The 225919-nt window shown below is 47.7% G+C and overlaps 1 protein-coding gene across 3 annotated transcripts; it reads left to right on the top strand.

Moving 5' to 3' along the window:
• The first annotated feature begins 70678 nt into the window (after positions 1–70678).
• CLMN (calmin) lies at positions 70679–195594 on the top strand. Of its 3 annotated transcripts, XM_036842163.1 has the most exons (15): positions 70679–70821; positions 150319–150380; positions 153824–153919; positions 156631–156714; positions 162543–162635; positions 164384–164574; positions 166390–166583; positions 168867–168949; positions 174074–175696; positions 178851–179047; positions 183288–183348; positions 183960–184030; positions 184443–184539; positions 186041–186208; positions 190595–195594. In XM_036842163.1, the coding sequence occupies exons 1-14, from the start codon at positions 70740–70742 to the stop codon at positions 186203–186205; spliced, it is 3099 nt and encodes a 1032-aa protein (XP_036698058.1). In that variant the 5' UTR covers positions 70679–70739; the 3' UTR covers positions 186206–186208; positions 190595–195594. The 3 variants fall into 3 exon arrangements, with proteins under 3 accessions (XP_036698058.1, XP_036698057.1, XP_036698059.1); XM_036842162.1 differs by lacking the exon at positions 190595–195594 and having other exon boundaries at positions 186041–186273; XM_036842164.1 differs by lacking the exons at positions 184443–184539; positions 190595–195594 and having other exon boundaries at positions 186037–186273.
• The last annotated feature ends 30325 nt before the right edge of the window (positions 195595–225919 follow it).

Below are 225919 nucleotides of genomic sequence, written 5' to 3'. Positions count from 1 at the left end.
ACAATGGCATTGGGGTCAGACATTGTGTGACGGATACGTGGGACAAGCAGCTGGCGGGCTCATGACCACCTGAGCACCGCCTCGCCATGGCATTTCTCTCCATTGACTCATCCTGTGCTGCTGAGATGCAGCCCCTCCTCTGAAAACACTCCATGATAGAGTTTCCTACACCAGGGGCCTGACCTCCCAATTCCAAAAGCCAATTTGTGACCGTTGTTTTTGCACCTTCTCACGCAACGCCCACCATTGTTCTTTGTTCCCTGTTCCCATCTCTCTTCCACTGGCTCTGACCCTGTTGTCTTTGGTCCAGTTCTGGTTCCATAAATTCAGATTCATCTGTCTATTTTTTCTGACGCTTATGTCCTCCAAAACAGGGGCTAGCCTGCGAGTCAATTTCGGTTAATGATTTTTAAATTTTTAAATGGTTATCTGTTTAAATGGTTATGTAAGTACCTACATAGTATCTTCAAGTTTGTCTCTTAGCCTGTTAAATTCTAAAATATTTCCCATTTGGCAATTTAGAGAAGCATTTGTCAACTCACGCTTATGGTATTCCTTGCACAATTTCCCGCCCAGCCCCTCCTTGTATCTGAGCTGTTCACCCCCGCCATTCCCACCCAGGTCCTTCTGTAAGACCAGCTCCCTGGCAGGCTGGCCCTGACCCCCCTGAAGGGGATCAGGGAGAAAGCACATTGGATCGGGCATCGGGAGAAATTGCTTCCAGCCCCAGCGATGGCCACCAACTTGCTTTGTGACTCTTGGCAACTCAAGTTGCCTCTCTGCTCCTCGGATTCCCTCACTGTCAAGTGGGGATTTGGGTGTGAATGATTCTGGAGATCGCCCATGGCAATCTCTTCAAACCATCCTTCACATCATCACGAGGAACACGCGGAGAGAACAACGCACCAGGCAGGGTCCAGAACCTCCGGATGGAACCCACGATTCATCCTTCATGCCGGGGCCGTGGACGATGAGCCACGCAGGCGCACATGTACACACACACACACACACACACACGCTACACACCCTTGATACATGCACACACTTGCACATATACGCCACACACACCTGCAGGCAGCATACACATACCACACACGCACCAAACACATGCCTAGATGCACACATACACTCACACCACAAACAGACACATACAGATGCAGACACACACCACGCACAGAGGCACACACCACACCAACAGATGCACAGACCCACATGGACACACGTGGCTTTTCATGGGTCGTTAAAGTGGGAACCCCACTGCAGTTCTGGGGCACATCCCTGGGGGGAGCCCTCCTTGACTCTCAGCCCAATTAAGTCAGCTCTTCAAGAAACCAGAAAATTAAATTTGGGGCCATTTCTCTGTTCCAGATATTGTGCATAATTTGAGGATGACTCTGGGCAAGGAAAAGAGAATGAATGGATTTCTGTCTCTTTTTTTAAAACTGGGCTTGAAAAGAAAAACACTGCTGTGTGGACTAAGGAGTGTTTTGCTGGGCGAGGTCCGGAGGGCTGGGTCCCGGAGCCATCAGAGCCGTGAGCACCCGCCAGCTTGCCTGCTGGGGTCGGGGAGGGGGTCAGAAGCGCAAGGGCTATAAAGAAAGAGATTGCATTTAATTAAAGAAACATCTTACAATCATGATTTTGCTGAAAGCTATGTCCAACCCCGACCAAAGGCTCAAGGGGCCAAACACAAAACGTGTAGTCAGATTGCTAGAAAACCTCCCACAAGTTATATTTTAACCCGTGTCAAAACCCCAATTGACGCAGGAGTTGGGGAAGTGAGGGAGGGAGGCCTTTATTTGATGGGTCATGCATACCAGGCTTAATAAAATGAAAATGAAAGAGTCACATTTTGCTTGACACTTTTACACACATTATTTGGTTCTTCCAAAAGACGTCAAAGGTATTATTGTGTTTAACCCCGAAGACTGTTTATTGGGTATAAAAGAAAGAACAAGACCTTAAGGTTAATAGGGCAGAACTGGAGAATCTTGGACAAAATCTCTTAGCCCAGAGGTATCTGATAGGTTACTTGAATGACTGCCCAAAGCACTGTGTTAAGAAGGGCTCTGAGGGTGTAATTAAGCAAAGAGCTCCAAGATCTCATGGAGAGGTCTACCATGGCGGGGGTGAGGGGGGTTAGTTATGGGAGGGGATGGGGGGACTCATATTTGCATTCTTTTCTTAAGCCTTAGTTTCTTTACCTGTAAAAGTGAAGGGATTGCCCTCAATCTGGCCTCATAAACTCACGTGCATGCAGAATCCAGAGAGGAAGCCCAAGTGAGAGACTAAACAAAGTGTAAAAGAGGTCGTGAAGGAAGGTGTTGGGGACTCTGTCCGGTTGTTGTCATGTGGGTATGCAAGCTTTGGGTCCCTGAGTCTGACAGTTTCGAGATCATTCAAGATTTCAGATTTTAATGTTTAAAAAGAAATACAATTTTTAAGTGGCAATTAATCTGAATACTTAAAAAGTACCTGTGCAAACTCTGTGTGTGTGTGTGTGTGTGTGTGTGTGTGTGTGTGTGTGTGTCTTTCATCTGGATGTGGCCCCAAGACTTCACTTCGCATCCTTTGGTCTAAATAGTCCCAACGATTCCTTTTAGTTCAAAACTTCTAAAAGTCTGTGGAATGCAGATCCACAGACCATGTGCATGTGGTAAGTTTCTCAGTGGACCCATTGTTCTAAACCTGGTCCCTCATCCACTTGGTCTGAGATCAATTTGAGCACCTACTACGTGCCCATCACCAAGCTTTTACATACATTATTTCACTCCAGCTTTACAATGGCTCTTCCAGCTAGCTCCTCTCTCGTTTTTTGTGACAGAAGGCACAGGCTCAGAGAGGTTACAAATTTGCCTAAGGTTGCACAACACATAACAAAATTAAAATTTACTCCTTGGTGATTTTTCAAGCTTTTGGGTTTTTTGGGTGGAAATTCCCTGACATAGTCAGCACTAGTGGAAAAACACTCTTTGATAACTAGCACAAAGCTAGCAAGGACTTGAACGCAATGTGCATCGCATCCGGATGCACTGTGCGTTTCCAGTGCTCAGAGGATTGTAACTTGAGCCTCTTCAGTGAATATCCCTGTAGGCGTTATCAGGGCTGGGCGGGTACCAGAGGCCCCTGGGCAAGCAATCCCTTGGCTGCCTTCCAGCCCATAAATTGTCCTAAATGGCCTCCTGGTTTTGGCTGTTGGTGGAAGGTGGGAGACATAGGGAGGCCCTGAAAGGCAGTATCTTTCCCATCTGTTCCACATTACGATGCTGTGAAATATTTCACGCTCTCCATTGTCCCAACAAATAAAAGCAGAACTAATCTTTTTAAGGTTCCTTGACTGACATCACTGGTGATTAAGCAATGTAGTTATTTTCCCATAACTGAAGAGGACCGGTTCTTCAGGAGGTTTGGAAAGAGAATAGGCTCTCACCCACAAAGCTGAGTGGGAAGCCTCTCGATGCTGACAAGGTAGAATAAAATGACATCTGTAGAGATGGGGGTGGGGATGAGAGAAGCTTTGCAATTGTTTCAGCCTTGGAGATGAGACTTCGAGGAGACGAAAGACTTTCTGGATGTCCATCCATCCGTCCATCCATCCATCCAGCCAGCCAGCCAGCCTTTTATCCCCATTGCTGGAAGGGGCCCACAAGCCAAGGGATGCACATGGCCTCTAGAAGCTAGAAGAGGAAAGGAGTTGATTCTCCTCTAGAGCCTTCAGAAGGAACACAGCCCTGCTGACACCTTGATTTTAGCCCAATTTTCAAACTTACTTTTAATTTTAGTAAGATTATTAAGTTAACTATTACGATTAAAAAAATCTGTCTTATTTTAAGCCACCAAGTATGTGGTAGTTTGTTACAGCAGCCATAGGAAAGTAAATCACAACCTCACAGGAGCATTAAGTGACCTAATATATAAAAAGCACAGTGCGGGCTTCCCTGGTGGCGCAGTGGTTGAGACTCTGCCTGCTAATGCAGGGGACACGGGTTCGAGCACTGGTCTGGGAGGATCCCACATGCCGCGGAGCAGCTGGGCCCGTGAGCCACAATTACTGAGCCTGCGCGTCTGGAGCCTGTGCTCCCAACAAGAGAGGCCGCGATAGTGAGAGGCCCGCGCACCGCGATGAAGAGAGGCCCCCGCTTGCCACAACTAGAGAAAGCCCTCGCACAGAAACGAAGACCCAACACAGCCAAAAATAAATAAATAAATTAATTAATTAAATCCATGAAAAAAAACAAAAAACAAAGTGTACCCTGCTGATAAATAATAGATCAGAAGTTTAAATCCTTGTCTACCGATGTTCAAACACAATGTCATTAAAAAAAAAAAAAAGCACGGTGCCTGACACATAGCAAGTGCTCAAAAAATAGTTTCTCTTGTTTTTATTGTTACCACTTTTAGGACGTGCTGTCCTCCAAGGAGCACTCAGCCTAGTGGGGGACAAGAGCACATGCATAACTTGATAAGACCTGGATAAACGGAAGATAAAGAGAAGCCCTGAGGGTAAGCGTTGCTGCCTGAGACTAGCCATGGGAGCTCCGGGGCTACAGAAGGGTGAGGGGGCGCCTTATCCTCTTATCCTAATGTCATGGGTGATGCCTGAGTATCTTAGCCTGATCCAGAGCAGCTCGCAGGCCTGATGGAGAAAAGAACTCTTCATACCCTGCGGGGGAGCTTCTTTCTGGGCAAAGCATCCTTCCACACTCCCTGCAGTTTACAATGCATTCCCTCATGCGCTGACATATTTAAATCACCTTTAATCCTCAAAATAATCCTCTCTTGTTTCCTAAGCACTATTTTTATTTCAAAGTGGAAATAATACGTTTTCTTTCTGATTAAAAATGTAATGCATGATCATGGAAACAAATCTGGTAGACAAAGAAGGTGCAGTTCTGTTATTTTCTAAAACAATACTCGCTATAGATGGATTGAGTGTCCCGAACCATCACTCTCCCTCTATCCTCTCCCTCGGGCATGTCACTTATCAGGACCCTCCCACTCCCACGCTGGCTGGGTTGCCGTCCATGCCTTGGTTCTCAGCTTGGCCAGGTGACTTGTTTTGACCACTGGGATGGTAGCAGACGCGATGGTAAGCAGAGGCCTGAAGTACTTGAACCTCTGCCATCTCCGCGGGAACGTGCCTAGGCTAGCCAGCTGGAGGATGAGAGTCTTGCGGCCAGGGTCCCGCGTGGTTCCAGCTGACAGTCAGCTGACATTGGGCCTGCGAGTGAGCCTAGCCAAAACCAGAAGGACCACCCAGCTGAGCCCAGTCTAAGGCACTGACCCCACATATGCACCGACTATATAAATGCTTATTGTTCTGAGCAGTTGGAGTTGGGGGATAGTTTGTCACATTCCATTATTGTTGTAATAGATGATACAGAATAATAATTACAACAACTACCAATGACGTGTACTGAGGACTTATTATATGCTGGGCTCGGTACTAAATCCTTTTTAAACATCAGTGTTTCTTACTGACACACCTGGGTGATAATCACCTAGAAGCTTGTCAGAATGTCCCAGAGCCCCAGTTTAGTCTTACTTAATGAGAAAACAAACAAACAAACAAACAAAACCTAAGGGGCCTGGGAACCTGCATTTTAACCATCTCTCCCTTTGATTCTTGTGCACCCTGATGTCTGGGAACCATTAACACTCATCATTATCTCATTTCAGCTTCACAGCCTCCCCACAAGGCAGAGATTCTCATGCCCATTTTACAGACGAGGGAAGTGAGGCTCAGAGAAGTTACTTTTGCGAGTTTGAGGTGGAGCCAGAACTTGAACCCAAGTGTCATGACAGTCAAAGGTAGGCTCTCCATCAGTCAGCACACACCACCATGGGGTGGTTCCGTGCAGCCCCGCCCTCTGCCTGACACTCTGGGGGCCGCCCCTGGGGACCAGGGATCAATGTTGTTCTGGGTCCCCCTGAAGCTGGGCCTGCTCTGGGCAGAGGTAAGAAGTGTCAGGGGATTGATGAAGTTGGCTTTCTTTACTGAACTGGAAATTGCTGTTAAATAAAAGCATAAATGTTTAATTACCTACTGTGACTACTCTTTGCATAACAATTTGGGGTCCAGATTCAATATAAAGTGGGCTTAACACAGACACAGCACTTGGGTTCACGTCCAGTGCCTCCCTAACTGAAGGCAGCTGTGCCCGCCATCCAAGACTGGCTTCCCAATCCGCCCTGAAGAGAAGACGCCGTTTACTGTTTTATCCTCACCTGCGGTGCTTCCAGGTGATGAGAAGTGCCAGGTACCTGTCTACAGCCTTCTGACACCACTCATGGCTCCGAGGTTAAAACTCTCACCTCTTTGCTATGAAAGACCCTTCGAGAAAACAGCCCCCACTGCCAGAGGTGAGAGGTGTTGGTGACACGGTCCCTCCTGCCGTTGGTTGCTCCTCATCGCTCCCCGCACAGCAAGTTTCCGGGAATACTCTGAACTGTTCTCTCCATCACTCAGGACCCTCTGCCTAGATTTTCCCTCTTCTAAGTTCAGGGCAGAAGAGACACAGCCACCTTGCACGACACCCATCTCTGCCTGGCACAGGAGGGCTGCGTCTTGCCCACCTGGGATGCTTTTCCTGACCTGCCCATGAAATGGTTGTAGGCGACAGATCATTTCTCGGGAGAGCTCTCTAGCGTTTAACACTCAACCCCTCCTCTGAGAACTATTTCTGGGGAACCTGCTATTTCAAGGGGCCTGTCTCCTCCATCTAAACACTTGAAAGACAGCAACAGAACCGTGAAACAAATTCCACGGGAGTTTCTTCAGCTGCGTGGAAATATGAAATGGTTTAGCCTTTGAGAGACGGGAAGTTGCCTTGGGGTGGCTGGCGTTTTGGGGGCAAGACGATGACAAGACACAGAAATGGAAAGAAAGACAATGGCCAGGTCACGAATAGGGAAGTGACAAACAGAAACCAACAGCAGTAATAGAAGAGCTAATTCTTTCACTGTGCTCACCATATGTCAGGTATGTGTATTAACTCAGTCAATCCCCGCAGTGCCTCTGGGAGGCAGGCACTGTTGCTATTCCCATTATACAGATCACAAAACTGAGGCTGCCTTGGTTCCTGCTCATTTCTAAGCTAGATCTTCTAGCCTTTTCTTATTTTTAAGGAATGTTCCTCCACCTCTACTCTATCCCTCCTATATGTTGCCTTTTTGGGGGAATGTTAGCCAGAATTGACTTCCGTCGTTTGCCACCAGAGGTCCTAACCAGTGTGGGGCAAGCGGAGGAGCTGCCACTTGTTCCAATAATTGGATCTGTGTTGACTCTGCAGCATCTGGGTCTGCCCCCCAGATCCCAGACCTGTTCAGTCTCCAGGTCCCCCGAGCCTCAACCATGGACAATTTTGCCCCTCCCGGCCCTGGGAGCATTTGGCAATATCTGTCTGGAGACATTTTTAGTTGTCACAACTGGGGCCACTGTATTATGGACTATTAAGGACATCTAGTGCGTGGAGGGCAGGGACTCTGCTAAACGCTCTGCCGCGCGCAGGACAGCGGCCCACAACAAAGAATGCTCCAGCCTTGAATGTTAACAGTGCCAAGGGCGTGGAACTCTGCTCCTGCCTGACTTGTCTCGGTCCCTAGTGTGACAGTCTGACTTCCGAGTCCCCCCTTTGATTAGACCCCTGAGAGCTCTTTCCTGCCTCCACTTATGGCTCCCTGTCACCCTCATCGCACGCCATGGATCACGTGGATATCCTCTCACCACCCACAGTGGGTCCCCTCCCAGCCCACCTGCCCTCCCCCAGTGCCAGCCTTGCCACACGGGCCCGACTGCGCCCAGGTCTTGGCAAGACCAGCTGCAGTCACCAGGCTCTGCCCAGATGCAAAAAAGACCCCCCACCAGGACGGGGTCTTCTCCCTCCAGGACACAGTGTCTGGCTCAAGACAGAGTGACCACCCACCCTGCACGCTGCTGCCGCCACTCGCTTCCCAGGCATCCGGGGGCCCAGTTCCCTGGAGTTCTGGTGCGGGGGTGAGGCCGGCAGTAGAATGAAAAGACTCGGTGACCCATGCCTAAAAATAAAAATATTATTCAGTTGTCATGTCTGACAGACAGAGCGCCTGACGCAGAAGGCAAACCCATGGTAACGGGATAAACACACTGGAAACCTTTTCTCTCGGGGGAATTAGAATAGATCTCAGCTCGGCCTTCTGGAGATGGAGCCCGAACTGGCTGCTCCACAGCTCTCTGGTTTCTGGGCTTGGGTGGGGTTATGGTGGGTACGGGGGAAGGAGAGGGCAATGGGCCCCCTCGGCTGGCCCCATTTGTTGGGGATTCCACTGCTTTTGGGTGGAAAGCAGCTTCGGAAGTGGATTTCCATTAGAACAGGGAGGACCTGGATGGTAAACACGGACATTCCATTCTCATCCCCATTAAAGATACCCTCTTCCCTTTTATACTCATGGGAATATTTGGGCTCTGGACTAACCAGACAGAGGTCCCCCTTTGTTCCCCCCAAATACTCTCCTGCCTTTAGGTCTTGCTTCTGTTCATTGCCTTGTCCAAAACATCCTTCTCTGCCATCTCTGCACAGTAGAATCTGACCCATTCTCTGGACCCAGTTAAAATGTCACTTCCTCCAGGAAGGATTTCAAGATATTTTCCCTCTGCCAGCCCCACCGCAACCATCTGCAGATGGCCGGGGCCTTTATCCACCCAGGCTTCCCAGGGCACTTTACAAATCTTTATATTGTGCCCCTTATCTCAGCAGGGTGGAGACAAGCCAATCAGCTCAAATCGCAACTCTGCTCCTAAGAAGTTGTGTGACCTGGGACATTTAGCCTCTCCATGCCTTAACTTCCTCACCTGGAAAATGGACCCATGCCTACCTGGTAGGGCTGTTGTGATTTTTAAAATGGCAAAAGGTAAGGAATCACCTACACAGAGAAGCACCCTGAAAATGCCAGCTGTCATTATTAGCACCTTCAGGCCGAAAGAGCATGTGCTCTGCAGTCAGACCTGGGTTTGAGGCTGGTTTCACTACTCAGTGGGTTCTAGGAGTTAAATCATGCCACCCCCTAAAATACATGTTGAAGTCCTAACCCTCCGTACCTCAGAATGTGACCTTTTTTTGGAAATAGGGTCGTGGCAGATGTAATTAGTTAAGATGCATTCACGATGGGGTAGGATGTGTTCTTAACCCAGTGGGCCTGGTGTCTATAAGAAGACGATGTGAGAACACACAAGAAGATGGCCATTGATGATGGAGTCAGAGGTTGGAGTTGGGCATCTACAAGCTGAAGGACGCCAAGGGATGCTGGAAACTCCCAGAAGCTTGGAGAGAGGCAGAGAACGGATTCTGCCTCACAGCCCTCCACAGAAACCAGCCCTGCCAGCACCCTGATTCTCAACTTCTGGCCTTCTGAACTCTACGAGAATATATTTCTGTTCTTTTAATCCACCCCAATGTGTGGTACTTTGTGACAGCAGCCCCAAGACACTAAGACAATGGCATTCACCTCTCAGCCTTGTTCCCTCTGCTATAACCAGGGCTTAGATGTGAAAGCTCCGGGCATCTAGTAGGTGCTGAATTAATATTTACGGAATCTGGCCTCAACCACCTTCAGCAAAAGGAAAACAGAGGTGGGGAGATATGTGTATTCCCAGCCCAGACTAAAGGGAGGCCATGTGGACCCCAAGTGAGAAATCCAATCAGCAGTGTCTGCTCTTGCACTTCTGCGTGTATTTATACTCTGGCACCTTTCATGGCGGTACCAGAACACTCACCGGGCAATAAGATAGAAAAAGAACCTGCCAGATAAAGTACAGCTAAACTAGAAAGATGAGGAGGGAGAATAAATACCTCTGAAAACCCAGGAGTCCTGCCAACCTCCACCCACAGAAGAGGTGGCGAGGAGGTCAGCTGCTATTTTTATTCGCCCAGCATCCCTTCCCACGTTTTCTTTTTTAAAAACTTTATTTATTTAATTTATTTTTGGCTGCATTGGGTCTTCATTGCTGCACGCGGGCTTTCTCTAGTTGCGGTGAGCAGGGGCTCTTTGTTGCGGTGCATGGGCTTCTCATTGCCGTGGCTTCTCTTGTTGCGGAGCATGGGCTCTAGGCGTGCGGGCTTCAGTAGTTGTGGCGCACGGGCTTAGCTGCTCCTCAGCATGTGGGATCTTCCGGACCAGGGCTCGAACCCGTGTCTCCTGCATTGGCAGGCGGATTCCTAACCACTGCGCCACCAGGGAAGTCCCCCCACCCCACGTCTTCTTAAAATAGGATCATCCTTCTTTGAACTGCTCTGTCCTCCAGGCACGTGATTCTAGTACAGCTGCCAACCAGTTCCTGGTGGGCACGTGACCCAGGCCTGGGCAATCTGTGCCTCCCATCTCTCTGGCCATCCTGGGGTAATGCTACAAGAAATGCAGGAGACCCAGTTTGACCGGTCCCCAGCTGGGATTCTCTATACAAAGGCTGGGAGGGAAAAGGCCTCCTGTACCTCGAGATGGCCGAGCTGGGATGGCTCTCACCTGGAGCTTTCTGCAACCACGACCCGTTCCTCCGACTGCGCGGAGCAGCTCACCTGGAGTGGAAAAACTAGGTTCCATACAAGGAGAAGCACACGGGTGTGTGTGTGTGTGTGTGTGTGTGCGTGTGTGTGCGTGTCCCACAGAGAGAGACAGAGGGAAATGGAGGTCCGATGAAGGGACATTATTTTAGTCCCTAGGCCAGCCCCGTTCATGGGCTCTGTTACACAAGCCAACACATCTTCATTTTTACTTTAAGCAGTTTGAGTTGAGGTTCTGCCATCCACCATGAGAAAGTGGGGTTGGTAGACAGGAAGCATATCCATCAGGGAGGTCTCTAGGCCCAGGGCCGCCCCCACCCCCGGAGGTCTAAGGAAGAAGGGTTGGGCGCCCCAGGGGGACTGCGGGGTTGGGCTTGCCCGGGGGTGTTTGGTGTAAATCTCAGGAAGAGGAGCTTTTCAAAAACACCTGCTGGTCATCCAGTGAGGCCTCCCCTTCTACGTGCCCTTCCCAGAGCCGCTGCCTCCCCTCCCATGCTGGGCTTTTGCCCGCACTGCCATCTTAGGTACCGTGGAGCAGAGATGCTGGCTGATTTGCTTTCTGGGGACAGATCCAGAGCACAGAGGGCGAGATTGGCCCCAGAATAGAAGAGGGATGTCTCTTCTGCTAAGACAGGTGAGTGGGCAGGTGGGGGTCGAGTGACCACTGCTAGACTAGGCGTGGGCTGTAGGTGTGCAGAGGCCCGGGCGGGATGGAGCGGGAAGGGATCGTAGCTTAGCAGACGTGAGGAAGGGCAGAAAGGCTGGGACTTGGGCCCTGGGTCCCCAGCCCACCAGGCGCATGCCCTCTCCTCCCTCAGGCCTCTGCCCAACTGTCCCCTTGTCCTAGCAGCCTTTCTGCCACCCCTTCTCAAATAGCCCCCCCACCCTCACACAGCAGACCCCCGACATGCTGGGTTTTTCTTTATTGCTTACGTCACCCCCTGCCCTACAGGCTCGTCTGATGCTACTTTTATCTTCCCGCTACACTGTAAGCCCCGGGAAGCCAGGGACTGGGTTCTGTTCAGTGGTGAGAGCTCAGAGCCTTGCACAGCGCCTGTCACGTGACGGGCCTCCAGGATTTGTTCTTGGCAAGGCTGGCGGGAGGTGGCGCAGGGCCTCGTAGGCTGCAGGGAGCGGCCTGGGTGGATTCCACATGCCAGGCCTGAGCCAGTTCAGGGATTTGACAAGGCCCCCCCGGCTGCTGTTGGGGAGGGAGTGTTGGAGGAGCAGGATGGGAAACAGCGGGTGGGGAGGCGGGCCCTGTTAGGAGGTTATTCCCACAACCCAAGCGAGAGAGGAGTGGGCTGAGTTCGGACTCCAAAGGCACAGAGCCAGACTTGCAGTCCGGCTGGAGGGGACACTGGCGCTCCTGGCCTACACACTCCTCCCTCCTGGCACACACACCGGCCCAGGGCAGGGCTGGACTTACTGTGGGAGGGGCGCAGGATGGAGACACAGAGCCTGGCTCTGAAACGCCCAGGCCTGGGGATGGAGGTGGGTGGAGGCAGAGGAGGGAAACTGAGTCCTGCTCCCTGATGCTTTAAAAACAGCAGATTGCCCGCTGCCTTTTGCTACAGAGCAATCCATGCTTGCTGCCAGGTCAAGACTCTTTCTTGTGCCTCCCCAGCCTTCAATCCGTTCAATCATATGAAAACTATGGGATGGTTCAGACTCCTTAAAGCAGCAGATGATCTGCTGTGAGATGTTGCCTTCCCCCAGCACTTTCACATGCAACTAGGACTGAACGTGAGGCTTCCACTACCCCTGCCTGCCTCTTTTCTATGTAGGAGCCATGGACACAGGCAGAACTGGCCCGGTCCTATCTTGACCACGTTTGACCTTGCACAACCCCTTGGGGCTCCCAATCCCTCACCTGTGATCCCCCTTGGGGTTGCTGTAAAGACAAACTGAAGCCCTGGGCCAGGTCCAGAGAAAGTGACCAGTAAATGTTAGTTTACTCTTCCCCCTCGGCCTGCTTTTAAAAGCTGGGACTGTCTTGGCTCAAGAGAATGCAGCCTGGTCCCCAGTCCAGGGATGGAGCTGAATGATACTGGGTGAATTGAATTGACTCAGGACACAAACCACCCAGAGAACACAATTTGATAAATTAATCCTATTTTGGAGTCTTCTGCTTCCCTAATTGTAGGGAAACCAAGATATTGAACTTTGATGACCCTCTCCTCTTCCCCAAGAGTTGTAAATCCTGCCAGCAAGTGCTCAGATAATAAATGTTTTCCTTGTGAAGTTTTAGCCTTCCCTTGAACAATAAAGGTGACCCTTTGGCCTCACTTATCACATTTCATGATAGAGTCAGCCCTCACTGATGGGCCGGTTTGGAGATCATAGAAACATCTGTTCAAAAGCAGAAGATGATACCCACTCATAACAAGGGCTTCAAACGGGAGAGTTCCATGCAATATAAAATCCCCACTTCACTTCCACCACTGATAAAACTTCCTTAGAAACTCAAATCTGATTTGGGCCCCAAAGGAGAAAATTAAAACCAGAAACTGAGACATGAGTACCATATTCTGTTCTGTTGGTTTGCGTTTTGTATGTGCATTTTAGAAGAAAGAAATGCAAATATCCTCCTGTTAGGATTCTACTTTCAACAAGGTTAAACTCATGAGTCATTCTTCCCAATAGCAAAAATGTGAGTTTAGAGGCTTGGAAATATTTTACAGAGGTACATAAAGTTTTAATTTTATGAATAGGAGAATAGGACAGTGTTCACTTGAACAGACACCATCTGTCTTGTTTGTCCCTGTATTCCCCAGCTCCCAAAACAAGGCTCGCCCACAGTAGAGGCTCACCCAGTATTTGCCTACTAAATGAATTAAGCCACAATCATAAATATCATAACCAGTTTGGCCACCATTTTAGACTCACAGTGCTCTTCGCTCGCTACGTCAATGGAAAGCCCTAAACAGTTCAAGTCCAGTACGTCTGGGCTTCAGAACAGACATTCACCCAAAGGAAAGTACTTGGAGTTGTTCATTTCCTATGAGAGCCCAAGTCAAACTCTGGCTCTCCCATATCTAGGCTAAACTTGCCGCCCTACTGTGGGTTAGTTGTCTTTTCATTTTTCATTTGAGGACCATCACACACACAGGGAAGCCGCTGCCTTCAGTTTGTTCTTTGTCAGTTACATGTAGGCATCTCACCTTCAGAAACACTCTGTGAAATTCCTTGGAAAAGTTCAAAGTCAGGGATCTATTCATTTCTAGTTGTGTATTAGAAAAAGCATAGGATTGGGATCTGCACTGAGAAGAAATTGCCAGAAGGGGAATCAAAACAGTAATATTGGAACAATCAGAGTGATGGAAAGAGAAAGACAGATAAACGTTGGGGGAGGAACAGTCAGAAAATTCAGACAGCTGGGTACCACATTTTTTTTTTTAGTTAATTTATTTTTTTTGGCCGTGTTGAGTCTTTGTTGATGCACATGGGCTTTCTCTAGTTGTGGCGAGCGGGGGCTACTCTTTGTTGTGGTGCGCAGGCTTCTCATTGTGGTGGCTTCTCTTGTTGTGGAACACAGGCTCTAGGCGCGTGGGCTTCAGTAGTTGTGGCACACGGGCTCAGTAGTTGTGGCTTGCGGGCTGTAGAGTGCAGGCTCAGTAGTTGTGGCGCACGGGCTTAGTTGCTCCGCGACATGTGGAATCTTCCCGGACCAGGGCTTGAACCCGTGTCCCCTAGCATTGGCAGGCAGATTCTTAACCACTGAGCCACCAGGGAAGCCCTGGATACCACATTTTTAAATATTACATGAAAACAACAGAAGAAGAAGGTCTGAAAATTGAGAAGGGTTATCTGAACCATAGCCCCTAGAAAAAGTTCATGGAAACCAAATTAACATAAAAATGAGCAATCAAAAATTATCTTGGAAAATCCTATATCAAGTTAATATAAGAAGAAAGAGCATAAGGAGAACAATATACCTACAAACAATGAAGCATACAAGAAAGACATGCTCAGAAAATAGGTCAAAACTGAAACCTACTGTTATTTTTTAAAAAGCTAAAAGTCATTAATAATATGATACAAGACACAAAAATATATAAATTATATTTCAAAAACCAAAAAAAAAAAAAAGAAACAGAACTCAAGAATTGGAAATAGAAGGAAAAATCATTTTAGAAATGAAGACAAAAATGGAAGAAACCACAGCAAACAACATAACAGAACATGCCTTAAGAGAAATAGAAGATAAAATGCAGATAAATTTTTAAAATATGAAAAAGAAGAAAGAGGCAAAGAAGATCTGATAGGAGGTGAAATACTGGAAATAGGCAAAGAAAATACAATATACGGATAATGGGAGACCCTACAAAAGAAAACCAAAGCAAGAAAATAGAAGAAATACTAAAAACCATAATTCAAGACCACTTTCCTGAAAGAAAAAGATTGAAAGCTTCATATTGAAAGAGCACACTGTGTACCTAAGAACATTGACCAAGAACAACCAACACCAAGACATAGTCTATTAAAACCACTTTAAGGAAAAAGAAAAAGTCTTTTGGGAGCTGAGATACAAAGAGCATGTGACTTATAAGGTAAGGAAAACTGGATTACTGTCAATTTTTTTTTAATATCAAACAATGTATGCCAGAAAATGTAATAACTCAGCTAAGACCAGCAAGAGGAGAAAATGTGTCAAAGATTTTATATGCAAGAAAACCAATTTCTAAATGTAGCGTGTATAAAGATGACACAAACTGTCATCAACATGCAGGAATCAGAAAATGTTTTCCTCATGATTCCTTCCTAAGAAATCTGCTAGAGAATGAGCTCAGCTGACCAAAATCATAGAGAGACATCAGCAGATGGTCAGCGGTGAGCATTAAATACATACTTATTTGTAGATGTGTTGGTCGTATGTTCTCCATGCGTACAATGAAGATACAGTACAACAACAACAAAACAATGCGAAGAGCAAAGCGAAGCATATGTAGAAAGATTTGCAACTGTTTTCAATAATCATAATTGGTGGTGGTTGTATGAACATGATTATCATGACTATTGAGTGTATGACATAATGCAAATGAGTAATTATGGGATATTTTTATTCTAACATCCCCTGTGTCCTTGATAAGTAAGGTGTTCATTTTGGAAGAAAGAAGATAGGGATGTGATAGAAAAGTTAAGTCGAGTAAAACAAAACAAATCCCTGTAGTCCTGATTCAATTTGGAAACATCAATGTGAACTGATGGAGCATTTTTTGCATATTATAGATATTCTAGCTCTGTCCACTGAAAAGGTCAAGAAGCAATACCCATCTCCACATGCAAGCATTAACTCAGGTATATCATAGCCCTAAATGTAAGAGCTAAAACCATGAAACTCCTAAAAAAAAAAAATAGAAGAAAATATTTTTGACCTTGGGGTGAGAAAGGATTTCTTAGGATACAGTATAAAAAGTGTGAACCATCAAAGAAAAAAACTGATCAATCAGATTTTACTAAGTTTAAATCTTCTGCTTTTAAAAAGACACTCCTGGGGCAGGTTGTTTAAGGGAAATTTCTGTACCACATTCCCAATTTAGCTGTGAACCTAAAACTGCTCTAAAAAATAAAGTCTATTTAAAAAATCTTTTCAGCCAAAGAGGAGGCCAAAGCCATGCATAATCTTCTATAAAAACTTTATTGTTACAAGTTTCTATTAAAACTATAGTGACATTTGAAGTGCTGACAGAAACAGTTGATGGGAAGCATCAGTTAATGAGATGTTTGTGGTCCCTCTACTGAGGGGTCCCATCTCACTGAAGAGATGTTTGCATTCAACCAAGGTAGGTTTTATAATACTTTGGCTCACAAAACTGGTAGAAGGATATAGTGTTTTTCCTAAAGTTGTCTAGCTAACATAGTCTCTCCTACCACTCACACTGTCAGCTACTCTCCTATTTATTTTACTATTTGAAAGTTCAGAATAAGTTTTGTGCCTAAAATTAACAACTTTCACCCTCATAGTTATTGGAGCACATTTATACAATAATACACGTTTTTTACTTCAACTGATTGATAGAATTTCAACATATTAAGCACAACAGAGATTCTCACACCAAGTTGCACCAAGAAGTCTTGTTTATGTTTCAAGATGGATGTTTAGTGATGAATAAATCTGAATGTCATGCCTTGTTCATATCCCTGCTGTTGTTATGATGATTAGATGCGATGCAATCACATGATTGTTGGCCACACACAAGTTCAGGGATGCCAGAAATGATACTGAAGTTGGCATCAACTACTTGATTTTCCAAAGGCCAAGCCAAAGCTGAAGACAAATATCATATTTTGGCCACTACCAAAAGGCTGAAGGTGAACTTGGGTGCATCTCTAACTTATTTTTGTCTACGCCATTTGTGTTTAAGAAGCATATATTTCTTATATGATTTTGAACAAATATTTCTATTAAAATCACACATTAAAAAAAACTACCAATCCTCCACTCCCCTGGAAAAAAAAAGTATGGGTAAAAACATTGGATTGAACCTCTAAATAGTTTCCATCCTTTTTGAATAGTGAAAGGAAAAAAAAACACCATACACCATTTATGTGCACCAAAACCAAGTGAATTTTATGGTATGTAAATTATACCTCAATAAAGCTGTTAAAAACTTTAAAACATGCTCAATATTCTGTAATAACCTATATGGGTAAAGAATCTGAAAAAGAATGAATATATATATATATGGATAACTGAATCACTTTGTTGTACATCTGAAACTAACAGAATGTTATAAATCAACTATACTCCAATAAAATTTGATAAATTTAAAAACAAAAGGCAAAAAAAAGAAAATAGAGCTTTTTCAACATTTATTTATTTATTTTTTGGCTGTGCTGGGTCTTCATTGCTGCACGTGGGCTTTGTCTAGTTGCGGTGAGCCAGGGCTACTCTTCGTTGCGGTGCGCGGGCTTCTCATTGCGGTGGCTTCTCTTGTTGCGGAGCACGGGCTCTAGGCACGCGGGCTCAGTAGTTGTGGCTCATGGGCTCTAGAGCGCAGGCTCAGTAGTTGTGGCGCACGGGCTTAGTTGCTCCGCGGCATGTGGGATCTTCCCAGACCAGGGATCGAATCCGTGTCCCCTGCATTGGCAGGCGGATTCTTAACCACTGTGCCACCAGGGAAGCCCTTTTTCTCTTAATTGTAAAACAACAACAGCAATGAAGACTCCATGAAAGAATTGAAAAGGCAAAGCACAGACTGGGAGAAAATATTTGCAATCCATCCGCTTGATAAAGGACTTGTATCCAAAAAATATAGAGAACTCTTACAACATAAAGAAACAAACAACCTAATTTTAAAAACAGGCAAAAGATCTGAACAGCCATTTCACAAAAGAAGATACAAATGTACAGTAGAGATGAGATACCACTACATGTCCACCAGAGCAGCTAAAATTTTAAATTCTGAAAACACCAAGGGCTGGAGATGACAAGGAGGAACCGGAACGCCCATGGGGGGCTGGGAGTGTAAAATTGACCAACCCTTTTGGAAAACAGTTTGGGGAATTTCTTGTAAAGTTAAACATAAACCTACCATATGTCTCATCAGTTCTACTCCTAGGTATTTACCCAAGAGAAATGAAACATGACTTAATAAAGTCCTCTACAGTAGAATACAACTCGGTGGTAAAAAGGAAAGGACACTTGTGAAAGAAGAGGGCACTCTATATGCTTCCACGCACATGAGCCTGCAATGTAGGCAAAACTATTCTAGAGAGATCGAAATCGATCAGAAGTTGCCTGGCTGTGGTGGGTGTGAATGTTTGACTGAGATAAGGTAGAGGGGAACTTTCTAGGATGATGGAACTATTCTCCATCGTGAGTGGGGTCATGGTCACTCAGGTACCTACTTTGTCAAAACTCATCAAACTGTATATTTGATTGCATGAAAAGGATATTTCAGTAAAATTGATTTAAAGTAACAGAGTAAAGGCAAAGGAAGGATTGGGAGTTTGGGATTAGCAAATACAAACTATTATATATAGGATAGATAAACAGCAAGGTCCTACTGTATAGCACAGGGAACTATATTCAATATCTTGTGATAAACCATAATGGAAAAGAATATGAGAAAGAATATATATGTGTATAACTGAGTCACTTTGCTGTACAGCAGAAATTAACATAACACTGTAAATCAACTATATGTCAATAAAATTTAAAAAAACAAAGTAAAAAGATAGTCATATTCGTATAAATATTGGGGTTTGGGGAAATGCCAATTAATCATACCTCTTTTCTCTTTGTGTTCAGAAACAATTGAGAAATAGATCCAGGAACCAGACAGACGGAGTTCTTTAAAATACCAGGTTTATTACTGAAATGGCCAGATTAAAGAAGGCAGCTAAGCCATGTGACCACAGCTGGGGTCCCTAATCCCCTGCCTAAGCTGGCAAAGCAGATACACTCGAATCATACCATACATCCATCACACTCCAGCACTGGGCACAGAGAGATGGGGTCTTAATTTGGAATCTCTGATGGCAGATCTTGAGACACGGACTTAGGTGAAGGCAGTTTATTTGGGAGGTGATCTAGGGAAGCAGGGATGAGGAGACGGTGGGGAGAGTGAGGCAGGACGGAGGAGGAGCCCCCGTGTCGGCAGGGTTGGTTTCCTCTGAGGCCTCTCACCTGGGATTGCAGACGGCCGTCTTCCCCCTGTGTGTTCACATGGTCTCCCCGTGTGTGTCTGTGTCCTAATCTCCTCTCCTTATAAAGGGCACCTGCCAGACTAGATTAGGGTACATCCTTGGGACCTCATTTTAACTCCATCACCTCTTTAAAGGCCCTATCTCCAAATACAGTCACGTTGTGAGGTCCTGGCAGATGGGATTTCAACATATGAATTTAGGGGAATGCAGTCTGGTCCCTAATACCAACTTTGAATCTGTTATGAAGAGTGGGCTGGTTGTTCATTTGGTTTGGGGGTTCACCAGATGGAGAAAGGCCTACATGGGAGCCTCTGGGACGGGCAGTCTCTCCCACAGCACTTCCTTCACTCCGCTGCTCTGAGCTGAGAGTGACCTGAACTCACAGTGGGGTTTTAAAATTTAAATCCCCTTGCAGAATATTAATCCCGCCCACCTCTTTTTCCTATTTGGGATCCCAAAGGGCTTGACAGTCATTGAGACCCGGCCATTCAATCTCCTCACAGGCGAGCTTGGGTTCCCAAGGTGTAGATGGTTTGGAGGGGCTTTTATTTGTGTTTTAATGTGTTCAAACTCCAGAGCATTGCCCCGGAGCACTGGCGGGGCCTGAGCTCTTTCTGTTCCACCTGCCCTTGTCCCTGGGCTGTGGGGAGGGGTCACCCCGCGCCACTTCATCCCGCCGCAGCCACAAAAGGCCCAACACGAGGTGGGGATCAAAACAAGCTAGGCCCAGCACTGCCAAGCCAAACACAGAGGAAACAGGGTGTGAGCCCAGCAGAGAAGCCAGATTCCCCCTGGAAATCGCTGCTCCCCTGCGTGTCTGGAAGGCCAACTCCCATAAAGTGGCTCAGGAAGGCCTGAAGGACCCTCATGGCCCTCGTCTTGATGGAGATGCCAATAAAAATCTCAGAACATCCAGTCTGCAGGCCCCGAGGCTCTTCCCTGAGGCCGTAAACCAGGATATGAGCAGCTGGGGAGCTGGGAGGGAAGAGGCCCGTCCCGAGAAGGCCCACCAGCCAGCCGCCCACAGGCCAGAAAGTAATGGAGACACCGTTAGGGAAAGAGGCCAAGGTCAGCGAGCAGGAGGGGAAGCCGCCTGCCCTGCCCAGGCCCCGCTCCAAAACCAGGCCAGAGCCGTAAAATCCAGGGGAACTTCAGGAAGGAGTAAAGACCGCCCAGCAACTGCAGGTTCTTGGAGAAACTTGGGAGGAACTGGCCTCAGGAAGCAACCAGAGACCCCATGGTTGTAAACTCAACTCTGAGGACACCCTGGGGACCCAAATGCGCTCAGCGACAGAGGAGGATGAAATGTGTGTGTGTGTGTGTGTGTATGCACATCTGAATCCACCGGCACTGGACCTACCAGTCTTATGTGTACGTGAGCACATATTTGTGTACACAGAGTGGGTGTTTTTGTGTGCAGAGTCACAAGCACAAATGTGTGTATTTATGTGTACATAGCGTTACCAGAGTTAGCAAATAAATATATAGAATGCCCACTTACATTTGAAATTTAGACAGTAAATGAAGACTTTTGTGGTATAAGTATTCCCAAGTGTTGCATGGGACATGCTTAGACTAAAATTATTCATTGTTTACCTGCAATTCAAATGTAAGTAGGTGTCCTGTATTTTGTCTGGCAGCCCTACGTGTCCATGAGTGTTCAAATTTAGGGTAGCACAAGACATTTGAGACTACAGAAGGGGGTCTTTGGTAATGAGACCAAAAATATACATTAAATTATATTATATTATATTATATTATATTATGCTGTTATGCTATGTTATGTTATGTTATATTACATTACTAGCATGATCGTCCTCATAAGTTCTCCTAACAGGCAGTTGGTTACTCTTTGTAAGAGGAAGATTGTTTGCCTTGTATGGTGCAGCTGTAACCTAATACATTTAACTTGCAAATTAATCTACAGGGCCTTGCAGAGAGAGAAGTAACACGTGTAAATGGCATGTTTGTGTTTCCTGCAATTCCACCCAGTGAACCGGGCCTCGCATAAGTGAGTTCTGGTTGGGAGACATAAATCTGTGCTCCCTCCACCATCTCAGCCCTGCCACCCCTCCTGGTGGGAGCGCTGGTCACCCTGGGGTCCTCTAGGGTTTAAATACATCCATTTTTCTGCCCTATGATGCTGAAATGTAAGCCAGCTCCTTTATTCTCGGCTTACCAGGGATACAGACACTTGTTTGAAGGGAAATGGGGAAAAGCTGATTTGTACCCTCTGGAGTCCAGAGACACTGACTGTCTAATTCAAAGACTTTTTTTTCCCCTTTGAAAATGGTCTCAGCTGGCAAACTCCCAATCACTGAGCGTATCCCCAGATAATGTATTTAGTGCCATGGCTACACCCCTGCAAACATTTCCTGAGCCCTTCCGTAGCCTGGTCCTGGGTGTGGGTAGGAACGGTGGGCTTCATACCCACACCCAGGCCTGGGCACGCGGGAGAAGGGTGAGGCTTCACCTGGCGGTGGGTGTCAACCCAGACTGGCCCTACGAATCTAGTTGAGGGGTCTCACGCTGGCAGCCTACGGACCAAGTCTGGCAGGTCAGCAGCTCACAGTAGTTTTTAGATGTTTGAATTTGAATGCTCGTAGGCAGGGCATGTGCCCTCCTGATTTTCATCCCATGCCCTCTACCCCCTAAGACCTTAGGATCAGCGGATTCTCTTACGTAGGTTACCTGCCTGCTCCTACTCAAGACTGACTCCCTGGAGAGGGCACTGGGTCCCAGAGAGACGGGGGCCCACAGCAAGGTCAAGGCTGGGACCCGGGTCTCCCGACTCCCAGGCCAGGGCGGGACTCTGTTTCCCTCTCCACTCCACAGCCCCTGGGCTACGCAGGAGTGGGTCCCACTGGCTCAGGGGTGCCCAGGTGGGACACGATCCACCCGGCCGTGTCACCTTGGGAAGCCTCCCCAGCAGGTAAAGACCTGGGATGACACTACCCTAGGCTCTGATTAGGTGGAAATCAAAGAATTATCCAGCTGTTTATAGATCTTTACCTAGTTCCTTCACTTAAATTCACCGCTTGGAATTTTTGCTTTGCAAAACAAACTCCTTTTTTGGTATATAGGGATCTCATGAGAGGTCATTGTTAGATTTTAGGAATTTTGAGATTGTTGATACAATCTCAAAATACAATAAAAATTAAGTTTATAAGCTTATAATTATATTAAAATATTGGTAACAGATACTGAAAACATCATTTTCTGATTATTTTACTACATTTTACTATGCTCTTGGGGTTACTTTATTGTAGGTGTCTGGTGGTGATATTATGTAATCGTGTGCTACTCACATCACTTCCAACTTCAGGTTCAATCAAGTCACTCACGTTCTGAGCTTGAGATCATCACCGTAGGAGCATTTACACCATGGAAATCAGTAAGTGCTAAAAATGAGAGTCTGAATTATTGCTTTATTCATGGTCTAGACATAAGAAAGTGGTGGAGAGACTGTTAATAATATTGTTACAAGGTGATTTTCCAAAAAAAATAAAATCATGACTCTCATCTAGATATAAAATAAATACAAGTGAAATATTTTACCTAACTCATTAATTAGTGAAGAAATAGTAAGAAGTTACTATTACTGGTTCACATGAAGATTTGCATTACAGTGATTTATATTTTCTACCTAACAAAATTTATTTGCATAGCCATGGACATAAAACATTTGCATTACTCTCCATTTTCTACAGGTTAATGTATCTGCCAAGTCGTAAAATACAAAGACAAACAAAGGCACATACCTCTGTATGATGAGACAATCCCTGGAGGGTCCAGAGTTCCTTTAAAAGAATATCAAATCATCTCTTTTACCCATTTTAAAATCTCCCACAATTTTTCCTGACAAGATTAAAAGTGCATTTCATCTCTGGCTGTTACATTGTGAACAGCACAAAACAACTGAGAAAATGCCTTTCTAAAATTCGAAAACTATTATCCATTTCCGCAAAGGAGAGGCTTACATCATTGATGAATGAGTTAAGTTCTGACACGGCCTCGTTGTTTTATTTTTGTTTTACTAATTAAGGTAAATGAAAACATCAACCAACATTCATGTCGGAACTATACTACTTCATTAGTGATGTGAGCCACTTCTTCGCTGAACTGCATAACACTCAAACATTTACCTGTGATCTGTTTCGTCAAATTATGATTGAAATGTAACCATAGATTGGTTACAGGTACAAAAGTTCAGCCAACATTAACAGAAATATTCTGTGGGAATCCAGTGGCTATACAGAATTTACAATAAGGATTATTATATACTTTCTTATTTGTAAATTGTGTGCTACACATCCTTTGTATCAGTAAAATGTAAAATAAACATGTATATATAAATGTATGCATACTTTTTTTTCCTAGAGAGCCAGTTGTTAAAAATTTACCAGCACGCCATTGATGGAGGACATCCAGACTTCCATCTAGATCATAGGGTTTTAATTTATGTAAGTAAGAATATTTTATAACAGGAAGTAGTGCATACACACACACACACACACACACACACAAACAATCACACCTAAAACAGCGTATTCTATTCTATTCTATTCCATTCCATTCTTTAAAATATCTACCATTTTATCATGACCTATTACTGATTTCAGGAAGATCCCAACCTGCAGTTTGAAAACTTCTTACTAAACTCACCTTTAGCCCCACCCCTTCCCAATCCTCTTCTTGTTCGCGCATCACACTCACTCCTATTTGAATTTTAAGACCCAGCTCAGGGGGGAATTCCCTGGTGGCGCAGTGGTTAAGAATCCACCTGCTAATGCAGGGGACACGGATTCGATCCCTGGTCGGGGAAGATCCCACATGCCGCGGAGCAACTAAGCCCACGCGCCACAACTACTGAGCCCGCAAGTCACAACTACTGTAAGCCCACGTGCCTAGAGCCTGTGCTCCGCAACAAGAGAAGCCACCGCAGTGAGAAGCCTGCGCACCGCAACGAAGAGTAGCCCCCGCTCGCCACAACTAGAGAAAGCCTGCGCGCAGCAACAAAGACCCAACGCAGCCAAAAATAAAAGACCCAGCTCCAATGCCTTCTTCCCCACCACTATTCAGCCTGACCTTGAAGAGATTAGTTCTCTCTCCACAGGGTTCCATCATTTTCTACACAACTGACTATCACAGTATTTCTCACACTGCTGCAATTTTATGGTCACTTGTGTCTGGCCCTCCCGACTTCAACTACACAAAGATGGGAATGCTCTGGTACTCACCTTTGCAGCTTCAGCACTTGGCCCAGATGAGGAACCTAAAAAGTGTAAGATGAATGAGCCATTGAATGAATGAAAATGACAGTGCACTGACTCTGATGGAAAGACAGTCTTCAGTCATGTGATCACTTGTGATCGGCCCCACAGAAACTTGTGGAAACCAGCCAGAATTATGACACCCATTTTACTAGACAAAAAAACTGAGGCACCAAGGAGGAGGAGAGTGACTCAGAGCGGCAAATACAGGCAGCCTCATCCTTTGGCAATCCTGTCAGCAGAAAAGGAAGGGGAAACAGTGGTTATGATTATTTTGCAGAAGAAACCAGCAAATTCCTTCCACGCTGGCTGAAACAGGAAATAAAGCGGACTGCTGATTGGTATAGCTGTTGGAAATAAAGATGCATCACTTGGAACTCTAGAAATTAGTAGGGTCAAAAGACAAACAAACAAAATAACCAAACACACACACACACACGCATTTAGTTTCTTAGGTGATGGTACCAATAAAACAGATGCTAATCCGAATCACATCTATTATTTTAGCTTTTAATTATCCTGATGAAAAATTCCAGCCAACAACTTTCCACACTGTTGATTAAGCTGACATGGCTCTGGTTTTGGTGTGAGCTGTGTTAGCTATGGTTACTTGCATTTTATTTTTAATTAATTGCACTTGCATTTTATTTTATTATTAATAAAATGCTATTACTTATGGAGGATCAACTATTATATGTCAACTCTATAGTCTCTGGTAAATCTCACATCAACTATATGAGACAGTTACTATCGTTAAGTCCATTTTACAGAGAGGAGACTGGATCCAAAGAGGTCCTTCAGCCAGAAACTGGAAAGCTGGGATTTGAGCTCAGCATTCCAAAACCAGGGTTTCTTCCAGAACACGAATGCCTAGAGCAACAACACGTGTGCTGAACTTAGCAGTAAATATTAAAGGGGTGTGTAGGAAAGAGGCTACACTGTCTGCTCCGCCCCACGTGTGTGTACAGAGGTCAAGGGGAGGTACAGGCATAGAGGGAGCTCCAGGTGACGTTCTAAGTAGCCATCCTGACCTGTGGCCTGGCTGGTGACTCTGACCGTGACCCCCTGCTCACTCTCTGCTCACTGTGATCGCAGGTGGTTGGGGTCAAGGGCAGCCTATCCAATGGGGGGTGTGATGGGAAAAGCACAGGCTTTGAAGACAAACAGAGCTGGGTCTGAATCCTGACTTTATTATATATTCACCAACGCAGCCTTCGAGCTGGGACTACCTCTCCCTAAACCACTGAATCCTTGTTATAAAGTGTGGGTACATAAGACCTTCCTGCCAGATGTACTGTGAGATTAAATGAGATGGGGTGGGGTGGGGCACGTGGGCGATGCTAGTTCCCTTCTGAGCCCCAGCCCTGAGGAGGGCGTAAGCACACGAGTGCAGCCCTCCTCCCTGAGACAGGGGACCGACTGCACAGAGGTTGTCACAGGTATGCGGGGACGAGGGACCAGGGCTGTCACCTGCCCCACGCTGCGGGATTGTTACCCATCCTCATGGCCCAGGAGGGAACTGGTCGTTATTTCCCTTTTCATAAGAGGCAGCTGAGGCTGCAGCTGCGGGATGGAGCACAGCGCCTTCTCCTCTGATGGCTCCAAACCCCAGGCCTTCCTGGACGCTTGGCATGAACTCGCCACTTCTGTCTATCAGCCAGGCTGCTATTTACTAAATATTTTCCTTTAAGTCTACCTGGCGACTTTACTAAAATTCACCTTCGGAGGAAATTTTACTACTGTGAAAAGACTGCAGCCCTAACAAAGTATCGGATGACAGGAAGCTGAGGTTATTAAATTCCAACCTGACGAGCCATCACCTGCCCATGGCTCTGAACTTGGGCCTGCCCGCTCCCAGAGGGAGATAAGTGAAGGTCAAAGAAGTGTTCGGGACAGAGCATCACCCAGCAGAGACTCTCTCCTTGACTTAACCAGAGGTTTGAAAGCAAACTCAAAGGGGAAAAATTATTTCGTGTTGTGGTCTGGTGCCAGTTGTGGACAGTTCCTGTGCCACCAAAGTCACCTCTGGGCTTCCAGAGTCAGCCCACTCTTTGGGAACCGCTGACAGACACGTTCATATTTAGGACCTGGGACGCTGAGTGGCCTGCCCAGTGGCACACAGCTGGAGGGCAGAGAAGCAGCATTTGTGGCTGGCCTCTGATGCTAAGCCCAGCTAACCCTGATGCCCACAGGGTCTGCAAATGCTCAGGGAAAGATGCAGAGGGCTTCGATTGCCCAGGAATTCTGTTTCCGGATGTGGCAGATACAAATTTTCTCCCACGGATCATCCCGGAAGTGGGGAGATCCGGAGCCCTGGTGGTTTAGCAGTGACCATCGCCTACAGCGGAGATGCTTCAGCCCTCATGGCTGCTAATTTAGACCAGGGTTTCTCAACCTCGGCACTACTGGCATTTGAGACCAGATAATCCTTTGTTGTTGGGAGGCTGTCCTGTGCATTGTAGGATGTTTAACAGCATCCCGGCCTCTACCCACCAGATGACCTCTACCCACCAGATGACCTCTACCCATCCATCCAATGGTGACAACAGTAAATGCCTCCTGGTGGGGCAAACACTCCCCACCCCTTTTGAGAATACTGCTTTTGATTGAATGAACATAGTTTTTAGTTCCTGGGGGAAATTCTAATATTAGTGAGGTTTTTAAAACCTTTTAAGAAAAAAGATGAGAAATTTGCAAGTAATATTTATCATTCTTACCACCTGAAAGTAATCTGCCTAAAGACTGATAAGCACAGGGTGGGGGAGGGAGTCATTTATTATTTATGTCACTTGAGGCAAACTAAAAGTTAAGAGAATGGACCAGAGGCAGAAGAGAGGGGGAGGGGAAATAAGGAGGGAGGGAGGGAGGGAAAGGAGTGGACACTTATGGAACATCCACTGTGTGCCGGAGGCTGGACACACCTGGTCTCCTTTAACCGTCGTGAAGATCCCCAGGGGAAGGATGAGGAAGGGAGACTGGAAAGGTGGAGCAGGCGAGGGCCAGAGCTGGGATCCTCTGGTGCTGGGACACCCACGCTCGCTGCCCCGAGTGGAGAGAAGAGGAGAGTGTCAGTCCCAGGACTTGGAGGGACTTGATGTCTGGTTAGTCCAAGCTCCCCAAGCTCAGAGCAGTGATGGGACGTCCTGGCAGCCATCAGCTGATGTGACTAGAACTGAGTCTGTCATCAAGAGAGCAGAGAGGTCCACTTAGTGAATGCTCTATGCCTCCCTGAAGCTTCGCACACCCCATGAGACAGACACTCTCTTTACTCAATTAAGGGAAGAGGAAGTCATTACATACACTGAGCTAGTCACAGCGCCGGGAGGGGGCAAAGCAGGCTGCAACCCACATGGTCCATCTCTTTGTCCTCTGCTCCAGACTGCGGCTCAACAAGATAGTCCTTCCCTGAAGTTATGCACAGATGGGGATGGACCTGGAATGAGGGCATCTGAAACCACTGGATCCCTCATCTTCTCTCCCCATCTCCTTTCAACTTAGCAACTCACTGACTGATCGCAGACAGAAGCTGATGTCTGATGGAGCAGCCCTTTGGACCTGGAAAACCATAGACCACATGCAAGTCACTCCTCGGGTCAGGAGAGCCCATAGTGTTTCTAGCCATGTTGGGTGATAGAATCTGGCTGCCAGAGTGAGGACGACATTTGCTTGTTTCATTAAACAGCAGGAGAGGAGTCAAGGCTCCTTCCTGACTGACTGTCCTAACATCAGAGCAAGTGGACCAGGCGTCCCATTACTGCCCTCGCCTTCTGTGGAAATGCTCAGAGGACTAGAGAAGGTCACCATTTCTAGTGAAAGTTCTACCTGGGTGGACACCTGCCCTTCTCGAGGCTTCTCTGAGTCCTGGATGCCTAGGCTCAGGTCTGCTCCATGACAAGCTTATTAAATATTGGCTGAAGGGGACTTGAAGAAAGACGAACACTACCCCTTTCTGTGATGGAAGAACTTCTCAGCAGACGAGTCTGTGCCCAGACCCCTGCCCGGTGCCCGTGGAGGCCATTGCTCTGCCTACTACATAGAGCCAATGGGTCAGATGATAGCAGATTTCTCTACTTTTGTTCTCAAGAGGAGAGATGCTGGCATTAAGTTAGAGAAACGGGAGAATGAACCGGGTTGAACCAAGAAAGGCAGTCCTTGGCAGGATGTGGCTCCTCCGGCCGACACGAAAGGATTCACCTGGGAAAGGGGCCAGCTCAGGAAGACCTTTTTGAGCGGCTCCTTGGCTGGAAGGATCTGCCAAGCCAGCCAGTGGAGGTGCCAGCCAGGCCCGGGTCACTCCTGCAGCGGCACCAGCCATGCCAAGGTGGCTGGGCGCCCCCTCCAACTCTGCAGACTGTCCAGGAGGGGGCACTGTGGCCGCCACACTGGCAGAGCTCAAACACCTGCCTCAAACCCTGCACTCCCCAGGGGTGGGGCCCTGTCTCTAGCCCTGCAGCAGGCTCAGGGAGCTGGTACTTGCAGGCTGCCCAGCCCAGGCCTCCCTAGCAGCCCTGCACCCTTAGGGCTGATAACAGTAATCATCATTACAGCAGCTGTTTACTGAGCACCTATTGTGTGCCAGGCGCTTTAACTGTGTTACTTCACCAAAACTTCACAGGAAGCCTCTGGGTTAGGTATAATTACGCCCATTTTACAGATGTGAAAGGCAAGGCTCAGAGGCCACACAGTACAATGAGCATCAGAGCTGGGGTTCTGTATCCCAGGTCCCGGCTCCTTCCACTGACCCGCACAGCCTCATATCCTGTCATTCCAGCTGGGCTGTCTCTCCTCTAGGATCCACGGTTTCCTTGACCAGCTGGCCCAGCCTTCAACAGCACCCCCAAATACAGTCATGTAGATTCTGGGCCCTACTGGGGAGAGGCCAGGTTCTAAGTGGCAGCATGACCTTGGGCAAGTCATGCCCCATCTCTGACGGAGCTTCAAATCCCCCATCTGCAAAAATCATCTCCAAGGATTGTTGGGAGGCCAGGGAGATGATGTCTGGAAGCACAGAGGAAGGACTTTAACTTCGCCTAAAGAATCCAGGTGGCTTCCTGGAGGGGGTGATGCCTCACCTTGGACCTCAGGACCCACTAGGGTCTGGCCTGGAGAAGTCACTTGGTGAATACCTGCAGAATTTGGTTCTTGTGTGAATGCTTATTGAGTGTTTCCAATCTGAAGGTGAGGTCCCTGTGATCATGCCACCTACAGTTCCCAGCAGAGCCTTGGGTGCAGGTAGGCACGGCCTTCTCCTCACTTGCTCTGATAGGCAGAGGAGAGAACATCATCTTCTGCTCCGGGAAACATATGGCAATGTCTGGGCACATTTTTGATTGTCACAAATGGCAGGGGTAGAGGGTACTACTGGCATCTAGTGGGTAGAGGCCAGGGATGCTGTTCAACATCCTACAATGCACAGCACAGTACCCACCACAAAGAATGACCTGGCCTTTGTACTTGAACTAAGATGCCCATCTTGCTGAGGGTGAGAAGCCCATGCTAGTCCAGCACTTCTGCCTCCTAATATTTTACTGATGGGGAAACTGAAGCTTAGAGGGGGAGATGCCTGACCTGGCTATGTTGAGGCCCACATGTGTCACAGTTCTGAGAGTCCCCATATAACCTGGGCAACGAAGCCGTGACCAGGATCCCATGTTCCTGGCCCTGCGTGCAGGCTGGGCATGTGTTATCTCATTTAATCCTCACAGGCAGCTTGTGAAGTAGGTACTAATATAAACCAAGCACAGAGAGGTTAGACAACCAGCCCAGGGTCACACAGCTATAGCAAACAGAGCAGGGAGTTGAATCTAGGACTTTGGATTCAAAGCCCACATTCTCTGCATTACCTGGCCTGCCTCAGGCAGAGCTCCCATCAGAAACACAGCAGCCTTGTTTTCTAAAACAAGGGAAAGTATCCTTCCGGGATCTTCATCACCATTGCTCTTAGGGTCATTGCGCTCCCGTCGTTTGGGGACTTTCCAGTCCTTCTTAGAATCAGCCACCCTCATTTGGCCTTGGCCAAGAGCTCTGGCGTCTCTGAGCCTCAATTTCCCCACCTAAAAACCGACTACAAGGCCAGTGCCTGCAGGACCGCTCTAAGGAATGAGATCACACGTGCGTGGTCCCGCCCCCCGCCGAGGACTAACCCGGCTCTGCCCCCTCTTCCCAGCCCTCCTTGGTGGCGGCAGTTCTGGTTCTGGTTCTGGGGTGAGCGGGTGGGTTTTATCCACAGCCAGGGTGAGGGAGTCTTTGCATATTTGTGTGGGCGGCTGAGTAGCTGCCCTGCGTTTGCTCCTGAACAAAGAATCCTCATAGCTCCTCGCTCTCCACCCGCCTCCAGGGCGCTCGGAGCCGGCTCAATGGAGCGCCTGTGGCCCTGCGAGCGCGCATTGTGCATTGTCCGAGGCCAGACGCAGCCGCTGTGGGTCCGCGATCAAGGTCGTGCCTGGGGCGCGCGTTTGTCTCAGGCCCTGGGCAGTGGGGACTTCCACAAAGAAAGCCTTCCCGGGCCCCTCGCCGGCCCTCATTAAGGCACCCATGGCTGGCTGACTGCTCTCAAACAGAGAGGGCAACCCTGCCCAGCACAGGCAAAACCCCACATTCCTTAACGGAGCCCTGAACTGAAATGACCCAGGAACCCAAGGCGGAAGGAACCCCCCGCTGAGGCCAAATGTTTGCTTTTCACTGAACCGGAACAGCACTTGCGAGCTTTCCAAAGTCATTCACTCGGAATGTTTGTGCATTTGTTTATCCGTCGAATAAATACTGGCCACTGTCCTGTGGCTCAGACCCAGTTCAAGGCATGGGGGTTACCTAAGCAGGGAGTAAGACATGACGTCTGCGTCAAGTTATCACGGCAGTGTAAACAGATATGATGACATATTGAAAGACACGGAGGCCACGTCCACACTTCTAAGTGCAAGGGCAGCGCCTGGTTCAGTGTGTTCAGTGGAGAAAGACAGGTGGAGGAAGCTTCGAGAAAAGGAGAGAGGGAGGGAGGCGGGCACCCTAATAGAGTGTGACCAAGTGCTAGAGGAACAGAAGGGGGAGGCCTGTTCACTCTCCTGGCAATCTCAACCTGAAGCAAACACGCATTTCATCTCCTTGAACTGCAGGGAAGTACATAATATGAGAATGGTAAGAGAAGCTGTTGAGTTTTCAAAGGTCCGGAAGCTATCCTGAGCAGAGTGCCTGGTGGTGGTTCATTAGTTCATCCGCTAATTCATCCACCATTCTTCCATTCAGCCAGCATTTATGGAGCGCTCTAAGCCAAAATCTGTTGACTCTTAACCCCAAGCCCTTCCAGTGTCCATAGCAATGCAAAAACAACTCCTAGGGAAGCAATTCAGGCCTTGAGCCTCAAAGAGCTGGGTTCAAATCTCACAGCAAGTGACTGGAATAAGAAATTTATTTGAGGGCTTCCCTGGTGGCGCAGTGGTTGAGAATCTGCCTGCCAATGCAGGGGATACGGGTTCGAGCCCTGGTCTGGGAAGATCCCACATGCCGCGGAGCAACTAGGCCCGTGAGCCACAACTACTGAGCCTGCGCGTCTGGAGCCTGTGCTCCGCAACAAGAGAGGCCGCGATAGTGAGAGGCCCGCGCACCGCGATGAAGAGTGGCCACGGCTTGCCGCAACTAGAGAAAGCCCTTGCACAGAAACGAAGACCCAACACAGCCATAAATAAATAAATAAATAAATAAATAAATAAATAAAGGCGTTCCTTTAAAAAAATAAAAAGAAATTTATTTGAGCTTGTTTCCTCACTTGTAATGCTACCTGCCTTACGACAATATCGGCAGAGTGAAGTATAGAAAGAGCATGGATTTATTATTTTAGACATTATTTATTTACTTATTTATTTATTTATTTATTTATTTATTTATTTATGGCTTCGTTGGGTCTTTGTTGCTGCGCCTGGGCTTTCTCTCGTTGAGGTGAGCAGGGGCTACTCTTCAATGTGGTGCGTGGGCTTCTCATTGCGGTGGCTTCTCTTGTTGCGGATCACGGGCTCTAGGCTCGCGAGCTTCAGCAGTTGTGGCACGTGGGCTCAGTAGTTGTGGCTCATGGGCTCTAGAGCGCAGGCTCAGTAGTTGTGGCGCACGGGCTTAGTTGCTCTGCAGCATGTGGGATCTTCCCAGACCAGGGCTCGAACCTGTGTCCCCTGCACTGGCAGGCGGATTCTTAACCACTGCGCCACCAGGGAAGTCCCCAAGAGTATGGATTTCAAACTTTGAAGTTTGGCCTGACACTGTTACCAAGCTTCACGATGATGCCAGGAGACTCTGAGGACTGGTATTTCCGAAGTGATGAGTCACATCTGCCATCTGGGAGAGACTCGAGATCAAACACCAAGCATCCACCACCTATTTGGGTCATGTCAGTGGCCCAGGGAATGTTCTAGGACGACTGCCTGGTGAGACAGATCTTATTTTCCAAAGGTGGTCACAACAGTATCTCCCATTCCACATGCTTTGCTATAGTGTGACTTTTCCACTCTCCCATCAGGACGTGGAGTCTAGTTCCCCTCTCTCTGAATCTGGCCTGGCCTTTTTGACTTGCTTGATCGATAGCATGTGTCTGGGATCTAGAGCTAGGTCATAAGAAACCATGTGGCATCCACTGGGGTCTCTTGGACTGATCTGGGAGTGATCTCTCTCAGGACACAGCCACCACACTGTAAGAAGTCCCCGCACGGAGAGTCCATTTTGGGGTGCCCTAACTGCTCTCCCAGGTGACAGCCAGCATGTCATCACGCTGTGTAAGCCACCTTGGACATCTGCAAGGTAAAGCCTGCGGATGATTGCAACCCAAGCCGAATTCTGACATGCAAACAGCATGAAAGACCCTAAGCAAGAACCCACCAGCTGAGCCCAGTCAAATCATGAGAGATGCATCGGTATTTTAAGCCACAAGCTTTGGATGGTTTGTTATGTACAGCAATGGATAACCAGAACACCTGGGAGTGGCTTGCAGGGCTCTTTGGTTAAAGAGAACTAAGGATGAGAAATTAATCAGGGCCCCTCCTCTGGGCACCCAGAGCCTCCAATATGATCACGATCAGAGTACCCTGAACCCAAATCATTTGTTTACTTGTCTCTCTCACTAGACTGTGAGCTCCTGGAGGGCAGGGAGGATGTTAGGATTCTGGGGTTGCTAACAACAGAGAAACACTGGTTTACTTATGTAAAAACAGAGTTGATCAGGAGAATTTGGGAGAGCTTGAAGAATCGCAATAAAAATCTAAAACTGGATTCAGAAAGGAGTGAGGGAGCTCTAGGCTGCAGGGACACATGGAGAGTCTTTTTAGGTGCCAAGGCCATAGATAAACAATAGCCCTTTGTCAGCTTCATGTCACTCTGCTCCATATGCAAATTCCAGGGGAAAACTCTTGGGTCACAGAAGGACAGTCCCACCTGGATGACAGCCCCACCAAGGCTGTATCCATTAGCTGGGCCTGTTCCCTAAACAAAAGAATGGGGAGTGGGTACTGAGCAGGCAAAGCTGGGTCACCTCATTTACCTTAGCAATCCCAGTACCTGGCTCGATGACTGGCATATAATAGGTGCTCAAGGAATATCTGTTTGATGAGTGAACAAACAATTGAATGAATAAACATGCATGAATGAATGAATGAATGAAAAAATAAATGAGTGGACACCTGGATGTGAATGGGCAGTGTGCTGGCCTTTGAAGACAACCTGCCAGATATTACAGCAGGCTTTTCTCTTCCACCAGACAGGCTTTTCTCTTCTCAGGAGAGTTCCCAAGCCTGGATTCTAGAAGGTATAGAATTTTAATCCCTTTATCCTCTCAGTTTAAGAACATTATATACTTTGAAAAGAGTCTGTGATAATTCCTGAAACCACTCCAAGAGCAGCAACTCCCTAGCCCTGCTCGATTTTGAATTAAGTTTTCAAGGGAAGGGCAGTGAAGCAGACAGATGTGAGGAAGAGTCAGCTCTGAGGCCAGAAGCTGGGAAGTCCGATGTTTCTTTTGTGGAATCAACCACCTATTTAGCAGAAGGCAGCTGCATGATGCTTGGTCTGCTGGAGGCCATACTTCACTGAAGGCAGGTGAATCATCCACACATCTGCCCCAGCGCTGCCCATAAAGGATGTCAGATGGTGCCTCAGCCTTTACACGGTCTCCTGAGAGTAAATGGATGGACTTCATTAACCTGTAAACAAGATCCTGCTACTTCTGTCATTTGGTACACTCCCAGACACTCATCCTGAGTGTATAATACAAAGTGGACATACGAGAGAAGTGTTTGCAGTATTAAACAGAATCTCTGATGCCTTCATAATTTGTTAGAGCATATGCAATGGAAGAAAAATTAAGAAGCAAATTGGCTCAGTATGTATTAATACCTAGAAACATCCTAATTTGTTATCTAGAGGTACCTTAAGTTGACAGCTGTTCTCCACACAGGAGGAAAAGAAAAAGGGGAGGGAAAGTCATTTGTGGTGAGCACCTACCATGTGCCAGAAGCTGTGCAGGGCACTTTCATCCCTACAGTAATCTGGAGATTCATGTCAGCCCCATTCTACAGGTGAGGAAATTGAGTCCAGAGAGGTAAGGTACATTGCCAAGGTCATGAAACTTCCAGGTGGCAGAGTCAGGATTTTTACCTAGATCAAATCAGACTCTGTGGTCTGTCTCCATTTCATTACATCACACTGCCTCCAAGGAGTAAGCAAAAGAGGCTTTTCAGCTGGAACTCAGCTTATTCATGAGGGACCTTATTGTAGTTGTGGCTCGGGGGCTTAGTTGCTCTGCAGCATGTGGGATCTTCCCGGACCAGGGCTCGAACTCATGTCCCCTGCATTGGCAGGCAGATTCTTAACCACTGTGCCACCAGGGAAGTCCCAATTCTGGTGATTTTTTATGGTTGTTCCATATGTCAAATTTCATCAAAGTTTACACTTTAAATATGTATAACTTACTGTATGTCAATTATACATCAGTAAAACTGTAAATTACTGTATGCCAATTATACATCAATAAATTATTGGATGGGCTTAAAGCCAATTGAATACAGCAGAAGAAATGATCAGTGAACTTAAAGAAAACATATTGTTTCTACTGAAGAAAAAAATAGAAATTGTCCAAACTGAGAAACTGATATTGAAAAACAATGAAGAGAGCCTAAATGATCAGCAGGACAGATCCAGCAGGTTGACAGATGTTCAACTAGAGTCTCCTCATAAGAGGAGAGAGATAAGCAGTCAGAAGAAAAACACAGGAAGAGATAATGGCCACATTTTTCCCTTTTCAAATTTGCAACAAACTAGAGATCCAAAAAAGGTCAACAAACCTCAAGCAGGAAAAATATGAATAAATCCACATCGTAGTCAAATGTCTGAAAACCAAAGGTAAAGAGCACATAGAATAAAAAGCATGTAGAATAAAAAAAGGATACATTCAGCATAGGGAAACAGCAACAGGAGTGATGGGTACGTTCTCAATAGAACATGGGAAGACAGAAGACAATGGAATTGCAGCTTTAAAAGTGCTAAAAGAAAACAACCGCCAACCTAGAATTCTATATCCAGTAAGAACTTTCTTCAAAAATACAGGGAAATAAAGACATTTTCTGATAAACAAACACTGAGAGAATTTTGTACCAGCAGATTCACACTACAAGAAATGTTACATGAAATTCCTCAGGTTAAAGAGAACTGACACAGATGGAAGTACAGATCTAAGGAAGAAAAGAAGCGTACTGAGAATGTTAAATATGTGCGTAAACATAAATGACTATTCTTAAAAAACATTTCTTTAAAATATGATTAAACATTTAAAGCAAAACATATTTAATTGTATTGTAGGGTTTATAACTTATGTAGAAGTAAAATGGTTGAAAGAAAAGCATGGAAGGACAAGAAAATAAATGAATTTATGCCATTGTAGTTCTTGCATTACATGAAGTGGTAAAATATTAATTCAAGGTAAACTGTGATAAGTTCAGAGTACATATTATAATACCTAAAGTAGCCACTAAAAGATAATATAAATCCTAAAGTGTAAATCAGAGGGGAGAAAATGGAACGCTAAAAAATACTCTATTATCCCAAAAGAAAGACTGAAAAGAGCAATAAAGAAACAAAGAGGAAAAGAGACAAAAAAGAAAACAAGTAGAAAATGAAGGCTTACACCCAACCATATCAATAATTACTTTACATATAAAATAAACACTCCAATTAAAAGACAGCAGCTGTCAGATTGGATTAAAGAGTAAAGACAATAAAAAATTAAAGCAAGACCCAACTCCATGCTGTCGACAAGATAGAACTTGTGATATAATGAAGAAAACAGATCTGTAAGTCTAATGACAGAAAAAGTACATAACATGAAAACATTAAGCACAAAAAAGCTAGTGTGAATACGATAGCAGACAAAGTCAAGTTTAAGACAAGATGTATTGCCAGAGAAAAAGAGGAACATCTCATGTTAAAACCATCAATTCATAAAAAAATCATAACAACCTTCAATGTATATGTATGGATAATAGAGCTTCAAAACAGGTGAAGCAACAATTCAAAGAATAAAAGGGAGAAGTAGGCAAAACCACAATCATAGTTGGAGATTTTAACAATTATTTTACCAGTAACTCATAGAACCAGGGCCAGGACTAGGGAAAGGCAAGTGAGGCATTCACCTTTGGTGCAAAATTTAAGGGGCACCAAGAAACTCTGTAATCAAGGTAAATGGTATTTTAAGGCAATATTTTAAAAAATCAAAATTAATGCAAAAAATCCACAAGGAACGAAACATCAAAATGTTAAATAATGACAACATCAATGTTCCCGATTTTTCCTTTTGCCTCGGGCTACAGTATGGATCAGAAAAGCACCATCACTGATTCTTCTTTAATATTTTTATATTTTCCTCTTTCCATGAGTCAGAAGAAGTCACAAAGGGAATTAGAAAATACTTCAAACTGGATGATAATGAGATATATCATAGTACGATCCGAGGGATGCAGCTAAAACACTTAGAGGAAAATGTACATCTATAAATGCTTATATTATAAAAAGAATAAAGTTTTAAAGTCCATGATCTATGCTTTCAGGTTAACAATCTAGGGGGAAAAGAGCAAATTAAACTTTAGCTAACAGAAATTTAATTATAAAAATGAGTCTAAACCAATGAAATAGACAGTAAACAAACAATAGCAAAAGTCAACAAGGTCAAAAGTTGTTTCCTTGAAAAATTAATAAAACATATAAATCCCCAGCTAGATTGATAAAGAAAATAGTGAGAGGAAGAAACCAACACAATTTATCAATATCAAGAATGAAAAATGGAGCATTGCTACAGATGCTATAAACATTAAATGGATAATAATGAATAACGTTATGCCAATGAGTTGGACAGCTTAGATGAAATGGATAATTGCTCAAAAAGTGAAACTATTAAAACTGATCAAGAAGAAATAGAAAAGCTGAAATTATTTGGTCCTGATGTTGCACGCAGATCCCTTTCCCTCTGGCTACGGGCTTCGGATAACTTCTCCAGACTCTGTACGTATATCTTGCATCTCAGGGTTCCCTGGCATTCAGCCCCTCCTCTGGGGGATATAGTAAATAAATGTTGTTATTGATCGTATTTTATTTTATAGCTCTATCTCATCTATATTTATTCCCTCATTAATTCAGCAAAAGTTTACTGAGCATCTACTGTCAGGCACCGTGCTAGGTATCGGAGATACAATAGCTAATTGCATTAATTAGTGGCGAATTGAATTTGATCATTTGTTCATTCTTATCAGAGTGGGCCTTGGATCCTTGGTGAGGGATGCAGCCCATCATTATGACATTGTTTCTTTGGAGAAATCAGATTCGGTGGATGTTATTTCAAGGCAGTATCTTTGCATTGGAAATGAAGTTTATTATAAACTTGAGGGTTGTGTATTCCATTGAGGCAGTAGAGACACATGTGATATGATTTAGAAAGCTTTTTTTTTTTTAAAAAGAATTTCACTTTATTTATTTATTTATTTATGGCTGTGTTGGGTGTTCGTTTCTGTGCGAGGGCTTTCTCCAGTTGCGGCAAGCGGGGGCCACTCTTCATCGCGGTGCGCGGGCCTCTCACTATCGCGGCCTCTCTTGTTGCGGAGCACAGGCTCCAGACGCGCAGGCTCAGCAGTTGTGGCTCACGGGCCCAGCTGCTCCGCGGCATGTGGGATCTTCCCAGACCAGGGCTCGAACCCGTATCCCCTGCATTGGCAGGCAGATTCTCAACCACTGCAGGCAGATTCTCAACCACTGCGCCACCAGGGAAGCCCTAGAAAGCTTTTTAACCAAAAAGACTTACAAGGTGGTCAAGGTTTTAAAGGAACTGTCAGTTATCTGAGAAATAAATATCTGTGAAGGCTGAGTCTCGAACAAGATGCTTCTGGATTGCCAGTGCCACGTGCTCCACCTGCTGTGGTGGCGTCCCGCACGTCACAGGTGTGATGCTGTGAAAGTGGGGGGCAGAAGGAGGAGCCGGGACTGAAGGGAAGCAGAACTGAAATCCCAGCTCTGCTACTTACCAGCTGCCTGTGTCTGAACGAGGCATTTCCCATGCAACCGCCCCGCTCAGGGCGCTGGAGGATTGGAGGAGGGCACGCAGGTCTCAGCGCGGGCACAAAGGCACCTTAGCAGATCTGCCCTACGTGTGGCTTCTGCTGACCCAGCCACCTTCCCTCACCTGGCCCCTGGGAACCAGAACAGCTAGCCAGGAGGGTCCCAAGAACACCTCCCGACTGTGCTCTGGTCCTACACCCACACCTGCTGCAGCACCCATTCACGCAGACTCTAGAACCACCGTAAACTCTTAAGAGGAGAGGGAGGTCCTCGTAGGTTTAGAACAATATCCACGTCTTTACCTGAACGTGCACTTCACCCCTTGTAAAGCCCTACCCCTTGTCTCATTTGATCTTTATAACCACCTCCTAAGACCCCAGGGTGAGAATCGCATGCCCATTTCACAGAAGGGAAAATCGTTTGTCAGAGGGAAGTAGTGACTTGCCCAAGGACCCACAGTCATGGGCACAGCTGGGACTCCAGAGCTGCCCGCATCTTTGTCCTCCAAGCCTTTGGGCCGCACCAGATTCCGGCGTTCCCCTCTGGTTGGGAGGCTGATGTGCAAAATTGCTGTAGTTGCTGGAGGCTTAGCTGGGACATTTTGTGTGTGTGTGTGTCGTATAATGGTCACTTGTAAATAGCCCTGGAGCCAGGTGGGGCCAGTAAAATGTTAAACAAATAAGGACTATCTTTAGAATCTATAGGTCGTTTCCTGGAGTTCTGGCCAAGCAGGTCTGATGGAGGGGCGGGGTTACCCCTTCTGCTGTAAAGGAGCTCAAAGCAGCCCTTGGGGGTGGTGAGCTTCTAGGGATGGGCCTTTGGTTTCCTCTGCAAACCTGTGTAAACATCTGAAAGCTGTCCTAAGGCCAGAGCAGCGTTTCTCAGGGTGACACAGCTGGAAGGAAACTTGTTCTAGGAGGGGGTACTGATGAGAAGGGGGCGCTGAGCAGCTGCCCTAGGCTGAAGATTTCCCACTGTGTGCCATCTCCCCAGCTCCTGCCTCTGTCCCCCAGGCCACGCAGATGACAAAAGCACCCAGTCTCCATTTCCCAGGGGCTTCTGTTTCTAGACGCCTTGTTAGTTTCCCCCTACATCTCTAAGGCTGCTGGACATGTGGTTGTTTGGCTTTTTCTCTACGCCTACATGAAATTTGCTTCTTTTTGCTTCTTTTCAGAAGCAGAAATCTGAGGCTCTTCCTGCAATCTCTCTTCTCTCCAGCCCCACTCCAGGGTAAATTTCCAACATTTTGCATCTGCTGAATTCCTCCTGGCACCTCCATCCCAAGTGCAGGGTCTGTGCACCCAGACCCACCCCAGGACTGTTGCACTGCCCTGGGTCTCACCCAGTGGGAGCCCCAAAGCCAGCTTTGTGGGGGGCCTTAACTATCTCCACCTCCAGTCTCCACCAGCCTCATCCCTCCCAAGCCACTCCACATCAATCCAGGAGGAAAACAGCCTGCTTGTCATGGGAACAGCTTTAATACAAGTATCTTATCTCCTCCATTCTCAGGAAGACCCATCAATCTGTCCTATGTTGAAGTTCTGGAGCTGCCATAAGCCCCCCACCACCTCCAATCTATCCTCTCAACACCCTTGTGCCTCAGTTTCCTCGTGTGTAAAATAATAAGAATAATAGGTCCCACCTCATCTCACTGCTGGAAGGCCTGTAACTGTGCCATGACCTGGCAGAGCTTGAAGGTGTAATTATTAAGCCACTCCATCACCCCTTCTACAGCCTCGTTCAAACCTACTCTTGGGGGCTTGTTTCTGCCACTGGATGAAATCTTGGGCAGCCCTTGTGGCTTATCTGCTCACTCTTGGATAATACCACTACTGATAACAATCTGAGGGTCACAGTGGTCTCCTGGTCTCATTTCGGTAAATATTATGTTCATTCAATATAATAATCAAAACTTTTAACTTCATTCAAAGTTAAAGCTTCTGGGGCTTCCCTGGTGGCGCAGTCGTTGAGAATCTGCCTGCCAATGCAGGGGACACGGGTTCGAGCCCTGGTCTGGGAAGATTCCACATGCCGCGGAGCAACTAGGCCTGTGAGCCACAACTACTGAGCCTGCGTGTCTGGAGCCTGTGCTCCACAACAAGAGAGGCCACAATAGTGTGAGGCTCACGCACCTCGATGAAGAGTGGCCCCCGCTTGCCGCAACTAGAGAAAGCCCTCGCACGGAAACAAAGACCCAACATAGCAATCAATCAATCAATCAATCAATAAATCTTAAAAAAAAAAAAAAGTTAAAGCTTCTCCCTCCTTTGGCTAGGGCCTGATGCAGGGAATGAAGGGCTGGAAGCACTGTGGTCCCTGGGGAACGTTTCTGCATCCTTTGTCCCATTATCGACACAAGTACAGTTGAACTGTCCCCTCCTCTGTTACCAAAGCCACTTCAAGCAGCCTCTTAAAGCCCTTGAGGTCTCATAAGGTCGAGTCAGACACCAGCCCACTGTGTCTCTGAGGTTGTCAAAGACACGTCATGCTCTCTGAGATCTCCTCAAAGCCCCTCCTGACTAGCCTTAGATGAGAGGAAAGCACCACCCACTTCTCCTGATTGGAGGAGGGGTTAGGAGCGTGGAGGTGGGAGGGGGCTTCAGGTACAGGGACTTCTTCATTGAAGAACTCCTATAATTTCCTGGCTTTTCCTTTCTGTTCTGGGGTGGCTGAGGGTTCAGAGGTCACAAAAATCAGTTGTCGGCCCGCTCCTGGGCAAGCTCCACCCAGGTGGTCTGGAATCCCCTTTAGAATGTGGGAGTCTCTTCCTTGGAACCATCATTTCAGGGCCTTGATAAAAACAGAGAATAAAATAGTTCCGCGTAAACACTACAGGATATAACGTTCTCTCCATTTGAAAGGGCCTAGTGCACAGCAACCACACAACAAGTGTTGCTATTCAACTAAGGGAATAAATGTTAGCCAGGACTTTTATTACTACTACTAATTAGCATCATGACCTGGCCAGGCTCAGCTCTTGCAAAGCTTCTCTCTGCTTCTCTCCATTTATGGTTGAAGCTTTCCAAATGCCTTGCAGTTTCTTGACTTTGCCCATGCTGTTTCATCTCCCCTGGATGCCTTCTCATCCCACTCTCAGTCTGGAGAATTAACGCCTTCCTTCTAGCCCTTGTCAACCCATGGCCACACTGGCAGACTGTTCAACCTCCCCAGATGAAGCTGACCCCTCTCTTATTCTGATGCTCCCTGCAGCATCTAATCTGCCTTTATCCTGGCACTAGTCCCACCCACTGCATGGTCTTCACCTGATGTCATGCCCCCCACATGTACACACACACACACACACACACACACACTCACACAGAGGATTTTGAACCCTGGCTTACGCATTAACATAGCTCTAGTGGGCCTGTACTTAGCAAGGATTATTGAATGAATGATTGATGAGTGAATGTAGAATGGATACATCAAAGGTCAAAAACCCAATCCATCCATCCATCAATCAATGTACTAGGAGAAGAAGTGAAATTTTCCTCAAAGAATTTTGCCCTAAGTTACCACCCCTGCTGAGCATTTGAATGAGGACTTGGTGGCTAAATAAGGCTTGGGGATTTTCTCTGCATAAAATTGTATCTAGATTTCACTACCCCATTCACCCAGAAACATAGACTGATGAGTGGGAGCAAGGGTGTGGTTCACCTCAGGTCTACACAGCAAAGCATCCAAGTGCCCTGAGTCTGGCAAATCCCAAGGTCCCGAGACTATTACAGTCGGTGCTTTGAGTTGTGATGGTCGCTCCTTCACTTTTCACTGGGGTCACCATTCTCGTGATTCAAGAGGTGTGAGGGACCTATTCCCTGTACTGTACTAGTGACCGTGATTATGAGCTCTGCATCTGACATTGATCCTTGACAGACTGACAAGGAAATTCACTTACCTAGTCTCACTTTTAGTCAAGTCTTTAGAACTTCCAATTTGCCAAATCCACTGGTCAGTTTTCACCCTCATCTTCCTGGCAGTATTTAACATAGTTGATCACTACTTCCTCCATCTTGAAACACTTTCTCAGACACCACACTTTCATGGGTTTTCCTCCCACTTAGCTGGCTTCTAATTCCAGATTCTGTCCTCCTCTGGTCTTTCCTTTCTTTTCCCTTCCCTTCCCTCCCCACTCCTCCCCTCCCCTCTCCTCTCTTCTCTCTTTTCCTCTCCTGTTCCTACAACCACACCCTTAGTGACCTTGTCCATTCTCAAGGCATTAAATATCTTTTTACACTGATGACTCTAAAATATTTATCTCCAACCCTGCCCTCTCTTCTGAGCTTCACAAAGCCAACTGCTTATTTGATATCTCCCTGCCTTGGATATCTCAAAGTTTAGACTCTTGATTCCCACTTCTCATCTAACCACATTAAGGTCTCCCAGCCTTGTTCATCTCAGTAAATGACAGCATTGTTCATCCAGGCCAATAACCTCACATTGTCAGTCTTACCTTTTTTCTCCCCCTTATACCCACAATGGCAAATTCTGTTGGCGATGTCTTAAAAATATTTCTGGCATCTGACTACTTGTCTCCTCCCTGCTCCTGCCCTGGTCCATGTCACTGTGATTTCTTGCCTGGATTATTTCAAGAGTCTCCTAACTGACCCCCTTGCTGGCCCACTATGTCCCATTTGTTCTCCACACAGCAGCCAAAATGATCTTTCAAAACAATAAATAATATCATGCCATTCCTTTGTTTACAGCTCTAAGGTGATGTCCTCACCAATGCAATAAAGCAAGAAAAATATATTAAGATTGTAATAGAAGAAGCAAAACCATCATGATAGAGTCTGGTCATGAGAAACCTCAAGCTGCATTTTGTTGTCATTTCCTTGCAGTCTCCTCTGATCTGAAATGGGTTCTCATTCTTTTCTATCTTTTATGTCCTCAACAATTCTGTGGGATGACCCTCAATCTGGGCCCACCTGATGTGTTTATTGATAGGATATATTGTGTGTTCAGCTTTAGTAGAAACCATCAAAAAGTTTTCCAAAGAGGTTGCATTTAATATGCCTTCCCACCAACAGTTTACTGCACATCCTCATAAACACTTGGTATTTTCTGTTTTGTTTAATTTTAGTCATTCAGGTGGATGTGTAGTGGAATTTCAGATAGTCTGAATTGACATTTCCCTGATGACTAATGATGTTGAACATCTTTTCATGTGCTTATTGGCCACTTGGAAGCACCCTTTTGTGAAGATCCTATCCAAGAATTTTACGCATTTTAAAAATAGGTTTGTCTGTCATTGATTTGTATGAGTTCATTAAACATTTTCAATATGAGTCTTTAAATGTTGAAACTAATACAATAAAGTTTCTAGAAGAAAACATAGAATATCTTCATGATCTTTGTGTAGGCAAAAATTTATTTAAATTGTTTAGGCAAAGACTTCTTTAAATTAATATAAGAAGCACTAACCATGAAGGAAAAGACTGATAACTTGAATTACATTAAAATTAAGAACTTCTGTTCACTGGAAGATATTTTTGAGAGTCTAAAGGCAAGCCATAAAATGGGAGAAGATACTTGTAATAGGTATATCTAATAATGACATTTTTGGGGGCCATATCTACTAAAGTTGACCATACAAATATACTATGAACTCACACTACATATTCCTGGATACATACCTAACAGAAATGCTTACATACGTGCATCAAGAAACATGAACAAAAACATTGTTAGCAGGATTATTCCTAATAGATCCAAACTGGAAACTACCCAAATGACTAGCAACAATAGAATGGATAAATAAATTAAGGTATAGTTATATAATGGAAAAATATATAGTGATGGGGGAAAAAAGGACCTAATTACTATATATATGAATGTGGATAAATCTCATAGACAAGGTTGGTCAAAAGAAGATAGGCACAAAGAAATATGTACTGTATATTTCCATTTATATTAAGTTTAAAAATAGGCAAAACTACCTTTTCACTTTGTAAAAACTTATCACTGATGTGTTTTCTTTCTTTTTTTTTTTAATTTTTATTTATTTTTGGCTGCCTTGGGTCTTTGTTCCTGCATGCAAGCTTTCTCTAGTTGAGGCAAGCGGGGGCTACTCTTCATTGCGGTGCATGGGCTTCTTATTGTGGTGGCTTCTCTTGTTGCGGAGCACAGGCTCTAAGCGTGTGAGCTTCACTAGTTGTGGCACGTGGGCTCAGTAGTTGTGGCTCCCAGGCTCTAGAGCGCAGGCTCAGTAGTTGTGGCGCACGGACTTAGTTGCCCTGTGGCATGTGGATCTCCCCGGACCAGGGATCGAACCCATGTCGCCTGCATTGGCAGGTGGATTCCCAACCACTGTGCCACCAGGGAAGTCCCAACTGATGTGTTTTCTTAACATTTGTATAATTCGTAGTATGTGATATACCGTGATTAAAATTAAAAGAAAGACAAACAGCCCTCTAGTGGCTTCCCGTCTTACTCAGAAGTCCAAATTCTTACCAAGGCTGTATATGATTGGCCCTGCCCAGGTCACTGACCTTAAATTCTACCTCTCTCTACCTCATTTACTCCATTCTAGCTACACTGACCTTGTGACTGGTACTCAAACACACAAAACTATTTCTCACTTGTGGCAAATAGCATCACTGTTCCCAATTCTTCACCTTCTCTCTATTCATGCCCTTTGGATGTGACTTTGCAGTTGCTTCCACTAGAGTTAAAGTGTATTTAGTATATTTCTCTGCCCCATTAATGTTAACCTTGACCATGTGATATGCTTTGATCAATAGAATATGGGTAGAAGCCACAGTGTGCCAGTTCCAAAGCTAGACTCTACGAGAACTCATCTCTTTCTGCTCATCCTATTGCTCTCCTGCCTCCAACTTAAGAACATGCCCTCCTTAGCCTGCTGATCCAAAGAGGATGAGAGACACAGATATGTACCTTAGAGCCAAGCCCAGCTGAGGCCACCCTAGATCAGCCACCTACTAGCGGATCTGCAGAGGCATCATCAAGAATCAATAATTGTTGTCTTAAGCCACTGAGTTGGGGAGGGGGGTGGTGTTTGTTATGCAGCATCATTGTAGTGATAGCTGACTAATACACCACCTCAGGGTCATTACCTTCTTCCAGAAAAGTTTGTTCCCCAAATACTCACATGGTTTATATCCTTATTCTTGTCTTTGTTCAAATGCATTTCTGCAGAGGGGCCTTGCCTACCTATTCTCCCTAAAATAGCCCCATTCCACCCCCTCATTCCTCTCCAACCTCTTGCCCTGCTTCGTATTTCTTCCTAGCACTTATTGCTACCCAATATTTTATTAACTACTTATGTATTTGTTCATTCAGCCTTCCATAAAAGAATGTAAGCTCCGCGAGGACAGGGTCTTCATCCCATTCATTACTGTATCCCCAGTGCCTGGAACAGTGTCTGGCACTTACTAGGAACTCCATAAATATGTGTTGATTGAGCAAAGGAATCTGTGTCCTTTCCCTTATGCCCACCCACAGTGTTTCTAGCGTCTGAAGAAGCTGACTGACCCAAATGCCACGTTCTTTCCTCTGCTTACCAAAGTAGGGCTGGCACAGAAATGCAAAGTGCCCAGCCATTAAGTTAGTGGAAGGAAAAAAACCGGAAGCAAAACATTTGCAAAATTCACAAGCTGTCACACCAGCCCCTGGGAAAACTCTTCCATCATGATGGTGATTGGGTGTGAGCTAGTGGGTGCCCAGGGAGCCCAATTTCTCAGTCCATCCTTCCCAGAGCCCTTTCTCTGCAAGAGAACATGCCCCAGACAGGAAACTTCAACCCATCAGTGCAGCGCTGTGCGTTTGCCAAACACCACCCACATGCCTGATATTTCCAGAGACCAACCACGGGCCATAAAGGGGATTGAGTGCAAAATATGTGTCTGGCCCTGTGCTAGGTTCTTTGTGAGGTTTATGACACAGTTTTCCCAAGACCTTGCCAGGTAAATATCATCATTACTGTTTACCAAGGAAACCACAGCCAGGGTGGTTAAAGAGCTAGTCCAAGGAAACTGGCAGAGCAAGGATTTGAACCCCAATCTGGCCAAGGCCAAAGCCCATGTGGTTTCCACCACATTATCCAGTCCTTCTGCACAAACAGGGCGGGGTGAATGCTCTCTGAGCTGGTGAACTTCAGGGCCAGCGTCTGAGCTCCCAGAGTTTTAGAGTCAGCACTTTGATATATTCACCACATGTTCCTGGGTCTGGAATTCAATTTTGTGGAAGCATCACCTTGACCCTGACCTGCTCACTCTGAATTATTTTTGAGGTCTTAGGTAGATAAACAGACAATTCTCACTTGTAGCTTCAGATCCCAGCCTCCTCTTGAAATGCTTAAATAAAGGTGAGGGAGTGGCACCTACATAGCACCTATGAACACAGGTGCAGACATAGTTATAAAGATGTACAATTGGAAAAAAAGAAAGGAGGAAGTGGCCCTAGAACTATTTAGAAGGAACTGACATAGAAGGAAGGCAGAGAGTAAAAATTACCTAGGCTTCTACAAGGAACTAGCACAGCAGTTTGCAGAGTTATGTATACAGAAGTCTGTGGCAAGAAGAAAAGAAAAATGCAAAAAGTTTCTCATCAAATAACTTTCCCAAGTGCAGTGCAAAGGTCTCTTGCTGTATGCCCAGCACACCTCAGCCCGGAGGGCAGCAGTGGGCAATGCGGGGTTGATGTGTCGGGGGAAGGACAAACTCACTAGAACAGGCAGTTCAGGTCAGTGCTCACAGGCTTGGGAGATGAGAAGCGGTGGGTCCTGAATCAGCCCTGAAAGAAGGAAATCCGCATGTGACCTCTTTGTGGCTCTGCAAGCCTCTCAGCTTGGTGACCCAGTGCAGTGGCTAAGAGCTGGTGCAGGTATTTATTATCGCATGTAAATAATAATAATCCTTGTGCTTCTCGCAAAGAGCCTTCCCATTTGCATATTGTTCGTTATTTGTCTACCCCAGTGGAATATAGGCTCCATGATGGTGGAGAGTGAAGATGTTGAGTCCTGGGCTGCGTGCTGAGAACCTGCCCAGGGCTGGCACACAGCAGGAGTGCAGGAAAGGCTTGTGGGTGTGAACAAGTGTACACTCAGGGGCTGGGGCAGACTCTTTGATGGGATCAACCCTCGGTGGACACTGGTGAGCATGCAGCCGAGGGCTCTGCTATCTGCCAGTCGTAAACTCCTGACGGCACCATCAAAAGATTCAAGGTTCAAGGCCAATGACATCTCGTCCTGGAAGCTTTCCCATCCATACTAGTCAGAATGAATCCCCCTGCTCTGTGCGTCCAAAGCTCATGCCGTGGCCTTTATCACTCCACTGATGGTGGCACTCCCCTTTCACAGATGCTAGGCGCTGTGTCAGTGACCTTCACAAATCTTCCCCTGGCGGAGTGGGGAGCCACAGGACGGTTGGAGCAGAAAAACGTCGACATCTGGATGAAGTCTTAACAGGATCCGTCCAGCTGCTGGGCTGAGCCTAGTCTGCAGTGGGCGAGCAAGGACAGACACAAGGAGACTAGTCCAGAAGCAACTGCAATAATCTCGGTGCGAGAGGACGGAGGCATGGAAGGTGGGGAGAAGTGGCTGGATGGTGGAATTTTTTTTTTTTTTTAGTAAAACTGACAGGGTGTCCTAGGCACAGAGAGAGTACCCAAATACTGAGATCTGGAAGACTGTGGGGAGAGCCAGTTTTGGAGGAAAAACAAGAAAGTCAGTTTGGGACGTGTTGAATTTGAGATGTCTGTTAGACATCAAGAAGAGATACCAAGTAGGCAGTTGGATCTATGAGACATAAATGTGGGCGTCGTCAGGGTAGAGTTGATATATTAAAGCCAGGAGCCTGCATGAGATCACCGAGAAGTGAGTGTGGTGGAAAAAAGAAAACCAAGGAACTGATCCCAGGACTTGACTACACTAAGCTGAGCCTGGCTTTGTACTAGCAGCTGTGGGAGGGCACGGATTTGAATGAGACCCAACTTCTGTCCTCAATGAACTCACAGCCTGGTAGGGAAGATGGAGCTTGCATCTCACCCACAGATATAAGGAGCTGTGCAATGTGGAAAGAACTCCGGCCCCGAGCCAGGCAAACCTGGACCGGACCCTCTCCCCCCAGCATCCCCTCTCCCCTCCCCACCCACCGGCCATGGCTTTTCCCTGCTCTAGCCTCCGGCTCCTCCTCTATAAACTAGGGATAATTATAAGTCCTGTCAGAGAAGATGCAGACAGATTTAGAGAAAGGAGAGGTGCTTGGCGCAAACACGTGCTCAGCGCCCTGTGCTTTTTATGATTTGCTAGCACGTTTCCCTCCCCCGGACCCTCAGCTCTGGAGCCCCATCTCAGCACATGGCATCAGTTGAGTTTCCAGAGGGCCCGGTCCCCAGGAATGGGCCCCGGGACTCCCCGTGCCCACCACCCAGCCTTCCTCCATGGCTGCCGCTGCCTCGTGTGGGCTGGGGACGTCTGGAGGCAAGGTCAAGGCCACGCTGCGTCTTGGAGTAATTGAAGATGACAACAATATTTTGTGTCTCACAGAGACTGGTAGAGATCAAAGGCAGCATGAAGGAGCTGCTGTGACAGGCAGGAATTCCCTGGCAAATGCCACCAATTACCCCAAATTGGCTGCAGTTACAGCTATTACCATTAAGGGCTGCCTGGCTTCCCCCAAACTGCCGTGGAAGCGCATTTCTGACAGCACGTGTAAGAGCATCCCCGGCAGGGCTGGGGGGAGGCCCAAGAGAATCCCAAGGTGTCCACCTACCACACTTCAGGCTTCAACTCGGATTGCTGACCCAGAGACAAGCAAAGGGGAATCTGGAAATGTTCTCTGGACAAATAGGAAGCGGAGGTCCTGGAAAAATATGTGGGGAGAGAAGCTGAGTTCTAGTGCCCAGCAAGGAAAATAACCGTGGGCTCTGGACTCTGTCTCCATCGGCTGCAGCTGTGCCTCGCCAGAGAGGCGGACATCAGCCCTCTGCCCCGGGTCCTGACCAGAGGGCACGGCTGTAAATGTTGTGTCAGAGGAAGTCCTCGCTTCAGGCATGAGGACAAAGCAAAGGTGACCTTGACAGGATACAGGAGCCTGAACAAAGGTATAGGGCCCTGCTGGTGTCTGATGCCGCCTCACTGCCTTCTGGTCCTGGCAGTGGCTTTGGGGAGAAGGTCCTGGGGAAGATGGGCAGCCAGAGAGTGACCCCTAGAGCAGCGTGGGGTGTGTATCAGAATTCCAGCAGGTACCAGGGACAAGGGAATGGTACAGGAGCAAATAACTCCTTCAAGGCTGGACGTAGTGGAAAGACTGTCATCTTTCTAGACATGAAACATCATGGATCTGATCTCTGCCTCTAACACCTATGAGCTGTGTGACCTTAAGCAAGTTACCTAACCTCTCTGAGCCTCTGATTCCACATGTGAAAAGTGAGCAAAATAATACTGACAACAGAATCATACAAGATGGCACCGTAATATGAGTCATGAAATTATTATTGCTGCTAATAAAAGGTTCAAGGCTAAGTGCTGCTTGGTGATCTGAGTGGTGTCCTCACTGTCTATAGGAAACACATAGACTGCTGTTTCTTGTGCTATCAATCAGCTGGTCAAAGAGGATCGAACGCATCATCCTGAGAGTAAAAAATGAAATGGCTTTGGGTTAGGATGCTTTGGGCTGCAAGTAACAAGATGCCTACTTGACAGTGGCTTAAACAATGAAGATAATTATCTCAGTCAGCAGCTGAGGAGGTTGGTTTAACAGCTCAACAAATCAGGAATCCAGTTCCTTTCTATCCTCAGTCTCTGCCATCTCCAACCTGCCATCTCAGCCAGTGCCATCTACGTAGTTTTTGTAGCCCAGTGCAATGGAAATGCAGGGCCCCTTATTTAAAAAGCAGGAAAAAAAATACTGTAAAGTATACCACAATATAAGACATTTTCCTTTCTTTCATAGTCTCTTTCTCGACCTGTCTTGGTGTTTTTATTTGCTATTTAATGCTGTGCTTCCTCCTGAGGGCCCAAGGGCGGCTGGGGGTCCTGCCCTGCAGCTGGACACACTGACTGCCAGGGTCCCCTCCCCCAACCATAGACTGACATATGGTGACCAGCTGGGACGTCGAGCAGCAGGAGGTGGGGAGCAGGCAGCCAAGACTCCCCCTGGGAAGGCAGTGGGAGTGGGGAAACCAAGGCTCCCAGCCTCCAGCACACGCTCCATCGTCCCAGCAGACTTCACTTACAAAACACAACCTCAAAGATAAAATTATTACGAATTTGGGCTTCCCTGGTGGCGCAGTGGTTGAGAATCTGCCTGCCAATGCAGGGGACTCAGGTTCGAGCCCTGGTCTGGGAAGATCCCACATGCCGCGGAGCAGCTGGGCCCCTGAGCCACAACTACTGAGCCTGCGCGTCTGGAGCCTGTGCTCCGCAACAAGAGAGGCCGCGATAGTGAGAGGCCCGCGCACCGCGATGAAGAGTGGCCCCCGCTTGCCACAACTAGAGAAAGCCCTTGCATAGAAACGAAGACCCAACACAGCCAAAAATAAATAAATAAATAAATAAATTTATTAAAAAAAAAAAAATTATTCAGAATTTTAGGACGGCAGCCAGAGCATGAAACCCCAAGCGTGGGGCTCTTCAAAGTGACTGCACTGACCACACACCCTCGAAGCCAGCCCTGGCCTGGGCTCTGCCCCTAGCATCTTCACCTGAAGACGCCCACACGTAGGAAGAAAAGGGGCTTTTCCCACAGCCTCTCACTTCTTTAGGGGAAATAAGTATTTCCCTGAGACCCCCTAGAGGCCAATGAGATGAAAGGGAAACTTCTGTCATCTCATTGGCCAAACCAGCTCATGTGGCCACTCATAGCCACAGAGGAGTCTGGGAAAGGGAGTATCTAGGATGTCCAGCTACTGGAAGAGGAAGTGGGCAGGGAAGAAAAAGCCTGGCAGCAGCTGCTGTGTAGACAATCAACAGTGTAGGCCACAGGCGGGTATGGGAATCGTTCTTCAAAGCCAGCTCCTGTGACCTAGATCCGCTTCTGGCTGGTGGGTCATCAGCTGTAAGGAGTTCAGGTCCACTGGCCAAAGGAAGGGGCACAGGGCACTGAACGGAGACCAAGCAAATACCACGTGTCGCGTTCCCGGACACAATGCATCGTTCTCACCCCAAACTACAGGACAGATGGTGTTAGTCTCACTTTCTGCTGATTCGAAAGCTGAGACTCACAGCCTCAAGTAAATTGTCCTGTGTCACATGGTAAGTGAATTAAGTGTAAGGGTGAAAACGTGAACAGGAATTTCTCTGATCCCAAAGCCTCTGTCACAGCCCGTGGCTGGTCCGGGACATGCCGAGGGTGAGAAAGTTCAGGTGACTTGCCCGAGAGGTGGGGGCCAGGGCAGGACTCCAAACCAGGAAGGGTGTGAGGGAATGTTCTTCAGAATGCTAGAGCTCAGTCAATATCGCCCCATTGTTAAGTAAAATGAGGAAACCTGTCTCAGGAAGGTCTCCACTTTTGCTTTCAAAAACTTGTGATTAGCTGAGGACTTGAATAGCAAAGTACTTTGCTGACAGGAGCAGTAAAGATGTTCCATGAAAAGCTGACAGAAGAAGGTGTGGTGACGGGAGCTTTGGGGCTTCCCAAGTCTGCTTCCACTGGATGCCTTCAAAGCTCTGCTCCAGCACGTTGGCCTCCACGACAGCTCCACGACAGCGAGGCCACGTGTGTTCCCATTACCACCCTTTGCTGATGCCATCCCCACCCACCGCTCACAGAAGGGTCTCCCCAGGGCCAGCCACGTGGCATGGTGGGAAGGGCACTGGCCCGGCAGCCTGGCAACGTGGGTCCTTGTCTTGACTCTGCTACTAATCCACTGAGGGACCCTAAGGGCTCACTTCCTGTGTCAGCCGGAGTCTGGGGGACGCAAGCAACAGAAATCCATCTGACTACCTCAGGCAAAAAAGGGCAGGACCGAGAGGGCTTCAGAATGAAAAGGAAAGTGAAGGACCAGACTGTGAAGGCAGGATAAGGTTGCCCAGGGTGGGGATGGGGCTCGACGGACTCCAGGCAGCAGGAACCAGCAAGAGGGTCTCCTTTACAGGCTACCTCACCCTCCTCTCCGGGCTGTTTCAGCCTCAGCCATTTTCAGTTTTTGAGATAGAAACTCCAGGGGTTGAGAGAGAGAGCCTCTGATGGGCTGAGCTAGACCAGGGCAGGACGTTGGCCAAAGGACCTTGGCCAGATGGACCTTGGCCAGAGGATGTGGGTCCCTTCATTGATCATCTCACCAGCCAGCACATCACAGGGAAGAGGCAGTTCCTCCCAGAGAAGTCAGGATACTATTATCAGAAGGAGTGGTCAGAAAAAATCAACTCACGTCTACTACACTCCCCCTCTGGAGTCTCAGTTTCCTCATCTGTACAATGGAGACAGTGATACCCATCTAACTGGAAGGTGGTGCTGATTCAGAGTAGCTGTGCATGGGACTTCCCCGGTGGTCCAGTGGTTAAGACTCTGCATTTCCAATGCAGGGGGCGTGCGTTCGATCCCTGGTTGGGGAACTAGGATCCTACATGCCACGCAGCATGGCTAAAAAATTTTAAATGAATTTAAAATTTAAAAACAAACAAACGAGTAGCTGTGTGTGCCCTGCACAGGGTAAAGAGCCCACAGGGTGTCGCAAGATACTGTGACCATCCCTCACGCGGATGACAGCCGGATGGCTGTGCATCTGGGACTAGATAAGGGCTAGGTGTTCATGGCTGCTTGTTTGAATCCAGAAGCTATTTCCTTCCAGGAAGAAAGAGGTGAGCCATACGGATGTTCATTCTCACGCAATCCTCACGGCCAGCCTGTTTTCCAGATGGGACCCAAGTCGCAGAGAACCTAAATAGCTCACTAGTGGTGGTCACTGCTGGATCCAACTCAGGTCTGCGTGGCTCCACAGTGACGATGGCAGGCACAGCTCAGGGGCTGCACGTCCCAAGTAAGCAGCCTGACTCCCTGGCACCAACGGGGCCACCGCATCCCTCCAGGAGGACCTCGTGTGGAATTCCTCAGTGAGGCTCCCTGGGCCCTACAGATGGTTCTGCTTATCCATTGAAAGAGTATTATGTGGATTCACTTGAAGTCGTTTTTGGGGGGTGAGCAAGTTCCCAGATGCTGGCACGCGGCCTCCCCCTCACTCTTCCTGCGAGGGATGAAGCTTTAATTTTTGCTTTTCTTAAAAACTAGTGGTTCTGGGGCCAGGAGGACACGTATAGGCAAGGTGCAGACAACTCTTGGTTTCCGGATGCACATCAACCTACATCAGGAAATGGGCCCTCGTCACAGGTGGGGGCTGCCAGAAACGCTTTTCGGCTGTGGAACATCCTGGTGGAGAGCTAGCGAGAACTCTGCCTTCTCACCAGGGACCCTTCTTCGTATTTAGCAGCATTTAAGAAACAATCCCCCCATCGCTGCCGATTAAGAGGGACATCAATTTGAACGGAGAGGTGTTACCAAAGTTTGGCCATACGCCCTAGCTGGAAAAGGTCACCCCTTCTCGTGTGTCTGCATTCTTTTCCTTCCCAAATTAGGCACGGGTGTGTGGGGTGACAGCCTCTATCACTTCATGGGACCTGGGGTCCTCCTGGCAAAGATATTCCGTGGCAATAATATTCGTTCCACTCAGTTGTAGAGGGCTGTGGGTCAGAAGTGGAGCTACAGATTTTTCTGGTCCTGAGGTCTCACCTAGAAAATCTGGGAAACATGATAATCCCTCCCCCAACCACAAATCCCCCTCATATGATGTCCTTTCTCAGGTGTTATTTCATGACCGTGTGCATTTCCAGCAATCAAACAGAGTTGGGAGCATGCGAATTGCAACTTGTAAAATCAAAGAAAAGTTGAACATTTGAATGGAGGCCCAGTCCTCTTGGACTGCAAGGTCTCTGCCAATCTCTTCACCAAAGATTTGCTGAGGCCAAGGGAAGAGGTGGATGGGTTTCTAGCAAGCAAGGAATGGAGAAGGAGAAGGGTCATACCATGCCCATCAGTCTTGTTTAAGTTCCATGGAAGTCTTCGTTCATGTTGATCGGATGCATTGGTTAGATCGTTGTATTTTATAAATGCAAAAATAAAGTATTGATAAGAAGAGTCTTTCTACATTCTCAGTGGAACACCCACGCTAGTCATGGTGCCAAGACCTGGGGACAAATGGAGAAATAAGAAGAATGCAGGAGATGAGCATGGATTCATTTCTTCATTCGTTCATTCATTGTCACTCATTCATTTCCCCAACGAACTTTAATTGAGGGCCTACCAAATGCCAGGCAGCTTTCTAAACACTGGGATCCAGCGATGAGCAAGGCAGACAAGATCCCTGCCCCCAAGGAGCTGTACCTCCAGGACTGCAGCACCAAGGGCATGGAGGAGAGAGAAGACGAACAGAAGCAAATAAATCACACCAGCCCATTAAAAGTGCTAACAAAGAAAGACCCAGGGTAGTGAGATAGTGGTGGTTTTCTTATTGCAGGTTAATGCACACAGATGTTACAGGTACAGAGACACATGTGTATGGAGTCCAGTTCTCCTGGGGAAACGGGGCAGGAAAAGCTTCCTAAAAGTAAGTACCATTTTTGGAACACCTATTATGTAGCAGAAGCTCTGTCAGGTGTTTGATGTGTGTTTTCTTTAACCCATACAACGACCACGAGGTGAGCATCATTGCCCTGCTTTGCAGATGAAAAAAACTGAGGTTCAGAGAAGTTGGGTCACTTGTCCAAGGTCACACAGCAAAGTGAGGCCAAGTGAGGGAGGACCTCAGGCCAGTCTGTCCCAAAGGGCATAGGCTGTCCAGTCTCACTCTTTTTGCAGAGGTCATGAGACCTGAGTAGGTGTTTACCTACTGGGCCGTGGCTGCAGAGGTGGGAAGAGCAGCAGAGGGCGAGTCAGATGAGCAGAGATGGTAAGTGTGTAAGTGCCTGGTGTGGTCCAGGAGCCCAGTGTGGCAGGGAGCAAGCATGAGAGATGGGGGCTAAGGCTGGAGGGCCTGGTGAGAGCAGGAACCGGTCTTCAGCGCCAGAGCCATGGAGGGTAGGAAGTCAAGGAGGGACATTTGTAGGTCTTTTCCAAACTCAGCCACCTAAGCCCGCTTTTGCACAGGCCTCCGGCTCCCAGCTGCAGGCTGGGGGCTGCCCCGTGTCATGGTCTGCAGCACAGCCTCGGCCGGCAGACAGTACAGCCGGGTTCAAATCCCAGCTCCATCCCCTCCTCACTGTGAGGTCTTGCGGAAGGGACTTACTCACTCTGCACCTTAACTTCTTCCTTTGTGACATGGGGTGTCATAGTGTCACAGTGAGTTGCTGTTTGTTTGTTGTTTTTTTTTTAATAGAATTGTTTTAAAAGGAGTTTTAGATTCACAGCAAAATTGAGTGGAAAGTACAGAGATTTCCCATATAACCTTTGCCTCCACACCTGCACAGATCCTCCGTTATCTGCAGCCCCCCTACCAAGTGGCCCATTCATTTCAGTCAATGAACCCACGCTGACACATTATCATCATCCAAAGCAGATACTTTATACTAGGATCTACTCTTTTTTTTTTAAAGGAATTCCTTCATTTTTATTATTTATTTATTTATTCTTTTTTTTTGGCTGTGTTGGGTCTTCGTTTCTGTGCGAGGGCTTTCTCTAGTTGTGGCGAGTGGGGGCCACTCTTCATCACGGTGCGCAGGCCTCTCACTATCGCAGCCTCTCTTGTTGCGGAGCACAAGCTCCAGACGCGCAGACTCAGTAGTTGTGGCTCACGGGTCTAGTTGCTCCGTGGCATGTGGGATCTTCCCAGACCAGGGCTCGAACCCGTGTCCCCTGCATTGGCAGGCAGACTCTTAACCACTGCACCACCAGGGAAGCCCTAGGATCTACTCTTGATGTTATACATTCCATGGGTTTGGACAAACGTACAATGACATGCATCCATCATGGTAATATCATACAGACTAGTTTCACTGTCCTAAAAATCCCCTGTGCTCCACCTATTTATCCCTCCCTGTCCCTAACCCCTGGCAGCCACTGATCTTTTTACCATCCCCATAATTTTGCCTTTTCCAGACTGTCACATAGTTGGAATCCTACATTGTGTAGCCTTTTCAGATAGGTTTCTTTCACCTAGTGATACGTAAGTTTCCCCATGTCTTTTCATGGCGTGATAGCTCATTTCTTTCTTAGTGCTGAACAATATTCCATCGTCTGGATGGACCACAGCTCATCCACTCACCATGGTGAGTTTTCAACAAAGTAACACATAGACAGCATGGAGAGCGGCTCCTGGCACATCATAGGCACAGAGTGAGGACCACTTACTGTCCTTTGGGGCATCTGTCAAGTGCCCTACAGGGCAGAGTGGCCCTGAGGCATGCCTGACCCTCTTCTGAAAGCTGGACCTCGAGGGAAGGCAGGATCCGAGGTTCCTAGTGATCTCAGAGCTCCTGTCTAGCAAGTGGCACGGGCCCAGCTGGAGCTGTGGCCTGAGCACGCCTCTGAAGGTATGAGGCCTCGGGGCTCACAGGATCCTTGAACTTGGTTCACGCAGACGGGAAGGACCTGTGTGGTGTCGGTCAGCAAACGAATTTCTTGCACACTGATAATCTCACCAGTGAGAGAGCATTTGCGACAGCTCCACTGCTAATTAGCTAAAACCTTTGGGACCAATTTAACAAACCCTATTTGAGGCTTGCTGTTCTGTGGAGCCCAGATTCCAGATTATGTTACTTTGACGACCTGCCCCAGGGCGTAGGTTAGAGTTAACCAGCACACCTATACCCCTCCGGCAGTTTATACCGAAGCTCAGCTCTAAAGATGGTCACAGACCTGCCACAAAGGCTTATTATGGAATCGATCCCGGCGGCGTCCACCTGTTCCCTCTGCCTCTCCCCTCCATCCTGTGTCTCAGGAACTGGCTCTTTCAACAACTAGTCTCTGCTGTAGAACAAAGTAAATCAGCTATATGTATATATATATCCCCATATCCCCTCCCTCTTGCATCTCCCTCCCACCCTCCCTATCCCACTCCTCTAGGTGGTCACAAAGCACGGAGCTGATCTCCCTGTGCTATGCAGGTGCTTCCCACTAGCTATCTATTTTACATTTGGTCATGTATATATGTCCATGCCACTCTCTCACTTCGTCCCAGCTTACCCTTCCCCCTCCCCGTGTCCTCAAGTCCATTCTCTACATCTGCGTCTTTATTCCTGTCTTGCCCCTAGGTTCATGAGAACCATTTTTTTTTTTTTTTTAGATTCCATATATATGTGTTAGCGTACGGTATTTGTTTTTCTCTTTCTGACTTACTTCACTCTGTATGACAGACTCTAGGTCCATCCACCTCACTACAAATAACTCAATTTCGTTTCTTTTTATGGCTGAGTAATGTTCCATTGTATATATGTGCCACATCTTTATCCATTCATCTGTCGATGGACACTTAGGTTGCTTCCATACAGCAGAAACTAACAAACACAACATTGTAAAGCAATTATACTCCCCTAAAGATGTTTAAAAAAAAAGGGATGGAAGACTTAATGGCTCAAAGTGTTTTTTTTTTTTTTTTTTTTGGCTCAAAGTGTTTAAGCTCAACCTTTAACCAATCATTGGCTAACCTTTAACCATTCATTGGCTAACCAACAAGCTATATTGATCCAGGGAGATCTCTAAGAAACAAGTCTTAAAAATGAAAACAAAAATGTTAATACATTGTGGCTAATAATGCAGGAAAAGAGAGCCCAAAGAATTATTAGTCCAGGCAAGTCACTAAACAAATAAGCAAACAGCAACAAATGCCATCCTTGGGATCGGAATCCAGATTTGCAACATTATCTAAAATATCCAGTAATCAACAAAAGATTATGAGATGTGCACAGAAAGAGGAAAAGTGTGACCAGATATACAAGAAAATAACAGTCAATAGAAACCCTCTCTTACAGACCCCAGATGTTAGATTATCACAAAAACTTCAAAGCAGCTGTTATAACTATGTTCAGAAAACTAAAGTGAGTTAATGATACTACATTGTACATTTGAAAGTCGTTAAGAGAATAAAACAAAAGTTCTCAGCAGAAGGAAAAAAAATATGTAACCATGCGTGAAGGATGTTAACTAAATTTTGTAGTCATCATTTTGCAATATATACATGTATCAAATCATTACATTGTATACCTAAAATCAATACAGTGTTATCTGTTAATTATATCTCAACCAAAAACAAATATTAAAAAATAAAGTTTAACGAAAAACAAATAAACAAACAAACAAAAACAACTAGTCTCATTCCCTGGGCAGGTTGCAAGCCTGGCTGGAAGCTGCCTGTGGAGCTGGGGAGGAGGGGGCTGGGAAAGCAGTAAGGAAGGATAGGGCGTGACAGAAAAGCCCTGGCCTCAATCAGGGATCCCAGGCTTCCCTAATTTGCTGTGTGGCCTTGGAAGCCTTTTCCCCTCTCGAGAATCAGGTTCACCTCTTCTCTGAACAAGCCACTGGGCTCCCTCTGACACTCCAACGGAGACAAGCTTGCTCACCTCCCACAGGGCATTGCCCAGGGAGCTGTAGGTCTGCCCCAGTGCCCTTTCATCTCAGGACCCCTCCTGGCTGGCCAGGAGAAGGCAGATTCCTCCTTGCTCCTGTTGGCTGCCCTCCATCTGCTATCACCCGGAGGGCAGAACCCAGGTCCTCCAGCTCCAGCATCCATGAGGGCAAACTGCTCGAGCCCCAGTCCCCCAGCTCGGGGCCTCGCCCAGCAACGAACCCAGTCCCATGCAGACAGAGGAAGACGCCTCTTCCTTCAGGGGCATGCAGCCTCACTGAGGGCATCGCAGTTTGGGGAGCCTTGAGCCAAACTGGCCTACACTGAGTCCCCACATCACCTCTTCCTGGCAGGTGACCATGGACGGAGAGCTTCCCTGAGCCCCTTGTTCTCATCCATTTAATGGAAATATCGATACAGTCATCCTAGATTTCTCCTGGGGCTGGTCGGGTGTTGAACTGAGATTGTGAAGAGGCACGTGTTCGTGACAGTGAATGCCAGGGATCACTTGAGCCACGCAGATATTCAGAAGGGACGGAGTGGAAAGTTGCTCGGGTTGGGTGGGGACCCTTGAGCCGTTGAAGGAACCAAGGGCTAAGAAAGCAGAAGAGAGAAGGTGGGAGGGCAGCTGATGGGAGGAAGAGGATGAGCCAAGATGCAGAGGCTGACCTGAGAAGAGTGAGTTGGAGGGATACGTATGGTGCCCAGCCTCCCAGAGACGGTCCAGTCTGTCCTCTGCCACAGAAATGCCTCCATTTTCCCAGGACTTCCTCCCTCCCTCTCTTCCTTATTCCCTTCTCTTCTTTTTACTTCCTTTTCCAAATATTTATTAGTATCCATCGTGTCCCAGCCACTGTGCTGGCCACGGTCACCACACACCAGCCCCTGCCTGTACAGAGTTACAGGGAAATGGGAGAGGAAGGTCATGAACAACTCACTGTAAAAATAGTCAATTACAGGGGGGTGAGCGCCACTGAGGGCAAGTTCAGGGAGTGTGAGAGTATAGAACAGGGAAGCTGTTCTCTGTGTGGGGTGAGGGCAGGGCAGATTGTTTGGAAGATATGGCCATGACTCCTCCCATCCAGAGGTGGAGTTTATTTCTTCACCTCTTGAATCTGAACTTGGCCATGTGACTTGCTTTCGCCAGTGAACATTAGCAAATGTGACACACGCAGAGACTTAAGAAGCTCTTGTGTGTTGAGGCGTGCCCTGTTTTGTGGCCCTTGGAATCCTGAGATCATGACGTGACGAGCCCAAGCAAGCCTGCTGGAGAGGCCACATGGAGGAGGACTGAGGTGCTCCCAGCAACAGTGTGACAACTGCCACACACAGGAGGACCCCCTGGGGCAGCCAGCCCAGCCAAGGTGCCAGCTAACTGCAGATACATGAGTGAGCCCAGGGGAGACCAGCACTAGACTGACCCAAATTGGCAACTACAGAGTCATGGGCTCATTACTGATTGCTGCTTTAAGTCACCACATTTTCAGGTGGTTTGTTACACAGCCAGGACTGACTGATACAATAGGAAAAGGGTTTCCTAATGACAGAAGGTCTGGGCTAGATCTGAACAGGAATTAACCAGGGAAAGACTAAGAGAGGGTAGAGAATTCCAGGTAGAGCAAGAGCGTGTGTAAAAGTGTTTTGGCAGGAGGCAGAGCAGCACTTTTATTTTTGAACACTTTACTGAACATACACCCAGAAAATGCACAAATTAGTGAACTATCACAGAGTGAATAAACACTTGTATAATCAGACCCACAAAAGAATCATAACATGATGAGCACCCCCAGAGAACCCCCCATGTCCCTTTCCATCCACCACCTCTCTCCAAAGCTGTCCACTATCCTGACTTCTGTCATAGAAAGAAGTGTTTTTGAACTTATGAATTTTAAACTTCATAGATGGCTTCTGAACCTTTTTTTTAGAAAGTTGAAGTATGGTTGATTTATAATATCATGTTAGTTTCAGGTATACAGCATAGTGGTTCAGATTTTTGCAGATTACATTCCATTTTAGGTTATTATAAGATATTGGGTATAATTCTCTGTGCTATACAGTAAATCCTTGTTGCTTATCTATTTTATGTACAGTAGTTTGTATCTGTTAATCCCATACCCCTAATTTATCCCTCCCCACCTCCCTCTCCGCATTGGTAGCCACGAGTTCGTTTTCTATGTCTGTGAGTCTGTTTCTGTTTGTATATACATTCATTTGTATTATTATTTTGATTCCACATATCAGTGATATCATACAGTATTGTCTTTCTCTGTTATTTCACTAAGCATAATATTCTCTAGGCCCATCCATGTTACTGCAGATTTTTACTGGTGGACCCTGCAGTACGCCATCCTCTGTGTCTGGCTTTCTTTGCTCCACATTAGGGTTTTGAGACCCATCCTTGCTGTCTTTTCATTCTTGTTGGTGAATTCCGTCATTTATCCATCCTCCTTCTGATGAGCATTTGGGTTGTTTTGCTTATTAAGAATAACCCTGCTGTGAATACTGTTCAAACACATCTTTTGAAGAATATAAGTGTACATGTCTTTTCGGTATAGACTAGCAATGCAATTGCTGGGTCGCGGGGTTCGCCTATAAAGCAAGTCTTTCAAGGAACTGAAGGAAACAGGTGGCTTGAACAGGGCGTGCATTAGGGGAGGGGTGAAACCCTGTAGAGTGGACTTGGGAAGGAGGCTGGTTTTCATGAAAAGTGCAATGGGAAGCCAGGGAGTGACATGCGATCTAAGATCGCTCTGGGGGCTTGTGGAGAATAGGTTGGGATGTGAGGTTGGGGACTGTCGGGGAGCAAGGAACCTAGCGGGTGGGGGGTAGAGGTTGTGTGAGGGGGAGATGCTGGAGGCCTGGACCAGGACGCCTGGGGAGGTGGACACAGGAGGCTGGTGTTGTGGTTATCTAGTGCTGCACACACAACTTAGTGGCTTAAAACAGCGATGCCCTTTCTCCCACAATTTTGGGGTTGATGGGGCTCTGCTGGGAGGTTCTCACTTGGGGTCTCTCCTGCGGTTACAGTCAGATGGTAGCCGGGGCTGGAGTCATCCAAGAGCACAACGGGGCTGAAGATGAGCTCCTGTTCGGCGGCTTTTGACCCCCGTGCCTGGTGCCTGGTGCCTGATGGCTGGAGCAGCTGGGGGCTGGTGAGGCCTCTTTCTCTCTCTCTCTCTCCTCCTCGCCATCCCATGACTAGCTTGGCTTCCTCACAGCATGGCAGTTTCATATTAAATGGCAGCTGGCTCCCCCCCCAGAGCAAGAGTTCTTTTTTTTTTTTAATATTTATTTGGCTGCACTGGATCTTAGTTGTGGCACATGGGATCTTTGTTGCGGCGTGCGGGATCTTTAGTTGCAACATGCGGGCTCTTAGTTGTGGCATGTGGGATCTGGTTCCCTGACCAGGGATCGAACCCAGGACCCTTGCATTGGGAGCGTGGAGTTTTGACCGCTGGACCACCAGGGAAGTGCCCAAAGTAAGTGTTCTAAGAGGCCAGGACAGGAGCTGCAAGGTTTCTTATGACCCAGCCTTGGATGTCCCAGAACATGGCTTCCACCATATTCTCTTGGGCAAGCAAGTCCATCCTAGGTTTCAGGACTTATATTACTGGTTTAGATAAAGGCTTTTGCCCTTACTCCCTAAGAATCGACCTGTTAAAATCCATTTCAACAGCATAAAACGTACATAATTTTCCAGCAGAACCACACTGAGGGTTCTTTACAACGAAATGCTGCCATTTGAGATGCTCAGGGATCAGAAGTAGAAATGCCTCCCAGCATTTCACACAAACATAAGAAACCTCCCTGCAGGGGACAATGAACACAGTTTTTCTGTTCCTGACCTAGTAGGAAAAACTTGCCCCCCAACCCCCACCCCGTGGTCTTGTTTACCTAAGGCTGAAGTCATTCCCCAGTGAATCTCCAACGTGAATTGCTCTGCTTAGTAACCTGGGCCAGTTCAAAAGAGTCTACAGCTGCAGCCATGGAGAAGAAAAATCAGACTTGGTTTCTGCACGACATCTGGGGTCAAGTCCTTTCTCTGCTAACCTACAACCTGTGTGACTTTGGGGACATTACTGAATATTTTTTTGTCCTTTGTTTCCTCATCAGTAAAACCAGAATGATAATCGTACCTCCTTCAAAGGGTTGTTGAGAGGAGTAAATGAGATAATGCAAGGCACTTTGTACAATCCTTGGCCAAGAGTGAATTTGCGGTGAAGGTTAGCTGCACAGCAGACAAGAGATGCACAATAAGTTTGTTGAAACTGATTTGCCTGTGCAGGGACTGTCGGCTCCAGAGGAGCTGGTCCAGGGATTTTTATCTGCACTAAGTTTTGGCTTTTAAACCACCCTTCCTGGAATTATCGTCAACGAAGTTTTCTTTTGTTTCCAAAATGTTAAATTCTATATATTTCCCCAAGGCGGTTGCAAGCACCTTATATAGGGTGTTTATTCTCCCTCACAGCATTCTGTCTCTCCCCACATGTTCACATGGCCAACATCTCACACTTAATGGGGGAAAAAGTTTTCATCATTTGCTTTACTGGAAAATGTACACTCCTTAAATAGTGTTCTAATGCCTGCAAAAAAAAAAAAAAAAAAAAAAAAAATTAGCAGCGCTGTCTCCAGGGAAGCATCCTTTGACTATTCAAACCTGGAAGAAATGAAGGGTTTTATTTGTGGAAATTGGGACATCCGGTGCTGTATACTTAGGGAAGCAAGATTTTTTTTAAACCATCCATCAACACCTCCACACACCAAAAAGTAATAAAATCCCAGAGAATACATTAATATTTTACATTATGGGTAATCTCCCAAATCCAGGGGCAGTTTTTCTTCTGAGTGCAATTCATTTTATGCCATAGAAATTATCTGAATCTTACTGAAGCATCTTTTCTCTATCTTTGATCTCACAGCAATTTTGCCAGGTAGCAACTCTGGGCCCCATTTTACAGATAAAACCCCTAAAGGCCCAGAGAGGTTAAAAACTTGCCCAAGGTCCCACAGCATGAGCCTCTACTATCTGCCCACTGTCCACTACACCACACGTCCTCCCTCCTTTTGCTTGGACTCGAATTCCTTCTGTTTCTCAGCATCTCTCTCTGCTACCAGCCTTGGCATCATTTCCCGCAGTATTCCTGGAAGTGGGTAGCAATCAACGGGGAAATTTTAGCAGGAAAAAACGAGCAGATGGACAGACAGTTGGCATTCCTAAGGCATAGAAGAGACCCTGACTCTTGAGGAGCCCAGGGCTCAAAGAGTTTTTAGAGTTACGGTTTGGTGAAGTTAAATACAATTTATTTATTCATATATGCAACTAAGTTTTAATGAGCACCTACTATGTGCCCAGCATGGAACTGGGCTCTGGTAAGACAGTGACGAATTAGGCAGCCCTGTTTGCACAGCATTCTTGAGAAATTTGCAGTAAAGTGGGCTTAAGAGACATGCACAAGTACAAGAACAGGTGCCACAAAATCCCTTAGCCAGCCACCAGGTACTGTCAGTTCCACTCTCTGAATAGCCTGAGAATCCATCTCTGCAGCAGCTGCTCTGGTGTGGGCTACCACCGTCTGGCACCTGTGCCACTGAGACCAACAGGGTCTCCTGAGCTCTGATCCCTTCCCACACTGCAACTCAAGGGACAATGTGACCCGTTTTCATCCTGCAAAAGCTCCTCTCTGCCCTTACAACAAAGTCCAAACTCCTGTGCTGGGACGTCTCCTCACAGGCAGATTCTCAGTCTTGTCCTCTGTTGGGTCCTCATGCAGGGCCAGGCCACAGGTGGGCATTCAACCAATGTTTGTTAAATGAATAAATGAGGCGGGGGAGGGGGGGAGGATGGTCTTTACCTTACAATGCAGCCTTATGACATCATAATGCAGACACCCTGCCCAGAAGATGATCTTGGTCTATTTAAAGGATGATTATTGGTTTATCTAGCTAGGATTCATCACAACCTCTTAACTGGACTTAATATGAAACTCCTAACAGTTTCCCTATGCTGACAAGTGCTATGGCTTTAATGGAGCTATGATTTTTAAAATGTTATATAAACATGACAAGGCATAGGCATTTGGGATTGATGTGAGTGGGCAGTGAGGGCTACAGGACAAAGTCTGGTTTTGCCTTACTCTGTGATTTTGGACAGGTTACTAAGCAGTTTTAAGCCTCATCTAAAAATGATCCCTGCCTAGCTGGCCTAACAAGGTCACTGTGAAGACCAGATTAGCTCTGGTTGAGAAAGGACTGTCCAAACCCTAAAGGGCTGTGCGCACAAACGGGGCCATGACAGTGACCAGAGAAAACAGCTTCCCACTATAGGATGTCGCCAACACACTCCTCCCCTGGAAGTGGTTGGGAGGGTCCACCAGGGTTATCTTTGTTGTTTGTCTTCTTTCCCAGTGGGGTTGTGGGTGTGGTGATGTAAACCATCTGTCCAGATGATCTGCGTGAAGTCATCAGTCTCCACTAGCAGAGACAGGAAGATCACTGCGCCAGATGTTTCAAAGTCCTTACGTGGGCAGGGATGCTGGGTTTGATGATCTCTGAGGTTCAGACCAGGGATTCTCTGCAATTCTTTTCCCTTCCCTTGGCAGAAGTCAGTTTTAAACAATGACAAGGATTCTAGCAGAATTGGGCAATTTCTAGAAAATCCGTTTCTGGAAACTCCCGGGAAGCCAAGCCTTCAGGCAGAGTACTTTTCCTTCTCCAAAATAAAAGTGCAAAAGAAAAATAGTACTGTTAATTCATGCAAGAGGGCAAATAACCAAATCCCCCTTGGAAGTCACAAGGCCCTCTCTCCCAGACAGAACTCCAGACCCGGGAGGCTGCACAGGCCTGAAGAAGGAAGGGACATTTCACAGTGTGGTACTTGCCTGGTGCCCAGTAGCATGGGTTTTGCCCATTACCAATATGCAAACATTTTTTGATCGCCTCCCCAGAAGTTTGCTTGGGCCCAGGACATGGGGGGGGGGGTGTCAACTGTTCGTCATTTGGTCCCGGCTTTCTGAGTTCAGGCCAATAATTAGTCATTTATTCATCCATTCACTCAATATCGAGACCTGTCTCTGTGCCAGGCACTGTGCTAAGTGCTCAACTAGAGAAATTAATGAGACACAGCTCTTGGTCTCAAGTAGTTCACAGTTAATGGGAGGGGGGGTAACCGTCAAGTAAACATAATTGTACAGGAGTAATCTAGGTAAAGGTGAAGGGCAGGGAACAGGGAAGGGAAAGGGCATTTCAGAGGGAGGAGAATGAGTAAAAGCCTGGAGGTGACCAGGTGTGGCCATGATCTGCTGTACGTGGTCAAAAAGTGTAAAACCAGGATTGATGGCCAAGGAGGTGGCACAGGGACCAGTCGGGGAGGACCAGAGTCCGAAGACACTGAAGGGTAGAGCGCTGATATTGACACATTGGTTCAATGACTATTCAAGTACCTTGTAGCGGCCAGCCTCACGCTCAGGGCTGACTCAGGCTCCCATCCCACTTTAAAAACCACCTAAAACTCTTTCCATTTTGATGCAAAGAAGGAAGTTCTACAAACCCACAGCCAACATTGTCCTCAATGGTGAAAAACTGAAACCATTTCCACTAAGATCAGGAACAAGACAAGGTTGCCCACTCTCACCACTATTATTCAACATAGTTTTGGAAGTGTTAGCCACAGCAATCAGAGAAGACAAAGAAATAAAAGGAATCCAAGTCGGAAAAGAAGAAGTAAAGCTGTCACTATTTGCAGATGACATGATACTATACATAGAGAATCCTAAAGATGCTACCAGAAAACTCCTAGAGCTAATCAATGAATTTGGTAAAGTAGCAGGATACAAAATTAATGCACAGAAATCTCTTGCATTTCTATACACTAATGACGAAAAATCTGAAAGTGAAATTAAGAAAACACTCCCATTTACCATTGCAACAAAAAGAATAAAATATCTAGGAATAAACCTACCTAAGGAGACAAAAGACCTGTATGCAGAAAATTATAAGACACTGATGAAAGAAATTAAAGATGATACAAATAGATGGAGAGATATACCATGTTCCTGGATTGGAAGAATCAACATTGTGAAAATGACTCTACTACCCAAAGCAATCTACAGATTCAATGCAATCCCTATCAAACTACCACTGGCATTTTTCACAGAACTAGAACAAAAAATTTCACAATTTGTATGGAGACACAAAAGACCCCGAATAGCCAAAGCAATCTTGAGAACGAAAAATGGAGCTGGGGGAATCAGGCTCCCTGACTTCAGACTATATTACAAAGCTTCAGTAATCAAGACAGTTTGGTACTGGCACAAAAACAGAAATATAGATCAATGGAACAGGATAGAAAGCCCAGAGATAAACCCACACACATATGGTCACCTTATCTTTGATAAAGGAGGCAAGCATACACAGTGGAGAAAAGACAGCCTCTTCAATAAGTGGTGCTGGGAAAATTGGACAGGTACATGTAAAAGTATGAAATTAGAACACTCCCTGACACCATGCACAAAAATAAACTCAAAATGGATTAAAGACCTAAGTGTAAGGCCAGACACTATCAAACTCTTAGAGGAAAACATAGGCAGAACACTCTATGACATACATCACAGCAAGATTCTTTTTGACCCAGCTCCCAGAGAAATGGAAATAAGAACACAAATAAACAAATGGGACCTAATGAAACTTAAAAGCTTTTGCACAGCAAAGGAAACCATAAACAAGAAGGAAGTTCTTTGGGCTGGTGATCCAACATCCAGTACACAGTTGGTACTCCATCAATGGTGACCGTGGCCCCTCCCTGCCAGGGAGTTGTTGCCACCTATGCAATGTTCCCCAAAGATGCAGCATTTCATTCACAGGAACAGACATCGTTGTATCATGAAAAATGGCCCATCCCTGCAGCTAACATCCACACCGCTTGTTTAAAGCCTTCTGTTCCCTGAGATCTTAAGGTCAAGGAAGGTTGATTCTCTTGGTTCTTTACTTGGAAAAGAATATGACTTTCCGCCCAACTTCAGCCCATAACAATTATGCAAAATAAATTGAAGTGTAAAAACAGGAGATGGCTAGCTGATGGGGCAAAATTAGGTACGGTTTGGCTTCTAGCACCCTACTCTGCAGACACAGAAGCAGACCCTGCCCCCTGGAGTGTGAAATGACCATGCACTTTTAAATCAAATCAGGGAGAAGGCAGCACCAGCCTCAGCCTGGGGGCATGTGTTCAGACACCCGTGGGTCCCCATTGGCATCATGGGGCCTCCACTGTGCTCCCAGACCCGCAGATGAGGTGAGCTGGGGCAGGATGGGAACTCCTGGAAAGGGCCTCCAGAGGTTAAAAGAGAATGTATTGGTTTTCTGCCTGATTGTAAAAATATGTGCTCGTGGTGGGAAACTTGGCAAATGGAGAACAAGGAGAAAGAAAAAAGCAAGCTAGAGCTCCGCACCCTGACAGCAGATTCCCGTTCGCCCTCTGGATAAACGCCCCCCACGGGAGAGGCAGTGCACGCGGGCAGCCATGTCCCTGGCTGTGCCACGGGGATGTCTCCACTGACCCCCTGCCCGAACTGCTGTCGCAGTGGTGGTTCCCTTCATCCTTCAGGCTCAGCTCCAAGGTCAGTCTTCAGAACTTCGCAGACCCCTCTCCCCATCCCAATTACTTATCCCAAGAGGATTTTTCCCTTGAACTCACTTCTGTTTGCAGTTGTCTGGTTTCTTTGTTTGTTGGCAGTCCACTGTTCCCAGGAATTTGCCTGAGGTAAGACTTCTTCAACTTAGGGCCATGCCTCAAAGGCACAGGGTCTGTCTATCAGCGGGGGCTCCCTAGTTATTTGTTAATTAGGAAGTAGGCCATCTGGGTTTCCAGTATTTCAGTACCACGAATACGGCAACGATGAACACGGCCCATGTACATAAATGCTCACTGAGCCCTGCCCGTTTTTTCTCTCTTGGGATATCTCATATATAAGCCATTCTCCTCTCCTCTCTCTTTCTGCGTGTGTGTGTCGGTATTTGTTTTCTGGAAAGGGTCAGAGTACTGAGCTGGGGGCTGGGACCTCACGTCCCTAGCTCATTCTTCAGCCTTCGGCAAATTCCAGGACTCCAAAGCCTCCTTTTTTCTGTGTTTTAAAAACCAGTAAAGAACTCTGCCTAAGGTATGAGTTGTGAGCACCAAATAAGATAAGATCCTGGAACTCTCAAGACTCAAAAGAAACAGTGAAGAAACACACACACACACACACACACACACACACAAATACACCCCACTGGAAAGGCCCATACTCATTTTTCACTTTCAGTAAAGGCCCAGAGAGGGTCACTTGGAGATTCAGGGTCACTTCCAAGATTCACTTGGACTCCATGGGGTACCCTAGCTCCCGGGGTGTCAGCTGCTTCTCCCTCCTCCCCAGAATCTGGGGTCATCTCTGGACTGGATCCCCGGGGAAAATGTTCCCAATATCCAGACCCAGGAAAGAAGTCTTTCTCTCCACGAGTGCCCAATCTGGAGACAAACGAGCGAATCCCCCCAACATCATCTCCACACTCGCTGGCCCCCTACCCAGTCCCTCTCGATGCCGGTAGGTGTCCTGGGGGAGGATGGGCACGGCTTGGGGGACCCCCCTCCGCAGGGTGCTGCCTCCCCCAGTTGTGCTGGGGCAGAGGACCTGGGGTAGAAGGGTGTGGGTGTCAGGTTCTCATCTGGGACGGGGCTGGGGTGGGAGGAGGAGCTGGGAGTAAGGGTGAGAGGGGGCGGGCCCCCCGGGCGGGCCCCCCCACCCCCGGGTACCGGGACCCGCGGGCTCACCCCGGGTTGCGTCACCCGGCCCACCGCCCCCTGAGACATCACAATCGGAGGGCCGGGACCCCGCGCCTCATTACCAACCCGTCTGCAACCAAACAATCCAAGCAACAGACACCCCGGAAAAAAAAAAAAAAGAAACCAGCCGGAGTCCAGCCTCCCTCCCCGCCCCTCCCCCTCGTCCCCCGGGGCCCCCGCCCCCGGATGGGGGAGTGAGCGCGAGCCAGGCGCCCCGCGCCCGTCCGCTGCCCGCCCCGCCCGCGCCCCGCCCGCGCCCGCGCTCCTCCGGCTCCGCGGCGCCCTCGCCGGGTGCGTGCCGCTTGCACGCCCGCCCGCCCGGCTCTCCGCGCCCGCCGCCCGCGCCCGGCCCCGGCGCCCCGGCCCTGCTGCCCGCGCTTCATGGCTGCGCACGAATGGGACTGGTTCCAGCGCGAGGAGCTCATCGGACAGATCAGCGACATCCGAGTCCAGAACCTTCAAGGTAACGCGCCGAGCCTCCCCGGAGAGGGGCGCGGATCGGGGGAGCCCGGAGCCCCGGGAGCGGCTCCTCCCACCCCCACCGAGGAAGCCCCGAACCGCGCCGCCCCCTGCCCCGTCCTGACCGGGTCATGTCACTTACGGAGGGGAAGGGGGTCGAGATACCCTCCCCCAAACCCCGGCATTGCCGCCCCAGCCAAATGAACAGTGGCCCAGGGGGCGGGGAGGCACACGTGTGTGTGTGTGTGTGTGTGTGTGTGTGTGTGTGTGTGTCGGGGGGGGGAGCATCCCATTTGCTTGCGGGGGGCGGGGGCGTCACGATTCCCCCTCCAGCCGCAGCTGCGAGTTTGGAGAAGTTTGTACTTGGGCCCTTGGGGGCGGCGGGCCAGGTCAGGGAGGGGAGGAGAAAGTGAGATTGCGTGTGTGCGTGCGTATGTGTGTGTTTGTGTGTGTGTTTGTGTGTGTGTGTGTGCGCGGCCCAGGTCAGGGAGGGGAGGAGAAAGTGAGATTGCGTGTGTGCGTGTGTGTGCGCGTGTGTGTGTGTGCGTGTGTGTGTGTGCGCGCGCGCGCGGCCCAGCTCAGGGAGGGGAGGAGAAAGTGAGGTTGCGTGTGTGCGCGCGCGTGTGTGTGTGCGTGTGTGTTTGTGCGTGTGTGTGTGTGTGTCTGAGTTCGCACAATTCCTAAGTACCTCCGGGGCTAGGGGAACTGAATGGGGCGCGGCGCCTTGGGGTGGACGCGGGAGAAAGAGGTCAGAGGCACGGATCGGTGGGGTCAGGTGGCCTCTTTGTTCGGGGAGCTGCCCCTCCCCTGGCCCGGGGGTCACCAGGGCGGGGGTGGGAGGGTGGGGTAAGAGCGAGAGGCCCGCCGGCCGGCGCGGGACGCTGGGACCTGCGTCTGCCTTGGGACAAGGTGAAAGACACGCTCGGGAGCCGGCAGGTCTGACAAGGGCTGGTGGTGGTGGTGGTGGTGGGGTCTCCCGCCACAGATGAAACGAATTTATCTTCCAGAGGAGTTTGTTCATTGTGGAAACTTAGCACAAACATATTTAAAGGAAAAAATTCACCAACAATCACCCCATAACCCATGCACCCCCCCCCACACACACACACGAAGAAAGCCGCTTTTCATGGAGGTGTACTTCCAGCCTCTCTCTTTTCATATGTGGACTTTGCAGAACTGGACAGAGTTCCACCTTCCGCCTCTCTTCACCCACATAGACCTGGACAGGGAAGTTTAGAAGCTTCCTCTGCCGGCTTGGGTTTCTAGAGATTGCAGGGTCAGGGGGCGGCTCAGAGAGAGCTGGGAGGCCTGGGCAGAGAGGGGGTGGGGTGGTGTTTCCCCCCCCTCTCATCCCAAGCAGGTGCCCTGCCTTTACTGCTGGAGGGCAGAGAGCCCCAGCGGGCAGGGTGCAGTCTTGGGGGGTGACTAGGCAGTCAAGTTTAAACATTACACCTGATAAAATGTTTCCTGGGAGCCCACATGGCCTGCTCCACCCCTAGGCTGGGCAAGGACAGTGCAGGCAGAGGTGACCTGCAGTGGGGAGGAGGGGAGCCTAGTGCACTGGACACTGGAAACTGAGTTTGCTCTGGGCTCCCCTGATTTTTTCTGCTGTGATTTGTGTAAAGCAAGGAGGATTGAGCTGGAGATGCTGAAAATGATCTTTTTCGATAAGCCTCACGTCTGGGTCCTGTTGCCTGAGAACTGACATCCTATTTTCGGGGTGGGTGTTAGTATCTTTTGCTGAGATGGCATCTGGTTTGGGCTGTCAGGTTGTGTGTGTGTGTGTGTGTGTGTGTGTGTGTGTGTGTGTCTTAGGCAATCAGTGGGTGTTTATTAAGCACATACGAACCAATTCTTGGTGCAACAACTTCCTGCACTCCTCAACTCTCTGTAAAAAGGAGATCGACTTTTGTGAAGGGATGTTCAACAATATGAGCAGCTAGTTACACCTGGAACAGTGAGAGAAGGCTTCACTCAATGGGGACAATTTGAAATGGGTCTTGAGGGTTGGGTAGGAGTTCACTGAGTGGGCTCCTCTCTCTCAGCTCCCAGTGAACTGTCCTCACTTTTAGGCAATTGCCAATTGCAATTTGAACATCAATGGGCTTTGCCGTTTAAAAAAAATAAACTTTTAAACTTTATGTATATTAATGATTATGTACATGTATATAAAATATGCATTAATCTCAAGTACAAGCCCAACACATTTTTATGTATGGATACACCTGTGTAACCATTGCCTAGATCAAGATGTAGAAGTTTTCTAGTACCCCGGATGGATGCTTTGTCTCCCTTCCCACTTCCCCCCTCCAACAAAGCAGCTACTATTTTTATCTTTATTGCTGTAGTTTTGCCTCTAGAACTTCTTATAAAATTGAATAGCACAGTATATATACTCTTTTGAAATGGCCTTTTTTTGCTCCACATTATGTTGGTGCGATTCATCCACTTTCTTGCTTGTATCAGTAGCTCCTTTTTTAAGAGAGTTTTTATAAAACTACTGAGGCAGTTTTACATATTGTAAAATTCAACCTGCTTTAAGTTTATAATTCAATGATTTTTAGTAACTCTGCAGAGTTGTGCAAACATCCCAACAATGCAGTTGGAGAACACTTTCATTACCTGCTAACGGCCCCTAGTGCCCAGCATCTGTGTCAGTCTCGCTCCCAGCCCTAGATCCAGGCTGTCCATAGTTCATCCAGGCTGTACCACAGTTTGTTCATCTGTTCTTCGGTGAGGGACGTTTGGGTGGTTTGCAGCTGGGGGCTGTCCTCAGTGGATGGAGCTGTCAGTCCCGGCGGGCGCTGTGGAGTTGCTGCCCAGCGTCGCTGAGGAGGGGCTAGGAGAGGCGGTGGGCCAGGAATCTGTCTTGTCTCTCTCCATCTTTCCCTTGGCATCCCCGTCTCTTAAGGATGCTAAACAACCATTTTCTCTCCTTGTCTCTGTGGTGCTCAGGAAGTCCAGCCAAAGGGCTGGGTGCAGAAGGCAGCCCTCGCCATGCTTAGGACGTCTGCCCAAACCAGCTGGTGGGTGTTGGCCGGCCCTGGACGTATCTGGGTGACATGTGGGCCATGGGCGGGGGCCTTGTTCATCTGAACTCGGCATGGGTGGTAGTCAGGAGTCCAGGCAGAAGGGTTGTTTTTCAAGCTCTGTGCTTCTTTCCCGAGCACAGGTAGAAGCAGTTGTCATGGTGATGGGACGCTGGGTACAGGGGAATTTCACAAATCTGCCATCATAGGGACTGAGGCGGATCCCCAGCTTCCATCAGGCTTTTGTCTGTGGCCCTGTAGAATTGTGGAATCCATGCAAATATGACTGTGCTGTCACCAGACCATCCCCCAGGTCGGGGGGAGCAGGGCAGAAAGCGTGGCCTCTCCCAGGAGGGCTGTGACAACTCGCTGTACCTGACACATGGGCACATGAAGTCCTCTTGATGTGCTCACTTCGATGGCTCATAAAAGTGTCTGTAAATGAAGGACTCCCTGGCAGGGAGCATGGATGGCCATCTGGGCGAAGCTGCCTGTGCCACCCTCACAGGGTCCTTCGCAAGGAAACGGGGGCGGCCCAGCCGTTGACCTTTTCGGAGGGGAGAATGTGGAATTGCGGGATGTGGACAGCCTCCGCCCGGTGGCCCCCACCTCCTTGGAGCCTCATGGGGTAGAGCTGAGGTTGGAGGCGGCGCTTCAGGTCTGTGCCTTAGTTCTCAGCCGGGCTGTGGGCGGCAGGGGCTCCGGTGCCCTTCCGATGACAAGGCTGCTTGGCTGCCCCACCCCCTCTTTGACTTGGCCTGAGGGTCCAGCTGAATGCTCCACCAGTTCCGGGGTCCCCTGACTCTTGGTCCAAGGCAGGTGTCAGGCCAGGGTTTGGAAGATGCTCCCGTTTCTGTAGGGAGCCTCCACCACCCCCAGGATTCACAGTCCTTCTCTGCTGAGCTTAGCAAACATGTGCCAAGCATCTAGCATCGTGCAGACACCAGGGAATGCAGACTTGGTTCTTGTCCCTGCCTTGAAGGAGCGTGAAGCCATCACGGCACCCGGCCAGACCGGGGTTGGGATTTTCTGCTTCTGGCAGCACAGACGTCCGTTCAGTTCGGGACCGTCTCCTGTTGCTCTGGCGCCTGCTGGGTCTGATGCTGTGAACTTTGACCTCATTGTTCCGAGCGACTTGGCCAGAGTTGGAGGTGGATGGAGTTAGATTAGGCTGGGCACACATAAGGCTTTCCCACTGCACCTCTGGGGCAGCCAGCTAGGTAGGGGTGTCCGGCGCTGCCAGCTAGGTAGGGGTGTCCGGCGCTGCCAGCTGGGCCCCGCCGGCTGGAGCCCCCTGAACAGCATCCCTCCCCCTCTGCCTCAGCGTCTCCCTCAGTCAGAAGTTCTTGGGAAGCGGTACCACCCAGGGTTAGCAAACAGAAACTGTGACTCAGGGCACTTGGAATCGACTGCCAAACAGAGGTAGTAACAGTGAACCCGACTTCCAGCAGCCTGCGTGCCAGGCACGGCGCAAACTGCTGTGTTTAATGCTTTCTGCAAGCCTTTGAGGCTGTTTCAGAAGTGGAGAGGTAGAATGACTTGCCCAGGGTCATGGGCTTGTAAGTGGAGCTGGGCTTTGAACCTGGGGCAGAGTAGGCTGCATTTCTCATCCCACTGGCTCTGTAAATCTTGGGCAAAGGCGGCACGGGTGAAGGAGCTGGTAGCCTCAGGGTTGGGAGCTGGGAGGGCCTCTCAGAGTGGGGGCATTGGAACCAGCCCTCGAGGGCAGAGCAGAAACTTGACTGCATGAGTTCCGTGCTGCACAACCCCGTAGGCAGGAAGGTGGCTGGGATCTCCTGAAGGCAGGCTCGGGGGCAGGACTGTGCCTGCGTGCTCAAGATGGGCCCTTGCCTTGTTACCCACTTCCTCCTTTCCTTCCACCGGCCCAGGCCCAGCCCAGGCCCTCCTCACGCCTGCCCAGACTCCGCAATGACCTCTTTATGGCTCCGGGCCTCGTGTCACCTCCTTCAAGCCACCCACCACCCAGCCACCAACACACGTCCCTGCTAATGCCTTCAGCGGGTCTCCACGGCCAACCTGCGGGCCCAGGGCAGCTCCTGTTCACCCCGCACTAATAGCATCATTGCCCACAAATACCGGCATGTAAGAAAGGTCAGGCTGCACTGGTTTACTGGGTCAAGTCCAAGCCCCTTTGCCTGACGGGCGAGGCCCTCTGGGGTCTGGCTCGAGATGCCACACCAGCCTCCCCTCCCACTCCCCGCACCCAGTACCCTCCCCTCCCAGTCCTTAGATTCTTATCTCCAAACCTCTAGACCTCCTGTGCAGACAGCCACGGGATTAGGGATGTCGCCGTGGTCAAGGTTATCCAGCCGAGAGGGAATCTTTCCTGCTTCTGTCTCCCTCAGCTCTTCCAAGAGCACAGCACAGCAAGCTGCTGGAGGTTTCTGTATAAACACCAAAGAAAATCAAATTCAGAGGTTTCACCGTCCTCCAAGAACTTGCTTCCCATTAGGGCCCAGCCCAGGGGCTGTGTGCTTGGTTCTAAAGGATGAGTCAGCATGTAGAACATTGCTTTCAGCCCCCCAGCTGGAGTCAGGTCACTGGCTTTGAGTTAACTCTGGATTTTGCCCACAGAAGGCTGTGTTCCAGCCCTGGCTGCATCCCTCCCTCCGGGGGTGGATTCTTCTCGAGCAGCCTTTCCAGGTGGAGCCTTTGAGCAGCTGGGGAAGACACAGCCAGGACAGGGCAGCTGAAGGCCTGGGTCTGGGTCCTGGCTTTGCTGCTAACTTGCTGTGGGATCCTGGGAAATCTCTTCCCCTCCCGGGGCCTCAGTTTTCACATCTGCAAAAGGAGAGGGTTGGACTCTCAGGGGCTCACATGGCCCACCCCCGCCGAAGGTGGTGTAAGGAGGGTGGGACCTGGACAGAGATGCCCACGTAAAGCCATCGTCATCCCAGCCCCCGGAACACATGGGTGGGTGGCCGTCGTGTAGCTCTGGACACCGCTGAGCACAGCTGCCTGCGTTCCTGAATTCTTTTCACTGCCAGGTGCAGGAGACTCACTACCACTAAGGGTTCCGTGTAGAAAAGGTCGCAGTTCCTGAGCTCTGTTGTAAAAGTACATGTGGGTAAATGATGTACCTTCTTGGTTTATTCTTGGCTGATTAATTATGGTTTCTATGAAGAGCCCAGGAAAGGCCTGGGACACCTACTCTGAACCAGCTGGGCAGAGTTGAAGGTGCCCTCGGGGAGGTTTAGGGACCTGCCCACGGTCCTGGCAAACTGGGCAGAGGGGGGGCACGTCCTGCGCATGCACATTTGTGCTGAGGAACGTTCGAGACCAGGTAAAACAGAAACCCCTCACCGAAAGGGCTTGTCAGCCGTGAGAGGGAAGCCCTCCATCCAGAGGGCAGACCCCGGAAGAGGTTTCTCCCTGAATCCCTTGTTAGTGGCCACGGTCATGGTTGACCTTGACTCCATCAGAGCAGTCCCGCGGGGTGAGGTGAGGCTTCTGAGCAGATCCAGCGCTCTGGGGAAACAACCCTTTGCCCAAGAGGCCCAGATTACGTTAACCGCCCTCCCGGACTCGGGGAACACTCTGGCATTTAATTTCTGCCTGGAACAGCTGAGGCACTGGCATAGTCCTGCCCAACAAGCCAGAGGTCACGCCTGCTCCGCTTCAGAGCGGAAGAGAGAAAAAGAAAGCAATTCTCTTTTTAGTGGTTGAACCATTAAAAGTAAACTCCCGGTTCCCATAGAAACCTTTTCTTATTTCCCCCACCCCCTCCCCGCACCTCTTATTTTTTAAAACAGTGGTGGATTGTGTCAGTCACAGAAGGAATTAGAGGCAGCATCAAAAATCACAAGTGTGGCTTGAAAGAGTCTTTCACAGTTTTTTTCCCTCACTAGTCTGTCTGCTTCGCTTTTATTAATTTTTTTTTCCTATCAGAGCAGGGATTGGTGAACTACGGTCTGAAGGCTAGATCCAGCCGGCTACCTGTTTTGGGGAATAAAGTTTTATTGGAACACAGCCATGCCCATTTGATTGCATATTATCCAGGGCTGCTTTTGCACTTACAATGGCAATTGAGTAGTTGTGACAGAGGAGACCCACGAAACCAAAAATATTTACTCTCTGGCCCATTTGGAATGTGGGAATCCAGAGAGCCTCCTGTGGGGTGGCAGGGACCTTGTATTCTAGACCCAGACTCGGGGCACATGACCAGTAGGAGATGTTTGTGAATGGTCGCTGCATGTGTAACAGCCCAGCCTTCTTTGCAGAGGGCTGATACACGCCTGGAGTGGGTTCTGTGCCCGCTTTAGAAATGGGCTTCCCCACTGGAAGCCTGGCCATTTGTTCAAATAATAGTTATTGAGTCCTCCCGGTAATGCTGGGAGCTGGGATGGAGGGATGGATGGGACACTCTGGGAGTCCCTAGAACACAGCGGACACGGGCATCATGAGGCTAAGATGAGCATCTTAGGACTGAGGATGGCAACGTGTGTGCAGCCAGGAGTGTGGGGGGAGGGGAGGCGTGATGCAGCCTTAAGGGTGGTGGCCCGGAAAAACCTGTAATCCCAAAGGCAGGCCTGGAAAAACCTGTAATCCCAAAGGCAGGCCTGGAAAAACCTGTAATCCCAAAGGCAGGCAGTGTGGAACCAGGGGGTAGGGGAGTGTGGTAGGGGTTTGGGAGGGGCCTCTCTGGTGGGATTGCAGCCAGCGTTGGGGGGGGGGGCCAGTGCAGGGGGGTGGGTCCCAGAGGACCCACGCAGCTGCATTCCCCTTGACTGCTTCTTGGAGGTGACGGTCCAAAGCCCCGAGGACCAGGAAAAGCCAGGGAGGATTTGGGGAATTTTGCAGAATCCCTGGAGTCATTCTGGTGTCAAGCAGCTCCTGCAGAACTGGGGGATCTAACTGGAAGACACTGGGGATCCGATGACATCATGCCCCACTCCTGCTTCCCCCTCCTGGGGGGCCCTCCAAGTAGGCAGGAGCCTTTGCAATATTTATATCCCTTTTAAACTATTTTTAATCTTCTATGGTATGACATACTTAAAAAGCAGCAGCATTCTGTGGCCTTCTTGTTGGGAACTGGGGCGAGGTGGGGAGAGGGCACAGAGATGGCCCGACAGTTTGGTGGTGAAATAAGTTAGCCCTCCGATGGGCTCCTCCACCGGCCCCTCCCTCACCTCCCGCATCCTCAAGCGTCTCTCTCATCTACACCTTTCCTTTCTTGCCTGCTTTTGCGAACCTTCTCCTTGTCAGTTGCTAGGACCACTGTTGTCCTGCCTCCAGCTTCCCGGGTCCCGCTTCAGCCCTGAGATCCAGAAGTCTTTCCCTCGCCAAGTCCGTCCTCTACCCAGACTCCTCTTTGCCCTCAGGCAGAAACCCTGCTGTGTGTTCTGGGCGCCCTCACTTCTGTCCTTTCTGGAATCAACCAGCTGCACCCGGAAATCATCCTGTTTATCCCACAAACCACTCCTTTCTCATCCCTGTACCTTTGTCTGCATGGCTCCTTCTGCAGAGAATGACCGTGGCCGCACCTACGGCAGCCTCCCTATACCCCGCCTCGGGGGAATTCACAGCCACCTCCCCTGGACCTCCTGCCGCCCAGCCCTGAGTAGGTCCCTAGAGGAGTGCATGCATTTTTGTCCCGCCAGCCCCCAACACGGAGTAGGTCGCCAGAACTGTTTGCCAAACTATTGTCGACTGAACTATCCTAATCCTAACTATCCACATCCTAATCCCCAGAACCTGGGAATGTGTTACCTTCCTGGGTAAGAGGGACTTTGCAGATGTGATTAAGTATAGGATCTTGAGATGATCCCAGGTTATCTAGGTGGGTCCCATCAATCACAAGCATCCTTATAAGAGGGAGGCAAGAGGGTCAGAGAGGAGATATGTTGATGGAAGCAGAGGGCATAGCGATGCCGTTGCTGGAAGGAGCCGTGAGCCACGGAATGCAGGCAGCCTCTAGGAGCTGGAAAAGAGAAGGAAATGGATATTTTCCTCGGGCCTCAAGGAACACAGTCCCGCTGATAATTTTGATGTTAGCCTGTCAAACCCATTGTGGACCCCTTACCTCCAGAACTGTAAGATAATAAATTTGTGTTTTTTTTTTTTTTTTTAATTTTATTTATTTATTTATTTATGGCTGTGTTGGGTCTTCGTTTCTGTGCGAGGGCTTTCTCTAGTTGCAGCAAGCGGGAGCCACTCTTCATCGCGATGCGCGGGCCTCTCACTATCACGGCCTCTCTTGTTGCGGAGCACAGGCTCCAGATGCGCAGGCTCAGCAACTGTGACTCACGGGCCTAGTTGCTCCACGGCATGTGGGATCTTCCCAGACCAGGGCTCGAACCCGTGTCCCCTGCATTGGCAGGCAGATTCTCAACCACTGCGCCACCAGGGAAGCCCAAATTTGTGTTGTTTTAAACCTCTAAGAATGTGGTAATTGGTGACAGCAGCAACAGGAAACTGATACATGAATGAATTACAAGTGGCTTATCAAGCCTTCTCCTTTTTCCTGGAAGAAACACATCTGGGGGACATTTGCACACCTGGAGTACCCTTTAGGTTCTGTGGGAGTGTGGTGGACACCCAGGGTGGTGGCGCTGAGCTGAGTTTGAGCCAGGAGTGCAGAGACCTGGGCTCTGGTCACAGGGTTGGCGCTGCTCGGTTGTGGAACCTGGGAAGGCTGCCTGACCAAGGGCAGCAGGGCAGGACTTGAGCGGACAAGAGAGGGAGCCTGTCTGGGCCTACAGAGACTCTCTGCCCAGAGGTCCAAATGCAGCAGTGCTGTGATCCGAGATACACACCGGGCTGTGAATAACCAGGGGACGATGTCATGGGCTGGCCCTGTGGCCTATGTCCTGTGGCCCTGGTGGTGTGGATGGTCCAGCAGGAAGAGGGTGATGTCACAGCAGCCTCCAGGTACATACCCTGTTGTGTGGACCCTGGGATTCAACACGCTCCGGCATCAATAACATCTCTGTTCTAATCCTTGTGTTGTTTTAGAGTTGAGATACATGAACTCTGGAAATGCTGATAACCCCGAGTGAGTCAAGTCTGGAATATTTTGGATAAACATTCTTCTATTTCATGTGAAATATCAAAGTCTATTCAGAAAACAAGAGAGCATCATTAGAGGATTGGCTGATATGCAGTTCCTGATTTTTGGCTACATTACATCAAGCATTAAACATACAATTATGAGGAACTTAAATTCCCAGAGGATGGAAGGAAAACCCTAATCATGCCTCACTGTTTAAGTATGGTTGAATGACATCATACTGTACGTCTGTTATTTCATTTATTTTCCTGAACTTCCCCTCTCTGCTTAGTTGAAGGTCACCCCATAACCTTCATTGCTCTGGTTCCATCGGCTCCATGGTATTGTTTATGAAACCAATAGTGATCATTGATAATGACACTTCCATTTTTTCTCTTTCTACTTATTTTTATAAAACAAGGATGAATTGCAATCGAATGTTCCAGTAACTCCCCAAACATGTGGTACAATGAAGATGGCAGTGTAGCTAAAAGGCTCCCCTGTGCTGTAGCTTGGCCCCTTCCTTGTCAGGGTGATTTAGCCAAGATGCAGCTTGAGTGACTAAAGAGAATTTGGGGCATTGCTGTCGTAAAATGTATAATATAGAGTACAGGTTCTATAAAAATCAGCTAAGTCAGGGGTTGTCTTAACTGATTATAGGGCATTGATGTTGTGATTATGGGGAGTCTGGGGGATGGGGGTTGACCCCTTGCTGGATCCTGCACCGCATCTTCCAAATAACCCCTGTGGTGGGCATTATTATCTATCCCCCCAGAAACTAAGGCTGAGCAAGGGTGTCATGATTGCCAAGCTACTGAGCTAGTAAGCGGTAGAACCAGGAATCAGAACCAAGTCTGGGAAGAGGGAGTAAGTTGCGGGGAGGGGATGTTAAGAGGGGAGACTGATGGGATGTGGACTTGGGGGAGGGGAGAGACTTGATGAGCCCTGGCTCAAGGCCCCGCTGGCTGTGGACGGGGCACTTGATTTGCAACCCAGGAAGAAAGCTGGGCCAGGCTAAAGGCTGTTTGGCAAGCAGTCAGCCAGCCTCGGGTATTGCTTCTTATCAGAGTGGGCTCGGTGACTCTGCTGTTTATAGTCACGTACATACCACGCTCCTCACACTGGGACAAAGTAAAGTCTAAATTCCTAACTGATGATTCCTGACTAGTGATTCCCAGGGGCAGATCTGGGAATTGCAGGGACAAGGATCCCCTTTTCAGAGGTTGAGAAGACGAAATCCTTGTAACCTTGAATTATGGCAGAGGTGACTGGAGACAGCCGTGGGAAACCAGCCTGCCATCCTCATCCTGGGCCGTACTATGGCCATGGCAGATTATAAAGCACAGTCATCCCCATTACATCATTTTCATTCTCCTGGAACCCTCTGAGGCTGGTGTCATAGCCCCACTCTACAGATGCAGACACTGAGGCCCAGCGGAGTTCAACCGCTTTGCCCTGTCCCACAGCTAGTGAGCAGCAGTCTGAGGTTTCCTTCCGCACTCTGGTGTCTGGGACTTTGGACCTGCATACCCACCAGCACTTGCTGAGGCTGGTCTGTGCAAGGTTATTCACTTTCCCTTCATGTACACAAGGGACTGTGTGTGTGGAGCTCTCCCTTGGAGAACCAGTCTGGCCTTTGAGCCTGACTCTGATCTAAAACAAAACGAAACATGATACCTTCCAAATCAAAGCTGAGGGCCTTGGACCTGGGTGGCAGTGTGGTGGCAGGCCTGGGTGATGGCCTCTTGAGTTCCCAGAAGTGTTATGGGCAAGAGCTAAGTAGTGGCATGTGATGACTCACTTGTGGGGCGGTGGGGGGATGAGGTGCCATGATGCCACAGGACCAATGATGGGCTGGCAGAGGGGGAGGCCAGGAACCAGACAAGTGTTACCCTTGATAGGTTGTGACCACCCAGGGTGGGCACTGCTGCACTTGGATTTGTTATTAGTGGTGGCTTGTTGACTGTTGGTTTGCCCTGGTAGACCAGAAGGCTCATTGGATCGGTCCCTGGGCCTAGCCTCCTGCCCCAGGCTCAGTGTGTGCTCAGTTCATATTGGTTGAATATATGAATGGAGACTCAAAAGGAAAGTGTAGATTCTGGGATCTGGCAGAACTGGGGTCTAAGTTTTAGCCTCTTTTTAGTATTGCCTAGCTGTAGATAGTCTGAGCCTGACAATATCTTTTTGGTGAAGAGGGGGATAAACCCAACTTCTCTTAGTTGTGAGAACATTCGGTGATGTCACATGTCTTCATCAATGTCAGTTTCCCTCTCCCTTGCCTTTTCCAAGTCGTATGAGACTATAGTTCTCCAAGGTTTATATGAAAAACAGTGGTTCCCCCTTGTTGCCCCTTTTCCCAGAGGCAATCGCTTGCAAATTATTTTAGTGCAGCACTCCACAGCCTTTTTGGTACCAGGGACTGGTTTCGTGGAAGACAATTTTCCCAGGGACCGGGGCGGGGGTGGGTAGGTGGGGGGATATGGTTCAGGCGGTACTGCGAGCGATGGGGGGCGGCAGATGAAGCTTCGCTCGCTTGCCTGCCGCTCGCCTCCTGCTGTGCAGCCCGGTTCCTAACAGGCTACAGACCAGCACGGGCCTGTGGCCCAGGGGTTGGGGACCCCTGTTTTAGAGGATGATTTTGGTATTTTCTTCCATGTCTGTAAATAACATGCATGTATTCCTTGGTCTTGAGTTTTTGGTTCTAGGCTCCTATTTCCTACTATGGAAGGTAAGGACGTGGGTCTCCTTTTTACCTCTTTTAACCTCAGCTCTTTCCTGTCCTCCCAACTTCCTGGTATATTGTCATCATAATTTTGGTAAGATCAGTAATTGGGGTTTACACTGTTCGTACTAGATCAGTGAGATTCAGAGCTTTGTCGTGGAGTAAATTATGATCACCTCTCCTGCTGTACTTTCTGGTTTCCTTGGAGTTAAAAATTGTCTATTGTTGCTGGCATATGTGCTTAAATTCTTCCTCAAAGCCTGTTAGTGTTCTGGACAGCCCCTCACGTTGTTTGGATGCATCAGGTAAATTCTCTCCATTTCCTCTTCCCGAGCACTTCAGGATCCTGTGACCTGTCTCCAGTCTGGACTCACTGTCCCCCAAACCTGGGACCTGGCTGTTACCTGCTCCCTCTGTCACCATCACCTGTGGTTCCCTTCTCTCCTGGGTCAGACCTGCCATTTCCTGTCTGCCTCGTATGGCTTCGTCCCTTGAATACAGGAGCACATCCTTCCTGAGAAGGTGTGCCTAGGGGGTGAATTTTCTGAGAACTTGCACGTGGAAAAATCAGCTTATTCTCCACTAACTCTTTTTTTAAAAATATTTATTTATTTATTTTTTTGGTTGCGCCGGGTCTTAGTTGCGGTTCGTCGGCTCCTTAGTTGTAGCACATGAACTCGTAGTTGCGGCATGCATGTGGGATCTAGTTCCTTGACCAGGGATTGAACCCAGGCCCCCTGCATTGGGAGCATGGAGTCTTAACCACTTCACCACCAGGGAAGTCCCTCCACTAATTGTTGATTGCTAGATTAGCTAGGCATCAAATTCAAGGTTGGAAATCATTTTCCTTCCGAGTATTGAAAGCCTTGCTCCACTGCCTTCTGGCTTCCAGGATTGCAGTTGAGAAGCGTGAAGCCATTTTTGACTCTTTTTTGTGTGGCCTGTTTTGTTCTCTCTGGAAGCTTATAGAATCCTCTTTTTGTCCCCAGTGCCCTGAGACGTCAGGGTGACCAGCCTTGGTGCTGGCCTCTTTTCATCTGTCATGCTGAGCTCTTCTTAGTGAGACTCTTCCATCTGGAACTATGTCTTTCGGTTCTGGGAAATTTTCTTGGATTATTCCATCATGGTTTCTACTCCTTGGTTTTCTCTAATCTTCTAGAACTCCTTGTATTTGGATATTGGTCCTCCTGGACTAATCCTCCAATTTTCTTATCTTTTTCTATTTTCCATCCCTTTTGCTTTTTTGCTCTACTTTCTGGGAGATTGCATCAATTTTATACTCCATATTTTAATCTACCACATTTTTAATTTGCAAGAGCTCTCTTATTCTTTCTTTTTGAATTTTATTTCATTTTTTTAATACAGCAGGTTCTTATTAGTTATCTATTTTATACATATTAGTGTCTACATGTCAATCCCAATCTCCTAGTTCATCCCCCCACCCCCCCCACCCCCCATGAAGAGCTCTTTCTTATTCTTAAGAGAAGTCCAGAATCTTCTCTTCCACACTGACAATAGTGATGATGGACAGTGGTGGCCGGGGTGATGCTTTGAAAGGCAGTGGTTGAGAGCACTGAGCCACATGGCCTGGTTTGAATCTCACCTCCGCCACTTCCTTGCTTTGTGACTTCGAGCAAGTTATTTAATCTCATTATTCTTCAAACACCTCGTCTGCAAAATGCGAATAATAAGACTGATGTCTGCCTCAAGAGCTGCAGTGATTACAGGAGGGACTACACGGGGAGGGTTGAGAGCTGCCCATGCACATTGGATGTGCTGAAATGTGTGTGTTCCTTTTGCCTCTCCCTCTGTTTACTGCGTTTGTTTGGTGTGGAGCTTTCACATTAGAAACTTCTTTCTTTAGCTGGCTGAGTCATTCACAGTCCTTGGTTGGCTACTCATATTTAAGAGTTGGGAACTAAAAAGAATCCTGCAGGCTCTGAGCACAGGGGGCAGGGCTCCTTGACTAGAGCTCCTCTGATGGGTGCCCTGTGGGTTGTGTCACAGGGAACCCCGATGTCACTATTTTTAAGTCTTTCCTGCTGGGTGGGCAGACTCCCCACGGAAGGGTCTTACAGTCTCCTGTCTGGAGGGTGAAGGCCGAGCTGCTGGGGGTAAGGGCTGGGGGTCTGGGAGCTGAAAGAAGGAAGAGGGCTTAGGGCAGGGAGGTCCTCTGCATCCAATACGTGTATTGGATTAAGTGATTTTAATCTGCCTGTTTTGAGTACAATTCACACTGAGACCTTCTGTTTTACCCTCTTCAGGGAGTAAACTTCCAGTCTTGTGCCCGATGGAGGAGGGACGGTGTCCCCAGCTAGGAGACTTGTGGGAAGGGATACCAGGGCCTGTCTGGTTCTTTCCTCTAATCCTCTTTTTGCATTCCTCCATCCCAACCGCGTTTCTAGAGATACCTGTCACCACTCTTTCCTGAACCTTTGGGACATCCGTGTTGTATGTTGGGTTGGTTTTTGTCCTTTCTCGCTGCCACTTGGATATAGATTTCTTGAGTTTGGTAAATCAGGTATGAGAGGCTGGTCTTCTCTCCACCCTGCAGAATTTGTCCCTGTGTCCCCTTCTGTCCTTTCCATCCTGAAGGTTTCTATTCTATATACACAATACATCCAACAGACAAGATCCCTTTACTCTAGGTTTTAGTGGAGTTTCCAGATGGACTGGAGTTAGAGCCCATGTTCTGTGTGTCCTCTTCTCTGAGAAGTCACTCCCTCACCTTTCCAAGTGTCTCGGGACAGCCGCGGAGGAAGCTGGCAGGTGGGTGCTGCGTTCACCTTAGCCTTGAAGATTCCAAGTGTGAAGATGCTTGCTTGGCGATGTTCCCTTCCCTTTTGGCTGTTTTCCAGAGCCAGCTGCTGAATACTTGTTACCAGGAGACCTCGGGAAAATAGCAGGAGGGCTTCAGTCACCTGATGGCTATTTTTCCAGCCACACACTATGGTTACCTGGGGCTGGGGACCCAAGGCCTGGGGGTCAGGGATCTGGGTGGGTGGAAGGACTTCCTCCCATGAACTTGCCACTGAGATTCCCCCAGGCCTCAACACCCTGATCAGTGGGCTAAAAGCTCCTCTCAGCTTGACAGGTGGGGTTTTAATCAGAACCCTGGAGCTAACCTTTATGCGCTTGTTTTTGCTGTTCTTGTTTTAAAGCTGCAGCCTCTGCTGCCCACGGGTTGCCTTGGTGCCTCGGGAGACAAAAACCAAACCACTGAAGGGAACAGGTTGTTTGGTTTCTACATTATTTGATGTTGGAACCCTTCCTGCTTTTATAAAACCTTCCCAAGCCCAAAGCCACAGGCTACCTGGGGGAGAATTGGCTGGGGCCAGGCTTTGAAAGTTAAGCTATTCTTCATGGCAAGATTAAAGATTATCCTGCCTGAGCCTCCATCAGACACTGCCAGGCTGACTTGACTTGATAGTCTAGATTTTTGAGTGGGTTGGATTACCTGGGAGGAGGAGCACAGGGGAAACACCCTTTGAATAGTCCAGTAAAGACCGAATCAATACGTGACCCTCCAGAACCCCTGAAATGATGCCTCTTTATCCCGCAGCCCTTATCGAGTAAGCACAGTTGATCAATAAGAACAAAACCAGAGAAAGAAGAGCCTGCTTGGTCTACAGCAGAATGAGGTGTTGGAAACCATGGGTGAACTTGAATTTTAGCTCCTTCTCTTTGTAGCTGTAGGACGTTGGCCAAATTACGTGTCCCTGTGGAGTTTTGATCTCTTCCACCTGTAATGTGACTTCAATCGCAGGAATGCCCTCCCGGGGTTGTTTGGAGGATTCAGTGAAACTGTGAATGCTGAGTGCCCGATACTAATCAGGACCTTTTGATAAAATGTTTCTTTTTTTAATTAAAGTAAAAGAGGAATTGTGTTGGTATGGTGGTCGATGTTTGGGTAGGGGTTCAACTGAATGGCGTGAATGAATCCATCACTTAGTCAATATATGGAGGTCAGATTTGGTGTCTATACTCGGGGATCACGTCATGGAGACCACAGGGCAGTAGTTGACAAGCGCTAAGTAAGTTGTCTAGTTGGAGGCCTGGAGTCCCTTGGAGGCGGGCGAGATGATGGGGCCGAGCCATCCAGCAAGGTGCTGGCCGTGTAGCAGGACCTTGTGTTGGGTGGAGACTGAGGGGGGTTAGGTGGAGGTTGACAGGGCTGGCTCTCCAGGTGAGGGAGGAGGTTGGTACAAGCCAAGGTGCAGAGGCAGGAATGTGCTGGAGTCTTCAGAAGGTGACTGGTCCAGCCTGGGTGGGTGGGAAAAGGGCCCAGAGGGGACGGTGTTAGTGGATCCTCATTAATAACGAAGCGCCCTTTTGGACTCATTTTTTTCTCTGCCGCCATTTCACCCTGGGGGCATGGCCTGGGCTGGCCTCTGGCCAGTATTCCACAATGTGTAGGTATTGGGGGGATGCTCTTGGGTTTTGGAGCAGATGGTCCTTCTTGGGTGGGATGTTCCACGTGTTACAGGAGGTTTAGCATCCTTGGTTGAGCCCACAGAAATGCCAATCATGTGACGATCGAAATCTCCTTCCACTTGGGGGAGTGGTACCACCCATTTGAGTACTAACAGGGCACCATGTATGCAGATGAAAGGGGGAAGCTGTGCTTTTCCAAAGAGCCATCTCCACTCTCGTACACAGAGGAGCTATGGTAACTACGTGTGCCCCTCACTCAAAAGACTCTTTGAGAGGAACCTCCAGCTTTGAGGCTCTTGGAAAATCAATGGTTGATGTAATAGTTGTTCTGTGAATTGTGTCCATTATAACCAAATCCTCGCCAGTTCTTGGAAGAGTCCAGCAAAGTGACGCAACAATGCATGACCCTTTGGACTATTCCGTGGAAAATTACTTAATGCGTTAGGTGCAGATGCTGCAACGTTTGTTTGTTTTCCAAAACACTGCCTCTTTTCTCTCCAAGTCAAACCAACCAGAGCCCTTCTGGTTCTTGAGTGAACTTCACGCAACGGCCACTTGCAGCAGATGTTTGTTGAGTGCCTGCTTGGTGACAGCTGCTCTCCCAGGCTCCAGGGAGATACAGCCCTCGTCTCTGGTCCATGGCAGGGTATCGGTCCCCGCAGTCCCGCCAGGATATAATGATGACTGTGGTGGCGGACAGTCGTGAGAGTGTCCAACAAGGGAACCCTGCAGCAGGTGCCGTGAAGGGCTTTCAGACAAGGTGACATTTTAAGCTGAAAAGAGAAGGATACATGGGAATTAGCCAGATGGAAGGGGGGGAGGGACATTCCATGCAGAGGAGACAACTCACCCAGAGGCTGAGGCGGGCAAGAGCATGGCTCATGGACACGGCTCTACTGACTGGAGGGGACAGGGGTGGGCTTGGGGGCTCTATTCAGTCTGGAGCACCTCGTGTGCGGAACCCTTGAGCCCCACCCTGGGTGAAGATGTCTTTGGAGTTGGAGGTAGAGCTTCTGGATTTTTCCCATTCAACGAAGCAATAGATCGGGGCGCTGGGCCATTATCACAGGGACCAAAAAGTCTATGATTCGCTTTCTTTCTTTCTTTTTTTTTTTGGCTGCACTGCGTGGCCTGTGGGATCTTAATTCCCTGATCAGGGATCGAACCCATGCCCCCTGCTTTGGAAGCACGGAGTCTTAAACCACTGGACCACCAGGGAAGTCCATCACTTGCTTTCAGATAGGCTCAGCTCTGAAGAGGGGCTCCCCACCGCTGATAGAACATGGGTTAGCTCTCACACTGGTTCCCAGAGTTGGGGTGCCTCGGGCGCAGCAGGCACCGTGGTACTGGTGCCCTGTGGGTATGTCCTCTCCTCTCGCCACACCCATCTCTCTCATTTCCTCTTCCTGCCCTGACCCAGTCCAGGCAGATCTGCCTCTGAGACAGACTGCTCCTTTCAAGCTTCATTTTTCTGGGTTGGGGATGATGAAGATGCAGATGGTGAAGGCAATATATTCACCACCTGTATCACTGTCATGTCTCCATGTTGAATACCGACTGTGTGCCAAGAACTCTGTTGGGTATTTTATATTTAATTCTCACTGTAACTGTATGAGGAGGGGAATTGAGGCTCAGAGAGGTCAAGTACAAGGTTCATGGTCACACAGCTGGTGAGCGGCCAGGTCGGAATTTGGCTTTGGATATTTCTTGCTCCAAAACCTGTTGTTCTTTCTGCTAAGTCACCCTCATTCCCCAGCTGAGTCAGGCACTGCGATCAACAAGCACATGGCTCTGGCCTCATGCAGTCACCTCTTTGGACCTCAGTATCTGCAGTGTAAACTGAGGGGTGAGCTGCCCGCTACGGTAGCCACCAGTCACCTGTGCCTATCGAGGCTGTGTCTAATCCAGATTGAGATGTGCTGTGAGGGTAAAATGTAGAAGAAAATTGGAAAGACTTACAAAATTGGAAGACTTTTGGAAAAAGAATGTAAAACATGAATAGTTTGAAAATATTTTGCTTTGATGTTGAAATGAAAATACTTTGGATATAGTAGGTTAAATAAAGTATATTATTAAAATGAATTTTGCCTGTTTCGTTGGACCTTCTACAACATGGCTACTAAAAAATGTAACATCACACGCGAGACCTGCATTGTATTTGGACTCGGCAGGGCTAGGTTAGACTACGATTTCTGAGAGCCTTTTAATGCTTCAATGTGCAGACTCTGGGGCTTGCATCTCTCTTCTTCCTGTGCAGTGTCTTTAAGCCCCAAGCCCCCTTTGACTTCCTTGCCCTATGGTTGACTCTCTAGGGGGGGCTTTTATCCTGTCTCCTGCCTGACTTCTGACTCCATCGCAGGAAAGAAACTCACCTGCTCCAGCTTCACCCTCTGCCCTGGACAAGTTGTTTCACCTTTCTGAGTCTCAAGTGCCTCAACTTTCAAATGGAGGTGAATCTTGCCCTCCTCACAGGGTTGTTCTGATAAAGGATGTTGGTAAAGCCCCACGCTAGCAGGAGCTCTGCACACACCCACCCCCTACTCAACATTCTGTAGCCGATGTTTGTCACCCTCCCAACAGATTCCAGTTGCGGTTGTCAACGTCCCTGCCATGGATGGTGTCCATTTCATTTCTCTAGCAGATTTGCTGGTGATGGGACGCCGCAGAGACAAATGAGCCACCCGCCCCCTGCTGATCTGCTGGTCCCGAGTTGGGGGGGGCGGTGGTGCTGCCCTGCCCTGTGCCCCGGAGGCCAGGATGTGGGCTGGAGTCTAGATTTGACTTTGCACCTGGTGCAGGGAACTCAGAGGCTTCTGAGCAAATGGATCAAGTACGTACCTGGAATCCTCTCTCCGCTGGCCGTAGATCCCATGCTGGTCCATCTCTTTGGGCTTCAGGGGGCTCAGATCTAGAAGCTCTGGGGTTGAAGAGTTAAAATGGTCATTAGGGTGCCAGTGGGGCAGTTCTGGTGGGCAGTGGTGATGAGGGGGCAGGTATAGGACAGAAGGCTGTGCTGTCTGAAGCAGAGCCCTCACGTGCCACAAAAGCCATGGGCTCCAGGGCGAGACCCCTGACCTCCCAGGCCCTGTTCCCCAATGTACTTAGAGGAAACCAAGTCCTGCCTTATTAATAATGTATGCAAAGCCCTTGGCACGGTACAGCGGTGTGTATCTGCTGGGTTAATCATCTGTGGCAATTGCTGGTTTTGTTTTCACAGGGTTATAAAAGTCAGACCATCACATTTTGGGGCCACCACCCTAACACAACTGCCGCTGTTAGTTTTGTGTGCTCCCTTCTGTTCTTTTTCATATGAGTTTGTATTTTTCACCCTTGTATCCCTTACCCGTCTGAGTCCTGCTTTTTCCTTTTCCCTGTCGCATCTGATCCAGCAACTTCTTCCGTGCTGTTGGTGCCCTCCCTGGCACCCCGAGCTGGCGCCCCTGACCCCTCTGCCCTCAGCATCGTGTATCAGCTCTTGTCCTTTCATTGTCACTCTGCCGTGACTTGTCTGCTCCTCCATCAGATGCGAGCCCTTTGCAGGAGGGTCTGGTCTGAGCCACCTCCATGGGCTGGTCCAGCAGTGCCCATAGAATGGACACACTGTGTCCCACTGAGCACCCGGGCCGGACTTTTCTTAAACAGCTCCCTCCTGGGAGGTGTGAGGTTGCCCTCCAAGCAGAGTTGCCTTCTTGAGCATCTGACTCTGTACAGCCGTCTCCACTTTGGGGTGATGTATTCTCAGGATAGGGTCCCTGAATAATGATGACCAGGTCAAACATCATGTGGCTCTTGATCAACATTCACGGTGAATTTTCATCTTGGGACCGCCTCTGCCCTTCTTTTTGGGAGTGGGGTTCTGGATTCCCCAGACTCCCTTCACTTGGCACTTAGGCAGAAAAATGAAGTGTTAAGCCGGCTCTGATCGGAGAGGGTCAAGTAAAGAATACAAATGAAGCCGAACAGTCCAACCAAAGCTTGAGTGGACCCAGCTGGCACGGGTCACGGGGCGCTGACTGACGGCTGCCCTGGGAGAGCCAGGCATGCAAGCCGAGGAGTCCTCCAGGGCAGCCTGAGCGGACAGAGGCACATGGGGCAGCTCCCTGAGAAAGGGGACTGTACGGGCAGGTGTAGCTGTGGTGAGGAGACAGAAGGAGGCGGCGACACACCAGCAAGTGTCAGGAGTGGGAGGTGGGATGAAGAGTATGGAGCTCAGAGCCCGACGGCCTGGGCTGAATCCTGGCTCTGCCTCGGAGCTTGTTTCCTCATCAATAACATGGTGCCGCTGTAAGGAGTGAGACCTGGCATCCAGCTGGTGACTCCACCAATGGAGCAGGTTACTGGTACTAAAAGCAATTCTCCGGTAGGCTCCTGGAGGGAGGGAGTCGGCCTCGTGCCCTGTGGAGCAGAGGTTCTCAAACTTTAGGTCAGTGGATGATGTGACCCCCAGGGGACGTCTGGCAACGTCTGGGGACATTTCTGGTCACAGCTGCAAGGATGCTCTTGGCACCTAGTGGGTGGAGCTCAGGGATGCCGCCCAATGTCCCACAATGCACAGGGCAGCACTCACCACAGAGAACGATGCAGCCCAGAGCGTCCACACGGCCTGGATGCAGCCCAGAGCGTCCACACGGCCTTTGACGCCTGGGCATCCTCCGGAGGCCTTGCTGAACCTCCGCTGGGCTCCACCCCCGGGAGGTCTGGGGTGGGGCTGAGAATTTGCATATTCAGCAGGTCCCCAGGTGCTGCTGGTCCCTTGAGGAGATGGATCCGTGAGCCAAGCGCACAGCCATCACCTAGGCTCCTAGCTGACGCTCTTTTGGGAGCTCGCAGTGCGCCAGACGCGGCGTAAAGGGATCACCTGCATTTCACGGCCATCCGCTAAGAGAGCTGCTTTTATCAGCTCCCCTGTTTTCCAGATGAAGAAACTGAGGCTCAAAGAATAGGATTCACACTAAGTCTCTGGACACATCACCCCCTGACGGGGGCTGAGCTCTCCTCTGGAGGGGCCGCCCTCAGCCCAGCTGCAGCCTTTTGGCCCTGCAGCTGCCAAGAGGTGAGATCACCCGCTCCTTTGTCTCTTCCCAGTTCTGCTTATCAGCCTCACAGAGGGAGGAAGGGGAGGATCCCTGGGCTTCGGTCCCAGGCTCCAGAGGAGAAGGGGGGGGGGGGCCAGGAGGGCACAGGAGGAGGCTGCCAGGGCGCCAGCTCTGGGGACCTCTGGTCTCCCGTCCCGGCGGCTGGGCAGGACCTCAGGACTCAGACGGGGGCGTCGCTTGGCCTGCCCCCTGCCCGGGTGCTTCCGGGGCTCCCCCCGCCTGGGGCCCCTTCATCCCCCTTTGTGTGGTGGGGTTTGGTGTTGGCAGCTGAAGGCTGACGGGCCCTCGGAGGACAGGAGACGCCGGTGTGTGCATGGCAGTGCTGGTCTCGGGCAGCAACGCTCCTCAAGCCGGGGTTTGAATCTTGGCGCCTCCTGTGACTTTGCACGAACGACTGTGTCGTGGGAAATGGGGGGAAGTTCTCCTACCTCCCTCAGGACTGGAGTGCAGATTAATTAATGCCCACCATCTCTGTAACCCAGACCCGAGGCCCAGCAGCCCCTCCAGAATCAGCAGCCACTGGTTCTAAGCTGATGGGAGGCCCTGGGACCCAGACCAGCCTCCTGGCCTCAGTCTCCTCACCTGAGATGGAGGTTTGAAATGGCTGGCCTGCCTTCCTCACAGAGCGGTGGGAAGGTCTGATGAAGCCTCGATGAGAAATGCCCCTCCTTCTATACCCCACCTGTCTACCTTTGCCACTCACCATCTCCAGGCAGCCTTCCTTGATTTCCTCCCCCATCCTGCTTCCAGTGCCCCAGTGCTTAGCCCTCTGTCCTTGAGTGGGTGTTGACAGCCCTCCCTTCCACGTTGTGAGTCCTTATGGGGCCAGGGCTCTGCTGTGGTTCTCCTGTGTCCCCAGTGCCTGGTGCAGAATGAGTGCTCGACAAACATTGCAATGAATGCATGGAATGGCAGGATGAGGGACCTGGTGCCTGAGGACCTGGTGCTTCTTGCTCCTACTTTCAGAGCATCTCCCCTTCTGATGTGGATCCCAGTGGGGGCTGGGCACTGAGGAACCCAGGAAGTTCTCTATGGGCTCTGGGTTTCCCCAGCGGCTCCCTCCTGACTTGGATGAGCCTCTTTGGGTTGGGAGAGGGACTGGGGGGGCCACAGGGTGGACCCTGGGCAGCCTCATCGCCCACCCCGACCTGTTGGCTCACCAAACCATTAGTGCTCCGAGGACAGGATTTTGTCTTGTTCATTCACTGATGCTTCCCGAATGTTTGGAACAGTGTCCAGTACATAGAGGACACTCGAAAACATTTGCATGAATGAATGAATGAATCCTGGCAAGTGCTGGAAGTGGCTTCCTATGGCGCATAGAAATACCTGGAACCTGATGGTAACATAGGAGCTTTTTTTTTAAAGTTATTTATTTATTTATTTATTTAATTTATTTTGGCTGTGTTGGGTCTCCGTTGCTGCACGCAGGCTTTCTCTAGTTGTGGTGAGCAGGGGCTACTCTTCGTTGCGGTGCGCGGGCTTCTCATTGCCGTGGCTTCTCTTGTTGTGAAGCACGGGCTCTAGGCTCACGGGCTTCAGTAGTTGTGGCTCGCGGGCTTAGTTGCTGCGCAGCATGTGGGATCTTCCCGGACCAGGGCTCGAACCCGTGTCCCCTGCATTGGCAGGCGGATTCTTAACCACTGCGTCACCAGGGAAGCCCCATAGGAGCTTTTAAAATACGTTTCCTTCCAAAGATATCTTGGAGTCAGGAAAAACCGTCTGGAATCCCATACTGGCCACTCTGGCTGTGTGACCTGAGCAGGTTATGGCTCGTCTCTGAGCTCTCTTTGCTCTGCTGTAAAGTGAGGATGAAATACCCAAATCCCCAGGGGGTTAGGTCGGCTATGCTTGTTGTTGTGCAGCCATCTCATTTTATGTTTGCTTCTGCCAACTTGGCGGCCCCTTCTTTGTGGGTATAGATGTACCTTTGTGAGCAAAGCATATGCTCCCCTGTTATGGGTCCTCCTGGGTTACCCTGGGGCCAGTGTTTCAGCCCGAGATTTCCGTAGCCTGGATGGAGAGCTTCTTCCTCCTGCCTACAGGTTGTGTGTTTGGGGGAGGTGACACTGACAAGTGGGGGAGTCGCATTCCTGTCACCAAGGTCACCATCTCTTTGCACGACTGACCCCTTCCTCCCCCCGGGGTCCCCGGGCTGGTGACTCTGTGGTCCCTTGAACAGTCTCTGTCTTCTTGTTCCAGTTTGTCTCCAGGGGTGGCAGGCGGGACAAGAGAAGGTTGTGGTGGCCAAAAGGGGAGCCTTTCTCAGGCAATGGGGGGTGACCTGGGACAGACCGAGCTGAGTCCAGCACCTCACCCTCGGGGAGATCTTTCCGTCCATAACAAGAGAGAACACAGGCTCCCCGTTGTGCTTTGTGGTTACCTGGGGCACAAGACTTGTTGGGCGTTGGGGGGGGAGTGGAAGAGGAGGAGGGCTGCAGGCAGGAACTGGTGGGGAACTGGGTGCGGTCGGGTGGCCAGGTGGGCTGCGTCTGGGTGGTGACGGACCTTGCAGTTGGAAGGATTGTCTAGGATGCTGTGCCTTGACAATGGTCCTCTCTCTGCAAGTGCTGGCCAGGCCTTGGAGCAGCTGAAATGTTCCTACCCCGTCGGTGGGAATGCAAAATGGCACAGCCGCTTCGGCAACGTTTGGTAGTTTCTTATCCAGTGAAACATACACTGCGATTGGACCCAGCAGTTCCCCGCCTTGGTATTTACCCGGAGTAATGGAAACCTGTCCACACACACAGCTATATGGGAATATATGTAGCCGCTTTATATCGTGTGCATGGACCCGATGCGCATGCCCTCCAGTCGGTGAAGGGATGAAGGCGATGGTACCTCCAGACAGTGGAATGCTGCTCAGCCATGAGAAAGAAAGAGCTCCTGGTATACGTAACACGCCTGGATCTCCAAAACATGCTAAGTGAAGGAAGAAAGATTCTAATGGCTCTACTTCTGATTCCATTTAAATGACATTCTGGAAAAGGCAAAATAATCAGAATTTTAAAATGGCCTTGTGTTTATCAGGGGCCAAGAATTGGAGGAAGATGTTTGGCTACCATGGGGCATGGAGGGACTTTTGGGGGGTGATAGAATATTCTGTATCTTGAATGAGGTGGTTCCATGATTTTATTCGTCGAAACTCACAATGTTGTACATGAGAAAGAGTGAATTTTACTATATGTAAATTATACTTCAATAAATCTGACTTTCAAAAGAGACAAAGAGAGTGAGAGGGACGCCACAGACAAGCTGAGAATCTCTGTGTCACAGTTGTTTTCATAGTGCTGCTGTGTCCATTTATACAGGACGGCACACAAGTGGCCTTTTTTGGTCCTGTGACCGCTGATGTAAGTAAGCGCTTTCTAGACTGATCTTTGAAATCTCTTCCTCATAAAAACCACAGGACCCCACTGAGCTCTGGGCATAGATTTACCTTGTAAATGAGACTTTACAGACTTCTTTCAAGCCTAGTAAAGTGAGACCCGCAGGGAGGGCCACAGGTAGGAGTCTGACAGCCACCCTTCCACTCCAGGCTCCACAGGCACCAAGCCTGGGAGCACACTAGCTGGCCTGCCTTTGCTTTCTTTGCCTCCGAGAGAGACCTGGGGGTGACGCTGGATCTGTCTCGATTAGGTTTGGCTGCGAGTTACTGAAAAACCCAAATAACAGTGTTATAAACAGATATGCGTTTCTGCGCGGGCAGCCCAAAGCTGGTAGTCAACTGTCCACCACAAAAATCTGAGGGACCCAGGCTCCCTCTAGCTCATCGCACTGTCATCTTCCAGTGTAGCTCTGACTTCACAGTCCAAGATGGCTGCTAGAGCTCCAGCCATTGCATTAGTGTTTCAGGCAGCAGGATGGAAGAAGGGACAATAAAGAAGGGTCAAGGGGTGAACTCTAGCTCTCTGTTAGTGGAAGTTTCAAGAAACTGCCCCTTGGCGTTTCTGCTTTCATCTCATTGGCCAGCATGTGGTCACATGGTTGTAATTAACTGCAAGGGAGGCTGGGAAATAGAGTCCGTGGTGCCCACCTAAGAACAGCGGGTCTATTTTTATGGAAAAAAGAGGGAAGGGATATTTGAGGTTAGGGGCAACCAATAGTCTTTACTACAACTCTCAGTTTTGCCGTGTCTTTGCTGTGGGGCCTTGGACCAATCTCTAACCTCTTGAGGTCTTACTTTTCTCATCTGTAAAATAAGCACAATAACTCCTTCCTCACTTGCTGGTTTTGGAAATGAAACAAGATAATGTATATAAAATCCCTGGGGCACAGTTTCCCCATGGTAACCATTTTTATTACTCCCACTGTGTTTTCTGTAAATGGTCTCTGGTTATTAACATCTGGGCTAAGCGGGCACAGCGGAGAACACCATAAAGAAGGGACACACTTTGCAGATACCCGGGATCCAGTTATCCAACCAGATTTACTCAGCAGTTAACTCTGATGGGCCCTGGGGACCAGGCTACTATATCCTAGTATCACCGCTAACTTACCCTGTGGCAGGCCCTGTGTGCAGGCAACGATGCTCTTGCCATCCCTGCTGGGCGCAGGGGGAGCCTGAAGCACTGAGAGGCTTAGGGACTTGTCTAAAGTCACACGGCCAGTGAGAGGCGGGGGGATTTGAGCCCGGGCAGTGTGGGGCGGGGTCCGGGTTCTCTCGGTGTGTCGTGGGTGCCCGTGGCTTTGTGCAGGGACGGACTGTGCACCAGGGCAGGACGGCGGGGCAGGGGGGCAGGCGCGTTACACGGGGCCATGGGAGCCCCAAGATCAATGCCCCCCTTGAAAGAAAAGTAGCCGGGTAGAGAGATGGTGTAGGCGGAGGGTGGAGGGCACGCCAGGCAGGGGGAGAAGGTGGCGATGATGAAGCGAGTGGGGTGCGCCGTCGGCAGCGGGCTAGAAGAGGTCATGGCGATTTACTCCATTTCCGGTTGAAATGCTGGTCTTCAGAATAATTACTGCATGTGGGCGGCGTGTCATCGACAGTGCGGGTACCGAGTGATGTGAATCCCAGCCCCGCCGCTTGCCGGCTGTGTGACCCCTCTGAGCTTCTGATTTGTTTCTCCCCCCGTATCATGGGCCCTACACCAAGCCTGGTTGAGAGGAGTGGGAGTTTCCACTCAGGAGGCACCTGGCACCTCTTGGCAGTGGCCTGTTCTCCCCTGGACTGTCCTGGCCGTGGCCCTCACCGGCTCTGTGGTCTCCTCTGCACCCGGCTGGGGGTCTGCTCTGCGGATGAGCCCCCTTGCATGTCAGGGTCCATAGTGCCCTCTTCCTTGGGTCCAGAGCCAGACCCTTGTCCTGCCTTTAAACAGGCCCCCTGTGCCCAGGGGGTCAGCCAGGTCCTCAAGGTGGGAGAGGGTCCCAAGCCCCCCTCATTGCCACATCACTGACAGTCACATTGCCATCAGTGCCTTTTCTCTGCAATTCCCTCACTCAGAGACCGGGGAGGAGAATTTTGCTGCATTTAAAAGCCCCAGGATGGGGGCTTCCCTGATGGCACAGTGGTTGAGAATCTGCCTGCCGATGCAGGGGACACGGGTTCGAGCCCTGGTCTGGGAAGATCCCACATGCCGCGGAGCAGCTGGGCCCGTGAGCCACAACTACTGAGCCTGCGCGTCTGGAGCCTGTGCTCTGCAACGGGAGAGGCCGCGACAGTGAGAGGCCCGCGCACCGCGATGAAGAGTGGCCCCCGCTCGCCGCAACTAGAGAAAGCCCTCGTACAGAAACGAAGACCCAACACAGCCATAAATAAATAAATAAATAAATAAAATTAAAAGCCCCAGGATGGGGGCTTCCCTGGTGGTGCAGTGGTTAAGAATCCGCCTGCCAATGCAGGGAACACTCCGGGAAGATCCCACATGCCACAGAGCAACTAAGCCCGTGAGCCACAACTACTGAGCCTGCGTGCCACACCTACTGAAGCCCGCGCACCTAGAGCCCGTGCTCTGCAACAAGAGAAGCCACCACAATAAGAAGCCCGCGCAGCACAACAAAGACTAGCCCCCCGCTCGCTGCAACTAGAGAAAGGCTGCACACAGCAACGAAGACCCAACGCAGCCAAAAATAAATAAATTAATAAATTTATTTACAAAAAAAAAAGCCCCAGGATGGACCTCAGGCTGCTGACAGAGTTCCTCTCCGTGTGCTAGACCAGTGGTTGTCTGATATTTTCCTCTTTTCACTTATGTGTGTTCCCCAGTTTCTCTACAAACAATATGTTGAGTTTTTACTAATAAGAAAAGCAAAGGTTTTGAAGAATGAGCTTCCAACATTTTGCCTGGTGCATGGGAGACATTCTTCCGGGCCCCGCCCCCAGTCCTGCCTTCCCACAGACACATCCACCCCACTAGATCATCTGTCTCCATTTTAACCCATCACTGTAGATGAAAATGGAATGTATTAAAACTCATGAATAATTCACATTACAAAAGGAGTATCGGCTTTACAACGTCTGCTTTCAGAGTTCATTGTCTGACAAAGGCTGCCTAGAAAACCTAAAATGTTAGCCAGCCAGAGAGTGGAGCTACCCATTCTGTGCAGTTGTCGGCAGGTCATTCTCTCCTGGGCCTGTTTCTTCACCCAAAAAAAATACAGGGTTAGATTTGGCTGCCTGTTCTGATCGATGGTTTGTGCCTGCCTAGGTAAGGAGAGGGGCCAAGTCTGGGCTTGGTGGAATGGCGTGCTGGGTTTGATTAGCAATGTCTGCTGTGATGCTGGTTGGGGGTATTTAACATGAGTGAAGGATTTACTGTCCCAGGACTAGATTATCTCAGAAATCTCTCTCTCTTTTTTTTTTTTTGCCACTCTGTGCGGCATGCATGATCTTACCCACTGGACCGCCAGGGAATTCCCATCTCAGAAATCTCTTTGACAGTCTGTGTATCTATGAGCCGTACCCAGGGCCAGCCACATAATTGGTAGAGTCCAGTGCAGAACAAAAACTGGGCTCTGGCTGAGAGTGGGGACATCAGTCTCCTTCCCAGGAGCTCGCTGCCCCAGGCCCTCAGACAGGAGTTCCCTCTAGGCCAGGATGGGGCCGGGGCCATGCTTCATGCTGGCTGCGGGCCACTCCTTCTGTGCCTGCAGATGCCCAGGACCCCAGCGTCCCAGCCGCAGACCTGTAATGCCTCTCCCCCTGTTCTCTCTCTGCTCTTGGGCCCAATGCCGTCTTGTCTTTGGCACCCACCCCCCTGACTGTAAACCTTCCTCCATTAGCCCCCTGGTGACTGTTCTAGAACCATCAACTTTGGCAACTCCATGAGGAAGCTGGCCTCAGTGCCTGTGACCTAAAGGAGGCAAGAGGAGGCTTTCAAAACTGCTGCCTCCCAGGAGCGGGGGTGGGGGGAGGGGAAGCCTGCCAAGACTTGGCTGTCAGGTGGGCCTCACTTGCCGGCTCTCCCTCCCTCCCAGCACATCTTGACTGGGCATCTGCTATGTGCCAGACACGGTTCTAGGTGCTGGGAACACAAGGTGGGCCAGACAGACGAGCTCCCACTCCTCTGGAGCTTCACATCCTAGTGGGGGAGACAAGCTGTAAACAAGCGCACAAATAATCAAAATCTGGATGTTAGAAGTGCCTGGAGGAAAATTAAGATGGCTTTAGGGAAGGAGGGGTGGGGGGAGGGGAACGTGGAAGCCAAAATATTGGACCCCAAATTAGTCCACATTCTAACTCCTGGAACCTGCAGATATGTGCCTTTCCATGACTAAAAGGCCTTTGCAGCTGTGACTAAGAGATTATCCTGGATTATCCGGGTGGGTCCAGCATAATCACAGGGGTCTCTCTAAGTGAGAGAGGGAGGTGAGAGGTCAGAGGCAGAGTGATGCAGGTTGAGAAGGACTTGACCAGCTGTTCCTGGCTTTGAAGCGGGAAGAAGACCACAAGCCAAGGAACATGCGTGGCCCTTAAATGCTGGAAAAGGAACATGGGTTTTCCCCTAGAACCTTCAGAAAGGATAGAGCCTTGATTTTGGCTCAGGGAGTCTCATTTCAGACTTTTGACCTCTAGAACTATGAGATAAACTTCTGTTGTTTTATGTCACCACGTTGGTGTTGATTTGTTACAGCAGCCAGGGAAAACTCATACAGGAAGCTCTTTGTGGTCAGGGGAAGGCTCTGAGGAGATGAGCAGTGAGCAGTAGCAGCTATGCAAAGATTTGAGTAAAAAATACTTTGGGCCTAGGAAACAGCGAGTGCAAAGGTCCTGGGGTAGGAGTCGTTTGTGGGTCGCTCTTCTGTCATGGCCAGCTGTCACATGAAGCGACCTGGTCCTTTGATCTACATGAGAACTCTGACCTTTGCGCCACCAGGCCTCTGTCTTTGCTCATGTTTTTCCCTCTGCCCTGCATGCTCTTTCAGCCAGCGAATTCCTACGCATCCAAAGAGGCCCAACCCAATGTCTTCTGAGAAGCCCCTCCTGACACCACCCCTGTACAGACTAACAGTTTCCCCCTTTTCAGGCCTCGACTCTCATCATCCTTATTCTGCTGCATCAGTCACTTGTTTATACATCTGTCCCCTCTGCTGGGCCATTCCCCAGGAGGAAAAGCTGTCTCTTTTTCTCCTATCTTTAGCACTTGGTACAGTGCCTGGTGTGCAGGAGGTGAAACATTTGTTGAGTACCTGAGACCTCTGACCTGTGAACTGATTTTTCTGAAGCCTCCTGCTTACCCTCTCCAGCTCCCAACCTCTTGGATTAGCCTGAACTCACCAGCTTGTGGGCGTGGCAGCCTGAACACATTTTCCCCCAGAGACAGTGTCCTCCACCCTGTAATCAGGACAAAAAATGCCTTGAGCTTATCACGGGGCCTTATCAGCCAGGAGCCCAGCAGGAAACTCACAGGGGAGAGTCTGCAGGGTTTGGTGAAGGGCTGTTTACAGGGGTGGGGTGGGAGAAGGTCCCCAGCAAGGGAGGCGCAGCTCTCGGGGACTCACAGCAGAGGTGGGGAGCTCTTCCAGGCAAGGAGAAGGGTGCAACTGAGGGAACCCCCCAAAGCCGTAGCCTGGCGAGGGGCCCCCGGCGGGAGCTGTGGGCCGAGGTGGGTGAATGCAGCCCTGGCTGAAACAACAACTGGGGAGGCCAGCATGAGAGCAGGGGGATGAATCATCGGGCCCCTCTCCACCCCCATCTGGTCCTGCCAGCATCTCCCAGTGGTCAAACCCAGCAGGTGGCCAGAGGACAGGGGTGCCCAGAGCTGCAGGCCCAGAGGAGGGGTCCGCCTCCCAGATGGGGCATGAATTGGAGGGAGGGGTTAGGCAAATGGAAACTAAACGGCACAGGAACGTGCATCCTAATCCTCAACCCAGCACTTTAAAATAAGCATCCTTTTCTGCGTGTTATTATAGAGCAAGAGTAACTTGCCCAAGATCGAGCTGCTGGGAAGGAACAGGCGAGGGAGGGCGCTGCAATGTGGATGCAGGTCTGTCTCCTGGGTCTTTCTGCTCGACCTGACCCTTCCACCCAGTTGCCAATGGGCTTGGGTCCCTGAGCACCCACTGTGTGCAAGGTGCCTGCCGGACAAGCACCCCAGCCCACCTCCTTCCAGAGGCGTCCCGGGGTTCAGTCTCTTAGAGCCTAGCTTTCTTCATCCTTGCAACAATCGCACTTTGTGATTCTACGGTTGGTTGGTTGTGTGTTCTTGCTTCTCCAAGGCGAGCAGGGACCAGGCATCTTGCTCAACACTGTTGCCTCATCCAGTGCCTGGCGCATAATAGATGCTCAGTAAATACCTCTGGAAATATGAATGCATCCTACCCATTCATTGCAGGTCCTTCAGCAGGCAGGCTGACCCTGCTGTCCTGGCTGCTTGGGGTGTAGTGGGAGGGTGTTGCCTGGGGCAACAGGGCAGCTCTTCAGGGCCAGACTTCTTGCCTCACCCTCCTCCTCCTCCCTCCCCTCCTCCTCGGCATCCCATTGGTCTGTTCTTAGTGGGGGTGTGGTCGGCCCACCCCCACCCCCAGCCAGGCGTGGGACTGGCACCCTCCCTGCTGGCATGCAACAAGCTTTGGCTGCAGCATTAGGTGAGAGACTAGTGGGAGGGATTTTTTCCTCTTCCTTTCTTTATGCTTCCGCCTTCCTTACCACTTGGAACCCCAGGGCTGGTTTCTGAGGAAATCAGGTTTGTCTGATAGCCCCGAGGAGGGAGGGAAGGAGCCTGGGCCCCATTCTCAACCTCGCAGCCCGGGGATGTGTTGTCGCCACGGATTTCTTTTTCCATTTCACAAAGCAGTGAGGGCTTCCTGGGGGCAGTGCACCAGTATGGCTCTGCCCTTCCCCACTGGCATTGATGCAGAGCCAGTTCAGAACTGTTTCTGGGCATGGTCCAGAGGGAACAGTGAAGACCAGAGCCTGGCAAACTTCCCAGGAGAGTTTCAAAAATATATATGTTCATTTGATTTGATTTAAAAATAGAGAAAGCTTTGAAAATAGGGGGGAAAAGAAAGAAAAGTACCTTCAAGCCCATTCACTCTGATATAATTATTGTCATTTTTATGGGTTTTTTTTTTCATTTTTAATCATTTCCCAAATACAGTTTTATTTGTTCTCACGGCCATAAAAGGCTACGTGCAAAATTGCATTCTGCTCTGCGTCACTCACCGACTTCTTTTTCCTGGGACTTGGTTGCTTCCATCTGATGATGTCTGATGGCTGGTTAGGTGAGCTGGGATTGAATTCGCCGTGGCCTTGGAGAGGCACAGACTCCGGGCCTCCTGTCCCCACTGCATCCTGTGCTCTCACAGGCCTGACCTCTCCGAGCCTTATCTTGCCCTCCCAAGCTTGTCTGTGCTAATCCTCGATTTTTCTCCTGCTCCCAGCAAATCCTGGCTCCCGGGAAAGCTGGTGTTTTTAGCAAAGTGGGAGATGAGGCAGCCTGGGAACCTGGAGAGCAGGTGAAGCCAGTAGCCCCCCTCGGCCCCCTGAGTGGGCAGAAGGGAAAAGCTGTTCTTGGGCTTTTGACCTGAAGCTACTTAAAGTCAAGGGCATCATCTCCTGGGAAGGAAAATCAATGTGTAAGACAGTAAGGCTTTCGCCCATAGCAAGCGGGGCGGGGAGTCCTGGGAGGGCAGGTCTCTCATTACTGATCTTTGTTTGTGTTGTTGTTATTTAAACCATTCTAGGGGAGGTTATGGCATCTCTGGAGGCTTTTAAAAATAGCACAGTTTCTGGTTTTAAAAGTAGCACATGTCCACTGTATAAAATTTGGAAAATATCCAAAATATAAAGAAGAAAATAAAAATCATCTCAAATGGCACCACCCAGAAATGACTACAATTAATATTTCCTTACATTTGCTTCTCAGGCTTTTTTTTCCCGTAAATGTGTTGTTGGTTTGAGCGTAAATGGGTTAACGCACAGTCACTTGGACCTGCATTCTGGTCCCAATGTCACCGCTTACAAGCCGAGTAATAATTGAACTAAAGACTTCCCTCCATGCCTCAATCCCTTTCTCTGTGAAATGCGCCTAAATTTGGACCTCCCTCACAGGCTTGCAGTGAGGCTAAAGGACATGTTGGGCCCCAGCACAGCGCCAGGCACACAGTAAGCGTTCAATAAATGCTTGTCGTCGCCATTAGCAATTTTGGTCAATCGTATACACGATTTTGGACCCTGCTCTTTTTCATTTTGTATTAAGATCTCAGAATTTCCCTGTGTCTTAAAAGCTGAATAAACGTCATTTCTGTGGCTGGTGAGAGTTCTCCCTATGACTTATTTAGCCACTGTTTACCATTCAGGTCTTCTCCAGCTTTTCACTGGTTTTGATACATCCCACTGTGATGAAGTTCCTCGCCCATTCATTCATTCTCCGGGTTTCTGATGATCTTTAGGACAGATACGGCCGTGCAAACATACTGGGTCACAGGCTACAAGAACGTCTTTCTGGGGCTCCCGGTAACGCGAGACCACATTACTTTTCAGGAGGGTGATACCGCTTTACATTCCCTAGACGGCTTTGCTAGGACCAGTCTCCCTCCCCTCACCAGCATTCTGTGGGGTTTGATGTTTATTTGCACAAGTAACCATCCCCAACAATGCCTGTAACCAGGAGCCTCTGTGGATGAGAGGCAGACACTCTGGCCAATAACATTTCCAGGGAGGATGCAGGTGTCCGTTTTTTGCTTTTTGTTTTTTTTCTGGCATCGGCAGTATGCAACCCCAGTTATTAGCTCCGAGAAGGCGAGAAGGGCAGGAGCTGAGGGGACAAGATGATGCAGATTGTCATGGACAGGGGAGGCATCTGTTTACAGAGCCATCGCTAGGCAGCTGGGCTCCCATTTAACGTGGCTGCAACAGGTGGTTTCCCGGGTGGCGAGCCAAGTCCCAGGCAGGCAGGAGGCACCACGCCTCCCGCTCAGTGAGTGGATATTGTCATCAGTAACCAGGGACACGGAGGCGGCTCCGGTCCTGCTCCAGCCAGCTAAAGCCTTTCCCAAGGTGGTTTCTTTTTAAATTGTTCCTCTTCTTTTGGGTTGGAGCCTAGCACATAGCTAAGAGGCTCTTCATAATAATGACAACTACAGCGAATATTTCAGAGAGCTCCGCTCTTTCCAAGCATGTTTTCCTGTGATCTCCCCTGCAACCATATGGGATGTATGTCCCTGGTAATCCTAGTTTCTGGGCATCATTATTCCTGGACTGCTGAGACTTACTGGTCCTGTGCCAAACACCACCCCCTGCCCCCCGCCCCCTGCCAATGAGCTCTTGGAATCTGAGCAATACAGACAAAACAAAACAAATATAAAATAAAATGACACCCATTTTACAGATGAGGCTCAGAGAGGTTAGCTTGTGCAAGCTCACCCAGCTGAGAAGGGGCAGAGTCAGGATCTTACCAGCGTCTGTTTGTCTCCAAGATCTGTGCTTCTAACCTCCACTATAACCTCCACTGTATACTCCCTTCATACAACTGGTGTTACTGGGGCCCCACTGGGTGGGGCTGGGAAATTCTGAGAATAGCAAAGCTGATCTGACATTCAGTACCTCACAGCATCTTAAGGAGGTGTGTGAGTTTCCTATGGCCGCTGTAACAGATTACCGCACACTTCGTGGTTGCAAAGAACACAACTTTATTATCTTACTCTTCTGGAGGTCAGAAGTCTGACGCAGTCTCACTGCCCAGGGACCAGCAGGGCTGCATTCCTTCTGGAGGCTCCAGGAGAAAATGTGTTTCCTTACCTTTCCTAGCTTCTAGAGGCCACCTGTGTTTCCTGGCTCTCCGCCCCTTCCTCCACCCTCAACGCCAGCAGTATCTAATCTTCTGTCTCGGACTCCGCTTCCATGAATGGCTTTCTCTTCTGTCTTCTGGGTCAGATCTCCCTCTGCCCCCTTCTTATAAAGATTTGTGACGACATTGGGCCCATCCAGAGAATCCAGGAAAGTCTCCCCACCCCAGACCCCTGCATCAGAGACTCTGGGTGCGGGGCCGGGCAGTCTGTGTGATTAGGATGCGCGCCCAGGGTTGACAACCCCTGCACTCCGGGAATGGGGACACACACAGACCCTTCTCTCCCTCTCTGAGTCACTGAAAAATACGCATCCGGCTGCTGCCTCCTGATGTAGCTGCCTCCCCAGAGATGCCGAGGTCCCAGACCTGTGCTGAGGAGGGCAGGCAGGTTGAGGCCGGCCCCGCACACCTGGCCCTCTGGCTTGTGTGATGCACTGGGCTTTGGTGGAGACTGACCACGGGGCTGGGTTAGGAGGTCACAGAGGCACTGCCTATCAGACAGAGGGTTTGTGGGCAGAGAAGGCTGGCGTGGGCGGACAGGTTTTTGTTTATTTGTGTAGGTGCAGACATGATGCTCAGAGCCACAGGATTATCCTGGTTTGCAAAGTCAGCCCATCAGAATTGCCTCTCACTCTTTCTGCAGATTCACAGGAGAGGAGTGTCCAAGGGGAGGTTCAAGGAGCCGGCTTAGGCGGGTACTGGGATTCTGGGAAGGGTGATGGAAGCAAAGTGCAGCAACCCTGGGGGAACATGACCTGGGAGGCAGCTTAACGTATAGCCACTGGCCCTTTTTTTTGCTAGTTGCTCACGCTTCCTCCCAAATTATAGATGTGCCTTTTACGTTGCGTGTCTGTCTATCTGCAAAACCTCATGCAGACTTTCTGTGGGTTCACATGGCAAGCGGAGGGTGATGAATGAAACCTCAGTGATCCCAAATGATCTGCCATGAGGTCTGGGCCTTTGAACTTGCTGTTCCCTCTGCCTGGAGGAAAGGGGTCCCCCGTCTCCAGACGCTTCATCTTCACGTGTTTAACTCCTGGGTATTTTATTTTATTATTATTTTTTATTTGAAAATATAGCATTTTTATTTTGGAGGATAACTTTTTTTTCTTTTAACCAAAGTGCATAAAATTAACCATTTTAAAGTGTACAGTTCGGTGGCATTTAGTATATTTACAGTGTTGTCCAACCATCACTGCTATCTAGTTTCAAAATATCTTCATCACCCTAAAGGGAGACCCTACACCCATTAGCAGTTAATCCCCACCCTCACCCCCAACTCCTGGCAACCGCTAATCTGCTTTCTGTCTCTATGGATTTGCCTATTCTGGATATTTCCTGTAAGTGGAATCATATGATATGTGGCCTTTTGTGTCTGGCTTCTTTCATTTTGCATAATGTTGTCTGGGTTCGTCCCTGCTGTACTGTGTATCAGTGCTTCATCTGTTCTTATGGATGAATGATAGTCTACAGTATGGATATTACATCTCCCCTGCCCATTCTCCCATCTCACTATCTGGGACTTACTATTTTAAAGTAAATTTCAGACATGGTGCCATTTTATCCATAAATATTTTAGTATGTTTCTTTAAAAGATAAGGACTCTTTAAAAAAGCGTGGCCACAATATCATGGTCACACCTAAAACAATTCATGATAATTCCTTAATATCCTCAAGGAGCCAGAGGAAGCAGTTTTTCAGCCTGGCATTTGGCACGCAAGCTTACCTCGTCTCCTCTCCTCCTCCTCCCCCAGACCGAAGATCTCACATCGACTTTATCATGTGGTTCCACGTGGATCAATTGTCAGTGGCTGCCTGAGGGCGCAGTGCAGAAGTATTTTGAGGTCAAGTCTGGGATTGGTGGGAAAGTGCGTTGGTTGATTAGTGATGCCTGCCATGGGCACCAGTGGAGGATGTGGTAGCACCATGGACCCTTTACTTTAGCCACATATTTTAGAGAGTCTCTCTGCCTTTATTCCAGGAATCCAGGCACCTGTACATGCTCCCTGACATTCCGCCCACCCTCCCACCCACCCAAGATCTTGCCCTGTTTAATACCCAGCTCAAAGTCCACTCTTCTGAAACCTTCCCAGGTCCTCCAGTCATAATTAATCTTTAACTCTTTTGGACTTTACGGGTCCTGTCCTATGTCTCCAGAGGAAGAAGCCATCTTCCACAATTTACTCAGTCTCCCCAGCACTGTATCAACAGCACAAAAAAGGCTAGAGTATTACCCAGAAGCCTCAGCATTCAGACGTGGGCCCTGCCTTCCTGGCTCAGATTCATATTCTGTCTCTCTCTCTCTCTCTCTCACACACACACACACACACACACACGCACACACACACTCACACACACACACACCTGAATTTCATACTCTCATTTCCTGGAGAGAATTCGATGACCTAAAGGAATGATTCTAATGGGTATAATTTCAGGCACCAGCTAAGGATAGGTGGTTTAGGGTTTAATTTTTCATCCTATTCAGAATCAAACTCTGAAAGCTGTGGCATCATGCAACAGAAAACAACCCTGGAGCTGAAGCCCCAAGAATTGCTCCTGCCCCGGCTCTGCTCTGCGACCTTGGGTGGGTTGCCCCCATCCCCTGGTCATCTGTGTCTTCCTGTGCATAAACGGGCATAGGCTCCGTGATCAGTGATCCCCCTGCCAGTGGAGGGTATCTGATGGCCCTCCACTCCGCCTCCGACAAAGAAGGGGCTAGTCCTGCTGAAGTGAGGGCTTTAAGCAAAAGAAGCAGGGAGGTGGTTAGAAATAGCCCGTCTTCCCTGTCAGCACCCTGTTCTGGCCTCTTATATGCCTGGCTGCCCCTGACCAGGAGGAACATAAAAACTTCCAGGACTGAGGCAGGAAACGCCCTGGAAATCGGGTCTCCTGACTCTGCCCCAGACCCCCAGGAGCCACTTCAGTGCCTACCTGCCCCTGCGTACTGGACTCAGCTGCCCATTTAAGCCTGCCCCACCCCATTCCCCACTGCCTCAGGGTCAACTCTGAACAAATCATTGGGACTTTCCTCAGATCTGACCCTTCCCACCCCCCAGCCCCCAGCTCCTGCTCTCGTCCAAGCCCCCATCACACGTGCCTGGACTGATACAGCTTCCTAACTGGCTTCTTGACCTGTACTTGCTTCCCGCCCCAGCCTCCTCTCCATAGGCTGACAGAGTGAGGTTCTGACAAATAAAGTCTGATTTGGCCATTCCCTATGGTTCTGTAGAAGTCCAAATCTTAGTACAAGAAAAACCGTTGAAGATCTAGCACTTGGCTTCTGCCCATCCTCTGCCCCTGCAAGACCAAACTGCTCATGCTTTTTTCACATACTGTTCCCTGCACATTCTTTTCTCCAACAGCTGTGCCTGGTGAACTCTTATTCATCCTTCAGAACCCAATTCACATATTCTCATCTCATGCAGCTGATGCTCTGAAGAAAATTACTACCCATGACCAGGGACACGCAACCAAGTCCAGAAGGTGTGTCCCACAGCAGATAAGGGTGGAGCAGTTCTCTGGCAAATCGGGGGCTGGAGGAGCACACGCCTACCCACTTCCCCCTCTCCCTTCATCTGCCAGTGTTGGAGTAGCCCATCTCTGTGCAAGGAAACAGCGTGTTGTCACAAACAGTCATCGGGGGTTGGAAGTCAGAATTTCTAAAACTTGCTTCCAAATGTCCATACGTGGATCGAAAGATTTCAGCTAAGAATGACTTTGAATGGGTCCATCTTAATTTCAAGCCAAGATATGCTGTCATAGCAGATTACAAGAAATCTCAGGAGTATTTCCCAGTGATAGACTTCATTCTGGTTCTGCATAGTAGATTACTTGTGTGTGGGCATGAAATACCTGTCGCCTATTTCCCCTGGCCTGATGGAGCATCTCTGAGCAGAGAGACCACTTCGCATTTTCAAGACCGAGGGATTCGTGCATCCAAAGGTCTCCTGATGCTGGCAGTTTCAGACTGACCCAGAACACTGCCCAGGAAAGCGCTTATGTATCCTTTTAAAGCTTAGCCCCACGAGGCATCACCTCCTCTGGGAACCTTCCTTGATTTCCCCCAGTCAAGGGGGTGAGGAGCTTACCTCTCCTGGAGATGGTCACTTGGGCTTATTCGCTTTTAGACCATGAGCTCCTGGAGGGCAGGGAGGATGTGTTTTCATCTTGTTATTTCTTGTGTCTAACACGGTGCTGGGCACAGAGTTAGTGCTCAGGGTTTGTTGAATGAATAAGTAATCACTTGTTGATTGATTAGTCTGGATTTGGGGGAATCCCTGGCCCCCACCTGACTCTCTATGCTTTGACCTCATCTCCCCATTTCATTTTTTCACTTCCTATTTCTCTTCTGCTCTTGACTAGCCTAACTAATCTCTAATCACTGCCCTGAATTGCTGTACCAAAGTGACTGCCACTTTCTATTTGAAACATCAGAAGGAAAGTTAGCGAGCTTACCAAGATTTCCATCAAAAGGAGTTTGGATAATCAAGAGATAAGCTTTGGTTTTCTAGAGCCTGCGTGACTTAGAATAGCTCTGTCCTGATGACCTGCCTAAACGCTGTTCTTTGAAATGATTCAAAGGGGTCACAGGTGGGACATGAACTTGCACCTAAGACTTTGGCTCCCGATTTGCTCACATCCCCAGAATGTAAATTAATCAGAAGTCTGACGTTTAAGTTTGATTATTCTTCTTTGACCTGGCCTAGGTCCCCACCTGTAAGATACTCTCGGTGGCCCGGGACTTGGGGAGAGGGGCACTTGGCAAAGGCTTCTTGGCACTAACTCCATTTTATTCTGAGAGCACCTTGAGAAGGCCTGTCCCAAATGCTAGCCTCTGGTTAAGGCCTTGATCAGTGGGGAAGATAGTGAAGGGTCCCAGCAGCAGGGGCCTCGACACTGTGACAAGCCCCTCCCTCCCCTTATGTCCCTGTATCCGTGACACCAGGAAGTACCAGTTCAGGACCCCAAGATAGATTCCCTCACCCACTTCTGCCTGCCAGGAGGGCATGATGAAATTGATTCCCCCAAAACGTTTTCCTAGAGCTACTATATATTTCAATCCCTATTAATTAAAAAAAAAGTGATTATAGAATATTTCAAGCATTCACCAAAGTAGAAAGAATAAGACAGTGAACCTTTTCCCCTCTGCAGCTTCAGCAGTGATCGAACTGCTCGTGTGTCACCTGTGACCCCAGGCCGCTCCTCCCACCTGCCCTGGTTGTTTTGAAGCAAATTGCAGACCTCAGATCATTTTGTCCACAGATATTTTAGTAGAGAACTCTAAAAGAGACTCAGAAATCCTTGGAGGGTTTAGATGGATTGGTACCGCTCCTGCCCCACCAGCCGGCCCGGCCCCAGCGTGAGCTCCCCGGCCTCTGCTACACTACTTCCCTTCAGCTTCCGCCTGCCCTTCCACCTCCCCGAACAAGCGTCTTCTTGTTCCTGCCTTATTATTGCCTTTCCGTGGGATGTTTCTGTTCTAAACGTCCCACAGGTGTCTGTGGTACTGAACTTGACACAGGGATATAGAGTGAATCTCACCGAAAAGATACGTACAACGTGCCTGACCTCTTTCAGAATCCGTGCTCACCTGTGTGTGCGTGTGCATGTGATCATACAAATCTGCCACCCCGTTCCCCTCAGGTCTCTACTCAAATGTCACCTCTTCAGTAAAGCTTCCTTTGCCAGGGTTTCTTGACCTCAGCCCTAGAGACATGGTGGGACGGATAATTCTGTGTCAGGAGGGGCTGTGCTGTGCATTGGAGGATGTTTCACAGCCTCCCTGGTCTCGGCCCGCCAGATGCCGGTAGCACCCTCTCCCCAGTTGTGACAATCAAAAACGTGTCTAAGAATTGCCAAATGTCCCCTGCGGGCAAAATCGTGCCAGAATGAGTACTATTGACTTAAATTTTAATTGGGAGAAATAAAATAGCACCGCTTTTCATCCATCCCCCCTCCACCCACAATCTCCATCCCCCTTCCCCTTTCATGTTTCATTTTTCTCTTTGGCCCTTATGCCCAGCTAACAGACTAGACATTTTACGTATCTATCCTGTTGATCGTCAGCCTCTCCGTATCAGACTTTCAAGTGTCACGCATCTGGGACTTTTATCTGCATCATTTGCAAGATATCCTCCTATGCTGTTTCCCCAGGGCCTAGACCAGTGTCTGACCCATAGGAGGGGTCAGTAATTGTTTGTTGAATGAACAAGTGATCGTTTTATAACAATACTGCGAGACACACACAGGAGGAAGAAGGCAGTCAGGGGCTCCCCCACAAGGAGCTGCAGGTTTGGAGACATCCTTCCATGGCAGCGTTCTGGGACCAGCTCCCTGGAGCTCAGGACACGCTTCCCTCCCAACCAGTGGCCAGGGCCATGTGCCCAGGTGTCCAGGAACCTGACAGGAAATGACGTCTGGCCACCGCTGCCGGGCAGAGACGAAGGCAGCTTCCTAGGGGGTATGTTTGCTGACCACATTATGGCATGATGACAGCTAATCACGGGTCCATGACTGCCAAGCATGGGCAGGGGTGGCAATTAAAATACCGGCTGATTTCATGGTCCTGGATGCCTTGAGAAGTTAGAAAGGTGTGGTTAGTGCAGTGTGGGTCTGATGGGGGGAAAAGAAAGAAAACAGGCGTTTCCAAGCAGAGCAATGGGGAAAAAAGACCAGAGGAAGGAGAGAGGGCTATGGGTGTGCAGATCTGAGAGCTGAGCATTTCCAAGAGGAAACAAGCTGGAGCAAAAAAACAGGGGGAGCAGAGGGACTTCCCTAGTGGTCCAGTGGTTAAGACTCTACACTCCCAATGCAGGGGGTGCGAGTTCAATCCCTGGTTGGAGAACTAAGATCCCGCATGCCACGTGGCATGGCCAAAAAATAAAATTAAATTAAGAAATTTTAAAAAACAAACAGGGGGCAGGGACTGCACTGCAAATGCGGGGAAGAAAAATTATAATAATTGGGAAATAGAAGGATTGCAATAAAGGATGGGGTGAAACTGATCAGTAAGCCAGAGCCCTAGTCATGAACCCAAGAAGAGAACAAGGTAAAACTCTTCCTTATCTTTCTCTGCCATAAACGTGCCTAGAGAAAAGGAAGTAAAACAACTCTCAAACCACGTGGGTAAAGAATCTGTTCTCTATTTATCAACTGAAGTGGGTAAAGCGTTCAAAATTGGACAGCTGAGCTGAGTTCAGAGAGAGATTCTGAGTGCAGGCTTGGCCGGATGGAAGATGGTTCTGTAGGAGGCCTTTGCGAGGGGTTCTGAGGATGGCATGCGATCATTTTACTGTTGGGCCAGCTCTGGCAAACAGAAATTTGTAGCTGTTAGTATTGTTATTGACTAAGGTGTGTAGTCAGAGGGGAAACCAGGTAGGTGAGGGCAGAGGCGGTATTTATAGAACCACAGGTCAAATGCCCACTCACACTTACCCGCCCTGCCCCGGGCTAAGATAGTCAAGGTTATTAAATTCCCTAGACGTAGCAGTGAGTGTACGGGTGCACTAAGTGTATGATTGTTACCGATCCATCCCAAACACCACTGAGCCTTTCGGGGCCTTTCCTGAACACGCTCGTTGTGTTGGGAGTATTATTTATTTAGGGGTGAGCCAACCTCAATTGGGGTGCCAGGCCCAATCAGATGCCAGAGCTGGCCATGTGCAGCTCCCAGTTATAAAAGTGAACTATACTCCCATAAGCACTGCCACCTCCTCCTCCTTGCTGATAAGCACCAGGCCCCGATGAGACACACGGATGAGGAGCCCTCCTGAGCAGGGGTGAGGGATGACTTCTCCCAGATGTGTGACCTCTGATGGGATGGGGTGGGGGGGATTCACTGGTGCAAATCACCCCAGAAATGTCCTCAGAGCAGACGCCCACACCATCCTCCCTGCACCTCTGAGCCTTCCGGACATCCTTGGTGGCTTTTCACCTGCTGTCCCTCTTTCTGGAACCTTCTCCCACCATTCTGCCAGCCTCTGCAGGGCCCAGTCCTTTAGAGTCTGCCAATTGGGATATTATATGTGCATTTGTTTATAAAGGGCTAAAATATTTCTGGAAGAAATCACACAAACCGCAACTAAATCATTTGCTTTGGGGGAGGGAAATTGGCTGGAGAGAGAGGGATGGGAGACTTCACTTTTATTATTTCATAATTCACTTTTATTATACTTTTTGAATTTTGAACCAGGCGAGGGTTTATTCGAACTTACATTGTGAGGGAGGCTTTTCACAACCTCGGCCCCAATATTTTCCCTTCGGAGCACTAATGAGCAGCTTATAATTATTTTATGGATTCGTTTGATTTGGCCTTTCTTCTCTCCTCTAGAATTTGAACTCCACGCAGCCAGGGCCCAGGTCAGCCTAGTTGTTTGGTATCTGGTACAGGCCTGGACACACAGCCTGACTTGATGGTTGGATAAATTAACAAAGAATGAACTAACTCAGGACATGCGGCTGGTGTATTGTGGTACTGAACTTGAATCTATAGCCACCAAACTACCCACTTTAAACACTGCTCTGGATGTCATGGAGCTCACGGTTGTCCATTGAATTTACTGCTGAAATGCCCAAGGTGCCGGGCCCCCCAGTACAGGGCCTGGCACCTAGTAGGTGTGCAGGAGAGATCTGTTGAGTGTGTAAACGGATAACTTCATCTCCCCTCATTCTGAAGCGTTTTGGAGTCTCCCTCACCCATTCTGTTCCCAGGCCCCACTGAGGCTTGGGCGTTGTCTGTTACAGCAGTGAGCATGACTCTTATACCCCCTCATCCTCTCTTCCTACAGTGCCCTCCCCTGCCCTCGCCTCCCCAGCCAGCAGCCTCCCAGCAAACTTCTCCTCCATTTCAGCCCCCCTTCTTCTTCACAGCCTGCTCTGGCCCCCTGCTCATCCTTCCTCTCTTTATTTTTCTACTGGCGGACTGAGTACCTCACTCTACCCAAGGACAATCCCTGATTTAACATTTTGACATTTTTCTTTCCACACTTTTCTCCATTCACCTATTTATATTTAAAAGAAGACAGGAGTTTTAAAAAACTTTTATTGGAGTAGAGTTGATTTACAATGTTGTGTTAGTTTCTGCTGTACGGCAAAGTGAATCAGTTATACATATGCATATATCCACTCTTTTTTAGATTCTTTTCCCATATAGGTCATTACAGAGTATTGAGAAGAGTTCCTTGTGCTGTACCATAGGTCCTTATTAGTTATTTATTTTTTATATAGTAGTGTGTATATATCAATCCCAATCTCCCAATTTATCCCTCCCTCCCCCTCTTTCCCCCTTGGTAACCATAAGTTTGTTTTCTACATCTGTGACTCTATTTCTGTTTTGTAAATAAGTTCATTTGTACTGTTTTTTTTAGATTCCACATATAAGCGGTATCATATGATATTTGTCTTTCTCTGACTTATTTCACTCAGTATGACAATCTCTGGGTCCATGCATGGCATTATTTCATTCTTCTTATGGCTGAGTAGTATTCCATTGTATGTATGTACCACATCTTCTTTATCCATTCCTCTGTCCATCACATTTAGGTTGCTCCCATGTCCTGGCTATTGTAAATAGTGCTGCAATGAACATTGGGGTGCATGTATCTTTTCGAATTACGTTTTCTCTGTATGTACACCCAGGAGTGGGATTGCAGGATGATATGGTAGGTCTATTTTTAGTTTTTTAAGGAACCTCCATACTGTTCTCCATAGTGGCTGTATCAATTTACATTCCCACCAACAGTGTAGGAAGGTTCCCTTTTCTCTACACCCTCTCCAGCACTTATTGTACGTAGACTTTTTGATGCCTGGTGTGAGGTGATACCTCTTTATAGTTTTGACTTGCATGTCTCTAATAATTAGTGACGTTGAGCATCTTTTCATGTGCTTTTTGGCCATCTGTGTGTCTTCTTTGGAGAAATGTCTATTGAGATCTCCCACCCATTTTTTGATTGGGTTGTTTGTTTTTTCATATTGAGCTGCATGTGCTGTTTGTATATTTTGGAGATTAATCTTTTGTCAGTCTGTTTGTTTGCAGATATTTTTCTCCCATTCTGTGACTTTTTGTTTTGTTTATGGTTTCCTTTGCTGTGTAAAAGTTTTTAAGTTTAATTAGGTCCCATTTGTTTATTTTTGTTTTTATTTTCATTACTCTAGGAGGTGGACCAAAAAAGATCTTTCTGCGATTTATGTCAGAGAGTGGTCTTCCTGTGTTTTCCTCTAAGAGTTTTATAGTATCCAGCCTTACATTTAGGTCTTTAATCCATTTTGAGTTTACTTTTGTGTATGGTGTTAGGGAGTGTTCTAATTTCATTCTTTTACATGTAGCTGTATAGTTTTCCCAGCACCACTTATTGAAGAGACTGTCTTTTCTCCATTGTATGTTTTTGCCTCCTTTGTCATAGATTAGTTGACCATAGGTGTGTGGCTTTATCTCTGGGCTTTCTATCCTGTTCCATTGATCTATATTTCTGTTTTTGTGCCAGTACCATATTGTCTTGATTACTGTAGCTTTGTCCTATAGTCTGAAGTCAGGGAGCCTGGTTCTTCCAGCTCCATTTTTCTTTCTCAAGATTGCTTTGGCTATTCAGGGTAAAAGAAGACAGTATTAATGCCCATCAACAAAAGAGCAGATAAACAAATTGTGCACTAGTCACACAATGGAATAACATGATACACAGAAATAATAATAATAAAAAAAGATCAGACTATTGACACACATAATAATATGGATGAATATTGAACATTAACAGAACAAAAGAAGACAGACACAAAAAAGACTCTGTACTCTGTGATTCCATTATATGAAGTTTATCTGTGGGAATGAGAGTCAAAATAGTGCGTACCTTTAGATATGCACTGGGAAGGGGCACAAGAGAACTCTCTGGGGTGATGGAAATGTTTACATTCTTGATCTGGGTGTTGATTATACAGATATACATATAGGTTAAAATTCATTGAGCTGTACACTTAACTTTTGTATGTTTTGTTGTACTGAAATATGCTTCAGTTGGAGGAAATAAAAAAGAGAGTCTTGTGCTCTATGTGCTGCTCTGTTCCCTGACACTTTCACCTCATTTGTTTAAGCATACTGACATTGTGTAGATCTGCACTGTAATTTTAGTGGCTACATAGTATTCCATTGCATGGATTCATTTGTATCTTCAGACCAATTTTGTTCCCTGGTAGAAAATCCTTCTGAAATGATGTAAGAGGAGAAGGAAAACCCAGTATCTTTGGCATCATCTTTGTGCTTCTCAGGGATATGGTTCTGCAGACAGGCCAGGAGAACGTGGCTGCTGTTCTGGGATCAAATTGTTCAGAATATTTTGGTTCATCAGGAATAACTTATAAAAATGAGCCAGGTTCATCAGCATTAAAAACTTCTATTCTTCAAAGGAAAGTGAAAAAACAACCCACAGAATGGGAAAAAATATTTGCCAATCATATATCTGATAAGGGACTTGTATCCAGAATGTATAAAGAACTCTTATACCTCAATAGCAAAAAGACAGACAACCCAATTTAAAAATGGGCAAAAGATTGGAATAGACATTTCTCCAAAGAGGATATACAAATGGCCAAAAAGCACATGAAAAGATGCTCAACATCATTAGGGAAATGAAATAGAAACCACAGTGAAATACCACTTCACACCCACTAGATGGCTAAAACCAAAAAGACAGACAATAACAAGTGTTGGCAAGAATGTGGAGAAATTAGAACCTTCATACACTGCTGGTGGGAATGTAAAATGGTGCAGCTGCTTTAGAAAACAGTTTGGCAGTCACTCAAAATTTCGAACAGTTACTATATAATCTAGCAATTCCACTCATAGGTGTATACCCAAGAGAAATGAAAACATACATCCACACAAAAACTTGTACGTGGATGTTCATAGCAGCATCGCAGAATTATTCAAAAACTGAATGTCCAAATGTCCAGCAACATGAAATGGATAAATGAAATGTTGTGTATCTGTACTATGGAATATTATTCAGCAGTAAAAAAGGAGTGAAGCACTGATTCATGCTATAACATGGATGAACCTCGAAAACATTATACTAAATGAAAGAAGCAAGTCACAAAAAGCCACATATTATATGACTCCACTTACATGAAATGTTCCAAATTAAGGGAGGCAGAAAGTATATTAAAGTTTGCCTGGGGCAGGGAGGGGCATGGGGAATGGGGAATGACTGCTAATGGGTATAGTATTTCTTTTGAGGAAAGTGACCTGAAATTAGATTGTGGTGACATTTCCACAACTCTGCACGTATACTAAAAACCACGGACCTGTACTTTAAATAAGTATATAGTATGTAAATTATACCTCGAAAAAATGATGAGGCATTTGGCAAATATAAGGGGGAATTAATTATTTTTCATTGAATTACCTGGAAAACACTGAATTAGGTGATGATGGTCAACAAGGACAGCATTAACTGGACCACGGTTTGGCTAAGATGTGGCACGTTGTAGGGGGAGGGTCCCCACCGACAGGCTGAATCCTGGGCTTGTCCATCCTTGCAGGCTGTTTGACCCTGGCCAAGTCATCTTACTCCTTGGGTTTTGTTTTCTTCTTCATAAAATGGAAACCAGTGTTAGGGGAATGCCAGCTACTCTAACAGATAAGCCCATACATCACAGTGGTTTCACGTAGCAGAAGTTAATTTCTTACTCATGCCAAGTCATACTGCCCTCCAGCCGGTAGATGGGATGGGAGAGAGAGGGCGGATGACCAGGCCAGAAGTGACACACATCCTTCCACCCCATCCATTGGCCAGAACTCTGTCACATGACCCCAGCTAGATACAGGGGCCAGGAGATGCAGTCACCTCCCAGGAATGTCTCCACACTTTGAAAGGGGAGCCTGAACCTTGGTGGACAGGCAGCTGGGCTGGGGGATGCAGGAGGGGAGCCTGGGAGTCAAGAGGCCACATCATTGTCCAGTGAGACCATGAGTACAAGCCCTGTGGCGAGTTGAAAGGCACCATATGAACACAAAGTGCTGTAACCTTTATCATGAGTCACGAGCTGGGATGAAGTCCTTTCAGTTCTGCCAGGGTCAGGCCATCTGACCACCTTTCAGGAGATCTGCCAATCAGAGGGGAAGCATATTTTTACAGGAACACCTATGAACTCCAAATCAAAAGACCGTAGCATTACTTGCTTCCTCCACTTCGCTCAGGTCTGAAGCCGAGGACTAGATGTGACCGTCCCACAAGGCTCTGCTGTCTCAGACGCTGATGGAGGCTTCTCCCCTGGCCTAGGCGTGAGCTGGGTTTCACCAGGAGACGGCTCACAGCTGCGAAGAGGATTGTGCTGTGGGGCTGTTGCTATAGAGGAAATCTGATTATATTCAAACTCAAGTTTATTCAACCAGAATATTCTTTTTCCTCAAGGCTGGAGAATGTCACAGGGAGGCCCTCCCTCCCTCCCTCTGCCTACTTCTGGCTACTGGAAAGCCAATGTTCAAGAGGGCCGTGTCTGAGCGTGAAAAGAATGCCTTGTTCCTTCTGATCCCAGCCAGCTGCTCGGAATATGATTCACTGGAAATGAAAATGAGAAATTGATATGGTTGGAGCAATGGCAAACGGTTGCAGCCAGAAGGTCTGATTCGCAGGTAGTGACTTTCTCCGCTTTCCTACACCCACGCATGCCACAGTGCAGCCCTGCGTGTATTAGGGTTCTTCAGAGAAACAGAACCAACAGAATGTGTCTACATATAGAGAGAGATTGATTTTAAGGAATTGGCTCATGTGATCATGGAGGCTGGCAAGTCCAAAATCTCCGTCAGGCTGGAGACCCACAGAAGAGTCGCAGTTCAAGTCCAAAGGCCATCTGTGGCAGAATCCCTTCTAACTTGGGGGAGCTCAGTTTTTGTTCTGTTCCAAGCCTTCAACTGATTGGATGAGGCCCACCCATGTTATGGAGGGCATTCTGCTTTCCTCAAAGTCTCCTGATTTAAATGTTGATCTCATTCAAAAAGAACCTTCACAGAAACATCCATAATGATGTGTGACTACATATCTGGGTGCATGGCCCAGTCAAGTTGACCCATAAAGTTAACCATCACACCGGGTTTATTACAAACATGCTCACAGTAGTGGTGGGCTGGCCTGCAAAGTGCATGGACGCCAGGAAGCTTGGGTGTGAATCTTCCCTCCTGAATTTTCTAGGGAGGTAACTGTAACCTCTCCGAGCCTCTGTGGTCTTGTAAAAATACTGGCCATATATTGAGCCCCTTCTCTGACCAAGGATAGTGGATTCGTGATTCTCCCCAGGTTTAAAGACAGGGCATTTAGGGGACTGGCTCAGGGTTGGGTTATACAGCTGCTTGGTGAGGAGTGGAACCTGGAATCCAGGTCTGACTCCCACCCCTGGCTGGTGCTCAATCAGTAACAGGTTTTTTTTCAAAAGGCCCCTTCGGGGATGGTGGTGTTCATTCTGGACTTGGAGAGTCTAAGGCCATAATGATGATGGTGACAACCTTCTTACTGGTGTTTGCTGTGCCGGCCATTTGTCTATGCTCTTCCCAGACACTCATTCAGTCCTCATGACAACCCCATGAGGTGGGAGTGGCGATGATCCCAGCTTTACATCCTGCCACCCAGAGGACCAGCTACGTGGCCTGCGGCATGTTCCCTGACTCCCTAAGCCCAACTTCCTCACCCAGAAAATGGTGAGAAAATCTGGAAAATAACCCTTACCTTGAATTTAGTAAGATTGGATAAGATAGTATCTCTAAAGTACATGTAGCAGACTGCCTGCCTGGCACAGAGCAAGCGCTCAAGAAACAGTTTTCTTTTTCTTTTTCTTAATTTATTTATTTTAATTTATTTATTTTTGGCTGCGTTGGGTCTTCGTTGCTGCGCGCGGGCTTTCTCTAGTTGTGGCGAGCAGGGGCTACTCTTCGTTGTGGTGCACAGGCTTCTCATTGCAGTGTCTTCTCTTGTTGCGGAGCACGGGCTCTAGGTGCCCGGGCTTCAGTAGTTGTGGCTCACGGGCTCAGTAGTTGTGGCTCACGGGCTCTAGAGCAGAGGCTCAGTAGTTGTGGCACACGGGCTTAGTTCTCTGCGGCATGTGGGATCTTCCTGGACCAGAGATTGAACCCGTGTCCCCTGCACTGTCAGGCGGATTCTTAACCACTGCGCCACCAGGGAAGACCCAAGAAACAGTTTTCTATTTTTGTGAGGCATTTAATAAATGCCAAGTGGATATCTCTTGGCTGATTCTCTGCTCGCTCTAGATCATTTTTCAGGTCGTAGCTTGCTGAGCTGTCCTCCGGTCACTGGAACATATTTGTCTTTTGTGGAGGGAGATAGGGTTGCTCTTCTGGTAAGCAGAACAGCTGCGGCAAGGCTAAATATTCAGTAGCCTGGCTAAGAATGGGTTAACCACAGGGCAGATACAGGGCCCTGAGAAAATGTGGACTTCAGGAGAGTCACCGGAGCCGGCTCTGAGACTGGCTTTAATGCTCTGGAACAGGTGATGACACTTGATTGCTGATGCCCCGCGCGAGGTGGGGAGACACGTGGAGAGTTCAGATTGATTTCCCGGGACGTTTGGGAATGCAGGCGGGGATGCTGGCTGAGTCCCAGCACCTGTCATCCAGGCTTTTGATGCTGGCTCTCCTGGGCCCTGAGCCGAGCTGCTGCTCGGAGGAGGAATTCCTAGGAAACGCATCTGGAGAAGGAGCTACTTGCAGGTTGTCAGGATTCATTCCTTATCAGAACGAAGTTGACGGATGCTTTAGGAGGCCTGGGAGTGAGAGGACGGTGATGGCTTCCAGGTTCTTGCTGTGGATGGGAGACGGGCTGTGGGGATCCCCATGTTACCTGGGGGGATGGGGAAGCCAGCACACCTGCAGGCAGCCTAGGGTGGCCAGGGGCGGAAGAGCCACCTGCCCAACAGCAGTTATGTGCTTTGCTGGGCCCACTGCGGAGGCACAGGTCTCAAGACCCTGGTGACTCTCAAACTGTGGAGAGTGAAAGGGGAAGCTGTTAATTACATTCCATGCACATTGTTCACGGATTCCGTATTTGCACTTCGCCTACTCGCTAACTTTATTTGCAGCCCCCAAATCAATACTCGTGGTGCTTTCACGGTCATTTGCAGACACCCACAGAGTGGCAAAAAATTTGAGTATCTAACGCACATGTTCCAGCTGAGATGGAACAAAGCATCAGTCTGTCTTCTTGTTTCAGTTCTCATGCTGTCAACAAGTGTCCTTTCGAGGTCTAGTTAGTGCCACATTTTTAGCATTTTTGTGCTTTTCGCTGGTGATCTCATTGTTTAAAATGCCCCCCACACATCGTGCTAAAATTCAAGAAGGCTGTGATGTACCTTAAGGAGAAAATACACGCATTAGATAAGCTTTGTTCAGGCGTGAGTTATAGCAGTATTGGCGCTGAGTACATTTTTTAAAAAATAAATTTATTTACTTATTTATTATTTGGTTTTGGCTGCGTTGGGTATTCGTCGTTGTGCACGGGCTTTCTCTAGTTGCAGTGAGCGAGGGCTACTCTTCGTTGTGGTGCATGGGCTTCTCATTGCAGTGGCCTCTCTTTTTTGCCGAGCATGTGGTCTAGGTGCGCGGGCTTCAGTAGTTGTGGCTCACGGTCTCAGCAGTTGTGGCTCGCTGGCTCTGGAGCCCAGGCTCAGTAGTTGTGGCGCACGGGCTTAGTTGCTCTGCAGCATGTGGGATCTTCTCAGACCAGGGCTTGAACCCAGTGTCCCCTGCATTGGCAGGCGGATTCCCAACCACTGCACCACCAGGGAAGTCCCCTGAGTCCAATGTTAATGAGTCAACAGTATATATTAAGCAAGGTGTCTTTATACAGAAACACACATAAAATAAGGTATGTATTGATTGGTTGACAAAAATGTGGCCAGAGGTTCTCAGGAACCCAAACCCGTGTTTCCTCAAGGAGCAATAATTCAGACTTGCTAATTCAGTGTTCGTGGTGACTTTCTAGAATGTAACTACTGTGAATAACGAGAATCAACTGTATTACCTTTGGTCAATAGGAATAAACTGGGTCATATAGGCACTTAAGACCTAACGCAGAGCCACGCCTTCCAGGAAGCCTCCTCTGGTTTCTCCAGCCTCCGGAGATCTTTCTCCTACCCCATCTCACCCCACAGTATGTATTATTTACCACTGATTTGACACGTGACATTGACTGTAAGATATTAGTCATTTTCCCCACACATTTATCTTACAGAGTGACAATGGCACGAGCTTCTTGAAAGCTGGGAATGCGTCTGTTATAATTCTTTGGGCACTGCTCATAGTAGAGTGTGTTTGAGTCTTTCCACAGATATTTGATTCATTAATTTGATTTGCATGTTGGATTCATCCTTTTAATGAGCAAATAAATGCAAGAGTGACGGAAGGAAGGAAGGAAGGAATGATGTGCTCACTGAATGCCAGGCACCCACGGGAGGCAGTAATGATGAGAAAGTCACAAGACAAAGAATCCCGGGTGCTGCAGTTGTGGGGAACAGAGAGGAGGCGCCTCCCCATCCTAAGATGGGCAGGGTGGACATCCAGAGGAATTTCACGAGTAGGTGGAGAAGGGCAGGAAGGGTGTTCCATGCAGCGTGAACAGCATGTGCAAAGGCCCAGAGGCACGGTGGGCAGGCGTGTTAGGGAGCTACAAGACGTGCAGCAGCAGGGGAGAGCGGGAGTGAGGAGAGGGGAGGACAGGCAGGTGGGCCGGGCCCCCGCGGCCTCGCATCTGCACACTGAGGAGTCCTGAGTTAGGAAGGGCCTTTGGGGGGTTAAGCACTCAGGGGTTTGCGGTTAGGCGTGATGCTCTGGTCCTTAATTGGCTCAGCAGCACGTGCACATGATTCAGAACAGGTATCCACCCTGTGCTGGCTGGTGGGGTCAGAGGACTAAGGTGTCCCAGGGGCTCAGGGAGCTCACGCCCAGGAAGGGGAGGCACAGGCAAGTCAACTCCTGTCCCAGCCCCACCGGCTGGGTGTAAAAACAGGATCCCCAAGCAGGTCAAGTTCGTGTTTTTCTGTCCTGCTCCCAGCAGCTCTGTGGGAACCGCGGCCCGGCCCTGCCCTCTCGCTTCCTCCCAGCTGGTTCTTGAAACCCCAGGGGGGTCTGGGCAGAGGTGGGGGTGGGGCATCCTCCTGTGTCCTGTGAAGGACCCTCTCTGGCACCCGCTGGGCTGGTCCATGCTGCCCTTCCTCCCTGCTCTGAGGTCAGGCCTGGGGTGGGGGCAGTTGGTGGATGGCCAGGGCCCAGCCAGTGTCCAGCCAGCATCCGAGCTCTCCGCTTTGTCCTGTGTCACAGCCATACATGGTCACCTCCCTCCGTTCTGCCCTCGGGGGGCGCTGTCCGGCTCCCACTCCTTTCCCAGCCCTGGTGGGCCAGCCGCTCATGCCTCCAGGTCCAGGAGCAATCCCTGAACAAACACACACACACACACACACCACAGACACCCACACACCACAGACACACACACACCACACAGACACACAGACACCACACACACACACACCACAGACACACAGACACCACAGACACACAGACACCACACACACACAGACACCACAGACACACACACCACAGACACACACACACCACACAGACACACCACAGATACACACACACCACAGACACACACACACCACACAGACACACACACACCACAGACACACACACACCACACAGACACCACAGACACACACACACACCACAGACACACACACACCACAGACACACACACACCACACAGACACACACACCACAGACACACACACACCACAGACACACACACACCACACAGACACACAGACACCACAGACACACACACCACAGACACACACACACCACACACACACACACACCACACAGACACACAGACACCACACACACACACACCACAGACACACACACCACAGACACCACAGACACACACACCACAGACACACACACACCACACACACACACACACCACACACACACACAGACACCACACACACACACACCACAGACACACACACCACAGACACACACACCACACACACAGACACTCACAGACACACACACCACAGACACACACACACCACACAGACACACCACAGATACACACACCACACAGACACACACACACCACACACACACCACAGACACACACACACCACACAGACACCACAGACACACACACACACACACACCACAGACACACACACACCACAGACACACACACACCACACAGACACACAGACACCACAGACACACACACCACAGACACACACACACCACACAGACACACAGACACCACAGACACACACACCACAGACACACACACCACATACAAGTACACACACTATACACAAACATCCACATACATCACATACCCTACACTACCTTTACACAGCCAACATACCACACACACTACTCACACACATGCACATGCACACCACATGTGCTACACACAGCAGACACACAAAAATACCCACACACGGCGTAGCCCCTCCAAACACACGACACGTGTACTATACACGCCATACACATACACAAATATGTACATACTACACAAACACACGCACACCACACACGCACACCACCTCCCCCGCACCACACGCTACACACACATCCTACACAGATACACACACTGTACACAAACATCATACACATCACATACCCCACACACACCTGTACACACAGCACACGTACCACACACACTACATACTCATACACACCCCATACATGTACACCACACACCCCTTACACACATCATACGCCCATACACACACACACCCCTACACCACACGCAAATACACATGTACCAGACCCCCCCCCCCCCCCACGCACACACATACACAAGGTGCTGTGCTGCGAGGCTGCAGGGCCGGCCCCCTCGTGCTCCCTGTCTCCTCACAGGTGCTGCCTCCCAGCACTGTGTCTTTCGTCTCTTGGAGCCTTTATCACAGGCCCCTTGGCCTGAGGCTCCCCGCCAGCGCTTGTTACCATCGGCCGCACCACACGGGGCGGGCACCTGCCCCCCCGCCGGACTTGCGCTCACCCCGTCCCTCCACACTGGGCTCTTTGGGGGCGTCCAGTGAACCACGCACACTTCATTCCCTCTTCTCTGGGGATGAGCCCACACCTGGAAGCTTCTTCGTCCCACGTACGTAGAGAGCCAGCTGGCTTTTCCCACCAGCCCTTCAGCTTAGAGCAGTCTGTTCAGGAAAGATGGAAATGTGTCGCCTCCTGTCGGAACATTGTTGTCAAGGAAACAACGGGCTTCCTTGAAGGACTAGCGAAGGACAGAGAAACTTCTGCAGCTCTTGGGGCAGTGTGACTGTTAGAACAAGTAGCGACCGCTGCAGGCGTGCCCATGACGCGGTTGCCATGTGTGCCTGCTTTTTCCTTCTTATCACAACACGCCCTGCACCCTGGGGCCACAGGTGTTGCTTTAGTAATTGCACAGGTGGGAAGAATGAATGTCAAGGCATCTATTAGTTTGTTAGTGCTGCGTAACAAAGTACCACAGGCTGGTGCTTTAAGAACAGAAATGTATTTCCCTACAGTTCTGGGGGCCAGAAGTCCAAGATCAAGGTGCCATCAGGGTTGGTTCCTTCTGAGATCCATGAAGGAAGGCTGTGTTCCAGGCCCCACTCCTTGCGTTGTAGACTCCCTGTGTCTTCTCCCTGTGTCTTCACGTGGTCTTCCCCTGAGTGTGTGTAAGGACACCAGTCCTATTGGATTAGGACCCCCCCCAATGACGTCATTTTAACTTAATTATCTCTGTAAAGACCCCATCTCTAAATACTGTCAGCTCTGATATCCTGAGGGGTTAGGAATTCAACATACGAATTTCTGAGGGGACACAGTTCAGCCCATCACAGAGAAGTTAAGCAAATTACCCTTGACCGCACAGCTGGCTGGTGGAGCTAAGAGAGAAACCAACATCCCCCAGCTGGCAAAGGCCATGCGGGGCCAGAGCAGAACCCAACAGCAATCTTCTTGGAGAGGGCTGTCTCCCTGGCTCTGTGGGCATTGCTGGGGGTGAGGGGACTTGATGGGAAAGGATGGAGCAGAACAGAACCTTTCCATCCCTGCTGATGCCTTTATGTCCTTAACTCCGGAGATGCCCTGCATTCCAACCAGAAGCACCCATAGGGTCAGGCATGGAGACTGTTCCTTCTGTTGCACGTACCCAGCAAATTCTAGTTCTGAAACTCCAGCAAGCGCCCAAGCCTCGTTTCTTCGTTGGTGAGATGGTGATAAGAACACCTGCTTCTTAGGACTCCTAGTAGCAAGTGACAGAAATCTGATTGGAACTAATCTAAGCACAAAAGGGAAGGAATCTGCTTTTAGATTTCAAGAACCAAAGAAGCCACTGGAAGGGTCGGGGTGAGGCTGAGCCCCAGGAGTAAAGGAATCTGGGACTCAAATATCACCAACTGTTTTGCTCCTCTCTGCATTTTGACTAAGTCTCTCTTATGCTCTAGACCAGCTTTCTCCACCAAGTGGGAAATGTGGTCTCCATGAGCCCCCAAGTTCAAATATCATGGCTTCAGTCATGGGAGGTACATCTCTGATGCCCTCTGTAGTCCCAAGTCCAAAGCTCCCAGGGAAGTAGCTCATTGGCTCAGCTGGGCTCCCGTGGCCTTTAAGTCAATCTAACTGTGAGCAGGGAGGGGCAGGGTCCTGAGACGTGGCAGGGTCAGAACACAGTAGCTCCACACCCCTTATAACCATGTGGCAGGGGCAGGGGCAGGGGAGCAAGTGGGCAGTCTCCCAAAGACAGAGTTTGAACACACCATCGTTGAGAAAATTAAACAAGATGGTGGTGAGCACTGTTAGCTCACTGCCTGACTCTAGTTAGCTCCCTTCTACTCCACCCACCCATGAGGTAATGCCAGTTAATTGGAGGAGATTAATTTGGATTAATGAGGTGCAGTTCAAATATTGTAAACACTTAAGCACAGAGTTACTCTATTAGCAAAACATTTTCAGTGGCTCCTGCTGGGTCTTTGTCAATGAATAGACACCTTATTTACAGTTGGCATCCTTCACATCCAAGAGAATGACTTGGAATCTACTACTTGTGGAAGATAAAGAGGGAAGAGAGAATAAAAACAGTAACAAATAGCTCCTCGTCTAGACACAGCTAGCAGCAGGTCCTCGACAGTTGTTTCACTGGATGAACAAAGTATAAATCATCTGTTTTACTCTGGCCTCTGCCTTGGTTTACTTCTCAAATCTAATTCGCACACACTGCAACCGGGATGAAAGATCACACGTTCCAATTCAAGGAATCCATAGGAATAATGGTCTCATTGTATATTTGGTCCAAAGGAACCCCTTCGGTGGCATTCAAGGCTCTCTCACCGAGTGTCCCCCCCACCCCCATTTTTGCCCCACTTCTCCCTGCCCAGGAGCTGGGGGCTGACAGGTCTCAGAACCTACCTTTTGTTATTGGTCACGCTCCAGCCTTCTCTGTCCCCCTGCAGGGAATGCCCCCCCTTCCCTCTCTGCTGACCTTGGACCTTCAAGTTCCTGCTCCAACTCCACCCCACACGGGAAGTTCCTGATCGGAGGCTCCATCCACCACAAGAGCCCTTCTCCGAGCCTTGAGTTTCCCTGTGTCTGTGTGCCCGGCAGGGTGCTGATCGGGCCCTTGTATTCAGCAGTTTTTCTCTCCTGCCAACACAGACACACGTTATGCGTCCAGTGCATTGTTCAGTTTCATTTTTAAATGAATAAATGAAGGAACGTCTAGCCAGGAGCCACCTGGTCATTTCAACGTCTTGAGTGAATATTTAAGAGATGGTTGGATATATACCCAGAAGTGGGATTGCTGGATCAAATGGTAGTTCTGTTTTTAAAATTTTTTTGAGGAACCATTACACTGTTTCCCATAGTGGCTGTACAATTTTACAATCCCATCCACTGTGCCCAAGGGATTCAGTTTGTCCACATCCCTGCCAACGCTTGTTAATTTGCTTTTTTTTTGGGAGGGGGGTGTGCGATTTTGAGTTGCAATTCTCTAGTAATTAATGATGTTGAGCATTTCATATGCTTGTTAACCATTTGTGTATCATCTTTGGAGAAATGTCTCCAAGTCCTTTGCCCATTTTTAAAATTGGGTTATTTGTTTTTTTGATGTTGCTGTTGTTGAGTTATAAGAGTTCTATTTATATTCTGGATACTAACACTTTGTCAGATACATGATTTGCAGATATTTTCTCCCAGTCTGTAGGTTGCCTTTCACTCTGTTGATTGTATCCTTTGATGTACAGCAATTTTAAGTTTGATGTAGTCCCATTTAGACAAATGGTATCTTGTTTTATCTCTATTTACTTCTACTGTGAGGTAGAATTATTTTAATGTTTACACTGGAGTCACATTTTACCCAAAAGTTGGGTTCTAAAAGTTAACTGCTGATGCAAAAAAGCAATATTCCTTTCTATTCTATACCATTAAATTTTTTTTCAATCAATGAATTTTTATTTATTTATTTATTTTTAACATCTTTATTGGAGTATAATTGCTTTACAATGGTGTGTTAGTTTCTGCTGTATAACAAAGTGAATCAGCTATACATATGCATATATCCCCATATCTCTTCCCTCTTGCATCTCCCTCCCTGCCACCCTCCCTATCCCACCCCTCTAGGTGGTCACAAACCACCGAGCTGATCTCCCTGTGCTATGCGGCTGCTTCCCACTAGCTATCTATTTTACATTTGGTAGTGTATATATGTCCATGCCACTCTCTCACTTTGTCACAGTTTACCCTTCCTCCTTCCTGTGTCCTCAAGTCCATTCTCTAGTAGGTCTGTGTCTTTATTCCCGTCTTACCCCTAGGTTCTTCATGACCTTTTTTTTTTTTTTCTTCTTAGATTCCATATATATGTGTTAGCATACAGTATTTGTTTTTCTCTTTCTGACTTACTTCACTCTGTATGACAGACTCTAGGTCCATATACACCCATGTTCATAGCAGCATTATTCACAATAGTCAAGAGGTAGAAGCGATCCAAATATTTATTGATGGATGAATGGATAAACAAAGTGTGGTATATATGCAATAGAATATTGTTCAGGCTTAAAAAGGAAGGAAATCTTGGCACATGCTACAACATGGATGACCCTTAAGGACATTATGCTAAGTGAAATAAGCCAGTCACAAAAGGACAAATACCGTACAATTCCACTTTTATGAGATATCTAAAGTAGCCAACTTCATAGTAACGGAAAGTAGAATGGTGGTTGCCAGGGGCTGAGGGGGAGAAGAAAATGAGCCGTTGTGTTCAGTTTCAGTTTAGCAAGATGAAAAAGGAGATCTGCTGCACAACAATGTGAATATACTTAACACTACTGAACTGCACACTTAAAAATGATTAAGATAGTTTTATGTTTTTTTACCACAATTAAAAATAAATATAAAATAATTATTTTAAACTAAAACAATAAAAAAAAAAAAAGAGATGGTTGGGAAGAGAGGTATTGGGACCTCACTGGGTACTCGGCCAGCGCGCAGGGCAGATGCCCTCCCAGGGGCACAGGAGGTGGGGGTTAGTCTAGGCGGCTGCCCTTTCCCAGGGAGCAATGAGCTCATAAAGGAATCATTTTCTAAGTGTTAAGCCCGGCAATTCTCTGTTGAATCACAAAGCGACTGAGTGGTGGCAGTTTCTTCAGGCAAGGTTCACCGTCTCTGACAACACCAGGAGAGAGTTCCTTCTCACTAAACACTCATGAGCTTGATCAGATTGTGCTCTTTTATCAGTCGAATTGGGTTTAAAATGATGTAGGGAGCTCCATGAAGTCCTTCCTGATCTGGCAACTCACAACCTGGAAAGGTAGGCACTGTGCGTCCCATTTTACAGATGTGGAAACTGAGGTGCCCATGAGATTGCATCTGAAACACGCTCCACTTAGTTGTTTCCAGTTTGGGTGGTTGGGGGGGTCCCAGTGGACATGAAACTCAGGAGGGTTGGTGTCGGGGAAGTTGTCTGGAATTCACCCTCATTTCTGACACTAACTGCAAAGTTCGAGGGGTTCCCCAAACCACCCTCAGGTTTGATAATACATTAGAAAAACACAGAGCTCACTGAAAGCGGTTCTACTCATGTTAGCCCCCTGGCACTGATGTGTGACAGTACGCACAGACATCACCCACTAGGGAAGCTCATGTGAGCTTCAGTCCCCAGGGTTTTTACTGGGCCTTCGTTAAGTAGGCATGATCGATCAATCGATTGATTGATTGATTGGTGGCCCACGTGGTTGCACTCAGTCTCCAGGCCCACTGGTACTATGTGACCCACAGCCCCCATCCCAGGTCACACTGTTGGTCTCTCTGGAGTGGTCAGCCCCTGCCCTAAACAAGGACACTCCTGCTGGATGGCGTAGGTCACCTCCCAGAAGCCAAGGGTAAAGGCTAGTCCTCTCTTTGGCCAAAGTCAGACTCTGTGCTACTCAGACGTGCTGGCAGGAACCAGCTTTGGCTGGCCTGATGGATGTAAACGTGCACACCCTATCACAGGGCTGGGGCTGTCCCATCTGCCGTTACCGCCATGTGTCAAGTTCTAAGCATTCTGTAAACACCTGCTCTCACTGCATCCTCATGCCAACACCGCAGTGCTTTGGACTGTCCCCCCACTTTACAGATGGGGACAGTGAGGGGAGGCACTTTGCCCAGCAGTGCAGAGCTGGCACGTGGTGGCATCAGAATGCCTCGGGCCTTTACTGTTGCTGCGTTCATTTTTAAACTTTTTAAAAACATGAGTAAGTTGCCGCCCGACTTCAGATGGCCTGCTCAGCACCCCTCCGGTGCTCCTTTGGTAATTTCCAACCCCTTGGAGAAGGAAGGACCACCCTGAGTGCAGTGGTCTTGGGGCCAGACTCAGCCAGAGCTGGGAGGAAGAGACACAAAGCCATAAAGCAGCCGGGAGGGAAGTTATTTTTCAATCAAGTTGGGCTTTGCCTGCTAATCCTTCCCCTCTGCAGGGGCCGAGGGCAGAAAACTCTTCTCTGCGTGAAGACTCCAAGGTCTGGCCCCGGCCCTTGGACCTGAGTTTAGAACCTGGCCTGCAGCTTTGAGAATAAGCAAAAGTAAAGGAATGTCTCAGAAAACCACCAGGCCCGGAAGAGTTCCAACTGCTCCTTATGAAAGAAGCGATTGAAGGGAGGGAGGAGGGGGCCCCCCACCAACAAAGACCCAACAATTGTCTCTGTGACACTGCTCGCTCTAGAATTTAGAGCACATTTGCTTAAGACGTTTAGAATTCCTTTTTTTTCCTCCTGTCTGATCCTGAACACAAAATTCCCTCACCTCTCTGAGCCTCAGTTTCCTCATCTGTAAAATGGAGATATTAATACCCACCTCACAAGTGCCCAGCACAGAGCCCAGAACTCAATAAATATAGGGTCCTAGTTTTCACAGTTGAGGGTAAGAGAGGATCTTTGTGATTTTAATGCCAGGATGTCAAGTCCTTGTTCTGTAATAAATGAATTCTATTTATAAAATTGAAGACATTCTGGATTGGACACATAGGGAACAAATGTGTTTAAAAGAGTACAAAGACCACTTGACTGGGAGATGAGTCTCTTTTACTACATCTCTGATTTTACAGGGTCGGTCAGTGAGAATACAGGATTCACTTTTACAGCCAGAGTGATTGGACCCCATCCACAAAACTAACATCAGGGGGCAGAGGCACCAAGGTTTTCCAGAACACAAGATGGCGGGTGGTGGTTTTATCATCATCACCTGAGAACTAAGAAGATGGGCATTGTCTTTGGCCCTTCAGTGCTCTCCCACCCCTCCCACCCGCTCCCCCCATGTGGGGTCGCTGTGTGCAATCGCCAAATGCATATACCACATAGGAAATAAAAAGGGCTTCAGGAAACCTAGAGGTTAGAGAGGGTGATGTTTGGTTCCAGGTGGTCCCTGGAGCAGATTTCCTGTATTGTCGTTAAGAAGCAGCCCTCTCCTAATACCTTTTCAAGATCTCATAGTCTTTGCCACCTTTTCTAACACCTTCCCAAACTCCCTGCTGCTCCTCCAGCCCGCCCCGACACACGCAAACATCGGCTATCATCTCTGAGGATTTTGTCCCATGCCCCCCCAGTGTTGTTCAGAGGCCCCAAGCAATATACAGTATTCCTGAGCCTTTGCTTATGCCTTAATGTATTGCAGTCATTCGTTCTTTGCACCCTGCGGTTAGAGACAGGCTTCCTGGCTTCGCGAGGTGACCTGCAATAGGGTTAATCTGCAGGGTTTTAGAACCTGGATGACATATCCCTAGCTCTTCACAAGTTGGAATTGTTTCTCATTTCTCACTCGGATTCAGCCGCCACCATTTACTGAAGTTGGATGATTTTTTGAACAGAACATACATGTTAGGGGGAAACATAAAGGAGAGAGAAGACATCATGGAAAACCTGGTGCCTATAATGTGGCCCCTGAGCCATGCTATCTTGAATCATTTTCTTCTGGCTTTGTGAGCGAATGAACGTGAAAGAGTTTTGCTACAGAAACGTAAGGACCCACAGGTGCTTATGCATAAATGTGCTTATTACTGAAGTATTAACAGCACCCGCAAACTTGGAACTAGCCTAACTATCCAACAATAGGGATATGGTTGAGTAAGCGTTGAAGAGTTTACACTGGGTTTATCACGTCATACAAGAGGATGTGTATTGTGTCAGTTAAGATCGTGTTGAGCTGCAAGTAACAAAAACCCAACTTACAGTGACTTCATCAAATAGGATTTATTTATCTGAAGCCTGGAGATAAGCAGCTTGGGGCCAGTTCTGGGGCCCAGTAGAGCCGTCGTGGAGCCAGCTGCTTCTATTCACTGCTCAGTCATTCCTAGCAGTGGCTGTTACGTTTCCTAGCTTCATAGTTTCGTGACTGGAAGCCAGAGGATTAAAGGCAAAGTAAATCTCAGCCTTTTCTGCTCCCTTTTACAGGGCACTCCTGGAAACCCCACCCCCTAACTTCCTCTTCCACTTCATTGGCCAAGCTTTGTCACATGACTCCCCCAGACTGCAAGGGAGGCTGGGAAGTGATCTTTTTTTTTTTAAATTAATTAATTAATTTATTTATTTTTGGTTGTGTTGGGTCTTCGTCTCTGTGTGAGGGCTTTCTCTAGTTGCGGCAAGTGGGGGCCACTCTTCATCTCGGTGTGCGGGCCTCTCACCATCGCGGCCTCTCTTGTTGCGGAGCACAGGCTCCAGACGCGCAGGCTCAGTAGTTGTGGCTCACAGGCCCAGTTGCTCTGCGGCATGTGGGATCCTCCCAGACCAGGGCTCGAACCTGTGTCCCCTGCATTGGCAGGCGGATTCTCAACCACTGCACCACCAGGGAAGCCCCAAGTGATCATTTTTAAACTAGGCAGATTGCTGGCTCAAAATCAGCATTCCATTAGTTGAGAAGAAGGGAAGGATGAATATTGGGGTGGCAACCAGCGGTTGCTACAGTCCGCTCCATTAGCTACCCACCATCCATACATACCTTTTTCCATCTCAGAACTCATATGAATGTTCCATATCAGAACATTCCCAAGGAAAAGTCAGAAAATTTCACTCTGAGCCAGGGCTCAAAATCCAGGATCATGAAGAGCTCTGCCAGTTGCCTATCAGGTTTGAAAGTGTCTGTCTGGTTCCTTGTACCTATAAACTAAAAGACAAGTTATTTGCCCCCTCTCCCAACACAGCCAAGACCCAGTGATGGAGAAGGGGCAAGATTGATGACATCATAATAATAATAATGACAATAATAATAATAACTACTACTACTACCATTCAGGAAAGGTGAGAAAAGATCTTGAGCAGGCAAACAACAGTGCCCAGCCCACGGAATACCACACGGCATATATAACATGGTCGAAATTATGTTCAAACAAGCAAGCAAAAATAAAAAACGTGTAGAGGAAGAATGGAAGGAAATAAGCTTGCCTTGGAATAATTGAATCCATGTGACTTTTTTCTTTCCATTGTATTTTCTGATTTTTTTTGTGTTTTAGGTATCTATTAATTTTACAAACAGAAAATTCTTTTGTCAGATCTGGCGTTTGGAAACATTTCCCCCAGTGGTATTAAGGACAAAAGATGAAAAAAGATTGCACTATGCACAGGGTTGGGTACATAGCAAATTTTTTAAAGTAAAGCTTAAAATTTCTATCACGTGTATGCACATCATTTAAAAAATTAAATATACAGACAAGCTTGTGATAAAAGTTGTAGTCTCCTTCCCTAGCTGTCTGCACTTTCAGGCCCGCTTCTACCGGGAAGTGCTTTTATAGGTTTTTAGACTTTTGAAGATAGGGTTCTTCCTGGGTAGAAGATGTGGTTTAGTGTGGGAGAACTGACAAAATATATGAAATCGCTAATAGCACAGCCTCGGAAAGTAGGCATCCCTCTGCAGAGGGACCCGCCAAGGTGGCACACAGCGTGGCAGGAGGTGGTAGTGACCTAAATTGGAAGGACTTAGAATAGTTCTGCTAATGAGCTCCGCCCTGGTTTACTGCGAAGTCTGGGAGTGGTGGTGGCGTCCGGTGTCCCGGTCAGGGTTGAGGTCAGGAGGCAGTGTGCCCAGCAGGCTGAGTTTGACACAGGCTCTGGGGCCAGGCCTGAGTATGAAACCCGGCTCTGTTACTGACCACATGGGTGGCCAAACTCGTCCCTGCCTCAGTTAGTGTGTCTGTAAAATGGGAATCAGGAATGTTCAAGTTAAGGACTGTTTGTTGTTGTTTTTTTTTTAAATTTTTATTTATTTATTTATTTATTTTTGGCTGTGTTGGGTCTTCGTTTCTGTGCGAGGGCTTTCTCTAGTTGCAGCGAGCAGGGGCCACCCTTCATCGCGGTGTGCGGGCCTCTCACTATCGCGGCCTCTCTTGTTGCGGAGCACGGGCTCCAGACGCGCAGGCTCAGTAGTTGTGGCGCATGGGCTTAGTTGCTCTGCGGCATGTGAGATCCTCCCAGACCAGGGCTCGAACCCGTGTCCCCTGCATTGGCAGGCAGATTCTCAACCACTGCGCCACCAGGGAAGCCCTGTTGTTGTTTTTTTAACATTTATTGATGTATTTAAATTCCCTATTTCTTCTTGCCCTGATTTTGGCATTTTATAATTTGCTAAGAATTTATTTTAGTTATGTTTTTGAACTTCCAGAATACAATTATTTTATCTTCATAACAATGTGTTTGAATCTGGATCCAAATAAGGGCCATACATTGCAATCCGAGGGGGTCCCTTGAGCCTTTCTTAATCTATCGGTGTCTCTTCATCTCTCTCTTTGAATTTGCAGTTTGCTTGTTGAAGAAATTAGTGGGGATGCTTTTAACTGCAACCAACAGAAACTCACAAGAGCGTGATTAAGTTAAAAAGCTGCCTTTGCTTTAAGAAAAGTACAGGGGTCCCACTGAATCCAAAGGCCAGGGTGTGTGTAGCAGGGCCTTGAAAATAGGCCAGAACAGAACTCTCCTTTGTACGCTTTCTCCCTCTCCGTCTTTCCCACCCCATCTCTCATCTCTGTGTCTCTCTTTCTTCCTGATTGACCTGTTTGCTCTCCAGTCCGAGTGGCAGCAAATGGCCCCTGTGCCGCTTGCTCCATTCAAGGGACCAGTCAGATGGAGGCTGGAATCAGACCCAGTCTGATTCCCAAGAAGGAGCTCAGGCCCAACCCTGGTCCAGTGGCCGTTTCGTTGACTTTCAGGGTCCCACTGCCTTTACCACCTGTATCAACGCCCAGGGAGGGGCATCCCCATACCAGGGGGTGCCCTGCAGGGCGCTCTGGCATGCACACCACCATGACAGTACCCGTCCCCTAGGGTCACGGATCAGAGAAAAGAGATGAGCCATGTGTAGCACAGGGCACACAGTGAGCCCAAAAAATGTGGCAGCTTTAGCAAAAAAAAAGCAGACACCAAAAACTCTTAGGAATCATGAAGATTAGTTCACGCACAGTGGTGTCACGTGGCACGGCGCCCCTTTTCTTCCCGAGGGGAAGGTGGGCCAGGTGGTGGTCCTTTTGCAGTCAGGCTTGTTCTCTTGATACCTGAACCTGGGAGAAATCCAGATCCAACTCTCACTGATAGAGCCATGGTGATCTGTTCCACCAGAGACAGATGGTCGTAAGCCCCCCAGGCCAGCGCACCACAGCGTTGGTCCCCATACTGATTCCTGGGTATCTTCAATCCGGGCTTTCTTGGTTCAGTCCTATAGATTCCACCTGAGACTTGGCTCACTGGAACAGCCTGAGCGATACTGTGAGCAGGAACTGCAGGTACAAAAAGGGAGAAGACCTAGTTTGTGTTCCTAGAGCCACACTGGTGAGGTTAGATGGACAGATTGGGGGTCAGGGTCGCAGCTGGGAAGTGAGTGATCCAGGCTGTATCAGGATGAGCATGGTGGTTTTGGAGGCCAGATGCAATGAGTGCCGTGGTAGGTGGGTTTTCCATTGATTGATTGATTGATTGATTGATTCAACAAGCATCTCTACTTACACACCAGGCATGGGTGGGATGGAGGATGGTAAGACACTCTGTTTACTTATGGATTTACTCATTCACATGTCTGTTCATTCATTTATTATACTCTACTTTCTTGAACAAAAACATTTAAGGTAGTTTACCTGATCCATAAAATAAAGTTTAAAAGTTTATAAACAAAAGAATCTGTATCAAATTCAGTTGGCCCTCTATATCTGTGGATTCTGCGTCTGTGGATTCAGATAACAAATATTCCAAAAAACATTTCCAGAAAGTTTCAAAAAGAAAAACTTGAATTTGCCACGGGGACAACTATTTACGTAGCACTTACATTGTATTAGGTCTCGTAAGTAATTTAGAGATGATTTAAAGTGTATGGGAGGATGTGTGTAGGTTATATGCAAATACTGCAGTGTTTTATAAAGGGGACTTGAGCATCCACGGATTTTGTTATCCATGGGGGTCCTGGAATCAATCCCCTGCAGATAACAAGGTATGACTGTAATATTTTTGTAAAAATTGAGATCCAGGGGAAAGTTAGTATCCAGACATGCGGGCCACAGTTCCGCTCATTTGTTAAACTTGGCCTTCAAGTTTAATGAAGAATTTCCTGAAGGCAAAGTGAAAAAGGAAATTGAACTGGTTATGAGATTCCTCCAAAGAGGAATATTTGCAGTGGCCCCTGTCCCTTTGTATAAGAACCTGTTCAAGAATCTGTTAGTGATATGGTTATGTCCCATCTTTTTGTGAATTAGTGTGTTTCCATCTCCTACATAAATATACGGACCCATTTTCAAGTAAAAATTCACCCCTAACCAACCTGTTACAAGAACTAGTTTTCATAGCGTATCTAGTTGGAGGAATTACAGTAGTTATCAGGAGAGGTAGCAAAACCTTCTTCCAGCTCACCAGATTTTCCAACAGCCTGAAAAAACATTTACCAGGGCTTTCTAGCCAGAATCTCAGAACATCTGTGTGTTTTTAGTTTTCCTCTAAAACGTTAAGGTTTGAAGAGCTGGAAACGTTTGGTACCCCATCCCACTATCGGTCAGCTCTGACGGCCTAGCTTCCTGATATCAAACCGAAACCTGTCATCCTCTAGCTCCTAACTTGTACCCACTGCACTTTCCCCTTTGCCATAAGACAAGCTTTGAGATCATGGAAGCCTGATTTTGGAGAGGTACTGAGTGCCTCATCCTGGGACACATTCAAGTAGACCCTGGACGACTGCCTCGATGGCAGGGTTGGATGAGAAGCTACCCTAAGTATTTAATGGTCTCTCCAGCCGGAACACTGAACTGCCGAGTGCTCTGACGGGCAGAATAATTCTGGGTTCCTTGCGGTGCTAAGAAAATGGGTGAGGGAGATTACTCTCCTTGGACAAGGTTTAATCTGCTAAGAAATTTTGCCTACGGGTAGCTCTGTTTGATTTTTTTTTAAGCCTGTTTCCATTTAAACTTTACAAAAGAAGAAGGAAAAAAAATAATGATTGTGTGGGGTTGTTTTCCTTCTCCGTGTTTGCTCCCTTGGATTCTTCAGACAAAGTGGATATTTAGCAGGGAATGAGGAGGGAGAGGCTAGGTGATAGGACTTGGTTTGAAAAAGGCCAGCTGCTGAAGAAGGAAAATAAGGACAAGAATTATTTAAAAGTCTGGTTGCCCAAATGTGACTTTTCTTACAGTTTTGGTGATGGGAGGAGAAAATCCAAGTGGATTTCTCTGACTTGCAGGGACCAAATACTCAGTTTTTCTGCTACTCTTATTTACCATACACCTTCTGCCCCATCCACCCCACCACTGCTGTTTGCTTTTCTTATAACAGTAAACAGAATGCAAACAACCCCCTGCTCCTGAAGCCCCAAACTGACTTTTAAAAGTTGGGCCGTGAAGGCTATGGCCACCAGCAAAGTCTAGAATGGCTGATTAAATCAGGCAACGGGGCTTGTGAAGTCTAGAGCAGGGCTTGGCAAGCTGCGGCCCACCAGCTGTTCTTACAAATAAAGTTTTATTGGAACACACCATGCTCGTTTGGGTATCGCCTTGGCTGCTTTCTACCACCATTGCAGAGTTGACTAGTTGCCAGAGACCATATGGCCTGCAAAGTCTAAAACATTTACTATCTGGCCCTTGACAAAAAAAATTTGCCAACTCCTGGCTGAGAGCAGTGGTTCTCAGCCCTGGCTCAGTGTCAGGATCACCTGGGGAGCTTTAAAAATGCAGATGCCTGGGCCCCGCCCCCAGGGATTCAGATTCAATTAGTCTGGAATGGAGCCCAGGCATCTCTGATTTTTTTTAAAGATTCCCCAGGTGACTGTGAGGGTTGAGCATCACGGGTCTAGTCTCAGTGGGTTTTGTAGGATTACCGAACTGGAATTTGCCATTCTACAGGGTTCTACTCAGTGGCAATGATCTGCCCTTGACCTCAGTGTGAGTGCAGTCCTTGAGGTCTGAACCATTATGGCTGTGACATAAGGGAGACCTTGCAATGACAAAATGCCTCCAGTGACCCTGGGAACTAAAGGTCCCTGAAGAAGGTTGAAGGTGACCCACATTACCTTGAGGTGTGTGTGTGTGTACACTCTGGCATTCACACACACGTGGGCATGCACAAGTGTGTGCATTTGGATGGTCTGTGTATATAGATAACCTTTGTCTGTTTTCAAACATATGCATTTCAAAAAGGAACCCATGGTGTGTGAAGCATTTGTATTTGTCACATTGGCAGCCTCTGGGCTCTCAGGCTAATAATTAACAGGAAATTTGGAGACACTTCCAGCTTCAGGAGAATTTGACACCTCTTGCCTTTCCCCATCATAGTTTCCAATGTTACCTCTCCTGCTCAGGGCGGGAATTTCTATTCACACTGGTGTCACTTTTCGTTGGTAGTTTAGAGTTGTAAATGGGAATTTCAGGGTTTGTTCTGTCCCTGGCATTTAAAGCAAATATTAACCACCTTGAGCTACGCTGTGTTGGTCTCCCACGTGGCTCCCAGGGCCTTCTGCCCCTCCCAGCAGCTGTCCCCTCCCGCCTGCTCTCCAGGACACAGTGCTGTGTCTACTGCTTAGAATGGCCAACTCATCCCAGTTTGTCTGGGACTTTCCCAGTTTTAGCACTGGAGGTCCTGTGTCCCGGGATCCCCCTCGATCCAGGGCAAACCAGGGCAGTTGGTCACCCTAATTCTAGAGAATCTCGCAGCTGATTGGCCTTTGCATGTACATAAAAACATTGGTATTTGAAGGGTGAGTGTGGGGCTTTATTAAAAATGCAAATCAAGGTCATGTGTATGCAGCTGAGCATTTTAATCTCCTTTTTAAAAAAGAGCTGAACCCAAGAAGTCAAGCTAATTCTTATTAGGCCTGTTTAAGCTCTGTTCGGGGACAAAACACCAGGTCAGCCTGTATTCTGCCGAGCTCACCTGGGTGTGAAACCGATTCTTTGTGAAGGTTCTTCAATAAGATGTTTGCTTTGAAGGGTTCCACCAGCCCAGCAAGGTGCCGTGGAGAGGGTATTGGCTCACCAGGCTAGACTCTTCCCTTGGCTGTGCAGCCAAGCACCGGAGCAGGTCACTTCCCCTCTCTGAGACTCAGTTTCCCCATCTGCACCAGAAGCACCATCACTCACCTGTTGAGGTTGCCGTGAGGATTCAGTGGCGGAGTATTTCTCCCTGTGCCTGGAAGAGGCTGCAGAAATGTTGACTTTTCCCTTCTCCGCTTCCTCTCTGGCACAGGGGAGGCTGGTTCTCACTTAAGGCAGGTATAAGCCTGGTTGGCCAGCTGCTATAATAACAATCCCCAAAGGACTCTGGCTTAACTCAGTGAAGGTGTATTTCTCACTCACTCAACAGTCCCACAGTGGTATTCCTCATGGGGTGGCACTACTGGGTGATCCCTGTCCCAGTGGGGATTTGGGAGTCCAGACTCCTTCCCTGCTATGGCTCGGTCCTCCTCTACATCCTTGGCACAAGGCATGAAGCATTGGCCTGGCCTTGTCTGAAAGTGGCATGCTTGCACCTACCCGCGTACCGTTGGCTGGAACGCAGCCATGAGGTCCCCACCACCTGCAAGGGAGGCTGGGAAATGTAGTTTGGCTATGTGCCCATGAGAAAAAGGAAACAGGGTTTGGCAAACACATGGGAGTCTCTGTCACAGGAAGTGCGGCTGCCTAATTCAGTGGCTGTGAGGACCCAGTGGAGACACCCACCATGAATGAACATCTCTCTCTATTTCCAAAGCAGGATTCTACAAGAAAGTTGTGATCAGTTTTACCCAGAAAAGGGGTCTGGCTTCAGATGAGCTTGGTTGAGACCAAGTGAAACATGTCTTTATTGCAGGACTTATCAGAGCCTTAAAAATACTGATCATATATATCCATGAGAGGAAACAGAGGATGCACTATTTCCCAGCTTTACTGGGTTCCTCTTTTGAAAGGCCTCTTAGAACTAGTCCTCTGCAGAATGTGGTTTGGAAAACACTGTTTTAGAAGTTACTCAAGTTAGTATTCAGAAGCCAGGATACTTTCCCGAAAATGCTGGTATTAGAAAAAAGAAAATCATCAAAATCTGTGGTCCACAAGGGAGAGTTCAGTCCCCCAGGAATCACGGTCTCCGTAGTATGGGAAGAGAATATGTTTCTATCTTGCTTCCCTTCCTTCCTTCTTTCCCTCCTCCCCTCCCTCTCTCCATCCTTCCTTGTGGGACCTGGCAAAGGAAGCCCATGAGGACGGGGTCCACATTCTTATTTTCCATGGTTGAGTGTAAGCATCAACCCATTTGCTTCCTGGATGGCTGTGTGAATGATCTGTCTGACACCACTTAAAATCTCCGTCTCCGTTTCAACTGGATGTGTCCGGGCAGTCTGCCTGACTTGGTCATGTCACCTGGTCTGCCCATCTGGGTGGATGTTAAAAATCCCTTTTCCCAACCTTGGTTTTTATGGCTGGCTGGCGTCATCTGTCATAAATCAAGGTGGACCGAGGTTGAGCACTGAGGTTAGACAGGATCACTCACAGGAAAAACTAGAGTGGGTTTATTTCTTTATGTTAGTCACAGGCACCCGCCCTGTATATATATACATATAGCTTAAAACTTAATTTGGTGTGTAATTGGGACTAGCTCTTTGGAGCCCTGGGTTATGTGTTTTGGAGCAGCTAAGAAGCAGGGGCATGGTGGGGCAGGACATGGTATGTTAATTGGTGGCCTCTGGGACCTGTGAGATAATTGGATTTAAGTCCCCAGTTCGAATGAGCTTGGCAGTTTTGTTGGAGTCCCCCGGGTGCATATTGGGGAGACCACCGGTTCGCACCGGCTGGAGCCTGGACTCACTCTTGGTCCTGAGGCCCACCGGCACATCCCCAGCCCCACAAGGGACAAAGGAGAAAAGGCAGCAGAGGAACTAGAAGCGGGGTGAGAGGGCCATGCCAGCTCTGTCTGCCACTTCCCTGCACGCCGATTGGTAGGGGTTGCATGCTCCTTGGCCTGTGGTCCCAAGGAGGGTTTTGCATTTTATTACCAAAGTCTCAATAAAAGGGACTTGGGTCAGAGCAAACACTGGGGGAGGAAAAACAAAGGAAATTAAATGCAAAATCACCGCTGGTGCAAACCACTTGGAGGCCTCGGCTTTTAATACCACCAGAGCCGATGGCGGGAATTAGCCCCCAGGAGTCGGAACCGAAGGCTGCTTGCCTGGTATTCCTGAAGTCTGGCTCCCCTCCTGCTGAAAAAGAAATTGCCGTTTAATTTGTTTCTGAGTTTTATTTCTCAAATGAACCAGCATGGGGCCATGTAATGAGGTTGTGTTTCTGGGAGGTGTTGAAAGATGGGGAAAGGAGTGAAACCATGAGGTGGGGGACCCGGCCTCTTCGGGGGGTGGCCGCAGGCTCCTGGGGGTCCAGCAGTGCCAAGGGCTGGGCGGGGGCCAGGCATGCAGGGGCTCCCCCCGAGGGCTAGCTTCTTTGTGTGCTGTCCGTGGGGCGGCGGGTGCCCTTGAGCCTGGGTTAAAGATCCCCAGATGATGGAAAGAGCTGGCACAGCTGAAGGGAGCCAAGGGGGACACTTAGAATGAGTGGGGGTCTGAGCCATGGAAGCAAGAAGGATAGTGGCTTTCCCAGCCAGTGGAGGAAGTCAGCTCAGACCCAGAATGGGAAAGTGTATGTGAGTGTCTCAGGACGTCGCTCATATAAGGTGGGGCAAGAGGTTTCTGGACCAGGATGCTATCGGAGGAACCCCTTGAGACTGTCACCGTCGGGGGCTGTGGCTTCCCCTGGAGCTGAGATGGGCCCCTATACAGACCCGGGCTTCTGGCGAACAAGGCCTGGGGCGCAGCAGCCAATGCGTGCCAGGGTCCTGCCCTCACACAAAACAGGAGTAAAACTTGAAAAGTACGGGGCCTCCTGCCACCCTGCCTCCTGGATAGAGAGGGGTGAGTGGGGGACTTCAGTGACCTTTCCACTGGGGACAGGGAGGGCCCACCAAGCTGTCACCAGGGTAGCCACGCCCCGTCCTACAGAAAGCGGTCTGTAGGGCCCACGTATGGGTCCCTGGAATGCTATGAACTGTGAGAAGAAACAAGTCTGTTTACTGAGGTCCTCTGTGTGTCCGACACACACACACACACACACACACACACACACACACACACGCGTCATCGTCTCATTTGGTAGGGGAAGGCGTTGTCTCTATTACACAGAAAAGAAACTCAACTTCAGAAAAGTTCAGCAGCTTGTCACAGGTTAACGATAACAGCTACAGCTGCGTTTGTTCAGCACATGCTCTGTGCCCGGCTCTGGGTGAGGGCTTTGAGCTCCTGGAGGTGCGGCCACAGCTGGCCCCAGCCGCCTCCCTCCCGCCCGGGCAGTGCCCCTGCAGCTGGAAACAGGTGCCTCCAGCTGCCGCATCTGGATGGACGTCGAAGGTTAAGCCTCCCCTGCGGGATTCTGCTCTGCCGTCCTCCTAGGCGAGCTCTGATTCATCTCTCGGGAGTATCAGAGCAACTGCGTGAATTTAGTGACTTAAAGCATTATCAGGAAGAGCATTTTTGACAAAGCAGGAAAGGAATTTCTGTTGCCGGCGCCAATGAGCAATACTGTAGCCAACCCAGGAGCCCTATCCGTGTCTCCATCTCAGGGTGTGGGGTGGCACTGCGGGCCTGGCTCCAGAACGCTGGCCCTTTCTCCTCCGCCAGGTGACGTCCCATTGCCATCTCTACTCTGCCCAAAGATGACCAAGGAACTGTGCCACTTGTCTCTTCCCAGGAAGACCCAGGTTCTTCAGCTGTGTACTATCATAACCCCCGAGCTGGTTCATTTCAGATTCCCAGGCCCCAGCCCCAGAGAGTGTGACCCAGTAGGTCCTGGCTGGGGTCGAGGAATTAGCATTTTAACTGTCACCCCAGAAGCCCAGAAGCTCTTGATATTAGGGATCCATGGGCAATGCTTTGACGAATACTGAGTCTTTAGGTGATCACGTTGCAGTTGTGTACATGAGCACCCACGTGCATTAACTCTGAGCCTGTGTGTGTGTGTGTGTGTGTGTGTGTGTGTGTGTAGTTCTAGGAGGATGGTCATTAAAATGGCAATACTGGTGATCTCTGGGTGTAATGATTTCAAGAGATTTGAGATATATTTCTCTATGCTTTTCTTTCATCCTTTCTTCCTTCCTTCCTTTCTTTCTTTCCCCCCTCCGGGCAGCTTGCGGGATCTTAGTTTCCCAGCCAGTGATCAAACCTGGGTCTACAGCAGTGAAAGTGCCAAGTCCTAACCACTGGACTGCCAGGGAATTCCCTCTCTATGCTTTTCTATATTTTAATTTTTTATGATGAGCATATTATTTTCATCAACAGATAAAGCCATCACGGCTTTCCCAGGGGTGGGGAAGAGCAGACTGTTATAGAGGAAATATGATATAGGAAGTAGGTTTGAGGGAAATGTGAACCTACGGAAAGACAGCCACAAAGGTAAATGAGTCTATTTTAACTCCCAGAGCTAGTATGCCTTTTTCTGTGGCTTCCAACCCCCTGAGCCTGCCATTGAGAAGGAAGGAATGTCACACCTCCTGTTTTCAAATTGCCTGTTCTAGGCAAAGCCGGCGCCGAAGTCATGCCTTGGAATTTGGGATGGTGGAGTTGAGCCAGAAGGCTGGGCCGCCCCTTCTGTGCGAGCCCTTGGAGTCCCGGGCCTGGCAGCCCCTTCTCCTCCACCCCCCCTGGTGCTCGAGCACCCTGGCCGGCCAGGCAGAGCTGGGATGGCGATTTTACAGCGCTGTTATTACTCCGTGTTGCCCAGTAAACCCACACCAGGCCCCACAAGCACTCCGCAAGAAGGCCAGACCCTTCCTGAGAAATGGTTTCCTACACCTTTACAACGTGATAGGTGCCGTGGACAAAAGGGGCCGTTGGGTTTATGGAAACTATATAAAGTTTATAGTCTTGGCAGGGCCAGAAGTAGAAAAGGCCTGCGGGATGGGGGTGGGTGTTTGGAAATGCAGAAGGCCCGGAAAGGGCGGCCGACCTTTGTGTGGAGACGCCAGATAAAATACCCCAAGGACACGCGGTGTGCCATGGGGCTGGGGGAAAGGTGGCCCTTATGGAACAGCTGTTGGGAATGCCGTTCTGGCAGATCCCTTTCGATCTTCAGAGCATTCCTGGGAGGGAGGCACCGTTATCCCCATCCTGCAGAGGGGAGACTGAGACAAAGGTATTTTGAAAGTTCTGACCTTGACCAAGGTCAGCTAATGGTCTAATGGTGTGTGGCCCTCAGGTGGGCCTTCTGGGGCAGGCTAAATTCTCGCATTCTCTCTCCTGTGTATTGAGCGGCGTGTCCTAGTTTCAGGAACAGAAAGTATGGTCTCCGTACCCTATTTCTGTTTGGGACTCATCTGCTATTTGTGACTTAGTCTCACAGTCCCCTGGTGTCTTCAGTCATCACCTTGCCCTCCTATGGCTCCACTGTGCTCTTGAAGCTGATTTGTGCCCAGATTCACCCACTGGCCTTGGCTGGAATGGAAGTGAAGCCACCCAGAGGTTGGCTGTGGATCAGGGCAGGGCTAAAATGCTGTCTTTGCCTTTCAGGATCCCTCCGTGTCCCAATTCTATGGGGGGATCATCTTAGGGCCCCCAGAGGAGTCCCCCGTGGAGTCTGAAATCACCTCCTCCCATCCCATCAGCTCTTGCAATTTCTAATTCATTTCTCCTTGTTTATGTGCCTTGCGGCATCCGTGTTTTCTCTCTCCTATTTGGCTGTGAATTCTTGGAGTGCAAGATTCCATGAATGCTTAATTCTTCATCTCTGATTTTGCCCACAGGGTTGGGCATAGTTCCCAGCAAGTAGTAATCATTGAGTAAGTATCAGCTGGAAGGCTGGCTGAATGGATGAATGGATGGATGGATGGATGGATGGATGGATGGATGAATGGACTAATGAGTGGGTGGATGGATAGATGGATGGATGGATGGATGGATGGATGGATGGATGGATGGACTAATGGGTGGGTGGGTGGGTGGGTGGGTGGATGGATGGATGGATGGACTAATGAGTGGGTGGATGGATGGATGGATGGATGGACTAATGGATGGGTGGATGGGTGAGTGGATGGACAGATAGGTGGCTCAGTGGGCAGATAGATGAGGCATATGTAGACTAACAGACACCCACTTCCTCATTTACACCCACTTCCTCATTTGCACCCTTCCGCACAGTTAAACTAACAGCCTACGCCTGGTTCTCTTAGGCTTTCACTGAATGCACTTCTGTTTCAGGAGACAGACTTTGCTCTCTCTGAAGCCATATGGAGAAACCAGCCTGAGTGTTTGAATGTGTGTGTAAATACTTTACAATCCCCATAAACTTGTTTAAAGACAGGTGGGGGTGAAGGTATAAACTGGGGCAGCCTTTCGGGAGGGCAGTCTGGAAGTAGCTATTAAATTTTCAAATGTGCCCACTACTAAGACCCAGCAGTTCCGCTCTTAGTCGTCAGGCGTGAGAACTATAGTCACATGTTTGTGCACAGAGACTCCCATGCCAGGTTGCCTGTGCCAGGGTGCTGGCTACTGCACCGCTGCACACAGTAAAGAACCAGAAACAGCCCATGTCCAGCAACAGCGGGACAGACACTAAACTATGGGAAGACCCACACTATGGAAAAAGCTGCAGAGGCAGAAAGCTCTCTCCCATCTTCTGGGAAGTTCTGGAGCTCTGTAACTCATGGCCCTCAGCATATGCCCCCCTCCTGGCCCCGTTTCCATCAGCTTCTTTTCCTTTCTCCCTCCTCCCGCCTCCCACGAAACACAGTTCACTAGAATGAGCTCTTTCATCCTTATGCCTACTAGCCAGTGACCTTCCCTGACAGAAAAAGAGGAAAATGAGAGAGAAGCAGTTATGTGCATAATTACTGTCTGCTGGCTCTTCAATTAAAAAGATTGAAAGGCACAATATTAAAATTTGATTTATGGGCACCACTATCTACCTAATAATGAGGCTGCGAGAAAAAAAGAACCACAGTCGCTAGAGAAAACCGTAGCCTTTTTTTCTCCGCCAGGAGATAAATTGCCTCTCATTTTCTTATTGCTAAAGAAATATGAAATGGTTTTAAGCATATGTGATATGTTCTTCCAATATGTTGAAATCCAGAACTTAGTAATTTAGGAGTCCTCTGGGTCCGACATTTCCAGGAAGCTTCCTGAGAGGCGTAGCGTCTTGAGCTACAGGGGCTGCTACCATGGTCCCCGGGGCGCCCAGACCCAGGCACTGGCACCACCGCCTATCACGGAAACTCCCTCCGGGTCCCCGGGCGCCAAGCCAGCGGATGCCACAGAGCCCAGGAGCGAATGGGGAAAGCACAGACTCTAGTTCCAAGTCCTAATTTTGTGGCTTATTAGCTCTTTCATCCTCAGTTTCCTCATAGGAACAATACGCTTACTAATTGCGTGACGCTGGGCAAGTGCTCCAGTTTTCCCATCTTGAAGGTCCCTCCCTGCGAGGGTTGTAGGAAGGATTAAATCAGTGAATGCATGTAAAGTGCTTAGATGGGTAGCTGCCGCATAGCTGGTGTTCGGTAAATATTTTTTAAATCATTATCATTACTACTGCAGATGCCTTTGTCGTAATTTTTGGAAGAGATGGAATTCAAACCCAAGCCTTCCATTTCCAGGGTGCTGGCTGATGAGGGGCAGACAGACAGATGCTCAGCTCTGTCTCTCTCCAACTGATGTCCGGGGCAAGTCAGGGTACCTCTCTGAGCCCCATTTTGTTCATCTATAAAATACTAGTTTCTACTTCGCAGGTGGTATTGTCAGGATTAAAGATTATTGGAAACAAAGTGTCCAGGACACAATTAGTGCTGGGTAGATAGACGGCAATAACTCTTGAAAAAGAAAGACCTTTCCTCCTAAGAAACCTGTTTGGGAAATTCTGTCCTGTGGGAGAAGGGGTCTGTTTCTGGTTGGCGTCCTCCCTGCTCACTGGGGCTCTGCAGAGCTCTCCCCTCCTGAGGGGCACAAAGGGGCTCTAAAAATAACTGCTACAAAGGAAAAAAAAAAAAAAGCAGCTATTGTGCCAGGAACCCTGTTGAGCTTGACCTGCAGGATCGCAGGTCAGTCTTACGGCAGCCTGGAAGTGGGCTGTCACCCATGTACCTTCATGGGGAAGATCAGATATGGGGATAGGCGACTGGCCCAAGGACACAAAGCTGGGAGGTGACCAGGCTAAGAGTCCAAGCCAGGACCGTCAAATTCTTTCCACCACACATTCCCGAGCCCCCTCCCGATTCCTAATCACTGACCTCCCCTCCTTTCCTCCATCCCAGCGCCTCTGACCCATCACTACCGCCAGGCAGGTGTGTGGCACCATCACCTCGTGCTTTAAATTTGTATCTTCCGGGCTTCCCTGGTGGCGCAGTGGTTGAGAATCTGCCTGCCAATGCAGGGGACATGGGTTCGAGCCCTGGTCTGGGAAGATCCCACATGCCGCGGAGCAACTGGGCCCGTGAGCCACAACCACTGAGCCTGAGCCTGAGCGTCTGGAGCCTCTGCTCCTCAACAAGAGAGGCCGCGATAGTGAGAGGCCCGCGCACCGCGATGAAGAGTGGCCCCCGCTCGCCGCAACTGGAGAAAGCCCTCACACAGAAACGAAGACCCAACACAGCCAAAAATAAACATAATAAATAAATAATAAATAAAACTTAAAAAAAAAAAAATTTGTATCTTCCCACCAGTGCTCCTTATGCTGGAGGGTCAAATGCCCAAATGCTCACGTTAGCTTGTGCGTAAGATTTTGTTCTGTGTGTCTGAATTCGTGGGTCTTTAATCTATTTAAGATGCTCAGGGTTGGGCTGGAGAAAATGGATTCAAGGTGCTCCCCAGCCCCTTGCCAGCCTCCTTCTGGGAAGGTCTCCATCCCTATATGGGACCTCCAGGGCTCCCCATCCTACAGAGATTCCATAGATTCTCCCCTTGGGAAGAGGAGGGTGGGATTTTGCATGTATTTCTTTGCACCCAGCTAATGGCACTTCTTTGTTTTCAGTTGAGAGGGAGAACGTGCAGAAGCGGACTTTTACTCGATGGATAAACCTCCATCTGGAGAAGGTAAGCAGGGCGCTCGGCTTGTCGTTAAGTGGTGGCTTCCTCCATAACTGAGAGCACAGTTCAGGAGAGCGGGGGTGAGGGTGCCCTGTGTTTTTGTTGTGTTGTTTTTTTTCATTCATTCATTTAAACATCCATTGAGGGCATTCTCATTGCCAAGCGTCAAGCTCAGTGCTGGGAACATGAAGCTAAGTAAGACATGGGGCTCTGACCTCCTGGGGTTATCAGTCTAGCTGGGGAAGGAGAGGGTCCATCTTTAAATAGGAATCGCTGAGCAAACGTTAGGAAACATTCACTGTTGAACAACCCAAACATGGGGCTTGGGGGGATCTCGACCTCTAGTCTGGGGTGGTCGGGGAGGCTCTCGTGAAGACCCATTTATAGGTATTTGGGTTGATTCAAGCAAAAATTCCTCACACTTTTTAACCAAGCCAGATTCCCTGTTTCATCACGTAATGCTGCTACTGGTCAACAATATTATCTGCTTGTTTGGGTGCATCGAGCACACATCTCCTTTAATCCTCAAGACAACCCTCCTTACCCCGCACCCCATCCTGTTACGAATGAGGAAATAGAAGCCTGGAGACATTGAATCGCTTCTCTGCAATCCCATGACCGAGAAGAAAGCTCTTCCTGTGGCTTCTCCTGCGTATTCCACTTCGTGACCCCTCTTCTCCACTCTTTCTTTTTTTGCTAACATACTCTGGCCAGGCAACATTGAACCGCATTTTGTCTGCCGGCTTCTCAGGCACACAAACCCTAAAAACAAAAGCAGCTGAACCGGACACAAGAATGAACAGCAGAGAAGGGGCGGGATGTGAAATGGATAAATAAACAGCTCGGAGGAGGAGAAATCCGAGCCCTCCTCACCACTAGGTTAGCCCCCCCGACAGAGAACATTCTAAATTGCCCGGGGCTGGGGGAGGAGAGATGATTTTTCTTATTATAAGAAAGCTGATTTATCAGGATTCATTTTACTCACTTCACGTCTTCTTAAATTCCACTATCTGGTTCTCCAAATAGACCCAGCCAGTAGTCTCATGTCTTTCAAAGCTGGTGGTATTCAAGTATCCTACTTCAGTGAGTTTAGTACCTATATTTTCTTCTCTCCTCTCCTCTTAAAAGGCACAAGAGTAATATTAACTGCCCTTAAAGTTAACCCCAAAGAAAGGTTCTTGGAGGAAATCACTGAAATGATTAGAAAGCAGAGAAAATAAATGTGGTTTTTTAGGAAGTGGAGCTCTTGACCGAAATTTTAATTCACGTAGCGTAAACTTTAGGCCTATAGTATTTCCCGAGCAGACGCTTGACCACCCACACTTCTGTTCCCCACCTGTAGAACGGGTTACACTCGACCCAGGAGGCTTCTGAACTCTTCAGGGCAAAGTCTTTCTATATCATGGATGAAGCGTTATAAATCACTTGCCAGTTGTTTTGACTATTGGTGCATTTTCGGCAGTGCTCACACAGTGAAGTGTTATTTTTGGGAAAAAAGGAAAACCGTTCCCAAAATCTGAGTTCACTGAACTCCTAAATTAATGCCTGATGTGTATCAGGGTAGCTGGAAATTCCTCCTGGCGGACGGAGTTTAGCCATAGCGTATTTCTTTCTTTTAATTAAAAAATAAATACAGAAAAGTACAGAGGGTAATAGAGCAAATACCCTCGCACTCACTCACCACCTCCCCCAAACGAACCTCTGTTAGCACTGATCGCATCCAGAATTTTCTCCGTGGCCATGCTTCTGCTTCCTTTTTCGGGGCAGGTGGGTAGCACCCAGTCTACAGATAAATCAGATAGCACCTAAAACTGATTCGTAATAAACAGGGCAAAATTCACAGCCATGTTTCCAACCTTGAGACTTTCAAGAACAACTTTTCATGTAAAGGAAACCCAGGAACTCCTTGGGGAAGTGGGCTTAACTGCAATTTGAAGGCTGTCAGAAATATTTACGGGGTCTCTGGCTTCTGGAAAAATTCCTTAATTTACCCAAGGAGTTAGATCATGAAGAAACCCCTGGCGGTGCTGTTTACTCGGCCATACCAATCTCATGAAGCCCATGGAACGTCTGGGGCCCTGAGGAGTGTTTTCACTGGAGTGGGTTCAATTTCTCCTCCTGCCATCTTGCAGATGGATGCCGGCCAAGGCCCCGCTCGCTGCTGCTGGGCTGAGGCTCTTACAGACACTGTCAATGGAAATTATTCTCCAGGTTCAGCTCAAAAGCAAGGTTTGGCCACGGTCGGGGCTTCTAACTGGAAATTTTGTGAGTTCATCTATCAGGGGCTGTTTTGTTCAGGTCTTGCGTTTCTGCCCCACGTTAACAGGAATAACATTTCCATAAGAGTCTTGGTAACCTGATACCGTCATGCTCTGTGTGGAATGTTCCTGCAGAGCAGCGGGGAGTTTGCAAAGAAAATAATTTGCCTTTGGGTTCAAAGTTGCTGTTGCCCTTGAAGCAAAGCCCTTTTCTGTGCACCTGTGGGTGGAATTGCCCGGTATTTTGACTAACTGGGAGTCAGGGGGCTCGTATAAGAGGTAAGGAAATGCCACCTTCCCGAATAAAAAAAGAAAACATGGGCCCTCCGAGGCTTTCACGGGGAGGAGGCCTTCCCGGAGAGGAGGGCTTCCCGGAGGAAAGGGTGCCTGGGCCACAGCTCCAAGATTTCCCTGGCTCTCTGACTGGTGACAGCCGCCATTGCTGTCCCCCAATTAATCCGGTCTCCTGTGGGAACACCCCCGTTTGTTGTCCCCAAGAGCAGTAAGTGTTCTAATGCTTCCAAATGCCCCAATACCAGAAAGTAAATAGAGTTTATGCTGGGGGGTTAATTAAAAATGCAGGTTCCTGGACCCTGTCCCCCAAGATTCAATAAATCCTAACCATCCTGCATTAAAGGAGTTTTTTATCAAGCTTGTTTTAGTCAACAGAAATCTTTCTTTAAGCAAAGTCTTCCTGGAACCCTAAGTAAAGGCCAATAAGAGCTATCGAAGGGAGTGCCGTGAATCAGCTTCGTCTGGGACCCCCCCTGCCCCCATAGGCCTCCCTGAAGTGCTCTGCTGAAGCTCTGTTCTGGGAAGCACAGTTTGGAAATCCCTGTGCTGGGACATCTGCCCAACAAGTTCCAGCCGGCCCCGCGGACCCCAGGCCACACCCAGCCAAACTCTTGGTGGACACAACACAGGTCCCTCAGACCTCCCCAGGTCAGAGACGAAAGCAGGGGGCTTCTGACGTTTTCCACCCAGATTCTCCTCCACAGATCCCCAGCGCACCCACTGCCCACGGGCCACCTCCAGGGAGAGGGGATCGCTACCTCCTTGGATGGGCCCTGCTGCCTGTAGGCACATCTGGATGTCCCGAAGTTTTTTCTCCAGTGAAACCTGCAGTTCTGAAATTGTTTTGTGGCTTACACAGATCACTAATCAGCTACTTTCTTTCCCCCTCTTCCACAGTGCAACCCGCCTCTAGAAGTTAAAGATTTATTCGTTGATATACAAGATGGCAAAATCCTAATGGCTTTGTTAGAAGTCCTGTCTGGGCGAAATCTGGTACGTATGCTCCAGAAGGGTTAGGAAGAAGTTAAAATGCAAAGGAAAACATTGCCAAAGGGTTCTTTTCCGTACAGATCTATGTGTATGTACATATACCTGGCCATCCATAAATCCTATGACGGGAAACCTGGGAGGGTGACATTCCTTTCTCGGTGACTAAGACTGATATAATCACGTGTAACTAAGCAAATATACTTTCGCAAGTAAATAAATAAATGCCCCATGTTTTCTGTGAGTCCAAAGCTAAGGATCATGACTGAATCATGACAGTTTAGCTGGCCAGCCATGAAATTACCTAGAATGAGAGCTAAGAGTCAGGAAGATGGAGAAGAAAGGCATCTTATCAGCCAAAATCTATAATCCACCCTGAGGCTAAAACTAGATACACAGAATTCTAGAACCCTCTTGTGAGTATGACCAAAACTGAATTGAACCAGCTGATCTTGGGGTTCCTTCCACTTTGGATCTTCACCAGCTCCATGTTGCCTGTATCTGCCATATACAGGTCGGTCCTCTCTCCCCAATTCACAGAGCAGGGTTTAACAGCTTCTACACTGTTGGCATTTTGGCTGGGGTAGTTCTTTGTCATGGGGGCACTGACCTGGGCATTGCAGGATGTGTAACAGCAAGCATCCTTGGGTCTCTATCCACTGGATGCCAGTAGTACCCCCAGGTGTGACAACCAAAAATGTCCCCAGGCACTGCCAGAGGTTCCTTGAGGGGTCACAGTGATCTGGTCAGAATACCAGTGGTGTCAATTTTGAGAAACCGGCTCTAGAGTCCAGTGTTTGATTTGGCCCAAGTGACCCAGCATGGCTGATACAAAAGTGCCGCGATGGGGTATAGCTCAGCTCATGTGGACCTCTCTGGATTTGTTCTTTTTTTTTTTTTTTTAATAAATTTATTTATTTTATTTTTGGCTGCGTTGGGTCTTCGTTGCTGCATGGTGCGTGGGTTTCTCGTTGTGGTGGCTTCTCTTGTTGCGGAGCATGGGCTCAGTTGCTCCGCGACATGTGGCATCTTCCCGGACCAGGACCTGAACCGTGTCCCCCTGCATTAGCAGGCAGATTCTTAACCACTGCGCCACCAGGGAAGCCCATCTGGATTTGTTCTTAACTGTAGCTTTAAAGTCAAGAGCCCCTACTTCTGTTCTCAGATCTAATGTGGCTGGAGTCCTATCACACCCCTTCCTTGCCTTTGCTTTCCCAATAGCCTCCCCACTCCGCCAAAAGGGGGCTGTGCAAAGTGATCTTATGAACTCTAATGAAGGGCAAAGCCACTGCAGTAAAAGGAGTACAGTAAGTCCCCTACATATGAATGAGTTCCGTTCCGAGAGCGTGTGTGTAATCCAATTTGTTCATAAGTCCCACAAATTTAGCCTAGGTACCCATCTAACACAATCGGCTATATACCACTGCTTTTAGGCTTGCTTCCGGACATCCTGGGCTTGAAATAAGGATACTGTACTACTGTACTCTATACAGTACTGTACAGTAAACTACACAAAAGCACAACCACTTGTAGAGGATGCACGCACGTGGCAATGTACGCCAGACACGTGAACTAACTTACGTGATTGGACATGCAAACACACATTCGCGTCTTTGAAAGTTCACAACTTGAAGGTTCGTATGCAGGGGACTTACTGTATTTGGTTTCTTTGCACATCTCACAATGGGCTGGCAGCATAGTGTCTAATAGGCTTCCTGAAAAAGCGCGTTCTAGCCCCTCGTTCTATGTTCCCAGCAGCCCAGGCTCCCACTTTGTTGCCAGGGCACTGGTCAGGAGCTACCATGTCCTTGCGGGGCCTCTGTTGGGAGTCTTTGATCCTGGAGCCCAGCCAAGAACATCCAAGACCACACCCATTAGCTTGCCTGGCAGTTCACACCGTGTGGAAGTGATACCCACTGGCTTGCCTTATAGTGTAAAGCACCCACCTGGAGGAGCGGGGATGAACTTCAGTTTCAGGATGAGTTTCCTCTGCCGGTGCTCCTAGTGGGTACGACTAGCATTGTCAGAGTTTTTGCTTCTGCAGATACCTCTCTCTCTCTCTCTCTCTGTCTCTGTCTCTGTCTCTGTCTCTCTATGTTTCTCTGTGTCTCTCTGTGTCTGTCTCTTTCTCTGTCTCTCTGTTCTCTGTCTGTCTGTGTTTCTGTCTCTGTCTCTCTGTCTGTCTCTCTCTCTCTCTGACCTGGGATAAATGTCCACAAAGCTCTTGGCCAGAAAACAGAAACATCTGCGGCCACCAGGGAGGGCTTACCGGATGATTTAGCAGCTGTGGGTGACACCCCCGGCTGACGCTTTCTGCCCTGACAAAAAGCATCAGTGCAGTGAGAAGAACATGTCACTGACAGTCTCTGGAGGAGGGAGGAGTATCAAAAGCCAGGAGCTGGGTCAGAGAGAAAAATTTGATAAATCTGTCCCTTGTTTAACCCCTGGATTCCCCTCCTTCACCAACTCGAGTGAGTTTGGTCCCAGAAACCATAAATAAGGTGACCGTCGGGGGCCCCTGAGGCTACGGTTGTGTGTCCTAGGGCCCCGTGCCCCGGTTTGGATGTGGTCCGTGTGGGCTGTGCTATGAGCCCCAATCTTCTCTTGAGACTAATGCGAAAAAGGTAAAGAAAAAGACAAGCACATCCAACGGCACCGCTGGGGACTGAGTGCCTGCCTTGGCTTAACTGCTTGTTTTGTTCTGGTTTGTGTTACAGCTGCACGAGTACAAATCCTCATCCCATCGTATTTTTCGGTTGAACAACATAGCGAAAGCACTTAAGTTTTTGGAAGATAGCAATGTAAGTATTTGAAACACATCTTGTTAACACAGACTTCCCTGTGACAAAAAGGACATAATTTGAAGTTTAATGCTCGTCACAAGAGATGTGAGCAAAGGGGACCCTGCTGAGATGGTCAAATGAAACTAAGTTGAAATGTAACAGAACTCACGCAGCTAATCCATCAGCCGGAGATACAGCCCCTGGCTCCCTGCCCGCCCCTCCATCTCCAGCAGGCTCTCAGATGTTCAGAATTTAGTTGACATTTCTTTTTCATTTTGGGGGATAAGAGCATGTCAGGGTGTAAAACTTTTTCTTAGAACTCAGAATATGGGAGAAGCAAGGAGGAAAAGGGGGCTAAATGAGCCGGGGGAAAATTACATAATTCTGTCCCCTTTGATATAACTTTCTAGACTTAAATTAGCCTTTTCTGTGTTTTGAACTCTGCTTCATGTCCTTCAAAACTGGGAAGGAATGGCCCTAGAGGGATGAAATTTCCAAAGTTCCCCTTTCATTAAGTTTCGCTAATTAGTGACCACGTGGGTCCCTGCATTGGGAGGGGGAGGGGCCGTGCAGTGGTGCTGGCACTTAGCAGCCCTGGGTTTCATCCCAGCCCTGACTCCCCCGTCTTCCAAGTCATTCTGTGACTCCTTGGCATCCTTTCAACACATTCCTTTTCTGCTTAAATCAGCCCAGATCAGATCCTGTTGTTTACCGTCAGGAACCCCAAACAAATTGCACTTTGTGATGATCTACTGTACATGCCGATGTGTCGGGCAAGCTGAGGGGTTTTTACTGCACTGCCCCCCTGCCCCCAGCACAGCCGCGGAAGGAACTCTCAGTGTCACTCATTCAGATTCTAAGGCCTGGGCTGAGAAGCCTGGATCCCCACCCATGTCCTGGCTGCCAAGGGCAGATAAAGCACTTTTGGCTTTTGAAGAGGGAGGTGTACTCTGTCTCCCGTACTGTGGGGAAAGCCCCAGACCTGGGAGGGAGTTCAGGTGGTGACGGCCAAAAAGCACAGCTCTGGTCATCGCAGCATCATTCATAATAGCCAGAAGGCGGGAACAACCCACATGTCCATCCGTGGACAAAGGGATGAACAAAACGTGGTCTGTCCATGCAATGGAATATTATTCTGCCATGAAAAAGAATGAAGTGCTGATACAAGCTACAGTGTGGACGAACCTTGAAAACGTTATTAAAGATGCCGGACAAAAAGGACCACTTCTTGGATGGATCTAGAGACTGTCATACAGAGTGAAGTAAGTCAGAAAGAGAAAAACAAATATCGTATATTAATGCATGTATGTGGAACCTAGAAAAATGGTACAGATGAGCCGGTTTGCAGGGCAGAAGTTGAGACACAGATGTAGAGAATGGACATGGACACCAAGGGGGGAAAACTGCGGTGGGGTGGGGATGGTGGTGTGCTGAATTGGACGATTGGGACTGACATGTATACACTGATGTGTATAAAATTGATGCCTAATAAGAACCTGCAGTATAAACAAACAAACAAACAAACAAACAAACAAAAAAGACTACGCATTCTGAAGCCACTCTACCTTGTTTTTTATTTCTGGTTTCTCTACCTTCTAGCTGTGTAAATCTGAACAAGTTAATTAACTTCTCTGTACATTAGTTTCACTCCTTAAGATGTAATAATAATAATAATACCCCCCCCCAAAAAAAAGGACCACTTCTTCTATGAATCGATTCCTATGAAACGGCCAGCAGGGAAATCTCTCGAGTCAGAAAAGAGATGGGTGGTTGCTCAGGGTTGAGAGGGGTTGGGGGATTAGACAAGTGACAGTTAAAGGGTATAGGATTTCTTTTTGAGGTGATGAAAATGCTCTAAAATTACGGTGATGCCAAAAAACCATGGAATTGTATATTTTAAATGGGTGAATTGGATGGGATGTGAATTGTGTCTCTCAATAAAGCTGCTTTTAAAAAAGCACGTCCCGCTTCGTGAAAACGCTGGCCTCTCTGCAGAGTCAGTTTCGCCATCCGCCTCGGTGCTGACGGCACGTTCAGGGCACCGCTGCCACGGCTTCCACTCCTGGAAAATGATGTAGACTCCTTGAGCCTCCATTTCCACATCTTGTTACATAGAGGTGATAAGAGCCAAACCTACTTCAGAGAGTTGTTGAGGATGGGATGTGCCCGTCCAGGTGGGGTTTGGCCAAGTGCGGGCACAGGGCGCAGGGCGTGGGCTGCGTTCGTTAGCTGTGGCTCTTGCTACCTCTCCCCAGCTCCATAGCTCCACTGTCTCCTCCTGGAAGGGAGCGTTAGGCGTGGCCCTTCTGGGCGGTGTCCACCCCTGAATTCCGAAGCGCGTTGTTTTTATGATAACGTGGGGCCTTGGGACCACTGCCTGGGATACTCACTGTTCTTCCTTCCAGCTTGTGAACCCCTAAGTAATTTCCTGCTCTGCCAGCTGCCACGTGTTGATGGGTCTGTACTGCAGGCAGAACTCTCCCCGTGCATTTACAAAGTGTCTTCTGTGGGCCCCGGGCTGTGCTCAGCCTTGGGGACATAAAGCTGCATTAGGAGCGCATCTCCGCTTCCAGGAGCTTAGAGTCTCGAAGAAGAGGCCTCAGCGGACAGCAGGCTGCTCATCGCTGCAGGGGCCCAGGGAGGTGCAGTGATCCTGCAGAAGCGAAAACACAAACAGCCCGGGAGCCTGCTTGGGGGGGCGTTGCAGGTAGGACTAGCTCAGGGGTGGCAGGCCTGGCCTTCTGTAATCCGCCCCTAAATGTTTCCCCAACTGCAGTAGCTGCCTTATGGTGCAAAAGAACATGAGGGATACAAAAGAACATTAAAGCTCCCTTCTCCTTCATTTTTTATTTAAAAATCTGGAAATATGCCAAATGTGGTTGTGTTATGTCGGCTCTTTGCCCCACTGGCTCCCGCGGCCGGCAGGTGAGACAGGTGAATGGCCCCGTGGGGAGGGGAGCACCGGTGAGTGAGGCAGGTGGAAACAGGCATTTTGGTTGCGGTCTCTATCCCATTGCCAGAATCCACAGAGCACTCCTGGGCCATTGTTGGCCCCTTCCTGTCCCACTGTCCCAGCTCGAGGCAGGACGGGCCACCGTGGCTCTCCTGAGCCAAAGGAGTGCCCAGAACTGGGTGATCAATGCCAAGCGGGTGCTGGAAGGGCAGCGGTCAGGTCCCATTTGCCCCAGGATTCAGGTGCTGTTAGTGTGGCCAGCCTCTGTCCCTCCCTCTCTCCCCCGAAACTATGAGGCTCAGAGCATAGTGTTCACTCCTGTGTCAGAGACCCGCTGCCCCACAGGACCAGCTCTGTGACCTCCGGCAGGTTGTTCAACCTCTCTGAGCCTCAGCTTCCTCATCTATGCAATGGGTATAGTATGAGCATTAACTAAACTAACCCATGAAAACCACTGGGCAGAAGTCAGCACTCCCCAGGGAGGGCATTACCGTGATGACCATTATCACTGCCCCACGATGGATGTGCCAGCCAGAGGGGGAGAAGGAATATTCCCAGAAGCCAGTTGGTCCATTTATTGTCAGTGTGGTGAAAACCACCAAGTTAGCGGGAAGAGGAGGAGGAGGGCATTGTCCCCGAAGCTTCTGACTGATGTCTGGCTGCTAACATCGTCTGTTTGCCAGGGAGAGCCAAACAGTGGCTGGGCACCCGAGGCAAGGTCTTCGGGAATATCCACAACCCCTGCTTTCCCTCAGCCAGGCTCCCCAGTCCCTGTGGCCAGCAGAGCGCTTTATTCTCCAAAGGTGGCAGCTGCTCCCTGCCCCCCCTTCCCTCCCTGTCCCAAGAGGGTGCACCATCCTATTCCCCACATCCCTACAAGGCAGCTCTGTGATTTCTCACTTTGGGACACTTTCCATGAACCTCAGCTCAGAGGCCATGCTGGGCTTCCTCCAGGGGGTAGCAAAGGCCAGGATTGTCACCTTGACTAAGTGCTTTGATGTGACTCCCCCCGTGCTGGGATGTGATCAGTGAGCCACAAAAACGGAGGGAGCTGCCAGAGCAGAGGTCCAGGGTACAGGATCAGCCACAGACCGCAGGTGATTCATCCCACGGGACATGTGGTCATGATGTATACGGACGGACTGTTGGGCCTGAATTTGATTGGCTTTGTTGTTTGCAATATTGACAACTTCCTTCAGCCTCTAACCCGCCAGTGGTGAGCTTGTGCTCTCTGGATTATTCTCTGGGCATCAACCTGCAAAACAGACCTGAGCCAGGGCCTCAGGATTCTCACCTGTGATTAGCAAAGCCCAGGCCCTACTGATGGGTGTGGTCAGAAACCCCTGATAAACTGGTAGGATCAGAGACCCATCTTTTTTTAAAGCCCCAAAGGAAGGAGAGAAAGAAGTTTGTGTGAGACGCTCTCTTCGTGTTTTCTTTCCCAAGTCTCCTGAGCAGAATTTTGTGAATCAAATTTGGATTTGAAAGTTTACCTTGGGACTTCCCTGGTGGCGCAGTGGTTAAGAATCCGCCTGCCAATGCAGGGGACACGGGTTCGAGCCCTGGCCTGGGAAGATCCCACATGCTGCGGAGCAACTAAGCCCGTGCGCCACAACTACTGAGCCCATGTGCCACAACTACTGAGCCCATGCGTCGCAACTACTGAAGCCCGTGTGCCCAAAGCCCACGCTCCGCAACAAGAGAAGCCACCGCAATGAGAAGCCCATGTACGGCAACGAAGGGTAGCCCCGCTCACGGCAACTAGAGAAAGTCTGCGTGCAGCAACAAAGACCCAAGGCAGCCAAAAAAAGAAAAGAAAAAATTTACCTTGACTTACTTGATTTCTCCTCTCCTCCCCCTGAAGAATGGAGTTTACATTTGCAAAGGGTGGTAAAGAATGAAGAGGCGGAAAATGTGACAGAGATGGATGTGGCCTGCAGTCCTCAATATTTACTCTCTGGCTCTTTACAGAACTTTGCAGACCCCTGATCTACATACTCAGGTTTTGTTTGCGGAGTAAAATGATGACTTAGGGCGGTGGCCCTCAAACCCAAGCGTGTAGCAGAATCACCTAGAGCTCTGGTTAAAATGCAGATTGTGGCCCCTCCCAGGGTTTCTGATGCAGTTGGTCTGGGGGAGAATTTGCGTTTCTAAGGAGTTCCCAGGTGATAATGCTGTTGCTGGTGGTCCAGGGACCACACTTTGAAAACCAGTGCCTCAGGCATTCACCAAGGGCAGGCATCCTGTGGTCAGAACAGAGTTAAATAAATAACCTTAAGGTCTCTTAAGGGTTTCTCAAATATGTCCATTTGAACCAGTCAGTAGGGTATTTTGTTGCAGAAAGATGCAGAAACGCTGGGTAGCAGCCTTATCCCCACACACTATTTCTAATTAGTAATGGATAATTGTCTTAGCTGTCGTGGTCCTTGATCGCCGATGTCAGTGCTCTGTGTTTGTCCAAAGACGTGTTAAATCTGGAGGTTTGGTGGTGTTCGTGTAGTACACAGACCGACCTTGGGCATTTACCATCTGTTCTTGGAAAAGGATGACTTTCTTACTAGTTGTGTGTCCTGGGCACGTTACATTGACTGCTCTGGAATTTCTTTACCGGAAATATAGAGATAATAGAAGAACCTGTGATGTGGGGTGGTTGTGAGGATGAATACTTGTAAGGAGCTTAGAATAGTGTCTGTGCATGCTAAGTACTGTGCACGTGTTTATTAGACACACTTACATACACTTTTGCATGTTGGGGTCCCTGAGAGGTGGCCTGGGGCAGCACCGAACAGCACAGGTGAGAAAGAGAAACAGGCCCACGACGACGGCATCAGTAAATAACATGTTGCATCCTATTTGGACACTCTCGTTAAGCTTATAAATTGCTTCTCTCCAGGTAAAACTGGTTAGCATCGACGCGGCAGAAATAGCAGATGGCAACCCCTCTTTGGTTCTCGGGCTGATTTGGAACATAATCCTCTTCTTCCAGGTAAAATCATTTCTTTCCTATAACACATGGTAATGATCTCCAGCAACACAAGAGTGGAGCTGGATGGAGGGAGACAGTGAGATTTCATTCCTAACAGATTTCGACTTTTCTATTTCCTGGGAAAGAACTAGAAGAACCTGGTTGCTAAAGATATTGAATTCCTGTGATTCTAAAAGTGATGTGAGCTCTGTTCTCCTCTTGGTACTTGAAGAGTTAAATATTTACTTCAAAAAGTAATTTTGTTCTAAAGTGTCACAAGAGCTGGGGAATACTTCCAACCAAAAATTGAACTTGGTAGAGTTACTTTCCTAAAATGACTTGTGTTCATCAGAGACGGTTAAAGAGCCTGTACAAAGATAGCTCTAGGAAGAGGTGTGTGTGACAGGAAAGACCTTGTTTTTCCATCCTTAGCACCCTCAGCCCCTATCTGGAAATGCAGATTTTATAGAGCAAGGACAGGGTCTGTGGCTGGAGTATGAAGGGGATATTTCAAACTGTGCTCAAGTTCTTTTCCCTGAGTAGGAGGGAGTGAGCTGATGTTTTATCTTCTAAAATCCCCCTCTTTTGAAATAGAAAATCATGGCTCATTGCTTAATGGGTCTCCCAAGCATAAAAATGATCTGCACAGAGGCTCATGCTTACACTTCAGAGAAGAATGAGCTCAGACAAGGCTTGGAGACAATAGCCCTGAACTTAAAAAACCAAAGGCTCCCTCTGAGCCTCAGTTTCCACATCTGTGAAATGGTAGCAGTGGTCCAAATATGTGGTGAGCACCAAGAGATGCTACGTGGGAAAGCCCTCTGTCAGTTGTACAGTGTCATATACAGGCTTCAGTTACGGATGTTTGTTCTTCAACTCCCTGATAGACTGGAAACGTCCTGCAATGTGTAAAAAGTCCTTAACTCCACTCTGGATCGTCATTCATTTATTTGGTAAATGTCTAGTGAGTTTCTCCCACGGGCCAGGCTCTGAGCACACAAAGTCTTGCTCTCATGACTTTCTGGTATCTCAGACAAGTCAGTCCCATGTTATAGAATTCTGTGGCGCAGGCCATGATCAGCATATGCACAGAGTGTTGTAAAAGCTCCAAGCTGGGGCAGCTATCTCAGAGGGGGCAGGGGGGAGGGGAAAACTTCCTGGATAAAGTGACACCAGAGCAGGGTTTGAAAGGATGAGGAGGAGTTCGCTAGACCAGTGCCTCTCGGACTTTATTGTGCATACCAATCACCTGGTATGGGGGTGGTACTGAAATGCAGAGTCTGATGTCGTAGGTCTGGGGTGGGGCCTGGGCTTCTGCATTTCTCACAGGCACCCCACGGTAGGAGCACATTTGGCGTAGCCAGGAGTTCAGTGTTGGAAGGAAGGGGCACCCAGGCAGCAGGACCTGGGCGAGCAGAGGCGGTGGGGCTTGAAACAGCATGATGCACTCCGGGAGCGACGGCCATGAAAGGACGGGGTAGGGTAGGTGGAGTCAGGTCAGCAAGACCTCATCTGCAGCCTCTGGCCAGAGCTAAAGAGACTCCAGGAAGAGACGGTTTTCCCTGCAAAGCATCATTGCACACACCACAAGCCACAAGAAGCAGCCAGGCCATCATGAGTACTGCCCTGACCCCTGACACATGACCCTCAGGAAGGGGTTTCTCCCGATCTGGAGAACCAGTTCTGCACAAGCTGGTCCCTCCAGCCGGGGTCCACGAGGGACCGTGCTGGGTCTGCCTCCGGGGTCTGAAACGCCGTTTTCCTTCCAGATTAAAGAACTCACCGGCAACCTCAGCAGAAATTCTCCATCTTCCAGCCTGTCACCTGGCTCGGGGGGCACAGACTCAGACTCCTGCTTCCCACCCACGCCCACCGCAGAGAGGAGTGCGGTGATATCGGTGAAAGACCAGAGGAAGGCCATCAGGACACTGCTGACATGGGTGCAGAGGAAAACAAGGAAGTAAGCCACACGCCCTGTTCCCCAGCACCCCGTGCTGCTGCCAGGCAGGGGGAGGAGGGCTAAGAAAAGGGGCATCACTGTTTACTCAGTTATGTGCCCGGCGCTTCACATAGACTCTCAGAAAAGGGAGTTCTGTCAGTTTCTGTTTCTGCACACAAAACTGTACTCGCCCAATGTTTGGTTTGCAGAAAGCTGATGATAGAATTTGAATAGAAATCCCAGGGGCCTTCAACACATTAAATCCCAATGTGGGGATGGCCCTTGGATCCTAATAACATGGACACATTTATTATTAAGCTTCTGGGTATCTTTCAGAGTCTGTACCTACTTAAAAATGAGTAACAGTAAAGGCTGCAACCTATCAGAGTCAGGTCTGGCCCTTCCAAAACTGAGACAGCTGAACTGAAACCAAGTTCCTGGCCTTCTGTTTAACCCCTTCCAGATTGGGGAGACCCTGGTGAATCTCTTACCTTTCTAAGCTGCATCTGTAAGATGGTGACTTACCATTCACCCCCTTATGGGAGAGTTAGGGTTAAATGAAATCAACTCTGTGAAAGCACCTTGCAGAGTACCAGCACTTAGTAAGTGCTCAGCAACAGATCCTGGCTCCCCAGTGTATGGAAATAAAAGATGGCAGGAAAAAATAAAAGATGAGAGAGAAGTTGGATCTTTGGGGTTTTGATTAAGGAGTTAAGCGTGAAAGAGTTGATTAATGTGAGCAACCAGTATATGGTATTTTAAAATAAATCAACCAAAAGTGAGCTCATTGCCAGGAGTTAGGGTGGCTATAACAGAGAGGAAGGGTCTTTGTGGGGAGTAGAACAGTCTGTATCGCCATTGTGGCACTGGTCACAGGAATGGGTGCTTGTGACAAAATGTCATGGCGCTTACACCATCCCCGTGACACTGAAGCCAATGAAATCCTAATTCGGGCTGTGGTTTTAATAGCCCTGTACCCACGTCGGTGTCCCGGTTCTGCTAACACACGCCAGTAACGTAGGATGCTGCCGTTGAAAGAAGCTGGGTGAAGGGTCTACGGGGGCCCTTTGTACTGCTGTTGCAACTTCTTATGAATCTCAAATGATTTCTAAATAACAGGATTTTTTTACAAGAGAGTTCAGGGATCACAGTTGAGAGATTGACGGGGGGCGGATGTGGTCTCAAGGGATGGAGTCCAAAGGAAATTAGTGCCTGGCAGGATTATCTATCTTTGTCACTTTTAATGTTATGATTTTATTTATATTAATCATGACATTAGCTATCCCTTAGTGAGTGGCTTTCATGTGCCATCTGCATTGCACATTAGATCGTTCACATGACGTGGCCGTTTTGGGGGATTCAACCTAATACTTGCCCGTGACAGCTGCCCTGTTTTATAAATGAGTTTGAGGCTTAGAAGGTCTGTGACTCAAGGCCACAGCACCGGAAGCACAGAGGGGCAGCCGGAGTGTGAACTTGGGTCTTTCGGGCTCCATTTTTATTACACAACGCGTCTATGTTTGCTGCATTTTGAACATCACTGATAAAAGGAACTGTGTATAAAATGACTCCTTCATATATATGTGTGTATAAAAATATATATATCTGGGAACTGGGAAACACAAGGTCCTATTATGTCTCCTCGTGTGACGTACACCTTCCTATCCTGTTTGTCTGGAAAGGGAAATACCGATGGTTCAGTGCAGCTATCCCAATCCTCAGGGCCTGGGGCATGTTGGCCTCCCCAGGTCAGCAGCTCCCAGCCCTGCTCGGAGGCCAGCAAGGCATCCCCGAGTCTGCTTACTGACCTGCACTGAGCCTGCTGCTTTTCCTCAGGTATGGCGTGGCGGTGCAGGACTTTGCAGGCAGCTGGAGAAGCGGGCTGGCTTTCCTGGCAGTGATCAAGGCCATCGACCCCAGCCTGGTCGACATGAAGCTGGCGCTAGAAGACTCCATGCGGGAAAATCTAGAGAAGGCTTTCAGCATCGCTCACGACGCCCTTCACATCCCCAGGCTCCTGGAGCCAGAAGGTAGATGTGGTTCTCTCTCTTTCTCTTTCTTCGTAATAATTTTTTTTTTTTTCATGTATGTAACACCTGCCGTCCAATCTGGAGAATACAGAAACATCTAATGAAGTCATTTTTTTTTTAATTTTATTTATTTATTTGTTTATTTATGGCTGTGTTGGGTCTTCGTTTCTGTGCGAGGGCTTTCTCTAGTTGCGGTGAGCGGGGGCCACTCTTCATCGCGGTGCGCGGGCCTCTCACTATCGCGGCCTCTCTTGTTGCGGAGCACAGGCTCCAGACGCGCAGGCTCGGTAATCGTCGCTCACGGGCCCAGTTGCTCCGCAGCATGTGGGATCTTCCCAGACCAGGGCTCGAACCCGTGTCCCCTGCATTGGCAGGCAGATTCTCAACCACTGCGCCACCAGGGAAGCCCTAATGAAGTCATTTTTATGTCTCCTGTATTCCTGCCACTGAGGTCATTTTCCCAGTATTTTTCCTTACATCTAATTACAATTTTTTTTCCTAATTGGGATCATTCAGTGTATGTACGGTTTTGTATCTTACTTTTTTTAAACCTAACGTTATAATTGTGACATAAGTATTTTGCATGCTGATAGGAGGTCTTCCTTACATATGTTTATTGGCTGCATAATGGTCCATTTAGTGGGTGCACCAAAATTTACTTAGCTCTTTACTACTGGTGGACATCGAGGTTGTTTCAGAATAGTCATGTTTATATATAACGCTGCAATGAACATCTTATTGGTTAAAGCTCAGTGTGCATCTCAGATTATTTCCTCCAGGACCAGGTCCCAGCAGCGGAATGACAACAGCTAGAAAGTTCACACCTTTTTAGGGCACTTGGTTATCTCTGTCAAATCGCCTTCCATGTGGATTAGGCTAATTTAGGGCTCCCTCTGGCAGCGTGTGAGGGTCCCAGCTCAACAGACTCGCTGATGGGGCGGGCAGTGAGCTGGCTGCCGGCAGGGAGGGGCTAAGGCAGTTAGGGAGTAACAGGATCTTGGGTACAAGGAGAGCTGGATTCTTCATTCCAGCTTCTCTGCTCATCAGCCGCTTGTGAGGCTTCACTCAAATCATTCCCCTTCTCTGGGCCTAGATTTGCTGAAGTGTACAATAAAGAGAAAAAACCTCCCTGGTCTGTGGGATCCTTCACCATCAAGCAACCCAAGATCCCATGTAAAAACCGCGTGTTCTTGTTGGTGGGAATGTAAATTGGTGCAGCTCTTATGGAAAACTGTATGGAGGTTCCTCAAAAAATTAAAAATAGACAATCATGTGATCCAGCAAACCTTCTACTGAATATATATCCAAAGGAAATGAAATTTAAAAACAAAACAAACAAAAAAATACAACCTCAGGAATTCCCTGGCAGTCTAGTGGTTAAGACTCAGTGCTCTCATTGCTGTGGGCCTGAGTTTGATCCCTGGTCAGGGAACTAAGATCCCACAAGCTGCACTGCATGGCCAAAAACCCCCCAAAAACAAAAAACGCCCCCCCAAAAACCCCCAAAAAAACAAAAACAAAGGAAATGAAATTGCAGTCTTGAAGAAATATCTGCACACCAGTGTTCACTGCAGCATTACTCACAATAGGCAAAGCATGGTAACAACCGACGCGTCCATCAGTGGATGAAGAGATAAAGAAAATGCTGTGTGTATGTACAATGGAATATTATTCAGCCATGAAAAAAGAAAGAAATCCTGCCATTTACCACAACACGAATGAACCTGGAGGACATTATGCTGAGTGAAGTAAGCCAGGCACAGAAAGACAAATACTACATGATCTCACTTATACGTGGAATCTAAAAAAACCAAACTCATAGAACCAGAGAGTATAATGGTGGTTACCAGGGGCTGGGGGTTGGGAGTGGGGTGGGAAAAGTAGGGAAATGTACAAACTTTCAGTTATAAGATGAATGAGTTCTGCAGAGTCTAACATACAGTATGGTGACTATAGCTAATAATACTGTATCGCGTACTAGAAATTTGCTAAGAGAGTAGATCTTGAGGTTTCGCAGCACACCAAAAAAACCCAAAAAACAAAAGGTGAGGTGATGGATGTGTGAATTAACTTGATTGTGGGAATTATTTCACAATGTATATGTATGTCAAACCATCATGTTGTACGCCTTAAATATATACAATTTTCATTTGTCAATTATACCTCAATAAAGCTGGAAAACAATTTTTTAATTACAAATGTTTTAAATAATAAATGTTTTAAATAAATAAAATAAAAACCGTGTTTTGCATGTCCTTCTAACTCCTGTGTCTCTCTTAACAGACATCATGGTTGACACGCCAGACGAGCAGTCCATCGTGACTTACGTGGCTCAGTTTCTAGAACATTTCCCGGAGTTGGAAGCCGTATGTCTGTTTTCCTTACCTATAATTCAGAAACCATACATTTCCAGCAGCTGGCCATCACATGAAGCTCGGGGTTCGGGCTGTGTTGTTCTGTGTGACAGCCGTAAGGATCAAAACTCAATCTCAAGTGCCTTGAGCGTTGCTTTGCCACTTTTTCATTTCAAAACCATAGATAACATGTATGACATTTAAAAGCAGAGTGGGAAGTTAGGCACACCTCTTACAAACCTCTTCCCATCCCAAACTTTATTAAGATTAGAAGAGATGCCCACTTGTAATATGAATCAGCTACTTGATTTTCTTTTTTTTAAAATTAATTAATTAATTAGTTTTTGGCTGTGTTGGGTCTTTGTTTCTGTGCGAGGGCTTTCTCCAGTTGCGGCGAGCGGGGGCCACTCTTCATCGTGGTGCATGGGCCTCTCACTGTCGTGGCCTCTCTTGTTGCGGAGCACAGGCTCCAGACGCGCAGGCTCAGTAGTTGTGGCTCACGGGCCTAGTTGCTCCACGGCATGTGGGATCTTCCCAGACCAGGGCTCGAACCCGTGTCCCCTGCATTGGCAGGCAGATTCTCAACCACTGAGCCACCAGGGAAGCCCTGCTACTTGATTTTCTAGATGTCAGATGGAACATTTTAGCAGTCTACCAGATTTTATCAGAATGTGAAAAATTCTAATAGGCAATGACCATTCAAAAGCATGCCTTTTTATTTTCAGAATCTGAGTATACTTGGTGACAGATTTTTTTGGAGCAGAATCAGACCTTTTAGAAGTTGTCATGGCTCTGTTGAACCTCCAGCCAACCCATGCATACGCCCAAGATGATAGTAACAATGATCACAGGGATAACGACAGTCCTTTATTGAATTTATTGGAAACCTGCTGAACACCTACTGCTGGCTCAGGGGAACTTAGCAATAAACAAGATGGATGAGGTCCCTGACCTTTTGTAGCTTTGTTCTAATAGAGAAAACAGTTGACAAGTCAGCAAACACATCATCATTTCAGGTAGTTAGACGTACTAGACAAAAAAGAAAAAAGCATAACGAGCTAATACCTGCAGGGAGAATGGGCTGCTCTTTTAGCTGGAGGCTTGTCAGGTAACCATCCCTTGTGTCTCTGGGCTGACTGCCACCTCTGCGATTCCACTTGACTTCGTATCATTATTTTCATTTTGTAGAAGAGGAAACAGATACTCGAAGAGGCTTAAAGAGCTCTCCAGGGTTGCCCAGCTACCAAGTGCAGAGCTGGGGTTTGATCCCAGTTCTCTGCGGTTGCAAAGTTCAGGCTTTTAGATTCCTTACAACATATGCTGAAACTGAGACCCCATTTTGCATAGCTCAGAAGAGCCAGACTGGGTCTTCCCCAGGATGTGGCTTTCATTCCAGTCCCTACCTATGTGTGTGTTTCCCATCTGTTTCTGGCCCACAGATCACTTTCCAGGGTGCTTTAGAAGCAGGCATTCCATGGGCTGGAATGTCAGTTTTTCCACTTGAAGCTGTGTGACCTTGAGCTGCTTACTTAACCTCTCTGATACATGTCCGTATGAGATGCCATCTGTAAAATGGAAAGATGACCCACATTAGAGAGTTACGTGAAGAATAAATAGATACATAAAGTACTTACTCCTGTGCGTGGCACAGCAGTTGATGCCCAGAAAATGGTGGTGATATTATTTTGTAATTTAATCTTCATAGGCCATTACTAAATTCTGAAATACTAGGCACCAGGGCTTTTATTAGCTCTGAGCTCTTAAGCTGTAGGCAGAGTTTAAAATTAACTAAAATTTATGATATTTGTGTGAGTCAAGGTCACGGCTGGGCTTCAGCAGATCTGACACTTGCATCTCCCCAGTGCTGGGGTCAGAGACTAGGGCTGGAGCAAGAGAGATTGAACAAGATATGATACCTGGAATAGGTCATCCTGACTCATGGAACACAGTACCTCACCACAGAACAGCCCATTTACATCCCCAGGGGAATACAGATGAGCTATCCCAGCTAATCTAGACTCCCATTAAACCACTGTTTTTTTTAAGCTTAACAATTCAGCTGAGTTTAGTACATTCCAGTAAACATTCATTAAGCCCTGACCGCGTACCAGACACTGTGCCTGGCTTTATGGCCCGACATATGGTTTATTTGGGTAAACGTACCATGTGCACTTGCAAAGAATGTGTCTTGTGCAGTAAAAGCGTTGACAGTCTTTAAATATCAATTAGGTTGAGTTGGTTAATATGCTGTTCTAATATCCTATAGACATACTGACTTTTTTTATTGCTTTTCCTTTCAATGAGTGTGAGGGAGAAAAGTTAAAAATCTCTGACTCATGATTGTGGATTTGTTGCTCTTCTTAGTTCTGTCAGGTTTTGCTTTATGTATGTGGAAGCTCTGCCATACATGTATAAACATTTAGGACTGTTGTCTCTTCCTGATGACATCATTTTATTTTTATTTTTATTTATTTATTTTTAATTAATTAATTAATTCATTCATTTTTGGCTGTGTTGGGTCTTCGTTTCTGTGCGCGGGCTTTCTCTAATTGCGGCGAGTGGGGGCCACTCTTCATCACGGTGCGCGGGCCTCTCACTATCCCGGCCTCTCTTGTTGCGGAGCACAGGCTCCAGACGCGCAGGCTCAGTAGCTGTGGCTCACGGGCCCAGTTGCTCCGCGGCATGTGGGACCTTCCCAGACCAGGGCTCGAACCCATGTCCCCTGCATTGGCAGGCAGATTCTCAACCACTGCACCACCAGGGAAGCCCTATTTTTATTTTTTTTTGTCTTGTAGTATCCTTTGTCTGACAGGAATATAGCCATACCAACTTTCTTATGATTAGCGTTTGTGTGATACATCTTTTTCCATCTTTCTCCTTTCAGAGTATGCTTATGTTTAAAGCACGTCTCTTGCAAATAGTATAGAGTTGGGTCTTGTTTTTTATCCATTCTGACAAGAATTAGTGTGTCATTTTATTAGTGTATTTTTTTTTACCATTTACTTCATGTAATCTACCATCTTGATTGTTGTTTTTTATTGGTCCTATCTGTTCTATGCTCCTTTGTCCTTCCTTTCTAACTTTTTTTCTGATTATTCAATTACTTTTTTGGTTTCCATTTTATCTCCTCTGTTGGCTTTAAAACAACATCTCCTTGTTTTATCTTATTAGTAGTTTTCCTAGGGGTTATAATATTCATCTTGAACATAACTCAGTCTACTATGGATTACTATAATACAACATTAAATAAAATGCATATTTATATATTTTTATATATGCAACTGTTTCATTCCACTCACCTCTTCTCCATTCCTTTGTGCTTTTATTGTCACTGACTTTCTTCTGCATATGTTTTAATCCTCAATGCTCTGTTATTATTTGTGCTTTAAACAGGAGACTCTTTAAGACAACTTTTAAAATAGTCTTTTATATTGGCCGTACATTTACCATTTCAGGTACTTTTCTTTCCCCCCTTCAGCTCCAGGCTTTCATCTGTGATCCTTTCCTTCAGCCTGAGGAAAAACCTTTGTACTTCTTGTAGTATAGGTTAAGCAGTTATTTTAGACTCTTTATTTACTAGTTCTAACCCCAAGTTATCTTTGGGTCTACAGCTAATGACTATTGTTTCTCCTGATTATGGGTCTCTTCTCTTGCTTATTTGTGTCTTAAATTTTTTTATTTTATGCCAAATCTGGCGTATAAAAGAGCAGTACAGTTGAGGTAGATGACATTTTCCCCCCAGAGAATATAGCCCTTTCCCAAACAAGGAGCTATAATGAGGAGCTGATCATTTTGACCTTCTCAGGAGTTGATAAGGGTTCTGTTGCAGTTTTATTTAATTTCAGCCCTCCAGTTTCAAGTAATTGTATAATGAGGTCAATCCACTCTCCCTACCAGTGCATTGGGAGCCAAGCTCTGCAGTACCACCGAGATTGCTCTCTGCTTTTCAGCCCTGCTCTCAGCTGCTGCATCTTTTTGTTTCTAACTGAAGTGTAGTTGATTTACAATGTTATGTTAGTTTCTGGCGTACAGCAAAGTGATCCAGTTACATACATATATTCTTTTTCATATTCTTTGTCATTATGGATTATTATACAAGATATTGAATATAGTTCCCTGTGCTATACAATAAGTCCTTGTTGGTTATCTATTTTATATATAGTAGTGTGTATATATTTACCCCAGACTCCTAATTTATCCCTCCCTTGCCTTTCCCCTTTGGTAACCATAAGTTTGTTTTCTATGTCTGTGGGTCTGTTTCTGTTTTGTAAATAAGTTCATTTGTATCATATTTTAGATTCCATGTATAAATGATATCGTATGATGTTTGTCTTTGTCTGTCTGCCTTACTTCACTTAGTACGATAATCTCTATGTCCATCCATGTTGCTGTCAATGGCGTTATTCCATTCTTTTTTATGGCTGAGTAATATTCCATTTGTGTGTGTGTGTGTGTGTGTGTGTGTGTGTGTGTGTGTCTCTGTGTCTGTGTCTGTGTCTGTGTGTCTGTGTGTGTGTGTATATATATATATATATATATATATATATACACACATATATATATATATATATATATATACACCACATCTTCTTTATCCATTCCTCTGTTGGTGGACACTTAGGTTGCTTCCATGTCTTGGCTATTGTGAATAATTCAGCTGCATCTCACTTAGCAAAAGTCCCTGTGTGGGAGAATTAGTATATGAAGAGAACTAGTTTTGTGCTTGGGCCCCTTCTAGATTCAATCTCTCACGCCGGCCCACACAATCAATAAATATTTAGCTGATCTTTCCTTATCTCGGATGCGTTTGCTCTCCTGTCCATGCCCAGACCAGACAGCGGCCCACAGGTATGAAGTCACTGACAATCTCTGCTCACCTAGGGGCTCATCCTTCTCCAGAGTTCAGTTCCTTGATGTGTCTTTGCAGCCATAGCTTTAAAAAAACACATTCTTTTTAACCTTGGTGTTCTCACATTTCAGCAGGAACAGTAGTCATTTGCCAGTCTACATCTGCATCAGAACACTTCCATTCCTTCTGAAGTGCTTTTTCCACTTTGGTTTTTGTGTTTTGAGAGGGGACGCTGCGTGGCACTTAGACGCTCTGCTGATTTCACGTTGCCCTGTATTTCTTGGCAGGAGGATTTTGCGGATTCCGACAAAGAAGCCCCTATTGAATCCACCTTCGTACGCATCAGAGAAACCCCTTCTGAACAAGAGAGCACCGTCTTCCTTCTGACTGAGAACGGGGAGCGTGCCTACACCGTCAACCACGAAACGAGCCACCCGCCACCCTCCAAAGTCTTCGTCTGTGACAAGCCTGAGGACGTGAAAGAACCCTGCGTTACCAGCCCGGAGCTGGCAGACAGCTCCTCTGAGTTCATGCACCAGATTGTTGACCAGGTTCTCCAAGGGACCCCAGGGAAGATCAACAGCACCAGCGAGCTGGCTCCAGAATCTTCCATCTTATCATCCACAAAGGACAACCAGAGGTCCAACTCTCTGCCAATCAAGAAAACTGTGCACTTTGAAGCTGACACCTACAAGGATGCCTCCTGCAGTAGAGACCCTTTCTACAGTCCAGACCTTCGCTTCGAAGGAAGCCCAAGAGAGACCAAGGAGTCGTCCAGGCAGGACGGACAGGTCTTGGCAGCTGAGGTTGCTGAAGAAACACTGACACAGGAGGCCCCAGAGATCCTGGAAGCAGCCTCCAGTGAGGCCCCCAGCGACGTGTCTTTGGTGGATGGTAAGGTCAGTCATCCTCCGACTTCCCAGACCTCTCCCTCCTGGAATGGGGCATCGGAAAGGGCAGCTAGCCCAGGGGAAGAGGGCCGTTCCCCCTCATCCCTGGGAGAGGATACCATTGTGGCCGATTCCATGGAGATCAAGGTTAAGCTGCTGACTGTAGAAGCTATGGATAAGGAAGACTCTTTCGAAGGCATACCATTAAAAGCCTCGAAATTTAACAGCGACCTCGTAGATTTTCCCTCCACCAGCCAGGCTTTCCACGAGGTTCCTTCGCCTCATGAGAAAACACCTGCCGAGGAGGAGGTGTCAGAGGATCGTGCTGAGAAGTTGGGTAAAAGAAGAGGTAAATCTGCGCACAGGAAGACAGGTTTGGATGAGCCCCCCGTGAAGCCCAACCAGCAAGAACCTCACAAGGACCCTGGTCCAGAAGACCAAGGCTATTCTTTGGCCCCTGAGGAGGCACCGGTGGATAAAAAGCCAGAGGTGTATGAAAAGGCCAAGCACAAGTCCCCCCGGCGCCGTCGGGACGAGGAGGAAGGGGAAGCCGAGGGCCCACGGGGCCTTGGGGGAGAATTGCCTTCCAATCCACCAAGCAGCAGCGTCAGCTTGGAGACCCTCCACAGCCCCAGCGAAGAAAGCCTGGATTTCAAGCCGTCTCCACCGCTCTCCAGGATCTCCATCATCCCCCATGACTTTTTCTACTACCCGCATTATGAGATTCCCCTGGCTGCGGTTTTGGAGGCTTATGCAGAAGGCGTGGAGGATTTGAAAAACGAAGAAGTGGACCTCGAAGAGCCAGAGGGGTATCTGCCGGACCTGGGGGCCAGGGAGGAGGAGGCCGAGGAGGCCGAGGCCTCCCAGAGCAGCTGCAGCTTCCGCTGGCTGGGCAAGGACCACCCCCAGGCCAGCATCGCGGAGGATGCCAGACCAGCCTCGGAACCCACTCCCCCATCCCCGCAGGAGGACCACCAGCCAAGGGAGGCCGCAGAGAGTGTCCCCATGCAGGGCCATCAGGTACTTGACTGCGGGTTCGGGAACACTGAGTGGGGACTTCTGTGCTTCTCCTAAGCTCAGCTTCTTCCTCCATAAAATAGAGAAAGGCAGCTTCCCTCACAGGCATCCGAGGTCTAGAATTGAAGGAGACACTCACTCAGGCTCAGGCAAGGTCAGGGTTAGCACCCGAGAGGAACACTTGTCAATTTTGCACCCTGGGTGCCTCACTGGCCTCCCCCTAGTCTGGGCCCTGCCCCCAGGCTGCCAAGGAGATCAGATGAGGTCATGCTTGAGGTGCTTGAGGGTCCAGCATAGCAGTAGCAGAAATCATTTTAAGTAGTAATCGCAGCTCTACCTAGCAGGCACTTAGTGAACTTTACCGCCCGCCCCGCAGCAGCCTGGGAAAACCAAGCCAGACCTCACACTGGACTCCAGCCTTGATTTTTAAAGCCCTTTTACCTGTTGAGCGCTATTGTTTGGCTCCTGTGGTTAGGAGTGGGTTGTGTAAACAGGGCAAGGCGGACGCGCACTTCTGAGCCGGAGCAGCTGGGCACGTGCTCCTCTGCCACCTCGTGTCTCCATGTCATCTGGCCCAGCAGCTTCAGAGGGGCCCCCCCAGAGTGAGCCGTGAGAGGGTGTGGGGAGCCCTGACTGTGTGTCCCTCTAGGTCCCCCTCCCCGCCCTCCCCTCCGGACAAGCCCACCTCCTCCCTGCCTCCCAGCCTGCCTCTGGGCTTTGCTGGAGCTGGTCCCCCATCTGGACGCCCTTCCCCACACTTGGCTTGGCGAGCACTTACTCATCTTCAAAGCCCAATGCCAATAGCAGCCCCTCCCGGGAGCCTGCCCAGCCCCTCTCCAGGCAGAGCGGTCACTCTTCCATCTAGAGTGATAACATTCTCAACGGTTCTCTAGTGGACTGCTGCTGCTTTCGTGGGTTGTGATTTTCTCTCCTGGGAGAGAGGGAGCATTTGTGTATTAATCTCTGGGCTCCAGAGGCCAACCTGACAGGAAACAAGGTGCATTGCATGACAGTTTGGGGTATCAGGGGAGGGCAGGTAAATTAAACCCTGAGGTGATAGAAAGTCAGGACAGGACCCAGCGGAGGCCCAGAGGTACCCGGAGGGGTGAGAAAGCCTTGCCCTGGGGAGGCTGCAGGAGAAGGGGAATCTGAGTAGCCTTAAAAGACGTTTAGGATTTAGATGGGCCAGAAGTGGTAGCATCATTTATGGGTTTGCCAGCTCCAGGCGGTGGGGAGTAGCTGCCCGAGCACGGCGAGCAGAGTTCTCTGGCACTTGACAGTCCAGAAGCCACGTGTGGCCGGACCTGTCCTTTGGTGCCGAGCACCCACTCTCTGTCTGTCTTCGGCTGGAGAAGAGGGCTGGGCGGCTCCTAGGTGCGAGAGACCTGCCTGCCACCTTCCCCTCTGCCCAGGGGAAAGGAACCTCGTCCTGTCCTCCTGCCCCTAGCCCTCTGTCTGCTGTCTGTCAGAGCAGGCTTGTCCTGTGGGAGACCGGAAGATCCGGCGGGGTGAGAAATGCCCCTCAGCGACATCAGGTCTCGGGGTCCCCAGGTTGGGGGATGACAACAGCAACTGGGGTGATTCTCTGGATTATTACAGACCAAAAAGTTCTTTTAGAACAAAAGAAAGGGGCCTGGGGTTGGGGAGAGCCTGAGGTGCCTTTCTGCCCCTCTGTGTGACTTAGAATGGCTAATGAGCGCCTGAGTTCCCCTCCCCCAGTGATGGAGTGCGGCCTGTGGGCACGCAGATGAGGCACTTCATTCTCTTCTGCGCTCCTTCTGAAAGCAGGCTGCACACCTGTGTGTGGCCAGAATGTGGACAGGTGATTTGGGACGGGGTTGGAAGAGCCCTGGGCTGGGAGTGGGATCGGGAGACCTAGGTTTGAATCCATCTTACACTGAGCTGGAGGGGGAGAGCTTGTGTTTCTCGGGTCCAGTGTGGGAGCGATACTGGCGCCGCCCGCATCTCTCAGCTCTGATCTGCTTCCTCTGGCGCTCACCTGTCCGACGAGCAGGTGCCCACTGCTCCCAAGCACACCTTGCCATTGGCTCCCGAGTGTAGCCCTAGCCTGGATCCCCGTGAGTGAGCAGGGGCGGGGGAGGGGAAGGGGTGCAGCCCAGGATGACTTGCCTCCAGGCAGAGAGGGTGACAGGGGGTGGAGAATTTCTCTGATACCTGGCCCTTCTTTAAAAAGAAAAGAGAAAACTATCTTCTAAATGGACTAGGAAATGTTAAGTTCTGCTTCTAGACTTTAAGAAAATAAGCCCTCTCCTCATTTCACCTTTCAGAAAAGGTAGCATTTGCTCATTGATGATGGAGGAGCAACTGGCCTTTCAGATTGCTGAGAGCGGTTTTAATTTCTGCAGGGAGCTTTGTTCTCCTGGACTGCACGGCCTGGCCACTCTGATCCTCTTATTGGGACACCTGTTGAGCAGGTTTTTCCAGCCCCTGTGAGAATTCTTGAGAGGTGCTGCCAGCAATTCTCACGCTTCTCGATTTCACGTGGGAGTGTCGCTGGGTGGGTTTCAGAGTGCCTGGGGTGGGGGGTGGAAGTCAAAGAATCTTCCTTATCGCATAAATGCTACAAAGGTGGCACTACCATCCACCTTCGGCCAAAAGCACAATGAAGATTCATCTCTCCAAACACAGGAGCCACCTTCACACCCCTTGGCCCACCTGGCCTCTAGGATTTGTTCCTCTGTTTAAGTGGATGATGGTTGTGTGAAGGGTCCAACCATTGTCCACTGGGAGGGACATCCTTTATAGGAAGCACTGTGGTATAGTGGGAAGAGGCTGATAATCATTATACCCATTTGACAGACAAGGAAACCAAGGATCAGAGAGACAGTCAGTTGCTCAAGGTCAGATAGCTGACTTAGCCAGGATTTGAAACCAGGTCTTACTGACTGTAAAACCCATGCTGTTTTCGATCCATCAGTCTGGAGCATTTGGAACTCTGCACAGGGAGCAGGAGTTCGGGTGGGCTTCTCCTCCGTGGTGGGCTGTGCTGGAAGGAACCCATGGAAGAGGCAGGATTGGAAGGGGCGCCCTAGCTGGGCCTCGGAGTCAAGGTGGAGCAGGGCGCTGCCGGCTGGTGTCACGCACTCAACATCTCAGCATAAAATTCTGATTTGTGTTTGGTTGTCTTGTCCTCCAGTCCCAGGAACTTCCAAACTCGGAAAACTTAGCAAACCCATTAGAAGAAAAGGTAATGGAAGAACCGATCAGCAGTAAAAAAAAGGAAAAAAGAAAACATGTGGACCACGTAGAAAGTTCAATATTTATAGCACCCGGAACTATTCACTCCTCAGATGACCTGGAAGAAGACACCCGTGACCACAAAGTCCTTTCCAGGTATTTTATTAACGACTTCTCACCCCAGAGCCTGAGCTGGGAAGCTACTCTCTGAACTCATCCCATTTCCGGTTTCTGATTGGATGGGGGACGCAAGGGTGGGGCTGGACAGCAAGGAAAACAGATTCAGGCAAAGTCCTCGTTCTTCACACCTGGGCTCCCCCCCTCCCGCCCCCAGCCAATATCAGACCTGCCCGTAATCAGCAAAACCAGAAGGACTTTGCCTTCTCTCCTCGCTCCAAGTAGCTCTGGGTGGAAACTGGCAGTGAGCAGAGAGGTGGCTGAACCGTAGGTAGGGGTCGGGTATGAAAAGTAATAGCCTTGGAGACTCTGCCGGCCATCTCTGGCCCCTGATAACCTCCGGTCAGGCTAGGTAGAGACCAAACTTAGCCTTTTATAAGCATCTTACAGGATCAGAAGGGAGGCACTGCATATGCGTGGAGGGGACCATTTATCACTGTCGCATGGAAACTGGACTTTAGTATGACCGCTTCACCCACGAGTTTGGGTCCAAGGCAGTAAGAATGGTCGATTTACCACAGGGGAGGAGGAGGCAGGGAGGATGGTGAGCTCTAAGTGCTAGGAGCTTGTGGCACACATCTGCTCTGTCACTCTGAGGCCACTGGATGGTCCGGATTTGTCCCGGGGAAAATATGTAGCTGCTGAATGTCAGAAGAGCCTGTTCTCTCCCCATTATCACTCATCATCACAACGATCACCATTTACCAGCCCTTATGTATCAGGCATTTCCCATACATTTGTTCATCAATTCTCGTGGGCACCCCGATAGGCAGGTAGGTGGGATTGTGCATCATTGGGAAGCTTGGGGGGTATCTCCCAGCTTAGGAGATGGCGGAGCTGGGGTCTTGGACCCAGACCTGTCAGATGCCACGGTCCACGTTCCTTCTGTGACCCCGCGTTGCCTGTGCTGGGTGAGCCATGCTGGATGCAAAGGGAAATGATTGAGATAGGCACGGGGGGAGGAGTGGGGAAGCCCATACAGGGAGAGCCGGAGGAGAGGCCGGCCGATCCGCTGCTTCCCACCTGCCCTCCTCTTGGCTCCTGTGCTGAGCTGTGGGGGACAAAGGGAGAGCAGACGGGAGCCCGGGGGAGCAGGCTCAAGGCACCACGGAAGGCTGCTGCCCCCTTAGCCCGTGACTCCCAGAGTCCTTCTCCCTGCCCTTGGCTGTGACTAGCCAGCAGACATCTGTGTCCCGGGTGCCGCTGGACCCAACCCCGCTCTAAGTGCAGATGAGCACTTCCTGGCAAGTGGTCCAGGGCTGTCATCTACTCAACCACAACTCAGGAGGGGCCACTGGTCATTTGCCAGACTGCCCCGCTTCTCCCTAAGCAGGTCAATCCTCACCAGTCTTTGAGCGGTCACTATGTGATGGAGACATGGGGACTTCGGAAGAGGTCCGCCATGGCTCCGCCCTCCAGGGTCGCCCAGCTGGAGGGAGAGGAGACGACGTGCTCCATCTGTCCTGCTGGGACTGGGTGGGCACCTGAGGTGTGAGAGGCAAGTGAGGTTTCACGGTGAGACCTCAGAGGCAGGCGGAGAGGGTCAGGGCAGCCTAGGTGCTGAGATGTCATTTGAATTCCGCCTAGATGGATGAGTGGGATTTGGGTTTGGGAGAGGGAAGCAGGGGACTTTCCAAGTGGAAGAAACAGCCTGAGGAACAGCTGGCATGTAGCAGGCACCCCAGGTAATATTTGTTGAATGCGAGGGGGCATGGGAGGAGAGACCAGGGGGCATGGTGGGGCAAAGCAAGTGAATTGGGTGCGTGCTGCTTCGGAAGGACCAGCAAAACCTGCCCCGGTGAAGATGGGACCGTGGGGGAGGGATATGGAAAAGTAAACCGATATTTCGGCGTCTGCGGGCGTGAGGCCTGGCTCACCTTTCAGTGCAAAGGTTTTACTCTGATCTCCCAGTTCCTCCATCCCATCTCACTTCAGGCAAAGCTGTAACTATTATGAAGCATTTTAGCCGAGGTAGAAGCTACACGCCAGAAATAATCGGAGAGCATAGAGGGGCGCTCATGCCCATGAATGAATGTGCACCCCGGTGCCCGTCCTGTGCTCACAGCCATGTCACCCGCCCTCCCCGTTTTACACTCGAGAGAACTGAGTTCAGAGAGGTCATTGCCTGGCCGAGACTATGGAACGGGACAGAGCCCTGGCATCTCTCTTCCCAGGGAAGGCACAGGATGTTTTCCTGGCTGTCAGTCACCCCCTTGGCTTCCCGTTGGTGTCAGCAGAAAGGCCGCTGGTCCAGAGCCTGCAGGACTCCACCCCTCATGGCCTGTCCTCCAGCCTCATCTCCGTCCACCCTCGGTCACCCTCTCCCCCATCCCTAGCACACTAAGCACCCTGGCCTTAGTTGAGGTCCTGGAATGCCCCCCAACATAAGTTCCTTCATCCTTGAGGACCCTCTGTCCCCTGCCTGCTCCCATGGGTCTCAGCTCCACTACCACTTCCTCCAAGCAGCCTTCTTGGATTCTTCCAGGCTATTTTTGATTCCCCTTTCTGTGTTCTCATAGCCTCTGTTCTTTTTCTCCGCATCATTGATCAAAGCAATAATTTCTATAATCATTTATGGAAGGATGTATTTATCATCTGCTCTTCCCCTAGACGTGTGAGCCAGCTCCCTGCAGGCGGGGAGGGCACACCAGCATTCCCCAGCATTTAGCTCGGCACCTGCCTTATAGTCGGCATTCAAAGAACAAAAGCTCTTTGCGGGGAATGATAAGTGAATGGCTGTGCTCTCAGTCTGCGGCAGGCTCCTGGCGGAGCGGGTCCTCAGCGTCTCGCTCGGTGCCGGCACACAGTAGCCTCCTCATCATGCTTGTTGAAAGAATGACGTTCAGGATGCAAGCGTGAATACGTCTCATATTGATTTTACTGTAACACAAAAACCACCTTCGAGAAAGCATACTGAAAAAAAAGGGGGAGAGGGAAAAATGAGATTCCCCCCCCTCCAAGGATGAGCTTTTTTACTAGAAAACATTACAAATACGTGGTCTGGGGTGGGGGGAGTGGAGAGTGGTCCTGCGTTTCCAGGACCACTTGTTGAGTTGACTCTTATGGACACTGTTGGGTTCCAGGCAACAGTGTCTATTTTTTTTCTTTGTAGGTGCATTTTGTTTCATTTCTGTGCTGTGATACCAGCCAGGAAAAACTAGCACAGGCTTTGGATTGAGGAAAAGGACTGAAGTTTCCCTAGGCCTAGCCCCGCCCCTGGCATGTAGTAGGTGCTCAAAACCTGTTAGCTGGAAACGTGCCCCAGGAAAGCGAAGAGCTTGGGGATGTCTGGAGGACAGCCATGGGTGGGAACAACAAGGCTGCCAATGATGGGAATAAACTCGTGGGTCAGGTGCCTCTTTCCTGGACCCCATAATGCCACATAGTAGGTCTGCCTTGAGGAAACTAACATGACTGTCTCTGTATCAGGCCCATCCACATGCAACACCTCTTTCTCCTGTGGAGCAATAAGACAGGGCCACTTTGACCTGCAGTAGGCTAGTATCCCCGCCAGCTCCATGAAGTAGGTAGGGTGGGAATGATGTTCCATTTCACAGATAAGGAGAACTGATCAGGGATGTAAATATTTGACCAAGGTTGCCAGTTAATCAACCAGGAGCCAGGATGACAGCCCAGGCCTCTGGTTGGGTATCTTTTTGCCTTAGCCCTGAGTGAGCCAGCTTTATTAGAAGATCAGAGAAACACATCAGCCTCAAAGATATAGTCAGAAAATTAGCCTCCTCGTGTATGAAAGGAAAAGAGGTGGTCCACCCAAGAGCGAGGCAGTCAGCAGCATTGGGCACAGCAAGGAGCACTGCAAAGGGAGTCCGGGTCCCAGGTCTCAGCCCAGGTCTGACTTTAGCTTGCAGAGGACATCTGGTGAGTCCCAAGACTTCAGGATACTTAGAAAAAGAGATCCCTTCCTGCCCCAAGATCCTATGATTTTTAAGAATATGTGGTCTGCTTTCTATTTGAAATTCTTTCTCACTGTTTTCTTTTTATTTTTTCTTGTCGCCGAGGGCTCAGTGTGTCCCTTTCACATCATCCTGCCGTTTGTAAGCACACTCCACCCCGGGGGGGGGGTCTACTGGTACCATGTCTCATTTCCGTCACTAGGTCAGAAATCAGAGCTTGCCTACATCCACACGTGGCAGCCTCGGGATGGGGGCAGCAAGAAGTTCTTGGTGGCACCAATTCAAAACGTGTGTTTATTTTGCAGGACAAGTCACAGTGACTCCAGCATTTACATTCGACGACATGCTAATAGGTCTTTGGAATCGGTTAGTATGTGAATTTCTTCTTCTTTCATCCGGCCCCTGCTCATCAATTCCTTTCCATCCTTCCTCCTCCCCAGCCCAGAGCTTTGAAATGACTGACGTGCAACAGCTATGCTTTGGGATAGAAGACAAGCAAATTGAAACCTTGTCACTAAGCATAGTCCAATCAGATGTGCAGTTTGGGCAATAGGGGATGTAAATAAAGTGATGATTTTAAAGCCCAAAGGCATCTTTGTCATAACAAACGCATCCAAGACCCCACCCCTGCACACGCATCCAGAAAGATCACGTTCAAAGACAGAGGTGCCACATAAGCAGAGGATTCGTTTTGTCTTCGCAACCACTTAGCTGTGGATGTGTGGGGACCCAAAGCCCTGGGATCCACAGCTTGCCCTGATCCAGGTTGTTATGGGCGAGGGGACCCTTCCGTCCGCCCGTGGGAATAACGTAGAATAATACTGCATAGTCATTTTACTTCGGAACTAGATGTTTGCAAGATTGAGAAAATCATTGCATGCTCGACTTTGTATGTTTAAAATCATTTCATTTTCTGTTTCAGAGATTTCATCTTTACTAATTGGGTTGCGGGGTTTTGTTTATAAATTTCACTGTAGGAACATTTTAACTATGCTCAGTTGAGGAACGCAGCAGATCTGGATGACAGAAGAAACCGAATGCTAACCAGGTAGGTGGCAGTACTCCAAGCTTAGTGGGGCTTAAAAGGATATTTTTTCTTTAATTATGCAGCCTACCTTCTGGGGGTGGCTATTCTCCAACGAGGCTGTGTTGGATAACAGTATTAATAGTCTGGGCTCATGAAAGAAAATATCCGTTCCGGAAAAAATGAATGGAAATTGAATATGAGTAGGAGGGGAAAGTAGATATGAATTCGTGTTGATGGGCAGGGCATGGTTCAGAAAACGACTCGGTTTAAAGACAGGTCTGGGTCATGAGCCTGTAGCTGTATTTAGATGACACAGTGGTATAAGCTGGCCCTCTGAGGCAGAGCCAGGCGGAAGAGGTAGGGACGGGATACTGTGTGTGTTCTAAACGCTGTAGCCCCTGACAACTGTGTTCATTCTGTGTCGCCACTGCAGGTACAATACTCAGAAGCTCACTGAGCTGATTTTACAGTTTTATGGCATCAGAACAGACATGAAGAGGGAATGCAAACATGCCAGGATGTCTATGAAAGTATTTCTTACTGTTGGAGAACTAAATGACCTAGACTAAGAGTGTCGAATTGCTGTAACACCGCCCATTTAGAGCATAGGCAGGCAGAGAAATCTAAAACTCTTGACAACTCTGAGATGCCCCTATCTCTGTTAAAGTTATTGAATTACTTAATTTAATTGATTTTTTTTTAGTATTTGCCACGGGTTGAATTAGCTTGGAAGGACTTAGATTATTGGAATGGAAAGACCTTGTCTGAAAATTGCCCAACACCCAGGAGTGTAATCTTTACAGGTCCACCTGTCTGGCTACTAAAAAAAGAGGCAAGATTTGTTTCCCTCCCCTGCCATAAAATGGAAATATTAATTCACCTTTTCCACCAGCCTTGACATCCTCATAGGAAAATAGTACTTTTAGCTTATATGAGATAGAGTCTTTGAAAATTGAACCCGCAAGGTTGAGAAGTGCAGTCGTGTTTTCCATGCTTTTGAGCATTTATTACCCTTGCGATAAAAATATACAGTTTAAAATTTCTCTAAAAACAGTTTTAAGAAGGAGAAAGAAATTCTGTCCGTTGTGTGTTATCTGCGTGGGAATCACTCAGTTTCCAGACCAGGGCAAAGGTTTAATCCCCTCTTGGCCTGGCCTTTCATTGTATCAGGAGATGGTCTAGGGAGAAGGAGGTAGTTTTCGCTTCTCATAATCTCCATCACCCTGATGACCCTGAGAAGCCCCAAATGACCCTGAGAAGCTTACACTCTAGGTTCTACAAATGCAGCTGCAAGCAGAGGCCCCCACGCCCAACTGCAATCAGATTATGGCTTCTGACCCTTTCCTGTCTCCACCACACAATCCCCTTCTGGGCTTTCTCCACCAGGCAAAACTAAAATGTCACTTCAGCACTACCTTCTGTTAAAATAAGAGAAGAAAGATACATCTGACCAAAAGCTGGTAACCTGGTAATTATTTGCAAGGTTAGATTCCAAAAACAAAAACAAAAACTTGGTGGTACAGAGGTGTGTCTTTTCGTTGCTGATGGCTGTTTTTAAATGATCTGTCATCAGGGAACCTCCGATTCTTTCTTTAGATTCCTTAGGAAGTCCCCTCTATTCCTAGGGAAGAACAAAGAACCATCAGCTTCTAACTCTGCGTTAAGGGCACTGCGGTGTAAGGGAAAGCATCCTGGACTGGGTGTAGACCTGGCCCAGGTCCCAGCTGTATCACAAAGTCACTGTATGGCCTTGAGCAAGCCCCCCTCCCACCCCCTCTCCATGAGGCTCAGTTTGCCCATCTGCAGAAAGGGGCCAACAGCTCCTCCCTCTTGGCGCTGTGAAGATGAACTGAGTGGGTTTGAAAGCTCAAAGCACCCCGGGACCCAGCCCTCCGCCTGGGTCTGCACCTCACTGGGAAGCCCTCAGCTCTCCAGTTGGGCAGTGAGGCTGGAGTACAGGGAGGGAGGGGGCTCCACTGGGCTGGGGACCCACTTGTGACTGCCTTGGTGTGTCTCCCCTCCTGCAGGAAGGCCAACAACTCAGGCGAAGCCAAGCTGCAAGAGATCCACAGCCCACAGAGCGACTCGCTGATGCAGTTCGTCCAGCAGCCAGACGTGATGTACTTTATCCTCTTCCTCTGGCTCCTGGTTTATTGCCTGCTGCTCTTCCCCCAGCTGGACATCAACAGACTCTGATGCGTGCGTCTGCATAATAAAAAGACAGGATCCTGGCCAGGGGTGGGCGGTCTCCTTACTTCCTTTTATTGCCTCCGAGGAAACTTAGACTCCCTCTCTCCACTTTTCTTTTTCATGTTTCCTTTTTCTCCTGTAAGTCCTAAGCACGCTTTTCTCTTTGGCTATGGACTCAATGCTCAGGTGTGTGGCCAGATCCTTGGGTGGGGTTTGTTTGAGTGCCTTGCTCTGTCAGGTATTAAGCTTTGTTATTAATACTCATAACTGGGTCTTAGCTCGCCCCACGTGCTGGTTTTTAAGGTCCCAGATGGACTTGAGTTTCTCGCCTCCCGATGAGAAATAGGATGGATGCCTCAGGGAGACCCCCACTGGGAAGAAAACTGCCCTACTTTCCTCCGAGAGGGGAGTCTGAGTGAAGGTGCTGGGGGTCCACGCACCTGTTGTGGTCTGGTGATTGGTCGTTTTCTTTGGGGGGATATCAGAGCAGCACAGAGCTGCCGGGTCCAGCAAAGGGCGTCCATGAATGGCAAAATTCGAGGAAAGTGAAGGCTAGGTCGTGAGCTGCAGTGCACACTTGTTCACCCTCGTTTTCTTTTTTGTGGGGGGCATGCATTTCAGTTTTGCATTTGCATTGATTGAACTGAGGTAAAGCTGTGATTTTCAAACCTTTCCCATCTGTGGAATCCTCCTTTCAAGTGGATTCTCAGGGGCCAGTCTAGTTGATACATGAAAAGCAGAGCTTTGGCTGACACAGGGCAAGGCCTGGGATCCCTCTCGCTTTGCCCGGGCAGCTCCTGGCTTCCACTCGTGCCTCTTGAGGCATCTGTGCTGGTACCCAAGGCCCCGCAGGGCACTGTCAAAAAAAAAGCCCCCGAAAGTCCCGAGGAGGAATGCAGAAGTGGCCTGGCTGAGAATGAGCTCTGACTGATGTTAGAGCAGGAAGTGGTCCAGCACGTTCCTGCTCCGAGAGAGCTTTTGTGCACACCTGCCTCACAATGCGAGTCTCAGCACGGGCATCTTTTGTGGTCAGTTATGATGGGTTTCTTGAAAAGGAAAAGGGTTTCTGGAAAGCACCCCAAGAAGCAATCAGAACAGGCAGGTGGTGCGAGGACAGAGGCATCTACCTGCCCTTCCATCTTCCTTCTGCCCTGGGCTCCCTCCGCTCCCTGCTTCCTGCCAAGGTGCAGGCCATGCGTCCCTGTGTATTACTTGCTCCTCCCATTGTCCTCCCCCTCAGAAAGCGTGTATATGGTGAGACTTATAAAACCACAGCCTATTAGGTCAGGAGGGGCATTCAGACGGCATCTCCTCTCCTGAACCCAGAGAGGCAGAGCTGGTTGACCAAGATCACACAGCCAACCAGGAGCGGACTTGCAAGTGTACCCAGGCCACCTGATGCCCCATCCAGAGCTGTCCCCTCTTTTAGGGAACTTCCATTGGACCCATGAATGTCCTGAAAAAAAAAAATAATAAAATGAATAGATAAGAATGTCCTCATTTAAACAAAACCAGAATTTTTAGGTCAACCACCGACCTTTGTTTTTTCTCGTGATTTTCCCATGAGGAAGTTTTGTTCACTTTCAGGCTCATTGCCTGTTCCTTCTGGAATACCCTCGACAGCTCTAACAGCTTGTCAGCTGACACACCAGTTTTGTTGTTACTCCAGGAATCACGCTTCTCTCTCAGCAAGGCAGGGATTTGCTTATTTCAAATGGGGGGTGTCTCAAGTTTACAGAATTCCAGCATGGCCAAAAGAATTGACGTAGCGCATCTGAGTCGATGACAGCCAAAGCCTGGCCTCTAACCCACTCTGGCTATAGGCTGCTTTCTCTCCACGAACGAATCTAAGCCTTCCCAGCTGAAAGCTGTTGGGAGTTTGGAGCGATTCCACCTCGAAGGCCGAGTGTCCCATGGAAAATGAGCTAATTAGTGACCTCCCTGGCATCGCTGAAAGCTGAAAGGTACAGATAATAAAGACTATGTGTGTGATATTTTATAACCCTGGACACCGTGCGGTCCTCACCTAAATTAGATGCTTGAAAAGCCAGGGAAGAGCTGACCCGAACGTTAATCATTTCATTTTACGGGTCTAGACCTTGTTCAGAAAAGTCTCTGCAGGTTTCTTCTCTCACCCATTACAAAGTGTAATGTTGTTTAAAACCATCTACTGGCAAGAAGCCTGAAAGTCATTTGGTTCAGGGTGGCAGCAAACTGATTTTTTTTTAAAAGAAAAAAAAAAATCTCACTTGATTACAGGCGTGTGTGAAAGAAGTCAGATATAGAAGGTGGGTAAGAAGCCTGCAGGACAAACCACTCCATGGCTTGTATTTAAGAATTTATTTTTAATTCTTATCCAAGTAATACATGTTCATAGTTTAAAAAGAAACAAATACTATAAGACTTTTAATGAAAACTAGTAATCCCCTATGGGTTGCTCTCTAGAAGTAACACTTTCACCTCTTTTAGCTGTTTCTTCTAATATTTACCTTCGCATTTCTACATAACATGCTTATACTTCTTTTATTTTAAAAATTAATCTAGAAACATCTACTGGCTTGCTACCGTGGTAGAGAAGGATCTTGCTCTTACCCATACCGTGCTTTGTTTTTCCAGTATAGCTAGATATGTTATTTGGTACATCTCTCTTCATTGTGGGCATATGAGGACTGTTTACTTGTGAGCCAAGTAGTGTACTATAGTTACACGTCCTTTCTCGTCAAATTTTTTCTCCCTCCTTGATGATGATGATTGATGATGATGATTTTGGTGTGGCACATCTTAGAAAAGAACATGGGAAGTAAATATTATTGTAAATAGTTTGAGATTTTGCATAACTTAAAATATCCTTATTCTGCCCTTACCCAGGTGTAGCTGGATATAGAATTGTGGGTGGAAAGTAATACCCTCCCACCACCCCCCAGCGTGGTTGTTGAGATTCCTGATGCCATTCTGATTCCCAGGCCTTTTGCTGTGACTTGGGTTTCTCCACCCTCTCAGGAAACATTTAAGATCCCTTCATTCTTAGTGTTCTGAACTGTCCTGATGGTGTTGTACCCTTGATGGTGTACCTCGTGCTGGGTTCTCATGAGAAACTTCTTAAAGTTTCTTGTAATTGTTCACATTCTTTCTTTCTATACCACCTGTTGTTCCAATGTTGGACTTCCCAGCCTAGACTTCTAATATTTTTTTATCTTTTCTATTTCTCATCTCTTAATTTTTTTTTGATCTGCTTTCAAAGGTAGTTATTTAGCTTTATCTTCTCAATATACCTGATGAATGTTTTATTAATTTTTAATTTCCAAAACGTTTTATAGTGTCCTGTTCTTGTTTCATGGGTGCAGAACTTATTTCTCTGTGGATGTTCATGATAGTGGGGTTTGGGAGAAGTTCTTTTCTGCTCTCTGTTTTGCCTTTATTTCCTCTAAGTTCCCTTTCTCTTAGTCGTACTCTCTGTCTTTCACATTACAAGTTTTCTTCAGATATCTAGTGATCCGGTGGATCGGTTTGTATGTAAGAATGATACATCAAAAAATGGATAGGAAGTTCTGTGTGTCACCTGGTGGATATTTCTGTAGGGTCACCAGGTGGGCACCTGGACTCTTCATGGGAGGACCACACATATCAATATTTGCAGGTCTTTTCTCATTGTGTTTCCTTAGCGATATTTCCACTTCTCTCCTGCCTGAGATAAAGGGACATACGCAGAGCTGCTACTAGCCTATGCAGGGCCCTCATGCAGTTTCAAAAAGGGCATTCCCTCTGAGTGGATGGATGACTTAGAAATAGGTGCCCCTGTGTGCAGAAGCCACCCGTGGGCACTTGGCCAAACTGGCAGAAGGCATCTTTTGCCTCTTTCTCCAGGGAAAGGCTTGAGGAGCAGAGTAAGGGCTAGATTTTAACTCCCAATTGCCCCCTTAGCCAAGCACCTTTGTGCCGTGCACGGACTGGAGGGCCGTACCCAGAGATGCCGGCGCACACCTGAGTGCCGGCACATACCTGAGTGCCCGCATCGTGACTCTGAGCAGGCATCTCATCACGGTCGGTGTGTAGACTCACTGAATCGCTCCCGCCTCGCCGTGCCTGGTGTCCCTGGGTTAGAGCTCCTCTGCTTCCCCCCGAGGAGTCGTCTGCTGACGCTGCTTGGTGCTGGTGCCTCTCCTCTGCCCGGGCAGTGCGTGGTGTGGGGATTCCTTGGCCCTGCTCCCGTCTCCCTCAGTTCTGCCCCTGACACAAATGGGTTGGCATCTCTCGCCTACTGTCATCTCCTCTTCATCCCTTTGTCTTTATGATTCCATCACTTCCATTCCTTTGCTCTTATTTCCGTGGGGTTTCACCAGGGAAGACACCATCTTGCATCGCAGGTCCCACGTTCGCTCTCTCCCTGCTTGTTAGGTGGCTCACTGCCCTGTGGACGCGCCCTGAGTCCTGCTGAGCCATGGTCTGCGAGCGCCTTCATGTGATGCTGGGCCGCGTGAGGAGAGGCGAGAGAGCACCTGGAGCTCCCCTGGATGCCACGGTACAGATAGGATTCTCCTTCCTTCCCTCCTTTCCACCTCCTGCCCCGACAAAACTACCTTAGAGCTCCCGCTCCCCGCCAGCTTCCTGGAGTCATGCACTTTCTAGGGTTTCTTTGCCACCGTCACTTCGCTGGGGAACAAGCGGTCCGCACTGGTGTCAGCCCGCGAGCAAACCGGCTGCTCCCTCTGTGGATGGCTGTTTGGAACTTTGTGAGCAGTTCCTCCTGGTCAAGCCCGGCCTCTGTCGGGGGTGGGGCTCCCACCAGGACTGGGGACCAGGGAGTACCCCACTCCGTGCCCCCTGGAAGCCACCCTGGGCACAGGCTGCTTCTCCCTTTCTGGGGTTCAGCGGAGTTTCCCCAGCTCTCTCTTCCCGTCCCCGTGCAGTGCTGGCCTGATCTTTGTGAGGGTCGAGCTCATAGAAGGCGGAAGATTTGGAGACTGCCTGCCTGTGTAGTCGATCTTCATAAATTATAGGTTATTTGATAGCCTTAGGGATCACGTCAGGGTCTAGTGCCTCATTTAGGAAATGAGAAAACTGACGATCGGGAAGGAGAAATGACTAGTCACATTGCTCGTTAGTGCCCTCGGGAGGGACGTCTGGATGCCAAGTTTCCTACAGAACTCCAGCCTCCAGCCCCTGCAGCTAAGCTGCACTTCCCTCGTCACCAAGGACTCAGAACATCGCAGAGCTGATCTCTGAAACACAAGCCAGAGTAAACCAGGAAAGGATGTATCTCTGAATATCAGAATTCACGGTGGCTTCTTTGTTAAGAGTTGTTCTCTTTCCGTGGTCGTGTCACTGGAGAGCAGCCCTGTGTGACACACTCTTTCACGCAAGCTCGGTTTTCCTTAACCCTCCAGAAGGCCCACTGCAGTTTGGAGCCGTGGCCTCTCTTTCCTTTTGGCTTGGAGACCTTCCCAGCAATTTCTGTTCACGTCCTAAAGTCCCCGAGGTGGTCAATGTGGGAGTTTCAGATCCACGTGGCTCCTCAGAACCTTCCCAGTGATACTCTGGCCAGGAAACAAGAGCCCACGAAACCCTCCGGGTGCAGATGTGTTATTTCTCTTGCCCTGACATTGCATCATCTCTGCTGACACCGCCTTCGGGGCGAGACTTAGTGTCCTGGGGCTGCAGCTGCTGTCTAGAGTCCCCGCTGAGTATCAGGCTCTTCCTCCGGCCTGTCCAGCTGCTCTCAGGATGAAGGCCTTGACCTGGGCTGAGCCGCTGAAGGCTGAGAGCTGGCGTGAGTGATAACTTGCTTATTTGCTGGAAATAGCTGCGGACTTTGCCTTAACGGTTAGCCGGTGTCAGGGAGCCAAGAAATGAGACATGGGTTCTCTGCTGGATGTTGAGTCCCATAGATCTTTTCGGCTCTGCCTCTTGTCAGGCGCTTTGTGGAGGAACAATAGTCAGCGCAGGGAAGTGAGCCCAATACCCGTGAAGCGTGGATTCTGCATGCATGGCGCCCAGAATCTTCCATTCCCATCTCATGCACACCCCATGGCTTCAGGCTCCAGGTGAGCCCTGGCCCTCCTTGCTCTGACGTGTGACAGCACCACAGTGACCTGCAAGCCTTCAAAGTCCTCCACCCCCGTGGGCGCGACCAGCTTGGGAAGGGGCAAAGGCCTGGAGGCTCTCAGAAGCCCCTACTTCCCTAGGGTCAGCAGAGGTCATCAGAGTTCCAGGGCCCCTCTGACTCTTCCAGAATTGCCGGACTCCTCAGCGGCAGGAAGACTGACTTAGGTGCTTATAATTCGTTCTGAGAACCTTGATGAAAACCCAGCCCTGGGCTGTAGCACCAACAAGCCAGAAAAATATCCTCGTTTATGGGAAGAAGACAGCCAGTATTTTACGCTGTTTGACCACGTGGTTTTAAACACACACACCACTCAATAATCTACCGCCCTGATCCCACTGCTAACTTCAAAATCCCTGACACTTAGATGTCAAAGCCAACTTTCATCTAGCAGGAATCTCTTTAACTGAAACTCCACCCACCTCTTTTTTTTTTATCACTCCCTTCTCCCTTCTCCGGGAGGTTTTATGGAATAGGGGAAGAGGGCAGGTTCAGGAATCAACCAGATCTAGGTTCAAGTCCCAGCTCTGTCTCCAGATATCTGGATGACTGGGCAAATTACCTCTCTGAGCATCTTCTGTGCAGAATCGACACTCAGTACATATTTGCTGAGTGAATAATAGCTTCCTTGTGAGCTTGTTATAATGTCGTAAAATGCTCAGTAGCTCCGTGTCTGCATGTCCCTCCTCGCCAAGCTTTGACTAGACCTCCTTTCAGTTCGTTCAGTTTACCATCGCTTCTTCTAGCCTCTCTCCAATCCGCCTCCATCTTGCCAGCTGCTCTCTCAAAGCTAGCTCATGCCTTTTACGAGAGGAAGCCGAAGCCAGCGTGTACCCACGAACTCACTGGACCCTTAACAACAGTCACGGGAGGTGGTTCTTTCAGAGAGGAAGTTAAAACACAAGAAGGAAAGATAACAAGGTCATAGAGCTGGCAAGTGGCAGAACCATGATCAAAGGACTCTTCCTTCCAAATGTTGATTTCCACCCTAGACTTTGCTGCTTAGAAAATAAGTCACGCCTTAACGCGATTCTGATTGTTGGTGACTTTGGCCTTGTTGGCACGTGTGGGTGGAAATCTCAGAGTTGGGCGGGTTTAGCAGTCGCATTGCAAACCCTCACCTGGCGTTCTTCCCCTTCCCAAGTTTCTGCGTACTTTGACCCCCCAACCCATATCAATACTGCTTAAATATCTCCTTCATCCTCATTTGGTAAAAATGACTAATACTGTACATCAACTATACTTCAATTAAAAAATAAATTTAAAAAATTTAAAATGACTGAGGACACCCCAAGTTCAGGTTTTAACCTAAGGTTGCAAATTGACAACCAAAATGACTGCGTCTAAAGGGTCTTTAGCAGCATAACCTCAGTGTCTAACATCCAAGATTGAATGACTTCAATTAACTGCCCCCAGGTAGTCACTCTTCACTTCTTCTCACACATGCTTTTCAGAGTAGAAGTGAGGCTTCCTCCTTCAAAAAACAAATCTCACTGTGCTGGGCAGAGCACAAGTGAAATAGGGACGAGACCATGGATTACTTGGAGGAAGTTAGAACTGGTTGGCCTGTGAGATAGGAATCATTATTTTTCCTTTGTTTTGAATTGAAAAGTTGTGATTTTTGCATTGTTGCAGAAAGGAATAGAAAAATGTCTCTTAATAGCTTTGTTTTCCATTTGCAAAAGTTCAGACTTCTTTTAGACCCACCAGAAGTCAGTAACAGCCTATTCTCTGTAAGACTTTGCTATGAGGACAACCACCACATGCCTGTATTCCTAAATGTCATGCAAGGATTGAAACACTGTTTAAAAGGAAATTCTGGGGACTTCTCCAGTGGTTAAGACTCCACCTTCCAATGCAGGGGGTGCGGGTTCGATCCCTGGTCGGGGAACTAAGATCCCACATGCTGCCTAGTATGGCCAAAAATTTTAAAAAAGGAAACTCTGAAAGTGTCTGTAACCTAGAGCATTGACATTGTTCCAAAGTAGGATAGCACTGGCCTGGTCATCAGGACCCCAGGTCCTAGCTCCGGCCCACCTGCTGTGACACCTTGAATAATTCATTTACCTCTCTGGGTGGAAAGGTGGAAGACCTCCTTTTAAAAGTCTTTCCTAGGTTTAAAAATCCAAAGGTTAGCAAATTAGTTTTGTTTTCTTTTTAATCCCAGTAAGTGGCCTGTTTGCTTAGAATAAATGCACCTCTGCATTTGTAAGTGAATTCCAAAGCTTAGGGCATGGCTTCCGGCTTTAGTATCTGAGAAAGGTGCCTTTGGAAAGGGTTTGGTAAAATAAAATGTGGGCTGTTGAAGGTGTGGGGTGAAAGTTTGGAGTAGAACGTGGGAGACCTGCTTCCTAGGACTCCCAGAACTAAACTGGTCTCCTTAAATTAAGTCAGCATCTGAGGCAATTTTCTTGGATTCCTTGAAATTCACAAGTTCAGCTGCAGGCATATATAGATGTAAACAGCTGGACCTTTCTATCCTTCCCATCTTTTTCCCCCGTCCCCTCGTAGACTCGAAATAGATAGGCACAGAAACTCCACTCGAATCAGAGGCTGCTTGCATTCTAGCACTGGATCCCTGAAGCCAAAGACTGGCATGTTTGTATAGAATGTCCCTGGGTTGGGAGTGGGACTGGGCGAAGGGGTGCCATGAAGCAGAGACCCTGTCTCCTTGAAATTACACCCTAAGCTAGCTACCTGCATCACTTGCATTGGTGTTGGTAACATCAGCCAAAGACAAAGAGTAACAGAGGAAGGATGGTTGTTCCCTACCGTACATGGTCAGGACCAATTATTAAACCTGGAAGCAGGAGTTTGTTCAAAGTGTATTGTATTGGATGATGACAGGTATTTATTTTTTCAAGGTCTGTAATACGTTTAACAGATTTAATGCTACAGTTTCTTGTAATGTCATGGCAGGACTTAATTGATAATGTTTGAATATTTTTACTGAGAGCTCTAAGAGAACTATTGAAAAAAAAGCAAAATGTTATTTTGTAGTACAAGAAATATTTTGTCTATTTAGTACATACATACATAGATGTAGCTTTGTAAAAAAGGTATCTTTGTAAAAAAGATTGTATGAACATGCACTCTTATTTATTGACTATTGTAAATGAAGATATAAATGACTATTTGCATAATTTATACCTGTGGGAAATTAACTGGAGTATTTGTTATTTGACTGTTTTCTATTAAGGACTATTAGGCTTGGTGCTATGATGAATGGTCTTGTAAAATTACATGTAACCTTAAGAAAAATTTTGAGTATAAATTTCATGAATTGACCAGCTCATTGATAATTCTTATTTCCATGTATGTTCATGCCTTTGCCAACCAGAAATGATTCTATCTTTCCTTTGTCCCAACAAAGAGTACTATTGCCAGGTAAAAGTGACACCAATTGGCTGTAGAATTGTAGAGACTGTAGGGAATCTACCCTTTTTAACTATTAACTTGTCTTGAGCCTTTGCAGGTAAATCTCCAAGAAGGAACAATAATGGTAGTGGTGGTGGCAGTTTTTGTAGGAGTGATGGTGGCTCTATGGCTGTGGAGTTATGCTGCCTGCTTGGGTTTGAATCCTGGGTCTGTCTCTTACTAAGACTGTATGATTTGTAACAAGTTACTATAGTAGCCTGGGTCTTCCAGAAAACAGATCCTGAGTCAAACCTTATGTGCTTATGCATCATTGCCAGGGGGATGGGGGCGCAGGTGCGATCCCAGGGCAGCAAGAGTGAGGCAAGGAAGGAGGGAAAGCAAATCAAAAGTGGTGCAACAGGTATTTATCGTGTACCTACTAGGCATCAGGCACTGTTCTGGTCGCTGAGAATAGAGTAATAAACGAAACCAAAGTCCTTGTACTCGGAGAGCTTACATTCTAGTGGCGGAGAGAGACATAAACAAAATAGGTAACATATACAGTATGTCAGATACCTATCAATAAGTGCTGTAAGAATGATCAGGACAGGAGCACCAGTTTGGGGGTGGATGGGGAGGTGATATAGTGTTAATAATCAAGAGAGGCCTCTTTGAGAGGGAGACATTTGACTAAAGACTTGAAGGAGATGCCAGGACAAGTCACTCGAATAACTGGAGAAGAGCTGTCTAAGCAAAGGGAAGAGCAGGTGCAAAGGCACTGTGGTGGGATCATGGCTGGTGTTGTTATGGGGCGCCAAAGAGCCTGGTGTGGCTAAAGTACACTGAGTGAGAGGGGAGAGAAGTAGGTGAGGACTTTACTGGGGCAGGTCAGGTAGGGCTGTGTTGGATGTTATAAGGACCTTGGCCTTCACCCTGAGTGAGCTGGATCCCCTGGAGGGTTTTGAGCACATGCTGACTTACATTTTAGCAGGCTCACCCTGGCTGCCATGATGAGAGTAGACTGGGGAACAAAGGCAGGGTACGGAGGCCAGCTAGGAGGCCACTGCAACAGTGCAGGGGAGAGATGACGATGGTACAGACCAAGGTGGGCACCGTGGTGGTGATGAGCAGTGGTTAAATTTGGATATATCGATACTACGAGAGCAGACCCTCTGGATTTGCTAATGGATTGGGTTTGGGGTGTGACAGAAAGGGTCAAGAAAGGCTCCAAAGTTTGGCTTGAGCAGCAGGAAGGGTGGAGGTGCTCTGGGCTGAGACGGGGGAGACATGGGAGGAGAGGTTTCGAGTCTGAACTTGCCACGCTAAATTGAGATGACTGGTAGATGTCTCCTTTCCCAAGTGTACATGGTCCTACAGTGTGGGGAATGCCCCTGGGGTGACTGGTCACCTGCCAACCCCGGGATGGCCCAGCCCCGCTGGCCCCTAGCTGCTCTGCTGCTATGTCACATTTGAGGCTTGGGGATCCCTGATGGGTTTTGGAAGCCCAGGTCCCCTGTGTACCAGGAGGCCATTCCCGAGGAGCCCCCAGACTGGGTGCTCTGTCACTGCCCCCAGCTCTGCATCCCACCCCAAGGCGGGCCTTCCCTCCTCTCCCCCTGCTGTCTTTAATCTTTCAAACGCAGATGCCAGAAGGCCCGTCATAAACCTCCCTTGACATGTGCAGAACCTGGTCCGTGCTTGAATGGAGAAAGTGTAGGGTGAAAACACATCGAACCATCTGATCATATTAAAAAGGGGGCGGGAGGGTAACATGATAGGAAGAGAGACCCTGCACTTGGATCGCTGAAGCCTGTAACCAGCTGTGCATAATCCTGTTTGAACTTGGGAGCTTGAGTCTTAATTCGGACAAGGTGGCGATACTACAGAAAGCTCAAAGGAAGATGGGGTGATATTTTTCTTTCCATTAATTGTCTTAACACGTAGGGTTAGTTTTAGCTGCCTCTGACAGAAAACCCACAAAAGCAGTGGCTTACACCCAATGGAAGTTCTACTCTTGTCTCTCTGAGAGAGAGGCCATCGATCCAGGTTGGCTGGACAGCTTCTCGTCCTTCCCGCGGCCCCCAGTGCTCTTCTAGCTGCATCCTCCCTAGAGCACCATCTTTGTCCTCGTGGTCCAAGATGGCGTCCGTCCATCCAGACCACACATCCGTGTCCTGTGCTGTGGAACGGAAGAAGAGGCGGAAGTGGGCCCCCCCGCCTGTAAGACTTCCCAGAAGAACCACACATCAGCTTTCATCCCATTGCCTGAGCTGAGTCCCTGGTCACAGCTGCCAGGGAGGCAGGACGTGGGTCCTTGGACCAAGCACTCTGCTCAGTGAATTGCTAAGAGGAAGAGGGCTGTAGGACAACTAGCAGCTTTGGTGACACTTGGCTCAGTCCTGCCTGTCAGGTTGGGCCGGATGTGGGCAGTTTCTTCCTTACACAGTCTTGTGTGGAAGGCCTCCTGGGTCCACGGGGCTCGGCGTCGGTGATAAAGACAGGAATGAGATCAAGTCCGTCCTTGGAGGGAGCTCTCTGACGAGCCGGAGAGGAAAGTGATGCCTATGGAGGGCGGCTACCGTTTCTTTCTTTTTTTTAAATAATAAGCATGAACATTTAATTAGAATTTAATTGCATTGGAAAACACGGAGAAAAATCACACCACTGGATAGATGGTATCACTAAAAAATCATGATTAACGTTGCCCAATGGGCGCTGCTACCATTTCTGGAGCGCTCTCCCAGATGCTGGACTAGAAACTCATTGCACGATCATAAATCTTTCAAAACACCCCGTGGGGTGGTGGCCACATCCTGCCCACGAGAAGGGGCAGGAAAAAAATGAAGGTGGGGAAAAAGGGGGGCCGGAAAAATGAGGGTGGGAAAAATGATTTCATTCACATGCTGCCCAGCTGAGTTAGAATAAGAACATGGGGACACCAGACTTTTCCCATCACGTCAGCCTGCCCTCTGTGCCCCCCACCGGAAATGGCCCCCGAGAGAACGTGAACTGAGGCACAGGGTCCACGGCTGCTCCCAGACCGGGCTCACAGAGGCCCGGAGGGAGAGAGCAGCTGCCATTTCCAGTCTGAGGCCCATGTCCTGCCATGGGGCGGAAAACTGGACAGGGGAGCTTCCCTGGCCACCCTGTATCAGGGTCAGCTCTCCTAGGGACCCCAGGTAAGTCTCAACGTTCCCAGGCCTCAGTTCCTTCAAATGTGAAATAGCAATAACAGCCCCAAGGCAAGGCCTGAAATGAGATAGTGTCTGTGAAAATACCCAAGAAATAACCCAAAGACAAATGTTCATGATATTAGAAGAGCATCCTTCTTTCTTTCTCCCTTAAACAACAGAGTCCTAAAGTTCCAATTATCTTTGTCTTATAACTCAACCCCCTCCTACCCAATATTCATCATTGGCAGACTCTTTTGTGCCACCGCCATAACCCTCGAAATGTCCTGACAGCTTCAATGTTCTAGCTGGACAGCAGCGTTTCTACCCTACACTTCTCTCTGGCCCTGGGCAGCGATGTCCCAGCTACTGAGATTTGGCATGAAGGGGCAGAATTAATTCACGTAGAGAGCTTCACCACTGCCGACAGTTTGAGAATCCTTGTGTTAAGTCAGCCCTACTGGGTTATATTGGCCGGTCTGTAGTGACCACGAAAAGAAACTAAAGTCTGAGTGTAGTCTTTCATCTTGTAAGTTGATTGTCTCTTTGGGGGCGGGGGTGGGTACAGTTCGCTTTCAAATCACATAGGTGCCATTTTATGTGAAATTACTCGCTAAGAAATACCAACATTAGCTCAGTCCCTGGAGACCCTGGAGGGTCCCAGACGACACCCCTTGCAGGAATGTGCACCCAAAGACGGAACCTGGTGAGCATGGAGGACCGGAGCCCCGCCCATCTGAGCACAGAGTTCCCTAAAATCAAAATCTAGGCCTTCCCAAGCTATCTGGTAAAGGACTTTTTTTTTTTTTAAATAAATTTATTTATTTGTTTATTTTTGACTGTGTTGGGTCTTCGTTTCTGTGCGAGGGCTTTCTCCAGTTGCGGCGAGCGGGGGCCACTCTTCATCGCGGTGTGCAGGCCTCTCACTGAAGGACATTTTTAAAATGTATTTATTTCCAATCTATCATAGACCAACTTTTGTAAAATACAACACAAATTAAATACCCCAAAAATGAAATTAAAAAATGACATAGGGGCTTCCCTGGTGGCGCAGTGGTTGAGAGTCTGCCTGCCAACGCAGGGGACACGGGTTCGAGCCCTGGTCTGGGAAGATCCCACGTGCCGCGGAGCAACTGGGCCTGTGAGCCACAACTACTGAGCCTGCGCGTCTGGAGCCTGTGCTCCGCAACAAGAGAGGCCGCGATAATGAGAGGCCCGCGCACCGCGATGAAGAGTGGCCCCCGCTCGCCGCAACTAGAGAAAGCCCTCGCACAGAAACGAAGACTCAACACAGCCATAAATAAATAAGTAAGTAAATAAGTAAATAAATAAATAAATAAATAAATAAATAAATAAACCCCCCCACCAAAAAAAAAAAGACATAAAAAATACAAGTCCTAATTTTTTATCATTAAGTTCAATAGACAGAAAATTACCCTGTTGCGTCCCTGGAAGATGAATCTACCTCGCAGAGGCCCAGGGACCTGCAGGAAGCCAGGGACAAGCCCCGTGAGTAGCACTGCCTGAAACCACCTGCACCTCCTGCCTTCTAAAGGGAGATTATCATCTTTGTTTTCGTCTCAATGCAAGCACAATAGTTTTCCATGAATAGTCACTGCTTATCTAAACTTCTAGGTCACAGCTGACTGGTTTATTTTCTACTAATTTTCAGTTTGCTTGCAAAGAGTACAAGGCACTTGAAGACACGCGGTCTAATTTTGTTTTGATGGTATCCCTCTAAGTTTCATAAAGGCCTGTGGTATTTCTTATTTGACTGACGGTATAGCTGGACTGAGAAAGGTCATTTGATCTGATGAGGAGGGGGGACGAGGCGCAGCCCCACTGCAGCACCCACTTGAGGTAGCCGACACCACACAAGCCCATCCGCACCAGGGCTGCCCAAGTGCCCTGGGAAGTGGCTGATGAAGGAGTCATAGGAGTTTTGTCCCAACCAGCCTGGACCGGTCCAGCCATGAGCCTCCCTCACCGAACACAGCTCTGGCAAGTAGGCCGGCCCGCCACTAGAAGAATTACATCCTGCCAGGGCGAGGCACTGTCTAGGGCCTGTGGCTACCAGAGATGCAGGAGATTTTGTCCAACTGTCACCCTGCAGACACAGGTGAACGCCTGGCTTCAGTAAGCCTGCATCCTCCAGGATTATCAAAGCACCAGACAGGACTGAACCAAACCAGACTTCTCCCCACCTTTGAAACACTCAGGGAGGCCTGGACACAAACTGGGGGAACTGGGGGAGGGGGTCAAATCCCGAAATGTCCTCCTATGTATGTCATGTGAAATAGTAGCTGGCGTTGCACTCCAGGGACCAATGAGACCTGTAACCGGAGATGGACACCCCATTACATAGATGCTATGGGAAAATGTTTAGTTTTTCTAAATCTATCAAAAAGTAGTAGCTTTCACTTTTAGCAACTGTGTGATAAGTGGGATAAAAGTCTAGGCTGCCCTCCCCTTCCCTAGCACATTCTATAACTCATGTTTCAAAGTCATTATTAAGAACTAATTCATGGACTTCCCTGGTGGCGCAGTGGTTGAGAATCCGCCTGCCAATGCAGGGGACACGGGTTCCAGCCCTGGTCCGGGAAGATCCCACATGCCGCGGAGCAACTAAGCCCGTGCGCCTCAACTACTGAGCCTGTGCTCTAGAAACCGCGAGCCACAACTACTGAGTCCACGTGCCACAACTACTGAAGCCCGCGCGCCTAGAGCCCCTGCTCTGCAACAAGAGAAGCCACTGCAATGAGAAGCCCGCGCACTGCAACGAAGAGTAGCCCCCACTCGCCTCAACTAGAGAAAGCTGGCACGCAGCAACAAAGACCCAATGCAGCCAAAAATAAATAAAGTAATTAATTTTTTAAAAACAGGAAAAAAACCTAATTCATCCCTGGGTCTATGGCCCTGGTAGATGTGGTCTCCACATCATTTAGGGACTAAATTCAGCTGCATGTTACGGAAATCTGGCTACGATGCTTTCACCACACAGGGTTAATTTCTCACACAGGACATTGAAGCAGTTGGTCCTGAGGTGCAGCGGCTCCATGATGTCATCAAGGGCTCAGGTTTCTTCCGTCTCCTATTCTGCCATCGTAGCATGTGGCTTCCCCATCATGGTCTCTTCTGGTCACAAGACGGCCTCTGCAGCCCCAGCCTCACATCTCTGTGCCAAGAAAGTAAAAGGAAACTACAAGCAGAAAATAAAATAGACCCCGCAGACTCTCATGTAAAACCCATTAGCCGACACTGTGAAATATGGCCAGCCCTGGGCTGCAAGGGAGGTTGGGAAATGTAGTTCTGTAGCTAGGAATCTTGCTGCCCCGTGAGAAAGAAGAATATGTTGATAAAGAAAGAAAGAACAAATCCTGGGGAGGACTGTCTGCTCCAGCCTCCTCTTATCCATCTTGGGAAATGGATTTAGCTCATTATTTTCCCAATGGAACAACTGATGATAATGACCACTAATTAAGTATCTATCATAAACCAGAAAGGTTGTCAGACACTTCACGCTCATGTTCTCCTTCAACCTTCACAATAATAACCCCGAAGGTAGATTATTATCCTCCCCATTTTATAGATGAAGAAATAAATGGAGACTGAGAAATATCAAGTGCCTCGTCCAAGGTGGCACACAGGCAATTGATGACAATATCTAAATTTTAACCCTGATGTCTCTGTCCCTAAAATCTAACTTTCCACTGTAGCTGAACATACATCTTGATGATTGCTTCAGAGGAAGGGCTGGGGCTGAGAGATTTTCATGCTGAAGATAATTCTTCGAAATTCAGCATCTTTTGTATCCTGGCTATGTTCCTTTGCTGCCTGTCTCATGGGTTAACTCACTGATATAAACAATCTGGTACGCAGTCTCAGATGGCCATCTGCTTTATTTTGGTTTCCACAGATATTTTTGTAGCAAAACTCCTGTAAACACAAGTGCTTGAAAGTTCACTTGTCTCTTGGAGTCCAGTGGAACCTGAGTCTTAAGGAAATTGATCAGTGAGAAGCCTTAGTTCCAAGCAAAAGAAATTTATTCTGGATGATTAAGCAGAAAGACGTAAATTAAGATGATAGGGATGGAGTAGGAATAATGCTGGGGAGGGGCTGGGGAGGGTGTTGTTTATTTATTACGTTCGTATAACTGGCCATAAAGTCCTCCAAAATAAACTAAATAAGTAAATAAAAGCATATGGGCTTGTTCATAGAATTGTTGGGAGGGGTAGAGAACCAGGTTTGAGGCTAAAGCTTGGAGAACAATACCCAATTTGATGAGAAAATCTCTGCAGGGGTCCTGCCCCACTGAGCCCTCAGGAAAGGCACCAGCCCCTGCCCCCCGCTGCCCATTCAACACAAGGAGCTCAACCTTGCAGGCCCCCACCATGGTTGCCTCCCCCAAAGCCAGATGCCCCCATCACCACCACACCAGCAGCAATACAAGAGCCTGTTTTCTCACTTTGCCCACTTCCAAATCAGTTTTACATGGGTGTGTCCATGCCATACGCTAGCTTCAATTCTCATAAGAGTTCTCGTTCTTATATTGGGGGCAGGACTCCATAGGCGGGAATTTCTCTAGGTGTAGAAAGACCATTCAAAAGATGAGGGACGGGTAACACGAGGGATCCGTGCAGTGATGGAAATGTTCTGTATCTTGACTGTATCAATGTTAGTATCCTGGTTGTGATATTGTACCATAGTTGTGCAAGATGTTACCATTGGGAGAAACTGAGTTAAGGGTACAGAGGAGCTCTCTGTATTACATTTTACAACTCCGTGTGAACCTACAATTATCTGAAAATAAAAGTTTAACTATAAAAGGCATTAAGAGAATGAAAAGACAAGCCACAGGCTGGAAGAAAATATTTGAAAAACATATCTGTTAAAGGACTTGTATTCATAATATACAAAGAACTCTTAAAACTCAATAAGAAAACAAACAACTCAATTGAAACTGAGAAAAAGATCTGAATAGACACCCACCAGTGAAGATATACAGGTAGTAAATAAGCATATGAAAAGATGCTCAACATCATATGTCATTAGGGAACTGCAAATTAAAACAACATGAGATACCACTACATACCTATTAGAATGGCTGAGATCCAGAACACTGACATCACCAAATGCTGGCAAGGCTATGGAGCAACAGGAACTCTCATTTGTTGCTGGTGAGAATGCAAAATGGTACAGCCACTTTGGAAGACAGAGTGGCAGTTTCTTACAAAATTAAACATAGTCTTACCAAGAGATCCAAAAATCATGCTCCTTGGTACTTACGCAAGTGAGTTGAAAACTTATGTCCACAAAAAACCCTGTACATGAATGTTTATAGCAGCTTTATTCATAATTGCCACCAAGCAACCAAGATATTCTTCAAGAGGTGAATGGATGAAAAAACTGTGGTACATCCAGACAATGAAATATTATTCAGCAATATAAAGAAATGAGCAGGATTTCCCTGGTGGTCCAGTGGTTAGGACTTCATGCTTTCACTGCCGAGGGCCTGGGTTCAATCCCTGGTCGAGGAACTAAGATCCCACAAGCCATGGGGCACAACCAAAAAAAAAAAAAAAAAAAGAAATGAGCTATGAAGAAATGAGCTACGAAGTCATGAAAATATAAAATATAGGGAGGATTCTTTTTTTTTAATATTTTATTTATTTATTTATTTATTTATTTATTTATGGCTGTGTTGGGTCTTCGTTTCTGTGCGAGGGCTTTCTCTAGTTGCGGCAAGTGGGGGCCACTCTTCATCGCGGTGCACGGGTCTCTCACTATCGCGGCCTCTCTTGTTGCGGAGCACAGGCTCCAGACGCGCAGGCTCAGTAGTTGTGGCTCACGGGCCTAGTCGCTCCACGGCATGTGGGATCTTCCCAGACCAGGGCTCGAACCCGTGTCCCCTGCATTGGCAGGCAGATTCTCAACCACTGCGCCACCAGGGAAGCCCCCAGGGAGGATTCTTAAATGCATATTGCAAAGTGAAAGAAGTCAGAATGAAAAGGCTACATACTGTATGATTCCAACTACATGACATTCTGAAAAAGGCAAAACTATGGAGACAGTAAAAAGAACAATAGTTGCCAAGGTTCATGGGGAAGGGTAGGATGGGTGAATAGGGGAAACGCAGGGGATTTTTAGGGCAGTGAAACTATTCTGTACAATACTCTAATGGTGAATATCTGACATTATACATTTGTCAAGACCCATTGAACTATACAACACAAAGAGTGAACTTAATGTAAAGTATGGTTCATCAACTGTAACAAATGGATGCAAGATGTCAATAATAGGGGAAAGTGTAAGGGGGAGTAGCGTATATGGGAACCTCTGTACTTTCTCCTCAATTTTTCCCTAACCCAAGAACTGCTCTACAAAATAAAAAGTGGACTAACTTTTTAAAAAATGTAATTAAAAACAAAAGATGAGGAACAGCCATGATTATAACAGGGAGTTACTACAGAGTTACCTAGAGGGGTTAGAGGGGTGCAGCATTAGAGGATTAGAGGAGTCGAACAATCAAGTCACATAAGAGAGAGCATGAACTGTAAATAGATACGCGGGTGGAAAGGGCAACCAAAGAAACGTAACTTACAAGTGCTACTTTAAGCATGTTAAATTTATAAAATGTAAATAAAGGTATTATTTTACACGTGCTAAATTAGCATACAATTTCAAATGCGCCCTGGTGTTCACCAAGCTGTGAGGAATGTGACAGGATAATAATACCTAACCAGTGGCAGTTAGGTAGGTACTGAAGAAACACTTCTGCTTGTAAGTGTGGTGAGCAAGAGCCACACAGAGGTTCATGCCCTTGGACCAGAAAATTCTAGAGGTTTATTCTAAAGAACGTTTCCTGAGGACCTAATTCAACAGACGTTATCAACTTATTGTGGGATATTATACTCAGGAAAAATGGTCTTGTCTCCCTAATAAATTAATGACATTTTAAAAAGCAGGTGTTGGGGAGATGTTACAGGATAAAGGAGACTTACAACAACAAAATGCAGTGTATGGACTTTGTCTGGACTCTGATTTGAATGAACAACTATAAAAAGCCTGGTGGGGTTTTTTTGTTTGTTCGTTTTTGGTATCTGGGGTAACTTTAATATGGACTGGAAATTAGATGATATTAACAAATTATTAATATTGTAATGTATAAAAATGGCAGATGATTATGTTTTTAAAAGTCATTACCAGAGAGGCATTGTGAAGTTTTTATGGGTAAGATGTCATGCTAAAGATAATCCAGCTTTTATGTACATACACAGTTGGCCTTCTGTATCTGCAGATTCAACCAACTGCAGACTGAATTCCATCTGCGGTTGGTTGTATCCACAGATGCAGAATCCACGGATACAAAGGACCACTGAACTATGCTATTTTATTTTATTTTATTTTTTAACATCTTTATTGGAGTATAATTGCTTTACAATGGCGTGTTAGTTTCTGCTTTATAACAAAGTGAATCAGTTATACATATACATATGTCCCCATATCTCTTCCCTCTTGCATCTCCCTCCCTCCCGCCCTCCCTATCCCACCCCTCTAGGTGGTCACAAAGCACAGAGCTGATCTCCCTGTGCTATGCGGCTGCTTCCCACTAGCTACCTATTTTACGTTTGGTAGTGTATATATGTCCATGCCACTCTCTCACTTTGTCACAGTTTACCCTTCCCCCTTCCTGTATCCTCAAGTCCATTCTCTAGTAGGTCTGTGTCTTTATTCCCGTCTTGCCACTAGTGAACTATGCTATTTTATACAAGGGACTTGAGCACCTGTGAAATTTTGTATCCATGGGGATCCTGGAACCAATCCCCAGTAGATACCACGGGACTGTATTTTACCACAATTGTTTTTTAAATCCAGAAAAAAAACTGTAGGTTGTGGGGAAGTGAGCAGGATGAAGCAAGGTTGGCTAACAGTTGAAGATTTATGATGGGCACCTTGAAATTCATTATACATCTTTTATATGCTTGAAATTTTCCATAATAAAAAGTTTTAAAACATCCTACTGTGGCATACTATTAGCAGTACCTTACTATCTGTTGTAGGTATTTAGCTCAGCACCTCGCCTCTTAGTAAAGACAATTTTCCAGCCTTCCTTGCAGCTACGTTCAGCCTTTCCTGTTACCAACATCCTACACCAGAGAGGTACATTTGTTACAACTGATGACACATCATGATCACCCAAAGTCCATAGTTTACATTAGGGTTTATCTCTGGCTTTTAATAATGTCTATTACTTGTTCCAAATGCTTTTAATCAGAGTACAGTTTTTAGGGAAACTCTTCAATAACATTTTCTAACAATTTATAGCTAACAAGGATAAACAGGGCAAGTGAGTCCCATGGCTTTTAATTTATTTAAGCAAAAAGAACTGATGAGTAACTGCCGAAATGTTAAAAATTTCACATGATATATGAAGTACAGAGTAGATCACAGTGGAAATATATAGCTCCATCTACTGTAAATACTTTGAATTGGATATCTCTGAGTTTTGTACTTTATGGATCTTAGGTTGCCTTCATGATGAATTTAATTTAGGAGTTTTGTAAATGATTTCACGCTCCGAGCATTTTGCAAGACTCTGAGAGATATAAACGTAATTAACACGAGGACGCTGGCCTCAGGAACTCTGAACAGTTGAACAGTTTTAAGGCAGCCTCCAGCCCAGGCTGACATTCGGTGATCTCCCGATCCTGTGTTGTCCAAGAAGGGCTGAGGTTTGAAGATATAAAAGGAATTACTCTGCTTTCCCTAAAGCCACAGTCATTGGGATGGGATGAAATTAAATGACCCTCGAGAGGGGAAAGGACTTTTGGAAAGTGCTGGAGAGGTGAGAGGGAAATGGAAATCTAGGGGTGAGGGTAAGGCGAGGCCATGGTGTTCTCAGTTACCTTCAGCTGACCAGCATTTCAGGGTAACAAAAGGACATGGTCAGAGGTGATGGTTCCACGCAGGGCCAGGTCACCACACCCTGTAATAAGTGCTAGAATAAAAGTATATGCGATGTGCCTTGAAAGGAGAGAGAAGGAAGACTTCGTTCTGCTGCAGGGAGTAGGGGCTGGAGCAGAGAGGCATCAGGTCTCGGAATGGGGTGACCTCAGGAGGCTTTGTAAGGGCACAGGAAGAGAGGAAGGGCATTTCAGGCAAGAGGAACAGCATGAAGTACTGCACAGAGGTGTGAAATTTCATCATGCGTTTAGAAAACAGGGTAGGCTGCTTGGCTGAAGCTTAGTAAGATGGTGGGGCAAGAAGATACATAAGCAGGGACCAGCTTCTGCAGGACCTGGAACTCCAGGGTGATAAGTTTGCAAACACTGGGGAGCACTGAGAACTTCCCAGCAGGGCAGAGACAAGAGAACAGTCATCTGGAAGCAAAGCGGAGGTAGACTGTAGCAGGTTAAGACTAGAGATCAGAGAGACTGGTTGGGAAGCTATTATAACGAGTTCAGAAGAGAAATAGAGGATTAGAACCAGGGCAGTGACAGTATAAAGAGGACGAAACAGAATCTCAGAAGGAGTTCAAATTCACCTGTGCAATGGATGGCACTAGGCCACTAACTGGACTTGGGTGACATCTTAAACAGGACAGGCTGTTCAGAGAAGGAGTGCTCAGGCATTTGATTATGATCCACCTGTTGGCACAGTAAATGGCACATAAAAAGTGTTCTATCCACGTAATCTATTATTATTACCGCTATTATTACTATTCTTTTTTTTTTTTTTTAAAAGATCCTCAGAAGCCACCAGGTTGTGTTTGCCAGTGATCATATCTAAGGTTTTTGTGACCTTTTTTTTTTTTTTTTTTAAATTTTATAGCTACTTTATTTATTTATTTATTATTTATTTTTGGCTGTGTTGGGTCTTCGGTTCGTGCGAGGGCTTTCTGTAGTTGCGGCAAGCGGGGACCGCTCTTCATCGCGGTGCGCGGGCCTTTCACTATCGCGGCCCCTCCCGTTGCGGAGCACAGGCTCCAGACGCGCAGGCTTCAGTAGTTGTGGCTCGCGGGCCCAGTTGCTCCGTGGCATGTGGGATCTTCCCAGACCAGGGCTCGAACCCGTGTCCCCTGCATTGGCAGGCAGATTCTCAACCACTGCGCCACCAGGGAAGCCCTATTACTATTCTTATTTATCTCAAAAACTAAGTCATCTTTTGTTGATTTTTTCAGATACTCATTTTCATAGATACTTTGTAGGAAAGTTACATAATTGGCTTTCTTTATATTAAGCAAAATACAATCACTAGAATCACAGCGATCACTAGAAAACCTGTTTTATTGCATACAAGATCATTAAACCTTAAATCAGAGCCTTGGTTACTTAGTCTGTTCAATGTTGCCCCATAAAGCAACTGCAAAGCATTAGGGTAATACTACACCTAGTTTACCTTCATCTCCTGCCCTCACACTGGACTGAGAGCTTCCCAAAGTCAGACACTAGGACTTATTTGCCCTTGTGTCCCCAGTCTTTAGGGGAATATTAGAATATGGCCAGTGCTCCAAAGACTTTTGTTGAAGAATGAATGAATAAATAAATGGATGGATGGACGGATGGATGGATGGATGGATGGATGGTTGGATGGATGGATGGATGGATGGATGGATGGATGGACGGAACAATAAAAAAATTAAATCCTTGAAAAAAATCCCTTCTTTTGGATTAAATATAATGTGTGTCATACTTGAAATTGGTCAAATGATTCAGCCGAGGGAGGAGTGGAATGAATCCTTGCCAGACACACTGGAACCCACAGTGAACAAGGGTCAGTCAGCTGCCCACCCAGGAGCAGCTGAAGTAAAGCCACCTACATCCCCCATCTCCAGAGCAGTTTTCTCAGCTAGCAAGATTCATCAAAGAGGGCAGGTTTTAGCCCAAATAATTTAGATTCAGTTTCTAATATTGTTCAGATTTTTCTGCAGACTTCACAGAATTTTTGTATTGGGATATTGATACCTCTACCAGAATAAAACCCCAAATGCCAGTGATCTAAACAAGGTACAAGGTTATGTTTCTCACCGAAGTTTAGACTCAACGGTGGCTCCAAGATACTGGGATTCCAAGCTCTTTCCATCTTGAAGCTCTGTCATCTTCAACATGCAGCTTCTATCATCTTGTCTAAAACGACAGATCTGGTTCCCTACCACTGTATGCCCTATCCTATTCTAGTCCCAAAAAAGGGAGAAAAGAGGAGGTCATACCTAAAGGTTTGACCCAGAAGTTGCACACATTATTTCTGTTCACATCTCGTTAACCAAAACTTGGTCACATGGCCACAACTAGCTACCAGGGATGCTGGGAAATGAAGCATTTAGTTGGCTATCCATGTGCCTCCCTAAAACTTCTATCATTCTAGAGCAGGGGTTGTTAGCCTTTCTTATGCCATGGATCCCTTTGTCAGTCTGATGAAACTGCTTCACAGAATTCTCAAACAAAATTTTAAATTAAAAAACGTTTAAAATATTTGCATTAAAAATAATTGTGAAAATAGTTGCAACCGTGCTTCTTATTATTGCATTGATAACAAATATGGCAGCAGGTTTAATCACTACGATAACTTCAAAGTCATGATGAGCATAAACAAAACTTCAAGGTATCTGCAGTCGTAATGTGATATAAAAATATCTGTGATTCCTTCTGGTGACAAAGTCACAGGCGGTATTAATCCTACCGTGGCCATCACCTACATTCATAACTGAAGGAAATGCTAAATTTCAGTTAGAGGGTAGTCAAAACAAAGATGTGATTTTTTTTTCTCAGCCTGGTGCATGGACACCCTGAATTCTACTCAAAGGCTTTTTGGGGTCTGTGAACCTAGTTTAAGGACCCTCACTAATAGAATAAGAGAATGGAGACTGGGTGGCATTAACAGAGTGCGCCACAAGCCCCATTTCAGTACATGCCCGGGCTCTGTGATCAATACTCTCTGTATTAATGAGGGTTCAATGAGGAGACAGAAACCACAGAGGAATTTGAAAGGGAAATTTTTTTTTAATTTTGTATATTTATTTGTTTATTTATTTTGGGCTGTGTTGGGTCTTCATTGCTGAGTGCGGGCTTTCTCTAGCTGCGGCGAATGGGGGCTACTCTTCGTTGTGGTGCGTGGGCTTCTCATTGCGGTGACATCTCTTGTTGCAGAGCACGGACTCTAGGCGTGCGGGCTTCAGTACTTGTGGCACGCGGGCTCAGAAGTCGTGACTCACGGGCTCTAGAGTACAGGCTCAGTAGTTGTGGCTCGCGGACTCTAGAGCACAGGCTCAGGAGTCGTGGCACACGGGTTCAGTTGCCCTGCAACATGTGGGATCTTCCCGGACCAGGGATCGAACCTGTGTCCCCTGCATTGGCAGGTGGACTCTTAACCACTGCACCACCAGGGAAGTCCCTGAAAGGGAAATTTTAATATAAAGAATTATTAACTATAACAGGGACTGGTGTCACGAGGGATTGACTATTAAGAAGAGAACACTAAAGGATAGACGAATTGAAGGTATAAAAAGGGGTGAGAGCTGATATCTGGAAATTGTCAGAGGGCAGGGCAGGCTTACTGGATGTCAGAGTAGCTGCTGTGGTGTCATGCTGGCAGAACTTGCTGGAAATCCATCTTCTAGGTGCTTGGGAAAGCTACTTACACTGTGAAAGAAACCAGAACGTGTCTCCCCAAAATATGCCACTTTGGCATATGGATTATTTTGAATTACAAGCATTCAAGAAACGGCAAGTATAAGGACACTCTGACCCTCCTTTTTTCTTCCTAAAAGCAGGAGATAAAACTCCTATGTGAAAGTTACCCTCCCTGGATGAGGAGGAAAGAAGACATTCTTATCAGCGCAGAGGTAGCACCAGAGGAATCTGCAAATGAACATCAGTCCATTCATTTCCTCCCATGTATTTACCCTCCCACCTTCCAAGTTTGCCTTCCTTGGGAGCCTGAAACTGCTTTCCTTTGTCCTGTCATTTCTCTACAAATTTATTATTTTTTATTGAAGATGCCATATCTTTGGAATTCTAAATCACCACTTTGAGTTACTTTTGGTTTAGGTTTCTCCCACGTGATGTGTGCTGCATGTTTTAACAAACTATTTGTTTTCACTTGTTAATCTGCCTTTTAGTACAGGGGTCTCAGCCAAGAACTCAGAAGGTAGAAAGAAAATTATTTTTCCTCCCCTACAGCTGCAAGGCTGGGCACTGGGAGAGCTGGGAGCTGGGGGCCCTGCCTGCCTTGCTGTAACTGGTAATGCTCTAAGCTGGGTGGCTTGTCAGTAGTCCTTGTTTGATCACCAATTTGAAAATTTGCTCCATATTCCAGCCTTGTTTGCCCCCAGTCTACGGTTCTGGGCTTCTGCCCAAGTTCTTGGTTTGTCCCCTGGTTCTCTAAGCAAAGGTTCAAAAACAGCCCTGGATCCTGCCAACTAGGCTAGAACTTGGATACTTTGCCCAGCCTTTTCTATCTCATTCCTTGGAGCCCCATACTATTATCTAAGTATCCTCACTTACCAGTTGGAATCTAATCACAAACTAGAAAATTATGTGAAGTCGTGATGCTGTCTGAGAATCTTATCTGCTACTGGGCCCCATGCAACAGATTTAAGTCCTCTTGGACCAAGCCCAGACCTGTCAACATCTTTTGCATCCTGGGAACCTCACTGACTCCAGTTTACAGGTGCCCTACTCTCACAAACCCCGACCCCCATCCAGTTCCTACTCTCTGCCTTTTCCCGTTGGTCCACTGCTGAGACCCATGATGACTTGCCATTAAAGGCATCAGATAGCCAACAGCAAAGGTGGGAAGCTCTAAGACTAAGACTAGCCTTAGGGAATGCAGAGGAGTTTCTACTGTTGTGGTTTTTTATGAGATGTATAGAAATACCTCCACCTAAAATAATCTTTCCTTCTGCGGTTCCCCTGTGTCATCATTCCTCCACCCCAAACACACACCTAGCCCCCAGGCTCTCTCAATACTGAAAATACTATCATTTGTGATTTTCCCTTTCGGAGTGAAAATCACTGTGATTCCAGAAATCTCTTTCAGAATACTAATACATACCCCTGAGAGGGATAATAGCCCATCATTATCTATTAAAAGTTTGCAGTGTCCTATTTCCTTCTTGCTTTCATTGAGCTGTCTGCAAATGGGGCCCTGAGGAGATAAATCACAGAGCACACAAGTGTGTGTTGACTATACACCCAGCTTGCCTAGGACAGTGCCAGTTTACAAGTATTGTTCTGATGTTATTTTTAATAGTGTCCTACTTCACTATTGCCCAGGTTTTGACAATAAATTAAATAGTCACCTTGATGAAGTGGGATGAGTCAGGAGCATGTGTTTTTATTTGGGGAGGGGAAATCTGGAGGAAGGATTGAATTTACCAAGGAGCAGCATGAAGTATTGGGAAAATGTTGGAGAGGAAAAAATGCCATAAAGAGTGTTGAAGACAACTTTGTCCACTTTAGAATTTGTCCTTACAAATCTCCCAGTGTCTCCCATATGTCAATGAACCCGGAAACATTATGGATTGGCTTTGGGAGAGCATAGCCTAGGGGTAAAAAGTCTAGTGACTCAGCCCTTGAAGTCAGTCTTGGGTTTAAATCCCAAGTCCACTACTAACTGGCGTCTATGTCCTTAATTACCGAATCTTCTATTGATAATCTTTGTCTTTGTCTATGAGCCAATTTATTTGCAAAATTGGGATAACAATAACGGCCACTCTAAAAGCAGCACTGAAGGTCAAATAAATTAATGCATGTAAGGTATTCGGCATAATGCTTGGGGCATAGCCATCACTTGATTTCATCAGTTGATACCACAGTAGTGGGTATCTTTGGGATGGTTTGTCCACCTGTCATTCTCTGAAAACCTCCTACGTCACTGTGGTAGGCTGAATAATGACCTCCAAAGATATTCAAGTCTGAATCCCTGGAACCTATGAATGTTACCTTATGTGGCAAAAGGCACTTTGCGGATGAGGTTAAGTTAAGGATCCTGAGATGGAGAGATTATCCTGGATTATCTGGGTCAATGCTAAAGGTAATTATAAGTGTCCTTACAAGAGGGAGGCAGAAAGAGATTTGACTACAGAAGAGGAGAAGGCTATGTAATGTTGGGAACAGAATGATGCACTTTGAAGATAAATGAAGGGGCCACGAACCAAAGAATACAGGTGGCCACTAGAAGGGGAAAAAGGCAAGGAGATGGATTCTCCCCTCAGAGGTTCCAGAAGGAACCAGCCCTGCCAACACATTGGCTTTAGTCCGATGAAACTGATTTCAGACTTCCGACCTCCAGACTTGTAAAAGAATACATTTCTGCTGTTTGAAGCCACTGAATTTGCAGTAACCTGTTACAGCAGCAATAGGAAACTAAGACACCCACCCATAGTGGGAGACTCAACAGCCTTGTTTCTTTCACTTGGTCTAAGAGTGGACACATGACTTAAGCTGGGCCAATCAGATTCTTTCTCCCAGGTTTGCGGAATTTTGAGCTGGGACTTGTGGGTGTTAAGTCACATACACGGCAGAATGCCAGAGAGATGGTGTGCGAACTTCTGCGGCCAAGCTTCTCATACCTGTCCTGCTTCCTGCCCTCCCCCCAGGTTATTCAGCAATCCTTCGGATACAACAGGGATATATTGTGGGATTTAACAGTATCCTTCCAACAAAATCCCTTTGTCAATTAAGGTAGCAAGTTTTGGTTTTTATTAGTTGCCACCTCCCAAAATTGATTGATACAGACAAGCTGTAATGAACAATCAACTAAGAAAACAGCGTGTCTGCAACAAATCACTGGGCTGCAGCCTTTCTGGCAGCACCAGTTCAGGCTTCTGTGGCTTTAAAGCAGACAGCAACGGTTCCCGCCAGAAGCCGCTCTGCAGCACATCTGAGCTGCAATGCCATTCCCAAAGCAAAACTCCTAACAATGCTGGACTGCTGAGGAAGTAGCTCACCTTGGCCTGGCACAGTCAAAGGGGGCCTGGCGCAGCTCATTTTGGGGGGAGGCCTCAAGGAAATGTCAATTTGAGTCAAGATGCACATTCTTGAGACGCTACTGGATTTTTGCTGAGAGACCGTGGGTGGGAAATTGGAGAAACATTTCCACTGCTCAGTCGCCAAACCTCACAGGAAAGACAAGACGTGGATAGTTTCACCACCCTAAAAACTCATGGTTCCACAGCGCATGCAGTGGAGCTCTGCAAAGTGGGTCTACTTCAGGAAGGAAGCCTGCAGCTGAAACCTGGGGCTTCACGAGAGGCGGCCACGGATGAAGCCTGTGGAAATGCATTTGTTTCTGCTTCCAGCCTAGTCTATATTCTTTGGTATCTGTTCAAAAGCTGGTTCAGTGACGGTCACTTTGAAAGGACAGATGTCTTTGCCTTCAGGGTTCATTCGTTCAGCAGGATTTTACCGAGCTGTTGCTTTGTGCCTGGAATGGTGCAACGTACATGAGGCACAAAGAGGAATGTGACACATTTCCTGCTCCCAAGGGGCTGCCAGCTCAGGCAGGGAGACACAGCGCAAAGGGAGTGGTGAGTGCCACTCATGCAAAGACTTGAATTCTCTTCTCTCTCTCTCCCTCTTCGCTCCCCTTCTCTGTTTCTTTCTTTTTACTTTTGCTGTGTGTGGACTTTGGAGATACAGGGATAAGTAAGACACAAGAACCACTATTTGTGTCCTTGAGGAGCTCGGCTTAGCGGGAAAGTGGGCTGGGGGACCAAGGAGGAAGCATGAACTCGCTTTGGAGGAGAGGAGTCAGGGAAGTGACGTGATGAGGTGATACTCAAGCAAAGTTTTGAAGAACAAGGAGCTCTGCAGACAGAGAGAAGAGAAGGTTTTCCAGCAAGTACCTAGAGAATAACTCCGTTAATAAGTCAAAACACAGGGACCCAAACACCCTGCCTTTGGAAAGGAGAGTGTTTTCCCAGCAGCACGAAGAGGTCAGTGTTGCTGGAACCTAGGCAACAAGGAGATCAGGGAGCAGGATGGGAGGCCAGAAACCCAGATCGAAGCTGGGTCATGGGGGGCTTGAGTGCCATGCTCAAAAATTTGGATGGGGTGCAACTGAAGAGTTTGAGCAGTGAGACGAGCCAATCAGATCTCTGTGTCAGAAAAAAACTGGTCTAGAAGCAATGTGGTATATGACATAGAGAGAGGTGCCCCTAGATCTGGAAAGAAATGAGTTTTTAGGTGCCAGAGATTTCAGGGAATTCACACCTAATAGCCTCTCTTTTTCTTCTGAATTATTAGGTAAGAGAGAAGATTATAACAGGACACTGAACAAGCAAAGGAGGTGGCTGCCGCCAGTGTTCAGGTCGGGATGGCATTTCAGGGGTCAGTTATGTGCATCCTGAGACCTTATTGATGGCAGAAGCATTGTATAGTGTTATGGGCTGGACTGTGTCCCCACAAAATTCGTATGTTGAAGCCCTAACCCTCAGTACTTCAGAATGTGACTGTATTGAAGATAGGGCCTTTAAGGAGGTGACTAAGGTAAAATGGGTAAATAATGGTGGGCCCTAATTCAATGAGTGGTGTCATCACAAGAAGAGGAACTTAGACATACAAAAAGAGACACCAAGGGTGTGGGTACACGGAGGAAAGACCATGTGAAGACACAGGGAGAAGGTGACCACCTCCAAGCCAAGGAGAGAGGCCTCAGAAGAAATGAAACCTCCTAACATCTTGATCTTGGACTTCCAGCCTCCAAAACTTTGGGAAATAAGTTTCTGTTGTTTAAGCCTCCCAGTCTGTAGTATTTTGTTATGGCAGCCCTAGCAAGCTAATACATACAGTATGTCAAAATTCTCCCAGATACTGGATGTACATAGGAGAGTCTTAGTCTGTTTGGACTACTGTAACAAAATACCACAGGCTCGTATGAATGACAGAAATTTATTTCTCACAGTTCTGGAGGCTGGAAATCCAAAATCATGGTGTTAGCATGGCCAGGTTCTGGTGAAAGCCCTCTTCTAGGTTGTAGACTGCTGATTTCTCACTGTGTCCTCACATGGTAGAAGGTGAAAGCAAGCTCTCTGGGGCTCCTTTTATAGGGGCACTCATCTCATTCATGAGGGCTCCACCCTCATGACCTAATCACCTGTATAGGCCCACCTCCTAAAACCCATCAACTTGGGATTTCAACACATAAATTTTGGGGGACACAAACATTCAGATCACAGCAGGTAACTACCCTGGTAGTATTTTTATTCTGATTTGCTTGGCTCATGTCACACGGGGAAGAAAATCTGTGAGGATGAGAACTAAGAGGAAAGCCCATAATAAATTTAATTTGTCTAAGAAAATAGGTTGGTGAGGGGTAGTGAAGAGAGAAAGAATGATAAAGTTATTTAAAATCAATTTTAAAGTCTGTAGTTTTGTTTAACCACATTAAAAAAATCTGGGCAAACTTGATTTTGTAATTCTTAGCTCCTTTGGAAAATCGTTTATCAGAAGTACTAACACCGCGTGAATGTTGTTTACTAAGTAAAATGCAATGTAAATTAAGATTACGTGTTTTCCAAATGAAAAAGAGCTGATGCTAAGGTAGAGGAAAATTGTTTTATTCCAGTTGGTGGGAAAAGTCAATCAAATGCTGTGACACTGATGTGAGTACCCATGGCTGTAATTTTTCTGTTGTTTTATTTTCCCCTGTAGGAGTGAAAAGATACTGAAACTCTGTAGGAGAGCTATTCAAGGTACTGGGAAAAGCAGAAAGTAGTTTTAGATAACTTCCTGGCAAAAGATTGCATACTCTGAAGGTCAAGGTTCTTCAGTTCTAAATTAAACAAGCCTCAGGGATTCAGTATTGATGTGAAGGCAAAAGACATCATTGAAGTAAAAGTCAACCTGAAAAAGGAGATGCCAAGAAATACTGAGTTAATTTCACTTAAGCCTAAAGAGAGGCATGATATAATTATGATCTGGGGCAATGAAAAAGATATTGAATGTGCCCCAACTGGTATATTTTTTTCCCACATTTTATTCTAACTGAAGATTCTATTTGAGTAGATTAAGTTTCATGTTTAGCTGTTTTAAGTATTTTGTTAAAAACAAAGCAAAATAACAACAAAATTTTAATCCTGTGACAAAGACTGCTAATCTTTTTTTTTTAACATCTTTATTGGAGTATAATTGCTTTACAATGGTGTGTTAGTTTCTGCTTTATAACAAAGTGAATCAGTTATACATATACATATGTTCCCATAACTCTTCCCTCTTGCATCTCCCTCCCTCCCACCCTCTCTATCCCACCCCTCTAGGTGGTCACAAAGCACAGAGCTGATCTCCCTGTGCTATGCGGCTGCTTCCCACTAGCTATCTATTTTACGTTTGGTAGTGTATATATGTCCATGCCACTCTCTCACTTTGTTACATCTTATCCTTCCCCCTCCCCATATCCTCAAGTCCGTTCTCTAGTAGGTCTGTGTCTTTATTCCTGTCTTGCCACTAGGTTCTTCATGACTTTTTTTTTTTTCCTTAGATTCCATATATATGTGTTAGCATACTGTATTTGTTTTTCTCTTTCTGACTTACTTCACTCTGTATGACAGACTCTAACTCCATCCTCCTCACTACAAATAACTCCATTTCGTTTCTTTTTATGGCTGAGTAATATTCCATTGTATATATGTGCCACATCTTCTTTATCCATTCATCTGATGATGGACATTTAGGTTGCTTCCATGTCCTGGCTATTGTAAATAGGGCTGCAATGAACATTTTGGTACATGACTCTTTTTGAATTATGGTTTTCTCAGGGTATATGCCCAGTAGTGGGATTGCTGGGTCATATGGTAGTTCTATTTTTAGTTTTTTAAGGAACCTCCATACTGTTCTCCATAGTGGCTGTATCAATTTACATTCCCACCAACAGTGCAAGAGTGTTCCCTTTTCTCCACACCCTCTCCAGCATTTATTGTTTCTAGATTTTGTGATGATGGCCATTCTGACCGGTGTGAGATGATATCTCATTGTAGTTTTGATTTGCATTTCTCTAATGATTAATGATGTTGAGCATTCTTTCATGTGTTTGTTGGCAATCTGTGTATCTTCTTAAGACTGCTAATCTTAATCACAGTTAGCAAGGCTTTTTGGTCAGGTAGAAAAACTCTACTGCCTGGCAATGTTCTAATTGCACCTTCAACTTCCTAGAAAATAGAGCCTTGGTGGTCTTGAAACCACAACTATAAAAAGGGAGAGTAGAACACTTACATTTTTACCTACCAAGTATGTCTAATTCAGCTACATCTCTCTCCCATTAAGCCTAACCTCATCAAAGCTACCACATCTTTCACACTATTGCAAACGAACACTTCAGTTTTGCTCTTCTCCATTTTCTACACTGGCTGAATGAAGTTAACTTTTTCAAATGTATATCTGATCACGTCACCTTTGGCTTAAAAACTTTTCTATGGTTTCTATGAAACAGTAAACCCTTAACATGATACACACGTCCCTTTGTGTTCTGGTGCCATTTTCCTATCTCTCACCTCTTGCTCTCTGTTTGGGTCAATACTGGGCTTTTCAATTCCTTGAATGAGCCATAACTCCTTGTCTTTGGGTTTTGGGCATCCTGTTCCGTCTACATGGACTGTTCCCTATCCTTTACCTGGCTACTAGTACTTCAGTTCCCTGGAGCCCTTTTGTAGTCAATCCCCTCCTCCTCACCTTTTGCCCCCAGCAGCCACAGATGTGATTTCTTTCCCTATAGTTTTGCCTTTTCCAGAATGTCGTATAAATGGAATTCTACAGAATGTAACCTTTTGTGTCTGGTTTCTTTCACTTGGCATAGTACTTTTGTGATTCAACAGTGTCATTGCCTATATCAATAGCTTGTTCCTTTTTTTACTGTTGCATAGTCTTTCGTTCTCTGGATGAACCACAATCTGTTTCTCTATTTGCCAAGTGATAGACATTTGGGTTGTTTCCAGTTTTCGGCTATTGTGAATAAGGTTGCGATAACATTCACATACAGGTCTTTACGTGGACATTTGTTTTTATTTCTTTAAGGTAAACATCTAGGAGTGAGATTGCTAGGTTATGTGGAAAGTATATATTTAAATTTATAAGAAATTGCCAAACTGTCTTCCAAAGGGGTTATTTGAATTCCCATCAGCAATGTATGAGAGTTCTAATTGTTCTTTATTCTGGTCAGTCTTTTTAGCCATAAGGTTAGTTTTTTTAGCCATTCTAGTAGGTATGCGATGGAGTTTTAACTTACATTTTTCTAATGACTAATGATGTTGAGGAACTTTTTATGTTTTTGCTATTTGTATATTTTCACAGATAATGCTTCTGTTCAAATATTTTGCCCATTCTTTTTAGTTGGGTTGTCTTTTTTATTATTGAGTTGTAAGAATTCTTTATATATTCTGGATACAAATAATTTATCTGGTACATACTTCAGAGTTATCTTTCCCAGTCTGTGCTTGCCTTTCATTTTCTTAGCAGCATCTTCCAAAGAGCAGAAGTTTAAAATTTTGAGAAGTCTCATTTATCAATTTAAAAACTTTTCTGGTTTACAGTTTTTTCGTATCAAAGAAACCTTTGTCTAACCCAGGGTTACAAAGATTTTCTCCCATGGTTTGTTCTAGAAGTCTTACCCTTTTAGGCTTTACATTTAAGCCAATGATCCATTTGAGTTCCTCCTCCTCCTCTTTACCCTCTCCAATCCCCCTACTCTTCCCTCTCTTTCTTCTTTGTCTTTAAATGTCTAATTGTCCCAGCATTATTTGTTGAAAAGACTATCCTTTCTTCATTGAGTTGCCTTGCCATCTTTGGGAAAAATCAATTGACTATATATGTATGGGTCTTTTTTTTGTGTGTGTGTGATGTTCTGTTATTTTCCATTGATCCAGATGTTTGTCCTTACATCAGTACCATACTATCTTGATTACCGCAGCTTCATAGTAAGTCTTGAAATCAGGTAGTTGCATCTTCCAACTTGTCAACTTGTAAACTTCCACCCGAAAAAAGCCTGATGGGATTTTGATTGGAATCCATAGATCAATTTGGGTAGAACTGACATTTTCATAATACTGAGTCCAGGAACATGGTATCTCTAATTATTTAGGCCTTCATTATTTTCTCTCATCAATGTTTTGTATTTTTCAATGTAAAACTTGTGTATGTTTTGTTAGATGATCCCCAAATACTTCATGTGTTTGATCACTGTGATATTTTAAAATTTCAATTTCCAATTCTTTACTGATGCTATATAGAAATACAAGTGATTTTTGCATATTAACCTTGTATCCAGTGATCTTGGTAAACTCATGTATTAGTTCTAGAAGGTCTTTTGCAAATTATTTAGAACTTTCTACAGTTTCCCTTGCTTCTAATTTTCACTTTTTATTTGAAAATAATTCCAAACATAAAAGATGCAAAAAATGTGTGATGTTTAATTTTATGTGTTAACTAGACTGGCCTAAGGGATGCCCGGAGAGCTGATAAAACAATATTTCTGGGTGTGTCTGTGAGGGTGTTTCTGGAAGAGATTAGCATTTGATTCAGTAGACTGAGTAAAGAGACCCCTCACCCTTACCAATGTGCATAGACATTATCCAATCTGTTGGGGGCCCGGATGGAACAAAAAGGCAAAGGAAAGGCAAATTCCCTCTCCTTTCTTGAGCTGGGACGCCTACCTTCTCCTGCCCTAGACACTGGAGCTCCTAGTTCTTGGGCCTTTGGACTCTGGGACTTACACAAACAGCCCCCTGGTTCTCAGGCCTTTGGACTCAGGCTGAATTATACCCCTAGCTTTGTTGGTTCTCCAGCTTCAGACAGCAGATTGTGGGAGTTTTCCATCTCCATAACTGCATTAATGGAGCCAGTTCCTAGAATAAATCTCCTCTTATGTCTGTCTATCTATCTATCTGTCAATCGATCAATTGATCTATCCATCCATCCATCCATCTATTATTCTATATCCTATTGGTTCTGTTTCTCTGGGGAACTCTGACTAATACATAAGAACAAAGAACTCTCATATGCCCTTCACCCAGAGACTCCATTCACCTTTCACCAGTGATGCCAATAATATCTTTCAGTGCAAAAAGTGCCAAGCCAGGATTACACTTTGTACTTACTTGTCATGTATCTTCAATTTCCTTCATTCTAAAACTGTTTTTTAGTCCTTTTTTGACCTTCATAATCTAAAATTTTTGAAGATTATAGGCCATTTTGTAAACTATCTCTCAATTTGGGTCTGATGTTTCCTATTAAGATTCAAGATATGCATTTTTGGCAGAAATACTGCAGAAGTGATGCTATAGCACCAGGTGTCGATTTGTCCCATCCCTGTGACATTAATGCTCAGAGACTAATCTGGATGTCTCTGGAGACTCGTTTCCTTCCCTCTTTTCATAGCAGAGGTGAGAGCTGGCTGAGCTGCACTGAGCAGGGCTGTGGGGAGACAAGACATTGGGCTGGGTAGGCAAAGCTGTTCCTAGGACCCTCTGAGCAGACCTTTGCCCTTGGTATGCTTATTTCCTAGCACTGGACACGGGGTTTCCCCTGATGTATTCCTTGCTATTTAGAGAAACTAGGAATTCCCTAACCCCAGTTAGGCTAACATATAAATATTAATGCAGTGTGGGCGTGGGGCACGCTTTCTGTTTGGGGCTCTGGCTCTGTCTGTCCGTCTGGCTGCTGGCTACGGCAGGCCTCGTCCTGCTGGAACTGTGGCCTGCAAACTTGACCATGGTACACAAACAACAGCTATGCCTGGACTATGTTGTGTCATAAGGAAAGTTCAGGAGATTGTGTGCATCCTGCCCCTTGTCTGCATGTAAGTTTCCCTCAATAAGCCCCATGTTACAGCTGCACCACATGGCACTAGTGGGGGGTGTGTCTGCGACTCCCTGTATGTCAGTTAACTTTGAATACTGGTGTCTGCTAGATTCTCTTTTGTAAAGTTCTCATTTTTTAAATAAGAATTTTATGGGGAGATGCTTTGAACCTATGTAAATATCTCAGTCTTTGTTCAACTTTTACCCACTAAATTTAGCAAACACTGATATTTCTTGTCTGATGATTGCCAAATGATGATTTTCTAATTCCATTATTCCTGCTAAATTTATTAGTTGCGATCTACTTTAAGCAAGAGTTATCTTTCCCCCCTATTTGGTTATTCATTTAAAAAACATCAGTGTGGACTCACGGCTGCTATATTATTCCATGGGATAGAATCTCTTACTATCATAATTAATTTTGATGCTAAAATTGTCCCATATTTGGCCAGCGGGAGCCCCTTCAAGCTGATTGCTTTGTCCTTTTGAAATTCTCCATCATTCCTTGAGCATTTTCATAGTTTCTAGCACAATAAGGTGTTCCAGGCTTATTTATATATGATGCTTTCACATGTATATTTATTTTTATATCTATATATATTGAAAACTTTGAATTCACATCAATCCTTACAATTCTGATCCAATCACTCAAGCCTTCTTGCTGTTCCCCTTTCTGTATTTTAATGCCCTTCTCCAACAGTGAGAAATCTGGCTCGCCTTATTCTTAACACAGTTTTTCTTTGCGAAGTCTCCCTGTACATGATAAGTCACCTGATTTTGCAGGACCGACTCCGCCCCCTGTTTGGGCTCTGACCCTCACACTGAGCTGACTTCCTAGCTGAATATGGGGGTGCCTATACTCTCCTATGTAGATGGAAGAGTAGAGAGAACCAGTCACTAGAGAGAGATGCACAGATGAGACAGGCACACAGAAAATAATCACAGAAGAAGGACACAGAGAGTACCTTCTGGGTTCCTGGAAGCTTTCCAACTCCTGGTTCTAGCCTTTTGCTAAGATGCAGCTGTATGCCTGCTCGCAGCTTTTGTGAGAAGCTCCTACATCCTTATGATAAATTCTTCCCTTTTGGTTAAGCTACTTCAGGTTGGTTTCTGTTACATGCAAACAGAGGTATATTAAACAAAGGTATATTTATATCTTAAACAAAGGTATATTTATATCCTGGCTTGTTCTACAAAAAATAAAACAAATTGTGGAAATAATCAGGGAAAAGGGAAAATAAAAAATTAGCCCACAGAAAACGCATACCACATGGTACTGTACTGTTGCTTAACATGTGCTGAAATATTAGCTCTAAGATTTCCTGTGATCCAAACAAAGTGTGAAACACTATCCCTTACAAGATTTTATGTCTACAGATTTAAAACAAACCAGCAACTGGAGCATGAATAGATAGACCACTGGAAGAAAACACAGAATCTAGAAGTGAACTCTTCAACAAATGGCCAATAAACGGCAAACTATGTAGCCATCTGGAAAAAAAAAATTTTGGATTATACCTCACGCCATATACTGAATCAGGTCCAAGAGGATCAATGTTTAACTGCAAAAGACTGGAAGTCAAAATGTCCATCAATAGAGAACTGGTTAAATAAATTATAGGCATATCCCTGCCATTAAATGTTATGGGGACTGAAAAAAACAGCGAGGAGTTCTGTATATATTGCTATAGACATCTATTCTTGATATACTAAGTTAAAAAAATAGCAAGGTATAGTAAATGTGTAGGGCACACTACCACTTTTGTAAATGAGGAATGTCTTGGCTTGTACTGCATAAAGAAATTCTCTAGGAGAATGAGCAAGAAACAGTAGTTACCTGTTTGGAGCATAGGGACAGGTGTGGGGAGAATTGTTTTTACTATATACCTTTTTTATGCTTTCTAATTAATGAACCATACATATATACCTCTTTTTAAAAATTCAAAAAATGTATGAAAATCAGACAAACCTGCTGATGCAGTAGCTCAGCTAGTCTTGACAGACTGAGAGGACTCTAGGAGGGGATGGAAATTTTACCTGCCCACAAATTTCCACTGTAGTGAACCCCAGTGCCTATTCCCACCCTAAGATGCCATCCTTCTCATAAAGGATTATCTCCAGAAAGGCTTTATTTATATTACTGGGGAGGTCTTCTGCCTACAGTTCAATATAAGCGCTGGATATACATAAGAAAAGTTATTTTTATGGAGGTCCGCCAAGTGCATTCTGACTACTTCCTAATTTTGCCCACGAACATTCTGTTTATGTGAAACGTCTTGCCAATTCCCAGTAAATATATGACCAAAATGTGAGCATCGTAGTGATTGAATATACCAGCCCTGAAGCCAGACCGCCTGGGTTCAAATCTCAGTTGTTCACTTATTAGCAGCTTACTTGCTGGAGGTTATGAATTGTCTTCATCTGTTAAAATGGGGGGCAATCACAGCATCTACTCACAGGGTCCACATAACAATCCAAGCTTAGAACAGCCTGTCCAATAGCAATATATACGAGCCACAGAAGACATTAAACACTTTCTAGCATTTACATTGAAAAAAAAATGAAACCAATAGGTCAAAAATACTATGACTTCAACACGTAATCAATATAATAAATATTGAGATGGTTTACATTCTTTTTTGGTAAAGAACACATACATCTGATTTCCAGCTATCATATCTCGATTAGGTCTAGCCATATTTGAAGGGCTCAGTAGCCACATGGAACTGGCGGCTGCTGTATGGACCAGCGCCGCCCTAGACATGTCTCGCACGTAGCACGTGCTAAGGGCTAACTCTTAGCAAAAGCGTGGCTGCTGCCACCACACGTCGTCTGGAGCAAAGCAATCTATCAGGTGAGTCATCCGGAAGACAGGCCTACACTTGGGGATAAATTAATAGAACTTTCTTTTAGCCAGTCACTTACTGGATCTCTGTATTTTAATTCACAGCTGCAAGATAAACTACACGGCTCCGACCTATGCAAATGAACAACTTACATAAATGGGGCCGCTGCCCCCATCTCATTTTCTGGTCATCCCCGTTCCGGGGTGGGGCTGGGGGGTGGGATTAGTTGTCTCCCCAGATGCGGAGGGCCCTGGACCACTAACGCAGGGGAAAAGCAGGCGCGGGGGACGGTCCTTTAAAAAAGGTGCGGGGGCGGCGAAAGGAAAGCCGAGCCCTGCGCACAACAATTACGACCATGGGGAAGGGCCTCGTTTAGGGGGCCGTGGGTGCCAGAAAGGGCAACAATGGAGGCGGACGAATTCCGAGAGCCAGCAGATTCTGCCGACTCAAGCGAGCGTC

The sequence above is a fragment of the Balaenoptera musculus genome, chromosome 2 (assembly GCF_009873245.2).
Source record: "Balaenoptera musculus isolate JJ_BM4_2016_0621 chromosome 2, mBalMus1.pri.v3, whole genome shotgun sequence".
Classification (NCBI taxonomy): domain Eukaryota; kingdom Metazoa; phylum Chordata; class Mammalia; order Artiodactyla; family Balaenopteridae; genus Balaenoptera; species Balaenoptera musculus.
Note: the sequence above shows the minus strand (reverse complement) of the source record. Positions and strands in the feature narration are given on the sequence as shown.

Coding starts and splice junctions, on each gene's coding strand:
- CLMN (XM_036842163.1), top strand. CDS start 70,740: ATGGCTGCGCACGAATGGGACTGGTTCCAGCGCGAGGAGCTCATCGGA. Junction 70,822..150,318: donor CCGAGTCCAGAACCTTCAAG/GTAACGCGCCGA, acceptor CTTTGTTTTCAG/TTGAGAGGGAGAACGTGCAG. Junction 156,715..162,542: donor AGTTTTTGGAAGATAGCAAT/GTAAGTATTTGA, acceptor GCTTCTCTCCAG/GTAAAACTGGTTAGCATCGA.